At 35.4% G+C, this 235,000-nt stretch overlaps 7 protein-coding genes and 7 long non-coding RNA genes across 30 annotated transcripts; 8 read left to right on the top strand and 6 right to left on the bottom strand.

Annotated features, from left to right (window-relative positions):
* Window positions 1-24,993: 24,993 nt before the first annotated feature.
* LOC125651837 (hepatoma-derived growth factor-related protein 2-like) lies at window positions 24,994-33,630 on the top strand. 4 transcript variants are annotated; one of them, XM_048880635.2, is made up of 6 exons: window positions 24,994-25,475; window positions 27,599-27,847; window positions 28,485-28,703; window positions 28,869-28,942; window positions 29,418-29,496; window positions 31,160-33,630. In XM_048880635.2, exons 2-6 carry the CDS (start codon window positions 27,625-27,627, stop codon window positions 31,372-31,374), a joined length of 810 nt encoding a protein of 269 aa, XP_048736592.1. In that variant the 5' UTR covers window positions 24,994-25,475; window positions 27,599-27,624; the 3' UTR covers window positions 31,375-33,630. The 4 variants fall into 4 exon arrangements, with proteins under 4 accessions (XP_048736592.1, XP_048736595.1, XP_056022670.1 ...); XM_048880638.2 differs by lacking the exon at window positions 24,994-25,475 and adding an exon at window positions 25,670-25,917; XM_056166695.1 differs by lacking the exon at window positions 24,994-25,475 and adding an exon at window positions 25,670-26,087.
* A 6,530-nt stretch (window positions 33,631-40,160) lies between these two features.
* Window positions 40,161-68,622, bottom strand: LOC125648980 (spindle and kinetochore-associated protein 1-like). 3 transcript variants are annotated; one of them, XM_048876080.2, is made up of 6 exons: window positions 68,317-68,622; window positions 47,723-47,950; window positions 47,489-47,589; window positions 46,929-47,096; window positions 45,116-45,285; window positions 40,161-40,465 (listed from the first exon to the last, which is right to left on the bottom strand). In XM_048876080.2, exons 2-6 carry the CDS (start codon window positions 47,942-47,944, stop codon window positions 40,308-40,310), a joined length of 819 nt encoding a protein of 272 aa, XP_048732037.2. In that variant the 5' UTR covers window positions 47,945-47,950; window positions 68,317-68,622; the 3' UTR covers window positions 40,161-40,307. The 3 variants fall into 3 exon arrangements, with proteins under 3 accessions (XP_048732037.2, XP_048732035.2, XP_048732034.2); XM_048876078.2 differs by lacking the exon at window positions 68,317-68,622 and adding an exon at window positions 52,116-52,221; XM_048876077.2 differs by lacking the exon at window positions 68,317-68,622 and adding an exon at window positions 49,214-49,391.
* On the top strand, window positions 52,235-57,584 carry LOC125648979 (cilia- and flagella-associated protein 53-like). The gene is made up of 9 exons (XM_048876075.2): window positions 52,235-52,311; window positions 52,439-52,537; window positions 53,408-53,637; window positions 53,797-53,970; window positions 54,261-54,413; window positions 54,801-54,951; window positions 55,256-55,474; window positions 55,628-55,844; window positions 56,348-57,584. Exons 2-9 carry the CDS (start codon window positions 52,472-52,474, stop codon window positions 56,668-56,670), a joined length of 1,533 nt encoding a protein of 510 aa, XP_048732032.1. The 5' UTR covers window positions 52,235-52,311; window positions 52,439-52,471; the 3' UTR covers window positions 56,671-57,584.
* LOC125648977 (phospholipid-transporting ATPase ID-like) lies at window positions 68,317-147,101 on the top strand. Of its 9 annotated transcripts, none has more exons than XM_048876068.2 (25): window positions 68,317-68,458; window positions 77,415-77,467; window positions 77,684-77,726; window positions 86,224-86,282; window positions 96,654-96,767; window positions 100,412-100,510; window positions 108,859-108,993; window positions 111,411-111,481; window positions 112,299-112,381; window positions 122,525-122,772; window positions 123,226-123,455; window positions 125,795-125,957; window positions 128,716-128,805; window positions 130,201-130,224; window positions 132,435-132,594; window positions 133,517-133,599; window positions 134,205-134,306; window positions 134,692-134,811; window positions 136,073-136,170; window positions 137,691-137,869; window positions 138,798-139,063; window positions 141,264-141,447; window positions 142,746-143,053; window positions 143,223-143,468; window positions 143,835-147,101. In XM_048876068.2, the coding sequence occupies exons 3-25, from the start codon at window positions 77,696-77,698 to the stop codon at window positions 144,474-144,476; spliced, it is 3,735 nt and encodes a 1,244-aa protein (XP_048732025.2). In that variant the 5' UTR covers window positions 68,317-68,458; window positions 77,415-77,467; window positions 77,684-77,695; the 3' UTR covers window positions 144,477-147,101. The 9 variants fall into 9 exon arrangements, with proteins under 9 accessions (XP_048732025.2, XP_048732030.2, XP_048732029.2 ...); XM_048876072.2 differs by lacking the exon at window positions 68,317-68,458 and adding an exon at window positions 68,733-68,836; XM_048876071.2 differs by lacking the exon at window positions 68,317-68,458 and adding an exon at window positions 68,795-68,888.
* LOC130055140 (uncharacterized) lies at window positions 103,239-105,216 on the bottom strand. Its single transcript, XR_008803399.1, has 2 exons — window positions 104,489-105,216; window positions 103,239-104,271 (listed from the first exon to the last, which is right to left on the bottom strand). It is a non-coding gene; the product is annotated as an uncharacterized LOC130055140 (long non-coding RNA).
* On the top strand, window positions 105,403-107,163 carry LOC130055139 (uncharacterized). Its single transcript, XR_008803398.1, has 2 exons — window positions 105,403-105,943; window positions 106,351-107,163. It is a non-coding gene; the product is annotated as an uncharacterized LOC130055139 (long non-coding RNA).
* LOC125648978 (uncharacterized) lies at window positions 111,160-116,031 on the bottom strand. Its single transcript, XM_048876074.2, has 2 exons — window positions 115,857-116,031; window positions 111,160-114,501 (listed from the first exon to the last, which is right to left on the bottom strand). The coding sequence occupies exon 2, from the start codon at window positions 114,478-114,480 to the stop codon at window positions 112,810-112,812; it is 1,671 nt and encodes a 556-aa protein (XP_048732031.2). The 5' UTR covers window positions 114,481-114,501; window positions 115,857-116,031; the 3' UTR covers window positions 111,160-112,809.
* Window positions 147,102-149,783: 2,682 nt separating the features above from the next.
* On the bottom strand, window positions 149,784-156,872 carry LOC125652069 (pyroglutamyl-peptidase 1-like). Its single transcript, XM_048880992.2, has 4 exons — window positions 156,802-156,872; window positions 154,931-155,100; window positions 154,356-154,588; window positions 149,784-153,358 (listed from the first exon to the last, which is right to left on the bottom strand). The coding sequence occupies exons 1-4, from the start codon at window positions 156,845-156,847 to the stop codon at window positions 153,202-153,204; spliced, it is 606 nt and encodes a 201-aa protein (XP_048736949.1). The 5' UTR covers window positions 156,848-156,872; the 3' UTR covers window positions 149,784-153,201.
* A 1,340-nt stretch (window positions 156,873-158,212) lies between these two features.
* Window positions 158,213-162,745, top strand: LOC130055138 (uncharacterized). The gene is made up of 3 exons (XR_008803397.1): window positions 158,213-158,493; window positions 160,373-160,489; window positions 161,769-162,745. It is a non-coding gene; the product is annotated as an uncharacterized LOC130055138 (long non-coding RNA).
* An 11,007-nt stretch (window positions 162,746-173,752) lies between these two features.
* Window positions 173,753-185,545, bottom strand: LOC130055137 (uncharacterized). The gene is made up of 2 exons (XR_008803396.1): window positions 185,477-185,545; window positions 173,753-174,562 (listed from the first exon to the last, which is right to left on the bottom strand). It is a non-coding gene; the product is annotated as an uncharacterized LOC130055137 (long non-coding RNA).
* On the top strand, window positions 176,986-194,459 carry LOC125650345 (repulsive guidance molecule B-like). 4 transcript variants are annotated; one of them, XM_048878559.2, is made up of 4 exons: window positions 176,986-177,480; window positions 185,956-186,104; window positions 186,423-186,928; window positions 192,169-194,459. In XM_048878559.2, the coding sequence occupies exons 1-4, from the start codon at window positions 177,407-177,409 to the stop codon at window positions 192,853-192,855; spliced, it is 1,416 nt and encodes a 471-aa protein (XP_048734516.1). In that variant the 5' UTR covers window positions 176,986-177,406; the 3' UTR covers window positions 192,856-194,459. The 4 variants fall into 4 exon arrangements, with proteins under 4 accessions (XP_048734516.1, XP_048734517.1, XP_048734518.1 ...); XM_048878560.2 differs by lacking the exon at window positions 176,986-177,480 and adding an exon at window positions 178,385-182,723; XM_048878561.2 differs by lacking the exon at window positions 176,986-177,480 and adding an exon at window positions 185,533-185,810.
* A 15,990-nt stretch (window positions 194,460-210,449) lies between these two features.
* Window positions 210,450-219,581, bottom strand: LOC130055136 (uncharacterized). Its single transcript, XR_008803395.1, has 2 exons — window positions 213,843-219,581; window positions 210,450-212,108 (listed from the first exon to the last, which is right to left on the bottom strand). It is a non-coding gene; the product is annotated as an uncharacterized LOC130055136 (long non-coding RNA).
* Window positions 219,582-222,863: 3,282 nt separating this feature from the next.
* LOC125652365 (uncharacterized) lies at window positions 222,864-234,057 on the top strand. Its single transcript, XR_007361554.2, has 2 exons — window positions 222,864-222,941; window positions 233,824-234,057. It is a non-coding gene; the product is annotated as an uncharacterized LOC125652365 (long non-coding RNA).
* Window positions 229,227-230,482, top strand: LOC130055135 (uncharacterized). Its single transcript, XR_008803394.1, has 2 exons — window positions 229,227-229,626; window positions 229,760-230,482. It is a non-coding gene; the product is annotated as an uncharacterized LOC130055135 (long non-coding RNA).
* Window positions 234,058-235,000: the final 943 nt, after the last annotated feature.

Below are 235,000 nucleotides of genomic sequence, written 5' to 3'. Positions count from 1 at the left end.
GATGTACAAAAAATGGTAATTTTACAACCTAGAGTTAAAGCCTTTCATAAGTGTATATGCACTTTTGAGGGCATTACAGTTTCAAGAACGCATCTTGTTTTATACTGTTGCAGTGTTGCTGAACATTAGAGTTTAGGTTAGATATTCAGAACAGGAATTTTTTTCTAGATTTCATAGCCCTTGGGTGTAATGATACTTTTTCACTAGTACTCAGGTGACCTATAAGGCCTGTGGGCTTCTTGTGGTTTGTAGTAACCACCTTCTGGTTTGTAGTAACCATCCTCTGGTTTGTAGTAACCATCCTCTGGTTTGTAGTAATCACCCTCTGGTTTTGTAGTAACCGCCCTCTGGTTTGTAGTAACCGCCTTCTGGTTTGCAGAACCGCCTTCTGGTTTGCAGAACCGCCTTCTGGTTTGTAGTAACCGCCTTCTGGTTTGTAGTAACCGTTGCCGTTGTTCCAGTATTTACCAGTAGATCTTGGTTGACTTTTAGTATTAATACATTCTTAATATTGGAAGCTAACAATGGAACACCTTTGTCTCACAGGTGAAATTTATCAGTTTTGAGGAAGTTATTCACTGACATGGGTCTATGCAATGCGATATGTAAAGTGTAAACGTCATTCTTGTTTATAATCACGTTTCAAGAGACCATGAACAATTTCAGAATTCAGGCGAGCTAAACGACTGTACATAAGGAGGGTGGTTAGCGACACGACATTCGTCATGCCTGGATGACTGGTTTCCCCATCTGTGTTGCTTGGTTCATTGTTCTTGGTTCATTGGTTTATTGAAGAAGGGTGGTTACATTTTTTTTGATAACTTTCCGAGTCTGGTAAATTGTATATGCAAATTTCTTTTCGTTGCATCGGTTTTGGGTCATAATAAAAAACGATTGATGTTATAGAGTCTAATTTATTGTTGTTCATTTAAAATAGTCATCATACTTTGAAAAGAAAAGCGGCATCTAAGCTTGTGACATCAGTATTTTGTTGCCAGATTTATACCACTGGATTAAGGTATTTTTGTTGCCAGATTTATAGCAATGTATATTGAGGTATGAAACTCGAACATTATTGACTAGACTAGATTGTGTCCCCTGTTGGATTTGAACTTTATGGTCTAGACCCAATACTGTACATGGGTGACTTAATTCCGAGGTTAAACGTGAACAAGCTACAAATATTTCATTAGGCCTTCTAGTATATATCACCACAGCTCTAGCAATAAGATTTATCTAAGAAATAAATTTTATTTTTGAAAGCACATGGGGGTATGAACTGCGAAATTCTTCATAAATACTTCGCTTCGTGAAGCGTTGCTTGTTCACACCTTCATGTATTTTTTATATTTACATTTTACTTTCATTTCAGTCGGAATATTACCAACCGTTTTAACTATCATTTGAAAATAGTCGTACGTACTATATTTATCAAGATTCATACACACGTTGTTCACATTCATGATGATTGATTGTGTATTGTTTAACGTCCCTCTTGAGAATTTCTCATTCATGAGGAAATGTAGATAAATCTGCTTTACAGAAAATTGCAATTTTCTGACGTTGAAATATAATTCTGTTTATGCAGGTCTCGCATGGACACGACTTGAGCTGGAAATGTGCAAATTTTATTTTTCCATTTATATTGTTTATAATGCTTAACAATAGTATTTCTAATGGTCAACCAAAATTTGAATATCAGCTTTTGAGTTACACGTGAGATACAACACTAACAATTCTTTGTTTGTTTGTACAAGGCTCGTGCCGTGTTTTTGTTTACATATATATTGCTTAATAGAAGAAAAAAAAACATATTTAAAACAAAATGAGGTGTGCTAAACACTAGAAACTATTTAATTGTGTTCAGAATGCACTTGAACTTTTATCCGTACATATATAATTTAACCTATGTAAACAAAAACAATACATGAGCCTTGTTTACATTAGCTGCAGAACTGTAGCTCTCCGAAAAAAATTATGTTGACAGACAGTCTGAGAGCTACAGTTCTGCAGCTATATGTTTACATTACATTGAATTGTGAGCTCTGTATCTCCCATGTACCTCGACAACTGACATCCAGATTTTGCTGACCATTAAAGATACCTTAGTTAAGCATTCTAAACATTAAAAGTGGGAAAATAAAATTTGAAAATTTTCAGATCAAATCGTGTCCATACCCCTTAAGTTCAACAAAACACCTTTATTTTTACCCTTTTGTTGTTGAGTCTCTAGACAACCTAGTGTTACCTATTAACAACAAACACAAAACCATCACCCGGGACAGTTTATTAAGTGTTTTTTAAAAGTAGGATAAAATTCTGCGAAGGAAAAGACATTTCTCGACCCCTCGGGCCTCGAACAGTTCTTTCTCTCACTAAATGGTAAAATTTGGGATTACAGAAACGCGGACTTTGATAAGCTAAATCTAATGATTGTCAAAGAAAGTACATGTAATTGTTCATTTACAGAAACTGACGAAAATTTCCCAAACCAACAAACTTGATTGGAAATTACTGACAGACGTTTTCCAGATAAAAACAAACAATGAATTGTTTCATTTTAAACAGCTTTAAACACCGTCTGCAACTATGGCTAAACTGCAACTTCTGCAACATAGCGAATTCATAAAATAACTTTGATATTGAAAGCGAAAAATGGAGGAAAAGTTATAAGCCTCTTTGTTTGATGATGATAAGTTAACCTGTTGTTTCCTGGCAACTGTCATCAAGGCTATGACTCGGCATGATCATAAGCTAGGCTGGTTTCGAGGCTCGAAAAATGTTTATGTCAGGGTACCGGTGCGAGTCTTCCATAAAATCCTACAACAGAAATCTCTCAAGTGAACAGAAACTCTGTCAGTTCGTTTTTATTTTTTCTTACACACACTGTCAGTAAAACAGAAGCAACCTACCTGTACTTCATCTAGATCTGATCTGTCCTACTCCTACATTGCTACAACCACGAGTCCTAACGATGAACTTGCTGGTGTTTCCTTCCAAAACCTGACTATAAGCTAAACGTTAACTTGACCCATTTATCCACCATCAATTCTCCAAGATCCTTTGAATTTCTGTCGAAATTCGTGTTCAACAATTATTGCGTTTTCAACTTTCAAGTAGGCTAGGGCAAGGCCACAGTTTTTCCATCGCTGATCGCGACCAAATCACATCACGGATGTAGTTTACTCCGTTATTCTTGTCTTCTATTCAGTTGACTTTACGCTCAAATTACCTTAATTTTACACCTGTTTCGTCCTTTTTTAACCTTCTAAATTAAATATCTATATCTTATATTCTCTTAGATATTATTAATTCCTAATTATTTATACGATAAAACTCTAACGAACCATGTTTTATGTTGCACGATCATCTGCTACAAATCAAAATAGAAAATATAAATAAAAGAAATAAGATATAATTTTTGAGTGTTATTGGGATATGACATGAAGTTGGTACGTGATCAAATCTACTATAACGTCATATCCCAATAACACTCAAAAAGACATCTTATTTCTTAACACAGTCCTAAAAGGGGGAAGAACGCTGACGATCCAAGTCACTATCGGTGCTCAGTACTGGGTGTAAAGCAGATGGAAGTTCTCCGTTTCTTATCCATGTCAACATTTATCGTCTCTCATTTGTAAGTCCTCGGGATTTATTTCCCTCGCCAAATCACACACATGTAACTTTATCAAATGCGTTTTCCTATAAATGGTTGTAGTGATTCCTTGAAATCCTGGAAAGATGGCATTCCAATGCAGGAACTCAATTGATAGCAATTGCAGTCTTCCATGCTAGTTTACTACTATTAAGTTGTCATTGTAATCCGTACACGTATCTTATCAAAGGTTCAGATTTAGCTCGGATTATTTCTCGCGTTCTAGTCATTAGAGCTCGTAGTACGAGCCAGCGCTGGCTCGCTAATTTGTCTTACGTACGGCGTGACCGTTTTTAAGGGCGAAGCAAAAAGTATTGGCATTAGAATCTATATATCCATATAAACAGGACAAAATATATCCCGAAGTTAGCACCTAATGCGTGAGGACAGAGCTCTATGAAAGTATCTTAACTTTAGACATTTTATCCGCATATTCATTGAACGCGGGAAACATGGCTATGTAAACAGTGCATCGTGACGTCATATTCAGCGTCGTTGTTCAGTAAAATCACAAACATAGGAGACATGGAACAATCGCGTTAATCGATGATTAAGATTTACATGTATATGCTTTTCGGAACACGTAGCCTACAGTAGGGGGACAAAAGTGTTGAGAGAAAAAATGTCGTCGCGGATACATGTAATGGATCCGCGCGTATGGTATGTCAAACGTTTCAATATTTGATCTTTTCCATTTGTATCCTACTGTAGGCTACGTGCTCCATACGCGCGAACTAAAATCTGCTTATTTTTGTTCAGGGTTCGAGTTATGGAAAATATCAAGAGAAAGAAACGCTTGTCATGATGTAGAGAGAAGAGCTGGTAGGACGTACAAAATCAGTGGTCTGATATGTACTACAGGTGAAAACAACCGTGCTTATGTGTGGAAGAAAGCCCCAAAAATCAGACTTCTTAGATCCGCGCCATATACTTGCGTAAGAAGTATTGTAGCGATTGTGAGCGTATCTTAGGATCTGATTTTAATTAGATTAGAAGAAAGCCGGAGAGGGTTCAACTTGGAGACCTGAGTTAGTACCGCGACAAACTGGCTGAAAATTCAGCATTATGGTTTGAGTTTGATTGTAGTAAGATGCGACTAAATGGGGCGGTCCTTCGGATGAGACCGCAAAAATCAGGGCCCCATATCACAGACGCATATAGCAGACATGGCTTCGAATCGGCGAGAACTAAAAGAACGGATCATACGTTTGAACAAAGAAGGAAGAAAAAAGCTGAGATAACATTTATCTGGAGATGATCCATCTGTATATACTGGACTTATTTGAAGTTCCCATCACGAGCGGCAAAAGTATTTATGGGTTCCCATTATATTTACATATACATACAGTGGCGGATTTAAGCCCCCCCCCCCCTAAAATTTTAAAATTTAAGGTAAATCGACAGAAGAAGCAATTATCTCGTCCACTCTCGGAGAAATAAATGACAAAATCTTTTTATTTATTGAATTACTTTTATTGGGAGAACTTATGTTTTTTCCAAAAACTCTTAAAATTTACATTTTATAAATTTCACCTTATAAAATGACAGAAAATAGTAAAAATGACTGCAAATGAGACATATTTCTACCCCTATAAAATCTGTAAAATCCAGAAGCTTCGCCCCCACCAGGGCTTTGCCCTGGACCAATGGGGGCCTCAAGGCGGCCCCCGACCCTCTGCCTTAAAAAGTTGCGCCCCCCCCCCCAACCGCAATTCCTGGATCCGCCCCTGTACATGTACTTTTTAAAGAATCTTCTCGGTGTTTCTTTTACATACAAATGTTTTTAAGCATGTAATTAAGGGAAAGTTAATAACATGTAAAACTAATCCAGCTGTATTAAAAGCTGGCGAACTTCGGGCCATACCACTTTTTAAAAAAGTTGTCATCAAAAGCATCTTAAGTGCATAGCGAGGGAAGAAGTGGTAAATATTTCATTCAAAGCTACCTACTGAAATGACAAATTCCACGATAGAACAAGTTTGTAAAGTATGTGTGTGGTGCTTGATTTACAAGTTCAGGGGCCTTAAGCGACCATAAAAATTTTAGACATAAAAAACAAGGAGTATTTATGCATACAATGTGAATTTTCCCCCAAAGATGATTATCATTTAAGAAGACATTTAAGAATGCATACCAAGGATAAGTTACTGTGCACGGTGTATATTGACTTAAAAGCATATTTTATATGGGGAAAGTTTATCTATTTATTTATTAATTTTTTTTGTGTGCATGTAGTGGGTTTGGATCTCTTTTTCTGAATTGTTAGAGTGGTAGTGGACATTTTAAAGGACGTTAAATGCAACATCATAATACATAAAAAAAATAATGATTGATAAGCTGATAATTATGGAATATTTTCAAATACAAAATGGGTGATTTTTGCCAATTTGAAACAATTTTTATGCTCCCGTAAATTGGAGATTCGGAGGCATATAGGTTTCGTCTGTCTGTCCGCTAAAACTTAACCTTGGTCATATCTTTTGAACGCTTGATGCTAGGGCTTTCATATTCCACAGGTATATACAGTGGCGTAGCTTGGTTCGAAATATTTGTAAGCAGGGGGTCTAGGGGGCGGCAGCCCCCCCCCCCCCCCCCCCGAAGCTGAGGACATTTTTCGTAGTATACATGTAATAAAAAATTAACGAAAATATTTGTAAGCACGTGCATACAATGCTACAGTGTAGCTACGCCACTGATTGATATATATATATATATATATATACTGGAGTATATATATATATATATATATTGCGACAAGAATTTTCTTTTGTATATGACCACATGACCTTCACCTTGGAGTTTGACCAAATTTTGAAAAACTTCAACATTGGCCATGACTTTTGAATGCTTAGTGATAGAGCTTTCATATTTCACATGTGTATTCCTTTTGTCATGACCTTTCTTTAGGTAAACATGGAGGTTGACCTAATTTTGAAAAACTTAGCCTTGGCTATAACTTTTCAATGGTTTCACATTATTATTATTATATTCATTTATAAAGCGCAAAATTACCTATAGATTCTATGCGATGAACAATGTTTGTGCTAATAATCATTGATAATATACTAATAAAAGACCTGCAAGAGTTATAAAGAAAATGATAAAGCTTAGAAAGAATTAAAATAAAACATGGTAGTAAACTGACGAAGTGGTTGACTTTGAGTTGACAAGATACAATTGGCATACATGTATTTGTATGCTGGATCAAAATTCAGTTTGCAAGAGCTTGCACATGGATTCCTTAATATTACACTGAATTTTACATTCACGGGGAATATTCACGCTTGAACAAGAGTGTTTTTAGGTTCTTGCGGAATGCTCCATGTGCTTCAAGCTCTCGAGGTTCTAGTGGCAGTTTATTCCACAATTGTGCACTTTGTGTTTTTATGGCTCTTGTACCGTATTTGTGTGATGACTTCTTCACTACCAGTTTCCATTGGTCGGATGATGATCTCAAGGTCCTATGTGGCTGGTAAACAGGACATAGCTCTCTCATGTATGCTGGTGCCGAGAAAGAGTGTAGTGATTTATGTATGGTTGTCAGCACTTTAAACACAACACGTTGATTTACCGGCAGCCAGTGAAGTTGTTGAAGTACTGGCGAAATATGTTGTCTGTAGCATGTTCTTGTGAGACAACGTGCAGCGTTGTTCTGAGCCACTCGTAGTCGGTGCATGGGGCGATCGGTCATGCCAAGCAGGAGGGCATTATGATAGTCAAGGTGGGATATGACTGTTGCATTGATGACCTTCGCACACGCTTCCTGGGTGAGATGGTGTTTCACCTTGGATATTCTCCTGATGTTGAAGTACATCTTCCTTACCACGGAGTTGACTTGTATTTCCATTGATAAGGTGGCGTCCAGGGCAGCACCGAGGTTTTTAACAGTAGACTTAGGTGCCAATATTGCCTCACCAATCTTCAGACGGATATCCTTCACAAGGCACTAGCAACCACCATAATCTCAGTTTTTCCATCATTTAGTTTAAGTTTGTTCACAGTCATCCAGGTTCGGACACTTGCTATGCATTCCTCCATAATGTTGACTTGATAGGTCCGCATGGCTGTGTTTTTTTACACTCAAACGGCTGTAAAGTTGAGTGTCATCTGCGAACCCATGACGGTTTTTGGCGTATTGGTTAATAACTCTCTTGAGTGGGAGAAGATACACCAGGAAGAGAAAAGGGCCGAGAACAGACCCTTGGGGCACTTCGGTGGACAGTGGTACATCTGAGGACACACTGGTGTTGATTTTCACCGCTTGGATGCGGCCATTCAAGTAAGACTGTACCCAACGGTGTGCTGTGTCCGTCAATCCAGCCTCCACACGTAGTCTCTCCAGCAAGAGGGTATGATCGATGGTATCAAATGCCGCACTTAGGTCAAGAAGGACTAGGAGCATAGCGTCACCTTCATCCAGTACTGCTTCTACGTCTGCTTTTATTCGTAGGATGCCTGTCTCAATCCTGGTACCGGTTTTATAAGCTGACTGCAGATCATCATGTAGACCATTCCTGGTGAGATGGCTATTAAGCTGCTGTTCAACAACACACTCGATGACATTGCTGATGAATGGGATATTTGATACTGGTCTATAGTTACTAAAAGTTCTCATGTCAAGTCCAGGCTTTTTCAGACGTGGTGTAATAAGTGCACGTTTCAGCTCATTTGGAAAGACCCCGGTTGAAAGTTATGTATTCACCAGCTCAGTAATGGTCGGTAGCACCACAGAGAGAACAGTGATGTTTTTCAAGAGCGCCGTGGGGATGACATCCAGTGAGGCGGTCTTATTAGTACAGTTCCCAATGACCTTGTCCACTTCTTCCTGCGTCTGGATCTTGAAGGAACCAAGATGAAGCACTGGTCTGTCCAGGTCTGGAGAAGCTGTATTGTCATGGAGATCTGAGGCATCGAGACCCTGTCTGATCTTTTCAACTTTACTGTAGAAAAAGTGCACAAAATCGTCGGCAAGGGTCTGGTCGCTGGTGGTTAGGGAGTCCCTGCATTATAATTCACCAGACTGCTAATAACTCTAAAAGTTTCTTTACTGTCCGCTGTGATGAGCTTTTCCTGGTAATAGCTGGACTTAAGGAGTTGATCATATGCACCACAGCTCGGGTCTGCTCCGCAAGGATCTGTATATGCACCTCCAGGCCTGAACTCATGGCTTTATGCTCCAACTGTCTCCTCCGTTGTCTGGCTTCATGGATTGAGTCATTGTACCACGGTTTGAGGGAGTCGCCTTTGATGGTGATGGTTCGAAGGGGTGCCATGCTGTCCAGAACCTCTTTTGCTTTGGAATCGAAATCTGACAGCAGATCGTCGACAATGCTCTCCTCTTTGATGGAAGACAGCGATTCTCCTAGCTGCTGTGTCAATATTTCCACAGGGATGCACTTCAATTGCCTAGCTAGCCGAGTTTTGTTTGCCAGGTGTAATGGACAGGTATGGAGTTGGCATGCAACAGTATAATGGTCTGATATCCCTATATCAATCACAGAGATTGACTTTACTAGTGAGTGCATAGGGTCATTCTTTGTGGACACCAAGTCCAGAGTGTGTACAGCTGCATGTGTGGGGACATCTACGTGTTGTTTGAGGTCTACTCCAGCCACTATGGAGAGAAATGTAAACATCAAACAATTGAGTGGTGTAACTGAACATAACTTAGTGCATATATTAACCAAGAACAAACATGTGCACATTACAGACAAATACATCAGTTTGCATCTGATTGATGCAAGATCTGTAGCAGAAAAAGCTGTGTCCCTCTGTGAATATATCACTGATAAGTGTGTCGACATCTTGGCAATAACTGAAACCTGGTTGCGTGAAGGAGATGATTCACATATAAATGACCTCTGCCCCTCCGGGTACAAATACACTGGTGTGCCCAGACCTACATCCAAAGGGGCTAGAGGGGGAGGGGTTGGTTTCGTTATCAGGGCCAGCATGGATATCACATGTACCCCTCAACCTGAATTCAAGACATTTAAAACTTGCGCGGTCAGACTCAATGGCAACCATCCTGTCACTCTAGTGCTTGTGTATTATCCTCCCTCCTCACGACAGAATGGTCTCACAGTGATCCAATTTCTCCAGGAGTGGGAACAGTTCCTGTCACACGTGTGCACCACTACTCCATCCCAACTGTGCATCCTCGGAGATATGAACACCCATTATGACGAACCGGACATGTCCAACACCAAACAGATCTGTATACTCTCCGCTTTCACATTTAAAAAAAAATGCAAACTAGAGCGCATGTCCTCCATGTGAACTACATACTATGCATTCGGCCAACCTCGACTGATTCCGAAACCTACATCAAAGTATGTACGAGGTACGAATATTTCAAGGTTGGCTGAGTGACATACTATATTCAAAATTGTATTATATGTCACGAATTCCTTTTCGACATCGGACATGTGGTATTTATTTGAGAATAAATAAATTTGTGTGTTTGTAGTTTTTGTTATGTATACCTTGTGAGAAGACCTTTCTTTGAGTAACTAGGCCTACTTTGCTGCTGTACAGGGACGTCAGTTTTTCACAAACACATCTTGTTCTGCAATCTTTATTGTCCCTCTGTGGACATTCGATCCGACTTCTTCGCCATTCTCCTTGGATGATATGTACAATATTATTTTTGAAATTGAAAACTTTAAAATTTTGTGAAAGAGTTCGTAAAAGCCACATAAAAAATCGTCGAGTAGACACGAACTCGACTTGAGTTAAATCCGCCAGTCTATTGAAATAAAGTTTGAAAAATTATGTTTTTCATTCAAAATTGCATATATATATATTTTTTGTACACTTATATACTTTATACTTATTACTTTTCATCATATCTTTCTGATTAAACGATTTCGTGCTGGTTTGAGAAACTCTTTCAAGGTGTAATGAGCCACTTTTGTCAGATTTTTTTGAAAGTTATCTCCCTTTGCTCAAAGTTTGCTTGGTGACCTAAGTTTTCTTTATGCCACGTTCCCATAATCGTGGTGATCGTATCAAATCTTACCTAATCTTAGCGTCAGTCGTTTTCATAGGATTGATTTGGGGGGGGGGGGGTCGATTTGTGAGTACGTTCTTCACAAAATGCCTGGTCATTTTGATTAGTTTGTAAGTAACATGCACCTGGTGATTGTGGTCAGTTTGTGAATAACACCTGGTGATTGTGGTCAGTTTGTGAATAACACCTGGTGATTGTGGTCAGTTTGTGAATAACACCTGGTATTGTCATTAGTTTGTGAGTAACACCTGCTCATTGTGGTCAGTTTGTGAGTACGTTTTCACAGAATACCCGGTCTCTGATCTGTCTCAATATTTTCTCAGAGAGCTACAGTTCTGCAGCTAGGTATGATAAAGAACCCTCACTGTTATGTTATACGATCGTAAGCACGATGAAGAGGTTAAAATCTGTGACGCTTCACTTTAAGCTGGTGACGTCAGAGGTTAAAATATGTGACGCTTCACTTTTACGACCGTAAGCACCATGCAGAGGTTAAAATCTGTGAAGCTTCACTTTAAGCTGGTGACGTCAGAGGTTAAAATCTGTGACGCTTCACTTTAAGCTGATGACGTCAGAGGTACTTCACTTTAAGCTGGTGACGTCTCTACCTGATGAAAAATTCTCGAATGGAACGTAAAACAACAAACGTTATGATTTTTGTCTCCACTAGAGCAATTTTTATTTCAATGGGAACAAAGTTAGAAAATCAATACGAGCCCCCCCGTTTTATCTTATGCCATTATATACCTTATTACACCAGTGCTAGATAAAACAAAAGGTTCATGAGCCACATCGCTCACCTGAGTTACCTTGGCCCTGCCATTGTTCAGCTGTTGTGATTTTTAATTAGATTTTTTTTCCATCAATATTCACATGAAAAATGTTGACCTCATATTGAGGCCCCAACCTAATCCCAAATCATCACAACATAATTAAAAATGAATTCACAAAACACAGAAATGCCTCAATACTAATATGACTAACATTATCTTGCTGTTCTGGTTAAGACCAAGGTCAAAAGGTCATATATCATGGTATGATACGAAAGACCTTGTCATAAGAAGTCTTTACAAAATTTCAAAGATCTATCAAATAGTTGAGGTCAGATATTTATCAAAAGTAGGTCAAACTTCAAAGTCAAGATCACAAGGTCAAACACTATAAAAGTAGATCAAGGTCGTGCCATAAAGAATCTATATACAAAATATAAAAGCATTTCCTTAAATAGTTCAGGACATATTGATTAGGTCTGACCATCAGGGTTTTTTAAAAATGAAAGTAGGTCAAGGTCACAAGGTCGTCTTGTCATAAAGAATCTATTTCTTGTGCCTGTGTTATAAGAATGTATAGATATTCTATTGCACACGAAAATCACATATCGACGTGTCCTTGGCGCATCTTTCAAAATTTCACGAAGGCTTTACCGGTAGCTCATACAGCGTTCATTTTTCACATTTTTAAGTCTTTCTCCGGAATCACTAGGCTAGTTGTAAGTATCCCTGGTTTAAAAAAAAGGGGCCCCGCCCCTTTCCAAAGCGACATCACTACCGGAAACGCCGAAGTACACATCTTTGTGCTGATTCAAGTTTGTTTTTTAATGTCTGTATACTTCTACATTGATATGACAACTGTTCACTTTGATAAGTTTTAAAGTGCTACTTCTCGCAGATAAGAAATGTAGGGTGTGCAAATTAGCTTTTGGTCATCTACAATCCACCGGCATTTCTATCAATAAAGCATGTTGCTTACCCGGTGCCTATGACACAGGTGAGCTAAACAGGCAAACATTGTGTTTTGGTACAAGTCAGTAATCGAGAGACTTTATTACTGAACATTATGTCATGACCCTAAACCAAGGTCATTTCCTCGAGGTTGGTCGTGAACAGAAGAAAAACATTTTTGTTGCCTTTATAACTTATAATATTAGTAGTTTCTAGCAGGCACGTAGGTTGATTTCGACAAGGACAGTATGCTATGACCTTGAATGAATGTTAATTAGTTTATGTCAGGGCTAGAGATGTTAATATTATTAGCGTCGGTGCTTGTGGTCATGGCAAACTGTTGTTACATTTGGGATTTCGTTCCAGGATGGACGACCACCACATCTATTGATTGGTTGTACAGTTTGTTATTTATTTGCCTGGATTCCGACCATAAAGTACCACACATGTATGCTATTCTAGTGTTTCCGAAGAAGTCTTGAAGAAGAACATCCTAGCTTATGCCGATATGGTTTTCTCCCAGCCATTACAACATCGTTGTTATCTCAATATATTTCAAGGTATTCCGTGAACATTATTGTTTTATATATAATCTTAGGGGGATTATATGTTCTTTCTGTGTGATCAATTGTATGGACGCGAGGGTAAAATCCGGAAATTATTTTATGGTTGATCGAAGTTTGCATATGTTGCCGGGGAAATGGGTAAATCTTTTATTATCCTAATCCTCTTGGTTCGTGAAAACGAGAGTGGAGTGAATGTTGGTTTTTGGTTTTTTTTGTGTGTGTGTGTTCTTGTGATAAAGAGGATTGGTATGAGGCTCACACCTGAGTTTTGTAAAATTGTCAATTTCTTTTTGGAAGTGTATTATAGATTTCTACATTGAAGGAGACTTACGAAATTAAAAAGAAAAACTAGGGTCATAGTGCTTGTTATTGAGCTACAATGTGTTAAACTTGCCTTTTGCACTTAAATTTACGCACGATTTATTTACATAAACTCGTTTTGTCTGTTGGTGTCAACATAAGCAACACAAATCAATCAATTAATCAAATAAACACGCAGTCATATCTTCTAAAATAATGTTTAATGCTAGAATGATTACTTTTTTGTACTTAATACATGAAAAACTGAGAGTTCAAAAGAACATATCGGGTATTAGGAATTCAGTTTTTAAATTGCATATAAATCACAGTCTCACCATAAGATTTAAGATGAAACTTAAGGTATTCAATGTATAACGACCTATTTCGTATCTTGTAAATGGATGGAGGGATTTTTGTAATCATGGTATCATTTTGAAGGGGTCATCAAATAAAAAATAATCCACTATAGGAATTTTCAAAATTTTGTTTACTGCTTGGTTTATTTCACCTAGAATTTAGCATTGAAGTCTATGGGAAGAGCATGTTTTATTGAAATATTTTTCAAAGAAATTATATTTTCATACCAATCTCTTGGTAGAAAGTTACATAAACTTTCTCATTATGAAAATATGAAATAAAATTAATCGTTTACCACACAAAGGTTTAGAAAATTAGATTTTTCTTATTTTTGAAAGAGCAGATAACTCTTTTAAAAAGTTTCTAGTGTAAAAAGGTCGGCTTCTAATCCATTCATGTGAATTTCATCTACTTCAATTTCATCATTATCTAACAATAAACATTTATATTGATTTAAATCCTTCAAAATTGTTCATTACCCGTTCGTTAAACATTGAATACTTTGTACCTTTAAAAAGTGGGGGTTACTGGTCAAAATACTGAATTTTCAACAAAATTTCAAAATTAATACAGATGTTTTTAAGAAGGCGTTTTGTTTACAAAACCATAACAAATTTAATGAACTTATAACATTTGAATTAGTTTAAAGTCCCTATCATTTGTATTATAAATTACAAAATAGAAATGCATGTCTCGAGGTATAATTATTGACGATATGTTGGATAAAATAAAAACTGTAAAATCGTGCAAATTCAAATCTGTTTGATTAAAGAATCCTTCCGCCACAAAACTTAGTCCTTTCCAGACCCGTTCAAAATTGGAATCGACATAAAAATATTGAAAGAGATATGTTTCAGTAGTAAATATTTAACGTGATCGGACCAATGAAATAAATATTTAACCCTTATCTACACAGTTATAACATTTTGCGCAATTGTGCTCTAAAGCTGGGGAGCTAACGTATGCATGCTATTTCCAATCAAACGTTTAATCAGCAGATGTTGTATTTTCAACTGAATGATTCGTGGTATCCTTACATTAAAAAAAAATCTAAAAGAATATCTTAGAGAGGACCTGACATCTTCCCAGTAGTTCCCATATTGTCTACGACCATAAGCAATCACATATATCTAGGCGTATGGGACATTCTACATATCTAGGCGTATGGGGACGTTCTGTATATCTAGCCATGTGGGGACATTCTATATATCTAGGGGTATGGGGACATTCTATATATCTAGGCGTGTGGGGACATTCTGCATATCTAGGCGTATGGGGACATTCTATATATCTAGGCGTATAGGGACATTCTATATATCTAGGCGTGTGGGGACGTTCTGTATATCTAGGCGTGTGGGGACATTCTGTGTATCTAGGCGTATGGGGACATTCTATATATCTAGGCGTGTGGGGACATTCTATATATCTAGGTGTGTGGGGACATTCTATATATCTAGGTGTATGGGGACATTCTATATATCTAGGCGTGTGGGGACATTCTGCATATCTAGGCGTATGGAGACATTCTATAAATCTAGGCGTGTGGGGACATTCTGCATATCTAGGCGTGTGGGGGACATTCTATATATCTAGCCGTATGGGGACTTTCTACATATCTAGGCGTATGGGGACATTCTGTATATCTAGGCGTGTGGGGGCATTCTGTATATCTAGGCGTAGGGGGACATTCTATATATCTAGGCGTGTGGGGACATTCTACATATCTAGGCGTGTGGAGACATTCTGTTTGTCTAGCCATGTGGGGACATTCTGTATATCTAGGCGTAGGGGATGTTCTGCATACTTACCGTTCCATATTTCCATAAGAAATTCCGGTCCCCTGAAAACGATATGATTATATAAACACCCCTTAAAGTAATAGCCCTTAATTACAAACGCTGGATGGGCTCATTTTTGAGAAAGTAAAAATAGTAACTTGTTATAACGAGTTAGTGTGTCGTTATAACGAGTTACATGTAGTTATCTCGTTATAACAAGTGAATTGTCTTGTCATAACCAGTTAGTTATCATATCATAACCAGTTAGTTATCATATCATAACCAGTTAGTTATCTTATAACGAGTTAGTTATTTCGTTATAACGAGTTAGTTACCTCGTTATAACGAATTAGTATTCATGGAAACGTTAGAGGGCCTATTCTTTTAAAACGCTCAATATAAAAATCAGTAGAAATTATTTAAATCGCCGAAAATTAAGCCAATGAAAAAACCTTGCTTATAGAGGATTGTTCTACGAAGTCTGTATTATGTAAGACTAGAAATCGTAAAGATGACGAGAAAATGTTCATTTCTTGTTCCAAACAAGTAAATTGTTAAAATATATTTTCTTGAATTCTACAAAAAGAATGAGTATCTGTTGTCTAGAATTAAATGTAAATGTAATTCTTATTTATCGTTGTAATAGCTTGTGGAATTGTACAACAATGTTTCTAAAAATTTTTTTAGAGCTTATTCGGTATTTTACTAAAACAATCAGCCACCTAGATGCAGATTGCATCGATAATTGACGAGAAAATACATAAATGTACATGTATACTATCTAATGTCAAAATACATTTACAAAATAATACAATTACAAAATAATACAATTACAAAATAATACATTTACAAAATAATACATTTACAAAATAATACATTTACAAAATAATACAATTACAAAATAATACAATTACAAAATAATACAATTACAAAATAATACCAGGCAGCATACAGATATGTCTAGCACACTTCATTTTGAATTCATGCATGAATTGATTTTTCTATAAATGAAAATGCGGGCCGACCAAGCCTGCAGCTGCTTGGTTTCATTTCTGTAGTTAACGAAAAATTATAAAAAAAAAAAAGCACGAATAAAAACCCCTATTTATTCAAATATTAACGTATGTTTAAACTGACAAACGACTTCAGCCATATGATCGATTTCCTGCATATTAATATTCGTTGATGTTTTTTTTTTTTTTTTTACAACACACGTGTATAAAGCTGTATGTATTTTTACAAACAGTCAAAATGAAGATGATGTGGGTTTGTCGATATTTATGCAATTAATTAAGTTGACTCAACAGCAAAATTTTTGAGAACTAAAAGTCGGTTAAGAAAAAAAAAATAATCAAGTTCCTTTCCTGATTTGTTTAAGTACATATAATTGTATAGCTGTAACTGAATTCAAATTTATCTTGAATTACGGAAAGAAAGCAACCTTGAAACATGTTCATAAGTTATCTCGATATATAACGAGATGCTAACTCTGTATAACGAGATAATTAACTCGTTATATAACGCGATACTGTACTGACTCATTATATCGAGAACTCGTTATAACGCGATAATTAACTGGTTATAACGCGATATTTTAAAATTCGTTATAACGAGATAGTTTACTCACTGTAATATATAACAAGATAATTAACTCCTTAAAACACGCTACTAGTTATATAATTTTTTTTTTTTTTTACTTTTTTAAACAAATTACAAGGGATGCTAAACTAAGATCAAGGAGTAAAGCATACAGTTGCCCACGACACGAGAGAAAATATGATTGTCTGGCTACATAAAGACACCTCACATATTTATTCTTATGAGATTTTATTCTAATTAGTAATTTTGCTGTTTAACCCCAAATAAATTTCGAATGTCCTGGTGTTTTGTTAGTTTTTCTGTATACATGTGTATATCTGTTTTATAACCAGCGTCTGAACCCTATAAACATGCTAATATGTATAGATTTCCGATTCCGAGCTGCTAATTGCGTTAGGACAGCGACACCACTTTGTTGTACGATTAACGTCACTTTATTTCGGCTTCATCGCCGAGAACAGAGGAAGTATTATGCTTCATTATACTGATTAGCGTTGCCAAACTTTGTGATATCGGGGGGATAAATATGAGAGTTCCCTGTTGTTGTCGGACCCGCTCAGGAATTCATACATCACCTAAATTATTACTCTATGGCGTTCCATAACTTCCTGTCAATGTCGGGTCGGGTTAGGGACTAGTACATTATGCCCGTCGCAAACACGTTCTGTGACTTCAGTTCACATGTAGAAATTAAGTCTGCTCCACTTATATTGAAGTCGCTTACAGGCGCGTAGCCAGAAAGAAAATGAAGTGTACGCAAATTATGGCAAGGGGTCGGGTGGAGGAACGCCTTGCTGCCCCCAGTGGGTTCAGTGCAAAGCCCTGGGGAGTCCCCGCAAGCTCCCGAGTTTTACCAGTGAAATCACATATCTTTGTTTATAAAAAACAGGGTTTCTTGTCAATGTCCAAACCCAAAAGAATTCACGAAAACATTTCCTAAAGTGTTTTATTATGCCAACTCACCGTGTGTACTTGGACTGACTTTACATTCGTTTTACGAATGTTCTTTTTTTTTCTAGTTATTTTTGAGTCAAACTTTTCACGGGCAAAAAGCTCCAGCTCCCCCCTCTCTCTCTCTCGCCCCCCCCCCTCTCTCTCTCACAAATGATGTGTACGCAGTTGCATACCTGCGTATAGGCAGCTAGGCGCCTGGCTTATATTGAACTACCTATTATATTGAAGTGAAAATAAATCCTCAGAATGATTTTTATATATATGAACATCGGTTATATTAAACTTTGGATATAAGAGCAATTCGGGTCGGTCCTCAGAATTTCAATATATATACGGAGTAAACTGTATATACTTTCATAAAATCAAATTAATGAAAATGTTTCCGGCAATCTGTATGGCATATCAAACGTTACAATATTCAATCTATTCCATCTGTATTCTATACATTTTTAAAATTTGTATTGTATATTTTACCACTTGTGTTGTATAATCTTTTATTTGTATTCTATCCCGTGAGGATCAGGGTTAGAATAAATCCTTGTCGTAAGTGACGACTAAATAAGGCGGTCCTTCGGATGAAACCGCAAAAACCGAGGTCCCGTGTCACAGCAGGTGTGGCATGATAAAGATCCCTCCCTGCTCAAAGACCGTAAGCGCCGAGCGTAGACCTAAATTTTGCACCCCTTCACCGGCAATGGTGACGTCTCCATATGAGTGAAAAATTCTCTTGAGTGGGACGTTAAACAATATATAACTAATCAATCTATTTGTATTCCATCACTTTCCATTTATATTGCATATTTTCTAAAATATATGATTTTTCATTTGTATGCTACATTCGTTCTTTATATTGATGATTTTCATTTGTATTGTATAAAACACCATTTCAAGGGCATTTGTATTCTATAATGTTGGGTCAGTTTGTATTGTATGTGAATTCCAAAAATATACAATACAAATGTCAAAATATATATTTACAAATGAACTGATTGAGTGTTTTGTCTGTTTTACGTCCCCTTTGAGTAGCAACAACCACGCTCGCTAGGTGGCGCGTCATGTTCTATTTTTATTTCTACAGGAAAAGTGGGACGAGGTTCCACCCTATTTTTTACGGGCTAGTACGGATAAACCTAGAGCCTACGAATGATGCGAAGTTGATCGTTCGGATCTAAAGTAGCTATACTTCCAGAAAATCCCTTTGAGATTGAAGCGATTAAGCAGAGCGAGTATATGTAAACATTTACTTAACGGTGATATACGCAACAAAGAGTGACATATTAATACATTTTATGCATGAGTAAATTATACTGAGGTCAAACATGGACGATAATTGCCCGTGTTCATATAGTATTTGATTGATTTAGATATCCAGGGAAAGAGAACTCCCATTATTAACGTACTCACAACGTACCGGTGGTATACATTAATACAATGTTTATACATTTTTGAATGATGAGTGAATTTTTATTTTCATCAGAATCTTTTCCATCACACTCACAGACCAGGTCCCCATACCCCTACCAGTGTCAATCTGTGACTGATAGCAGTGCGGTATTTAATTTGATATAGTCTAGAGGAAATTCGAAATATGGTAGTGACATTTCTTCCTCACTGAATTAGCTGGATTTTTAGCGTTTAAAGAAAAGTGGGGTATGGACTGGGGGGTTAAAAATGCTATTTGCCAAATTTTCAACAATAGGCAAAAGGGGTCATAAGCTACAGATGATGCAATTTTCTTAATTAGTGACTTACTTACAAATAAATCAGGGACCTATATACTATAGTTAGTATATAGGTCCCTGGATAAATAAAGTAACTTACAAATATTTTATTTATTTATTTATCTATCATTTCATTTTTATTTTTTTTAATATCATGGTTTGTACTTGAAGAGTCATCGCAATAAAGTGACATTAATTATTAGTGTTACAAAAAAATCTGATCATGCAGTTTTTAAATTTCTGAATTTTGAAAAAATAAAAATAAATAAATAATAGATTCTGATACCACCCAGCCCCCCGACTGGCCAGAGAATTCTGCTTCTGTCAATTCTGATGGAACTAGATCAGCCCCCAGACTGGCCAGAGAGTCCACTGTTTCGGTAAATTCTGATAATGATGCAACTCAGCCAGCCCCCCCCCCCCCCCCCCCCCCCCCCGACAGCTCTACCAGAAGTTCTCGGAAAAGACCTGCTGATGTTTAATAAATCAGTTTTCCTATTAATTTTACTTTTGCTCCTGTTCATCAGTTCATTAGGCTATGGCCCAATCTGATTAAATTTAAGATCGTTGATCCGCTCCGTATTCCTCTTCCTTTCCCGTATCTGTGAAGTCCAGAGGTGAGATATATTCTTTCCAAAACAACTAAGAATGTTCATGGAACAATTTAGTATTAATTGTTTTCCTTTTATGTTGTATGCCTTATTTCAAGAAATAACTTTCAGGTCACTTTTTAATGTGAAATGTAACATTTTCAATTTTTGACAACCTGACGGTAGGGGTGTTTAAGACACTATACCTCATTTTCTGTAAGGAAGTGGAGTAAAAGGAATTCAGAATTGGATTCAGCATACTCAAAATTGGTAATTACACCTGCTTTTTATTGTTTTGGGTAATGGTGTTTCAAGAAATAAAGTTGGGTCACTTTTTGATGCGAAATGAAACATCTTCCGTTTTTGGCAACCTGACGGTAGGGGTGTTTAAGACACTATACCTCATTTTCTATAAGAAATTGGAGTACAAGGAATCCAGATTTGAAATCAGCATACTCAAAATTGGTAATTGCACCTAATTTTTATTGTTTTGGGTAATTTTTAAAAAATGGATGGTGGTTGCTACTTTGAGAATTTTTCACTCACATTGAGACGTCACCAGCAGTAGGTGAAGTACCACAAATTTAGACATCTGCTTTGCGCTCAAGACCGTAGCGGTGAGGGTTCTCTAGCGTGTCAACGCCTACGCGACACGGAACCTCAGTTTTTAAGGTCATATGCAAAAGATCCGTGAAATACCCGCGATTCCCACTTCTAAATGCCGAGCGTTTGGCGAAGGAGCAATTACTACCTATGTTAACCTCTTACGTTTGACATGGCGCAAGCGGAGCTCAAACTCACCACCTCCCAATTACGAAGCGAACTATCTAACACTGAGCTACCGCGAACAAATGGAAAATTATACAATAAAAATGGAATATTATACCTTACAAATAGAAAATATACACAATATAAGGCATAAATAAACAATCGTAGAATAAAAATGGAAAATTATACAATACAAATAGAAATTATATTCATTGCAAATGATACTGATATCATACAAATAAAAAAAATTGTGAAATAGACAATGCAAAGGGACAGTTACAGAATACAAATGGAAAAGGTCGAATATTGCAATGTTTCACATGTCAGATTTGTACATGATTCTACAGAAGAAAAAAATGTGTCGGTTTTCCCCCCCTCCTCACGAACCCTTTATGTGAGAATAACAAAACATCGTATGTACAGGCATTATGAGGTTCATAAAAGATTCTTTATTGGGAGACAAAGCCCTTCCGTAGAAAACAGCGATAATAAGTATTTTTTCTTCAGACTTCCGGACAGAAGAAATCAGGGATTTGATAGAAACTAATCACAACATCCGGGAGAATTGTTGTCAGAACAAACACGAGGAAGATCGCCGTCTTCAGAACAAACACGAGGAAGATCGCCGTCCTTGTTCCATGCTTTGATATCACTAAATGTGATTGGTATCCAAGTTTACATTACAGAGCGTGTTGTATGATGTATGGAGTCAGGATTGATTCTGGATACTTCTACTTTTTTGCAACCTTGTCCATTTTCCTTTGATATTAGAATGTGTTTCAGTGGATTTCAAAAAAGTAATAGTTTCGTTTTCACTTCTGTATCAAGTTCAAATTAAATAGATAAATAAATGAGAATGAAATTGTCGTCACGTTTCTCTTGAAGCTTTTGATGAAGTTAACGTATTTATTATTTGTCCCCAATACAAAATTTACACAAACTGTCATGTTGTTATGAATTCTCTATCTACGACCACTTAGTGCACGATCCCAGCATGGATAAAGTTTTATTCTCCTATACTCTTAACCAGTGTTTAACTATTAGAATACAAATACCCCCTCTAAGAAGGCATTTGACCGTGCTTCTGCCTATAATATATGACATTAGATGTGGCTCTGTCCGTATTTTATACGTCTGTATATGTATTATATGTGGTTTTGTCCATATTGAATGTATCTATATTGTTTTGTTTTCCACTATGTGGATCTCTGTACTCTATGTGGCTATGTATCACATGTAGGTCTAATTATACAGTATGTGTGTCTGTCTGTACAGTATGTGGATCTATCTGTACAGTATGTAGATCTGTCTGTACAGTATGTAGATCTATCTGTACAGTATGTAGATCTGTCTGTACAGTATGTAGATCTATCTGTACAGTATGTAGATCTATCTGTACAGTATGTAGATCTGTCTGTACAGTATGTAGATCTGTCTGTACAGTATGTTGATCTATCTGTACAGTATGTTGATCTATCTGTACAGTATGTAGATCTGTCTGTACAGTATGTAGATCTATCTGTACAGTATGTAGATCTGTCTGTACAGTATGTAGATCTATCTGTACAGTATGTAGATCTATCTGTACAGTATGTAGATCTATCTGTACAGTATGTAGATCTATCTGTACAGTATGTAGATCTGTCTGTACAGTATATAGATCTATCTGTACAGTATGTAGATCTATCTGTACAATATGTAGATCTATCTGTACAGTATGTAGATCTGTCTGTACAGTATGTGGATCTGTCTGTACAGTATGTGGATATATCTGTACAGTATGTAGATCTGTCTGTACAGTATGTAAATCTATCTGTACAGTATGTGGATCTATCTGTACAGTATGTAGATCTATCTGTACAGTATGTAGATCTATCTGTACAGTATATAGATCTATCTGTACAGTATGTAGATCTATCTGTACAGTATGTAGATCTGTCTGTACAGTATATAGATCTATCTGTACAGTATGTAGATCTATCTGTACAGTATGTAGATCTATCTGTACAATATGTGGATCTGTCTGTACAGTATGTGGATATATCTGTACAGTATGTAGATCTGTCTGTACAGTATGTAGATCTATCTGTACAGTATGTAGATTTATCTGTACAGTATGTAGATCTGTCTGTACAGTATGTAGATCTATTTGTACAGTATGTAAATCTATCTGTACAGTATGTAGATCTGTCTGTACAATATGTGGATCTGTCTGTACAGTATGTGTGGATGTATCTGTACACTATGTGGATCTGTTTGTAATTTGTATGTGGATCTGTCTCCACAGTATTTCAAAGTTTAGATATAGACTAAAAAACTCATCTCCTCCAGCTTATCACTCATTCCCGACTAAAACATTGCAATCCATCTTATCCAAGGCCACCTCTGGAGGTAGATTCGCGGGTCTCAGAATCAGAATAGTCCTTACGGTATACACATGTTTAGTGGACATCGTTTGGATCAATTACAGTCAGGCAACATCTCAGATTCAAAACAAAATGTCGGGTTCATTGTGACCAAACACGACCTAAGATTTTCTTGATTAATTATCAAGTATTTCAACAATTATATAACTTCCCTTGCCATGAATATTTTGATTTATGAAATATAAAACCCCCAGCATATTTTAGAGTGAAGTGCTTCATGCGAGATGTGCATTTTGTTAAACCATACAAATATTGGTCAAATCCAAACAGACAAATAGTTTTGCGAACTAGACGAACTCTGTTAATTCAATTTAAACAATATTTTATTATGTATAAACATAAATGGATGGATTTGACAACAGGCATCAATGAATTCTGTTGATGCTGCTGTAGATCTGTGGGCTGGGTGGTTATTCATATTCCCCTTGTTCTCCACCTCTGAGCTTGTATTTTATGTTCATACAATGTAAATAAACTTTCGCGCACCATATGTACGTGCGTGCATGGAATGAAAACTTGGTTTACACCCCTGAGTAAAGTTACCTGTCTTTTGAGGTAAATATAGTAGATGGTATGCAATATTACAGTGTTATGGTATTCAATGTATAAAGAAAGAATTACAAACAATTTTGAATTAATAATGATGAAAGTGAAGTGGATCTTAACATGAGAAACTGGCTTTTTTGCACTTTAGACTTTTTTTGAGGAGTTATCTGTCCTAGGTAGAAATAAAAAAAATCTAAAAGTATGTGCAGTAAATGATTATTTTTATTTCGTATTTTCATGAAGAGAAAGTGTATGTAATTTTGTACCAAAAGATTTGTATGAAAATAAAATTTCTTTCAAAAATATTTTGATAAAACATGCTCTTCTTTAATGTAAATTCTAGGTGAAATAAATCAAGCAGTACTCAGTACTCAAAATTATAAAATATTCATTTGGTGGATTATTTTTATTTGATGAACCCTTCAAAATGATACCATGATTACAAAAACCCCTCCATCCATTTATTAGATATGAAATATGGTCGTTATACATTGAATGCCTTAAATCAATATTACTTAAAATCATTATATCAGAATGTGATTCTAAAATAATTTTCAAAACACTGGCAGGTCCAAACTTCTGTGTGCCTCCATTTGCTTGGTATACCCGGGAAAGTCGTTAAACCCCGATCCGGATTACCAATATGTGCACTATAGAATGGCGAAGAAAGACCCGAGAAACATTAATTATCTCAGGCATTTATATCCAAATAGATTTATCTGAATATTCTTGAATAGACATTGATGTGCCAAACTGCAGTAAGAATGCATGGTATTAGGGTTTTCAAATAGTTTAGAAGCCGCTGTCAACCTTTTCTTTAAAAAAAAAAAAAGGGGGGGGGTAAATGAAATGTACCGAATTCTTTGTTACCGATAGCTTTAACTATATATCCGATATATTCCTAAATAATCGATCTACGCAAGAAAAACCATAGTATTTCTTTTACATGTATTTGTATATGCTTCGTCTATAAATCACGGTTTGGTTTTTATGCATCGCACAATTTAGTGCTTTGTTGATTATCAATGGTTCGGTGGTAGAACATTGAGGCCGTGGGCCGATTCAGAACACATTCCATTCTGTCGAATTCTATGCAATAATGACATATTTCTTCCTCAATACTAACACCTGGCTTATCGCGTTATCGATTTCTTACGTGGGCATGTGTCATAGTCCATACCCAGAGGCATACCCACGGGGCTACCTTATCCAGTGGACACCCAAAAACATAAGTGCCATAAACAGATTTTCAGATAAGAGAAAAATTGCCCCGGAAAATATTGCAGAAAGCCGGCTATGATTATTACAACGGGTCACGTGGCTACTCAACAGAGAGTTGGATTAAAGGGGTGTTAAATTGCCGATATATTTGCTGGTCATACGTAAAGCTGTGCAATCATTCATTAGATTTTGCAGTTTGGATTAAGGAGATCGATTGTGTGTAGAAGAGCATTAAATCCATTTGTCGACATCTCCAACGTAAGTACACCTATTCTACTTCCTTAATTACACAGGAAAAAGAAGTGTTAAATATTCGAATAATTCGGACGGTTCAAGGCTTGTTTATATCAACAATAAACAAGCTGTGCTATTTCTCCCACAGCTGTGATTTTCAAGCCAAAGAGATTGCATTCCTTTTCTATATATAAAAAAGTACATCGCCTGTTACACGTGTGAGCCGAGAAGCGTAAATATGAAGGGTTTTATTTGAAAGAGCTTCTAGTTTGTATTTTGTAATAACATGCTGGGTGTTTTTTAAATCATGTATAGCTAATCTTAGCTACTTGCGTTCGTTCTGTGCGGGCGGTAATACTTACCAGTATGAATGGAGCTATTACGCAAAGAAAGCTACGAATGTATATTCACATGACACATGCTACCAGAAAACCTTTTGGGCACTACTAACAAGATACTTGAACAAGTGAGTCGAAGTTCATGTTTCGTGTGAAATACTTAATCGCACTTGGTGAATGTTGTTGGGATTATTATAGTGCATGTAAAACATGTTGGAAGTGAACTGCAGCAGCCGAACAAGAAACGTCATGCAACAGTGATAATTTTTGATGCATTTCATTCAAACAGAGAATGCAAGTACGGTTTTTCTGTGTACCGTGAGCATATTTAGTCACAATTAACTGTCAGAGGTCAAAAATTAAAATACACCGCGATTAAACTCTGACAGTCCGATAGGGTCCATTAATTAAGAAAAGATATTTTATAATGCTTAAAAAAATATTTCTCGAAACATGGAAAAGTGAATGCTGTTCTAACACGGTTTCATTGTGACAATAGAGCCCACTTCTTATCGTCTTTGGATTTATCTGAATAACGATGAATTCACGAGGACTGTCTAAACACTACTTAATGATAGGGGCCATAATTAACTGTCTATTTATTTAAATTTATGGCCTACAATAAATCGTCTTCGTGAATACCCAGTCTTGGAGGAGACACGGGTCATAATCAACTGGTAATCTTTTGATGATGAATTCAAACTAGCCATAATATGGATTCAGCATAACTGTTCAATCAATATCGATAATTAGGAGTTTTGACGTCCAGACTTCATTTACGTAGATATAATTACCGTGGTGTCTTTTCGTTGAGTCTCGCTTCCCGACTAGATTCGTTATTAAAAAAAAGCCCCCCCCAAAACCTACTCCCCAAATCAATTAACAACTGTATTCGCACAAGGCACCCATGGGGCCTACAATTTGGATCGATATTGACGAGAGCTCAAACAGCACCATGTACAGGATTTCCTTAATAAGGAAGTAAATCTTTAATATATCTGAACAGTGGGGTGGGGGTGGTTAAATCTTATAACGGAACAAGACAGGGGTAAATTTTACATCTGAACAAGGCAGTATATTTGAACAAGCCAAAGGAAATATTTGAGGTCTGCCCAATACAAATCGTATGCATTAGAATCCAGACGCGGGAAGTGAGAGGTGAAATACGACCTGGTTAGAATTGTCAACACGATACATCATATTTAGGTAGCTGTTTCAAGCTCTAAATCACACGAGAAGTGCATCATTCATCTTCACAGCTCACGAAGAGTATAGCTTCTCTTGACAGCCGAATTACACATTTATCAAGAGTTGAAAGGGGGGGGGGTTGTTATAAAATGAAAATCTAACTCGCATGCGAACTCAGGTGGTGGTATCAGAATATGGTATTTGTCGAAGACTCAAACACAAAAAATACATTTCTCAAATAATGTTTAAAGCAAAATTCACGATTGATCAATGGGATATTTTCGTGCAAAGGAACTATCTTCCGATTCCTAACCTTCACTTCTGGAAGTAATGACTTGGCTGTTATGTATTTTTCATAAACACTACAATTAAATAACTACGTATCTCACGGCAGAGAAATATTAGAAATATCTGCTTCGTCCATCCACTCATTCCTGCAGAGGAAGAAAGAGAGCGTGGCTTTTGACGTTTATATTATTGTGTTTCACTGAAGGCGAAACTCCATGTAAATCAAGTTGGGCTAGGTCCGTTGACAAGTATATAGGATTTTGTAGGAGGAGGTTATGGCAAGAAATTGACAGAGGATATTTAATACTAATCAACCTTTCTTGTTATTTACAGTGTTATTTGAATCTTTCACATAAAGGATGGCGATGGTAACGCACAATGGACAAACTATCGGCATAGCGGAATACGTCTCTCTTATTATTGAAACGGCGAGGAAAATAATCGAAAAGGAACAACGAGAAAAGGCGATTTTGGATAAAAGTGGACTTTCACTAGCCAGCGCGGACGCTCCAGAAGACAGGTCCACTAGCATCGAATCAGAAATACCAAAAGAAATGGAAGAAACTACGCCAAACTCCTTAGGTAAGTTTTTCAAGTAGATCGATTTCAATATATGATCAAATTGTGTTAGTCATTGCCTGACACGTCCTATGTATTTATGCCCGTTATCATTGCAAACGTACAATTCAACTAATGTTCAAATCGTGTCGACCATTTTAGATAAAATATCACACCTCCCAGTTAAATAAATTACAAAAAACTCGCTAGAACGCGATAGTTGGGTTATTACAGATAAATGGATTTTTAAAGAGTGCATCAAAGCATTCGTTACTGTTAATTACACAGCGTCTTGAATACAGAGGGTCGGAAACAACGTACATTACAGCTCTATTTTAAGTTAATTGTCCAGGCAGAGCAACATCGGAATCCCTCTGGAAAAGATAGCCTTTTATGGTGAAACTGGGATTAAATCTCAGTGTGTCTAGTGTTGTATTCAGCCACCCAGGAGAAGAGAAAACACATTTATTGACGCTCATTCCGGATCGGAATCAAACATTTGATCAGCTAACGATTTTTTATGTCATCATGATAAGATTGTTCAAATCAAATGAAATGTACATCCATTCTAATGTTAAAACAGGAGTTGCGTCTATTTCTGAAATAAACTAAAATTCAATGGTAATTTTATATTCAATGTTAATTGATCATTGTGTTGTAGACACAAATTCAGTGATGTTACGTTTGCCGGATGGAACTCTTCAATCAATGGAAGATTACATCATCGGAATTATAAAAGATGCCAGTAGTCAGTTAGAAAATGAGCGCCAAAATGCAAGCACCTCAGCAGACGACACTCTAGATCAATCAGCAGCAGATGAAAACCTACAGACACCTTCCAAAACTGCAACTAACAATACATGTGAAAAAGACTCCACACGTAATTTAATAAGCAGCTTCAAATTTCTGTCTTATCTGCATAAGTAATGGATTTCCCCCCTACTATGCTGAAGAAGACACTATGTAATCTTATTTAATTTTGTGAAGGAGAAAGCATTTCATAATTCCATGATGAATTAAATTTGTGCAATCTTTATCTCTGTAGTAAAGGCAGCAACACCCAAAACATCTAGTCAAAGATCAGGCGCTGTATCAAAAGTCCTCAGTCGGATCTTTAAGGTACCTCAAAATACATGGAACGCAGTGTGGTTTTTAAGTGTAGCTATATGTCTCACAATATTATCTGTTTTAATGTTATTGAAGTAAAAGTTCTTAAGACCATCTTGTAAATGAATGTGTTTGTTCATATTGTACAAAAAGTACATTGTCCATGTAGTCCTTTTATATGTTACTATATTTAAAAAACATCCTTGTGTGTGTGTGCCTATATATATATATATATATCTATATACCAACACTCACACACACAGAGTCATGCACTGATCTGATGCACAATTAATTTATAAGAAGATACATTGATAGAATAAGATATTCATCTTGCCTTTTGGATATCCTTTCAGAATAAAAAAAAAAACAACTAAAAAAGGCAGATAAAAAAATACTTATATTATAATGTAGACTGTAATGCACATGATAGAAGACTTTGAATCCGTGGAACTAAAGTTAAACTACAACATTCTATGCTTCTTTACAGCGAAGTAAAACAAAAGAAAAGGAGAAAGCAAACGAGGGAATTATCAATGGATTTGACGATTCCCGGGCACCAGACAGAGGTATCTAATTAATCTCTCTTTGACAGGGATGAAAATCAATACACGAGAACGGATTTATTTTTCACTGTCATCCATTTGTACTCTCAACTTGCTCATTATACCAGCGTCTGTTTTTTCTATGTGACAAAAAAGGAATTATGGGAAATGCCAGACTATACAATTTGTATGGCATCTTAAGTATACTTAATCTTGATCTTGTATGCAGAGTTTGGATTGTTTTGAATTTTGCTAACATTTAAAGATTTTTTGAAGGGGCAGGGGAGCAACATTTCTTAACACAATACTGAAAAAATGTGTGCATCTCAGCTAGTAAAAATGCATTTCATTTAATTTACATTTCAATATATTTACTGCATCACATCAGATATTATACTCAAATTAATATTAAAACTTTTTACCTCTTTTCATATACATTTTGTACATGCATTCTATTCTTTAAACGTTCTCTTATTCTATACATAATTAATTTATCAGATGATATCATTATTCATTTTGATGATGCAGTACAACATCATATTGATTTTTGTTCACTAGCAACTTGTGAATTACAACAAAATGCACTTAATATAAATAAAGTCAAAATTGCAAATAACTATAAGCCATTATTCCATAAAAATATAATGAAAAATAGCACTACAGTACATATTCCTATCTTAATTTGTCTGATATCTGCCAACTTCAACCAAACTTGTAAGAAACACAAGGTGCTAGAAATTGATTTTTGTTGATTGTGCTGACGTTAATGTTCACACAATTACTCGAGAAATATCACTTTTTTGGGGTAAATTAAAGGATTTGTGATAGATTTGGTCTTCACATCACATTTTTCATATTGGCTTGTAGATTATCGCTGTCTTGCATTGATTAAAATTTTTGCACGTGGTCTCCGATAATGGGAGATCTCGTGTTAAAATCAATCCCACAGTGCATGTACTTTGTACATTAAGAAGGGAAAGATCCCTAGTGATCATGGTATGCTCATAAATACATCAATATGCAATTAAATATAGGAAAAATTGGTACATTTTTTGCAAATACCATCCCATACATTAGTGTGTATCAAACATTCATCATAATTACCCATTCCAAACTAGAAAAGAATTTTTGAAAAGAGGTAGGCGATTCAGCCTCAGGATTTTATTATGTAAAAGGACGGTTTTCTTATTGCTGTACAGCATCACCAAAGTCCACAGGTTTTCTCTCCATTACATTCAATGTTGAATGTAGTGCAACGGTTAAAAACTCTGTGGGTTCCGACAATGGATCAGTAGGTAGTTGTAAAAAGAAGGGGGAGGGGGGGGGTTGAGTTAGCTATCCCCCCACCCCCACCCCAACCATAATTCTATGTAGGCATGCCCAGTCTCCATAAACACCTTCTGTAAAATGAACCTACATGTACTACAATGGATTCCTTATTAAATATGAGGAATTTATTAATGCGTAATTAATTTAGTGAAAAGCACCACTTCTGAAATAAAATTACTCACTTTTTTTATTTTGCTGAAATACATGTAAGCATGCACTCCTGCATGATCAACAGACCACTCATGAATTCATGCTTGTCATGATTTTGACGTCTACAAGTCATTTCACGAGATTAAGTACTCAAGTAAAACAGGAAATCTACAGTTTGCCTTATAACTCAGAATGACTTATTTTTCAGCCACAGAAGAAAAGAAGTCCCCCTCCAAATCTGAACCGTGTTCATACAACAGTGTTCACAGTGACGAAATCACTGCCCATACTCAGACAGAAAACCATGAATCTCCAAACAAAGACAATAAACAAATTCCCAAAGGAAAAGGCAAACTCAAAAAGAAGAACTCGCTCAGGAACATGCTGTCCTGCTTCTCTTCCAAGGCGACTCAGGCAGACTGATCTGATTCCTGCCAACTCTTGATTGTCTGGATAAAATCTCAAATTGAAATCGGTCTAAAAATCTCACGTATGACTTGATAACAAATCAGATGGGTATCAAAATCAACTACTTTGGATTCTGAAACCTGCAATATTTAACTATCGTGGAGAATATTTGAAATTCTTACGATTGATTTTCAAATACTCGTACAAGAAATGGGATACTTTTCTGTGAATATACATGTTTTTGTGCCATTTGGAATGGATTAGTTACCATAGTTACCTGTAAACGTGGCATGAATCCTCAGAATGTTTCCTACGGAATGGACTTCAGAAAATGAAAATTGGTGAGGCCAAATAAAAAAATATGTGTGGTTCCAGTTACCCAATCATCCCTAGTTTTTACCCTTGACCCTAAACTTTTTTTGACTATTTCCAAAATCAATTGCCGTGTTTTGCCAAATATAATGCACACTTTTTTCAAGATTTTCTTCTATGAGAAGGGATGCATAATATATACCACTATACATATAGGTTTTTGACCCGTTTTCATTCATAGCCAATATATAGATACCACTAAAATGCTAAGCTGTAAACACTTACTACAGGCCATCTAACATTAGACAGGGTGACTTAGAACTAAAGAGTGCTTACATAAACAACAGTGCAAATTTCAGGTTGTTTGAATATACTGAGCAATCACCCTCCCATCGTTGGTTACCCACGGGTGCTTCTATTCGATTATCTCCATCATCATATGAGGGAGTGTGAGTGGACTCAAAACCGTGGTTTGCAACGATGTCACCCTCCTTATTTTTGAAAAAGTTGGATAGATTTGAAAACTTGGAAGGGCTTGAAAACAGTACTCTGGTTGAAATATCATTTCCTACTTTCATGTTTAAAAACATGAATTTGGCAATTGCACTGATTTTTTCTCTCTAATTTTTTTATTTGAAATATATATATAAGAATTGTCAAAACTAGGGTGATCCCTACCAATTTTGATAGGTATATATATCACACCATATATAAATGGTACATACAAAGAGGTGAAAGTAAAAGAAAATTGTGTTTCCATCTAAAATCTATCATTAAAAAAATAAATTAAAAAATAAAATAAAACCCTTACCTACCTACCCTATTTTTCATGGGAGTGTAACCGGAATCACACACATTATTTTATTTGGCATGACCAAAAAATATGAAAAATTGTACATTGCATAGTGAAAGTTCGTTCTTACTATTGAACAGAATGTTACCATTGCACTTGGCCAATTTCAGCTGGATTACAGTTCCGAGGATTTCAGAAATCCACAAGGCCATTTCCTCATTCAGATGTATTGTGATATGACTATACATGCATCGTAACGAATTATTGTTAGTGGTCATATAACAATTTATATTATTGTGAATTTGCGAAATGACAAATGTTAGATCATAGTCGAATATGACGAAATGTAAATTGTGTCAAGTTTAGACAATATTTAATTATAAAAGCTGACAATTTATAAATAGCAATACATGTACTGAATTGAATACAACTGTCATTTTTTTCTTCCAATTTTGATTTTCGTGTAAATAGATTTATTTAAGGGTCGTGTAGGAATTCCTCATTGCCAAACTGTGAAGGCCTGTGTAATTGGGAGCATGTATGTTTAAAAGTATGGAAGCCGAACTCTGTAAAAACTGTATGTTTTATTTTTTATATCGATGTGAAAAATGAACACTTAATGTGCATAACATTGTTGAATATCTGACATTTTCACAAGTTGATATAATAATAATTGACTGTTGTCAATTTCTCTACTGTTTTGTTTTCATGTTTTATCTACAGAAAGACTTTCTGCCTGGGTGCTTTTATTCGATGTGCATGGATAGTTTATGTGGTTCCTAAGCAAAGTTTGCATCCAGCTCATGCATGATCATTATTAAACCATGGAGTGAATGTATTGCATTTAATTGATAAAAAAACCCACCCATCTACAATGTATGTCTTATTCAAGTTTGCAGATAAGAAATATCTTTATTGCGAATTTGTAGGAGAAAGGGGTTAAAGATATTTAAAAATCTGTTTGAAATTGCATTTCTCAATCTCATTCAGTAAAAGTTTGTTCAGATCAATTGTGTTATTTACATATACCATACTGTCTTTGTTTGCCCACTGCTTTTCAGGTCATTTACAATACTGCAAATTTACAAATACGAAAATGTCAGTTGCAATAAATATATTATTTGTACTTTTGAATTTAAACATTGGAATTAAAGGTCTGAAAGTTCTGAGGTATTCTTTGATGTCCCTTTCATTTGAGGTGCTGCAAACAATGGATTTTTAAAAATCTGATTGAGGAAGTGACCACCATGTGTAATACAGTGATTAATTGCTTATGGCAAAGTGCTGTAACTGTGTTTTACACAAGTGAACCAATTTGTCATTTAATGGATATTGCAATGAAAGTTTTCGCTGTATAACACACAAACTTTTGAATTAAGAATTTCACAGAAAGTGAATTTCTGAAATAACTATTTATATCTGAAAATCAGTATATGCACCCAGGGGTGCATGAGCCGAGTTGCATGGGATACATTGTAAAGTCAGGAATGATGTGGCATATTTATAATTGTAAAGAACTAATTTCAGTTTTAAACTTTTCGAGTTACTGTCCAGAAACCATATTTGTCTGAAGTTTTCAATCTATATTCGGTCACTGTGACTTTGACCTTTGTTCTCCAAAATCAATAGGGGCCTTGCTTTGATGGTATCCAACAATATATCCAAGTATCATTTGATTCGGATTTAAACTTTCTGAGTTATCATCCAGAAACCAAATATTTCTGAAATTTCATTCTATATTTGGTCACTGTGACCTTGACCTTTGATCTATTTTCTCCAAAATCAATAGGGGTCTTCCTTACCTGGTGCATAACAATATCTGTAAGTATCATTTGATTCGGATTTAAACGTTCTGAGTTATCATCCGGAAACCAAATATTTCTGAAATTTTCATTCTAAATTCGGTCACTGTGACCTTGACCTTTGACCTATTTTCTCTAAAATCAATAGGGGTCTTCCTTACCTGGTACCCAACAATATATCAAAGTTTCATTTGAATCGGAGTTATCATCCAGAAACCAAATTTTTCTGAAATTTTCATTCTATTTTCGGTCACTGTGACCTTGACCTTTGTTCTCCAAAATCAATAGGAGTCTTCCTTACCTGGTACCCAACAATATATCAAAGTTTCATTTGATTCGGATTTAAACTATCGGAGTTATCATCCAGAAACCAAATTTTTCTGAAATTTTCATTCTATTTTCGGTCACTGTGGCCTTGACCTTTGTTCTCCAAAATCAATAGGGGTCTTCCTTACCTGGTACCCAACAATATATCAAAGTTTCATTTGATTCGGATTTAAACTTTCGGAGTTATCATCCGGAAACCAAATTTTTCTGAAATTTTCATTCTATTTTCGGTCACTGTGGCCTTGACCTTTGTTCTCCAAAATCAATAGGGGTCTTCCTTACCTGGTACCCAACAATATATCAAAGTTTCATTTGATTCGGATTTAAACTTTCGGAGTTATCATCCGGAAACCAAATTTTTCTGAAATTTTCATTCTATTTTCGGTCACTGTGACCTTGACCTTTTTTCTCCAAAATTAATAGGGTTCTTCCTTACCTGGTACCCAACAATATATCAAAGTTTCATTTGATTAGATTGTAAACTTTTCGAGTTATCATCCGGAAACCAATTGTTGACGCCCGCATCACCAAACCAATAGTCGAGTTCAACTTCGTTGCAACTCGGTTAAAAATGTAATTAGAAAAGTGCAAAAATTGATTGTTTTTTAATGACATATCCAATAATTTGTTTAAAAAATTAGTGTGGTTTAGGGCTGAAATGATATGCCCCCTTCACGATACAATAAATATTGCAATACTTATATCACAATTCAATACTTTCAATACGATACAATTTACAGAAGAAACCAATAATAGCAATGAAGGACGATTTAATTACCAAGATTCACAATCAATTTCAAAAGCAAAATGTTTCCAAACTGCCAAACAATAAGATGCCTGTTGGCTCTGTAGTTCAAGCTGATAATGTAGTTATTGACTGCGTCCAAGGACAACAGCCATTTTATTTGACCTGATAATGGATCTGTTGCCCAAAGCCATAGGCGGAGGGCAACAGATCCGTTCGAGGGCCAAACAAAACAGCTGTTGTCCGAGGACAGTCTATAACTGTTTTGTTATACGCCTTCATTTTTAGGTTTTTATTAGACGCAAATGGTTTGTTGACTTGAACTTTTAACAATTCAGAGTGATTGCGAAAATTTATCAATGTATCCACCCAATATCCTAATTGACAATCAATAGTTACATTTTTTTTATGTTTCTGTTCTTCATCACATCTAATTAATTCTGTATTTTATCATCGGTCGAATCAGTGAGCCTCGCCATTACATAAACAAAGCAGCAGATCAAGAATCATGTGGCTTGCGTAGCCAATAGAAATGGAGCAGACAATTGCCCGGTCAACAGTTCATAAACTGTTCACCGGCCAATAGACCACGAGTGTGAGAGTTGATTCAACAGTTAAAATGTGGTTCTAAATTGTACTAGTTTTATATATGAAAAAAATGAAGGTGTATAACAAAGTGCATTATTTTCATCAGACTCAAGGTAAGCAACGGTCTGAACGTTATTTGACACTATTTTGTCCCCCATGCAGGCAAAAATAATAAGTACAGGCTGAGCCTGATGTATTTTACTGAACCTGTTTGTAATAAACGTATCGAACCGAAATTCGAGGCAATGAATCGATCATTGAATCGTACGTTTATATTGAACAATATCAATATTTCAGTGAATCGTTTCAGCCCTAGTATGATTGCCATGATCACATCAGTAATAGCACAACAGCAACTTGTGCTTAAAATAAAGTATGAGGCAAATCTTATAACATGGACTTGTTGCGTATTGCATGATTCGTAGGTAAATCTGAACTTAAAATAAGATTTGGTTGAAGCGATGTTTTAATCTAGAGATAGATACATTGTACAATATTGATATGTACAAGAAGATGCTGAAAATGTATATTCCTAATATAGCTACTAGCTATTCAAATAAATAATCACGCAGGAGTTATCTCTCCTGAGTATTTCCAATATTCATATTGTAATAACATGATACCTGTATGACCCAACTATGACAGTATATAAAAAGGTAAATTCCAATGCCTACTGGATCATTACTAAGCTTAGTTTTTCTCTACAACTTTGTTATTTGTCATAAATGTCACTATGAAAAAATCTCAGGACTTTCATACTGGCAAAAGTGAAAATCTAATCTTCAGCTTGAAAATTGTATATATTGGGGAAACCTAACAAAAGGGCAATTATGCAACACAGACCATGAATTAAAACTGTTGTGTGTAAATGGTAGATGGTGCAAGTGCACATCTCTAAAACACAGAGAATTGTATATAAAAAAAAGATGTTTAATACCTTATTTTAAGGTCACTTGGGTTGTTGTCTGTCGTGCATTAACAATAGAACATTTTTAACTTCTTCTTGATAGCTACCATTCCATTTCTTTTCTTTTCAAATTTGATATGAGGCACCATTGGGACAAGGGGGACATAAATTGTAAATTTCAGGACTCCTGCACCCCTGGGGCCTTAGGGGTGTGGCAGAAATTGACCAATTTTCAAAAATCTTCTTCTTTACAATCATACATGTGTAAGAAAAACTGTAGCTCAGGGGGGGGGGGGGGGGGGGGGGGGGGTAAACTGGGTATATATAGTGAATATGTGTAAAACATTTAGATAATACCTTTTTTGATGCTGTTGATACTAATTTGAAACTAAATAGATATTTAGAAGAGTAAGGCAGTCCTTTACAAAAATTGTAAATTTCATGATCCATGATCCTGGGGTTATCCCCTAGGATCATGAAATTTACAATTTTTTGGTTTTTGGTTCCAGGGTGGAGTTAAAATTATTATGGAGATTATACTGTATTTTCTTTATCATTTGAAATATTTCTTGAAGTTTGCTGCTGATATGATATAAAAACTAAATGCATATCTAGGAAAAGCAGAAAAAGATTTAACAAAATTGTGAATTTGCAACCCCCGGGTATTGACTCTAAGATGGGTCCAAATTAGTCATATTGTGTTAATGTTACATATTATATTTTATGTAAAGCTTTTCATCACTATAGACACTTTTGAGGGCATTTAAAAAAAAGGATGTGTTCTTAAAATTTATACATGTACTTTTGTTGAATATTAGTATTCAAAATAGGAATTTTTTCTCTAGATGTCATAGACGTTGGGACTAATGATACTCATAACTAATACTCAGGTGACTAACAAGTAAGATCTACACTTACATACATGTAGTTGTGGTCAAAACAAAAACATGTTTTTATTTAGAGTAACTAAGCACCCAGTTTTTATGACAGATGCCCAGCAGTAAAGAAAAAGAGAGTTAAAGACTGAAAGGCAAGGGGGCATGAAATTCACAATTTTTGTTCCCCAACCCCAAAATATGTTCCACAGTAACATTAGTGAAAATTGACTCAGCAATTTCTGTGGACGTAGTGTTTGTGTAACGATGGCATCCCAAACAGAAGCTGACACGAAGTCTACACCCCCTCCTCTCTCTCTTTAGGGTTTCTGTGGACGTAGTGTTTGTGTAACGATGGTATCCCAAACAGAAGCTGACACATAGCTGGTCTACCCCCCCCCCCCTTTCTCTCTCTCCCTTACTCTCAATCATTGACTAAATGAGTAATTATTGTCATACGTATGCAACACTATTGCCATGCCATATTATTTCATCTATATTATTGCTACAGTTTTACATATTTCTCTCTCTCTCTTTATAAATATACAACCGTGATAAATTATAAATAGTTCAATAACTCTCCCCCCCCCCTCTCTCTCTCCTTTATCTTTATAAATATAAAACCATGATAAACTAGTTCTAATTGTAACGGGGACCGTTACATATGTTCCCCAAACCTCCCCCAATTAAAAAGTGATGTCCTTTTAAATCTATAGCAAAAAATCATTTTATTTTAGTCTTTAATTACATGTAGTACATTCAATATGGTCATTTCAGTACCAAGAAATGAAAGAAAGCGTTGCACGTGCATGCACGCGCACGCGTGTACGATTCCGAATTTTTGTTGATGTCGTTCAACAAGCATTTGTATCATATACCCACAGTATGAATTTCATAACGTTTCCACCAAATATAAGAAAGTTATAGCGATTTTAAAATCGTCCAATCAGAATTCAGCACACGTGCATACACGTGCTGAGCAGTAATTCTAACCACAGTAATTTGTAAGGAGTACCAAGACACATCTAAACCATTAATATCAATAGAATTTGATGAAAAACAAAAACCTTATCGTCCTTTAAAAATTGAACATTTAAAAAACGTTGAACGCGCATGCGCGTGTACGTTGGCATTTTTTTATTACACCAATATATAGATACACATATTGTCTACTTATGCTGTGAATATCATCTCATTCGCTTCATAAATAAGATAGTTACAAACGTTTTAGTATTATCCAATCAAAATGAAGCGCACGTGCATGCGCGTGCAAATTGGTAATTTTGACCATGTAAATCAGTTAAGGGTCTCAATATCTACCTATGATATGAATTTCAAGCCATTTCAATGAACAACAAAAAAGTTAGACTGATTCCAAAGTTAGCGTACAAATTTTGTAATGCGCGTGCACGCGCATGCGTGCGCGTACTGGCAAAATAACTATTATTTTTCATATGTACAAATGATATACTATCATCCTATTTAGGTTTTATATCGCTTCCTTCAATATTCTGATTTTCCATTTTTTGTACCAAAATTGCAATGCACGTGCGCGCGCGTGCATGCACGTGCAAACAAAATGACTATCACTATGCACATCTACAAACGCTATACTATCATCCTGGAAAGTTTCATATCGATCCCTTTTGTAGTTTCTGAGAACACTACCGGACAAAAAAGTACCGGAGAAAAAGAATAATAATAATAATAATAATAATAATAATAAGAAACAGAGTAAAAACAATATGTTCCCAAACTTTGTTTGGGGAACATAATTATAAATAGAAATATCTCAATAACTCTCTCTCTCTCTTTCCCTCCCCCCTTTCTCTCTCTAAATATAAAGCCGTGATAAATTATAAACAGAAATATCTCAATAACTTATTTATGCTTTTTTACTATTGTTTGATTTCTGATTGTATAAATTATAATCCATGTGGTATCTCAAACAGAAGCATTTTTTAACTACTGTAACAGTTTTACGCATGGGCAATATAACCATTATACATGTTGATGTGCTGCACCAATAAAGAATTAATTGTTCATGTTTTTATAAATATAAAGCCACAATAAATCATTAATAGAAAATATTCCAATAACTTATGTTTTTTTTAAAATTATTATTATTGTTTGATTTCTGATTGTTTAATCTATAATACATGTATATAGAGTCTAGATGGAGAGAGAAAATACGATGATAAATTGCATTGTATAGGGGACGTTAGAAATTAAAATATTCTAGGTGTGAGTCAATGCTATCAAAACTCTGGTATACTGGAGCTTTCCTCCAGATCTAAAGACTGCTGGTCATCATTAGCCATGATTGTTATCCAAACATCTTTCTCAGGTAGCTGTAGACCATGGTCTCAGCAAATGTCAATCAACCTAAGCTCTATTGTTAAAAGTTTGATTGACCAGCAGCTTATCATTGATCACAACACAGGTAAAATTTGGGGGCGTTAACTTAAAGTTGGGTCTTTAATGACACACAGCAGATGACTCAGGTGACCCTTGAGTGACCTAAAAACAACAACATAGCATACAATCATATTGCACAGTCACACTCTTACACCAATCTTCTTTACAAGTCGTACAGTCATTAGTAGACCTCTATGCATGCATATCGAGTGAGTCCCCCTCCCCGGATTTCCTTGGTCCTCCCACAATGGCGAAGTATCGTTAACACTGACCGCCCAACACTGTCCAGTTTGAAATTAGTATATTCCTTGATATCTGTGTCCACTATGAAGTGTTCTCCTGTAAACAGAGATAGTTTGTTATCTATTTTCTGTGTGCAGTCTAATTTTCATTAAATTACGCATACTAAACATTTCTTATTTTAGCCGTTAATTTCTGAATATTTTTCAAACGTGTGAAAATGAAGTGTATTAATCCTATACACTACTATGGAATCCAAAATTAAAGCGAGTCTGTTCCGACAAATCGTCAGAAACTTTCTGGATACACATGCACACACAACATTAAACAAAATACTTTGATGGCAAGCAAATGAACTCTAAGCAGAATGTATCCTTTTAGCACATATAATTTACTTTTGAACACAAAAATCAAATTGCTCTACCCACCTGCTATCTCTGGAGCAAGTATGAGACTCAAATCTACTAGTACAACACATGGTCCCTAATATTGTGATATTTGATTACAATTCATGACATTGAGTCCTTGACCTATGCCATATTCAGCCAGAAATTAAGAATTTTTAAAAACTGAAGATCTTAAAAATGTGTTCAATGAAAATTCCTTTGTATCAGCAGACTTGTAAAATTAAAATGTCCAGCATGCAAGACCAGATTTGAAAAATGAATCAATGTTTGGGATTTTCCTGTACTGTTCCTTGTAACAAACATCACTCATGAATCACATAATGAACACTAAGTGGACATGGCCATTTGACTCTCGGGAGTGAAAACTGAGGTAAGTAGCTGTTTATTACAAGTATAACTTTTTATGTTGCCTATCGTTACCATTCTAAGAAAGCCCCTGATACACAAATTTATGCAAATGGATTCAAAGTTACATAAATCACCAATTTAACTAAAATCAGATCCTATGATCCGCTCATCTACTATCGCTACACTTATGTGTAGCGATAGTAGATGAGCAGATCATAGGATCTCATTTTAATTAAATTGCATAAATCACTGACCAAAAGTCTGAGTTGTGCTTGAATAATACTAGAAGGAAGCCATTATTTTGGTAAGAATGTTCGTAACAAGAGGCCCATGAGCAGTTGTTAATGAATTTTCCCATGTAAAACAATTCATCTCAATTATAGTCTTATCCTGCCTATACATGTACATGTGAACAAGTCTACACTACATAAAGACTCTTGCATATCGATTTGATATAAGATGCCCCTGTGGCTCTTGAGAAAAAGATTTACAAAGAATTGTCCTGTATATTCCAATGAACCAAGCCCAGAATCATGGTGTGAACACACTTAAAATGCACTACATTAGGAGGCTCAGAATTCCCAAGACTTTACTGATATATAGTCGTATGTAACATTCTGAACCTGTATTGTGACAGTACCCTGGACAGGGGTCATGGTCTTTACCAACAGACACGAATCTACACTACGTAAGGATGCTTGTATATCTAAATTAACATATTGTACTCTTGTATGTTTTGAGAAAAGAATTTTCCTACATATTCCCATGTTAAACTTTAAACCCCGTCTGTGGCCCTGAACCCTGAACATAGCTGTTATGATGTAAACAAATCTGAATCTAATACTATGTGAGGATGCTTGCATTATCAATTTGTATTGTATCCTTGTCTTCAGCAAATATTTTTAAGAATTTTTTTATGTATTCCTATGTAAAATTTTAAACCCCCATTATGGCGCAACTCCAGCACTAAGCATGATGGTTTGAATAAAACTGAATCTTCATTATACATGCACAAGGACTGTTCTATATAACTTTGGCTTTTCTAGTCTAATGGTTCATGAGGAGATTTATTAAGCACCCTACACTTTTTTTTTTTTTTAAAAATCTCTCATTGAAAGGGGATGTGGTCCTTCATTTACGCATATCTGAATCCCCTTCTCCCAAGAAAGCTTTGACCAAGTTCAATTGAAATTGGTTTTGTGATTCTTCAGAAGTTGAAAATGTGAAAAGTTTACACAGACAAACTTTGATCAAGAAAGCTCATTTTATCATTCATCTCAGGTAAGTTAAAAACTACATGTACATGTACAAGTAACTTTGTTGCAACTATCATCATATAACCTATAAATAGATGTGTATCTATTTCAAAATACTTCTTGAAACAAGATGGTGGGATGTAAATGAAGTCTTGTTCGACCGCGTGGTTTGTGACTCAGCAGAAATATAGAATGATACATTGTGTGGAGTGGACAATGTTCCCCAGACACATAAACAGCAAAGTTATAACGTCACCTACAACTTATCAGTATTGTACATACAGTAATACATGTAACAAGAAATGTACATTTTCACACTAAACATAATTCTTAACGCATGGTACTTATTTCCGCTAAGTCTGTAGTCACATAAAATCGGCATAATTTCATACCAGTGTACTTAAAGTATGTCAGCTACTTTCATGTAAGCCATACACAATTCAGCGGGATTTGTACCCGCGGAAAAGACCAAAGATGATAATCTGCGAGATCATAACTGCTTCTATGGTATTCAAAACATCCATGTGTGTTCTAACCATACTTAGATCTTTGTACAAGTACTGGAATTTCATTTTCCTTGTTTAATATTATAAGCCATGTTTGTTCTGTACAATTTTTATGTCAAGAGATGTCTCTGCTCTAAGTATTGCTAGTGAACTGTAGCTCTCTGACCTATAAAGGACTAGACTGTCTTCCATTAATGTGAAATTTAGTCATGTCCGTTATAAGATAGTCAGAAACAAAAAATAAAAATAAAAAGCTGTTAAAACACCGAGTGCAGCTTTGGACAAACAAAATTTTTCTATGACATATTTGTACCATCTTCACAAGTCAAGGGTTATTGATTCGTTACCTTGCACTAACCCTTGACATCAATCACCATTCAAAACATGGGTTCGAGACGGAGCATATGATTGGTGTTGCAGCCTGTAGCGTGAAGCCAATATGGTTTCAATAGTTGGCCGAAAACAACACTAAACATGCATAGCAACGGCAACATGGTGTATAATTTGTGGCCAGTTAACAGTAAACAGATCCTGTCGATTGATTTTCAGAGAGTAATTTTCTTTGAAGAAACAATTTGACGAAGTTTTAGATGCTTTTCACTTGATATCTTATCATCAATAGACACCATTTTTTACTTTCTGTTTACAGGTATCATTTCTATACTCAGACGATACTCACCTTTGTTTCTGTAGCTATCATTTCTATACTCAGCCGTTACTCACTTTTGATTCTGTGATTATCATTTCTATACTCAGTCGATACTCACCTTTGTTTCTGTAACTATCATTTCTACCTTTGATTCTGTGACTATCATTTCTACCTTTGTTTCTGTGACTATCATTTCTATACTCAGTCGATACTCACCTTTGATTCTGTGACTATCATTTCTATACTCAGTCGATACTCACCTTTGTTTCTGTGACTATCATTTCTACCTTTGATTCTGTGACTATCATTTCTATACTCAGCCGATACTCACCTTTGATTCTGTAGCTATCATTTCTATACTCAGCCGTTACTCACTTTTGATTCTGTAGCTATCATTTCTATACTCAGCCGTTACTCACTTTTGATTCTGTACGCGGCTGAGTTAAGGCTTTCCTCATAAATACCAGTGCTGTAAAACATGTACTTTACCGCACTGGCACATTACATGACGTCACAATGACAAATACGTCATGATGAAGGTAATGACGTACATATCTACAGTCCTTTTGCGGTTGGAAATGTCAAAATATTTTTTTCCGTTATTTACCACCGCTGTCAAACAATAAACCGCAATCGTGTAAAAGTTTCTGTCAAATGGGTTATATTAATTCTCTTTGATATTGAAATATTTTCAATTTCCTCTTTATATAACATACATGCTAAAGTAATATCCATATTATATTGTGATCTTGATATCGCCCCTAATCTACATGTATATAGTGACTTTCACAATGAACTCATTTGCATAAACAGGGTTTCCGTACATACAAATTTCATCATTGGCACGACACCCCGAGGTTTTTGAGTGAAAGATGTTTGATTTATGTGACATGTGAACTTCAGTGCAAAAGGAATGTTAGGGGAGCAAGTTGTGGCTTCAATAGAAAACATGTTTTTCGGGCTAGATTCAACTTCGTATATGCAAAAATCGCCGCATCTTGCATGTTCAATGCAAAAATTAGACATGTTACAAGTCACGATAAACTTGCTCTCAGCACTTTTCAAATTAAGAAATTAATATGTTTTGAAGTAATATTAACTTCAACTTGCATTGATATCTGGATATCGTGCCAATGGAACCATTTATACATACACGGTACGATTTTATCTTGATATTTGATCACGTGATATACAGCTGATGTAGAGACTGTCGGTTTGGTGAAAAATGTATGGGAGGTCAATATGCACTTAATTATATATACATATTTTTTTTTTGTATGAAAAGGTTATGTGTACAGAATTTGTCAAAAATTGATCTGTTTATAATGCTTTTTTCCTCTAAAATATTTCTATGGCCCTACTTAACACAACTGCGTAGCTATCATTTCTATACTCAGCCGATACTCACCTTTGATTCTGTGATTATCATTTCTACCTTTGATTCTGTGATTATCATTTCTATACTCAGTCGATACTCACCTTTGTTTCTGTGACTATCATTTCTACCTTTGTTTCTGTGACTATCATTTCTACCTTTGATTTTGATTCTGTGACTATCATTTCTATAGTCAGCCTGCACTCACCTTTGGTGTCTTTTGATTCCTGTTCTTTGTATTTTTCATAACGCTTTCTGTTCTGATCATTCAGCGTGATTCGTTTCATCCCTAAAATTCTGTACTTCTCACTAAATGCCTTATTCAGTTCATCGATGGCAGTGTTCATCTGATTGTAATTCATTCTTCCCTTCATGTACCTGAAATAAGACTTTGTCTGTTATAGAGTCGCTGTAAGGGACTTGTTTTAATACACTGAAACAGCTGCTGCAAGGGACTCGTTATAATTTAATAAAACAGTCGCTATAAAGGACTCATCTTAATTTAATAAAACAGTCGCTGTAAGGAACCTGTCTTAATTAAACAAAACAGTCACTGTAAGGGACTCGTCTTAATTCACTACAACAGTCGCTATAAAGGACTCATCTTAATTTAATAAAACAGTCGCTGTAAGGGACTCGTCTTAATTCAATAAAACAGTCGCTGTGAGGGACTCGTCTTAATTTAATAAAACAGTCGCTGTAAGGGACTCGTCTTAATTCACTACAACAGTCGCTATAAAGGACTTGTCTTAATTCAATAAAACAGTCGCTGTAAGGGACTCGTCTTAATTTGATAAAACAGTCGCTGTAAGGGACTCGTCTTAATTCAATAAAACAGTCGCTGTGAGGGACTCGTCTTAATTTAATAAAACAGTCGCTGTAAGGGACTCGTCTTAATTCACTACAACAGTCGCTATAAAGGACTTGTCTTAATTCAATAAAACAGTCGCTGTAAGGGACCTGTCTTAATTCAATAAAACAGTCGCTGTAAGGGACTCGTCTTAATTTGATAAAACAGTCGCTGTAAGGGACTCGCCTTAATTCTATAAAACAGTCGCTGTAAGGGACTCGTTGTAATTTGATTAAACAGTCATCGATGGCTTTGTGTAAAGTTGCATTGTAAGAACGCTATACATGCAATGACAAATCATATCTTATTCATAACAACAAATTTATCTTAAAAAATATAATTCAGAATCTAGAAGACTGTCTAAACAAGAGGTCCATGGGACACAGTGCTCACATGAGTCACCTTGCTTATGCATCACATCTCTGAGGATGACTTACACAAAATTACTTCCTGTGGAATTCCGAATAATCATTCTTCTTTGGGGGTCAAAGTTTGTGGATAACCAAAATTTTACTGGTTTGTGGGGATGTAACTTTTTCGTGGGTAACTTCAACCCTTAAATCAATCCATGGTGACTGCTTCATTGACACTTTCAGGAAAAGTGCACATAAAAGTGAAGTAAATTAAAGGTAATTTCCGTTGTGTTGGACTGTAAATTGATTATATTTGTGACTCCACGATACGCAGTAAACAACTCAATTATTAACTTTATAAAATCAATAATGTGGCAAATAAATAAATGTCTAAGTTTTTTTTAGCTTTAAGAAAGAAATGTGTATCAATATTCATGGGGATATGCCTACTCTTGCTCTTGAGAGGGAGACTTTCAAATGTCCCTAAACTGTTTCACTTCCCTTGGGGAGGGGACACAACCCCTTGAATCCCCTCTACTCAAGAATACCATTTCATGCTTGGTTGACAGTGGTCCAGTGGTTCTGGAGAAAACGTGAAAGTTAACAACAGATAAATATGAATCAGTAAAATCTCATTTTACGTTAGGCTCAGATGAGCCAAGTCTCGAAAATTGAAATGCCTGATTAACCAATGGATGAAAAGTGGCAGCACTATATGTCAAAGCCATTCTATGACAGAGTCATGAAAATCAGACCAACATAAAACACATCTAGTAGTTTGAGTTCACTGTGTCAATAGTATGAAACGTGTGTCGTACTTTGGCACTCTTTTAAATTCCTCCACAGTGATGTACACCAGGGTAGGGATGTACACCTCCTTGGCGGGCCTCCTCCCTCCAGACGTACCCCGTTTCTTTGGGATGTTCTCCTTGTCATCAGAAGATGTTGTTTTTGCTGCTGTTGTTTCTGCTTCATTCTCAAAAGCCCTGTAGTAAACCCCACAAATGTTGTAAGCACCTGGTTATCTCTGTACATAGAACATACTGTAAACCAGCTCTTAATTTCGTTACCAGTGATAAACTGGTTTGTGGCGACATATTTTTTTTGACAAGATAATCTTTAAAAAATATGAGACACTATAGGACTGGTTTGTGGTGGAAAATTTTCACAACAAGGTTCTCGCAAACCTTGTCAAAATTTCTCGTATAAATAAAAGTTGGTTTCCAGTAGCTGATTTCTGCACTAAAAATTCATGTAACAGCCTTGTTTGATATAACACTCTCAACCACCTGCCAAGTTATTACTTCAGAAGTCAAATGTAGCCATGGGTTTATAAGCCACAATTAAGAGAATGTTTCTGTGATCTTAATATCCTTACTTTACAGGTGGTGGATCCGATTTCACTGACTTTGGGAGGTGTGGAGGAACATTGTCCAACAAATGCTGGAGACAGCTGATATCAAGTAATCTGGTCAAAGTCTGGTGGGGAAACCAAAAATGATAAAATCCATCTAATATCATACAGTATGTATACTAAGTCATGATGCAAAACTTTTACAAATTCCACTACTGATTTCTGGGTATTTCTTCTTCACAGATAAGACATTCAAACCTTCATTTCTTCCACTTTCTGTTGTCTGTGTTTTAAAGCAGACTTGATATCTGTCAGAGTTCTGAAGAGTTTGTCCGTCTCCTCACTGAGATGCTCGATGTGCTCCTGACAATCTTCCTCATCCTCACTTCTTCTGTTTTCTTTCAGGTCAATCATGAAACGAATTCCATCCAACCTTTCACAGAAACGATTCATCAGCATTGTCAAACTGTCCGACTCCATACTGTCCTACAATTAAAAGCATATTGTAATGATGTACAGTTATAAACATGTTGTAATGATGTACAGTTATAAGCATGTTGAATGTAATGATGTACAGTTATAAACATGTTGTAATGATGTACAGTTATAAACATGTTGTAATGATGTACAGTTATAAACATGTTGTAATGATGTACAGTTTTTAACATGTTGTAATGATGTACAGTTTTTAACATGTTGTAATGATGTACAGTTATAAACATGTTGTAATGATGTACAGTTATAAACATGTTGTAATGATGTACAGTTATAAGCATGTTGTAATGATGTACAGTTATAAACATGTTGTAATGATGTACAGTTATAAACATGTTGTAATGATGTACAGTTATAAACATGTTGTAATGATGTACAGTTATAAACATGATGTAATGATGTACAGTTATAAACATGTTGTAATGATATACAGTTATAAACATGTTGTAATGATGTACAGTTATAAGCATGTTGTAATGATGTACAGTTATAAACATGTTGTAATGATGTACAGTTATAAACATGTTGTAATGATGTACAGTTATAAGCATGTTGTAATGATGTACAGTTATAAACATGTTGTAATGATGTACAGTTATAAACACGTTGTAATGATGTACAATTATAAACATGTTGTAATGATGTACAGTTATAAACATATTGTAATGATGTACAGTTATAAACATGTTGTAATGATGTACAGTTATAAACATGTTGTAATGATGTACAGTTATAAACATGTTGTAATGATGTACAATTATAAACATGTTGTAATGATGTACAGTTATAAGCATATTGTAATGATGTACAATTATAAGCATGTTGTAATGATGTAAAATTATAAGCATGTAGTAATTTATATTTAAATAAAAGTTCACATACGAACATCTAATCAATAAAACACTCATATCAAAACAGGTGCCAAGTCAACCAAAACAAGTGCCAAGTTGACCAGATTCTGATGCTGAATTCACTAGTTGACGAGTGAACCTGGTACTGAATTCACTTTATCTTCAATTGCCAAATTTACCTGATGCCAATTGACTTGTACTTAGGTAAAGGAGGCAGCATTGTTATTATTCAAAGATTTTTAAATAATGGGTGTCAGATTATTGAGAAATGATAAGTATAATAGAGGGTAAAACTCTCTCATGGCCCGAAGGGCCGTAAAAGCAGAGCTCTTCCTATAGGTAACACACATATATATACATGTTAAAAAGGAAAACAGAAAAATGATGAAAAATTAAACCATACCTTTCGAACTTGAATTTTTTGTTCAAAATGGCGTAGATTCGAATGCAAGCGCGAGGACATTTATTTCTCTATTTTGAATCTCATGTACCTAAGTTCATGTCATTCCAGGATGTTACGTAAAATCTATAAAAGCATGTAAACCATATTTTCTTAATCATCTGAACATGACATCACAATGCACTGTTTACATCAATTGCATTATGTTTTCCACGTTCTATGAATAGGCAGATCAAACGTCTAAAGTCATGTAACAGGGTGTTAGGATGCTTTAATAGAACTCTGTCCTCACACTTCAGGTGCTAACTTTGTGATATTTTTTGTTCTGTTATGGATGTCATCATGTAGATACTAATGCCAATACTATTTGCTTCGCCCTCAAAAATGGTCATGCCATAAGACATATATTTAGTTTAAGTTTAAGGTACCACCAATCATGTTGTATATGAGATTTAACTCAAACTAGTGTACAAGTTCAGTGTTTCCGTTAACGCAAATTTCTGTGTAATTTACGCATAAAAAAATACTTTTTTACCCCCAAAAACATCATGCAAAGGGTCACCATGATGCAGACAAAAATAGACAAGGTTCACATTTTGCGATCGAGTTCAATGTTCTTTCCCAGAAGTATAATAAGCATAAAGGCAGAGAACCAGCTTTTAAGTTGTGTTTCAACATTGCGACGTTGTTCTCAATTTTAGATAATAAAACACCAACAGACAAATCCAGAAAACAATCCCATAGATGATCAGGATGCACTCAATCACAGGGGTCACAAGTCTCAATCACAGGGGTCACAAGTTTGTCTCAATCACAGGGGTCACAAGTTTCATCTGTAAAGGTCTACATGCACATGGTCTCAATCACAGGGGTCACAAGTTTCATCTGTAAAGGTCTACAATTTAAGCAACAACCACTGAGCTTCGTGAGCACTAACAAAGCTCCCGTGGTTGTTGTTTACATTGTAGACCCTAGATAAAACTGCGTACTCCTGTGACTTGATGTAACTCATAACGGTGGCACGAAATACGCAAAAAGGTCCTTATTATTTAATAACTATACCTTCTAACATTGATCAGATATACATGATGTAAACTATCAGTGTGACAAAGAGACATGATATGATGACAAGTAACCTATAGAAACTTCAAAGTGATAAATCATGATGGTATTTACTTCATATGCATTGAACCAATATCTATTCATTTCATGAAGAAAACACTCTATCGTAGTGTACCTATATAGTAAAGATCAAAATGAAATGTTTTAAATTAATTTTTGACTCCTGAATTCAGCCATAGAGGGTCATCATGACCCTTGCAACTCAAAAAGGTAAAAAATGCTGGAGTTATCTGCACCGAACTACAAAGTGGTTCGTTAAATGCAACCTCTCTGTAGCTTGGTGTCTCATTGCATCATGCTAGCTACAAGTTTTCTTTGGACGCATGATACAATGGGAGTGTACAGACTACAGTAGTCCGAAATATCTGACGTTTTCCTGGCTTTTTTATGATTTTGATATTTACTGTGCCAGGAAAACGTCAGAACCGGCACCATTACATAAACTGGAAATTCGCCGCCTCCAGTTGGAGGCGGCATTCTCAGGCCAATTTTAAATACTTGCGAGCCAAATTCAATGTTAAATTAATAATTAATCAATAAAACGATGCCTCTTGTACTATTACTAATATCGATTTTATGGGTTCTTTCCTCACATAAATAGCCTCATGAAAATATTTTAGCAAACTGTTGAGCTGTTTTGAGTCACGTGAATCGTTCGCTCAAATGACAGCGAAAATTTGGTTGACTACAATTGTGTGCTTCTGTTATCGAATTCTGGGGTGATATTTTCTTTTAATCGATATTAGTAAGTACAAGAAGCATCGTTTTATTGATTAGTTATTAGTTTAGCATTGAATTCGACTCCAAAGTATTTAAAATCAGCCCGAGAATGCTGCCTCCAGCTGGAGGTGGCGATTTTCCAGTTTACGTAATGGCGCCGGTTCTGACGTTTTCCTGGCACGGAAAATATCAAAATCATAAAAAAGCCAGGAAAACGTCAGATATTTCGGACTAGGACTACAGGAGTGTACACAAACATTTATAAGAAGGTACTACAAGAAGTGTAAGAATCTTTTACCAAACAATCTACAGATTTTTTTTAAAACAAAAATTTGATCTTAATATATATATATATATATTATTAGAGGGCAAAGCCCTCTCACGGCCCAAAGGGCCGTGAGAGCGGAGCTCTCCCTATAGGTAACACGTATATACATGTTTAAGAGGAAAATATAGGGAAATAATGAAAATTAAACCATACCTATGGAACTTGAAAAGTTTGGTACTAATGGCGTCGATTCGAATATTATCGCGTGGACATGTATTTCTCCATTTTGAATCTCGTCTACCCTAGTTCACGTCGTTCTGAGATGTTACATAAAATTCGTAAAAGCATGTAAATCTTATTTTCTTAATCATGTATAATCACTCCACGATTAACGCCATGTTTGTTGTTGTGGTTCAAACGCTATGTTTGTAAATTTCCTAAATAACGACGCTGAATATGACGTCACAATGTACTGTTTACATCAATTGCGTTATATTTCCCGCGTTCGATATGTAGGAGGATCAAATATCCAAAATTAGGATGCTTTGATACAGATCCGTCCTCGTACTAACTTCAGGTTGTTTTTGTTCTGTTTTGGATATAGATACCAATGCCAAAATTTGTTTGCTTCGCCCTCAAACACGGTCACGCCGTAAAACATATTATTCATTAAGTGATTAACTGTATCCAGCTACCAAACTGTTGACATTTGTGTACACAACTTGAATTTCCTCCACAACAATTCTTCTAAAAGGGTAAAAGAGTAAAAACACACTAATTTCAATATTTACAAACCTATCTCAATACATATATGATATCAAATGCTTGTCTTTTCCCAGAGTTAATGCTCTTAAAATTGAACGGGCTCTCAGGTTTTATCGTTTTTGAATTTTCCGCTCTTCTACCGGAAGTCTCTAGTAAATATGTTCTCGCGAGATTACCTTGACTTCCTGGTTACGCTGTGCAACAACCTCTACAGTCAATAAATTGGGTATGTAAATACAATTCTGTTTCGTTTATAAACTTGGCATTTCTCTATTTCAAGTAAATTATTCTTAATGTTTTACTTCCTTTGATGCAAAATCCCTTGTTAGATCGTGCTTATTGACATATTTTAGGACACAAAGAGCCATCATTTTCAATTCCTCAAAATGATGGTCCAGAGACCCCGCAGGACCCGCGAGGTGACGGGTCCAACACCTAGTTCAGTCGCTATCGTAAGTAAAAGTTTTACAACGAGACAGAATGCAATGTGAAGCAGATTTTTCACCCTTGTACATATTCACTTAGATTAGACTAAGATTTTATTGGAGGGTCGATCCCCTCAAGTAAATAAATGCTTTCATTTTCTTTAGAGTATCTACATCTCTTGATACAAAGAAAGTATAAAACTAGAAGTTCTTTAAATTTGATTAAATTTTGGTCCCCCATAGCAAATGATTGCAAAAGACTACAAGTCAATCTAAGACTACTATGAAATAGAAAATATGTATTTCTTGAGAAAGAGTGTAAACAAATTGGGGCATTTTTTCCAGGTTAGACAAAAAAGGGGAGAGGAACAATGTTAGAAATTAGACCTTACATTATTTTTGAAAATTTTATAAAGATATCATTTGTGGTTCGAATTATTGAATTGGCATGATTATAGTTATGTAGATGACACTTTGATTGATCAAAATGACACGAAAATGCCTCAGAATACCCATTGCAGCAGAAACACAATTTTTAAAATGATTATGCTTATTCCAGGTATCAGAACAACTTAATTAGGATTGAATTATTTTTTTTTTCATTTCAACATAAATTTTATTCTCGAACTAAGAGTGATAACTCTTAATCTTACTTTAACTTTCTAACTCTGGGACCTATTTTAAACATGTCTTAGTTTTGCTTTGCATACTATGTTTTTAAAAAAAAATTGAGAAATCAAAATAAATCATTTTTCCTCTTCATTAATAACAAATTTAGGGACATGCTATTTCAGTTATTTATACTACATTTGAAATGATAACATTTCATTTTATTTTCATTGTAAAATAAGTAGGTTGAATACAATCTATGCTAAAATCAAACTTTTTGTTTTACAGAAAGCAAGACCTCCAAATGTCAGACCACCAGAATATTTGATTCTAGAGAGAAGAAAAAAAGAAGATATGCTAGATAATTATAGAAAAAATACACAGTATATGGAATTCAATGATCTGAAAAATGAATGGGAGAGAACAACTGACAGAAAAATCAAATTGAACACAGTTAAACGGAAGGTGGATGGTCTCTTATTAGCTAGTCAGTTCACAATTGAAGATAGGAGAGAAAGGTATGGAACAATATTTTGTTGAATTTGTACAATAGACTACTTGTAATTTTAAGATCGTCTGTCATTGATTTCATAGCCTTGTGGTTTATATTGGTAATTGACCTGATTCAGATTCCTTGATCCATGCTTTTACGATAACATTATCAATTTTCTACTCAGATTAAGAGCATTGCTCAGAGCAGAAGAACAGGGTTTCTTGAGGGAAATGGAGGCCAAAGAGGAAACAGTTTTAGAGCGTCAAGCTAAAATGAGAGAACGTGCCAAATTCCTGAAAGACAAAAGAGAGGAAGAGAGACTAAATTTTGTTCAAGAGAAATATGACCAGCAATTCAGGTATATATTACTTTTATCCTTTGTAAATACAATATGTACCAGTACATTAGTAGGGGGCAAAAGTTTTTAAAGATATGGACCAAATCATATTTGTCAGTCAGGAGTTCAGTAGTTTGATGTTTCTCAACAAGTTTGTAAAATAGATTACCTGTGGTTAGATTGATTACCAATTCACTCACCATAAAGTTTTGTGCACTTGAACAATGTGTAGGAGAGAGATTCACAGTACATTAGAAATGGTAATTTTTCACCAGTTACATGCTAAAATGACAATTCCATTTTATTTCCAGAAACCAATGTGAAGAGTTACGGTCAACATTATCCAAGCGACAACAGGATGAGGTATGCGTAGAGAGATTAGAACAACTCAGAATCAAAGAAGAAATTGAGAGAGAGAAGAAAGAACACGAAGCCATGTATGCCAAACTCTGGGAGCAAGATATGTAAGTTTTATGCAATCATTTTTATGATTCTGTCACTTCTTTTTATGAATTTTGGTTATTCCCTCTTAAGGTATTTGATAGGAAATGGTAACAAGATGGTTCTTGTGCATCAGTGCATAACACAGATATAAAATTCATCAGATTTCATGTTGCGTTTATTGTACCATTGCTTCAATTTATTATGCTCCTGGTTTTCTTTTTTCTGATCCAATCAAAATTATCAAATCTTTGATCTGCTCACTTAATTTGAAGTGCATCAAAGGATCTGATTTTAATTAGATTGGTTTCCTTTTAATTCTCTAGGACTAATAAATAAGTTAGTATATCAGAGTTGTTTCTCTTTTCCTGCAGTCCTACTTTCATTTCCCCCTCTCTTTTTACTTATAGGTTGGCTAAGGCTGCTCGTGAGGAGAGAGATGCACAGGCAGCTCATGAGAGAAACCAGGAGGTGTTGTCAGTCCTAAGGAAACAAATGGGAGCGCTGGAGGAGCAGAAGGAGGCAGCCCGGCGCCTGAAGGAGGAAGAGGCTCATCTTCTGGTGAGTAGCACATCAAAATTTTAAAGTCCCTAATTTAGAAAGAACGTTATACTTAATCAAAGTATGATGTAGTACATTGAAAGTAAATCTTTGTGTTAATATTGTTTTTAAAAGGTATGATAATGTACTACTTGGTAATATTTCATCAAGATTGAGCTATGTAGTATTTCAGATAACATTACAGTTTTAGAACCCTGAAATTAAGTCAGTATTGAGAAACTGTAGACTGTATATATACAAATTTGCTTCAATTTTAACTTGACTAGCATGAATGCTAATAAAAATCTTTTTGATTTGAATACAGAGAGAACAAGCCATCTTAAGACAAATGGAGGAAGCCAAGGCACGGGAGGACAAGCTCCGACAACAGCAGGAAACCAGAGACATTCTGGATCTGTCTCTGAAGCTGAAGATGAAGAAGAAGGCAAAGGCAGAGCAAGAACAGTTGGCCTTTGACCTCAAAATTCTGGAACAATTATTGGAGGAGTCTAGGAATGAGGCTATGGAACAAATCCAGAGAAAGGCAAGGGAGTTATTTTATCTTGTATATTCTGATTGTCATGAAATTAGTTACCATTAGTGTATTTCAGTTGTTACTGGGTAGTATGAGAATAGTACCTGAATTTGCATTTCTCTTTTAGAAAGTTTCTTATGATTCATGTATAATTATTTTTAGAGAGAATTACGTGAAGAGGACAGGCGATACAGAGAATATCTGCACCAGTTAATGGAGGAGGAGAAAGTCAAAGAACGCGAGCTGGAGAAGCTGGTGAATGAAGAAGTAGAGAAGATGTGGCAGAAACGTCTGAACCAGTGGCAGCTGGAGAGGCAGGCCAGGAAGAAACTGCTACAGGATGTGATGGCTGGCCGAGCAGTCCAAATCCAGGAAAGATGTGAGTCATGGATTTGATTTGTATTTCTTTATCTGAAAATCCCATCCCATATATTTAGGGCATACATCATTACATACATTCATATCTAGGAAAGATCTACATTATCAGTAAAGAAAGTATAGACCCGGATTCTTCTTTGAAAAGTCCTGACTTAATTCTAATCATACTTAATGATACTCAGTGCCGATTATGATTGTGCAAATTTTTTCCATTTACATACAATTTGTGTTACCACAACTACAACTGAATGTAAAAAACTTGAAGTGTCTCTGTCCTGCACCATGAATCTAAATGTTTTTTCAAAGGTTTAAACCTTGGTCTACATTTCTGTGTTAATAATGAATAATGAGGCAGCTGCGTAATCATGAGGGCATTAGCATTAATTTATACAAATAGATAAAAACATATTCAATTATTCCATTTGAAGAAATATCTATCAAGTACTAAGCAGAGAATACAACCAATTTAAATGACTCGTTTATTTCTTATTTTTCAAATTGCAGTGATTGAAAATGATAGGAAACAGAGGCAAGCTGAAGCAGAGAGACTAGAACTCCTGAGCACCATTGAAGAAAACCGGCGGCTAGAGGAGCAGCAAGCTGCCAAACTGTGGCAGAAAAATGCTAACTACCAGAAAGACCTCCAGGGCCAGATTGAGTACAACCAGAAATTACGGGAATACGAACATCAACGAGAGGAGGAAGAGTTTCTGTTGGGAATGCAGGCTGAGCGGGAATATCAGATCCGCCTAAAGGACTGTCTGGATAATTCAGAGTATGACAAACTCCACCCCATGAGGAGGGCCATGAGAAATAGTGCTCATTAAATCAACACTCTTGTTGTTATCTTTGTTTTTTAAAAAGCGTGATTTTTAAATTACATGTGTATTTCTAAGTGAAACTATTTGACAGTAGAGGTATGTACACATGTATGTTATTAACTGAGGAAATACTGTGAAGGACTCATGTTTCATGAGACTTTATATCCGTTAGTTTGCCTTGCGATATTTATCTGCAAGTCACAATTTTCAAGAATATCTAGTGTTTCACACAATCTATTTATATTTCAAAATGTTTGAATGAAATTTTTCTATTGGCAAAGTGAGCTTACTTAAAGAACAATAAAGTTGTTAAGAGGCGATTTACAGAATATGTCCAAGAAAATACTGCACTTTTACAGTCCTTATGCTTGATTCAATGAACTGGACATTACAACAGAACTTTTTTTTGTAAAGTCTGAAACTTGTTCATTCAGACAATCTACTCTTTATGGCCAGAGACTGTACTTTTTTATGTTCTATAGACTTTTTATTTCAATGGAGGAATGATAACGAAGGATATGTGATTGGCTGAATGATGTATAATATCTTGCTGAGTGGGTTAATTTTGTTATGCTGTTTTGCATGTATGAGTCACAATAGTGAGTTCCGAAGTATGAGTGAATATGATATTGAATGTAAAATTTTGTCTTAAATGACCAAAAGCCTGCATTTCCTGTGATATGTTGTAAATAGTATTTAATCACGCTAGAAAAATATACGTTACACTAAGTTTCAAATATTTAAAGTATAAGTACAATTTGCAAATCAAGACATTTATTTATAAATTTCTTGTTTTATGAATTTAATCATGTCTCTGTGTGAACTCTATATGGTTTTTCTCTTCTTGATTTACAGGTGTCATTCTCCAACATTTAAAAGTTTACATTTACAAATGTACTTGAAATAAAAATGGAACAGAACATTGTCATAATATTTACAACTAGAAAGAAACATTAAATTGTTATCGAAAAAAAAGTGCTTTATGTTTCATTTACAGATCCTTTGTCAGTGTAACATTATTCTGAGGAAACCATCATGTGACAGTTTCTTGGAGAGCCATATTTATTATCCCCACCCCCTTCTCCAAATGTCCATACCAGTTTGGTACATTCCATCTTTCAATCTGTTTGTCTTTGTACAAACATACATTGTTATCACAATGCTTTCTGTGTTGTTGGATAGATTTTGATGACAATTGGTATGTATAAAGATGAGGAAGATCAGGTATTCATTTTAAAAGGAAGACATTTTTTTAGGTCATCATTGGTGGACTTAGTCATCCATCATGTTTTGGTCATAAACTTTTGTACATTTTCAGCTTCTCCTCTTGCGGCTGAACCAATTAAGACCAAATTTGGTATGTAACATATATGGGTCAAGGGGAACAAAAATTGTGAAATTCATGGTCTCTGCTACTGTGGGGCCTAAGGAATGTGGCCAAAACATCAAAATTAATTTAATCTTCAATATAGTTTCCTCCTGGACATCAAGCAGTCAAACTATTGACATGATTGTAATAAACAATTAACCCTTAATGGAAACTGAAATCCATGGGTTCAGAGTTCATGACACAGGGTGGGGCTAAGTGAATCATATATTAAAAATGCATTATATCTTACAAAATATACATCTTTACTTCTGGACATCAGGTAGTACAAATACTGTTGGCATGATTATAATGAGCAATGAACCCTTTACCAAAAACTGAAATTCATGACCCTTGGGTTAAATTCAGAGCTCAGGCCCTGGGATGAGGTTAAGTTGGTCATAAATTGAAAATGCATTATATCTTAGACAATCTTCTTCATATCTGAATGTCATGGTGGCAAACTGCACAATTATAATGGCCATTAAGCCCTCTACCAAATGATCCCTGGGTCCAGGTAGCAGGGTGGGGTTAGATTGGTCATATACATTATGTAATGATAATACATGATGTCTTAGAAAATCTTCTTTGCTATACTGGGCATCAAGCAGAACAATGTGAATTTTATGACCCTTGGGTTCACGTGCACCAGTGTGGGGCTTAGTTGATCATATGTTGAAAATGCATTATATCAGAAGGTTTTATTTACTCCTGGACAGGCAGACAAACTATAAGTTTGAGAAAATCTTCCTTCCTTCTGGACACCAAGCAGAAAATTGTTTGCATGATTATGTAAGGGATGCAAGACAAAGATGGTCTATTATGTCAGATACGGGACTGGCACAGAGTCTTGTATCTTACTTGAAACATTGTTCTATCTAAAACAGTATTTCTCATAATGTTGGCCTGCATGCTCTTAATAATACTGGACTATGTTCAGTACAGTATGAAAAATAAAGTGCTGTCAAGACAAAGAACTGACATCACAACAATGTTTTAAAGTGATGAGACTAAATGCAAATAATATGTTCAGTGTTTATGACAACTGGCTATAAAGCCTATCTGAGCTGGAGTTTACCCAACACTCAATCATGAGTTCAACTCCATAGTGGAAGAAGAAGTAATGAGCAACCGACTTCCTACCAAAATTGTGAAATTCATGTTCCATATGTTTAAGGGGTAACTTCTGTTCCTAGAATAGGACTGTGTTGATCATCTGTTGACAAATGCATAATTAACTTCTGTTAGAAATGTCCTCTTTATTCCTGTACACCAAGAAGGCAAACTGTGCATCACTACGGACATTGGGTTGTGGTACTGTATATATTGTAAATGTATAGGATTTTAAAATTCAAATAGAAAATCACATTTCACTGTAATGTGATAAAACTTAATCTCCTATTAAGGAATTGTACATTATCATCTTTCATCATCACAGCTTCTGTTGTCATCACAGTTTCTCTTGTTATCACATTTCCTCTTCTTTTATCATCCTACACCTCTTATCATCACAACTCTTCTTGTCATCACACTCCTAATGTCATCATATTTCCTCTTCTCATTACACTTCTCTTATCATCACAGTTCTTATCATCACACTCCTCTTGTTATCAACCTTCTCTTGTTCTTGAAAACTGCTCACTATGCACCCTCACCTGACTGTTGAATACAGGTAAACTCTCCTTGAGGGCACATTTTATCAAACCCAGCCAGAACAAAATCTAAATTTTTAGTATTAAAATTTGTATTTGTTAAATAAATACTTACCTTTATAAATTTAGATATTCACCTGCTTGCAGTCTTGTATCGGAAAAAAACCATGTAATAAAAAAGCACCCTTTGTGACCCGCCACCTCTGACATGCTCAGAAACCAACATCCGGTATCATCTATTCTTTGACATAAAACAAAAAATTAGAAGGGGGATGAAGGGGAGGTGGGTTGGGACCTCTGATTTATAAAGGTAAGTATTTATTTAACAAATACAAATTTTAATACTAAAAATTTAGAATTTATCACAATAAATACGTTACCTTTATAAATTTAGATAAGCAGAATTCAAAGTAGAGCTGAATCCCCCTGAGATTGGCAACTAGGAGGAAAAACCACTTTTTGAGCTGAAACTAGAGGTCCAAGCGAGAACAAACTGTCACTATGAAGGGGCATAGATCTAAGGTAATGGTTATAAAAGGTACTATCAGACCTCCAATAACCAGCTGACATGATTTCCGACATAGAGGAGGAATTGAAAATAGCCCAGGAGCAAGACAATGCTCTAATTTCATGTGCCTGAACTTGAACACGAGACAAGGCTTCTGGAGATGAAGATTGGTAAGCCATCTTAACAGTATGACAAAGCCAAGTAGAAATAGTCTTAGCCGAAATATCCTTTAGACCTTTCTTAATAGGAATGAAAAGTCTAGTAGAACCAGAAGGTCTGAGCGTTGACGAAACAGAAATATATTTCTGAAGTGTACGCACTGGACATAAATCCTGATTACCTAATGATTTAGGTAGAGCAGGAATAACAATAGGTCCAGAACCTTTGTCTGATAACTGATTCTTGGCTAAGAAAGATGGATCTGTCAACAGAGTAACTGAAGAATTATCTGCAGAAAATCTGAGACAAGAATCTGCAATGGAGAAAGCATGAATCTCACTCCTTCTACGACCAGAAGCTAAAGCTAATAAAAAACAGCACTTCAAGGTCAAAAACTTAAAGGAAGCTAAAAATAAAGGTTCGAAAGGAGGAAATTGTAAAGTCCTAAGAACCAAAGCTAAATTCCAGGATGGAACCAGCCTACGTTGTCTAGGTCGTTCCAAACAAAAATTCTTGACCATGAGGGACAAGAACTCATTCTTCCCAAAATCAGGACCTCCTGACAAAGCTATAGTTCTGGATAAAGCTGAACGATAGCCCTTAATAGTAGAGGGAGAGAAACCTTTGTCTTCAAACAGATAAACTAAAAACTCAGCTAACTGTTGGACAGTAACTGCGAGAGGATCAATTTCCTTTGAACGACACCAAGAACAGAAGATGTTCCACTTAGAGTCATAAATTGCTCCTGTAGATTTTCTGACTGAACTAGAGATACGTTTGGCTGCTCTGTCAGAAAAGCCATCCTGTCTGAGAGATTCCCTGACAGTAACCATGCGTGTAGATGGAGGTTGGAAAGATTCTGATGAACTTTCCTGCCTTTGAATTGAGACAAAAGATCTTTCCTGAGAGGAAGCAGAATTGGTCTCGCACAACACAGTTGAAGAAGATCTGGAAACCAAGATTGTTTTGGCCATGCTGGAGCAATAAGAATGGTCTTGCAAATTTCTACCCTGATTTTGTGTAAAATCTTGGGAAGGAGGCGAAAAGGAGGAAACATGTAAGAAAACATCCCCTTCCAATCGAAAGACATTGCATCCACTGCTAAAGCTTTGTTGTCTGGAATCGGAGACACAAACGTTGGCAGTTTGCAATTCAGATGCGTAGCAAAGAGGTCTATATGAGGACGATCCCACTTGAGACAGATCTCCTGAAAGACTGCTGGATGTAACTCCCATTCTGTATTCACTGGATGCAGTGACCTTGAGAGAGCATCCGCTACTAGATTCAGATTGCCAGGAACATGCCTGACTGACAAGCGAATTCCCAGGGAACGGCAAAACAACAGAATTTCTTTGCACAGAAGGTAAAGAGACTGAGAATGTGTGCCGCCCTGATTCTGCAGATAAGCCACTACTGTTGTATTGTCTGTGGCTATCATCAGAGATTGACCCTGAACAAATTGGGAAAATTGTTTCAATGCCAGAAGAACAGCCCGCATCTCCAGTAAATTGATGTGTTCTGTCAACTGGAGACCGGACCATATACCTGATGCCTCTCTGCCCTCCAGGGTAGCTCCCCAGCCTGTCAGAGAAGCATCTGTAAACAGGGTCATAGAAGGAACTGGGGGGTCTAGCGAGCAACCTATCATAACATTCTCTCTCACTGACCACCACAGAAGATGAGGATACAATCTGGGAAGAATGGGAATAACAGCTTCCCACTGTTGTGAGGCTGGTACCCAAAATTCCAGAAGATACCACTGAATGGGGCGAATATGAAGACGACCTAAAGGTACTATGTCCATCAGAGAAATCAGAAAACCTATCAGTTGTAGAAACTGGCGAGCTGAAGCCTGTTTGGCTGAAAGTAGTTGATCCAACAGATACTGAAGCTTGAGAAATTTCTCCTCTGGAGGAAGAACTATCCCAAGATCTGTTCGAAATTGTTCCCCTAGGAAAATGAAACTCTGACTGGGAACTATCTCTGATTTTTCCCAAGAAATAAGGAAACCCAGCTTCAACAGAAGATGAATAACTCGATGAGTATGTTGATGAAGAAGGTTGAAAGAAAAATTCTTGATCAGAGAATCGTCTAGATATGTATGGATGAAAATGGACTGGGAGTGTAGATACGCAACCACTGTTTGAAAAATTTTTGTGAACACTAGTGGAGCAGTAGATAGGCCAAAAGGCATTGCCCTGAAAGCATATACCTTGCCCTCCCAGACCAGACAAAGAAACTTCCGATAAGCTGGAGCTATAGGGACATGAAAATAAGCATCCGTCAGATCTAAAGAAGACGTCCACATCCCTGTATGGAGAGAGGTTCTGATCGACCTGTTGGTCTCCATTTTGAAATGTGGAATCACCAGATACTGATTCAGAAAAGAGAGGTCCAACACAGGTCTCATTTGTCCATTCTTTTTGGGTACAAGAAAGAGACGAGAGTAGAACCCCCAACCTAGAGGTGGACTTACTTCTTCCAATACATTCTTTTGGAGAAGTAGAGACACTTCCTCTTGTAACAACAGATTTTTCCACGGGTCTCTGGTCATAGAAAATTCCAGAGGAACCGCAGAGAGAGGAGGCTGTTCTCGAAATTGAAGCTCTAAACCCCTCCGTAGCACAGAAAGAACCCATTTGTCCGAAATGAGACGGGACCAATGAGGAAGAAAAAGAGAGAGGCGTCCTCCCACAGGAAGATGAGGAAAGGGAACACCTACTTCCTCGGAAATAGTGGATTGTGCTACAGGAGGGGGGGAGGCATCAAAACTGAGATTTCTTACCCTTGGCTACTTTGGGTTTTTTATTATTAGATCCCGAAGCCGATGGGAAAGAACGATGCTCATTACTTCTCTTAAGATTATTTGAACCTTGCAGAGAAGAGCCAGATTTAGTAGCACCTTGAGACTTACTTCTAGAAGAGTCTGATTTAGAAGAACAAGAAACACGCCTAGAACTACCATTGTTGAGTTGTACATCTACTTTAACAGTAGGAGGTTCTTTGTGTAATTCCTCTTGTAATTTGCGTAAAGAGATGCCAAATAACTGCTCTTTATGAAGAGGAGAAAAAAGTAGGTTGTCTTTAAGAAACTCAGAGACGTTAGATTTTTGAAGAATCTCTTGTCTCCTAGCTAAAGAAAAATTGGCAATAGTGCCAAGATTCAAGAGCTGAGAAGTGCAAAGACATCTATCTACTTGGAGAAGAAAAGAACGAACATCATCAAATTCTTCGCCCTTATCTTTAAGAGAGGCACCTGCAGCAGCAAGAAAATGCTCCGCATATTGTAAAGCTGCCGCAACACCCCGAAGATTGTTCTCCGACCTAGAATAAGAAGTCTGAGATAACTTGACCCCCTCAGAAGACTTAGCACCAAGAAGATTGGAAAAAGTCTTATCAAAAACAGGTTGAGATTTTCCCAAGGAAACATCATGAATATCAAAATACTTCATTCTAACCTTACCAGGGAAAGAAGATGTACTAAAAGCCAGATTTTGTCTAACTAAATTAGAGGCCTTATTGGAGGACATCTGATCGTCGACAAGATGAGAATTAATGGAAGCCAATGCAGATTTAAAATGACTAGACTCAGGAAAAGAAGCATACGACTTAGAAGAATCTCTCACAAGACCAGAGCAGGACTGAAAATCAGAAGGTATGTGAGAACTCCTGGGAGGAGAAACTAAAGAATCGTGACCTGACAATTCTCTACGAATTGCGTACACTTTGTCTTTCAGAGTGAGATTCTCTACCGGAAGTTGCTCCTGAGAAAACCCAACTTCATCGACTGAAGGAACCGGAGATAGGCAATTATCGCTCAGAAAAGATGCCTCTTGACTACTTGGAGCCAAAGATAATGAGTCAACCTCCTCGTCCGCTTTATTATCAAAAGCGGGCCGAGGGGTGACAAGAGCAGCCCCAGGAACAGTGGGGGACGTAGCTGATTTGCTTTTTTCAATCAAATCTAGTCTACGTTCCACTGTCACAAATTTTGAAGAAATAGAAGCCTCCAGTTTCTGAATAGATGAAACCAAACATTTAATTTCGTCCTTATTGGAGGACTCCATTAAGTTTGGTTTACTAACAAAACCTTGCCCTGTCCACACAGGTTGAGTCGAGTAGGGATAAGGTGGCACAGAATACATGGGATGAGGAAATCTAGCTGGCCACCTAGACCGATAAAACGTCTCCCTACGATTACCCGAAGGAAAACTCTCAGGGCGAGAACTAGCCACCGGACTACCAGGAGGTCGCGTAATAGTAGATGTAGCTCTAATTTGACCTATCGAAGTAACCGGGGTAGAAGGAATTCCTGGAGAATCCATGACATTCCCATAAGAAAGAAAAGGGTCAGATTCCATGGGACCAAAACTTCTAGAGTCAACAGAGTCCCAATACTCTCCCTCTACAGCAATAAAAGGTAATTTAACATTTTCACCTTCATTCGCCATAATGCTTAATAATGTAATAAAGTAATATCAACAAATACCATGCAATACTTAGCCAAAAATAGCAAGTAGAAAAAATTCTTTTCCTCCTCGAGAAAAACGTGACTGCACTCCACAACGGCGGAAAAGAAAAGATGTTACCGGATGTTGGTTTCTGAGCATGTCAGAGGTGGCGGGTCACAAAGGGTGCTTTTTTATTACATGGTTTTTTTCCGATACAAGACTGCAAGCAGGTGAATATCTAAATTTATAAAGGTAACGTATTTATTGTGATAAATCTGCAATGATCAAGAAAAATATCCATGGATGAAAAATAAAGAAGGGTTATAATATATCAAACAGAAACCTCAAAGAGTTTAATTACTTGTATGAAACATGTATAGTAAGTATGGTGTTAAACTTTTCCCTAGCCACTCGATTTGGTCCCTCGCTTTCCTCGGCACCAAATCTCTTGGAACTCGAGAAAAATTTACCAACATATATACTATTCATTGCAACTCTTCTCATCATCACAACTCCTCTTATATCATCACATCCTATTGTCATCACATCCTATTGTCATCACATTCCTATTGTCATCACATCCTATTGTCATCACATTCCTATTGTCATCACATCCTATTGTCATCACATCCTATTGTCATCACATTCCTATTGTCATCACATTCCTATTGTCATCACATTCCTCTTATATCATCACATCCTATTGTCATATCACATCCTATTGTCATCACATTCCTATTGTCATCACATCCTATTATTATCACATCCTATTGTCATCATATTCTATTGTCATCACATCCTATTGTCATCACATCCTATTGTCATCACATTCCTATTGTCATCACATCCTATTGTCATCACATTCCTATTATCATCACAACTTCTTTTGTCATCCTCTTCTCTTATTATTGCAACACCTTTAATCATTGCAACTCCTCTTATCATGACAGTTCCTCTTGTCATCACAATTCCTCTCATCGCAAGTCCTTTTGTCATCATATTTCCTCTTATCATCACACTCCTCTCATCATCACAAATTCTCCTATCATCCCAACTCCTCTCGCCATCACATTCCTCTTGTCATCAAAACTCCTCTTGTCATCACAAATCCTCCTATCACAATTTTTCTCATCATATTTCCTCTTGTCATCACAACTCTTCTTATCATCACACTCCTCTTATCATTACACTCCTCTTATCATCATACTCCTCTTATCATCACAACTCCTCTTGTCATCACACTCCTCTTGTCATCACAACTCCTCTTGTCATCACACTCCTCTTGTCATCATACTCCTCTTATCATCACAACTCCTCTTGTCATCACAACTCCTCTTGTCATCACAACTCCTCTTGTCATCACACTCCTCTTGTCATCACAACTCCTCTTGTCATCACAACTCCTCTTATCATCACAACTCCTCTTGTCATCACAACTCCTCTTATCATCACAACTCCTCTTGTCATCATACTCCTCTTGTCATCACAACTCCTCTTGTCATCACAACTCCTCTTATCATCACAACTCCTCTTGTCATCAAAACTCCTCTTGTCATCACACTCCTCTTATCATCACAACTCCTCTTATCATCACAACTCCTCTTGTCATCACAACTCCTCTTATCATCACAACTCCTCTTGTCATCACAACTCCTCTTGTCATCAAAACTCCTCTTGTCATCACACTCCTCTTATCATCACAACTCCTCTTATCATCACAACTCCTCTTATCATCACAACTCCTCTTGTCATCACAACTCCTCTTGTCATCACAACTCCTCTTATCATCACAACTCCTCTTATCATCACAACTCCTCTTATCATCACAACTCCTCTTGTCATCACAACTCCTCTTATCATCACAACTCCTTTTGTCATCACAACTCCTCTTATCATCACACTCCTCTTGTCAACACAACTCCTCTTGTCATCACAACTCTTCTCATCACAACTCCCCTCCTCTTGAATGTCCTTTCTCGGATTCCTGTTAGAATAGGTTCTCAGTACCTCTTACTTGTCATAAGAGGTATACTAAATGGGGAGGTCCTTTGGATCAGACCGCAAAAAACTGCAAAAACCGAGGTCCTGTATCACAATGTGGCATGATAAAGATTTCCTCCTGTTCAATGGCTGTAAGGGCTGAGCATAGGCCTAGTTTGTGGCTTTTAACTCTGTGAAAATTTCTAATTTCTACTACATGAAAACTTACCCTTGCATGCAACGTTGTCACTAATAGTAAATCCGACACAAGAAAATATGCATAAGCAAGTTACAAATCGCGATCCGCATGTCAATGTGACTGACATCATGTGATAAAATGTGACGAATGATTTTTTGTTTGTTTTGCTGAAGGCTAGGTGGATCAAGCAATGATCCCCCCCCCCTTTTCCCCAGTGAGAAATGTATTTCAAAATGAACAGGGCAATACTTACTTGGTAAATCATTAACTTGAATGTTAACAGTGATTTGCATACAATTAAGTAGCTAATTGACAACGAAAAAACAATATGTGAATCAAACCGAAGTATCTTATATTGCACGCGATTCCATAGAAGGCTCAAAACAGTGCCGTGATGTAAATTTAGAGAGAGAAAAAAATAGATACGGCAGCTGATTTTTAAGAAAATTATGAAATGGCAAGGTCAAATGTGTAAGGAAAAATCATTATTAGTTTTAATTTATTAGTAAAATCATATAGTTAAATAATATATCATGCATTAGATGTCAATGCATTTTTCTTTAATTTTTACAATTTTCTTTTTACTATAGAGAAAATGTTCAAATTTATAGTTTATTTTAGTAATTTTGAAAAATACTGTTTTCTCCAAAGTTTATAGCCTTTTGCATATATATGAATTATTCTTAAGGTAATTCCACCCTTCAATCTTATATTTGATTGTTGATTCTTCAAATAATATATCTTAGTAACAAATAAAAATGATGAAATAAGTATGTTGCGGTATTAATAAAGTTTTTATCAATTAGCACACATATACCTGTATCAATGTCAGAAAATTGCAATTTTCCTTAAACAGCATTATCAAAATTTCACAAAAACAGTTGAAATGATATAATAGTATTCATGACAATTTCATAAAACTGTTTCTTTAAAAAATACACAAAATATTTGTGAAAATTAAAGGAAATCTATTGCATAATGGACTTGATAAATAATTTCAGAAAAACAGAGTTATTGCCCTTGGATTCAATATTTTAAAACATATAATTGATTGTTCATATATAACTTAGACTTTCGAAATATTTTATGGTTAACAAGATTTTTTACAATAACTATTGAAAAAGACTCCAACAAAATTCATGTTCCTGTCATGCATAAATCTTGTTAAATCATTGACTTTGCAAAATCTTATGATTTCACAGGAGGGTGGAACTACGTTAAAATTAATTCATGCAATGCACAATATATATATATATATATATATATATATATATATATATATATATATAATCTCTCTCTCTCTCTCTCTCTCTCTCTCTCTCTCTCTCTATACTGACTGTTATATAATCTCTTTATTTTACGTCGGGTTCGGATGAATGTGTCCCTTTCGCTGGCCCCAATACCCGATCAAATATGGCGGCTATGTTGAAAACGTAACATTTGATCCGCATAGTGTTTACACCGTGACAAAACAAACAGGTGAGTGGTTACATAACAAAGATTATTAGTACAATAAATGTTATTAGAATATTAAACTTCAATGCTCGAATATAATAAGAAGTGAACCACAAAAATGAAATCGATAATTTATTAAAACAGACAACTCTAAAAATATTTTGACGTCACTTTGTTTTACTAGGTGTGTGACAGTGTGTTTATCAAATGCATAAGAGTAGAGAAATGTATTCCGAAGTTATATATCTTATTTAAAAACAGAAAGAAAGGAATGTTTGGAATAATTTATTCTAAAGCATTCCTTCCGTAATGTAGCTATGCCAACTACTGCATTAAGTAAACACGCATGCATTTCGAAATCTACACGTGTGGCGTGAGTGTATGTGGTGGGCAGCAAGATTGGTAAATACCTTTATCTTTTACGCTGTATTGTGTTGTGTATCAGCAGGAAAAGGTAATTTCTTGAAACAGGAATAATGTGATTTATTGCCTTCAATATTGATCTGAATATTCTGCTTACTGCTTTAATTAAAAACTGACTCTTGATATATTCTCTAGTTAAGCTGGTAGTAGAATTGTATAAGTGATTTAATGATTTTGAGTACATTCAAATTGTGTTTAAAAACACTGAACATGTTCCTGCTCATGATTAATTATTGATCGTTTGATATTAATCTTCAAAAGCTGATATAACATTGAAGTGTAAATTTCCTGTTTATTTGTTAGTAAGAAGGAACTTGAATTTCACAAAAAGAATTGAAATAGATAAACTACATACCCCAAAATTTTTTCTTGATGTTTCATAAGCTGATTGTAGGGAAGAGCTAATATACTCATCAGTATACACATGTAGATATCATGTAAATAGCATTTGTTTTTATAGAGTATAATATTCTTCCTTTAAAGCATGGTCAGTTAAAAGGTAGTTTAGCATATAAGGTATATGAATTGTACTTTATCACTATATGATCTTATTACTATGTTCTGCTAAAAACGTACGACAGTCCTAGGTAATAAAAGCACCTGTTCTAACATAAACATAATGGCTAATTTACAGTTATTGGCCATCATAACTATTGCAACATCTTGTTCTCCATGGTGTATTGTTTCATAAAAAAACAAACAGCCCTTATTTTGAAATCATTTCTGCACAACTATGAAATACAGAAATGTTAAAAGTAGTCACATGATACTTTGTTTTGATCAATTGTTGTTTGAAGATTAAAATTAAACTCTATCATGTCTGATGCACATATTGATAGCGTTGAAATACTCTACAGCTTGCTCAACTGGGAGATCCTGTGTTTGTTTATTAATCCTGGTGGTCACATTTAACATGGGTTGTGAGTCTAGTGATTGTTCCTTCTCCAACTGAAAGTCACTGATATTTCAGATATGACCTTAAAATGCAGTTCTCATGTTATGGTAGGAATGGTATGATAAAGAGCCCTCATTGCTATGGCCTTGAGTGTCATGCATTGGTAAAAAATTGTGGCACTTCACCAACAACTGGTGATGTAGATGATCTCTGTATGAGCAAAAAATTCTCAAACGGGATGCGAAACAACATACAAAGAAGCAAAACTCCCCTTATGTTGAAATTGGTCATTTTGAAAAAAAAATTAATATAAAAATGTCAGCATTCTTTCCCTTTTGATTTGGAATTGCTTAGTTTGAAATATCTCTTTATTTACAGTAAATCAAAATTCTGCTGAGCTGATACTAAAAATTAATGTTTTCATAAAGATAATGATATTGAATACTCCACATCAGAAGATGTTGTGATTGCCAGTGAATCTGTAATCATGCAGGTATCATGCTATGCTATGTTGTGCAGAAAATTTGTTGATTGAAAGAGATAATGTAGTTTATGGCACAACAAGTATTAGAACTCTTCTACTTCAGAAGATAGGAACAGTCCGTATATTTCTGGATACAGTGTTTATAATGTTTTGAACAGTCTCTTGAGATGTGTTGTAAGCAAAGTTTACTGCAGCTTTTTTGCTACTTCACTGTTCACAGAAAGTTGATACCAATGGCTGCTGAAGGATAGAATTGTTTAAAGCATATCAAAATTGTACATACTCTGTTCACACTGAATGTCATCTATTGGTCTACTTGCATATATACACTTAAGGTAGTACTCTACATCGTCATAATGGCTGACTTCCTTTAAAAACTTGGATGAAAAAATCGATATCATCAATATTTGACTTTTTCTTTTCCATTTAATTGCCTAGCAGAGTAGCTCAGTAGGCTAGAATACCGACTGCTGAACTGTAGGTTGCAGGTTCGAGTCCAGCAGGGATTTAAATTTTTTTTTTCCAGATTACCTTCTACTAAAACTGTGTTTTTTGACAAAATAAAGTAAATTTGAAAATTTTCAGCTTCAAAATATTGTACATATCCTCCACTTTTCATCTACATCAAATTTCTCTGGTGTAGCATACCTCCTTAACAATGTACAAGATGTATTATATGATTTTTAAACATTACTTGATAGTATTTGGAAACATGAATTCATTGTGTCATCTTGTAAGGAGAAAGGGTACATGTCATCCAAAATAATCAATGAAACATAGAATAATAAATTGTTTGCTTCAAAATGCTTAAAGTAACAGCTTGCAGCATTTGGCACATAAAAGAGAGAGAAAAAATCAAGTAAAGCATGAACTTAGGAATTCAGAAATCTGTGATGATTTAAGGATGTTGAGATGTGGCCATAGCAGTGAGGGTTCTGCATTGTGTCAATGCCTGCCGTGATATGGGATCTCAGTTTTTAAGGTCTCGTCCAAAAGACCCGCAACTCTCAGTTTTAAATGCAGAGTGTTTGGCAAAAAGAATTAGTCACTGTCTATTCTTATGTCTTAGGTTTGACATGGACAAAGCATAAACAGAGCTCATACTCACAACCTCCTAGTCACGAAGCAAATGCTTTAAGCACTGAGCCACTGCCACTGGTAAAATCAGAATGATGTTTTACTATTACCAAATCAGTTCAGGTGCATTCGCTATCATAAGAGGTCTCTTGTTCCTACGTCAGTGTGAAAATCTGTCACTACCTAAAATAGGTCATAATGACCTAATTTGAAATTCATGTCACTGTGCAAAGTAAAATCATATTTTGAATACAGGGTAGATTTGACCTGTTTTTTTCCCCCTTTTCACCCCTATTTTATATGAATGATTTTAAGACTGAGTGAATAGAAATTCGTTCATTACTTTAAGTAGAAAGACACTACTTTGGTCCCTGGAAGAAATCATTTTCCATTGTGCATGCCATTGGGCAAAAATAGCATGTCGAGGCAAAATTTTCCTGTATACAGTAATGCCTTAAAGTCCCAATTTTTAAGCCACCTCCCTTGAAATTTACCAGGACTATGATAAAAAACATACTGCTTGTCAATCAAATATGAGACCGATCAGGCCCTGACTGACAGATTCGGCAAATGAGACCTTCGTAGTCTACCCAGTACCCAGTAATACCACTCCCTGACAAGATTGATCAGTTTACAAGATGTCTTACATTGTACTAAATAGTGCGCAATACATAGAATATGTGGCTATGCATGGCCATACCGAAGTCCCAAAATGAGGTCATCATAATCTATTTGATTTATCAGCCAATTACACCTCTCCTTCCCGAGATGCAGCAATTGTCAAGATTTAATTTTAGATTAGCTTTCATGGCTTGAATCATTTTTTTATGCAAGGATTATTTAAGAATATCAAATATACAAGGGGAAATATAGTCATTATGATAGATCTGAATAAGGGTCCCAACAAGTTTAGTACATTCTTGATGTGTCCAGAATTTTCATTGGAAACATTTTGTTGTTGCAACATCTCTTAAACTGTCAGATAAATCATGAATGTTTGTTATGATAAAGATTGGCATATTGTCGGGAAACTTTAATCCAACAAAGTTTTTTGAAATTATGGCTTCTGAAACACGAAATTGAATTTTAACGTTGTTGCAATGCTTACTTCCTTTTAATCCGATGAGTCTCTTTGAAAATAAAATCACAATAAAGATTAGTGGGTCTGGATCGGATTCATTTTCACAAAATTATGTTAGTAAAAGTTGAATTCATAAATGATGCATCATCTCAGTAATTTGAGTCCTTTCATTTGAAGTCTGTATTGGATAAAATTGAATTCTACTTGGTAAGTGAAATGAATTGACTTTTTCGGAAATACAAAGTCTCGTCTTAAAACTTTTTTGACACTCAGGGTTGTATCAATTATTCACTTGAACTAGTTAGTACACTGCATGATTTTGTAAATCTGACAGTGTAGGTCATGTTACACAGCTAAATTTATGAAGATAGAAGGCTAAAAGATAGGTTTATGCTACTGCCCAATCCCATTCAGTGTTGAATGAAATATTGTTTAAATTAATTTATGAATTTTATTTATTAAAAAAATAGATTAAATAGATTACAGGTGAATCTTTATTCACATAATTACTGAGCGATGTTTGTTTTATATATTTGAATATATTCAAAGTCTAGGGGTTGGGTGTGTGTGTTTGTTGGGTTTGTCTAGGGGATGGGGTGTGTGTGTTTGTTGGGTTTGTCTAGGGGTTGGGGGAGTGTGTTTGATGGGTTTGTCTAGGGGATGGGGTTGGGGGTGTGTGTGTTTGTTGGGTTTGTCTAGGGGATGGGGTGTGTGTGTTTGTTGGGTTTGTCTAGGGGTTGGGGGAGTGTGTTTGATGGGTTTGTCTAGGGGATGGGGTTGGGGGTGTGTGTGTTTGTTGGGTTTGTCTAGGGGATGGGGTTGGGGGTGTGTTTGTTGGGTTTGTCTAGGGGATGGGGTTGGGTGTGTGTGTGTTTGTTGGGTTTGTCTAGGGGATGGGGATGGGGGTATGTGTGTTTGTTGGGTTTGTCTAGGGGTTGGGGGTATGTGTGTTTGTTGGGTTTGTCTAGGGGTTGGGGGTGTTCGTGTTTGTTGGGTTTGTCTAGGGGTTGGGGGTGTGTGTGTTTGTTGGGTTTGTCTAGGGGTTGGGGGAGTGTGTTTGATGGGTTTGTCTAGGGGTTGGGGGTGTGTGTGTTTGTTGGGTTTGTTTAGGGGATGGGGTTGGGGAGGTGTGTGTTTGTTGGGTTTGTCTAGGGGATGGGGTTGGGATGTGTGTTTGTTGGGTTTGTCTAGGGGATGGGGTTGGGGGTGTTTGTTGGGTTTGTCTAGGGGATGGGGTTGGGATGTGTTTGTTGGGTTTGTCTAGGGGATGGGGTTGGGGGGGTGTTTGATGGGTTTGTCTAGGGGATGGGGTTGGGGAGGTGTGTGTTTGTTGGGTTTGTCTAGGGGATGGGGTTGGGGGGGGGTGTTTGTTGGGTTTGTCTAGGGGATGGGGTTGGGGGTGTGTGTGTTTGTTGGGTTTGTCTAGGGGATGTGGTTGGGGGTGTGTGTGTTTGTTGGGTTTGTGTCGTAGGTGTGTTGATTCTATAGGTGTCATGTGATGTTCTTTAGAAAATGTAGAAAAATAGGAAAGGCATTTAAAGGAGAACTGCTTATATACAAATTCATTGAAGTAAATTCAATATGCTTTATTATATTACATTTTCTGTTGATTTGTTACTTATTAACTTTACAAGTATATCACTTATCAGATCATAAGGTGGGCTTTGTCAGAATTTCATGTTAGAAGGTCACTTTGGGTACTTGTAAAAACAGTGAGCGTCAATGTACATTTCCGGATGGGCATGTTGACTTGAGTACCATAGCGGATAGTATGTAACGCTTTGTTTAATATGAATAATGTACATGTGTATTGAAATGATGTCACCAAGAGGATGGGAAGATCCCGAGGGAGTGTATGTAGATTTCAGTACACTTATTAATGTCAGTAAGATAACAGATGGTTTTGTTACAAGCTGGTTGAAGACATCACGGAGAAGTTGAGAACTAATTGTAACATGTTTTTTTGTGTAACTCAGTTAATGTCTGTACTTAGAAACTCTTAAAACATACCCATCCACTTTAAATACGAATTACCGTCATTAACAGCTCTTAAAAATTCAGTCACTAATATGTAATTGTTAACCAGCACTGCATTTCAAGGCAGTTAATATAATTAAACGTACTGTACCTCTATACTGTGTCATGCATGATGGTATGAAAATAAGCGGAATTGGATTACAATGGACTTTTTTGTTCACATAATAGAGCAGTGTTTGTTTAACGTATTTGAGTGTATAGTATAGTGAGTTTGTGTTTTTACTATGTTGTGTCTATATCATTGCTATGTCCCTCTACATGTCCTATAAGAACAGGCAGTGTACATTTGTACCCTTGGACACTAAAGCCTGCTGCGCTTGATAATAAGTGAAGTACTGTTTTATACTCTAGCTCTATTGAGGAACAGTAAAAATATTGGAATCATGGCGAGATTAAAAGGAGCAGCTGTACTGAAGCTATATTTTGTTTAATAAAAATTCTTTGATTGTCACAATATTGTTCTTCTGGTTGTTTGACGCAAGGTAGCAGGAAAAGTTTTATGCAGGTGAAGTGTTCGTGAATCAGAATGTAAATAGATAATTGGAAGCTGATGATCTGTTTTGGAGGGGGAATGTTGTGTAAATAGTTGAGATGATAACAGAAAATTAGGTGTTGACAGACGTAGGGAATTAAGGAAGTGCTTGTTACCATGGTAACCACTAGGTGGGTGGAAGTGGAGTTGAATTGATGAGTTTCCATATGCATGTCCTTTGGCTCTCAGTTGCATTCTGTATATAAATCCTTTAAGCATTTTCAATCGTTTTGAAGCCTGCAGTATTCCTAAAGGTGAAAATTTAAGAATTTTTAAGATATACATTAATTAATCTTTAGATATATTGAACACATACATTTTTGCAGTAATTTGGTGTTGGAACTTTAAAAAAAGATTTTCCAAAAGTCGGATTTGAATGATTTAGATATCATCATGGTGTGTTTGTAAACCCAGGCAGTGCAATGGATACTAATATTGTACTCTTCTTATTTAGTAGAGGTAAACAGTGGGTTAACGACCCTGTCTGAAAAATAAACATGATGTCATTGTTGGAAAGTTTCTAGGGATGCAGATTCACATGGCATTCATTAATTCATGAATAACATGATATAGCTGTTTGTATTGTCAATAGTGTCTTTGGTTATGCTTCTGTTTGAAGTTCAAACAACTGCATGTTTATTATGATATTTGTACACACAAGTTGTTGCTGAGGAAAGTAAGTGGAACAGATTGTCTAGACTGGAGAATATGGCATTGGTCATCCACTGTTTTTGGGGAGCGAGGATGAAGGTAGGTGAGTGAAAAGGAAACAGCATGGATCCCCTTTCAGAAGGAGTAGGGGTTGTTTTCACTGATTCTAGTGGTTTCAGTAGATTATTTCGAAATGATTATGTTAATCACTGTGTCAAATATGAAAGATGTATTAAATTCTTGCCTCACCCAACTCTGCATTGCGAGAACCCATATGTCAATGACCAAATGTTTGGTTTGGTAGAGCTTTCATGCATCTGATGATAGACATTACTTGAGACGTGACATGTAGGAATAGGAATCAAATACATTCTGTCTACAAAGATATTTATGTTCTGTTTACAAAGATGTGTTCTGTTTACAAAGATATGTTCTGTCTATAAAGATATGTTCTGTCTACAAATATATTATGTTCGGTCTATAAAGATATTGTTCTGATTTATCCATGGGTTAAAATTTTTGTGGTTTAGCAAAAAGTTTTTCTTAATTGTTGATTGTAGTTCAATTTCTCGAGTTAGCAGGTAAGTCCATAATCATAAAGACAATGAAATTTTAACACCCCCCCCCCCCCATTAATGCTTTTACAATAATTGCTTGATAAAAATGTCTAATAAAAAAATCGACATGCGAGAAAATTCTTTATATCTAGGACACAGGGATAAATTTGATAGTATACAGTTCTTACACGCATACTTAGTTAACACTGTCACATATTTAAATATTGACACTGCTTAAATTTTAACGACAGTAAATGAAAGAATGTTAAAATTTTGTTAAAGGTTTAGGGTTGAGCCAAGTCTACTTTACGTGGCGACATTCAACCCTAAATTATAGTTGATGCAAACTTATTAATATGATGTATGGTGGACATGCGGTGTTGAGCTCATTATTGAGGTGACCGTTCTGTTCCACTAATCTACCAAGCTGTAAGTATATGTCATTCTGCTGAAAGGTTTCGATCTTTATTTGGGGGGTAGCTGTTGTTTATGAATATCAGTTTTGGTGTTATTTTACAATTTCTGCCACAGCTGTCAGATTATGTGTAGGTGGAAAACTTCATAAATGTTTAACTAGAGTGTGGTAAAAATCTCAGAATTCAGGACAATTAGAAAATGAATTCTAAGATGTCTTTCAATGAATTTATATACTTACATATATCTACATAGTATATGATGGTCTGACGGGGGTCGGGGGTCAAGTTTCCATGTGTTTTGGTTAATTATAGATAGTCTTGAACAATTTAATGTTCATTTGATAGGTGTCCAACAATCAGTGCAATGAATTGTCTCTATTTAAAAGCAACTGCATTGTCATATGCATTAAGAGACCCACGAGATAACAGGAAACATGCTATTTAAGCAAAATGGGTCAAGTTTTCGTGTGTTTTGGTTAATTATAGATAGTCTTGAACAATTTAATGTTCATTTGATAGGTATCCAACAATCAGTGCAATGAATTGTCTCTATTTAAAAGCAGCTGCATTGTCATATGCATTAAGTGACCAAGGAGATAACAGGAAACATGCTATTTAAGCAGAACGGGTGTTTCCATCTAAATATAACTGATGATTTAATCCTATAGCAGAGAATATGATGCATGCATGCATATTATTTTAATGATGTCATAGAAATTATTGGTTTTTTGACAAACATCTACAATATCTACTGTTGAGCATATTAAACGTTGTAAGTACACAGATAGTTTGATCCTGTTAATGATGACAGTTGTGTTTTGTTTCAGCCCCTGATGATGTGTTGGAAGGAAGTGTGAGACTGGCTTGATGTGGGAATCAGGTAAGGGAAATTTGACCAGTACATGTATTTATAAATTCCAAACATTTTTGCTCAGGTTTAGATTGAACAATGACACGCCCTTCTGCCAAACAAGAGACAGTCATTGGATACCATGGTATTGTTTTAGAGAAAGGTTTCATTGACTCTGTATAGAAATTGCAAGTTGTAGAAATATTGGGACAGAATTGATCAGTTGGAAGGTATGTTCTTTTGCAGTGTAGCCTCATCATGCAGTTTTGGAAAAAGGAAAAGCCGATAGGTAAGTTTCAAGCATGATCAACTGTATGATTTCATTTACTATACCCCCAAAAATGAATCACATTGTCTGTCCGTCCATCCATTTGTCCGTAGACATCATTTGTCCAGAAGTTATCTTAAACACCAATGAACAGATTTCATTAAAACTTATAAATAATGATGTTGTACACCTGCTATTTTGATCGAGATATTTTAATATTCAAGGAAGTTATGGATCCCCCTCCCCCAATTTTGGGGTGGGGTGGTGGTGTGTTGTTAGTTTACAGAGTATATTTCAAACTTTGTGTATATATTATGTATATAATGAAGTTGTACTCCTGTCATTTTTATCAAGATTCTTAAACATTCAAGGAAGTTATGGATATTTTCATTTTATTGTTATTTTTTCCAACTTCATTGACCTAGTCATTCTCTTTTACATTTTATAATGATCTGTTCTTTCACAGAGACTACTGCATTAGTTTAGGAGAGGGTAGAATGGAATCATCATTCTGTTTGTCTGTCCATCTGTCTATGGATGATTTTGTTAATAAAAGATGTGTTTTCTGGCTCAAGTACACTGAATAGTAGTTATTCATGTAATATTATTCAGAAATTATTAAGCATATCTTCAATATTCTGAGTAACACTCTGCTGCAGAATATATAGTCTTGCATTTACATTAATTGCTCTCAAGAATCTTTATGTCAAAAGGATGTGTTTATTCTTCAATGAGTACAAATTTACTATTTCTCACCATCCGATGTGTCCTGCGGGGGTTATTAGTCCCACAGGGACAGTTCTTGTTGCATATGGCAGAGACGATGGCATTTGAGGGATTTGATAACTGTGATGGGGACACAATTTATCATTGATTGCATGCTGCCTGCATTCAATATATTTCATTTTCCATCTGCATCCTTCTCAAGAACCACTAAGCCAGAAAAAACAAAAATTTTGCGAAAGATTCCATAAAGATAAAGATTCAATATTGTTCAGATTATGGCCCCTAGGGGGTAGGATAGGGCCACAATAGGAGATAAAGATTCAATATTGTTCAGATTATGGCCCCTGGGGGTAGGATAGGGCCACAATAGGAGATCAGCTTTACATGGGGATATGTCGAAAAAAATCTTTTAAAATCTTCTCAAAAACAACCGGGAATTGGTAAGGGAAATTTACATGCAAGCATCCTCAGGTAGTGCTCAAGTTTGTTCAAATCACAACCGTGGTGGGTAGGATGGGGCCACTGTAAAGGATAAAAATTTTATTTTGGGATATATGTAGAGAGAAAAAACTTTGAAAATCTTTTTTTAAAGAGCAACAGGACCATCAGCCATATTAATATGCAAGCATCTTCAGGTAATGCAGAATCAAGCTTGTTCAACTTGTGGCTCCCAGAGGTTGGATGAGGCCACAATAAGAGATCAAAGAATGTATGGGGGCAAATTTGAAAATCTGCTTCGAATGAAAAAAATATGGACCATGGGGTAAGGGTGGGGCTAAAATCGGAGATAGATTTTATGTGAATCATGAATATAGGGGAATATAGGGCATCACTATGTTCTGTGGTTAAGTAATGATCCCGGCTTAGGTGGGGTCATAATATGGGTTGAAATTCTTTCGCAAGAAGTCTTCTTTTGAAGAATGGCAGGACCAGGTTGACTCAGGTGAGTGTTGCAGTCCATGGGTCTCTTGTATGGTTTTGCTAATCGTGGGGAATAAAATTCATTTGATAACGAGTTGGTTTCTTGATTCTGTATTATGATTAATTAATCATTGTAACTTTGTTTTACTGTGTGTAACTAATTAGGTCGAAGAACACCTCCAACAGGCAAACATGCAAACTTTCATTTAGTTAATTGTTGCCAAAGCAAGATATGTAATTGTCTTATATTAACATGACACCTATCCCCCCTCCTCCCCCTGTCTCTGCTGAAGTAGGTCAAAGAGTTCTATGTTTGTGTGTCACTGCTGTCTTTATTATGCAGTCAATATTTACTTGCTTTGCAGATTTTCTGTGTTCGGTTAATATTAATCAGAAGAGGTGCACGTCTCCCTCAGATGTTTATTGTAATGAAGAGTTTCAGTGCTATTTTGTAATACGACTCCATAAATCACTTGATATTGTGTGTTGCCAGTTTTCTCATTAGACTAGATGCACCAGTTGAAGTACTACACATCTTTCTAAGTTTCCACTTCCTAGTTTCTCCGATGAACCGGTAAATTGAATTATGTGCATATATAGTTTATCTTGTCCCGTTTCCACAGATGTTATGCAAATCATGGTTGAAAGACTTTAGTTTTAGTGAATCATCAATTATTATATTAACCGAACATCAAGCAGAAAGCTTAATTCCTTCAGAGAATTAAGTAATAAAATTGTTCTTCGTTTCATTGATATGAGCAAGTGACAATCGTCACAGTGAAATTGGATCTCTGTGTGTATATATCATTATCCGCAACAGTAACAAAGTTACAGAGTCTGAACATAGTACATTTACTGAAAGGGACCAGTGTACACTCAAAGTGTTCCAAACAAAGGACTGAAGCCGCTCCAGTGAGTGCTTCATTCCATGGTTGTTTTCACCTGCTGTTTTTTCAGAGCATTGACTCTGATTCAATATTTTATGGATTGATCCGATATTTGATCAATCTGTTATTTTTTCTCCTCTGTGCTTCAGTTGTAGTTTTCATACACATGATCAACAGGGATGAATATTTCATGACGCATTGTTCTATTGATAACAAGATGTTAAGAAGATTTCATTATTCATGTTAATAGTCCTCCATTACTTTGTGCAGGCACAGAAAGAAATACATCATTGATCAGTTGATAATTGTCAGTCTCGGAGAGAAACGTCTTTTCAACAAAAAAAACAGGTCGAAAAGTTCCACTCTTTTCTGAAATATCTGAAAATGTATACACGCATGTTGAAATGCATGTTATGATGACTGTAACCTAGCTTTGTCATTGAACATATGGATCTGTAGTTGTCAGGAATGACAAAACTGTGTTGTGGGAAGGTAGCTGATATTGGGGGTATGTATAATTTGGTCTTAATTTTCTACTCAAAACCCGATATTATGCATGATTCAAGTTAATATGGTGAATTGCATGCATTATTCATTGTCCATCAATACACAATTTAATTATGGTAGAACTTTATGCCTGTTCTAGTTAGTGCAGAATTCATAAATAGGTGAATTTGTATGGTGTTTTTATTAGGGCACTTGAGTACACTCAGCTAGGTTGGTCAGCAACAAACATGCCTTATTAATTGAACAGTTTTACTTCTTCTTGATAACTACTGTTCCAGTTCTTTTTAAATTTGGTATGAAGCATCTTTGGGACAAGGGGACATAAGATATAAATTTCAGGGTTTCTGCACCCCTTAGGGTCAAGGTAAAAATTGCCAAACATTGACCAATATTTAAAAATCTTCTCTACAACTGTACAACACCTTTATCGCAATTCACCTTTGAATTAGAACGCTTTACCCGATATAGTATTGCGTTGTGTGACGACACAATTGAATGAGACGATTGAACAATTTGAATGACATGTTTGATGTAATACAACAAGAGTTTTCATTGGCCGATTACAGCCCGCCCACTTTCTCGAGCGGATTCAGTGTTGCTGGAGAACTGTACATAGCTCTCTGAAAAGATCCACCTCTTATAAAAAACCTTCGATTTACGGGTCACAAAAAGCAGCGGACGGTTGAGGCCTGAAATCGGTGTATTCTTGTGTTGCTGTCTCATAAACTCAATATAAAAAAATCTTAACACATTTTCCTACTATATACTTGCGTCCAAACATACCTTCAAATATTCATTAAAGCCACACACCACCCGAAAACTCGCAGCTTCAAATGATTTCATTTGTTGACGTAGCCATGTTAGTTAGCCGGTCAATTCGAACTCATGCTATTGGTATCTATTCATAAAATCGGTTGTAAATTATGTATTCGCTCTTCATTTATTATCAACACGAATAATTAATAGAAATTAAAACATTTTTGTACCAATTTTTGTAATTAGGTAAAATAAGCTCTAGATGAACGAAAATGCTACATAAGCCCATTAGATGGAGATCGGCCGGCGCGGCCGCTCATGACTAGTGAAAGCCGCACTGCCATGAGTTTAGCTTTTTGAGTAATTATCATTTAATAGGACTGGGGTGGTATATTATTTAAACAATTTAGTTAAAATATTTGTGGGGAATTAGTACACATCTAGACACTATTGTGCCAGTATGGAAATGAACCGGGATTCGAATTGACTGGCTACCTAACATGGCTACGTCTACGAACGAAATCATCAAAAGCTGTGATCGAGTTTTTGGGTCGTATGGGGCTTTAATAAATATTTGAAGGTATGTTTGGACACAAGTATAGTAGGAAAATATGTTAGGAATTTTTTTATATTAAATTTATGAGACAACAACACAAGAATACAACTTTTTCTCTTTCTTCCTTTGAAGTTTTTCTCCATCTAGCATCTGGCCGTCATGTTTTCAAATGCTGACTACTCCCGTATAAGGGAATTTGGGCGGACTTATACATATGGACCAATGAGAGTTTCTGTTGCATTTCGCAATTGTATTACAAACAGATTCAATTGTGTCGTCACACAACGCAATACTATATCAGCCAAAGCGTTCTAATTCAAAGGTGAATTGCGATAAGAAAAACTAAATGAATAGTGATGTAGATGTAAATGTATAGATTTCATGATCCCCGAGGTAGAGGTTCTGACTTCAGGGCAGGGCCAAACTTGGTGTATACCGCCAGTATATAGTGTATATGTGTAAAACGTTTTAAGTAGTTCTTTACCAAAATTGTAAATTTCATGATCTCAGGGGTTTTGGTTCCAGTGTGGGACCAAAATTATTATGATTATTGTCTTTATCATTTGAAAGACTTCTTTAATTTTGTTGAAACAGTAAAAAACTATATATTATTTAGGGAAAGCAGAAAAGGGTGTACCAAAATTGTGACCTTGGCAACGCTGGGAGTTTTACTCTTGGATAGGTCAAAATAAATCATATTGTGTTAAATTAATGTTACATATATCATATTATGTTAAGTCTTTCACCAGTTTCAGGGGCAATTAAGTTTAATGAATACAATTTGTTTTATTTGCTGAATATCAGAATTTTTATTTAGATATGCAGAACAGGAATTTTTTTCCCTAGATTCATAGCCTTTGGGGCTAGTGATACTTTTACCTAATACTCAGGTGACCGATAAGGCCTGTGGGCCTCTTGTACATAGTGTGTACATACTGAATTTAAAACCTATTTTTACATTGCTGGTAAAGAATTGAAGTTAATTCTATGCTGTTACATTAAGAGACTGTATAGCACAAGATTGATAGAACAAGTTCAATAGTTTTCAAATTCATTGTTTAGGAAAGTTGGAAAATTCTGTATGAGAAGTTTTCACTCGTGAGGGGGTTTTTAACATAAAGGTATAAATTAATACTAAATTCAAAGGCATATTTAGCTCATCTGGCCAGGATTTCTTTTTAAAAAATTAAGTCAAAACTTGAACTTAAGGTAATTCCCCATACCACGTCAAATAACGTTAGAAACGTTATTCACGAGTCACGAACGTTATCACACATTCAACGAACCCGATGGCATTTTGGTGAATTTTGTAGACCATATTAAGACTGATTGTTTGAATGCAAACAACAAAAATTTAGAATTAAAAAACAACATACGAATCGCAATAATAAAACAAGCCGGTTTTATACAAGACAACGTTCGGGAGAGAAAATACTTATAGTTATATACATGGCGAAGTCGTAAACTCTCCATACACATTGCGTTATGACACACAGTCGTTCAGTAATTCCCGTGAGATTTCTGCAAATATTACAGATTATGATGTTAAATCGTGTTGCCAACTTTCAATGTATCTATTGTAGGCCGTTTGTTTTGTGTGATTTCTGATCATTAATGATGGGTAGAAATATCGAATCTCCTATTCAACAAAATGCTAATTTTTGTGTGCTACATATACTGACAGTCACATATTTTTGTTATGTTTTCCCTTTAATTTATTTAAACCTGAAAGAATAATACCGATGTTGTCATGATTTTAATAAAATATATGCATAATCTAAAGCTATACTGACATTGTAAACTCCCCCCCCCTGCAAATCATAGTTTTTATATTTATTTACACGACAAAAATTGCTTCCAATGCCCTCCGAATTCATAATAAATGTGCATGTACATGTACAATGTATGTGCATATCTCTGTTGTGTCTAATGATTTCTGGGTGTTCAATTTAGAACATACGCTGACAGATTTGTCACATATTTAGGCCCTATCTAGACTAGGCCTAGGTGTCCTTTGTTTGTGTTCTTGTGCTACAGTATGGATCGTGGGTGTTGTAATGCAATTTTCTTTCATCTAAAACACTTTTCTGGCCGGACATGACCTTTACTGATGTTTTGATTAAAACGATTCGGAATGTACGCGGTAGTTACATGTCGTTAAGACTCACATCGCATGGCTGTATCGTATTGTTAAAAACTACCAGGAACTAAAAATTACCAAGGGGGCGGGGAATGCAGAATTCGGGTGTTTTAAAATATTGGAATTTCCCAAAATTTGTACCTTGAGCATAGGTTAGCATTCTCTGAATGAGCGTTAAAAATGTAAAAATCATTCTGATCTATATCACTTTGTTCCAACTAGATCTGGCGAGATCAAACTTCCACCAGAGTTCGTTTGCTCACAAACCAAATTCGTAGGTGACGTAATGAAGCCTCGACGGGGAGTTTGCTGGCGAGATAATTTTATTTTTTCATCTATTGTGACGTCATGTCAGTGTTCATGTGACGTAGGATATGGATTTAGTAAGCTCCATAGTAAAGTTAGGATTTTTCTAACTTCAAGCCCGATCCGTAAAGCTTGCAGCAATCAATGAAAGTGGTTTTTAGCTATTTGAAGCTTTAATGTTTTAAACTGTTTTTCAAAAACCACCTTGTAATATTTCTTGAAATGATAATTTAGTAATGTAAATGATGAATGGAACATGTTTGCAGAGATAGGAATTTTAGACACCATTTTCCAACATGCGTTTTTTCAAGGTTTTTAACCTAGAGGGGGTCGTTGGACTCTCAAATTATCCGATATCCTATCTACTTCTTATGTCAAATGATTGCTGGAGTGTAAATGTAAAACATATTGAAATGTTTAAAAAATCTGAAGGTTTTTGAAAGCACAATTTTCCGGATATGGTAGGCTATGATTAGTCAAAATTTGACTACTATACGTGCATTTCATCACCTTGAAACCAAGAACATGGTTCAGTAGATGAAAAATTATTGAAAACAGTCAAATGCAATACATTTTCTTCAAATCATATGAAAGAAACATATTTCTATCGTTTAAATAAAGACAGTGTCTTAAAATGTATGTATATTAACACTGCTTGTTTTAAAGTGATGTGTTCTAATTTTAGAAGTGGCTGTACTCTGGGAAAGGCCGCTAAACATATTTTTCTTCGGGAATTTGGTCAATACACATCCTCAACAAAATACATGCAAATTTTGATAGAAATCTGTAGGTTTTTTCAATACTAAGATGTGGTATGGGGAATTACCTTAAGTCTGAGATTTTACTCAAATTTTGATTGCTCAAATGAAAGAAAACTCTAACTTAAGTTTGAGATTTTTTCGAGAAATCCAAGCCTGGTCAGAATGTCCGAAGAGCTATTGTATATCATCAGCATCTGAACAGCAGGTTTAAATTTTTCAAATGTATGTACACATAAATATTAGTCCTACATGATTCAAACTTGAGTAGGTGATTCATAAAAGTAGAAGTATATGCATTATCCAACCGTTCATGGTTGCTGCAGATCTGACAAGTTAATGAGTTTGTAGTTTAATTTCAAGAACCTATTTTACTTACATGATTCAAATTTGCATGTGTGCATCTACTAATACACAGTCAATCACTAATGATTCGGATGCTGCTTTTGACCTACATTTTTCGGATGAGTGAACTTGTTCGAGTTTTTTCAGGCGAGCCTATTCACAGCAACAGTATTTTCTATGGACACAACCATTAATAATTCAGATGCTGCAACTGACCTTTATTTTATGGATGAGTGATCGGGTTAGGGACTTATGACAGGACCATTACTCAGCGATTGTATTTGGTGCTTCATTTCATTGCAACTTAATTCAGATGTCTTGGCTCTTCTATAAGATATGATGTGATTCTGATATTCAGAGTTATATGAACCTCATTGAAAAAAAGTTATCCTTTTACTCAAGTAGTCTATTGACACACAATATCATTCTGAAACATTTTATACTACTTTCTCTCTCTCTTGCTCCCCCCCCCTCTCCACACCCATTTAACCTTGCACAGTGAGTTCTGTTTTCTTCTGACAAATTTTGTTCAGTTTATCATTATACCTGACCATTTTAATGTTATTTTGTAAATTAAACTGTGACGATTGTCTAGATATTGTTTTATTATTTTCAGAAATAGAACGACACATCAAAGGCAGTGATCCAGCATACAACACACAGTTTCTGTATGCTGTAAGTAAATCATTTAATTTGTTCATAATTCGAAAAATTTCCACGAAATTTAACTCACATTGCAGTGTACAAAACTCAGAAAAAAATCGAGATGGACCATTAGGGCTTACAACTCTAAATTCTGTCAGCCCTGCTAAAATCCAGCAAGCCCGCAGAATCGATGTATGTAATAAATTTTTCATTCAATCAACCAAAGTTAAAAAATTTAATTCATTATGACATCATGATTATCAGTTTGGCTGGTCTTGAACAATTTCCTCACAGACATCAAGAGACAATGCCTCCACAATCTGCATTTGAATTTGAACATAGTAGGTCAAACGATTTGTGTGAACAAGTTAAAATTTCACATTCACCACTCTAAAACGCCTACATTTACAATTAAGAATGGATTTGAATGATCGCTAAAAGCTTGTCATGAGTTATCACTACTGTTTTCAATGATAAGTGGATATATAGATAATTTCATATTTCAGTGTAAACCATAAAAGTTAATGCATTTATTTCAAAACCAAAGATGCTAAAATATGAATCTCACTAAGATAAATACACATAGATTAGTTTTAGATGAGAATTGTAATGTACACATACCATCATATGTGTAAATGGAGATCGTTTTAGATAGGATTAGGGGACCAGATGGGACATTCGTAATTTCCTATGTCAATGAAAATAAAACTTTTAAAAGCAAAGGGACAAGATATGAAATCATTTTATTATACAAAATTCCCATGGACCTTAGATTTCAAGCAGTAAAATTTTCCCTTTTTACAACTTCAAGTAGCACGTCTCCAGCTGATTTAGTCTTGAGGACAGCCTCTAAAGTTGTCAGTTTGATTTACATTACATACCAAAAATTTTATGACATTCCGTAAGGTAACACCTCCATGTTGTTCACATTTATCCAACAAACTTTGAAGTTGGTTTTCATCCTTACATTGAGTAAACTTGGTACTGTGGATAGGGGTGTGAATTAGCCTAATTTTTCTGATACAGTACAATATTTATACTAGCGATATTTTACTCATCAAAATTTTCCACTGGAAAGACTTTATTTGTCAAACTTTATTCCATAAATATGTCTTCAGTATTATCAAAAGTACAGTATAAATCATGTTAAGATTTTTATTTTTCATAATTTCTATTTTAGTTTGTTAGTAGAAGAAATCTGTTCAGTCAATGAGAATATCTATTAAAGTGCTTTAAACTGAAGTAGATAATTACCTAGAGTATTGTTCTTTCTTTTCATGCTCCCTGAAAAATTTCAGGGGAGCATATAGTCGCCGTCATGTCTGTCCGTCCGAGCTCATAATTCCTAAAACTTTTATTAGAAATTATCACAAATGTTCCTTGAGACAAGAACTTTTGAACCAAGGTCTCTTCAAGGTCATTTTGGAAAGGTCCAGGTCACACAGAACATATAAAATTTTATATTTCAACAGTTTTTGATATACAAGTTCCCATCTCCTAAACCTTTTATCAGAAATTGATCATAATTGATCATAAATATTTCTTGAGACAGAGACTTTTGGACCAAGGTCATTTTTGAAAGGTCAAGGTCACTCAGAACATATATCTTATATAAGGAAAAAGTGCCTTATTTTAAAACAGGTATTGATCATATATCACACAAATAAGTAATAGGGAGATGGCTTTCAGACAAAGGCACTCAAGGTCATTTTGTAAAGGTCAACGCCACTCAACACATATCTTATAAATGAAAAAGAAACCTTCATTTCAACAATATTTCAACAGTTATTAATCATTGTGCGAGTCATTCGTCATATGAAGAGGTTCATTGGTTAGACGTATTTTGGGGAGCATCCATCAGTTTTACTGATATTCTTGTTAATGAACTTTACCATTTATGATGAACTGTGTTTTAGTGATTGGGCACTCATCTAAACACCCAGTCAAGAGGTAATTTATTTAATTAAAACATCTGGAATCTCTAAGGAGGTAATTGACAGATTTACGGACTTCAACTCATCAACATGGTTTGTTTTTAAACTTTGGCATATACAATGATTCTGAATACTTCAATGTTGTCAATTTCACTTTTGTCATGAGAGTCATTTTCATTTACCAGTTGTAAGGTTGGACACTGAACTTAGCTATGCTTTGCTTCAGCTTATGTTGCCTTCAATGTCAGTATTAGAACTATATTGAGATCATATTAGTGATATGGACTGTCAGTTTTGGATTTTACGACATGTAATAGGATCTGTAATAAATTAACTTTCATGCTGAGAGTCACTGCAGGAAGACTTACACTTTTTAGGCATACTATAAAACCTGGCCTGGCCCCATTGGCCTGGCCTGACCTCAAAATTGGCCTGGCCCCAATTTTGGCCTCTAATTATGTTCCATCCCAAATTTTGGCCTGGCCTCCAAAGTTGACCTGGCCTCAAATTTGGCCTCTAGAAAATTTTTTGGCCTGAACCAAAAAAAATTTTTTTATTCAAAATTTCGATTGAATTCATTGATTTATTATTGGTTTTAGTTTTTCAAAGTCATAGCACATAAATTATATGTTTCTGTTGTTTTGTAAATGTGCACTTTAAAATAATCATGAACTACCACCCATCCGATTGATTTTATCGAATATCTATTGATCAGTTTATTGATCAAATCTTTTCCCTTCATATCTGTATGTACTAAGTACACACCAAAAAACGTATATATAACTAATGAAAGATTGGCATAGTGATTTTTTTTTTCAGAATTATGATTAATTTCATTGATTTATTATTGGTTTTGTTTTTTCAAAATTGTTGAACATGAATGATATGTTTGTGTTATTTTGTGAATGTGCACATCAAAATAATCATGAACTACCACCAATCTGATTGATTTTATTGAATATCTATTGATCAGTTGATTGATTAAATGATTTTCCCCTTCCTAACATATGTACTAGTACACACCAAAAAAGTATACGGAAGTAATGAAATTATTGGCTTATTGATTTTTTTCACAATTATGATTGACTCTATTGTTTTATTATTGATTTTGATTTTTCAAAATTGTTGTACATAAATGATATGTTTGTGTTGTTTTGTAAATATGCACATTGAAAACTCTCATTTTACTAATGATCCACTTCACTTATTGATAATGAATTAAAAACAAAAACAAATTCACACTAGTTTAATGATGAATCATCACACTTCACACACTGCAATGTAGTGTACCGCCTTAATCACTCTCATTGATAAGAACAATGAGTTTGATATCTAGGTATAAAATACTACCATAAATCATATAGATTGAAACTACAACTTTTGATGAATTAAGGATGTCCACATCTGTTTAAACTATTTGAAATAAACATGTAACACTAGCACTGCAGTGGGATATCAGATTATTTACAACATTAATTTAACACAGAGTTCTACAGCACGGGTCTTGACAGGAAGTCAAGGTTGAGGTTAAGCTATGGTATACGGTTTGAAATGTCACACAGCTCTGCACAGATACATTTATTTTCATTAGTTATCAGAATGAAAAGATGATTTTGATGAAAGTCTAAAAACATTAAGAACAAAATTAAAGCTGCTCTTTGTGAATTTGTAGATGCATAAACTTTTTTTCTCCATTATAAGACAATATTATGAGCATTATATGTATCTGATATTTGCTTAGATATAGCTGCTGCAGTGATTAGATAGAGATACAAACGAATTTTTTGTTAACTAATGCAGGCTTTGATATAAAATAAGAAAAGGGCCGGTGGACAGATTGTAATTAGTTCTGTTTTACTGTTGCTTTATCACAAAACCAGAAAAAAAAAATCACAATTTTGAAAATTCAGACAGACAATTTTGTATACCTTATTTAGTTTAAGCACAATCATAAGATGAGTTACTAATTAAAATATTTCTGTTGTATCAAACACACCCTATTTGCAAATGTTGGACTGCTCCATTGTTTCTGTACAATGGAATTTCCAACTTCAGCAAAAGTTTTCATCACCATCCTTTAATATGGTGATAGATATTCCCTTTATCCTGACAGGGCAGGCCTTCAGAGCATGGGAACTTGTCACTTTTGTAGTGAATATTGAAACTTAATTATGAAATCAAGAAAGAAATGTTTATAATACATCATATCCGTTTTAATCTACATTGTTCATTCTACGTAAAGTATAGAAGACTAAAATACAAATCTAAAATCCTTAAATCATTGGCTTTTATCATTATGCTAGCAAACACTTCACTATGTTTATTTTGATTTTTTTTAAAATGTCATTTATCATGCATTGGAAATTAAACAAGTAACACTAAATGCGTGGTATCTGCACATTGAAAACATTAAGACCACATGCTCTGTTCTGAATGTGCGCTGCTCATTATAATGACAACACAATTGTAACACTTTCATAATATGTAAATTGATATCAAATTGAATTCTATTGAATACAAAATATATCAATAAATCAATCATTTCATCAGTATACTTTTTGGTGTACTAGTACATAAGTTAGGAAGGGAAAAGCAAATGATTTTGTCTATAAGCTAAACAATAGATAATCAATGAAATCAATCAGGTTGGTAGTATTTCATGTTTATTCTAATGTACATACCGTAAAGTATCGAGTATTGTGCGCAGTTTTTTCCAGAATTTCTTACCCAGAAAGTGGGGGGTGCGCACAATCCATGGGACTAAATATAAAATCCTTTTTTTACAGGTTTTAGTTCATGTCACCAGTGACGATTTTCGCTGTCATAGCTCTTGTCAGTTTGCTCTATGCAAAATACTGCCGGGTTTTAATCGCGTTATTTGTATGCTAATGCACGTATAGCAATTACAAGCACCTAGACTGAACATTTACATACTAAATTATTTTGAAAACAAGTGTTTGAAAACAAACTTCGTATTTTCTTGGTTGCCGCCGCCATATTTGTTTACCGGGTAAACTTGTGGTCGGCCCGGCTAATATAAACTAGTACCTATATGACAGTATGGCAGTGAATGGCCGCTAAGTAGGACTGAAAGAAAAGAAATAAATTCATTTTTCTTCGTAATTTGTTGTTTATTTAATATACGCTCCTGTTGAAGCTGTATTATTTTGGATTAATTTATGAAGAATGGCAACTTGGAAAAATCGGTAGGTACAGTGTATATGCGTATACTCAGAAGTATCGGTAGTTACGGACACAAATAATGCGTGAATACAAATTTTTGAATTCATCCTGCGGAATTTAACCTTAATTTCTGAAATTTGCACACTCATTCTATCAATTTTTTTAATGCGCACAATACATAGGACTAAGGTTTTTCCAGACATTTTTTTTTCAAAGTGGGGGGTGCGCATTGTACACAAGTGCGCACAATACTCGATACTTTACGGTATATCATTTTATTTCTACAACTTTGAAAAACTAACACAAATAATAAATCAATGAAATTAATCATAATTCTGAAACAAAATCAATATGCCAATTGTTTCATTAGTTGTGCAATCGGTTTTGTTGTGAAGGGAAAAGAAAATGATTTATTCAATACACTGATCAATAGATAATCAATAAAATCAATAAGATTGGTGTTAGTTCATGATTATTGTAAAGTGCACATTTACAAAACAACAGAAACGTATTATTTATGTGCTATGACTTTGAAAAACTAAAACCAATGATAAATCAATCAAATCAATCAAAATTTTGAATTAAAAAAATTTTTTTTGGTTGAGGCCAAACATTTTTTTAGAGGCCAAATTTGAGGCCAGGCCAACTTTGGAGGCCAGGCCAAAATTTGGGATGGAGCATAATTAGAGGCCAAATTGGGGCCAGGCCAATTTTGAGGCCAGGCCAGGCCAATGGGGCCAGGCCAGGTTTTATAGTATGCCCACTTTTTATGACATTATGTCACAAGATGGTGATTTAAATGTTTTGTGAAATTATTTGTATTGATCGATTTGTTTGTCTATCATCGTAGCTCAGTGGATAAAGTATCGGATTGCTGAATCAGCTGAGATCCCAATTTCAAATTTACTGCACGCAAATTTTTATTTCAATGAAATAAATTGTTGAGATTTGTGTTTTTTATCCAAAGTTGCATATTTTCGGCGTCTTTGACAACTGTACTTAATACATATCACCGTATCTTTCATAATTAAATGATTTCGTGTTAATTTGAGAAACTCTTTCAAGGTATGTGAAGACACCTTTTTAAAACACTAATGCAACATGATACAACAGATGTGTGGTAAATCACGAATATGAACTGACGTAGACCCCTCCTTAGCATAGAATAGTTTTGACAGTCACTCCACCCTCTTGAATTTCCAAGCTGGTTTTTGTGTGTGGATCTATGAAAGACAATCTGGGAGCTTTGCATTACTAATGAGGTGATCTGACTTTATATGATGACCTAACCCGCTGTCACCTGAAGGATGGATAGTACTACACCCCCCCCCCCCCCCCCTCCTTCTGATTGTTTTTGCAGTGATAATTTCTCCAAAATGGATGGATTCCATGTCTATCTCATCCCAATTTCAATTTTTGTAATTGTTTCACACTTTTTGTAAATTGGGATGAGATAGACAGGGAATCCATACATTTCAGAGAAATTATTGCTGCAAAAAAAATCAGAAGATGGTGGTGGTAGTATCCATACTTCACCTACTGTGACCTAACCAGGCCGATATATGAAGTATGATATAGTAATATTACTACCGTACAATGTAAAATCTAAACCTATTTTGAAAATCATACAAGAACTCTTCAAATCTAGGAGATGGATAAATATTTGTAAAAAAAATTGTCAGGGCTGCGTTCAAGATCGTAGCTGCTAGGCTAGATATCTAAGTATATTAAACGCACTGTATTTATTTAACGCTTGATATCCCTACATAGGGCTAGCCTAGCATACCGTTCAAGATTGTAGCGGTACCGAGCCCTCTGTAGCCGCTACAATCTTGAACGCAGCCCAGACATCATGTATGACCTGAAGACCCATGTGCCTCTTGTTTAACAACTTTTAGACATCAATTAGGTGTTCTATGAAAGAAAAGAAATATATATTTTAGCAGTCTTGTGTAACTGCATAGATGAATTTAGGGATTCGTGATTGTGGTAAAAGTATGTACATTTAGAAGACTAAGTCCATCTCAGTGCTGAAATAGGTCCCTCTGCAACAATTCCTAGTGCAAACGCTGCTCTCTAATATTAATACCCATCTTATGGATTTTAGGTTCACGAATACTTTATGTTTTCCTACTCATCGTACTCTAAAAATAGAAATTAATTTGGAGAAATCACCCCAACTCATTGTTCTTGTTCAAGTTAGGCTAAGGTTTTACTTTGTATATTGAATAGTTAAAGTAATATTTTCATTTGAATTGTGAAAACTTGTTGAAGTTGGTGTGATTTAATCAAACACATTTTGTGTTACTCCAACCGTTGATCAATTTCTTTTTGAATCACTGATTCCGAATTGATTTGATTGAGGCAGATGAGATTGGACTTCTCAGTAAATACACTCACAGGAGTAATTAAAGAAGACCTCATGAGACGGCTTAGCACAAAGACAAATCAGTTTAAATAGCCATACAGGAATAACAGCCCCTGATGCGGAGAGGGTTTTAATATATCATAAAGAAAGTGTTGCCACTGAGGATGAACATAGACTCATTAGGATTCTGACCATAAAGAAATGGATATCAAGCTAATCACCTGAATTTTTAGAGGAATGGATGGGATTTGGGTAAATTACAATCACTGCAGCCATATTGGATGGGGAACAAATTCTTGGGTTTTTTCTTCCAATGCTGATCGAAAACCAAAGCAACTTGATATTACATATACATAAAGTATATAAAAGTAACGGGTAATGCAATCTTTAAAAACTCCAGGGGGAGATGGCACTATTAATCGCTATATGCATAACAAAATACTAATCCTGGAGACTGGTCCCATTGGGTGTTAGTGTGAAGATGATATTCACCTCAATAGATGAGGAATATGACCAGACAAAAAAACTAATTGTCAACCCTTTCTGTTTGTATGAAGTTTTCACCCCATTTTGGTGAGTCAACATAGTGAAGCATGATTGCAGATTATGTATGCGACTATGAAAACATAGCTACATCTAGGTCTAGGGAGTCACCTGGGTGATGCTCTTGTATCTGATTCAAGGTGTCAAGCATTAGAATTTCTAGATTTTCAATAAATTTTCTAAGACTGAACAAGCCAATTTTCATCAAATGGAAAGTATTAAATGTAACAGTAGCCATTTTTTGGCTCTAGAATTTCAAAATTTCTATGATTTCTCTTGAAATTCAATAATTTCCATGTTGCTATAACTGGGAAACAAATTTTTCCAAATTAGGCCTATGCTATGGAGAACTCCTGCAGATCTAACTCGCAGTGCATTTGAGTTGGCAATTGGAGACAAAGTGAGGGGGAGACTCAATTGAAGTTTTAATATGAGGAAATTTAATAGAATGCACATCTGTGTTTCACAAGGAAGCAATCGGAACATCGCTTGGCTTATTCAAACAAATTGAGAAAAAACCGTGGATGAAAATCCCAGGATACAATGGTTTTCATGGTGGAAATGTAGATTGCATATTATTGACTACAAATGTGACACAAACAAAAATCATTTTGCTGTAATTTCCGTTCGTCTTATCAAGTCTCCAGACGAAGTTCAGAGACGTATTTTTACTTGGTTCTCATTCTTTCTGCTTCTTGTTCTTCTTTCTCCCACCTGAAAATGGCCGCAGCCGTTCTCCTTAACCCATTGTTGAAAGTATCAGATATTTAAGGATTTGATTGGCCAATGTATCTAGTTGTGCAGAAAAGTTTTTCTTTTCAGATTGAAGGGTTGGGGTACATTTTAGGGGGATCAAATGGGGGTGGGGTATAACATGGAACTCTATGGAGAAACATTTCAGATTTCAACAGATATAACTTGACAATTATGATAGAGTCCAGGTTATTTAGAAATGAGAAGAGAATGACAGGGCCTACAAACAAGTCTCAAGGTCAAGGAACCTGTGACCTTGACCTCTGACCATGAACTTAAAAATTAGTATAATTTTAGAACCAGGACTAATAGTGACATGGAATCTTCAGAAATGATAAGAGCATGATAGGACCTACAAATTATTATGAAGGGCAAGTTACTCTTGTGATCTTGACCTCTGACCTTGAATATACAACTAGTATTACTTCAGAACCAGATCTGATAGAGATATGGGTTCTTCAAAAGTGGTGAAAGGATGATGGGACCTACAAATTAGTATCAAGGTCAAGTGATTCCAGTGATCTTGACCTCTGACCTATAACATAAAACTGGTACATGTATAATTTTAGAACCCAGATTGATAGAGACAATTGGGAGCTTCAGAATAGATGCAAAATAAGAGAATACAAAGTATCGGGGTCAAATGACTCCTGTGACCTCGACCTTTCACTATGATCATAAAAACTTAAATTACTTTAGAACCAGGACCAATTAGAGGCATGAAATCTTCAAAAATGATAAAAAGATGTTGTGACCTACAAACAAATTATCTCCAGTGACATTTGACCTTGATAATTAAAAACTCCCATTACTTTAGAACCAAGACTGATAAAGACATGAAATCTTCAGATGTGATAAAAGGATGTCATGACCTATAAATCAATATTAAGGATAAGTGACTCTAGTGACCTTGACCTTTTATCTTGAACTGATATAACTTCAGACCATGTATGATAGAGATATGGGACCTACAGAAATGATGAGAAGATATTGGCGATCAAGGTCAAAGAAAAAATTGGGAATTTTTTGAAAATTTTCTGAATCAAGGTCTTTGTGAAAGAAATTATTTCATATGGCCACACTCACAGATTTGTCTGTAGGGGTAAAACAGTAGTACTCAGAAAAAGCCCACTTTTATACAGCCAGTACTTCATTTAGGAGACTTTATAATTGGCAGATTATAATCATATCTTTTTAATATTAAATGTCTTAGTGTGGTCTTTTTTATATAAGTACATACAGTTTAGGGGAATGAAATGTTTTATTTGAGAAATATAGCTTCTTCAATTTTACATATGGTATGATATGTTGACAAGAGATGGTGACTTTCGAAAACTGTTTCGCTTTTCCTAGTAGACAAAGACGTAGACTATATGCATCTTAGAAGCAACTATCAAAGATAATATGAAGACCTAAAGTGTCCATTAGCATTTTCTTTACCTTTTTATCAATGACAGTTTTGGTGTCATTAACTCAGTGTAGATTTTTGGTCTTTTCACACAGTGACTTACGAGTAATATTCATTGACCCTTCTTTTCAAGATTTTTACTAACATATTTTATGTATGTATTGCATTGGAATTGAATCTTAACAATTAAATGCTTCCATTCTTTTTTGCAGAACAATTACATCTGTACATCAAAGTATTCGATCATCTCCTTTTTGCCAAAGAATATTTTTGAGCAGTTTCGAAGGATTGCCAACTTCTACTTCTTATGTCTACTTATTCTGCAGGTATTGTGCCAATTGTTATTACAAATTTCTTTGAAAATGAATGATTATTTTCTAATTTTTAACTCATTTCCGATCAGAGTTAATTTGATCATTATAAGATTTTTTTACTTGCATGTCTCCCAGATATCAACATTTTCACATCAATTTCTCAATTGATTCATCCTGTTGTCATCAAATTGACACCATTGTTTTCATAGTGCACCATGAGAAGAGTTGTACATTGTAAAGAAGTCGGAATAGCGACATGGCCTGTGTTGCTTCTGATTGTTTTAGATGTTTTTCATTTCTTCTTCAGAATGGCTTTAGTGCTAGATCAACAGAGATTTCACTTTCATTACACAATTTTAAGAATTTACACATACAGTTGACGCCATGAGTCCGATTGATTGAGACATTTTCTTGTCCAGAATGGTTGGGTCCTTGATTACCAAACAGCCAGTGTAATAGTCTCAATGATAAAATGTCACTGTGCAGGTGATGATATGGGAGTATCATCTCCTACGTGAATTATCTAAATATTTCGTGAATTATCTAAATACTTCCTGATTCGAAGTAAAAGATTTCATGTAATTTAATGGGTTATGTTGACATGTATTGGGATAAGTTTAAAATCCTAGTTATACTAACTGAAACAAACAAACAAACAAAAGTCTAGGTAATTCTTACTTTGAGGGAAAGATTTAAACAGAAGAAATTAGTTCAGCTAAAATCTTTGTCGTGATCTTTAAGGTTATATTGTTTAATAAGGCATCCTTTAATATGTCTGTTATACAATGCAGGAGATTGATTTCACCGATTTTAAATGTTTCAAGTATTACATCATGCCAGCAAAATCTCATGAATCTCAATAAACACTAATGATGTGCATGAACAAATTGAGTTTTCTGGGGGAGCGATATTCTCATTTGATCAGATAAATGGCCAGATTTTAGAGTTATTAACGAGGAAGAGAGTCCCTGTGCAACATAATGATGTAGACTTGCTGCAGGATAGTATGACAGAATCATTTGTAAAATGACACAGCCATTGTAATTTGGTTCCTTTGGGAAACTTATAGGACTTCTTGAAGACAGTGATTAAAAGTGAAAAAGCTTGGGGTTACCGATAACTGGGAGACAGAAGAGAATGAAGGATGGGCATCCTTAAGGTGTTTGCTTATCCTGATAATACCTAGCTGTGATATTAAAGGTAGATTTAAAGATGTTGCTCCTGAGTGTGAAAGTCATAAAAACAAAATTCATTAGTATATTTTAATTATTTACATTGATGAGGAATTGCACAAAATCAAAAAAAAAAGTAGGGGTCTATGTGCTTATTAATTTTTAATGAGCCAGATGGCATTGAATTTGACCTTTTGCACATAGGAGAAAAGTAGAAAGTAATATGAAGGAGAAAATTGTTTTGCAATTTCCATCCTTCTAAAATGAAAAAAATCTGCCAAGAAATATATTAAATGTTATGTTGAGCAATAAACTTACAAAGTTTTTAGATTTGAAATCATACTGTAAGGAATATAGAATTTATCTGTGATGTTAAAACGAAATTGTGATAAACACAGTAAAATTTGCAAGACCTATGAAAGTTTATGTGTATACTTCAAAAGCACACATCTTAAGAATGTCTTGGTCATTTCAAGGTCAAGTAAAAATATCATAAAGCCGATTGGGTTATACTAGGAGTCCTGAAGCATTGCAGAAACTAGTTGAGTATGCTCAATCAGCTTTGTGATATCGTTTTTATACTACTACTTGTGTAGATTTTTAGCCGAGTTGCAATGAAGTTGAACTCGGCTATTGGTTTGGTGATGCGGGCGGGTGGGTGTCAACAATTGGTTTCCGGATGATAACTCAGAAAGTTTAAATCCAAATCAAATGATACTTAAAGATATTGTTATGTACCAGGTAAGGAAGACCCCTATCGATTTTGGAGAAAATAGGTGAAAGGTCAAGGTCACAGTGACCGAAAATAGATTTAAAATTCCAAAAAACTTTGGTTTCAGGAGATTAACTCGAAAATTTTAAATTTGAATCAATGAAACTTGGATATATTGTTGGATACCAGCAAAGCAAGGCCCCTATTGATTTTGGAGAAAAAAGGTCAAAGGTCAAGGTCAAAGTGACCGAAAATAGATTGAAAACTTCAGACAAATATGGTTTCTGGACAGTAACTCGAAAAGTTCAACTCCAAACTCCTTTTAAAAATGTATTCACAAGAATATATTACATTATATCCAACAAATAGTTCTTCACAATTATAGATATGCCACATCATTCCTGACTTTACAATGTATCCCATGCAACTTGGCTCATGCACCCCTGGGTGCATATATTGATTTTTCTATACTTATTTCTGGATTATATATAATTACAATTGGTTTGATTGGACAAAACTAAAACTGAACAAGAATTCATAACTTGATTAATCCAAAAATGTGATGTATTCATACGTGCCTGAAAAGAAATAACGTAATGTATGGAGACTCAGTGGGGAAACTTCAAATTTTTGAAATTGTTAATACAGCTATGATCAAATTAGAATTATAAGAGTCAAACATTTATTCAGTTTGAGAGTTAAATTTCCAGTGTTTGCACATTGATAAATTTTATGCAAAAAGAATGCTTAATTGATATACATAAAATTTCTTCCTTTTCAGACAAGTACATAATTTGTATTGTATAATCAAATATTGATAAGCAAAGTTTTCTTCCAGTGTGGTGCAACTGTTTTATTTTTGACATATTTTAAGTCACCAAAATTTCCTTACTTCAACACGTCTTTTAACTATGTCTTACAACTTTTCATGATAAGCTCACCACAGAGGTGAGGTAGAACAATCTAAATATGTTTGTTGTTCATGTGTGCGTCTGCTCCATTGTCTGTGTGTAAAGTTTTAACACTGCTAACCTCTCTCTCAAGAACAACAGAACCATTGATTTCAAACAATATTTCTGCCAGTTTGACACAGAGCATCCTAATTGAGGAAATTCAATTTTGTTCAAAAGAAAGATACTCTTTTCAAAAAGGGAGATAATTAAGAAACAGTAACAAAGGGAGATAATTAAGAAGTACACTGTAGTAACAAAGGAGTGGAATCATTTAAAAATTTGTTTGACTGCTGAATCATTAAATCAGAAAAAAGACAGCAAATAGTGTAAAAGTCTCTAAATGGAATGATCGATTCATATGCCTCTATATAAGATACTGGCCTCTATATAAGATACTCTATATAAGATACTGGCCTCTATATAAGATACTGGCCTCTGGGTCAAGGTATTGCTGAATCAGTAGGAGTTCAGAGTACTCCATACTTTACAGGAGGATCATATATTTAGGAAAAATTGTCGAAAAATTTCCTCTCAAGATCAGTATTGAATAAATCCTCAGTCTGTCAAATTAATAATCAGTTTAGTTCGAATCCCAAGCATGGTAATTTAGTCCCAGAATGTTGTTGTGTTGTTGTTAATGACGAGACACCAGGTGTGCCTCTGTCATCAAGACAGGCTTTAACGCCTCCCTTCAGAATGATTGAAGCCCCTCAGTTTTGGATGTTTTTTATTTTTTGTTTCCTCCATTGTTTTATTATTTTTTATTTATTTTTTCGGTGCATGCGGAGATCAGCACTAAAATGACAAATTTCTTTACAGGTGATCCCGGCTATAAGTTCTCTGCCGTGGTATACTACAGCAGTGCCCCTGGTCTCTGTGTTAGGGATATCTGCCATCAAAGACCTTATTGATGATGTTGTGAGTTTGGAGACCACACTGAGTGACTTTTCACCTTAGCATTGTGTAGCTTCTTGGCTTGGTGCACGTCGACTGTATTTACTCGTTCATATTTTATTGAAACAAATTGTACAAGTAGAATATCATTAGCGAGGTGATATTGTGATCATTGAAAGTAAAATAAAATGTTCAGGCAATATATGATATGATACACAATGAACAGACTCAACTGGCTCCAGCAAGTATTACCACCAACAGACATGGAAAGAGTTTCTCAGTCTCTATCTCATGAATTGCATTCTACATGTTTGGTGATATTAATTCACATTCACTGTGATAGTACAATTTGGGACAATAAAATACTTTTAATATATGTTTTCTGTTTGCATGAGCACTTAGTGTAGTTTTTTTTTTGTATTCAATTCCTGCTATTTTCACCCAATATTTATAAAAAAAAAAATCACCCATCCTCTCACATTTTCAAAATCCAGCTTGAAGCCTAGACATCTTGCAGTGAAACCTTGTAGATGCAGGTAACCCAGGTTTCCACACACAAAAATTCTCAGAATGGGGAAAATAATGATACTGCTTTCACTGGTACTAATTAAAGCTTATTAAACTTCCTCCCTTCAGCTAATACCAGCAATTTCACCCCTGACTCCACTCACCACAGCTATCCCCCTGGTGGTAGTATTAGGCCTGTCTGCTGCCAAAGATGCCGCCGATGACTTTGTGAGTGTTCAGTATTCTTCATAAGTTGTGTGGGTTTTCCTGTTATGTGATTCTATAAGAATTTTAAGACATGAAATGTTTCTTCACATTTTACATTTTAAAGTGAAGAGGTTCTAATTTTCTTCTACAGGAACTTTCATTATTTCATTTATTGATAAGTGAAATTGGTTTGGGTCATTACTCAAAAAGATATTTTTTTTTGAGTTTAGGGAAAAACCAATTAACTTTTACTTGAATAGTAATTTTTTTGACAGATTTAATTTTTCCCCTTTTACTTGAATAGTAATTTTTTTGACAGATTTAATTTCCCCCCATTGAAATCTTATGTGCATATACTAGAAATGATATTGGGAACATGGGCTGCAAATAAAATAAAATAAGTGAAATTTATTAAATTCCAAGTCTTGTTTTCAGTCAGAAATTACATAACTTTAGAATGTGACCTGTGGGGAATGGGAGGAAGGGAGGATATCATCTAAGTTTTCACCCATTTTTAAAACTTTTGTGGATCTGCTTTGAAAGCTATATGTAGCGTTTTGATATGTAGATGAAATTTCAGTACTAACATACAGGTTTTTTTCAGCTTGTTCAGCTCAATAGAATCTATATTCTGTGTATCATTCTGAGCTTGTACAGCTCAATAGAATCTATATTCTGTGTTGCTTTCTCAGCGTGTACAGCTCAATAGAATCTATATTCTGTGTAGCTTTCTCAGCTTGTACAGCTCAATCTATATATAACTTGCTCATCCTATCTAAATATGCCACTATTTTCAAATTTATGATTGAAAAGATTTGCATGATAGTAAAACATTCTATAATGAAATGCTTATGATATATTGCAAAAACAATTCATTATGATCCATAGTTGCCAACTTGGATCCCCTACCCCCTCCCTCTCAAATGTGTGATTGTCCGTGTATTTGTGTGTGATGTCACACACACACACTACACATGCACACACAAAATAAAAAAAATGAGATTTCCGTATGCGATCCTTTACAAATCCAAGAACTAATCACTAGGTTTCAAATTGTTGAAATTTGGCAGCTATTGTGATCACTCAAGCATCTTACAGTATTTGTACTTGCACAATCCACATACATTCAATAGAACACATGATTCGACAATGTTCTTGCATACAATGTGTATGTTTGCATGGACACATAATTATTTCACTGAATTATAAGCTTGATTTGTTAGGGAGAATGTTGTTCAAAATGTTAATTAATTCAGTTTGTGTGTGAAATTCATTAATTTCTAAAGAGAAATTTGTTGTCATAGAGATGGAAAATTTCCATAGAATGCGGATATATTTGAGAATAATATACATGAAAATTAACTTTTATCTGTAAATTTTTTTTTGATTTTTCAGGATCATGCATAACACTATAGAGCAGAACCTAGGATTTGAACAAAGAATATTTCTGAAATTTGTTACCAATTCATCTTAGTAATAAACAAAAATCATAACTGAAACAAGATTTAGAGAAAGCATACAACATAAATCTGCCAGAAAAAGATAAAAACCAAAATCGAAATTGATCAAATTAGATTGTTCATGGAAATTAAAGGTTACATTTTTAAGTATGTTGATGCACTAGGTAGTTTTATGTCTTTAAAAGAACATTATATTATGCAGATACAATTGAAAGTGATTTGTGTGGAGTTACCACACAACAATAAGCATGTGATGTAAAAATTCTGACGTTGGCTTACATAATTTTTGTCAGGGATTGGAAATCTTCAGCTCTCTAAAATTGGAAAATATATATCATGTTGCTTAGCAACATTATTGAAACAAAGTAGGAATGAGGGAAAAAGTACATTTATCCACAATTACGGCACACAGAACATACAGTCAAATCCCATACCGAAAAAAACTATAACTAAGTTATAACTTTGTAACTAAGAAAAGTTACAAAAAAGTTATAACTAAGTTATCGGAGTTTGGAACCACTTCTTCAAATAAAGTTATACTTTACTTATAACTCGGGTACAAAAAAGTTATACTCATGTATAAGTTATCATCTTTTATTTCAACATGAATACAACAAGTGCATAAAAGTTATCAAAAAGTTATACTTCAAAAAAGTTATACTTCACAAAAGTTATCAAAAAGTTATACTTAAGTTATGGAAAAGTTACAAAAAAGTTATACCCAACAAAAATTGTGGAAAAGTTACAAAAAAGTTATACCTGACAAAAGTTATGGAAAAGTTACAAAAAAGTTATACCCAACAAAAGTTATGGAGAAAGTTACATAAAAGTTATACCCGACAAAAGTTATGGAAAAGTTACAAAAAAGTTATACCCGACAAAAGTTATGGAAAAGTTACAAAAAAGTTATACCCGACAAAAGTTATGGAAAAGTTACAAAAAAGTTATACCCAACAAAAGTTATGGAGAAAGTTACATAAAAGTTATACCCGACAAAAGTTATGGAAAAGTTACAAAAAAGTTATACCCGACAAAAGTTATGGAAAAGTTACAAAAAAGATGGGGATAATAAGACATTACCGATTATAAACAGCGACTATTATTGGTATATTAATTTCATTTATAAAGGTGGCCAAGTGGTTAGAGCATCGCGCTCCAAATCACATGGCCTCTCACCTCTGTCGGCGCGGGTTCGAATCCCGCTCGCGCCGGTAAGTGAGAAAGTTTCCCAGTTTACTTTCGGAAGGTCGGTGGTCTCTTCCAAGGTACATTGTATCTGGGTTCTCTCTTCCACCAATAAAAACTGGGTGCCACCAGATAACTGAAAAATTGTTGAGCGTGGCGGAAAACATCAAACAATCAATCATTTATAAAGTTTGGCACAAAAATATAAATAAAATATTCATCACTAACTCTTTGTACATATTATCACATTAAAAATTGGACAATCCCTTATGAAGGGAATCCCATATATATATATATATATATATATATATCTCACATTACTGAATGTATAAAAGCTAGGTCTGTTTCATGTTCTGGAGGCTGACTTGGGAACTAATCTTGGTCCTCATCGAAAACTTGACAATGGCCTCTGAATCCCGGCATCGTCTTTAAATAAAAAAGAAAATACTCTAGTAACTAACTGTCATTGATTCTCCAATTTAAAAGATGGATGTCAGAAATTACAAGTTTTTTTGTTTTCACCTTTTAAATACATCTTCACAAATTGAAAGAAATGTGGGCGACTGATTATTCTTATTCGAAGTTAATCAATTTGTTATTAGTGTTATATAAAGAATTTATTAATTAGATTATAATCTCTTACCAGGAATAGTGTTTAAAATGGTCTTTTCATTTGCACCAGTTAGGTTCCCCTTCCTGAAAAGTTCCACTTGTTGGGTTTTTTTTTGGCTTATATAAAGCTTGTATATCTTTGGGATAAATGTAGATCCCACTACCAGGCATCAGCTCCATCATCTAGAATAAGAAAAAGAAGCCAAGATAAAAGAAAATCACAATCCATTTATTTCAAAGCTTTATTATTATTATTAAAAATTTTAAAAAAAAAGACTCAAAAACTTTTTTAACCTCCAGTTAACATTTTTTTTATTACTCATTCCGAAATTTTCTTATCTAATTTATAGCTTTTTTAACTTCATGTGAATAAAAAAGAATTTTCTCCCTACTTTCCTACTCGACCCTTTTTATCCCTAGTCGGGAGAGGCCTAGAGGGCAAGCAAATATTTTCTTAAAGAAATAAATATTTTTTTCAGTTTTAGGGAAGGGAAATTCTATACTATTATAAACACATTTTCTTATTTCTAAATCATGTAAATTTTCATAATCGTACTTTTATTATTTAAAAATGTTTGTCCACATAAGAATATGTATTTTGTCAACAAAATGGAGGGAATCAAGAAGGGCTAATATGTAGGACTGTATAGTCCAACTGCAGTTTTAATTATCCTCAAGTTAAAATAAACTTAATACATTCTGACAAAATTTGTGTAAATATTGTAAACAGAAACTTGCTTGAAAAGGCCTACCTAAGATCTTGGCGGGATGCACGCCAGAAAAGCCATGGCAGCTGGCTTTCACCAAATCCCCAACTTTATACTGGCAAAACTCCTTTCTTGGATCTTTGATGCGTGATATGGTTGTGATGCTGACCTTTTCTTCCTCTATCCACTCCATAAGGGCATACATGGTTCGTTGAACAAAGTAATAATAGAACCTTTCAACTTTCACCTTCTTGAACCGACGCTATCTTGTTTGAAAATGGAGAGCGGAGCCGATTTGACCAATCAGCGATTAGAGGAAATACCGGAATCAAGGAATTCAAAACCTTTATGACTTCAAATGATTAAAAATCGTAAAGTATATACGTGAGATTTTTTTTAGTTATTCATCAGTTTTGCTGAAATTGATCAGGAACAATCAAACGTATTTTTATTTTTACGTAAATACCCGATTCGCACACTTCCGGTTATTCCGGATGTAAACGAAGAAGGCGCCATTTTAAAAACAAAGATTGAAATAAAATTAAAAGCGAAACACTCGTCACTGCTCCGAAGCTATGTACCCTCACAAACGTGGTAGCTACCAGGTTTTCCATGCCGATAAGTCTAATCCAACACTCAAAGTATCCCTTTGGCGAATGCAACAAGGAAAAGACAACATTTCATCAGAAAATTTCGACAATCGAAGTGTGGCGTGTGAAACTGCTGGCCCTGTCGCCATTATGATTATCGATGCCTTTCATGAGAAATCATTTAACCAGGTTAGTTTTCGTTACGATTGTGTACCGTAACTGTTGATGTAGTTGAAAGGTAACAAGTTCCTAGATTTCGTTTTATGCATTATATTCTGATGCTTGTAAATGATCCAATATTCATAATCGTAAGTTACAAGCCCGGCATGTAGGCATTATTTTATTTATTACATTTTATTTGTGAATTTTTATTTCCCCTCAGAAATGACTTCAAATTGTAAAATGTTTAAATGCAATGTCAAACAGATTTATTTACTTATTTCTTTTTTACGTCATCAGTCACGTTGTGATTTATAGATATCATAGGTTATATGATCGATATATATAATAGCCTATCAAATGACATGTTGCACCGAACATTATATGGAAACATTTGTGCTATTTATGTACTTTTACAATATTTGTTTTGTTTTTAGTTGCTTCAAGATGTTGCTGAAGAACCTGCTTTCTTGCCATATCATATATGTTGACGGAGATTCAGAATGAGACAAAGAGTTTGATATATGATCCTACACCTGACAGAAAAAGTTGAGGATCTTGGACCACTTTGGTGCTCATCTTGTTTCTATTTTGAGGATTGTAATGGATAATTGAGATGCCTTTTCCATGGCATCCAACATATTGAAACCCAAATAGCATTTGCGGTTTGTGTTCATCAGCAGCTACTGACGTTGTCCCAAGCTCTGAAGTTTGACAGCAGTGAAAGGGAACAGACAGGGTTGCTGTTATTGGAGCCTATGTAAAAGACCTTTGAAATCTGAGGAACAAGCAGTCCTTTTGACCTTAGCTGGAGAGTAGGTCCGTGTGGTTTTCTTCAAAAGACTACTTGTGGACGAACAGGTTGAGACAACAAAATAATTCGATTCAAGGAAACGTTCATTGGGAGATTAGAAACTTTTGTTAAAGTAACAGGACATGACTACAAATGAAAAACTTTGTTTTGTTTTCACAGTTCCTAACAGGATTGAACAGGAATATAACATGAACATGTTCAATGTCCAGAACAGAGACATCATTTAACAGTCATACCTTGTTTTGTGTCACATTTACCAATGAGATTTGAATATAGAAATATTTTTTGATACTTTTTTGGAAAAGACGTTTTTATATATATGCCTTAATTTGATTTTGATAGACTATGCATACCTAAATTGATGAATAGTGTCTCTTTTAACATGGAACAGAAGTCCATATGGACTTATTTTTAATAAATACTGTGACATATCTCATACATGTGTTCAGTTCATTATTCGTTTCAATTAAACAATTTGACCTGCCATTCTCCATAAATAGCACCTAGTGGTAATTGATCAACAATCATCATACATGGTGTTTTGAATTCTCACGGGTTGTATCAGCGTATAAAGTTCATTAAAAATATAATATATAGAATGTTTTATTGATCGTACAATGCATTTATTATTCTATAAGTAAGGATCCTGGATTTTGTAATTTTTCCATGCAATTTCTGATCAATTCCTTAATCATCCCCCCAAAAGAAAAAGATTTAAAAATTCAACATTGAAATTTCCCTCTGACTAGCTTTTTTGTGGCAAAATAAGAAATGACACAGTTCACTGAAGTGTTTGAAAGTGAATAATCACTAAAAATTTACAGAAGTCAATCCAGTTAAAGACCCAATTTTAAGATAATGCCCCAAAATTGTAAACTGCCTGTCAATCAAACATTTAACAATAGATCTCAGGTGGAGGGACATCTGCAGACACTGGTCTCCAGCTACCCCAGAGAGGTGTTTTGATAACAATAACAGCCAGTATCTACAGGCATTCTTTAGATCTTGAGGAAGCCCAGTATACCAGAGTTTTGATAGCATTGACCTGTCCACAACTGCTATTTTCTTGTAATTCAATTGTTTTTAAAAAGACCTCTGAACACTGGAATTTCAATAGTATTTTTTCCCCCTTTATATACATGTATTATAAATTACACAATCAGAAATCAAACAATAATTTGCACAATAATTTCTAAAACTTATAACTTATTGAAATAATTTATGTCATGAATTTTTTATACCTCTATATTTATAACAGAAATTATTCATTGAGTCAATGACTGAGAGAGAGGGGGTGGGTGTAGAATGTGTGTCATCTACCCTTACATGTAGGAATACAACCTACACTATGACCACAGAAACTCTGCAGAGGTCCCTGAGACAGGTCCTGTGTATATCAAGACAGCATGGACAGGTAGATTTCTACCATGTTTTGTCTGTATTTCTTAGAGTGTCATGGGATATAGCAATTAACACCTTGGTAGACCCTGGCCACTCCAGGTAAATAACATCTGTTTAGATTGGGCTCCACCTACATTTTCACAGACCAAAGGGTCATGAGATAGGTCTTTAACATTCAGTTAATTACTATGAAAGTGTCAAAAAGTATTGGTAACCCCCACCCTCAAATGACAAAGTCCCAAAACTGGTACATAAATATTGGATATGCTTGAAAATGGCTAAGTCCAGAAAAGTTACATTTTAGTTATACATGAAAATGACAAAGTTCAAAAAGTTACACTTTAGTTATACATGAAAATGACACAGTCCAGAAAAGTTACATTTTAGGTATACATGAAAATGACAAAGTTCAAAAAGTTACACTTTAGTTATACATGAAAATGGTTAAGTCCAGAAAAGTTACTTTTTAGTTATAACTTTTTTGTACCTCAAGGCCTAGGTATAATTAAGTTATACTTTAGTTATAACTTAGTTATAACTCATTTCGGTATGGGATGTGTTACAAGTTTCTGAATGATAAGCCATGATATAACATTACAGTTCGCTTTTTCTGTTGCTTAGCAACCTTTTCAACATTGATTTTCTTTTAGGTGAGATGAAAAAACATACATCTGATTACAAAGAAGGTGACATAATTTTGAGTATTTTCAATTTTTTTCTAAAACTATAGCAAAGACACAGAAATGATGCATTGGTCAACAACAGAAAGTCATGGGTCCTCCGCGAAGGCAAATTGGTGGAAGAGCGATGGCATAAAGTTGTTGTTGGTGACATCATCAAAATGGAGAACAACCAGTTTGTGGCCGTAAGTTCAAGCACTGAGATGTTCATGATGGGGTGTTTATGAGATGTTCATGATGGGGTGTTTGTGAGATGTTCATGATGGGTGTTTGTGAGATGTTCATGATGGGGTGTTTGTGAGATGTTCATGATGGGGTGTTTGTGAGATGTTCATGATGGGGTGTTTGTGAGATGTTCATGATGGGTGTTTGTGAGATGTTCATGATGGGTGTTTGTGAGATGTTCATGATGGGGTGTTTGTGAGATGTTCATGATGGGGTGTTTGTGAGATGTTCATGATGGGGTGTTTGTGAGATGTTCATGATGGGGTGTTTGTGAGATGTTCATGATGGCGTGGTATTTCATATGAATTGTATATGTTATCCTGTTCAAATGAGTTGTTCACTTTCAATTTTGTATATACTAATATAACTTAAGTCATGTTGTCTACAAACTTAAGTTTTAACCAATCAAGGATCTTTTTGACCACATATTTTAAATATCTGTGATTTGCAAATAGATGATATACACATGTACATCCTTTAAAACAATCAAAATTAGGAAATAGATTAACCATACAGTATTGGAAATTTGAGTGAGATCACATGCTCAATTATACAGACCATTTACAATGGTTTATTCAATGAGATATTCAAGTGGCGCAGAACAATTCAAGTGGTACAGAACACTTGAACTTTAAATTTTTACCAAAATTAGGAAGTCTTCCTGATTTTTAGCAAAAGCTAGACCAGATTGGCCCACTGCACTGGTAACCATTCATGTAAATCATCTACACAAATACAGCCTTTAATAATAATCTATATACAACCATATTGATATTTTATATCAGAAACAAAGATCTCAAACACCAACTGTGTTCCATGTTTAGAAATCTTATGGATTTATCCCGGTAGTAGGTGTACCATTAGGATCTAAATGGATTCAGACAATCAATTTTCTGTTACCCAAGGATAGGAATTGTTCTTTGGTGTGAGATCTTCTTTTAAAAAAGAGTTGGCTTTCAAGTCTATGAAATATCTTTATTCATTTGACCAATAGATTTTTTGAATACATTAGATTACATTTGAATACATTTGAATGCATTAGACATAGGAATTGTTCTTTGGTGTGAGATCTTCTTTTAAAAAAAAAGTTGGCTTTCAAGTCTATGAAATATCTATTTATTCATATGACCAATAGATTTTTTGAATACATTAGATTTTTTTTAAAACAGTGTTTTTTCCCTAATGCATGTGATTCACCAGCTGTTTTTAAAATAACTATTTATACTTCTCTGTTCCTTCATTATTTGTATTGAGTATCATTCATTTTGATATGTTCATATTGACAAAGAGATCTTCTCTAGTTTGAATTAAATCTTACGCTAGCCATAATCATTGAAACCTAGCAAGACTGGTGCTTAGCCATTTTACAAAGTGAGTTGGATGTGGAGAGTCAGTTCTATATCAAACTAATCTCCCCCCACCCCCACCCCACACACACATACTTCCTGTGAAACCACTGCCCACTGCTCATTCACCTGATCAAAATATAGGGCTCATGGCAAGTGTGACCAGTTAACTGGGTATACTTATTATTCATAGGCACCTGATCTCACATCTGGTATGTGCAGGAGTCTGTTTGCCCTACTTTCAGTTTTTTATTCTTTATGGGATTTATGAGATGGATCACTGTTCTGTTATCTTCACTTTTTCATGCTGTGTAACACATAATGAAAGGTGGGCAAGAGTCACAGAGAGGGATGGGCTCTTCCCATTCTATTTAACACCAACCAGTCAAAACCACAGATTGTTTACACCGAAGGACATATAGCATTCAACATCAATAACATAGACTCCATTCAAATTTTAAAACTCTTAAAAAGCACTGTTAAAGATTATTATATCGTATATGCAAGATTTTATGAAAGAATGTATCTGATTGGTTTACTAAGTCATGTGACTAAAGAGGATTCCTGGAATCACATCTACAGCATTTCCCTTCTGATTCTTTATTGTTCACCACAATGATGCCAGAGAGAGAGAGAGAGAGTGCATAGGCATTGTGACATCACAACCAGACGTCGAGATACTCAAACTACATCTAGTAGTACATTGAAGTCCGTAATTCTGTTGCAAATGGAAACTCAGAATTCAGATCTGACTTGATAAATAATTAATAATTCTCTGAATGAATGTTCTGGACATTTGAATTTTTATTCACAAATGGTAAAACGGTATCCCTGGAGGTGTTCATAAAGCTTCATTTACCACTTGGTATCATGCAATAATTATATATTTCCACTTGGTATCATGCAATAATTGTATATTTCCACTTGGTATCATGCAAGGATTATATATTTCATTGTAGACCGGCTAATGAATGTGTTGTCTGTTGTTTTCTGTATTTAGGCTGATCTTGTCTATTGTTTTCTGTATTTAGGCTGATCTCTTGCTCCTGTCCACAAGTGAACCTCACAGTTTGTGCTACATAGAAACAGCAGAACTAGATGGGTAGGTATCATTGATGGAACTGTGCATTTTTTGTAACGTACCAGTAAATTAAATGACCTGAGTTCAACTCTCTAAATTTTGTAGTTATGCACCAATATTGATTCATTATCTTTTTGGGCATTGATATTGATTTTTTTAGCTCACCTGAACTGAAGGCTGAAGTGAGCTTTTCTGATGAAAACTTTCCGTTGTCTGTCGTTGTCATAAACTTTTCACATTTTCATCTTCGTGTTCAAAACCACTTAGCCAATTTCAACCAAGCTTGGTACAAATCAACATTGAAATTATCTTAGGGGGCCAAATTAGCCCCATTGCTTATTTGATCCTATGTACAAACTATATACGGTAAAACACAATTATATTAAAGTGTCTGGGACATCCTGTTTGCTCCTTGATAGTTTTCATTCATTGTATCCAATAGGTTTTCATTATTTTTATGTTTGTTGAGAATGAAAATTCATATCCAATGGGTTCTTTATTATTTTTTATGTTTGTTTGGAATGAAAATTTGTTATAAGTGGTTGTTCATTATAAATGGGTTCACTATAGCTATATTTTACTGTGCACTTTAAGGCACTAATGAACACCAAATTTCAAAGTGTGTTTTCAACTGTATCCCGTATTTAGGATATTTTGGTGTGCTATTTTAAAAAACATCTTGCACGATAGTCTTTTTAAAAAATTTTTTTTATATATATTATACATCTATGTATTTCTAATTTTAATTTTGACTCTGTCATTTGATTGCAGAAGTTTGAATTTTTTTCACTGGATATTGCAGTGGAAGTAAACTCATGTTCAATTGATTGTTTTACAGGGAAACCAATTTAAAAGTAAAACAGGCCCTTCCTGATACAGCAGAATTAGGAGATGACATAACACAGCTTTCCAAATTTGATGGTAAGGACAAGATGATTCGATGTAGTAAGTGCTTGTAAATTCCGAACACTCCATTTGCAACTTATTTGTGTTTCAGGATACCATTGGAGAATTGGTATGCATCTGATATGTAAAATAAAACTTTTGATAAGATGATTAGACAAGTTACAAAACTTTGCATATCAATCAAAGTGAAATCCTATCACAACTCGACCTGAATTAGTATCTGTTAGTGGAACTCATTAATCATTGATGAACATGATTATTTTGATCATTCAACTGTTCCACTCAGTCATGCTCTGATTGAGTCCATATGCAGCAGTGGAATCCATTTAAGAAATAAATGTCTGTTTTGAAATATACATGAGGATATAAACGGCGACGCCTAACGCCTGCATACTTCATAAAGTGCACTAGGCCATGATCTGAGTGTTTATCGGTGGAAGCCATTATTTATGGATGTACTTGATGATTTTGATCATTCCGCTGTAGTATTCGGCCACGATAAGATTGAATCTGTCATCCACACATAATCCGTGTGGATTCTGCAAATGGCAGTTCTTAATGTAATGGAGGAACTGTCCAGTCTGGTCCAAGATATGAATGCAATGATTATCACTGTCTGAGGTTAAAATCTGACTCCAACTGTCAGTCGTTATTCCGTAAGGTTTGAACGGTTTTGCCTTGCTGCTGTTGGGATGACCAGTGTATCTAAATCGGAATCTCCCAGCTTGGTTGACCACCACTATTACTCCAGCGTGACTGTCAGCCACACAGACATCGAGGTTCCTGTTTTCGCTTATGTATTTTATTTTTGAATTTCCTGAGTACAGGGGTTTACCCTCTTCGTCAAACTGAATTGTCTGTTTCTCAGTGGGCCCAGAGTAACGTACAACTTTCACCTGTGTCTCCTCGTCATTGCACAGAGTCACCAGAAGATCGCCAGAGAAACAGACACATATGTTGCCAGGCTTCCAGAACTTGAATTTAATCCAATTTTTCACTGGTCCCCTTTTCACGATTTTCAGAGATCTGGCAACGGAATCAGAATACAGGAGTTCTCCGGTGTGATTCCATGCAATGTCAGCCGGCCATGTTCCACAACTAGTTATGATAGTTTTCAGGCAGGATCCCTGAAGGTTAAACTTTTTGATTGTACCGTCTTTTCCACTGGTCCAAATATTCTCTGCATTTTTGTATTCAACATTACAAAGTTTCTGAAAACTGGTATAGAAACTGGAAACAAGCTCTGGTTCCTCAAGAAACTGAGTTGGTGACAATTTTGTTGGGTCATTTAAAGTTTCACTTTCCTTTTGTACTGTAATGGGAAGAGTCTTCAAAGAACCAAAAAGTTGGCTGACTTCCTCATCTGTGATTGATCTAGTTGAAAAGATGGGACTTTGTATATACAAAGCAGGAGGAAGCTGGTTGAAATTTGTGAATTTGATTTTGCAATCTAATGTCCTGATAACTTCCTTAGAACTTAGTGCTCCATTATTTTCATCTATTGCATCATTGATAGCAATTATTTTGTTTTTCACGTGAGACAGTTGTTTTCTCAAGGCATAGATTTGATTTTCCCGGATTGCATTAATTTCTGTTTTTAGTCTGCTTACAAGGAGATCAATTCTTCGGTGCCATTCTTTTCCATGCTCAAATACCATTGTGGTAATTCTTTTGAATTCACTCTCCAGATTTTTCAATTCGTTCTCGATGTCTTGAGCAATATTTTCATATTTCGGACAAACAACATCTTCTAGAGCTTTTGTGTCTTTTTCTATAGTGCTCTTTCGAGATTCAAAAACTTGACACATTTGCAAGAATAAGTGTCGGCTATGCTTTTCAGAAGAAATGCATTTTGAGCAGACTGGAATGTCACATTCTTTGCAGTAAAATTGACAACACTGGTTAGGATGGGTGCAGCATTTTGTGAATGTCAGGGAAGATTTATGTAAATCCAGGCCTAGTACCTGATGTTCTGTTCTGGGGTTTAAAGTCACATGATTTCCAATACATGCCATGCACAGGTTGACTTCACAAGAGTGGCAGTGCATGTGGACAACAGCGGTCTCGCAAATTTGACAGCGAGCTGCATCTTGTGCAGCATATGGAGGATTCATTGTAACTTTGAAATGTTGGACCTGCAGAGGAAAGAATTAGATTCATTGACAATCTATTCTGATACTGATTCTGAAAACTTATATTAACAGATACACGTACATAATTTGTGGTTAGATCAGGGAAATATGTAAAACTAAATATGATTTGAGTACTGCATCATGCATTTTCCTCTGTATGATGTCACAAAGACATGCATTTTTAACCATTATCCTAACTACCTGGTAGCAAAAATTGCCTTTTCTTTTTTCGATAGCTGTTTGGCATCAGGAAAGTATAGGCCTTATTGCGTCGACCTTAATCAATGTTTTATCTTTGATATCGTAGTGTAGTTTTGGTGAACACACGAATCGAGGATTTCGATTTGAGAAAACTGTCTTTGTTTTGGTTTCTGACTGTTTCAGCATGGTAGTTACTGAATGACAGAGGAATCAAAGATTGTTTAAATTTCAAGACCAGAAATGGCTGTTGTTTCATTTCATCCTTCGAGTTGGAAAGTCGAAATGTTTGCTATACCATGTTAGTTCAAAAGAACTCTATGAAGATTACCTTCATGTAACTTATTGCACGTGCTTATCTTGACAGAAACAGTTGAACTTTGACAAAATTAGATTACCCTTGTTTTCTTTTGTTTCCAGTTTCCTTTAAAGGTGCAAAGGCATAACTATAGCTCGTTTGGTGATTCTCCTATCCTTATGGACAATATATTTCCAATATCAAATGTACCAACAAAAAGTTATTCTGAATTTTGTGTATAATTAATATTGATGTGTATAATTAATATTGAAGTGTATAATTAATATTGATGACAAGATCAAGTGTTGTGCTGAAGCAACTAAAAGTGAAAATCAAGAAACAGTGAAAATCCTAGAGTTATTCACATATATTTCCAATGTATTTGCCTTTGATGTCTTTACAAATTGTGTTGATAGTCATTTCCTCATGAATGCGATGCAGTTCTGAGCAATCTGCGTAGGAATCTTGATAAATATAGTACCTTTTTTTAAATTGCAACAGAAATTTAAGAAGAATATAAATGTAAGATATAATTTTTTTGTTGTTGAAAATACATGAGTGTTTGATTTATGACGCTTCAGGCTGGTATACTTTTTATGAAGCACTAGTCATGGAGTATGCTAATGTAAAGCATCGCAGTTCATACCCTTAAGTATTTTCAAAATGAAATTTATTTCATAAATGAATGTATTTAATTTAAATTCTTAAATTCAGTTTTTATATATATATATATATATATATATATATATATATATATATATATATATACATACACACACACACTATTGTAAAGGAAAACTTATATTGGACATGAGAATTTTACTACAAATTAAAACATATGGACTTGAAATGCAAGACTTACCTTTCAACAAGAAACATTGTTAGTTAGTGTGGCAGTATTTAGATATGTGATTCCTCAGCTGATGCCTGTTAATGTGCCAGTATTAATTGAATATAATGCAATTTAAAATCCCATGGAGATTTCCTGTTACGTGTACTTGACTAAAGAGGATTTATTTCCTAACGAATGAAGTGGAGCATGGCCATCATAGTGTATGATTGGAAAATTTTCATCAGGTGAAGATATACACATGTATTTGTGTTTTGTTTTTCATCAGGTGAAGATATACACATGTATTTGTGTTTTGTTTTTCATCAGGTGAAGATATACACATGTATCTGTGTTTTGTTTTTCATCAGGTGAAGATATACACATGTATCTGTGTTTTGTTTTTCATCAGGTAAAGATATACACATGTATTTGTGTTTTGTTTTTCATCAGGTGAAGATATACACATGTATCTGTGTTTTGTTTTTCATCAGGTGAAGATATACACATGTATCTGTGTTTTGTTTTTCATCAGGTGAAGATATACACATGTACCTGTGTTTTGTTTTTCATCAGGTGAAGATATACACATGTATTTGTGTTTTGTTTTTCATCAGGTGAAGATATTGTAACGGCCAAGCGATTGATTTTATAGTAGCTGCCACCAGTTGTCTTCCTTGACAACAATCCAATATTTTGAAAATTGACTCTGATGTAAAGTTTACTAATTTATTGAGTTATGTATAAGTTAAGTGAAGTTTGTTATACAACAATGTAATACTCCAGAAATATTTCTGGGACTTCATGCACAGAATATAAAAGAACAATCGTAACAATATCACTTACAATAGAGTTATAGCGACTGAACCTGGTGCCAATTGTATGAATTAATGCTAAGTTATAGTCTGACCCAACCAATGAAAGGTGAAGATAACAAATCCATATATTAAATTATCATTAGTATAAAATAATAATTGGTTCCCCTCTTTAGATTGATTAGTTGAATTGTTACTTCTATGAATAATATTCTGAATCTTACACTTACTATTAAATTGTGACTTTACGCCAGTAATTCTGAACACAGGTACTGGGAATGATTCTTAATCTAAATAATTATCTAATCTAATCCTAATTAATTAATTAATCTCCAGATCAGCCTTATCAGGCAACACTGGGAACGTCCTATTCGTAAAGTAAAATTAGCTATCTCCCAGAATCTTGTCGGATTCTGACTTATATACCCTTTTTTAAGTCCGGGGCAACAGATGGGACAACCCCACCAGGGACGGGGCAACGCACGTACAGACGGGTCAACCCCAACTTTCCCCGGACAATCCAAATCCCCATCAAACCAACCCCGGCTAAGTATTCTACGGGACTATATCGTTTATCTATAACTAAAATAACTTAAAATCAAGTCTATAAATCCAATTATAATAAAGATCAAACACTTACATTATAAGCACTCTTCGTAGTAAAAAAAAACCAGCCATCTGCAACCTAAACAACTTTGACCCGAAGATCGGGGTCAAATAAAAATAGACGCGGCCCCAACTCTGACTTTTATAAACAAATATGGCACCTAATACGAACAACGTGATTGTTTATCCCATTAAAAATCGCTATATACCCAAATATATGTGGATGAACACCATGCTACTGAAGTAATCAGCGTAAGTAGGCAATAGTCATATTAATAACTTGTGGTTTTACATACAACCCTTTGATTAAAACTATAAATAACACCTGTAACATCGAGTGTATAAAATAACACATGGCACATATGCACATGTATGTAAACATACTCAGTCAACGACTGGAAATAACGAGAAAAGATCGTAAGCTATAAATACATATAATCAAGCTTGCAATATTAGCTAAAGAATCCCATTTTCCTACAATATACACATGTATCTGTGTTTTGTTTTTCATCAGGTGAAGATATACACATGTATCTGTGTTTTGTTTTTCATCAGGTGAAGATATACACATGTATTTGTGTTTTGTTTTTCATCAGGTGAAGATATACACATGTATCTGTGTTTTGTTTTTCATCAGGTGAAGATATACACATGTACCTGTGTTTTGTTTTAGGGTATGTTGCGATGTAATGGGTGGGGCCAGTACTTCACTTACCTCCACAACATATCGGATTCCTCCAGTGTATGAAAATCACATTTTCCTCCTGACCGATTTCTAGGAAAAGTCCATTTCAGACTACATTTTTGAGAAAAGTATGCTTGTATGCATTTCCATGAAATTCTAAGGAAGCACATGCCCAGCAGTAAAGTGTTCTTTAAAAATTTTGTCATTGAATGCAGGAAGTTTTAGTATAACTTTTCATTTTTACATCATAGAAATATTGCTAACAGATTTTAATTTTTTTTTGTCTGAAAGGATGCATGTCGGCAAATTTGTAGCCCAAATGTGGAAATATATTTTGAGTCAGAAACAATATTGGAATAAGAAATATTTACATTGTAGTGTTTGAACTACATATTGCATGTCGAGAAAGGTCAAGTTTGTTACAATGGAGACAGAAACAAACTAATGTACTCCGGTAGTGTTATAGTGTGATGACTGCATTCAGTATAGGAGTTAGTTCCAAATGGACCGGCACATACTTCTTGTTTAATAAAGAATGCAGTTATACAATTCCCTGTCTGTTGCTAATGAAGAAATAAATTTTGTCTTTTGAAAATACACGAGGGTATGAACTGCGACGCTTCACATTGGCAGACTTCATGAAACAGACTTCATGAAAAAAGTACATTGGCATGAAGCGTTGCTGTTCATACCTTCAAGCAGTGCTCGAGCTGGGCTTCGCCATTTTCGCCAATGGCAAATTTTTTTCAAAAATGGCGAAAAAAAAATTAGAGTGGCAAAAATCCCATTTTGTAGTAAATTGTATTTTAAAATCTGTCTTGTGTTTTCCTTTGTCAGTGACACATTATCGCCTGTTTGTTTATGCAGTCAAAATTTGTTTATTCAGTCAACGCGTGCAACCGGAAATCTCGCGCCGCTCCAGTGCACACAGAGCTGGTCACGATGGCCAGTTAAAATCCACCTATGACGTCATTCTTTTGTTCGAACACTCCATTATTTTTCAGGAATGGAGAGTTCGGAAAGTAGGTCAACCTTTATACAAGTAGATATAAATGCATGCAACAAAAGAATGAAAAACGTAAGACATGATTAAAATTAAATTAAAATTTAGTTTTTTATTAATGTTTACAGTGGATTTTAAGTGGGTCAATGTACTCGTATCACTCCATTCCTTAAAAGCAATGGAGCGATACTCGTACATTAACCCTTACATAATAGCCTCAGGTAATGTATGGCTGCAAAAAAGTCGGTGATTATGTAATAAAGTACATCGGACAGCTGTGTACCCTGCTGTGGTCAATTGTTTAACATTTGAAGTCTTATTCATTATCGTGTTATCATCTTCACGTTAATGTCAATTCTTAACCACAGAACCGACCGTTAATTAAATTGGCGGTATTATTGTGTATAATGTATATACATCAATTGTTTGTTTTTGCGGCCAAGCTTGTTGATTACAAGATTTTAATTTTGATGGGTTTGATTTTAGTTCGATATTTCATAAACAATGCGGTCGGTCACCATTGATATGGACATAGCAATTTTAATTAAAAAAATTTCTTTGAAGTTCGGTGCGCAACAGTATAAAAATGTTAATCTCACAAGACTATGCACTAAACTCGTAGCTTCTGAGCCAAGTCAGTCTAGAATTAAAAAAATATATCATTGTTTGGCTTTACAGTCAACCCCACCTGCTCAAACATCTTATTCTGTCCAAATTGCAAAATCTTCCATACCAAAACGGAAATTTAATAGGGAATGGTTGAGATACGACTCTAAATTGAGCTTGATGTTTTGTGACATCTGTATCTCGGGCAAAGTACACAATGTTTTCACTGAAGGGTGTAGCATCATAAAGTTTATATTTATATGATTTATTATCTGATTTTTGATTTCCATAATAGAATTTATCAAAAAACAAATCAGGTTCTTAATAATTCAGAAAGAAGTGTTTAGGTATGGTAGGTGGATATGATTAAGTACTATAACTGATTCAAAATGCTAAAATCAGTGTAATGAATAAAATAATATGATGGAAATAATTGTAAAGCATGAGATTATTTGCGCTGCGCCGCAACCCGAAAAAGTGGCATAAGAACTATGGCTTCTCAAAATACCAGATCAAATAAGTCTGCAAATACCAGCAGAACGAAATCGGTGAATACAAGTATAAATGAACAAGAAAAACAATCCAGCAATAGCGATGTCTTACAGAATATACAGGCGGATCTGAAATCCCTCAAAGAAAATGTTGGTAAGACAGTAAACATTGATGATATTAAAAACATTGTTGGGTCAATTGTCAGAGAAGTTATGTCTGACCATAAGAAAGAGATGGAAATACTTATCGAGGAAAAGCACAAAGTTCTTATGGACATTATAGATTCACAAAGGTCCGAGATCGAGGGTTTAAATGACCAAATACATGTGATGTCTGTGGAAAATGATGAACTAAAGAAGTTAGCTAGATCAGCGATGAGTAAGGCCAACTGGAATGAACAATATTCTAGGAAAAATAATGTGAAAATTCACGGAGTGAAAGAATTACCCGGGGAAAACGTCAAAGAATTGGTACAAAACATCATTCAAGAAAATGCAGGTGTGGAAATACCAGACGACTATATTATAGCAATTCACAGAATTCCTGGCAGAAAAGGTTATCAACGACCGATTCTTATGAAACTTACTAAGAATTCTTTAAAATCGAGAATCATGAAACATCGATCAACAGTGAAAAAAACCACCCAGAATGGAATTCGTCTCTGTGACGATGTGACTCAACTTAATGGGCAGCTGATTAATACGTTGTTGGAAAACGAAAATGTCAAATCAGCTTGGTATTTCAACGGCCGTGTGTATGGACAAATTGGAGAAAAGCGAGTGTTGTTCGACATCTTTGACGAAATCGAGGAAAAAATAGCAAACGTGAAACGATGAGCTTCCTTTCCGGGAATACTATTTCCGATCATATATACGAGGCTGTTCTGGAACTTATGCCCCTTCTATGATCTTCCGGTTTATATTGTACAAAACAAATAACCAAGTAGGACACTTGCCTGTATGTAAAAAAAAAAAAAGAAGAGTAACAAGAACTAGTTGTCATTACATATATATTTTTTAATGCTTTATTTCTTTCATATGCTTTCGTTTCTCTCTTTCTTAGCCTTCTTTACTATCGTCTCCCTCTTTTTCAGTCTGTATACATGCGTGCAGGGAATCGTTTATTTCATTTCGGTTCAGCTTCCAGCAGGTCTCGACACCTTGTTTTCAATAATTGATGGGAATTAAAATATTATCTGTAAATTGTCAAGGTCTAGGCGATATCGCAAAGCGAAGAGATATTTTTAACTATTTAAGAAGTCTAAACTATAATATATATTGTCTTCAAGACACCCATTTTTACAATGAAATAGAGAATGATGTGAGAAATATGTGGGGATACCAATGCTACTTTAGTTCCTTTACTTCGAATTCAAGAGGGGTAGCAATACTTTTTAATAACAATTTTGATTTTAAAGTATGTTTGGAAAAGGGTGATAAAGATGGAAATTATCACATACTGAAGGTATGTATAGAGGGTCATGTGGTTGTTTTATGTACAGTATATGGTCCAAATACTGATTCACCAAATTTTTATGAAAATATTCAACAGTCCATTGAAGAAATGAACTGTAGCAGTATCATATGGTGTGGAGATTTCAATTTAGTATTAAATCCACAACTAGATTGCTATAATTACAAATCTATTAATAACCCAAAGGCTAGAGAAAAAGTACTAGAAATTATGGAAGGATATAACTATATGGATCCTTTTAGACAACTCCATGAATCGCTTCGCAGGTACACATGGAGAAAGAAAAACCCATTTAAACAAAGTAGATTAGACTTTTTTATCATGTCCGAGTCATTGCTACCTTGTCTTAATACATGTACAGTTGAACCAAGTTACAGGTCTGATCATTCTATGATAACACTGAATTTAACTTTCAATGATTTTAAAAAGGGAAGAGGCTTATGGAAATTCAACAATTCTTTACTTGGTGATAAGGAATATCTAGATTGTATCAGAGAGGTTATTTGAATTTGAAAAAACAATATGCAGTTCCTGTTTATGATTTTAATAATCTTGATACAGTGTCAGATGAAGATGTATGTTTCACAATTAACGATCAGTTATTCCTAGAAACTTTACTTATGGAAATAAGAGGAAAAAGCATTTCTTACTCTGCATATATAAAAAATAAACAAGTGAAAGAAGAAAAAAAATTAATAGAAGAAATTAAGGTTTTAGAACAAAATAGTTCTGAACACAATATAGAGGAACTAAATGAAAAACAACAAAACCTGGAAAAACTCAGAAACCAGAGAAATTTATTTTTTATATTTATGTTCTACTTTCATTTCTGTTCTAATTTCTAGCCGTTAAAATTTATCAAGATTCAGATGCACATAGTTAACAACTGTAGTGCGTTCATGAGGAAATGGCTATCATTACATTTTGTAAAGATATCAAAGGCAGAAACATTGGAAATGTAAATATTTGGTGATACTGGGCATATTCAGTACATGCCTTTGACCAGTCAATTATTTTTCAGCTGTTATACAATGTGAAGCTCCGAACAACAATCTGAGTAAGTTTGAGGGAAATTTGACCTGGCGAGGACAGAAGTATTCTTTGGACAACGAGAAGATGTTGCTGCGAGGCTGTGTTCTCAGGAATACTCAATGGTGCTATGGACTAGTCATTTTTGCAGGAAAAGACACCAAGCTGATGATGAACAGTGGCAAGACAGTCTTCAAACGCACGCATATCGACCGCCTTATGAATCTTATTATCATTGGGGTAGGTGAAGTGTATACATGTGCCAATTTTGCTATATGCATACTAATTTTGCTATATGTAGAATTATTTGAATTGTGGTGGCAAATTTTCGTAGATGAGATTTTATAGTTTCGTTGTCATGGATGTGGTTTCCTTACATTGAAGCATCATATAGATTTTGTATTTCATTGTGGTTTGAAATTTGTGCCCACGAAAATTTAGCGCGCCCCCCACCCCCACCCACCCCCACAGAATTTAATGATTCCACAGTTTATGTTTTCAGACTCCTACATTTATAGAATCATGTTTAAATGTGCACTATAGCTTCAAGTAAAACTGAAATAATCTGGATAAAGCAGAATTTGTTTTATACAAATGTACAATCAGAACAAAATAATTTGATTATATAGTCAAGACAAGATAATTCTGCATGTTCGGCGTGTAATTGTCTGATCTGATCTTTCCCTTTGTTAGATATTCATTCTGCTGCTTGTCATGTGCCTGACAATGACCGTATCGGTTGGTATATGGGAAACTCTGGTGGGCACAAAGTTCACTGTGTACCTCCCCTGGGAGAGTTTTGTCCCCGGCTCAGCAGGGAAAAGCGGGAATGTGACCGAGGGTGCTACTACCATCGCCCTGTTGATCTTCTTCTCTTACATCATCATCTTCAACACAGTGGTTCCCATCTCTCTCTATGTCAGGTAAACAAACACATAAAATAAATGAGAATTCATACTGTAGATTCCTTATTTTACGCGAGGACTTAATATCATGAAATACCTCATGGACGTCAAAATCTGGGAGCGTAAATTCACGAGTGGTCTATTGATGAAGAGTTTTAATGTATTTCAGCAATATAAATAAAAAACGAAAAAAGTTTGTGTGTAGTGTGTCTTGCGAAATTACATGATAATAAATACGATAATAAATATTGTATATTTAGGAATCTACAGTAGTATTTCATATGACTCTGTATTGGGCATGTTAGAGTTAAGACATCTAACACCAAAATTTCAGACATGGTGAAATACAGTGATTTGACTGTAAAATCTTGGTATGAATAAGAAATTGAATTACAATGAAGAATCACACTCTTCAGACTCGAGTCAAGTCCCCATGGATATTCTTATTTTTTCCAACCTTGAAAGTCTGACTCCTCCAAATGAGGGATTTTCCAGTTATCTCTTTATCTTCAAACATTTATACAATTTTATATCAGCTGTCAGTTTCTCTACAAAGTGGTGGAAATATGGTTAAAACCTAAACCTGTGTAATCGATTTCACTGGAAACATGGTTATAAAGGACCTCCAGGGCCAGCCAAAAACAGTTCATTATAGCCAAACTTCATTATACAGTAAAACATGGTTATAGAGAACCTCCAGGGCCAGCCAAAAACAGTTCATTATAACCAGACTTCATTATACAGTAAAACATGGTTATAGTTAACCTCCAGGGCCAGCCAAATACAGTTCATTATAACCAAACTTCATTATACAGTAAAACATAGTTATAGAGAACCTCCAGGGCCAGCCAAAAACAGTTCAATATAACCAAACTTCATTATACAGCCAAAAACAGTTCATTATAGCCAAAAATCATTATACAGTAAAACATGGTTATAGAGAACCTCCAGGGCCAGCCAAAAACAGTTCAATATAACCAAACTTCATTATACAGCCAAAAACAGTTCAATATAACCAAACTTCATTATACAGTAAAACATGGTTATAGAGAACCTCCAGGGCCAGCCAAAAACAGTTCAATATAACCAGACTTCATTATACAGCCAAAAACAGTTCAATATAACCAAACTTCATTATACAGTAAAACATAGTTATAGAGAACCTCCAGGGCCAGCTAAAAACAGTTCAATATAACCAAACTTCATTGTACAGTTAAACATTGTTATAGTTAACCTCAGGGCCAGCCAAAAACAGTTCAATATAACCAAACTTCATTGTACAGTTAAACATGGTTATAGAGAACCTCAAGGACCAGCCAAAAACAGTTCATTATAACCAAACATCATTATACAGTAAAACATGGTTATAGTTAACCTCCAGGGCCAGCCAAAAACAGTTCAATATAACCAGACTTCATTATACAGTAAAACATGGTTATAGAGAACCTCCAGGGCTAGCCAAAAACAGTTCATTATAGCCAAAAATCATTATACAGTAAAACATGGTTATAGAGAACCTCCAGGACCAGCCAAAAACAGATCAATATAACCAGACTTCATTATACAGCCAAAAACAGTTCAATATAACCAAACTTCATTATACAGTAAAACATAGTTATAGAGAATCTCCAGGGCTAGCCAAAACAGTTCAATATAACCAAACTTCATTGTACAGTTAAACATGGTTATAGAGAACCTCAAGGACCAGCCAAAAACAGTTCATTATAGCCAAACATCATTATACAGTAAAACATGGTTCTAGCAAACCTCCAGGGCCAGCGAAAAACAGTTCATTATAGCCAAACATCATTATACAGTTAAACATTGTTATAGTTAACCTCAGGGCCAGCCAAAAACAGTTCAATATAACCAGACTTCATTATACAGCCAAAAACAGTTCAATATAACCAAACTTCATTGTACAGTTAAACATGGTTATAGAGAACCTCCAGGACCAGCCAAAAACAGTTCACTATAACCAAACTTCATTATACAGTAAAACATAGTTATAGAGAATCTCCAAGGCCAGCCAAAAACAGTTCAATATAGCCAAACTTCATTGTACAGTAAAACAAGGTTATAGTGAACCTCCAGGGCCAGCCAAAAACAGTTCATTATAACTAACTGTTGTTCTAACCATTATAATGTGCATAGTTTTCCTCTCATACAGGAATAAATATCACTTCACAATAAGTGTGAATTCGTTATAAGCGTGTTTGTTATAAGTGTATTTTACTGTATATGTATTTTTGAAATCGATAAAAGACTTCAATTCAGTGTTTGATCAGTTGGAGACTGTCCTAATATTTGTGATCAAGGGCCATGGATTCATGAGGTCTGATTTCTATTATTTAAAGTGTAGAGATGATCAGATTGGCCAACAGTTTTCTGATTAATTGGGACAACAAGATGTACTATGAGAAGACCAACACACCAGCCAAAGCTCGCACAACAACGCTGAACGAGGAACTCGGACAAATCGAGTACATCTTCACAGACAAAACAGGAACATTAACTCAGGTTTGTGTGGATATTGTGGTGATACTGTGGATTGAGTTTGTTAAGTTCACAGTAATCTTGATAGCAGAGGGAGAAGGTTCTGTGATGATACAGGTATTCACAGTGTAGCTTAAGGACACATACAATTAAAATGGTTGTGGTGAAATGCCTGGGACTTCCATTTTGCTTTGTGATAGACTTATTCATTATATCTTTTGAGGGTTTTTATTATACCCCTGCAACAAGTTGTGGGGGGGTATACTGGAATCGGGTTGTCCGTCTGTCTGTCCGTCCGTCCGTCCGTCTGTAGACGCAATGGTTTCCGGGCTCTAAAGCATTATTCTTTCCACCTACCGTCACCATATCATATATATGGACTACCCATGGGATGAAGATGTTCCCTATCGATTTTGGGGTCAAAAGGTCAAAGGTCAAGCACACTGGACATCGAAGTAGCAATATGGTTTCCGGGCTCTAAAGCATTATCCTTTCCACCTACCATCACCATATCATATATATGGACTACCCATGGGATGAAGATGTTCCCTATCGATTTTGGGGTCCAAAGGTCAAGTGCACTGGACATTGAAGTAGCAATATGGTTTCCGGGCTCTAAAGCGTTATCCTTTCCACCTACAGTCACCATATCATACATATGAACTACCCATGGGATGAAGATGTTCCCTATCGATTTTTGGGATCCAAAGGTCAAGCGCACTGGACATTGAAGTAGCAATATGGTTCGGTTTGTCATGCCATTTGTTTTTTACACTCAGAAAAGAGGTAGTTTATACCTATTACCAACACCCTTTGGGAGATTGGGGGGGGGGGGGGTATTCTTAGTGAGCATTGCTCACAGTACCTCTTGTTTATGTTTGTGGAGAATGTAAATCAATTTATTCTAAGTGGTAATTAAATGATATGCTTTCTTTGGTTTGTTCAGTGGGAGAGGAAGATCCCAAACATGTATTTCTCTGCAATATTTGCAACCTTTAATTCCCATTTAACAAACTAAAATAATTTATGTTTGCTCTTGTACTTGGAGATTCAGGGGTATATTGTTTTTGGTCTGTCTGTCTGCAGAAACTTTACCTTTCTTTTCATACCAAAAATTTTGACCTCATGACTTTTATCTTGGTCATAAGGGTGCATCAGTGTTAATGAATACAAGAACTTTCAAGTATGTAAAATATAGGTATTATTGATCGTAAATTATTAATTTAACTTGTAAGCTGAAAATCACCTGATGTTGACTTGTCTCCATATTGGTAATGATTTCCATATTTGAATGATGGTGAAGTGGGAATAGTCCAAGAAGGACAACTCCTAAACACATAAAGTAAACCATCATAACAAGAATGAATATTTAATTTTCTTTATTGAATTGCAAGTTGTCTACATGTTACTACACCCTTCTTTAACACATTCATTTGTTTGTAGTTCAAAAAAAGTAGTTCATGGAATGTATATATATTCACACCCGGACAGACGGCGCTAAAAAACTGGATCTAACTAGATTGAAACAATGTGTATCTTCCTTGTTGCAAATGACAAGAAATGGATTTTAGTAGGAATTAAGCAGAAAAACACACAGTGAATGTAAATATTTCATTGTAAGCATGTTTGCTATAATTCTGTCCAATTGAGATAGAAACAAAGATTTTGATGCATGGACTGATTTTGATCAATATAAATAGTCTCTTCATATCTAATCATACAATTGTGTAAACAGGCTATAAATTCTGAATCTATTTAATCTTCTTAAGTAATTGCACACTTGAATACTTCCCATAGAACACTGGCTTCTCTGACCGGTCATTGACCATCCAGGATGCTGACATTGTTTTGTGTATATGTACAGAAGCTATGGGGGCTTCATGCACTGTGTCATTTAACTGAATAAAAAAGAATTTCATTTTTTGTGGTGTTTAAACTCAGAAAAACTTATTTCTTTTAGGAATGAATTTGATGTACATGTGTAAGTGTAATTTTCACCAGATTATGTTACAACCCATTAAAATTCATTGTTAATAAATTTCTTAAAATTTCATTTATCATTTGATAAATATTCTTTTAATTTTAGGATAACTTTTAATCAAAAACACCAAGCTCAGTGCTTTACATAGCAAGTTATGTTGATGAAAAATAAAGCTCAGACATTCAAATTGCATGTTACAAACAAAATTAAATTCATATTATGTTTAATTTTATTGATATTTTTTAATCATTGGGTTTTAATTTTTGATACCGTGGTTTCATCTTTTTACGTTGATGATTAATTTTTCGTGTTTTTATGATTGTGCCTATGCTACCAGGCTTCTTTTTGCTCATGAACAAAGAATATGCTGTAGCTTTTTATGAAATAATGTATTAACAAAATCAAATTTAATGCTCAGGAAAATTATTACAAAAGATATATTTCAATCATGCATAAAGTTAGAATTAAATATTTTGCAAAAACCTATGATGGCTAGATAGAGCTACAGTGAAAACTGCCTAATCCGACACTTGTGCAATCTGATTCACTGGACATTCCAACTCTTATTTTTATTCTCAATTTTACATTTTCATTGTTTGTTTTTTTACACATTTTTTTTCCCTGACACACTATGTATTCCAACAAAAAATTGTCTCCCAGTGCATGTCGGATTAGACAGGTTTCTCTTAACCTTAAACCACTGCATACACGTATTCCTGAGAAGTAAGAGTGTAGTTTAATGAGGAGGTTAAGTTATTTACTAAGTATATGTAGTAGTTACTGTTATTCTTCCTTCTTCAGAATATTATGACCTTTAACAAGTGCTCCATTGATGGCAAGTCCTATGGAGATGTGGTGGATGAATATGGAAACCCAATGGACATCACTGAGGTAAGGTCTAAAGCACGATGGAAAAAAAAATCTTTGTTCTCTTCTCATATAGATTGCTCTTTGTAGATTCACCGTCTGTTGCAAATTTGATTAAGTACGGCACGTACAAAGCAGATATGAAAGTATTTATTATTACAAAATGTAAAGTAGAATTTTTCATTATAACAGTATAGTCAAAATTGTATGCTCATTACTTTACAATTCCAACCCACCCACCCACCCACCCCAAAAAAAAAACCAAAATACAAACGTATTACACTACACAGTTTTCAGAACGTACTATATTTTGTTGTGGAGAGATTATTATAAAAAAATTTGCTTTCATTGTCAATTAGTTGGTTATTTTTTCATAGCAGACCAAAAATGGACTTTTAATATTCATATTGCACATTCTATACATTCAGTGTTACTTTATAACTTTTTCTGGAAATTTCTATTTTTTGCAATCTGTATCCAAAAGAAGTACATTTGATTTTATTTCTTAAAGAAATTTTCAGGTTTCAGAATTATTTAAAGGTTCATTTATGTTAGATATTGATAAAGATATCTGTTCAGTACTTCGGTATTCTATGAATAAAATGGGGAAAAAAACTCTATTAAATAGTCATACAAAAAATACGGTAGTAGAGGTATGTATGAAAATAGTTTCAAGTTACGACCCGTCATTTTACACGCTTTCCAAACCGAGCTGAACGCTGACCACATCATACCATGTGATATTTTTCAAGCAATTCTTGGATCTGTACATATCTAACTGCCCTTTAATGTTTTACACATGATCTAGTACGGACAATTTATTTAGTGTGATAGGTTCTTATTCCTATATCTACAGTCGACGAACTGGATGTCAAAACTTACCTATGTTGTTTAGTAACTGAAAAAATATATATTTTGATTAATGGTTTAGTTTACATGTACTCTTGGTAAAAGTTGATAAAAAGTTTCTTGTAAGTTTTACATTGAATTTCATCCCAAAATTGCATTAGCACTCTTCTGTTTAAAAACTTTCAACTTTGACCCCTAGACTTTTCATGATGATGTATACTCCTGTTGGTTATTATATTTTGACATCATCTCCGCAGCTATGTAGAAAATTCAACACAGCTCATACTTATATAAGTTCGCAAATGAGTAGGTTCAAATTATTGAAAAATTCACAAATAATTTTTTGTGGCAATATATGTATCATCACATATGATATATATTATTAATTTTGTTAATTACTGCACTAAGTTTTATTTCATTATATATATTTTGCCAAAATAAACAAACTTTTCTGTCAGTATCATTCATACAGATTGTGATAAATTTGTTGACTTGTATTATAATAAGAATTTATAAAAATTGAAAACTCTAAAAGCTAAATAATAGTGGAATATTAAAAACAATCTGTAGATAATTATCAAAGACTTTGAAAAGGTGAGTACAAAGTATTTGCTTTTAGTATGGAAGAACTGTGTTGGTGTCAAACTTGAAACTTGCATCATAACAAAAATGGAATTCTGAATGAGAGGTTCAACTATATTTTAGAGAGGGTAAAAATTATGAAATGAGAATTTCAGTAATTATCCAGAGCAATTTTAAATTGTAATTATCCCCCTTGTTGAAGACTTGTGATGCTAAAAAAACCCTTTATGGTATAGAGTGAAAACTCTAGCAGATGTAGATACATGGTACAGATTAGTAAAAACTTGCATTATGAATTTTACCCTCTTTACAATTCAACGGGAAACTTCCATGGATGTGCATGTATTTTTATTTTTTTTTTGTTGGTTTGGTTTATTTACTTATTTTATGGCTTTTAATAATAAAATTAAACAGTGAACAGTAATGAAATATGCTATTAATATCAGTTGTAAAAATCTTTGGTTTGTTAAGCTTTATGACAGATTTCTAAGTTGTGATTTGGGGTTAAATTTTATTTAATTGTTAATTGAGATAATCATTTACATAAATTAGTAGCTACGGTTTTAATAATTTAGATAAAGATATACTGTAAACCAAGTTTTATTCGCGACTACATTATTTCGGGCTTTATCAGTGATGAACTGGTTCACGGCGACTAATTTTCGCGACTGAGATTATCTTAAACAAACACAAGAGACATTAATGGACTGGTTCGCGGTGAGAAATATTCACAATGATTAGGTTCTCGCTATTCTAGCGAAAATTTCTCGCTCGCGAAAAAAGTTGGTTTACAGTAATGAAATGTCTGTCAATCAATGGTTCTTAATCCTGGAATAAATGTAGATAGTGTGTTTGTAACCTTGTGTTATGGGGTATAAAGATAGCAGAAGTATTGCGTAATTCGCATGATTGGTGAGCTGATTATGTCGAAATTACCCAACTGTTTCATGAGCATTTTATTATACCTCACAGACTAGAAGGTTGGTTCTATCTTCGGATAAAATGCATCACATGACTGCTGAATATATTTCTGTAGACAGCAAGAAATCCATATATGGCAATATGGCAAATTTGTATAAAAATGTTACAAAATATAGAAATTGTGATGGTATGGTCCTATATAAATAAAGCAGTTGTTAGGTTCGCCTTGCCATCGTATGGATTTGATCAACCCGATATATTTCCATAGACAGTCAGTGACAAATTTATTCACTAATGGTATCTCTCATGATACAAACAAGATGATGTTTCTAATAATTATATGTGGAATTTTTTCATAATAAGTAGAGGCTTTTATGTGAAATTGACAGATCACTTGCACATCACAATACTTGTATTGAGAAATTTAAGACAGCGGAGATTTATTATTGACAAAACATAGAAAAATATGAATATGATGTTTTTTAATAAAGAAATTACATATGAACAAAAAAGTCATGAATTACATGCACTGTAAATAACATTTTATTTGCAAGAACTTTATCAATGCAGATTTATGAGAGATCCTCTTAATGCAAAAATAAAGTTCTTGTGAATAGTAATACAATTATACAAGTTTGCTATGAAAAGGATCTCTTTGATAGTAACATATACAAAGTTAACGCATTATTCACACTAAGTTGACCAATACAATCTACCTAAGTTTTAAGATTCAAATTATTTTTGAGGGAAAAAAATTATTTTGGCATTGGAAAGCAAATAAACGATAAGTAAATCAGAATAAGCTGTCCCAGGCCTGCTTCAAGAATACTGAACCCAATTCTGATCCTCTTATTGTGATTTTCACTTTAAATCTAACAGCATAACCCATACTGATTACCGGTATCTAGTTAGTATTATATTTCAGACAGATTTTTACCATTTTGAAAATTGTTTGCGCTATCGATGCAGACTTGTAGGAGAAATAAAAACTTGAGATAGGAGATGTTAAAACATTAACAGCAGAGTACAAACTGAATGACTCCTGGAAGTTTATGTACCTGTTCAGAGAAACACCAGGCAATAATTACTGATCAGTTTTCACAGAGTTACTAGTAACAACAGGACTCTTGTAGGTTTTCATAGTAACATATCGATGATTTGCAAAAAATTATCGTGCGGAAATAAAATCTCTCAGATTACAAGGGATTTACAGTGCATTGAATAATGAAATTCTTTTGAAAGTAAGGAATCATTGAATGTGCTTGAGAAACATATCATTATTGTTCACTTTGTTATTTCAGCAAACAGTGAAAGTGGATTTAGCTGACAACCCTTTTGCTGAGGAGAGTTTCGAGTTTTTTGACCAGCGTCTGTTGGATGCAGTGCATTCCAACAAGCCTTTAGTTCACGAATTCTTCAAAATCCTTGCTCTCTGTCACACGGTGATGCCAGAAATCAAAGGTAGTGTATAGCTTAAAGACTGCATTGTATAACATTTCTTCCAATATTAATTTCGTATTAATTTCATAGGTTAGGAATAGGCACTGCCTGCTGGAAGTGTTCATTGATCAGTGGATAGTTAAATTCAATTAGTAAGAATTTCAATTTTGTTCTAAGAGGACTTCATATAGAGGTCGTAAGTAGGCCAGTGGAGAAGTGCCCTATGTACATGTATAGAGGTCGTAAGTAGACCGGTGAGAAGTGCCCTATGTATAGAGGTCGTACAGAGGTCGTAAGTAGACCGGTGGAGAAGTACCCTTTGTATAGAGGTCATAAGTAGGCCTGTACATACCCTGGAAAGTCTTGTGGAGTCATGGCTGTCTTTTGAGATTTTCACCACTCATTTGAAGAAATAAAAATTTGATGTACCACTCCAGTTGTCAAAAGAAAAGGTAGATCTATTGATACTGGTACTTATTATATTTAAAGTAAGGATGTCGATGAGTTTCCAGTTTGATCCAGTTTAATGTGGTACTAATTGGAACATATAAGTATCAAATACCAGTATCAATACTGTTACATACTAGTATGAACTGGGGAAATATAGGTACTTATGGGGCTTTATTCTTTAGTTCTTGCTGTAACAAAGTTTGGAAATTTCTGAAGTTGTAGCTCTTGAACAGTAAGATGTCAGCTATCTGAATTGTAGCCGACTTACAGTATATGGATACACTTTTTTCATTTTAAGCAAAAATGTCTTGTGTTGTGACAGATCTGTTTAAAAATGTGTAAACTGTAAATAAGACATGGTCCCAGTTACATTGAAATGACAGAACTTTAACATTAAACATACATGTACACTGACGTACATTGATATAGCGTTAACTGGAAGACAACTGTCACTTAAATTCAACTAACAATTATTGCTCATTCTTGTCACCAGATGGCGTCTTGGAATACCAGGCCCAATCCCCGGACGAAGGAGCTCTTGTGTCAGCCGCCCGAAACTTTGGCTTTGTATTCAAGGTTTGTGTCTCCAGCTATAACACTTATCCAATGCATTCTTACTATACAATTGTGAGCTGCTCTTTACTAAGTGACTGCTTTGTTATAGTAATCTGTGTAATTTCTACATATAGAATATACAAGTGTATATTGTATAACAGATTTTATTTGTTTGTAACAAAAACCTTTTTAAAAAAGAATTTTTAAAATGAATGTAACTCAAAAACAAATGTGTTAGTGACATCAATTACACTGGTAAATGTGCAGATTTCCGGATGTGTACTATTTGTCAGATGGTTTAAAGCTTAACATGCTGTATATAAGATTTAACCTTGTTTTTTATTCACATATTTTGCCTTTATCAGAAATAGGCGAATTTAAAACGAGGCAGATGTGACTTCATTCATTACTTTAAAGTAATAAAAAATTGATTTGAACCAATTGGAAACTGGGTCATTTTCCAATCACATGGGATGAAAATATTCCTGTATTACAGGAGAAGTTTTATAGGAAAATAATGGGCCACAAGTTTTACATGGGAGAATGCAACAGCATAGGTGTCAGAGCAATGTGGCCCATTGCCCTCTTGCTTTTAACATTACATGCCTTGTGTATTTGTTTTCCAGTCTCGCACACCTAACACCATCACTATTGATGTCAATGGAAAAGAGGAAGTGTTTGATTTATTGTGTATATTGGATTTCAATAATGTCCGAAAGAGAATGTCTGTAAGTAGAAAATGTTTTAAATGCATTCATGTACTACAGTCAAACCTCATTATGTTGATGGAACTGAGAATTTTTTTCAAGATATCTAATGGTTTGAGATATTGAGGTTAAAATACTTAAAGGAAATGTAGTTTGGACTTCCAACTTCCTTCAACATATCCATAGTATTTGAGATATCAATTTTCAAGATACCAAATTTCAACTATAATTACCAATATTAGCCACCATCTTATTTCCAGCAAATGTGCTTTTCTTACAGAAACATGTTACATTCTAAGAATTGCTGTATTGGTTTCTACAACTGTGTTGTACAAATATTAAATACATGTACATACTTTTATGATTTAGAAAAGTGCTTTAATACATGTATAACTCTGAATTTTAGGTCATAGTTCGAAAGAATGGTAAAATACAGCTGCTGTGCAAAGGAGCTGATAATGTGATATTTGAACGTCTTGATGAAAGCTGTGTGGATGCCCAGGAAATTGTCACTCATCATTTAAATGTAGGTCTCATGACTCTAATTGGAATGAAATAAGATTTTATAGAGTTACACTAGGCCCTATGTGTATAAGTATAAGGATATTTCATGTAATCCCTTCCAGGAAATAGTATAGATAGGTAGTGAGGATTGGTAAAAAAATTAGAAAACAAATGACAAAGTTTGGAAAGGTGCAAGTTGCCTCAACCATTGCCCTTGAGACCAGAAATTAGCCATTTTTACACAGGAATATACAGTGTCACCTTGGTATATCGCCACCTTTTGTCCCAGCCTATTTTGGCGTTATATCGAGGGTGGCATTATAAAGAGCTTGACCATTTTAGTTCATCAGTTTGAAAATAAAAATGTGGTTCATCAATTAATTTATTTTATTGTCATCCACATTTGGCAATTCATGAATTGTTTTTCTTTAATTCTTAAAACTTTGTTAAATAGTGGGTTGTTCTGTGGTTGTTCATTTGTAAAACACATAAGTATATGTACAGCCATGTTAAGTTCTATGATGACTGAATACTTGAGCAGTTTACAAACATATGTAATGGCTGCTACTTTTTTTCTGGAACACAAAATATGACTTCACACACATCAAAACACACAAAGGTCACATGGTACACAAGATTTACAGCAGCTGATAGTAGTTTCATTTCTCTGTTGTTTACGTATGTGAAATTCTATTGGACAATGTCAGAGACAAGTTTTAAAGGATCATATTGAAGTTATTATCGCAATTACCTATACTTACCTGTTTTCATGACACACATTAAATCAAGATTCGTTATGATTTATTGGACAGACCAATTACGTATAATTATGGCTTCTGATCCCTGGTTGTCGGCATTGTTATCAGGGAATGTATAAATTTGTACCTGATGGCAGATGGCGATAGGCTAGTTTGACGTTACATCTTTATTTTTTAGTGTGCATGGAAACCGTTCTACACATTAATCGAGAATGATTAGAGTTTGTTAATGGGGCAGATTCACAACAGTGGTGCCTAGAAATAGTTTTGAAAAAAATCTTTTAGGATCTTCTTCGGGGGAAACAAGGCAAAATTTATGTCTCAGGAGCAGTAAGATCGCAGTAATGGCAAAATAATGTGCACATTGTACAAATTGTGTCCCCATGGACCAATATACCCAGTAGGGTTACCAGGGGAAGCAGTACAGGGCGGGAACTTTTTGTGTGGATGAATTATGTACAATGTATTGAAAAAGAGATGTCTTAGATTTCAAACATACAATTTACTTTTGAGTACTGTTTTTAGGAATTTGCCAATGATGGTCTGCGAACACTCTGCTTGGCTTCGAAAGACATATCCGAAAGTTATTGGAATACATGGAAGGCCAAACACCATGAAGCAAGGTATTACCAGTCCACAGCTCTATCATTGTGTAATGTATGTCAATATGGGGCCGTTTTCATGCCTTTCTTACAATGGTTTTTCATTTTGGTGCCTTTTTCGAGGTCATTTTCATTTTGGTGCCTTTTTCGAGGTTATTTTCATTTTGGTGCCTTTCTTACAGTCGTTTTTATTTTGATGCCTTTCATAAAATCATTTTTCATTTTGGTATCTTTCTCTGTTATGTATATTTATTGCCAATTTCTCAGTTGTTTCAGTTTTGTGCAACTGTTTTCATTTTGGGACCTTTTGTGCAATTCGTTTATATCAAAGCCAGAGTAAATTCATTATAGTATCTTATGTAAACACAAAACGGATAGCACTGATTCATAACTACACCACTGGCTTACTACTCACTAAAACACCGCCTTGGATGCACTACTGATATCTGCCCCACAAAGCTTTTTTAAAATTGAAAATGATTGAGGCATCCACACACAAGTGATACAGTCTTGGATATAGTCCTCCAAAATACAGGGGCTTGAGGTCATTTTCTGAAGATTGTTTTATCAACATGTGAAGCAGTTTAAACAGCTATTTTCAACCCCAAATTTTACTTTTGAAATTAAAATGTTATTTTAATAAAGATTTATCTATATGGCAATTGTTTCTATTGATTGAAGTGGATTCAAGTTTGTACAAATCAAGGGCCACACCCTATACAAAGGAGAGATAACTAATAATGATTAGAAATTGGATGTTAGGTACATTTTAAAAATCTTCTCTTCAAAAACCATTTGGTGAATTTCAACAAATTTTGGCACAAAGTATCCTTTGGTAAAGAGTTCCAAGTTTATTTCAAGAAACCATATCCCTTTTCAAGGAGAAATAATTAAAAAGTAGTAAAAATGAGGTGAGCTTACCTAGAAATCTTCTCTCAAATTGCTTGATGTAGAATTACAAATTTGGAAGCATCATCATATAGTGTAGATTTGAATTTGTTCGAATGTTGGCATATGGGGGCTTAAAATGAGGCCACAAAGGGTGAGGGGGAGGGGGGGGGGCTGAAACCTAGGAATATATAGAGTATCCACTGTAAAATTACTTTTAATTCATATTGTTTTCTAGGCGGTAAGATAGGGGTTTTAATGTAAATATAATAAGATAGCTAGAGATCAATCTAATTTTATGTTTCAAGTGACATGGTAAATTATCAGCTTAGTACACTCAAGTGACATGGTAAATTATCAGCTAAGTACACTCAAGTGACATGGTAAATTATCAGCTAAGTACACTTTTTACTTGGCTACCAGGAATTTGTGTCACATTGACAAATATAGCTAGTAATTATATATACCCTTCGGTAACTTGGCAGACAGAAAATTGTAAGTTCACATATTGTTCGTTTAAAAACTCGAGAATATTTACACAGTATTTGGGTTGCAAGTATTGACCACAAGTGCAGTATTTAAAGTATTTTTGTGAAGAATCTCTTTTAGAAGAATAAGTATGTTATGTGTGTATAATTGGATGTCTTTGACAGTGTGTCCATGAATAATCGTGATGAGAATTTAGCCAATGTGTACGAGGAGATAGAACAGAATCTGATCTTGGTCGGTGCCACTGCTATTGAAGACAAGCTACAAGACGGGGTCCCAGATACTATAGCCAACTTGGCGGCAGCTGGCATCAAAATCTGGGTACTTACTGGAGATAAACAAGGTACTGAATTGTAAACTCACCTGGCTGAAGGCCAGTGTTAATACATGTAGATGTTACCATTACTTAGCATCTGTTGTCTGCGTTGATGTCGGTGTTAATACATGTAGATGTTACCATTACTTAGCATCTGTTGTCTGTGTTGATGTCGGTGTTAATACTTGTAGATGTTACCATTACTTAGCATCTGTTGTCTGTGTTGATGTCGGTGTTAATACTTGTAGATGTTACCATTACTTAGCATCTGTTGTCTGTGTTGATGTCGGTGTTAATACTTGTAGATGTTACCATTACTTAGCATCTGTTGTCTGTGTTGATGTCAGTGTTAATACTTGTAGATGTTACCATTACTTAGCATCTGTTGTCTGCGTTGATGTCAGTGTTAATACATGTAGATGTTACCATTACTTAGCATCTGTTGTCTGTGTTGATGTCGGTGTTAATACATGTAGATGTTATCATTACTTAGCATCTGTTGTCTGCGTTGATGTCAGTGTTAATACTTGTAGATGTTACCATTACTTAGCATCTGTTGTCTGTGTTGATGTCGGTGTTAATACATGTAGATGTTACCATTACTTAGCATTTGTTGTCTGTGTTGATGTCGGTGGCAACTGTAATCAGTTACATTTAATCTTCTTCCCCAGAATGGCTGCATACATGCACCGACACATGCTTCATACATATGTTCCTCTAGGAGCCCTACAGAAGTGTTACCATTTTTGGAGCAATTTGAATTTCAATATGGCTGCCAAGGCTTTTGATTGGCTAACGTTATTCAACCCTGGTGTGCACTTTTGGCTCTTTAGGAGACTTCTGTTGGATTTTAATTTTCTTGTAGTTTGACACACAGCTATATGACTTCCAGATAGTTTTACTGCTTACTCGTTTACTAGATTGAAGAAATTTATGTAAACTACAAATCTTTCAGAAACTGCTATTAACATTGGATACTCCTGTCGTCTGCTTACGGATGAAATGGAGGATGTTTTCATTGTTGATGGGGAAACACAAGAAGAAGTCAAAAAACAGATGACGGAGTATCTCCAAGCCATCAAAGATCACAAGATGGAGAGACAGAACGAGGAGAATGTTCAAATGTCCAACGGAGGAGTCTCCTTCAATGGGTCAGCTGCTGAACTGAATGTAGACATGCCAGGATTAGACTTTGCTCTAGTCATTAATGGACACAGTTTGGTATGTCTTTTCAATTTTTGTAAACTTCTATTTTTGTCAACTTTTTTACTCTTCATGACTTCTGCTCTGTTCAATTTTGACTTGACCTCAAATAAGGTGTAGCAATGCCTATCTTAAATGAGACCAAATGATGTCTGACTCAAATAGGGCCAAGCAATGTCTATTTGTGAAACTCAACTGGGGCCAAACAATGTCTATTTATTAAACTCAAATGGGGCCAAGCAATGTCTAAATCAAATGGGGCCAAACAAAGTGAACATTTACCAAACAATGCGCACCCCAAATGAGGCCAAGCAATATCTATCTATTGTGAGGCCAAGCATTGGACCTGTCACATTTTTTTTCGATCTCAAACATTTTACATTTGTAAACAAAGTCAGCTGCTATTATCTGTGTACACCACTTATTATGGCGTCGAGCTTTGCTCGAACGGCATCTAGTCAGCGTGTACGACTGAATCAGCTGAAAAGTTTACGCGACCGAAGGTGTCAGACTATCGATGCTTCCGCGGAAAAATCCCGCGCTTTTTGTAATGGCGTATGAATATCTGTACTGTTTAATGATTTACGACATTTTAAAGTTGTTAATGAGAAACAAATGAAAGTTATCACATTGATTTACTTTAACATATAAAAACTTTCACAAAAAATAAAAACAAATCAAATAAAAATTCCAATTTCAATGCGAACTACATTTGCAAAGTCACGTGATGTCTGAAAACGATAGCGTGTCTAGACGAAAGATAGCGTGGGTTTTGTTTGTAAACATTGCGTGCTGTTGGCGAAATTTAAACTGAGAAATAGTGTATCGCGGATTATTTATGGTCATTATATTTTAGGGTAGGTAATGTTTATTTGACTGTAGCATTCTCAGTAGGGTATTAACACATCTGTAGGTTTGCAAATCATTGGTCAACTCGGTATATATATAAACAATGGCACGTGTTAATGTTATTGTAAACAAACCAAGCGCGGAAGCATTCATTATTATAAGGCTTTCAAGTAAAGGTTTTTGTGGAGGTAAAAGTTACTGAATTAACAAATTTTTTTTTTAATCTGACTAGATTTTCATCTCTTGAGATGCTAGCAGTGATATATACTACAAATGGTCCATAGTTGTTTACATTGTTGCACATATTTCTTATTAAAATTTTGGTTTAAAACTTATTTCTTGTTTTCATTATGTTATCAACAAGTACATGCAATGCTGCCCTTTACAACTATTAAAAGGAGAGTTCTCACAACAGTTGACTTTTTCACTAAATATCTTAATGCACAAATTTTCAGTTCTTTGTGAATTACATCTGTGCCAAGGATTGTAGAGTACTCCCTTGGCTAGCAAAGATGTGTGAATAATTGAGAGCAATGGTTGATCACAAAAATCTTCATTATTTAATAACATTAGATATTGTAAATAATCCTTTGAAAAATATTCTGAAGAAATGAATGGAATTGTAAAAAAATATATCTGTAATTGAATTTTTGTGTGAAAAGAGCTACTGTACAGATGTATTAGAAGCATTATTCCTGTATGAAGGATAAATATTCTTGGTATTGCTTGAATTCAAAGCTGTATGTGTGTTTTTAATACATGTACAGCTAATCTTCGTTATCGGGAATATGTAAATAGAGTTGCCAGTCCAAACCACTTCTTTTTTTTGTGTGTGTTATCCTTGTTATCGCAAATCCTTGGATATCTCAAATTTAATTTCAGTCCTGTTGAATTTGCAATAACAATGTGTGACTGTAGTCAATGGCATCAAAATATTCACAGGTAGAAGACTCTCCATTGAGATTTATATAAAGCTATATCTACTCTGTGTACATACAATAAGGGATGAAGCATTGATAAACTGGACAGTACATAGTTTCATTATAATCTTTGCTTTCTTAGCACGACGCCATTGTGGCCCTTCAGGCCTTTGATAATTTGTTTGTGTTCAATAAATTTATACAGATCAGCCCCTATAGCACATGTTTTAATCTCAGTTTTTCCCGATTTGGAACTTTTCCAATCGTAGGACCAGAATTCTGGCATGTTTATGTTACTATTTTTATGGATAAAATTTCTGACTGATGATGCATTGTTCATTGTCAAATGTTGGGCATTTTTTCTGCAAATCCAACAAAACTGACTCTTTTTGTTCAGCAATATGTGTGTTGTTGCAGTGTAATGCTATGGTTGCCTTATCCTTTAACAGTACCATGCTCTGAGGCCGGACCAGGAGAACCTGCTGGTGGAGCTGGGCTGTAGCTGTAAGGCCATCATCTGTTGTCGAGTGACTCCATTACAGAAAGCCCTGGTGGTGGATCTCATCAAGAAAAGCAAGAACTCGGTCACGCTCTCTATCGGTGACGGGGCAAATGATGTTAGCATGATAAAGAGTAAGTATTGTAGAAGGCAACAAGTTAAGGGGTGTGTCTTTTTATTTCACTGACAAGTTTTATCACATGGGTAACTTTGTATATAACGATAACACAATACCTGTATTGTATTGAGTTACAAGCTCGCCTGGATAAATTCACATTACCACTGAAATGTCCATGATAAGCTCACATGACCGCTGAAATGTCCATGATAAGCTCACATGACTGCTGAAATGTCCATGATAAGCTCACATGACTGCTCAGATGTACATGATAGACTCACATGACCGCTCAAATGTGGATGATAGACTTGAATAACTGCTCAATTGTCTATGATAAGCTCACATAACTGCTCAAATGTCTATGAAAAGCTCACATGACTGCTCAAGTGTCCATGATAAACTCACAAAACTGCTCAATTGTCCATAAGCTCACATGACTTCTCAAATGTCCATGATAAGCTCACATGACTGCTCAAATGCCCATGATAATTTCACATGACCACACAAATGTCCATGATAGACTCACATGACTGCTCAAATGTCCATGATAAGTTCACATGACCACACAAATGTCCATGATAGACTCACATGACCGCTCAAATACCCATGATAGTCTCACAGGACAGTACAAATCTCCATTTTAGATTCCTCAAAACATTTGTTGCATGAGATACAGTACCATCTGATATTGAGACTATTGTTAACACTTAGTTATAGAAATAAATTTCATTTTTGAAAATACATGAGGACATGAACTGCAAGGAACCAGCATACTTCATGAGGCGCGTTAGAGCTTTACACCAGCATACTTCATGAGGTGCGTTAGAGCTTTACACCAGCATACTTCATGAGGTGCGTTAGAGCTTTACACCAGCATACTTCATGAGGCGCGTTAAAGCTTTAAACCAGCATACTTCATGAGGTGCGTTAGAGCTTTACACCAGCATACTTCATGAGGCACGTTAGAGCTTTACACCAGCATACTTCATGAGGTGCGTTAGAGCTTCATGAAAAGTATGTTGCCGTGAGGCGTTGCAGTTCATATCCTCGTATATTTTCAAAAATGAAATTTTTTTTATATTTACATTTTACTTTCATTTCTGTTAGAATATTCCTAGCCGTTAAAATAGTCATTATATAATTATCAAAATTCATACGCACCTCGTTCACATTCATGAGGGAATGGTTATCATTTCAATTAATAAAGATATCAAAGGTAAAACCATTGGAAATATAAATATTGGAAAATATGCTTAATTTTGATAGTGCTGATATGTGTGTGTTTACAGCATTTGAATTTGTGTTATCTTGTAGCGGCTCACATCGGAGTCGGAATCAGCGGACAGGAAGGCATGCAGGCCGTTCTGGCCAGTGATTATTCAGTTGCACAGTTCCGATACCTAGAGCGTCTACTTTTAGTGCACGGACGTTGGTCTTATTTTCGAATGTGCAAATTTCTGAAGTACTTTTTCTACAAGAACTTTGCCTTTACATTGTGTCATCTTTGGTTTGCATTTTTCTGTGGATTTTCGGCCCAGAGTTTATACGATCCATATTTTGTTTCCTTCTATAATGTGTTTTATACATCAATGCCGGTTCTGATTTTGGCATGCTTCGATCAGGTAAGAAAAATGATAAGCTATTCAACTCTTGCAACTTCTTAACTGATTTATTCAATCATTTTGTGGAGTATGTTTAATTCATACAGAAAAATGATTGCTGAAATTTTATGCCAAAGTGCACATGTTCATTTTCCAGGCATATTTACACTGTTCTATTTTACTGTTACAGGATGTCAATGATTATTACTCAATAAGGTATCCCAAGCTGTACACGCCGGGACTTCTCGACTCCATGTTCAACAAAAAGATGTTCGCTTTCAGTGCAGGAGAGGGGATCTTCACATCAATAGTGCTCTTTTTCATACCTTACTTTGCCTTTAAATATGGCGTCCACTACGACGGCACCGATCTCTCTGATCATCAGTCACTAGGCTGTGCTGTCGCAAGCACCTTAGTTGTGGCTGTTAATCTAAGGGTACTTATACTTTATACTATTCCAAAGAAGTACTGTAAAAGTGGTTATTTATGTGTGGGGGAAATTTACACTAGCTACGTGGTCATGTAATATGTGTTATATTCTGTTTCCGTGTATTTTTCCCCCATGCATCATGTTGGACGTGGAAAAACGCGTACTTAGCCCCCAGCCTAAAAAACCACTTTTACAGTGTTGATGAGTTTTTCCTAAATTCACACCACATACTGTTTTATTTATGCGGAGAATGTTTGCAGGCTAATAATAGCATGTTGTCCAATTTTGTTTTCTATATAGAATGAAATATTAACTAATTCTTTTCTGCACATTGAAAAATTTCTACATTCATATGACGTCTTTCTTTTCCAGTGTGCTTTGGATATGTCGTATTGGACAGCCTTCCATCATGTGGCAATCTGGGGCAGTATAATATACTATTTCTGCTTCATAATAGCCATGTATGCAAGTTCTTTTAACTACACCTACGAGGGTGTAGCCTATCAAGTGTTCTCATCAGCCCAGTTCTGGTTCACACTGCTCTTGACTTGTACGATACTGCTGGTTCCCGTCATTGCCTATAGGTATTATAATCTGGATGTTCATCCAACTCTTACGGATCGTATCCGACTCAAGCAGAGACTTACGAAATCCAAGTCGCGCTCCAAAGACCTTCACCTGCGACGTGCCTCAACGCTTCGGCGTAGTACAAGGTCGTTGCGTTCTGGTTACGCTTTTGCCCACCAAGAAGGCTTTGGTGAACTTATCACTAGTGGTCTGAACATGCGAAGCAGGGCGGAGAAAAGCGAGCAAAAGGCAGTGGAGTTGACTAAAGTGAAAAAGATAGAAAATCCGCCCCTGCCTAATTATGATGACCTCTATAAGGATAATCGCAATTCTAATGGCGCCTTGAATACAGTCAGCAATGAAAATAGTTCTGCGACAGTGATTGTGGAAAACCCCACACACTACCACGACCCAGATAAACATGTGATGTTCTGTGAAAAGCTTTAATGTGGGCATTCATAGCAAATTAATTTATTTTTGAGATGTTGTTTGATAGGGAAGTGATTAGAAGACGTTGATGTCTGATTGTTATGTATTTTTACCATGTACTGCTATCTGCTATGTTGACATTATCATCAGGTTCTTAAACTTTTATTATCTAGAGAGACTATTTTTCGTAAATCTTTCTTTGTATATGGAATCTTTTTGTATCAATTTATTATGAACAAAATCAAAGAGCTTAATTATGATTAAGAAATTAAGGACTTTTTGTAGCATGATTTTTTTGTAACATTTTAAGAGCTAAATATTTATCAATACAAAGTACAGATCAGGAATTTACTCCTTCACAATACTTACAGAACTGTAAATTTTATTAGTGTATTTCTTATTGTAAATTTCACAATGAGGTGCCAATTTTCAAATATTTTCATTATCTTAAGTTTAACTGAAGTTAAAACCTCTTTTGTGGGAGGGATATGTTTATTTTTAAGAAACATAAAAAAACATCTATATTGAGACATTGATATGTGTACTTTCATTGACGTTTGTTTTACTAAACTTTTGCTATTATATAAACATTGCATTTTATTTTTATTTTTTTTACACGTCAATGTTTTTTGAAATTTTAAAGGCGCATGATATCAAATTAAGTATTCAAACTTGAACTGCTTGTTTCATCCGTGACATTTTGTTCTCCTCTGTTAAATTTTATTTTTATATTGGAGCATAATATTTTGACATTGACTTTGTATTTCTTGCTAGAAACTTTTTAACATGTTGGTACATTTTCAAGAATAAACACAGCATTAATTCCTGTCCTCTATCAGTACTCCTACGAAGACGGTCCAGCTGCTCCATCATGCCAGTTATTTTCTTCGTTTAATTCAAGTATCAATGTATTCCAGTACCTGAAAAAAGGTGAATATTTACAAACTTAACTCGTACAATAAAATAGTATTCCTATACGTAATATAATGCAGAAATTGTTTGTAAGCAAATAAGGATTTTTATTTCTAATTTGTTTTTCATAAACAAACTCACATCGACTTACAATTATGTAGCAATGTATGTTTGAAAGTCTGTTGGTATTAGAAGTGATACTGGTATTCATACAAGAAATGAGGTTTGAGCCACTTGTACACTGTAAAATCGGCATCAGCTGGACAGCCCTGTCTGAATCCATTAACTTCATTTAGAAAGTAAAAAGTTGTTCATTTTAGTTCTGAACTGGATTTAGGACTACATTTGTTGACAAATGGACTTTTACATCTACATGTGTACAAAGACTCGAATTGCTATGGGCAAGATTTCAAAATTGGCAGTTACAAGGTCATGTGACAGAGGCCCAAATTTGTGAACTACCTATGGATACGGGTAAAAGTAATTCATTATACATCAATTTTATAGCCATTTCTGTTTTAAGCAAGCCATTTTATCTTTTATTTTTTTATTTTGCATATGGAACTTGTTCTTCATTAATGGACCATCATTTACTGGTTCTCCATTAATGGACCATCATTTACTGGTTCTCCATTAATGACCCATCATTTACTGGTTCTCCATTAATGGCCCATCATTTACTGGTTCTCCATGAATGGACCATCATTTACTGGTTCTTCATGAATGGACCATCATTTAGCTGAGCATTAGTTTTCTCTCATCTCTCTTGTACATTATATAGCCATCATTCTTTATTCTACGGGTGTATTGAAAAGTCTCATTTTGAAAAAAGTGACCACACTTCATTTATGAATTGTAATAGTCAATTTGCACAACTGATATAGACAGATAAAATGTGTAAGGTCCCATCAATAGGATGCCATGGTTATTAAACATGATAGTGATAATTACCCAATGTATAACGAAAGTCCTTTATCAAAAAACTGAAATGCCTCGCTCCTACATCATTGCAAACCCAATTATATTGGATGATGCGATGATGACTTGGAGTGATATAGGATTTAAAATTTTGGACAAGCCCCGGACTGTTAGAGTTTTACTTCTAGAGGAGACTTTAAATTTTACGCATCCAAACAATGGCTGTGTTCAGCAAAAATCTACTTTGTGCAATTGGGGGGGGGGGGGGGGGGGGGGGGGGTGTAACTGCGTAGAAGTCCAAATTAATAGTTATCTTGTTTTTGATTTTCTACCTTCTCTGTAAGCAATGGCATATTACCATAAGGGTTGTGATTTCTGCAGAAGAGAGAAAGAAGGGGGAGGGGGTGTTTAATGTGGCATTGCACAATTTTTTCTCTCAACATTTAAATGAAATCCATACTAAAGTGTACAAGAAATGTTTAACCATGTTTATGACCATATTTAAATGTGATAGACTTGCACCTTTGGTGATTAAACAGTCCTGCAGAAATCGCTACTGAAGTGGCATACCAACAAGATATCAATCCTGGCTGTGTCAATAACTAGTACATATCTTTATTTCTGTTATGCATGTATTTTGCTTTGTATTTTATGTATTTATGAATATCATATTATCTATTTACATTTCTATCGAGATATCAATTTATGTTAAATGTTTTGTGAGTAATTTTATCATAAATTATTCACGGATTTAGTTTTAGTCTGTTCAAGTTTTCAATGCATGAATACGGCAATAAATCTATTTTAATTAAATTTGTGAGTTTGGAGTCTTCTTATAAAAGAAACATTATCGATGAGAAGCACTGGAGACGACCTTAGAATACACAACTGTCATGTCCTGTACCATATTTCAGGTTAATAGTAGCTTGCTGAAGTAGGTCAGTGGTTTCTTTGTTTACAGTAATTTGAGGCACCGAATCATGCGTCTTTATTCAGGTAATGGTGAATGAGGTCTGAATTTTCGGAGAATATGAGGTCTCGTGGTTTTATGATGTATGAGGCAATTAGCGTTTTATCATTGAAAGAGGTGAAGGCGTATCAAACTGGGTCAGCGAGGTAGTGTGATTTTTAGCTCACTAGTGGTCCCAAATTATTTTATTCTTTACTCCACAGACAAGCTTGTCTGCTGCATGACCACCCTAAATTCCAGAATGAACCTTATTCACAGTAATATCCTGACAGATTCAACTAAGAAGACAGAGATTTTATATCGAGCCATATCTTGAGTTTTGTAATTCATTAAACATCCCTTACTATCCATTACGCAGATAACCTGGCCATTGCCCTCCTCTCACTCAGATTGTCTTAACTCTCATCATCCCTAATCTCAGCGAGATTTGTCGAGCCTGTCAGTCCAAATATCCAGCCTCAGCGAATCTCGCCGAGATTACCAAACCCCCTACTTTGAACTTACATTAGCAACTTGCTTAAAGGTACAAAATTATTATAAGAAGCAAGAACTATATACTCAGAAAATGCCCTTAATCCCACTGATCCTTTATAAGATTTTCCAAATTTGAGATTACATGTATAATCCAACCAAAACAACAGATGCTTCTGGACAGCATCTGTAGAGTTCTACTTCTTTAGGAAGTCTAACCCTCTGCAGCCTTTATGGGAAACCTTCACACGCTCCTCATTCCCTGACATCCTGAATTCTCCCCATTGCCCTAGCTGCATACTCGGGTTATAGTGTTTGTGCTGTAAAGACACCCCACTTCCCTGCCTTTGTTTATAAGCACAGCTCAAAGCAATGCCTCTAAACTTATATCAAGCCATATTTATATATATATGTATATAGAGAGAAAAAATATATCCAACGATGACTAAGTACACATGATCCACATTTAATTAATTACACTTGGCGCTTTCACCATGTAGTTTGTCTTAACTACGATGTCATAACAAGTACATTGTACTCTTTTTGTAAAACTTGTTACACTCTGAAGAGCCGAACTACACGGCGAAAGCGCCAAGTGTAATTAATTAAATGTGGATCACGTGTACTTGGTCATCGCTGGATATATTTTTTCTACTTATTACCTATACCATGGACATTTTGTGCAATTTTACTATATACATATTTTACATAGCAGCCAATTTTTATAGGTATTATTGGACAGAAATCCCAGATCTAGGACTTCATGGGACACGATCAATTTTTATAGGACACCTATGACCCAAGCGATTTGTAGTCATGGGGTGCATTTTACAAAAGAACTTTCGGCTTACGACCAACTTAATTTTACATACTGGAATTCTCCCGTTTATTCTAAGATAATGTAAAACAGTGAAAATATATATCGTTGAAAATTAAGTTTCAGGAACATTTTTTAAAATTCCTTCTTTTGAACTAATAATTGTGTACTATGATTTAAGACTTGTGACTTTGTCATAAGTTGTTTTGTAAAATGGGCCCCAGACTATTAATTTACAGTTAAACTATTGATTTACAGTCAAGACTATTGATTTACAGTGCAGATAATTGATTTACAGTTAAGACTATCTATTTGTAGTCCAGACTTGATTTACAGTCCAGACTATTTATTTACAGTGCAGACTCTTAATTTGTAGTCCAGACTTGATTTACAGTGCAGACTAATTGATTTACAGTGCAGACTAATTGATTTACAGTGCAGACTATTGATTTATAGTATACACCATTGATATACAGTACAGACTATTAATTTGTAGTCCAGACTATTGATTTACAGTACAGACTATTGATTTGTAGTCCAGACTAATTGATTTACAGTTCAGACTAATTGATTTACAGTCCAGACTATTGATTTACAGTCCTGACTAATTGATTTATAGTATAGACTATTGATTTGTAGTCCAGACTAATTGATTTACAGTTCAGACTAATTGATTTGTAGTCCAGACTATTAATTTATAGTGCAGATTTTTGATTTGTAGTGCAGACTATTAATTTATAGTGCAGACTATTGATTTGTAGTCCAGACTATTGATTTGTAGTCCAGACTATTGATTTAACAACGACAAAATTAATTGTTAACTATGTATCCAAACAATATGAAATTTTCAAATTGTTTAAAAAATAAGATAAGTGCATCAATCAAAGTTGGACGTCATTGAGATGTTTTACCTAACAAAAATGCACTGATGAAAAACATCGAAGTCAGTACAACAAACATCTTCGCTAGCCAAGGGTTTTTGGTCCACTTCAGAGTGGACAGAAAACCCTTGGCTAGCGAAGATGTTCAACAAAATGAGTTGGCTCGAACATTGTGCACAATAATTATAATGTTGTGTTATAGTTGTTCTATGAGGAAGTAGTAGTAGGAGATTTGATTCGCAGACTATGCATCAAATCCTTGAATACTACACTGTACATATATTTTGGCACAACCATAACACAACATCAACATAAGCATACTCTTCACACATACGACATATCAAAAAGTAGGTCAATTAGAAATGTTCAACATTTTATTAACATAATAAATCACATACCATATTACTCCAACATTTTATTAACATAACAAAATCACATACCATATTACAATATCAAAAATACAAGGAAACTTTGAAAATAAGCTTGAACTGAAATACAGTCTAAAAAGGGATCATTTGCTCACCTGAGTTATCATCATTATATATTTACATTCACTGAATCTTTTCTCTTATACTTCTTTTAAAATTGACATTGCTTTCATCATAGACAATGAATACATGTTTGTTGCAAACCAGTTCAATCCGTTTTTTTAGTATTACCCGTCTGTGTAATAATTACTAAATATGGAGCATTGCCAAGGTCAAAGGGTGTTTGGCTGTTCCGTTTAAAGTGACGAAATGGTCAAAGATGAGATATTTTAGTACTTATCGATAAATCTATATTTTAAAAAAATATAAACAATAACATTTCTTTCTTTATTGTTTTATCGGGTGATGAAGGCAGCAATCATTGCATAAAAATTAAAATAACCCACTTACGCGGGTTATGGATTTTTTCCTGCAATGCTAGCTAGTAGCTATACCTTCAACAACCCATAAAACAACAAAGAAAACATTTCATTGTTTAAATATATCTCACTGATACTCATTCGACCAACCCATTTCAACACTGGTATTTAACAATGCCTTGGAGAACTCAGAAGAGTAGTGTTACAATTCAGAAAGTCGACCTGGTTCTAAAATGACTGGGTTATTTTGTGTTGCTCCTTTTTACCTGTCACTCTATCAAGTTCCTTGCTTTGGGGCCATAAAACTGAAAGACAAGTTCACTTTTGATCCAGGTACAGTAAAACAAGCTTATAATGAACATGTTTATAATGAGTTCATGCTTATTACAAAATGATATTTATTCCCCTATGAGAAGAAAATAACAAATACTTTATCAGATATAACAAACTTTGGCTACAGCAAATTATTTTTTGATGGCCCTGAAGTTTCTCTATAATCATGTTTTACTGTATAATTTAGTTATAATGAACTGTTGTTTTTTTTGGGGGGGGGGGGGGGGGTGTTGGCTGGCCCTGGAGGTTCACTAGAACCGTTTTACTGTATAATGAAGTTTGGTTATAATGAACTGTTCTTGGCTGGCCCTGGAGGTTTGCTAGAACCATTTTACTGTACAATGAAGTTTGATTATAAAGAACTGTTTTTGGCTGGCCCTGGAAGTTCACTAGAACCGTGTTTTACTGTATAATGAAGTTTGGTTATAATCAGCTGTTTTGATACTGAAAATTTTGATGCCCTTTGGAACAGATGGAACCAAATAATTTCATAGCTCTCTCTCTCCTTCTTTTTTTCTTTCTCTAAAAGAAATAAACACTTCTGTAATTCTATATTACATGTATATATTATGAAGATATACCATGAACTATGTACAGAATGTTGAAAAATAATAAAATATATATATATATAAAAAATAATCAGCTGTTTTTGGCTGGCCTACTGTATTTTACTGTATAATTAAGTACTGTTTTGGCTTGCCCTTGAGGTTTGCTATAACAATGTTTTACTGTATAATGAAGTTTGGTTATAATGAGCTGTTTTTCACTGGCCCTGGGGGGTTCTCTATAACCGTGTTTTACTGTATAATGAAGTTTGGTTATAATGAGCTGTTTTTTACTGGCCCTGGGGGTTCTCTATAACCGTGTTTTACTGTATAATGAAGTTTGGCTATAATGAGCTGTTTTTGGCTGGTCTACTGTATTTTACTGTATAATTAAGTACTGTTTTGGCTTGTCCTTGAGGTTTGCTATAACAATGTTTAACTGTACAATGAAGTCTGGTTATAATGAGCTGTTTTTCACTGGCCCTGGGGGCTCTCTATAACAGTGTTTTACTGTATAATGAAGTTTGGTTATAATGTGCTCTTTTTCACTGGCCCTGGGGGTTTGCTAGAACCATGTTTTACTGTATAATGAAGTTTGGTTATAATGAACTGTTTTTCACTGGCCCTGGGGGTTCTCTATATTTGTGTTTTACTGTATAATGAAGTTTGGTTATAATGAGCTCTTTTTCACTAGCCCTGGGGGTTCTCTATAACCGTGTTTAACTGTATAATGAAGTTTGGTTATAATGAGCTGTTTTGCACTGCCCTGGGGGTTCTCTATATTTGTGTTTTACTGTATACATTTTGTCCTAAATCCTGCCAAGATCATTCATGTTATTTTGAGACATCAAGTTTCCTGGTTTTCTACAAATGAGCTCATCCTTGACTTCAATAGGCAGTTATTCGAACCTACACTTGAGTTATATCTTCTCCAGTAATATCACAGCTATATTGTGCTGTTGTAGTCTAGTTCTTGAGAAGTCCTTTTAGACCTCGCGTCATATCTAGGACTAAGTAAAACACACAAAAATCAACTACAAGGCTACATTTTGTCAAAACTGTGTAGAATTGAAAATACAGTAAAACATGGTTATAGTGAACCTCCAGGCCAGCTTTAAACAATTCATTATAACCATATTTCATTATATCCAATAAAATATTTGTAATTGTACTCTCATAGAGGAATAAATATTTATTCCCCTATGTTTTACTGTATTTTCAATTCTGCAGTTTTGACAAAAGGTAGCCTTGTAGTTGATTTTTCCTGGATATTTCAATTTGCCAGGGACCAAGATTAGAACATATTTGAAGAAGTTTGGCTCCACTTAATGTTTACCGTATATTTCTATCTCAATATGTTCTTTAAATGGAGTGAAACCCTTCATTTGCTAAACTGTAAAATTCCCTGCAAATCCACTGATTAAGATAGAAATATTGGAAAGAAATATATGACAGACTGATGATGGAAAAACTTTGATCAGTAAAAGCGTTTAAAGCTAGTTTGAGCTGGAAATTCAAACAGATAATATCAAAATTTTACAACAAGATGATACACATTTAGAATGCTGTATAAAATCATATGGAACAAATATCTACACACGATCTAGTGCCAAATAATACACATTCAATCTTGAATATCATCCATATCGGAGTACCGTAGAAGTGTAATTTTTAACGAGACACAAATTTAGCAATTTTTCCATAAAAAATGGGTACATACATTTAGCGAGAGCTGATTTTAATGACTTTATAATTCCAAGAAAAGTAAATACAACCTACAATACGGAAACAATGATTAGAGATATTCAATTTCAGCAATCTCAACACCTTCGCTAATAATACCAAAATTAATCTCTCGCTAAAAATGCTGCTTATACGGTACATTATAAAACTCTAATGGTATACTTAGTCTAGTATATCTGCTTAAAAGAAAAGCCATAAAAATGATTACTTTTTTTCAACAATAAATACAATATAGAATATATAGCATGAGGCTCTTTTACAAATGAATTGACTTGGATTCCTTTGGTTTTGATGAGTTGCTGATTATCATGGGAGTTGTTTTAGCATTGCAGAAATGGCTGTGGCCAGGCCCTCTCCTAACTCATCCTCTGTGTAGGGTTGATTCAGTGGTGGGACGTGAATGAATGCAGAACAAGACCGGTCGATTGACAGGGAAGTGTAGTAGGAGAAGTCGCATAAATACCTGTCAATAAAAATATCTATTAATTACATCATAATATATATGCTGTTTTTAGTGTAGCTGCCGTTTTGGAAGGGAAAATTACATTAAAACTGGGGGAAAACTCCATTAAAACTGCCCAGTAGTTCAGTTGGTTGAATTATTTCTTGTTTCGGATGTCCAGGCTTGATTCCAGCAGGCTGCAACGGACCTCAATCTGATTACAATCAGATCTTTGATTCACTTTGGAAATACGTCACTACACAAAGATCTGATTTTTGTGTAGCAACATCATATTATGGGAGTGGATCAAAGACATTAAAATAGGCATTGTCCCACTGACGATTGCTCAGCATTGATTCATTCAGATAGGACCTTCAAAACATAGGTCCTGTGTCACATTAGGAATTGACATGATCTGAAACCCTTACTACTAAACAGTCTAGAATACTTAGCATAGGTCAAAATTTGTGGTACTTCACCTACAGCTGTGTTGCTATTGAGTGGCATTTTTTCAAAGGGATGTGCAACTCTAAACAACCAACTACATCAGAAAATTATTACTGAGAGTGGACATGAATGAATAGGAGAGTCACAGAGGTTGGGGAGTGTGTAAAAATCTTGTGTAGAAATAAATGATGGTGAAAACTTTGGATTACATTGTGGAAAAGCTGCAGCTTTCTAACCATGTAGAAATGATTCCATTAAGCTGCCAGACAATAGCATGGAATCTATATAATGATGTGAAATTACAGATTTACTGAATTGTGTTAACATGGTAATTTATCCTTTAACTGTCTACTATGAAAAGAAAATGAAATAGGTATGATCTAGCAAACAAATGTACAGTGGGAAATTATATGATGCATATATTTTTTAGAAAATAGAAAGAAGGAGTGCTTCTTGGAGTAGGAGACACCTATTGAGGTGAATGTGGAAATAATCTAGGACAAATGGTTACTTTGGAAATGTTCATCTTCCCTTGTTAAAGTCTTACCTCCCAGCATCATGATAGTCTTACCTCCCAGCATCATGAGAGACCTCCGCTTCCAGTCTGTTGTCTGCCTTGTTGATTTCATCACTGACTTGGCTCATGTCAATCCCGGTACAGATGCACTCCTCCCCGTCTTCCTGACAACACTCCTGGGTGGGAGTTTTCCCTCCAATGTCTTTGCGGTGGTATCCTAAATTGTGAGCCCTCTGTTCTAAGGTTATTTTATCTGCTATTCCTGATACCCCAACATGCACCACCAGCTGAAAAAAAGATAATATACACAAATCTTATTCACATTCCTATACCCAGTTAATACTTTCTCAGGAATACAGTTCTCATTTATCATCTTTACAGAAATGTAAGAATTTGGTGACTTTGACTTTAACATCCTATTCATATAATACTTTCTGCAAAAACTATACCTGTATACTTTCAGAAAGTTTTATCCTGACTAATCTCAGATATGCTGACTCTTTTTATGTACATATAGTCAATCTAATTAAAATAAGATCCTTAGATCTGCATAATTAGCTTGCTATATTTCATGTGGCAAATCAATGGACATAATTTTAATTAGATTGTATGATATCAATGTAAAATACCTGAGGAATTTTTTGCTTCCACAAGTCTGGCACAATCTGACTAACTTTCATGTAATCTACTGGAATTTCCTCAATGTGGACATTCACATTGGGTAACAAGTTTCTTTGTTTCAGGTTCTGTACGGCCACCCAGCTGGCATTGACTGAGTGTTCTCCAAAAGGCCCAAACCCTGCAATAAGCAATGTACCAATATTTATTAATATCAATTATCTGAAGTGTATGATTAGTTTGGCTTGTTCTATAAATATTTGTCCAATTCCCAATAACATCAAGCTGGAGTGGACTGCATTATGATAAAAGATTTGGTTGAGAATCTTCAACTGTCTGTTGAAATACGGAAAGTATAGATGTAATTTGTAAAAGCTGACAAACTTATTTGGTGTGCCCTAACTGAATTGAAAGGAGTCAGCAAATTCACGGCATTGGTCTTTTTCTCGATTGCAACATTAATATTTAAATAACAATCAACAGAATGACAAGATGATTTTCTTGTCAATATTTCTAATAAGTTAAAATAAAAAATATCCAAGTTCTAAAATTTTTATCCCTGTTTGGTGTCCTTGAAACAGACAAATGAGAAAGAAAAAAGTCATGTTTTGAATTTTTAAAATTTATAATGTGTTTTTCTTCTATGATAGTAATAATTTACAGTTAAAACAAGCCACTTTGAAGATATGAGCCTTGCTGATAATAGGAAGGAAACGATGGGAAAAATCTTTGAAATTTCTATTAGATATGAAAATCAAAGAAACATCAGGCAAGATATTTGATGAAAAATTAAGAAATTTTTCAGATATAAGACTACTAAGTAGTTGAAATAATTCAATCTGATAAGGAATCTTGTATCTTACAGTTATTTACTCCACAGTATATTTTACCAGTTAGAAATCTAACCAGGTTGTCACTACCGCTTACAAAATCTTCACAAAGTTGAAAATAAGTGCTTATCAATTATGCATTGAAACTGGTAGATATTGCACACCTAGCTGTCGTCCCAAGACAGAACAGATTCTGTTATAAACATACAACCTTTGTTGAGAACAACATCCATTTTCTCTTAGATTGTCCCATATATAAACATTCTTGAGAGAAAAATTCTAAATAAATACTTTTCACAGTCTCAGTGTGTGTCTGGTTAATACTTTTACTTCAGACAACAAAAGGAATGCTTGATAAATATATAAAAGCTTCATTCATTGGTAGAAATTAGATGTTGCACTGTTTCTAAATGCAAATATTACATGTATTTCTAAATGATGTGAACATTGCATAAAAATACTTTGTCAAACTACATAACATTGTTTAAGGTACTATATTCCTGCTAATACTAGGACCTGGTATATATGCATGTAGTTCAATGTCATACATTTTCAATGTTTTATTTGGTATTTCCAATAAATTTGAACGTGAATTTGCATTCATGCATCGTGATAATCACACATGTATTGTATCCAGGTAATGTATATCATATGTCATACAAATCACAATTAGATTTCACTTGGTATACAGACTTTAAACTAAACACATAGCTGGAGTAGGGGGGGGGGGGGGGGAGCGATAGGACCCCCAAACGATCTTTTAGTGAAGATATTCACAGGCCTCTGAATTTCTATGATGTGTAACTTAAGGGTGATATGTATATCCCCTCTACATGTATATATAAATACACCAGGTAGTGTATCTATATCTGTATATATCAAGGGGATATACATATCACCTTTACTACACATCTTGCGGTTCAGAGGCCTGCGAGATATTTTACCAATCTTTTTACAGTGCAACACTCTTTAGAGGAGTGAACATCTCAAAAGAAAACTCTAAGCATCCTAGATCTACGTTTCATCTTATAGTAACAAACCAAACCGCTTACCTGTTAAAATCACAGTCTTCTTTTCACTTCCCATGATGATAAGCATAAACAGAAAGTGAAAATACGTGAAGTCTGAAGGGTTCCGAATACATGCGCTCGGCTGTCTCCGTAAACGCCAACGAGCGTTTACGAAAACAGTCAACTGTCCAGAGAGCGTGTAATGTGTCAGGGACGGATCCAGGAATTTTGTGGTTACAGGGAGCGCCACTTTACGAGGCAGTGGGTCCAGGGCGAAGCCCTGGTGGGGGTGCAGGGGGCGAAGCCCCCGAAAGCTACTGGATTTTATAGATTTTATGGGGCTTGAAATATTTCTCCTATTAAGGTAATTCCCCATACCACATCTTGATATTGAAAAACCTACAGATTTCTATCAAAGTTTGCATGAATTTTGTCAAGGATGTATATTGACCAAATTCCCGAAGAAAAATATGTTTAGCGGCTTTTCCCAGAGTACAGCCACTTCTAAAAATAGAATACATCACTTTAAAACAAGCAGTGTTAATATACATACATTTTAAGGCACTGTCTTTATTTAAACGATAGAAATATGTTTCTTTCATATGAATTGAAGAAAATGTATTGCATTTGACTTTTTTCAATAATTTTCATCTCCTGAACCATGCTCTTGGTTTCGAGGTGATGAAAATACACATATAGTAGTTAGTTAAATTTTGACTAATCATAGCCTACCATATCCGGGAAATTCTGTTTTCAAAAACCTTCAGATTTTTTAAACATTTCAATATGTTTTACCTTTACACTCTAGCAATCATTTGACATAAGAAGTAGATAGGTTATCGGATAATTTGAGACCCTAATGATCCCCTCTAGGTTAAAAACCTTGAAAAAACGCATATTGGAAAATGGTGTCTAAAATTCTTATCTCTGCAAACATATTTCATTCATCATTTACATTACTAAATTACCATTTCAAGAAATATTACAGGGTGGTTTTTGAAAAACTGTTTAAAACATTAAAGCTTCAAATAATTAAAAACCTCTTTCATTGATTGCCGTAAGCTATAGGGATCGGGCTTGAAGTTGGAGCTTAGCCTACGTCACATTAGTCAGGTTCCCGAGACCCCTCTGCATTTATTATACATAAATGCAGAGGGGTCTCGGGAACCTAACTAACGTCACCAATCGTAACTACTCGGCTATTTCCGTAACCGCAAATGAACCTCGTATGTGGATCGACGCCATCAGAGTTGGTTGCTACGTATACATAAACTTAACTTTGACGTCACAGACGTACGTTACATTATGAAACGTGAACTTTCAAATGCATCTAAGATATTATACACATCTAAGATATTGCACCCCTATCAATTATGTATTAGAGTGAATAAGACGTTAATGATACCAAAACTGAATCTGTGGTGAAAATATAAATAACATATTATTCGAATGTGCTACACGGGCAGATGAAAACAACCCATGGTCTCGCGCGGAAATGAGCGAAATGAAAGAGACGTATCCGGTAGTTAGTATTTATCCGGAATGCTAGTGCGCAATGGCGGCAATAAACAAACGAAGCGGATACGTTGAAGGAAAAACTTCTTTATTTATTTCTTACCGTTATGTAGACCAGTGAAAATAATGTACAACGATTAATCGCATAAATCCCATGAAGAATAGAAAACTGAAAGTAGGGCAAACATAGATCCCTGGACATATCAGAGGTGAGATCAGGTAAGTAGGACTATTCTATGCATGAATGAAATGCAAAACTCACTGTCTGAACCAAATTATCCTACTGGTTTCACAATTCCATTACATCGAAATGATCATTGTATTTTCGTCCAACCCCCAACAAATAATCGGAAAGTAGACATTGATTTGGGGGAGTGGACATCAAGGGGGGGAGGGGGTAGAGGGGAGCTAAAGTGTTAAGATGAAAATGGGGGGCCCGAGGGATGTAATCAAATTCATCAGTTATAACATGTATACCAGAACTAGTAAATGCACAATTGGCTGGAAAAAGAGCAATATTGACTTGTATAATTATATAATGTGTATGTTTAATTGTTCAGAATGCAAAGTTGCAGTATGTATTCACATAGACATATAACGGATAACATATCTGTTATATGTCTATGCCCGGGGCAGGGTTGGCAAAAAAGTGGTCGATATGAGGCCGGTGGTCAATACTGGTTGAAACTGGTTAATACTGGTCGATTGAAAATTGTTTGGTATACATAATATACTTATAAGTCATAATATTACATAAATAATGTACAAATGACTGTTGAATATTGGGGAGATGTAAAAGTTTCTGTTCAAATTCCTTAATTTAACAAGAACTACCTTAGTATAAGTATTGTTTCATCAATCTTCATTTTAACTGTTGAATAAACATTTGAGAGTGGGTTAGTGATGTTTTCATAACAATAACAGGTACACTGGTCATCTCTGGTCCCAGCCTATGCTTATTAACACCTGTCCACTCTGCTTCCTGGGCTCAGGTAATGTCCAGCTACCTTTTATTCTTAATCTGTCCAGGTACATGTATTAAGAGGTCTGTCTCCAATAATCAAGTTATGTTATAGAACTGTGACCCTCTGGTAGGTACTGAAGATATTTCGGTCAGTTTTAGCAAACCAAATATATTAAACTTATGAAATTACATTTGATTATCTAATGAAAAATATTAATCAACAATTGATCCATATAATGAAAAGACTTAATTTATCTTTATCTTTGCAAGAAATGTACAAAAATAGGAAAATGGACAGTTTAAATCACAATTGACCATTATTGACCACTTGGGGAGTATTGACCGGGACAGTTAAAACCACTGGTTAAAACCGGGGGCGGTTTTAACCGTCCAACCCTGCTATGCCTCTATGGTATTCAGAGATAGATCATACTAACTAATTACTTTTTCTTTAATTAAGTGAATTTATACATTACTTGTTTCTCCTAACTACATGTACTACTTTATGGCATAAATTGAAGATTCAGTCCCTGGTGTTGGAGATCTTTTATCTTGAAAACAATAGATGCTAGTGCCACACAACCAAAGAATGTAGTAAACATACTGCTACCTTTGCATGTATTAATTAGCAAATTAAGGTACTAGGAAATATAAATGTAAGGAACAAATGTCTAGGGTGTTTTTTATCTATTAAAAAGATTGTATCAACTCTAAATCTAATAAGTAAAATTTTGTAATATTCCAGCTTCAGGAAGTTTATCCTATCATAATGGAGATGATTATAGCTACTTTGAACCTACTTTCATGGATCTACCATATTATCTTTTTTTTACTATGACATTTGACTGTTACTTTTCAAAGAAGGTGTAATTTATAAGTATAACGTGCATCACATGCAATTTTAATGATGCAGGCAAATAATTTTGATGCAATATAATTAATAAAAGGCAAGCGTGAACTGTAGATCTACCCAGATTAGATTCAATAAGTACATATAAATGATATTAAAATCCTGCGTGCTCGTTCCATATAATGTCCCTTGAACATTACAAGTATTTACTTATTCCAAATACATGTAGTTCAAAATTAAGTCAGAAATTCTAAAAAAAAAAATTAAATTAAAGTTTATTTCAGGAAACAAAGCCTGTCTGAAACTCCAAAATGACATTTCCAGAAAGCTGAAGAATGGATAAAAATGTATCTACCATCTTACAACCCAGATTTCATTCCACTGAAAAGAAAAGGGACAGGGTAAGAAGTTATTATTAATAAAAGATATATATATGCTGAAACATCTTAAAAGATATATTGTTAGCTCACCTGAGCTGAAAGCTCAAGTAAGCTATTTTAATCACTTTGTATCTGCCATCTGTCTGTAAACTTTTCACATTTTCATCTTCTCCGGAACCACTGGGCCAAATTCAATCAAACTTGGCATAGATCATCCATGGGTTAAGGGGATTCAAGTTTGTTGAAATGAAAGACTATGCCCCCTTCAAAGGGGCGATAATCTTAATATAGCTAGTCCCTGTGTATATATATGCATGACTTGTGATGTTGGTATACATGTATGCGTCCTGTTTTATTTCAAATTTCTGTTTTTATGTCTATGCATGCAATTATATATCATTAGTGCTTTGTGTTTTTTTAATGCTATATAGTCGGTTAAAGAGCTCTTAGCTCATGTTTATTGTTACCTGTATATAGTTCCGACTTTAAATAAAAATTACTTACTTACTTACTTACAAAAATGTAAAAATAGGCCCGGGGGGGGGGGGGGGGGGGGGGGGGGTGGCATTTAAAAATCTCCGTAAGAACCACTGGGCTAGAAAAGTTCAAATTTACATGACAGCTCTCTGACATAGTGCAGATTCAATTTTGTTAAAATCATGGCCCCGAGGGTAGGGTGGGCCACAATAGGGGATAAAGGTTTTACATACAAGTATATAGGAAAAATCTTTTTTAAAAATATTTCTTGAACTATTTAAGCTAGGGCTTTTATATTTTGTATATACATTTTTTACGAAAAGTTCTTTCATGTGATGCAACAGTGTTCGATCTTGTGACTTTGACCTGAAAGTTTGACCTACTTTTGATAAAAATCTGACCTATTCAATATCTCAACTATTTAAGACAGAGCTTTCATATTTTGTATATAGATTTCTTATGTCAAGATCTTTTGTATCATGCATGTACCATGATTAATTACCTTGTGACCTTGGTCTTATCCAGAACAGCAAGATCTTGTCGATCATATTGGTGTTGAGGCGGTGTTGGGGCATTTCTGTGTAATGTGAATTCATTTTCAGTAATGTTGTGATCCTTTGGGGCTCATGTAGGCTGGGGCCACAATATGGGATCAACATTTTTCATAGGAATAAAGACTGAAATCTTTTTAAAATCACAACAGCTGTACAATGACAGGGCCAAGGTGACTCCGTTGAGCGATGTGGTTCTTTGGCCTCTTTTACTGTTTAAGACGCATGTATTTAAAATTTATCATAGGGTATATTTGCATTTATTTTTTCAGAAATTTTGCATGTCCATGTCTTGGAAGGTGAATAGGTGAAAAGTCAATAGATGCTTACCATATCAGATGCTTGCAGAGGATACTGGGGATAAAGTAGCAGAAAATTATGGAAAACAGGAAGTGGCAGCCAGGACTGACATCAATGCAATAAACAATGAGCTGAGGAGACGGTGATGGAACTATATAGGACACGTGCTATGGAGGGGAGGTGACAATGACAGTGAGATGGCGTTGGGTTGGACACCAGAAGGGAAGAGGGCATTTAAGAGACCGAAAACAACCTGGAGAGGAACAGTAGAAGCAGAAAGAAAGATTGCAGAATGGAGAAACTTGAATGAGATCAAGATGGTAGCAATAGAACAGAGTGGATTGGAGAGAGTCTCGGTCCTATGTGTTTTTGGCATGGAGAGAACTAAGTAATGTCTAGATTGTTGGAGATAGGATGACCAGGAATATGAATGGATGTGCTGGAAACTGTACTAAGACCCTTATGTATTTGGATAGATTTACATACCATCATGATTTTGCTATGAAAAACTTGAAAAAAATCCTCAACTCATATTGTAGCTGACATTGTACATTTGTACTTATTAATATTTCAAATGAACATATTTTTAGACATACAATATCTAAACTTTGGAGTCCATGTACATCTCCACATTGGATAATAGGTTATGATGTATGTGTGTGAAATCTTTTCCTATGGTATGCACATGTTAACACATTAGTTTAAATGATGATGTATATCTTATGACTATGGAAGAGATTGTGTTCAGAACAGAATATGTGTCTAGAAGAGTTGTTGCCCTTGAATGTAATTCATTATTTACATGGGGTTGAAAAATAATCCAGCACACAGTAGTACTAAATGCATTATGTTAAAATACATTTATGAAGGGTATAAGTGATACTGTCCATTACTGATTAATACACTTTGTGAAATCATATTGTTATGTTTAATAAATTTCAAGGCTGCACCTTTGTACATTTTACAATATAATATTCTGCACTTTGGTATCAAATTCTCTTAACCTAATTTAAGAGTTACATATTCATTAACAGCAAGTTAATTATGATATGCTATGTAGTTTGTCAAAGGGGCATTAGCTGTGAAAGTGATGGCAACCTTTTTATTCAAAATCTCTCAATAAGAATATATATTAATGCCTAATAATAATATTTATTTTGTACAAAAACATGAGAAACCTAATAAAACGACAATAGATTGTCACTTTTAGTGTATAGAAATACATAAGGACGAATTATTGTCTTGCAAGACAATAATCATTTAATTACCAAAATTCATGTGATATTCATACACATTAATGTGCCTGTTTTGGGGTTAAAAGGTGTTTGAAATAATTAAATACTGGTGTTATCACTGAAATATACATGTATGATATGGAGCAAATTTCATTTAATTAATTTTTTGGTATCAAAATGGCAGCTAATGCCCCTTTAAGAATAACTATTTTCAATGCACATCATAATAACCTTGTTAAGCTTGAAAGAATATTGGCTATAAGGAATCTTGATCATAAATATTAAAAATATTTTTAATTTCTTTCAAGGAGTTCCTTATAAACAAGCATAAAATCATGATTATAGTACATTGACTCTTGTGTGTTTCAATCTGTTAGACTTTCCCATTTTATTGCATTTCTTGGAAGTTGTGTTAAAAGAATTGGTGGTCTTGAAAAAGGTTGTTGTAGTGAACAGCAAAGGTCAACTGCTATTCAACAGTCTGTATACCTAGTCACCAAGGGCAAGGGTAGAGGTCATGTGGTTCTGCATTTCACAGGGCCAGTTAAGGGGCTAAAAGAATACAGTGTTAATGACAATTATTTCCATGGAATAATGAGAGACATCTCCCATCTCTTGTTATAGTGTTCTTCTTTAAAGATTTTGTGGGAGATGAGAAATACTTTATTTGATGCACAGACACCAAATTAAAAGTGGAGCTTGTTGATCCTAAGTGACATCCTTGCCATTATCTTCAATGCAGTCTTTCATGTGTCTTATAAAGGTTTGCAAACACTAGTGCTTGCATAATGCACAGACACGTGAAGTGGGTAGTGTACGTGTACAGATGTTGTGTACACACCACCACCCCTCCACTGTCTACAAAATATATACCTGTATAACCAGTAATATCACCAGAATATGTTATTTCCCCACCGATCATCTTCATAAGTCATTATGAAGTCAGTTCTACATTCTATGAGCTCTGGTGAGATATTAATACATACCGTACCACTGGATCTAAAAGAAATCCGTTTTACCACCGTCCCATTCCAATTTGATATCCTTTACTCTCATGCGCTTTAAATCAGAGACGGGATACTTTTAACTTTGATAAAGTTGAATTTTCCATTATATTCACAAGCATAGTAAATTATCATCCCTTGCGAATTATGATATACTGGCTGACCCCCCCCCCCCCCCCCCCCTTACATTGCATGGTAGGATGAATCCGCCCCCTTCTTTACATGTATGGTGTTGAAGTTTGGAAGAGAACATCTGTTATGGATTTTTTGGACCCCTTTTTATTTTCGTTTGATAGTCAAGAATTTTAGACGACCGCGAGTTATCCTCTGCTACCCCCCCCCCCTTCAGAAAAAAAAAAACCCACGCCATCTGTCTGTCTGATGCTCTTAAGATTCTTATGTGCAACAAAAATGGAAGTTCAGTAAAATTTCTGGCAACTTTCTTGCATATTGTATTGAAAAAAATAATAATTTTGATTTATAGTCAATATTAGCCCTAAAATAATATATGTCTCTGATATGAAGCCTACCAAAAATACCGTGTAATTTCATTCCAAATGTACCTAGCCAAATTTGTCATGTAATTGGATATGTAAGGTATTTTATATCTATTAGAAAATATTTTATTAAGATTAATTTTTCGAATTTGAATATGGCGTATTATACGCCAACAATTATTCCGGAAATATATTATCTATTGGTGACGTTTCACCCAAGTAAGTATAATCTCGCGAGAATACCGCTTGTTTTCATCTGCCCGTGTAAGCACATTCATATTATTCAGGGATTCGGTTCTGGCCTTTTAACACTCATCCACGGGCGCGCTTCCGGCGAAGAAATGCATCGATTTGATGCAATTCTTGCGCCGATCCACGTCCGAGTCTTCTTACCGGTCACGGAAAAGGACGAGCGCGTGATCCGATTGTAACGTCACATGAACACTGACATGACGTCACAATAGATGAAAAAATAAAATTATGTCGTCAGATCTAGTTGGAACAAAGGGATGTAGATCAGAATGATTTTTACATTTTTAACGCTCATTCAGAGAATGCTAACCTATGCTCAAGTTACAAAATTTTGGGAAATTCGAATATCTTAAAATACCTGAATTCTGCACTCGCCCCCCTTGGTAATTTTAAGTTCCTGGTAATTTTTAACAATACGACACAGCGATGCGATGTGAGTGTTAACGGGACATGTAGTACCGCGTACATTCCGAGACGTTTTAATCAAAATATCAGTGGAGGTCATGTCCGGCCAGAAAAGTGTTTTATAGATAAAAGAAAAATACGTTACAACGCCCATGATCCATACTGTACATGTATACAATAACACAAACGTACGCCACCTAGGACTAGAGATGGGGCCTGAATATGTGACAAATCTGTCAGCGTATGATCTAAATTCAACACCCTGAAATCATTAGACACAACAAAGATATGCACATACATGTATATGCACATTTATTAAGGATTCGGAGGGCCTCGAAAGCGATTTCTGTCGTGTAAATAAATGTAAAAAATTTGCAAGGGGGATTACAATGTCATATAGCTTTAGATTATAAATATGCATATATTCTATTTAGATCATGACGACATCGATTGTATTTTTTCAGGTTTAAATAAATCATAAGGAAAACAACAAAAATATGTGACTTCAGTAGGCCTACATGAAGCACACAAAAATTAGCATTTTGTTGTATATAGGAGATTCGATATTTCTACCGATCATTAATGATCAGAAATCACACAAAAGAAATGACCTACAATAGATAAATTGAAAGTTGGCAACACGATTTAACATCATAATCTGTAATATATATATTTTTAAATAGAACCGGCTAGTTTGTATTATTGCCATTCGTTTGTTGTTGTTCTTTTAATTCTAAATTGTTGTTGTTTACTTTCAAACAATCAGTCCTAACACGGTCTACAAAATTTACCAAAATGCCATCGGGTTCGTTGCATGAATGTGTCATAACGTTCGTGACTCATAAATAACGTTTCTAACGTTATTTGACGTGGTATGGGGAATTACCTTAGCCTAAGTCATTTGTACTATTTTCTATCATTTTAATAAGGTGAAATTAATAAATTGATCCAATTTTTAAGGTTTTTTTTTTTTTTTAAATTAAGTTCTCCCAATAAAGTAATTCAAGAAATCAAAGGATTTTGTCATTTATTTCTCCTTGAGTGGAAGAAATTATTGCTTCTTTTATCGTTTAGTAGATTTTCCGAAACAAGATACAGCGATATACCTTAAATTTGAAAATTTTTGCAGGTACATTTACGTCCCCATAAATATGACCCATAGAATCTGAAAGGTTTCGAAACAAGATAGTTTTAGTACCAAACATGTACAGATACGTAAAATTTTTCCTCAAGTTCCTTTTTTTGTTGTTGGTTGTTTTGAAAACTTTAATATTTTGTGCTAAGGAACAAAACCTCTCCGTTTGTAAGTGATTCTTTTGTACCCAAGGTTACATGTGTACAAATATCAGATCTCTACAAGCTACAGAACAAAAGTTACCCATTACCTTATAATAGACAGTTAAATCTCACAGGTGCTTGGGTTCAGGACCCCCCCCCCCCCCCCCCCTTCACAATAAGCTGAGAGAGAGAGAGAGAGAGAGAGAGAGAGAGAGAGAGAGAGAGAGAGAGAGAGAGAGAGAGAGAGAGAGTCACTTCCCTGGAAGACAAAGTCTCGTGGTGATCATTGTCCCTTCTCTAGAACAAAGGTGTACATATGAAGCAAGAAAATCCCAGTGTAGTTATTCAAAAAGTTGAATTTTGATTGCTTGTTGTTTTACTTTTTTACTCATATTGAGATGTCACCAGCTGTAAGTGAAGTGCTATGAAAGGTGAAGATAACGAACAGTGATCAATCTCATAACTTCTACAAGCAATACAAAGTACAGTTGGCCAAAGACGGACCCCTGGACACACCAGAGTGCCTAGGAGGAGTACGCATCCCCTGTTTACAGGTCACACCCGCCGTGAGCCCTATATCTTGATCAGGTAAACGGAGTTATCCATAGTCAAAGTCAGTGTGCCAAAAACGACTTAACAATCGGTATGAAACAAGTCCGATAGCATTTGACCCAATGATACGTTGTATTGGCAAACTAGATTGTTATAACGACCATAGAATTTGCAAAATACTGACTTTAAACGAGACTGTTGAAACCCCTGGCTGCACCCTGCTATAAATTCAGACCTATGGCTATACATGACACTGTGTAGATTCTTTATCGTACCAACGCCTGTCGTGACACGTCACCCCTGCATACGAAAGACCCGTGGCTCTCACTTCTAAATGACGAATATTTAGCGAAGGATCTGATTGTAAATTTTTTAACGTCCCCCTTGAGAATCTTTCACTCATATGAGATGTCACCATTGCCGGTGAAGGGCTGCAAAATTTAGGCCTATGCTCGGTGCTTACGGCCTTTGAGCAGGGAGGGATGTTTATCGTGCCACACCTGCTGTAACAGGGGATCTCGGTTTTTGCGGTCTCATTTGAAAGACCGCACCATTTAGTCGTTTCCTACGATAAGCAAGGGGTACTGAGGACCTATCACAACCCGGGTCCCCACAGGATTTAGCGAAGGAAGTTTTACGTCTTAGATTTGACGTGGTCATGATAGAGGCGCACTCATAACCACAAAGCGAACGCTGAGCCAACGCAACCAAAAGTTGATTTTTGCAGAAATGGTAGAACCAAATGGTTTTAATTTAAAAGAAGACATTGAATTTGGCTATCACGAACAGTCAAATTTGCATTCTGTACTACCGGTAGTTTTAAATCATGCATGAAGAAATTTCTGGGAACAAAGTTTAAAATTTTAGAGTTTTATAAATGGAATCTTGGCCCACTCTATTTGAAACGCAAACTTGTATTGGATTCTGAAGGCTGTTTCCACTGATCTTCTTGACTTACTGGGAGGCACTATAGTAAGTTGTCAGAACTTGTTTCCAATTCTTGTCAGCATTATATCAATAATCTGAAATACAATGTACTAGTATGTTTAAAACAAAGCTCGACTTCCTAGTGCAGTGGGAGTACGCCTTGCATACTTATAAACTTAATTCTTCATTTATTACATGAAAATGGGACTGAAAGGTAAATCAGGACACCATTTTTACTGTCTCCCACCGCAAAGCGGAAGGGGACATAGAAATACTGCGTGCGTCCGTCCCACTTGACTTTGTGGACGCAACTCCCCTGAAACCGCTCAACGGATTTTGTTCAAATGTTGTAGGATTGTTAGTCATTATATGTGGTTGATCATATTGCGCCGTCATTTTGATTCGACAAATTTTACAGGAGTTATGGGACTTTTGTGCTTGAACTTTTTTTGCGGTGGTGGGGGACATGGCTACGCGAAGCATTCTTGTTAATTTTTTTTCTACTGATGAAAATGTAAAGATAACGAACAGTGAATAATCTCATAATTTCTATAAGGAATACAAGAGTCGGGCCAACACGGACCCCTAGACATACCAGAGGTGGGATCAGGTGCATAGGAGGAGTAAGCAACTCTTGTCGATCGGTCGCACCCGCCGTGAACCCTATATCTCGATCAGGTAAACGGAGTAATCCTTATATAGTTCAAATCAGTGTGTAAAGAACGGCCGAAAAATTAGTATGAAACACGTCAGATGACATTTGACCCAATGACAGGTTGTATTGGCAAACAAGATCGTTATAATGACCATATATTTCGCGAATGCTAGCTTTAAATGAGACTGTTGAAACCCTATATCATCAACTTGCTTGTCAGTAGCCTGTCTCGATTTAAAATCTGATCATACGCAGAACAAGCTCTTGCGTATTGAATCAGTTGAGTGGCATAAACACCATATGTAGGTGATAATGGAATATTGCTACATAAATGGGAAGATGACGATGGAGAAGCTGAAGTAATCCCAGATATCATAACGTTGAGTTGTTAGTTTGCTGTAAACAGCAATGTTCAATAAAATATCTAAGTACAACACAGACGTGGAAAACTCTGTGGTGTCTTTTATTTCAAGTTCACTGGGATATATCGTATCGATCGACATATGAATGGAAATGAATATTGTTAATAGATTAAACGTCATCGATATATTTAAATATTGAGATAAAGGCCACAGCAATGGATTTTTTCTTCTCATGTAGAAGCCTTGGAATAAAATCTGCCTCGTAGGAATATAAAAACAAGTCAGATAATAAAGGAGCACAATTCGTGCCAATGGGAATTCCAAACACAATGAAGATATTGTCAATGAGAAACTCCATCATATTTTTGATATCAGCTTCAGATTGTGTGTACAATTGAAGTGGTGCCAAGTTCGATTAAAATACAGTTGTATTAATGAACCTTACAACCAAAGATAATGTTGATACAAGCTTTGTCAGCTGGAACCAAAACATATTCCTCGTGTAACCTATCTAAATTACCGCTGGTTTACTAAATACAGGTGGATAGATGGTACACACTTGTGTTAGACTTGTGTCTACTACGTGATTTTGATATTCCTCTTATACTAAATGTCCATTCTGATTTCTGACAAGGTATCAAGTTATTTTTCATATTTAGGCCAACGGCTGGCACAATCTTCGACATGATGAAGGTCTGTCGTCAATTGAAAGACCATGGTTCTCTGAATTTAGGACCTTTTAAAACAAGTTATTTCATGTCCCCGTTCTCAACAATATCAACATCACTAGTGATGGCATGTCCAGCTGAACTATAGCTGAAAGAAGACGAAGAACAATAACATGTAGGTGGATTAAGTACAAGATGGTTTATATCTAGGCACTGTAAAGATTGTTTGCAATTAAAAAAGTGTTAATGCAACAGTAGAAGTATATTTGTAGGAGACTTGAACTTCAAATATGTTGGAATACAAGACTGAACTCTTTTATGACAAAGAATGCTGCTTATGTTGGCATCTATTTCTTTTTAATTTTTCCCCCCAGTAAATTTAAGGTAATTCCACCCTTTTTAGAATTATAGGTTAAATCTTTTATTTGATTGTTGATTCTTCAAATAATATATCTTAGAAAGAGATAAAACTGATAAAATAAGTACTGTATGTTGCAATATTAATAGAATTTTTATCAATTAGCACAATATACCTGTTATCAACGTCAGAAAATTGCAATTTTCTTTAAACAGCATTATCAAAATTTCCCAAAAACTGGTTGTAACGATATAATAGTATTCATAACAATTTCATGAAACTGTTTCTTTAAAAAAATATATACAAAATGTGGGTGGAAAATAAAGGAAATATATCGCATAATGGACTTGACTTTGATTTAATGAAAACAGAGTTATTGCCCTTGGATTCAATATTTTGAAACATATAGTTGATTATTCATATATAAGTTAGACTTTTAAAATATGTTATGGTTAACAAGATTTTTTACAATAACTATTGAAAAAGACTCCAACAAAATTTATATTCCTGGCATGCATAAATCTTATTAAATCATTGACTTTGCAAAATCTTATGACGTCCCAGGAAGGTGGAAATACCTTAAGTTTAAGAAATTGACGGCATTCATTTATTGATACCAAACAATAGTTAGCGTTGAAAATTTATGAAGAAAAAATGCATGATATAGAAAAAAAAATCTTTACATCTTTCCAGATGAAACTCTGATTCTGATGTATATTATACACATCAGAACAAATTCGGATTTTGTTAACTGTTCTTAACCATGTATCCAGCAGTCTGTCTGAGGATTTTAAAAATAGGCCTTGCAAAGGACTATCTTTTGCTTTATTTAGAAGAAAAGCATAGACCATGGCACATATGCGGATCCAGGTATTTGTGAAAGGGGGATCTAGCACTTGTTCTTTTACGTACTTTCCTTAAACTCCATCCTCATTATACCCCCATTTACCCCGTTGCTGGGGTACATTACATCTTAGGGAGATCGTAAGAAAGTCTTCCTGTACATGAATATACCGAGTTAATTTACGACTTGTTTCCAAATTTCTAGTCGAGAAAGAAAGAGAGAAAGAAAGAGAGAGAGAGAGAGAGAGAAGAAGCTGATTTAAAGGTTACTCCCAATAGGTTGGAGGCCGCCCAGGCCCCCAGAAGCTTTGGGGTAAATGGCTGCATAATCCTGTATTCTGACCATTTCCTTGCACTTCTTTTTCACTTTCAAATTGTCTACTTCTTAAACAAAACTTTTATGTTAAATATACTATTTAAGAATTCTTAAGTGATACTTGTATCTGGCGGAAATATCGTAAATATATAAGTATCCACCTTTCATATCATTTTGACTCTTGCAGTAATTATCTTAAAGTGATAAACTGTCATATCGTCGGTATTTTTAAAAAAATTTTTTTTTTAATACTTTGCAATACTCAGAATATCCATGTAGTACAACTTTTACGTGTCTGGGTTATTTTTCTAAATCGAAGAATGTTACAGTGTGTGTTCAATATGGTTTTAAATTTCAAAATTCGGTTAAAATTGTGCTTTATGTATTGTATAAACATGCGCGAAATAAAACAATGCTATATGCTATATGATTTTCTGGTCCCCGTAATACAGTTTTATGCGTTAAATTTGGAAAGATTGTGAACATGATGTAGTTTTATAATACATGTACGTATTCATTGTGTCCTGGGCTACCACGGAATTACAAACGAACTGCATTCACTAATTAAAGTGCAGGGGAATCGTGCAGGTACTAATTATCGTAGATTAATGTCTCAATAATGCATGTTTGATCGTCTTTTTACCGACATTTTCGGCGGCCGAATTAACGTCTCAGTAGTATAATTGGGTTTAAATGTCGGCCTCTGTCGTTTTAAGGTGATATAATGTCTCATTTAGGACTATTATTTCTTTAGATAATTCATGAGGTTTAAACAGCTTCGTTCTTCTCCTGCCTGAGTTTATGTATCCTCTTCGAGTTGTCTTTCTTTGAAAGGCCGTTGAACATGCAATAGAAAATAATAAAAAATACTACGAGAGAACTATATGTACGGAGATAGTACATTTTTGCCTTTACGATAACATATATTAATGTATTGTGAGAACATACTCACTAACCAGGATTTGTCAGCGAAAGAGAGAGATGACTGGTAGTCATTTTATACATTTGACAGCCCCCCCCCCCCCCTTCTCGCTCCCTCCCCTCTACCCCGTTCCTAACCCATTTATCATCAATTGTTTAGTCAAATAAAGCTTCATTTTCTTATTTTTTGTTGTAGAAAAGGAAATTTTCTGGCATGGTTTGATTTGAGAACAGACTGACAGATATTGCGATAAGTTGCACTCTTTACAGACAAAACCATTCTAATTAAACCAAAGAAACTCAACAGGTGTAGCTTTTCAAATTTACCCACAGATTTTTAAAATGATGCTGATGATATATTACTTAGTATTTTAGAAGTACATATGTCAAACAGATCGAAATCATTAATTGTGCAGTCCGATACAAGTTTTGCGTGGTACTCTAATGGGCACAATTTGTAATAACAAGAATCAAATCATCAAAGTTTAGAATCCTCGACGATAAAATGAAACGCTGAAATATACCTTCATTACCCACGTTTGGACAAAGTCACGTGACGATATCAACGCTGGTGGCCTATTAATGCAATAAACATTTGTTTCATCGCTCAAATTTCAAAATGCGACGAGAAAAAATAACAGTAAATTGTAATTAAGTTGCACCTAGACGAGACCACGATACCCCCACAGCATGACAGGTTTGTGGGGGGAGATATAAAATGTCTTAATACGCACCTGTGTTTAGATGTTAGGCGTAGTTTACCTTCACCATCACCTGTCCTGACATGTGAAAAGTGTCAATGTCTCTGTGAAATAGGAAAGATTCTGAAAATGTTTTCATTTCATGTAAAAAAAATACTTTTTTTTTTTTGCTCAGCTCAAGTTGCAGACCAATAAATAAAATGATAGGCAAATACATATTGGTGTTTGTTGAAAGTGGTAAAATTTTATAGTCAACCTTGCAAAATGAAATCATTATTTAAGAAAAGTAGGAACATTTATTTGAACATAATTAATATCGTAGAACTCTGTTTGAACTAGGAAAAAATGTTCTCGATCGCATCCTGTTAACGTTCAAGGTTCCAAGAAAACAACTAAAAATCATTACATAATGTCAAATTTTTGTCTAATTTGTCATTTTTCATGATACCCTCCGCCTTTTTGATCGCACTTGTGTCAAATTTGGCCTTGAAGCAATGTAAGACTTTACAGTCATTTGGATGCAAAATAAAAACCTAGCTATTCCCCCCTATGTTTGACACGTGAAAGCTATTTTTATTTGGACATTAAATCTGTTAAAAATGCAGCTGCAGATCCCCTGATAGGCTCCGTATCTCATATCCGCAATAAAAAGTAGAAATCTTCGGAGAAATCGTTTCTACCACAGTTGTTCTCAAGATGTTTTTACTCAAAAATAAAATAAATGAAACCATGCATTTCTTTCAGAACCAGGGAACGGAAAGTACTTGCAAAAGTCCACGAAAGAGAGGTGAAATTCGTTACACTGTTTATACAAGACAAAACAATCGACCCATATTTGTCAGAAATTTTAGTCTTACAATAACTTTTGGACAAAGTAACTGCATCTCCTCCACGACTATGAGAGTTTGTTTACTTTTGACAGAAAAGCGACCAAAACAAAAACAAACAAAAAACTGGAGTACTCTGCACAGCCTTGTTTATGATGTAGTTTATTTTTCGCTGTTTTTTCACTGTGGGCCAAAACTGTGAAATTTAAACTGCAGTCAATATTACCAATCTAAAAGAAAATTGTGAAGAGAAGAAACCGTAAAAATTAATCCGGAGGAAAGTTAAAGCTGTATACAGTAATTAATATTTGCATTTCAATGTTTTTGCCTTTGATATCTTTACAAATTGTAATGATCAGCATTCCACCACGAAGTTGTATATAATGCGCGGATGAATACAAAGCTATACTTGATAAATATAGCACGTCTATTTTAAATCAGGGAATTTGAACAAAAATGAAGTAGAATGTAATATAAGAAATAAGTTTCATTTTTTGAAAATTGATGTGGGTTTGAACTGCCGGCATACTTTTCATGAAACTCCAACGCGCTTCATGAAGTAGGCCGGCGTGAAGCGTCGCAGTTCATACCCTCATGTATTTTCACAAATGAAATTTAATTCTTAACTGGTGGTCAAGTTGGTACTTATACAGTTGAATGTAGAGATATCACGAACATTAACCAATTTTGGTATATTATCACAATACCATTTTTCGTGTCTTTTGAAACAGATTTCTTTTTATATCTGCTGTATGAGATTGGTGCAGGTCGAGACCATATATTGCACGCCACTTTTAGCAGTGTATCTTTTCCATAGGTATATTGACGTTCTCCAGGGTCACATTTCTTTTCGTGTTAAATGCAAACGTTGAAGATGAACAGGCGACTTTTTCTTCCTCTCAGTATCTGCATAATTTTTGTTTGAATGTGGCAATAGCCACGTCTTGGCATCGTCTTCACACCATCTGGAATTGAAATTATATCGTCTGAATAAAGCATTGATATTTATGACGCACAATTAGGCAGAGCGGAGCGATAAAATCCCGTTTTCGCGCATTTTTATATCGTCTGCAGATTATATCAGGGTTATGCAATTTAGGCATCTTTTAGCGTTAGGAATTAATCACGAAAGATTATATAACCATCTTTTGTTCATTCTCCTTTTACGCTCTAATATAGGCTATTGGGGGTATTGGGGGCTTGATGATTGAGATTTATCTCCCATTTTGACGCGAATTTCATCGTGTGCAAAATGACAAGACAATGATTTGATTGGAAGAAATGCCTTTTCACGCGTGTTGGTCATTGCTAAACCCGAGAGCTGCTCCAAACATAAAAAGTGATTATGGAGATATTGCTACTTTTGTCTTTTCCAATTGTATATGACGTCTTTTGTTTCTTCCGTCTAATTGGATTTTTATTTCATACCTCTCATCTACAGAGATTTATTCGCTGCCTTTGACTACAATTAGCCAGATGTACTGTGTTTCTTCACACCAACAATTCTGTTAGAGAGAAGTGCTCGGTAGTAAAATCAACACACCCATCTGTCCGCTGAAAATCTCGGTTTAGCCGCTGCTCTCTCTCTCTCTCTCTCTCTCTCTCTCTCTCTCTCTCTCTCTCTCTCTCTCTCTCTCTCTCTCTCTCTCTGTTTTTACTCTTTAAAAACCTTTAAACATAATTTTGAAAATGGGCTTTCATGTTTTTTCGTAGACTTGTGTGCTTGTTTATTGTACGTACCTTCTAGAATTCTCATTGTAAGACGTCACCAGCTACACGTGAAGTATAACAAATTTAGACCTATGCTTAGCGCTGATCTCAAGAGTCATAACAGTGAGGGTTCTGTAACGTCGTGACATGGGACCTTTAAGGTAAATATCCCAAATGCCGAGCGTTTGGTGAAGGAGGAATCACTATCCTATGTTTTCGTATTAGGTTTGACGCGATCATGACACTGTGCTACCGCAACCAATATGAAGACTTGTTATTCCAGAACTAAACTTAAATTTCATGCTTTTCTCTTCCTTAACGAAAAGGCGCGTGTCTTAAGATTTCATTTCAAAATTTTCTACGAGATCCGATGTACATAAATCAAATGATGACTTTTCGCAATATCTTATTTTTGCGATATTGTCTTAAATGCTAAAATAATGTTCTAATAAAAAAGTTTGTTTTTATGCAATGTCCTTGATAATGAATAGCTAATAAATCAAATGTTCACGAAAAGTATGTCTTGATGATAAATGCGAATAGACAAAATCGCGGAAATAAAGTCTTACGGAACGTGATAATTTTACAAATTATAATGCGATCTATTTTATCATATTGCATTTTAAATCAACCCCTACTGCTCTTGCTTTGACAAGAAAACGAAATGAATGCATTTTGACTTTTCTAATAGGAAAGTCTTCAAAATACGGATTATGTAACCGAAATGAAACTGAATAAAACTTAATTAAATGCCGATAGATGATTTTATCTCTCGTAGTGACAAAATGAAAAAAAATTGTCAGAATTTTGTTGAAACTGGTGTCGTGACCAGGATATTCAATAAAGTAACGACAAAATGGCGGTTGTCGTGAAGTTGACGATGTGTTTTGTTTGTTTATTTCTTTGTTTTACGAACCTTTGAAAAAAATTCATTCATACTGAGACGTCACCAGTTTTAGGTGAAGTACCAAAAATTTAGACATATGCTTAGCGCTCAGGGCTGTAGCAGTGAGGGTTCTTTAAATGTCAACGCCTGTCGTGACATAAGACCTCTGTTTATAAGGACCCGTGATTCTCACTTCTAAGTACGGAGCGTTTGGCAAAGGAGCTATCATTATACCTATATTTGACGCGGCTGTGGCACGAGTGGGGCTCGAACACACGACCTCCCGATCACGAAGCGAACGCTCTACGATATGAATAGATATATTTCAATTAAAATTTATTACTAGGATTTATGTACACTGTATATGAAAGCACCACATAGAGACAATTTTAAACACCTTAATAATAACTTGTCAAGTGTTTTGTTTGTTTGTTACGGGCGTGGATTTATTCGCGATCGTTTAATCGTTGACCCCTCTGTATAACTATCACGTTATTTGTACGCCACTTATTGCTTTAAATGTATTTCAGAAAGTATTGTACATGTCATTGTAACAAAAGAAAAATCTCTCAGTATTGCCAGGTATAATCCACAGTACTGGAGTGGTCTTTTTGTGCCGAGGCTACACAAGAGGTATTGCATTACAGAAATGCTGCTTCTTTTTCTATCAAGGAAAAAAATCAAGTCATAAACAAAATCCAGCGCACATTAATTAAGATGTAGTTATTCATCGAGGCTTCAAGAACAGTATCATATAATCAAAATGATGACAGACTCTCTGCTTTTATTTCCAGTTCAACCAAAATAAACAGGGGATGGTGGCGTATTGCATTACGCTGCCTAGTTAGTAATTTCGCATTTTGGTCATCTTTATGTTGTAGCGATTGCGTGACAAAATGCCATTCTCGCTAATTCATTTCAAATGAAACTATCGGTAGATTACGATATTATAAGGTGGATGATATCTTTGTTGAGAAATTAATCACAGTCTGGCTGCCTGTGCAAAAATAGTACTTTTGTGGAAGAAATAGGAGCCAAAGAAACTCTGCGTCGACCATGGAAAAAAAGTGTGCACCTGTGTGAAATTAAATTCAGATTCAAATACCTCACCGGATGAAAGTTAAGATCACAAGAACAACTGGAATTTACTTTCCTCCGTTCTTTGGTTTTGAAATTTAACAAGAGGAACACGGTGTATTTTTTTTTTAAAACAATGAGAAACCAACCACCTATTGGCATCTGCGGTCGTCTGTCGAAGATGTCACGTGACCCCTACTTTGGTTGCAGGTAAGCAGTTACTGTATCATCTGCTCGAGTTATGACAGCACGCAATCCTAGAACAAAACTCTATTACAGTAAGTTGTGAGGTTTTTCTCTCTGTAACTAACCGTATTGGCTGTTAAAGATTTAAAAACGTACGTGCAGTCAGATTCGGAAACCATTTTTTGCAAAGAGGCATAACAAAATCATTGGCGATCGGTGGATGATCTGATTTCTTGTCTTTAAGGATAACGTAATTTGGTACCAGTAATATAACTATTTCCTTCAACTTAATGGCCTTTTTTCATTCAAATTTATTGTACAATTACCGTAAACTGGGCTAGAATCAGACATGCCAAAATTAATCAATTATCAATTATTTCAACGGCAGTCATCAATATGTACAATGTGTGTTGACTAGTTTTATTTTACAATACAAAGAAAAACATCATTTTATGTCACTCAAGGCCTCCACGTTTTAAATCTGATCGAAATACCATCTTCTGAGTAGATCGCCGTGACCTCTAGCAGGGTTACTGAGTACGTGTATTCCTGAAAACGGTCATGTAAATCGTCGCAATTTCTCATTATTGTCATGTAAAAAATTATGTGACAGCAGACCGCTGCATGAGTACAGGAATCGGAGGTTCCCTTTGATTCTAAAGGCTGAAAAATTGGATCATTAATCACAGTTGCTGTTTTGAATTTAAGCTTATATCACCGTGTTTACATGTACACACATAAAAATGACGTTTACATGTACACACATAAGGATGACGTTTACATGTACACACAAAAGAATGACAGAACGATATCCCCATGTTTACAAATCACGTGATATTATAGAGTTTGTATTAAGTTCTGGTCGTAGTAGATGACCATGCCCATCAAGCCACGTGGATCTTCAGTATGTGTCGCCCATACAATTTTTCTGTGGTTACTATTTGGGAGAATGCATGGACAATATTATCTTTGATACTGTGTCTTTGGCCATTGTGACATTTTTTTCTGACTAGTCATGAAATCACATTTAACTTTGCTTTGGCCCTTTGCACGGCACTTCACCTACAGCTGGTGACGTCTCGACACGAGTGAAACATTCTCGAATGGACATAAAACAAACTAAACTTGTAAACATCGTCATTCTCACATTCATGATCATACATTTACATTACATTTATGTGTGTGTGTTGATGGTCTTGATGAAGGAGATGGCTTGCAAATGCTTTTAGTCGGCTGTCTAATCATATTCTTCGAAAAAATGAGAGTTTTCTTTTTAAATTTGGGCCCCGTTTCCTCTAAGTTCCAAAATCCGCACACGCAGCCTTCACAAGTACCATCTTTCTGTCGTAGAACTTGTTTCTTCATATTTACAACATTTCTAAAGTTACAGCAAAAACTGACAACTTGGCATTTTTTATAGGTCTGATTTTGCACGATTTCAATATGGTGCGAGACGTTAGCATAGTTTATTATTTTTTACCATATCTGGCGTGTCAACAGAGAAATCTTATCTCACAGAGGCAGACCTACAAGAAAGGCTTGTCGCCATGTTATGAAAGAAATCTGGACAGCATGATACATTTTCCTTATTATTTTTTCATTAAATGTTCACACATGATCTGTGTTGCCTATACCGATTTCAGTCTTTTCCTCTGCTATTTTCATTGAAGATGAATTTACATCTACTTATTTTTAACTTAAGCGCACGGATCATTTCCGCTGAAAGGGTAGGGGGCGGTATCAATCTGCGTATTGAAACAACTTCCTGTCAGTCATTGAAAACAGAACACGAACAGTTTTCGCGTTTGTGGCATATATTTATATTTCTTTTTAAAATCTACGTTATGAATATCAGTGTTTGATGTGTCTTTTATTATTTCTTTGAAAAAGAACTAACCTGCTCTCCTTAAACCGATCGAACAAAGGAATCGGACTTGGTTTCAATTCTTGGTGAAATATCCGTTTATCATCAGACATGCACCTTTGACATGTTAACTACACATAAGCACATAATTAGCATTGCCATATTTTGTTAAATATGTCATACTAGTGTATGTTATTTGAGAAATAAATCTTATTTTTGAAAATAACACAAGAGTATCAACTGCAACGCTTCATGCCAGCAAGCTGCAGATCTGTTGCTGTTTGGGAAAATATTGGAACAGACCAGAGAGCTACAGATCCACCCATTATAAAGCATTGTAGTATGAAAAGTTCAATATCAAAAAATTCCTTACATATTTTCCCATTATACCTGTTTCCAAACTTTCCTTCAAATACTCATTAAAACCCCACACAACCCGAAAATCCACAGCTTCAAACGACTTCGTTTGTTAACGTAGCCATGTTAGGTACCCAGTCAAATCGAACCTCGTTGCTGTTTGTATCTATTCGTATTATCAAATACATGTACGAGGTATGTATCCGGTCTTCATTTATCATAGGCACGAATGAATTCCAAATTTCTGATTTTTCTAGACGTAAAATAAACTCTTGAATATAGAAAATGTTATAAAAGCCTAGTTTGATCCCTTACACTCCATTTTGATAGCAAAGTAGCAGGGGTGGGGACCAAACTATATGAAAGTCGTAAATTTAGTTCAATATTAAAGTTCAAGTTATTTAAATAATTATCTTTTTACGGAACTGGCATGGTTTCATCCAAAATATTTCACTTCAGATATTTTATGGAATATTAGTTCATACAGACATTGTGGTTTCAAAGTGTACGAGTGTGGAAATGAACGGGGTTCGATATGACTGGCTGCCGAACATTGCTACGTTAACAAGCGAAGTCATTTGAAGCTGTGGATTTCAGGTCGCATAGGGCTTTAATGAGTATTTGAAGGTAAGTTTGGACACAAGTATAATGGGGAAATTTGTAAGGGTTTTTATATGATTTTTTTTAGACGGCAATGCAAGAGTTCAACGATATAAGGCCTCAACTGTGCGCATTTTTTCTGCGTCGTAAATGGCATATTTTTAAAAATGGGTTGATCCGTAGCTCTCTGGTTTGTCCCAATATTCCCCCTTAGAGAACTACAGATATGCAGCTACACACTAGTATACTTCATGAAACGCATTGTAGAGTTGAAATAGATGCACTATATTCATCAAGATTCATACGCGCAATGTCCATACTGCAACGCATTCATGAAGAAATGACCACCATTACAATTCGTAATCATGTCAGAAAAAAATTGGAAATGTAAACATTGTATGTTGACGAGTTGCAGAAGTGTACATCACTAATTTAGGAATGAACATTAACAATTCATACCAAACATATATGAAAAAATGTAGCAAAATGTGCTTTAACACACACTCTTCTTCAGTTATAATCATTTATCCCCGATAATTTTATGTGTATTTTGATGATCATTTAAGACATAAATTTCATTTTTGAAATATACATGAGGGCATGAACTGCGACGCTTTACGCATGCGCGTTAGCGCTTCATTGAAAAACATGTCGGCGTGAAGCGTCGCTGTGATACTTTAATGTATTTTCACAAATAAAATTTATATCTTATATTTGCATTCTATTTTCATTTCTGTCGAGAACTCCCAGGCAATAGCAGTACTACATGTATATTCATCAAGATCCATACGCACATCGTTTAATTCACATTTAGGAGGAAATGGCTATCAATTGATATCGAAGGCAAAAACATTGGAAATGTAAATATTCATTAATAATGGGGTTTTTTTTTCAACATTGTTTTCCCGTCGGACCTCACCAGTCCTAAAGCTGCTTCCTAAGCAAAACTAAATGTTTCGAAGATCCGATAGTTCAAATGATTCGCTGCATGTATATCTATGCCTAGCATTTTTTATTACTTTTTTAAAAAAAAACCAACTTTTAGTCTAGTGAAGTCGGTCGTGAGTCCTCTGTATTCCAATCACCAGACATTACGTCAGATTGTCATTTTTATCGCATTACATTCATACTGATCCTAAGCCCTGCGTCTGGAGACAATGCTTGGAAACTTACCAAGACGCAAGTATAAGTATGCATTGAACGGTGCAAGTCTGTCACATGATGAAGGATAATGCACATGCAGCAATATCTATTTCATTTTATACATACAGGATCAAATACGCACGCGATTCCTCGATACCCCTTTCTTCCTTTCTTACTTTCCTTTTCTTTCTTTCTTCCTTTCTTTCGTGTAAACTACACATAATGCCATTTGTTGATTTGAAGAAGATCTAATACTATACACTTTTAAAATAATCCTATTTTTATTGCGATACTTTTCCTCCTAGAGGAGGGGGTGTATATAGCATACAGAAATTTTACCTAATACGCTCACCACTTTAGAACTGAATATGTGGCAAATATATAATCAGCAACATGGCCAGAATGTAAGATTGTACCTAACTTCGTTTCTATTTGATTATGATTCATTAGTTCGTCTTGAAATGTATAAGAGGCAGTTTTTGAGTTTTATTTAATCCCGAATTCAAATACTTTTACTTTCACAGCCTTGGCAAATAAAATGGTAACATTGTTGAGATCTTGTGAATCACAGTGTAAATATAAAGGTGTGAGGCTCTTGTCTTTGATACGGCACGAAATATTTCCATTTATATCACCACTTACAACGACAAGGGTATTGTTGGCGAATTTATATATTTGATCTGGAAATTATTTGCACATTGACAAAATCCCCCAGAATGAAGGTTTCACGACTTAGTTGACAAGATTTTCCTTTTTTCCATTTTACAAGCTGTATTAGAGGAAACAAGTTGAGGAGGGGTTGAGAAAACAAGGAGGTTATTTGCACGTGGTCGCCTTAAGATTTTTTCTTCTTCTTTCTATAGCACTTCAAGTATAAGCCGAATTGAACACAATGGTCGCATTATGAAATATGTGGTGAAGTTATATATTAAATTCCGCGCACCTGCCGAGAAAATTATAACTATATTATGACGGAACTAAATGGTGCGAAAATTCGACGGTGGTAAAAATCCATATAAACATTGTTTTACTTCGAGGATCGTAAAGTATATAGTTTTATAGCATATTATGTTGTGTCAATTGGATGTAAGTTTCCCCCCTGTGAGAGATATAGACACAAAAAGAATGAAATGAACAGCTGAACATATTCTAGGGAAAACTTTGAGGTGTATGACTTCTGGTGAATCATTCCAGAGAAAATAATTTGTGATAAATAAAATGTTTGACTGTTTTGTTACAATGAACATTTTGATGGTGAAGTTAAACATATGGTTGTCTTTCTAAAACTGCTCGAGCGATTCAGGTAGGTAGATTCTATGGTATTTTTATCTATATCTACAAAAAAAAAAATTTGAAACTTTGTATTTTTGTCTTAATTTATTTTCCTTAATAGCGTTGATTTGTAAGGAACAGTGCATGTATATTTCAGTGCGATCTGATAAAAGTCTATGTGTGATTTTAGTGTTTTCACTTTGCATTGAATGTTATCGCTAAAGGTGTGAAAAATTATTGTAAGCCCTTTGCATTTGTAAGACTTGTAATCCCCGCACGTCTTAAAACTGAATTGTACGCCGATGTTATTTTCCAACTTCAAGTAATACTTGATAGAGATTGGCGAAAGAGGATTTACGACGAGCTTTCTTCCTGACCATTAGCGCGGAAGACACTCAGAACTACCAGCTTAGAAATTTGAATGTTACTGAATAGAAACTAGCCTCTTCGACCGTTTACTGAAAGGGGATTACGATGTTGTATATTCTGATAGGTCTCTCAAGGAATCACGTGGTCGTAATCCGACATTTGAAAACATTCCTTTAATTTTAGTGTAAATGTCACCTTTACTCGGGGGTGATTTTCATACCCATCTCCCGTTTTTATTAATTTTGATCCATGTGACCTAAATTTTATTTATATATTGCAAATAAAAGACTTAATCGGCATCTCTTCATCGACTGCACCCCCCCCCCCCCCCCCCAATCTTTTACTGCGCAGATTTCTTAGAAAACTTGAATGCGATCGTAGAAAACTATTACGTAAACTTGACGTAAGACAAATAAAATTCAATATTCAAGGAAGGAAACAGAATAATGCTGCAGTTAGATACTCATCTCAGGCATCTGTGGCTGGGATGGTGAAGCACAGACTCCAATTAGTTTTTACTCGCAAGTTTGATCTCGATAAAAAAGCCGAAAGGCAAGATATCGTTTGGCCATTTTTTTTTTGTGGGAGAACAGTACGGCATGTCTGGTAAAAAGATCCGCAAGTTTCGGAAGAGCCTTGCTCGCTGGAATCTGAACCTCTTTGAAAGCATCATTAGCATGGTAAAGTGTTCAACAGATGTTTCAAAAGAACCGTACATTATAGGCGTGTTGAACGAAACATTTGCATCATGTAGAACTCCTTCACTACATTCCTCTACGCGTGATAACTCCAATAAAAAGTTATAAACTCATTTATGGCCCATCTTTGATGATATGAATCAGATAAATATCCATAACATGTGATGCTTTGAAAATATTATTCTGTTATAATATACACCATGCAGCTCACCTCCTCCATTCCGCAACGATGTTTTATGTTACAATTAAGAGAGAGAGTATCGCAATCAAAGATAATTCTTTCTCTCGAATCTTTTTCAAAGTGCGCCAGAATTTTGAACTTTCATTCTGAAATGTATTTTGTATATAATGAAACCAATTAAACTCTCTTGACAAAATCCAACCTCACCCAAATATAATGAGTTATGCCATACATAGGCTATGCCTGTTGCCCGGTCCTTTTGAGTTTCTCAATACTAACGAGTTATGCCACAATCGGCCCATCAGGTTCTTATTTGACATGTACATATTCATGTTGAGAATTTTCAGAAACACTTCCCCTCTTAGGGTATATGATATACACCGCATTAAAATTTGTTCTAAAAAAAAATATCAAAAAATCACGTTTAGGTAACGTAAAAAGCGTTTAGCCGTTTTAATCCCAAATGCAGAATGTATCTGCTTTCAAAATGCCATTTGATTTTCATCCAATCTAGAACTATAATATAGCGTCAGTTTGATATTATTTATTGGGAGCGGGGGTTGGGGGTTGGGGGGGGGGGGGGGCTCTAATTCTTTGAAATCCATATGCATTGAATAACTTGAAATCATGTCAGTGGTTGGCATATTTGACATTTAAACTTCCAAAGTACTTGAATACTATTCAATCACTACTCATCATGGGCAATTATTTTCTCAGCATGAGTTAATTAGATGAATGAGTTAATCAACACCAACACGGCATTCAGTATACGAATGAAGTCAAATTTTAGAGTTACCTCCCTTTTAACACATAATCTCTCCCCCCTCTCTCTTCCTCCCTCTCTCTCTCTAACTATTTTTTAATATGTATATAAAAAATCACAATAACAATCGAATCAGAATTAACAATGATATCAGCAAAGTAAAAGAACACCATGGAAAGAGACTTATGTAATAAATCTGTTTCCCCAAATATTAATAAGAAATAATTCTCTTTGTAAGTTGATAAAACAAATAAATGTAAAGCATTGATGATTTAATTACTTCTCTAGAAGATATATATGTTAAATCTATGGTAGGATAAATTTTGTATTTCATTTCCACCTATAAATAATGATAATATCCCCAACTGCAGCAAATTTTTGTCTCCAAGGTTTTTTCTTCCCCTTCTTCATGTCATATTGATGCTAATATTTATTTGAACTTAATCTTTTCATTTTCTCTGTTTATTACTGCATGTTGGATATATATATATATATATATATATATACACCCTCCATGACCCAGAATATTGGTTGAATGAATCTTATCTTATCCTAATAATACTTTTACATGTCTTCACAACACGTCCAGTTGAAACATTAAAAAAGGTAAATAAATTATAAATGGTTGCTGCCTGCAAGACATATATATATATATATATATATATATATATATATATATATATATATATATATATATTTCTAATACATTTTGTCCATGGCAATATAGATCTAATTAATATATTTCTAAAACAGTCATTAGGTAAATTAATTACCAGATTTTGTATTTCATCCACTTAACCTCTTGTTGTGCGTATTGTAGGCCTAGAGTAAAGTTTTAGAATAAGATTTGTACGAAATCATGTTTTTTGCTATAATTTAATACGCAGAAACGATAACTCTTTGTTTATGATCTGTGCATTAAAAGTTTATTCATAAGCAACACAGTTTGAACCAATGGAATCACACCTCTTTCGTTAAAAGCTTACTTTGATTGACAGACCCTATAAACGCCCCGCCTCCTGACCCATTTTCGGCGGAATAATTCGCTAGCATATCAATACTTGGGATCTTACAGTGAAGTCATGTTGAAGAATGTGCCTCAAATTAGTGAGAAATTAACACGTGTGTGAATTCAATAATGACGGAAATATGAATTTAATAATGGGATATACTTATACAGTCACTTGGTGTAGGTTTTTGATCATGTGAAACTAGAATACGTTGAACTGAAATGGAGTTTCTTCTTTCACAGAGAATATCGGAGTGAACGTTCGTCGACAGGCCGAGTTCCCTCCGTCACATACGAATGGAAGGAGGTTATGGCCTCGTTGTCTTGCCCACCTATGCCCCCTATTTTAAGCTTGGTGGTCATTTTCATTCTGGTGTACTTAATCGATTCAAGTAAGTAATTATAAGTGGTATTGATATATTCCCAAACGGGACCTATATTTTTTTTCATGGAGAGGAGTGTTTATTTTTGATAAGTTGTACGGAGGAGTATTCGAGCTGTAGAAAACCTCACTGTATTTGATTGTTTAGAATTATATATATATATATATGCAAATATATCAGAAAACAAAACAAATAATCATAAGGAATTTGATCTAGAGTGATTGTTTGGTATAACTCCTATGTACACTACTTTCTATGACAACAGCTTATTTTATGATTTTTACATTAGTTTCATAAAATGTGTAAACATTGGATTATTTATTGAAGGCAATGCCTGTGGAATGCAGTTGTGTAATGACCGTTGGAGGACTGCTGAAGACGCGGCATACAGAGGCTTGATCAAACCGCGTAATGGTGAAGATCCTATCTGTGTGGCTCATAGAACTCACTTGGTATGCCTGATTGCAGAAGGCGTGAACTGCAAAACCAATTTACAGTACCAACTAGCCAAACGTGCGGTCATCCACAAAATGAAGCAGTTGGGTTGTAATGATGTTGGAGATATTTTCAATATGACAAATGTTGATCCCCGTCGGCCTAGGTTGCCAGTGAGAGATAATTTGATATGCACTTTTCGAAGCAGAGACCCAAACAAACCAATTCAATACCAGCACTGTGGGTTATTTGGTGATCCTCATTTGAGGACATTTAAGGATGAGTTTCAGACTTGTAAGGTGGAAGGTGCATGGTCACTGGTTCAGAACAAACACATTGTGGTTATGGTCACGAACAACCCTGTGAAAGACCATGTAGCAGCTACTGCCACAAGCAAGGTACACACTTTTACCATTGCATTAGGCCTGTACAATTGCATTGAAGTTCATGACATTGGAAAAAGTTTACTGCTAGGTCATCTTGTTTCAAAAAAAAAAAAGAAAGAAAGAAAGAAAATAGACAATTCGATTTCCCACACATATATGATAAACCACAAGCTAAATGAAACATTGTCTAACTCTCAAGAGTTAAACGGACTTTGTAATCAATGGTACACTGTTAAAGTCTTAGAATATTTTAATGGTTTGATACATGTGTTGTAAACTCAGAATTTAGACATCGACATTCATTCAAGCTATCATAATGAATTTATATTGATTAGAATCTGATCATTTACCACCCAGGACTCAAATACATTTCCATGCAAAATCTGGCAGTTTGGAAAACATACAAATTTGAGAATAAATGAATTGAAAGTGATAACCAAGGCCTAACACTCGAGGCATCACGAATACACACAAGTCGTGCATTTCATCACTCACATCTCTCAATGTGTTCACAGACGGAGAGAAAAACAATTTAAATTGAAGATGCATCCATGGCTATTGGAACATATATACAAATCAAACTAGGCCCATAAACAGAGCTTTGGTGTTTTTTTCATGTAAACAATAATAGCGCATTCAAAGAGCGTGTATATATCTTCTGTTATATTGGTTAATTAGCCTTTTTTATCTGGCATTCAAATTCAAGACAAGCATGATTAATAGACTATTACAAAGGCACTCTGGCATATATCAGATTTGTTTTATGTGCTAATATGCATTTTCTTATCTAGATTTAATCTGAAACCATGAAACAGGTGTTTTATACTTAATTTATTTGTCCCAAGTTACATACACTGACTGTACATGTATGAAGTGTTGACTTAAAGGAATTTTAAAAAATAGCCTTTCCTTGACCACTGCTTGTATTTTACTACCTTATATATATATATATATATATATATATATATATATATATATATGCAAATATTGTACGAATTTACACAGGATGAACTACAGACCTGTTCAATATTAACCTCCAAATACATGCTCTTACTGCAGGCTCTGTTTCCTATCAGTATAAATATAGATCTATATATTTGCACTGTACAATTATACAGTGCAGTGTATTTTTAAATATGTTTCCTATCAGTATATATATATATATATATATATATATATATATATATATATATATATATATATTTATTTATTTATATTTACTGATAGGAAACATATTTAAAAATACACTGCACTGTATAAGTGTACATTGTATACATGGACATTTGTACATTTGATAAACTGTATATAATTGGTGTTTTCATGTAACTTTATGACACATCAAACATATATTATAGGTCTAGAGTGTGTTTATTACAAATCAGACTGGATCGTTTTAATTGTTTTTTGGTTGGTCAGGACTGATGGTTCAGTTCTTGGATCAGGTCAGTTGAGGCCAATTATTCGTTTAGTCAGAAACCCTAAGATCAGTTCCATGGTGCACATTGTGATAGATGTAAGATTTAGGAATCCATGCATTATTTATCCATATTTACTATGAAGCCTACTCTGCACGTTTTACAGATAACTCTTTCTGAAGTAAATGTCAATTAGTCTATGAAAGATGCATGCAAAATTCATTGGAACATCACACTGGTACATGAATCTACAGGATGATTTTTCAGCAAAATTACCGTACATAGTTTTTTCAAATATTTTTGTGAAGTGCAACACTGTACATACAGTAAGTGTGTATATAGGTGAAAGAAATTTGATTTTTAGTTTTTCAGATGCTAGCCTCCTGCCCTTCCCCATAGATGAGGTCAGAGGTGAAAAAAATGGAAAGATCGATGTTTAACTTTATTTTGAATTTAACTAAGGAGTATCCATTTTACTAAATTTCTGTATTATTTTACTCACGAAATGGTGTATATGCTTTGATAATAAAATTATATAAATGGCATGTTTTTCAAAGAAAGAATAATAATAAATTAAAGGGCTTAAGTATACAAGATGATTGATCAGAAAAAGAAAAAAATGTTTTGAATTTTTTATTTTTATTTCAAAATTAGATTTTGGTATTGAGTTGGATTATCCTTTGGAATGAAAAAAATAAAGTTTCCCCTCATTATCCAATAACCTTGGGTTGTCTCTGACAATTTCTGGAGTCCCGACCTGTGTCTTGGGGTGCTTTCTGTGACATGGCAATAGAAAGACCTGTCCACTCTTGGAGGGCATCTTCCCGCGTCTTCTTCCACCAGCCTTCTTTCTCCTGACTGTGTCTTGCAGGATGTTTTTTGTCTCCCCTTTACTCAGCAAATATTGCATCATTCATCTGTTTCATAGATCTAGGATTTATTTCTCCTCTGTAAAGTATTTCTTGCTCCAAAATGTGTGGGGGTGGTGGTTCTTACCATTCCTAATGTTGAATTTTGGACATATTCATTATAGTCACCTGAACGAACAAAGCTTTTGTTAGATTAAGGACAAGAGCTTGTAAATTTTGAACTATACAAGTACAGACTTCTCAGTAAAGTTTCAAAAGTCGAGGTCAAATTTCTCTTGGGTGAAGGTCATGCATCATGGTTAACCTTGTCACGCATTCAGGTTGTATAAACAGACGCATTCAGGTTGTATAAACAGATCCTGTACGTGTTTGCATTTAGTTAAACAAGGAATACAGATTTACCATCAGTTGGTTTTATGACTGCGAGCCTGTATTATGATATAGAGGAAAATGCCTATTGTTACTTTTAAAAATATGAACAGAAAAGATATACATTTAGAACTCCATTCTAAATAAATGAAAAATGTCTGTAAAATGTTATCCTGAACAAATTATTATGTATATGGGACAGGACAATGCGCGGCGAGGGAACCCTTCCGTGAAGTAATATGTGGGTGATAGAACCACTCATGATATTCACATAAATTAATGTTTCATGCAATTTTAATTTTTCTTCTAAAGGCATTCATTACCATCTCAAAATGACTTCTGAAGAAGAAAAAATCCACTAAGAATGGTAAAAAAAATAATACCACACCGATATTCAGTTATGGCTAATACCCATGATTTTCAGGCTTTTGTATTTCATTCTTAAGCAATGAACCTCGCAGTGTTTTAAAATACATGCAAACAGAGTTAATCGTGCTGATTTATCTCCAGAGCACCTGGCTTGTTCATTAACATTGTGTCAAATATGAACAAATTTATAGCCCATTTACTTAGCATATTAATAAAAGTATGTAAAGACTAGCTACAGAAAACCCGCACCATTCGGTGGAACTTGGCTCTGGGTTAAGAGGACATTGCATTTTTGCTATACATTGTTGTTGTGTAGTAAGTCCAGGCCAAGTCAAAATGAGAGCCTTTATGAAAATATTATTCTGGAGCTGTGGCCATGTGAGATTAAATGTAGATTTATGTATGGAGGTTTTAAAGTTTGGCGAGGGTTTATTTGCTTGATATTTAAAATCAACAGGACTAAGTGACGTGCGTAAACTGTCTTATGACACCTGTACATAAAAACACCTGAAATTAATACAAGTTTAATGTATGTATTCACAAATGACCACATGCATAACACAATAAATGTATTATCTAAACTTTCAAGCATAAAGCAAATGCATTTTCATAATTTGAAGATGCCCAAAGTACTTCGTATTTTTGCCATACATCTGTGAAAAAAAATTTTTGGTCCAGGAATTTTAAGATTATGCATATTATAACAATATACAAACAAAATACCTGTACATATTTGTAAACAGGTCAGTGACTCAACAATAACTTATAAATTATTTTGGGATTCGAAAATTAATATGGATATCAAAAGTTCGGATCATAATGATAGTGTTTGATGCTTATCTTGAATTCTTTGGTTGAGGGACCAGAAGGGAAAGCATGTTAAATGATGCTAATTAACGTTTAGGATACCAGGTTAACTATTGGAATCCATGTCAGTTACATGTACACCAGCATCATGTATTTTACAGCAAAATATTCAAAGTTGTCTGAAGATTTTAGGTAAATAATCTTTTTTGATGTTGTTTGAAGTTTTGATGTAGAAAATTGTGTATGTCTGTGTCTCTATATCAGGCAATGGACTTGCTGTGTTTTATCGTGTTCATTCAGAGATTTTGGAGTTGCGTACACATATACTACATAGACATTAGAAAGAGACCTGGGGTGGTCCACCTTGGTTTGATTAAGTGAGATTACAGACCAAACTTTTGTCTCCTGTTGAATGCACATTGGCAGATACCATGGAATGTTGCTGTGCAGCAATGCATTTACTCAAGGTTGAAACACTTCCATTAACTTTTTAAATCTTCAAGCAAAATTTTTACTTCTCTTATGTTAAAGCTAGATAAATGAGTGGCACTGGTTTCTTAATCCTGAACATGGTAAAATGCTAGCACGTCTAGTAGATGACTGTGGTGCACTCTTGGTAAGGCCGTGTGACAGGTTTGGACGAAGACTTGTTAGCAGGATCAGGAATGCAATGAAAATCCACAGAAAAACATATATTACAAAGACACAAGGAAATAGCTACAATCAGAATTTGTATGCATTTATAGACATTAACTCTGTACTTTTAGAGAAACTTCCGAACTCTCCAGAAGACATCAGATGACAAGCTGTTAAAGCACACACTAATTAACATTCCAGAATTCATTTGTAGATAACATTTGTATGTTCATTTGAAAGTTTTGTGTAATGCGTATATGCATTATGCCATGGTGCTGCAAATGGAAGATTTTAATCAGTTTTCAATTAACTGTTGGTTGACTATTTTACAGTTGACTGTTGGTTGACTATTTTACAGTTGATTGTTGGTTGACTATTTTACAGTTGATTGTTGGTTGACTATTTTACAGTTAACTGTTGGTTGACTATTTTACAGTTGATTGTTGGTTGACTATTTTACAGTTGATTGTTGGTTGACTATTTTACAGTTAACTGTTGGTTGACTATTTTACAGTTGATTGTTGGTTGACTATTTTACAGTTGATTGTTGGTTGACTATTTTACAGTTGACTTTTGATAATTGACCTTTTTCATTTAATGGTTTATTCATTCGACAAGTATTTTTCAGTTATCAGGTGTATTCTTTATTTTTCAGTTAACTGTTGTATTCTTTATTTTTCAGTTAACTGTTGTATTCTTTATTTTTCAGTTGACTGTTGTATTTATTTTTCAGTTAACCGTTGTATTCTTTATTTTTCAGTTAACTGTTGTATTCTTTATTTTTCAGTTAACTGTTGTGATAAAGAAGAATGATGACTGTGCTTCACATGATTTTGTGACCTACAAAGCTCAAACCAACGATCTACCGGGCACTTTTGAAAACGGCCACTCTCATGCTGGTCCTGATGAAAGTGTGGCCATTAGAGTGATGGACCCAGGGAAACATGTTGAAATTTACTTACGGTTCATTGATACAACTATACGGGTGCGACAAATTGGTCGCTATTTCACATTTGCCATGAAAATGCCACAAGAAATTGTGGGACAGTCATTAGATGATGATACTCAGCAATTGTGTGTGCAAGGATGCCCCGAACAGGAGCAAATTAATTATAAGAAATACCTGGCCGATAGACGGAAAATTATAGACCTGCATCAGGGTGATATTGCAATGACCAGCGAACGAGCTAGTGAGTTGTGTAGGCAGTCACAAGTCGTGGATTTTTACTTTGATTCGTGTGTGTTTGATCTCATGACCACGGGAGACAAAAATTTTACCGTAGCAGCACATCAGTTGTTAGAGGATTTAACAGACCTATCACCAGACATTGTTAAAACTCAGGAAAACAGAACATATTTGGAATACGATGAAATCCATCTGTCAAGTGGTTATAGAATTCATAGTAACTTTATTTCCTGGACTTGTGCTTTAGCAGTTTTCGTATGTTTACTATTAGAACACGCGACTTCATAACAAAGGTAACATATTCAGACATTGGCAAAAGACATTCATGCCGCTTTCAATATTCATATTTTTTCCTAGTTGAACAACGGAGAAAATTTCCAACAGCATTTTCACAATTCCAAAATTTTAGGGAAGCAGCTCTCTTAGTGTTATGTCGAAGCATCTGGATCTGCCATTACATGGTGCTTCGCAACAAAGTCAATTGTTTTCTTGATTGTTGACTTTTGGCAGGTAGAACCTGCCCTAGTCATTCTGTTACAAAATAAAGATGCTGCAATTATGGAAGATAATACATCTACTGTACTCGGAATCACAATCATCTTGGCACTTGTGAGAAAATAGGTCGTGTTTTTTTTTTTTACTTGGAATGATCTAAATCAATTTCTTTTTATATCTCTTGAAGTTGGCTCAGAACATATGGGCATCTAAATACTGTAGCAGTAGCAGTATGTTGTCAGCATCTAGATGCATACACATTGGTAATGTCGCAACACAGAAATTGATTTTTCATTTTTCTCAGTGATGCTGGATATATGGAAAGAGACATGAATTTTTTGAAGCCGAGTCTGAATATGACTGTATCAGATTTTATTTTGTTATGATTATCTGCAAAAACCCCTCTTTTTCGTAAGAATTTGAGACATTTGTTTGGAACATTACTAAAGTATATATGCTACCTTTGTTGAGTAATTGATGCCAAAAGTACAGTATTTTGTTATATACATGTATATGCTGAATTATTACAAAACCCACCTTATATTGTAGTGTCATTTGATGGGCTTTTGTTGAGATACAAGTGAAAATGAAGTTTGATTTTTTTGTACATATATTTTTTTTTTATGTACGTAGTGATTGGTGTACATGTGTGGTTATAGAGTGTATGAGATACACACTGAACAAATGATGTGTGATAAATGTGGAGAATGTCTGACATTGGAGTGACATGGGAGAGAGTGTCTGACATTGGAGTGACATGGGAGAGAGTGGTGGAACAATTTCTGTATGTGTGTGTGTGACATAATTACCAACTGCTGAATACACTAAACCATCACTTTATTATTGGATGTTTTCAGTAGTTTTAATGATGTGAAACTTCATAGCTTGACAATGCAGAGTATATTGAATTCCATATGTATTCAGTTGTGTTTTTGGCCCTCTTGTTCTTTGCGTCAGTCTTGTTTAAATATAAGCCTTCATATTGATTTCTTCCTCTGAAATATCTTGGCTTTTTTAAGAAGCCCAACCACAGAGATTTAGTGTTATTAAGTGTAAATTCTAGAGACCTAGGCTATCAAAAGATACCCAAAAAGCTTTTTAAAACTGTTTGTTTAAATAAAGATTGAACAACTTGTTTGCAACTTTTAGGCTGGTGTGATCAAACTTAACCCAAACTAAATATTGCATAATTTGGATATTCACCCTCTAGTCCACATAACATTGTGTGTATCCACTCCTGTAGTTCCTATCTTAACAATATATTACCAACCTAAGTGACCAATGAGGAGAGGGCCAGAATCAACTGAAAAAAATAGAGTCAACATGTGGAAGGACTCTCCAACTCTTCAGAAAACAATAAAAAAGCAATAAAATTGTTTTAAGAACATTTAAGAAAAGAATTTGTTATTTTTCTGAATTGTGTCTTTTTTTATTTGGTTTGGTTTCTTGGTTTAATCAGAGCATTGCTGAACCAATTTGTCATCCAGTGACCCTATCGTAGCCTTGGACACATCTCGTGTGTACACAGGTAGTGCAGGTGTAGGCAAGACAGGTTCATCCATTTTGGTTTCTTTGTCCTCGTATAGCTGTCTAAAGTTAAAACTTTCCCGAATTATAGAGATAACGCTAGTGTACATCCTGAACTACCACCGACGTGGTGTTCATGCTGGAATTTGATACACGACTTTTGTTTTTGGTCGTTTCTCTCTAGGGTTTAATAACGTTAAAATGATGTTTCTCAAGTCCTATACATGTTATATATGATGCTTATCAGGACATCTACATAACATATCGGACTAATTTTTAAGTGATAAGAATCTAGTGCATGTTTATGCATAGATAACCATGTGAAAATTTTTTAACGCTGTCACTTGGGTCGGCTATATTAGGACAGACCTACGACAGCGCCAATCGGGGGATCTAAATGAGACACAACACATCTTGACAATGGCAGGGGTCGTAGAAAATTTTAATTCACTTTAATTTCGCCCCATAAAACGGTGTCCGTCGATAAGGCTAGCTCAAGTAGAGATCCGCATGACCTTTTGTTCGTATTGAAAAATTCCCAACGTGATTTTCATTTACCCCCGAAAGCCATAAACTCGCCTTTCTGTAATGGGCCACTGGACCAAATAGGCAAATGGGGAACAAAACTGACGCGATTTGATTTCTTTTGTAACCTGAATGCATTGGGCAGTGTTCCGTCGCGAGGGGTGGAGACGCGTTTTCATAATTTTTAGACGTTGGGGGATTTTCTCCCAAGAAGTGAATTTGGACTTGACAATGCGTAGGGTATCTTTTGAAAGGGAAGCCGGTTGAATAGCAACAAGAAATTACAATAAATGGTTGAAATTAAACGACGATTCCTAGACTACTTGAAACTTTTAATTGGCTTTTTTAAACGTCGAATGAAGATTCCTTGGAAATCTTTTGTTTGAATGGCATGTTGACCGGGCGTAAGAGTGAAATGCTGTCGCTTAATGTTCGCAGGCATGCTCTTTGGGCTATTGGGGATGAGCAAAGTTGTTCGAATCTGCTAGTGTATTGTATCTGTCAATCCCATTATATCAATTAACTAGGGAGAAACAGGAATGGGGGGAAAATCGCCAGTGTTGCCAATATACCATGCGCTGGAACAGATGGTATGAACATTGTAAAACTATGATTGATTAGTTGAATTTTTTGCCAGTTATGTGGAACGGATGCAATTTCCATGCATAATGAATGCATTTGTTTATTGTTACATAATGGAGTACATTGTGTTGCATTGTTCTTCTGTTCTGTAGTTCAAGATGGGAAATCTGTATTGAGTCTATTTTTAATAACCCAGTAATAAACTCATTCTTCGAACTACAAGTACAAACCAAGTTAGTGATTAATCACAAAACAACCCAGTGTTTGAAACCCATTTATCACACACACAAAAATTGTTTATAAGTTTGAACAATATATTTTTTTTAATTAAAGGAAATTAGTTCCTCATTCAGTGTATAGGACATAGAGGAAGGCTGCTAGTAATAAGTTAAAACATATGTATACAAACAACACGAGTTCTGCGGGGTTCAGGGCATTTTACCTAAAGGTTGAGCGTTATGGTTGCCGCTTATCAAATACTTAATCTTGCTCGGGAGATTTGCACACCTGCACCGAAACACTGAATTATCCTGCTGGGGCCCTTCAGGGGGAGCGAAAGAAGAGAAGTAAAATCTGAAATTCGAGCTTTAAATTTATGTTTCAGATAATTGAATTATTCATGGCTAGGTATGAAAAGGCCACTATTATATAATATATGCATGTTCCCGTAGCCTTGGCGTTAAGTTCGCCTTGTTGCAACGTTTTTAAGGTCTTGTTGAAAACAAAAAGGTGTCTAAAGTTTGACCGAAATCGTAATAAAATCTCTACACGCCCTTCCCAAAACAATACCATCCATTATCCAGCCGCTGCCGAGTTTCCCCTCCGTCAACGTCTTCGTATATTTTGTGGCTATTACGAAGTTTCCACGAGATAGGGATATTACCCAGATTTTCCTTTGAGATAAGTGTTTTAGTTTACTAAGTAGCATTATGTGAAAATGCATTAATACTATAGTATTGCAGTTAACTACATTTTAAGTTGTCTAAAGACAATGGGCACGCCGTTCTAACTCATTTAAGATCAAAAGAAAACTCCAGCTCCTTAAAAGGCCCACACGGCATCGGTTTCATCACAAAATCTTAACCCTCTGAATTAAATGTCATCATTGTTTTTCCAAGTTTTATAGCCCAACCAAAAATAAAGACCAGGCTGAGAATTATATGGTATCGTTCTATCGTGATCTCAGTGCGGCTTTTTCATGACTAAACTATTTCATGAAAAGGGATACACTTTACAAAGGTCCGAAATTAACGACCCGCACAAAGACTTTTTTCTGACTGAATGGGACTGCGACACGTAAACAGGCTGTAATTACCTTTTGTCAGAACTTGGTGGTTTGATAAAGTTAAATAAAATATCAGTATACTTTGCTGGTGTTTAAAATCTGCGCGTTACAACTTACAGTGCAGATGTTTATAACCGCGGTACAGGGAGTTCGGAGATTTTTATTCATCATGGAAATTTTGACTTCTGACATTCTGGGAAGGGAAATACATAGAATAAAAGATCTTGATAACGCTATGTAAGGAAACCCGCCACTCAAATAGAGGGGGTATATAACGAAGGTCGCAACAACACACAAGCACGCACACAAACACAAACACGCACATACAAAATAAAAAAACAACTCATTTTCACTGGTGTTACATAGTACATGTACATTTTAATTAACAGTCGGGCGTTGTACAACAGATGGTAAATTACTCGTTGAAATTAAATGAGGCAGTTCCCATTTCCTCGTATTTTAATACTTTACGCTTAGAGTTAATTTCGGTTTTTTTGGTAGCGTGTGTTTTAATGGAATATGTCAGAAATTGCGATAGAAGGACTCTATTTCGGCTATCAGACACAATCACATGTAATAGACAATTGTTTCAAGTTTTATAAGCACAAGAGACTACACAAAACGCTGCATAAATTCTGATTTAAAAAAAAAAACAATTAAACCGTGTAGCTCATTTATCATCAAATTGATTTACTGGGTGAATTATATATTCTTAGCCAGGTGATTAATTGCCCTGCGATGAAAAGTGCAATCTGATTTGTTATGTAATAAAAAAAAATCTCAATGTGTGAAAATTACCAAACTTTGATGTGAATATCTGCGATATTTTGCACCTTCTTAGCGATACCTTCCATCGTGTAATATGTATTTGTTTAGGTGCCGCGCCGTATGGTTTCTCTCAGAACTCTGCTTTGAATCTGAAAACCAAGTAATATTCTCCTATCTGATGAAAAATGTTCTTAACATCAAAACATATGAAAATTTGTATATTTACAATATAATTAAATCTTTATCCTGTTACAGGCTCTACGAGAATCTGCTAAAAGATGATGCACATTTTTCATGAACTTCAGGTTATATTTTTTTTTCTAATCTTGAAATCGAGAGGGGCAAATCATGAAAAATTTCCTTTCTTTGCAAAGCATTTCTATCAAGGATCCGTATGTTATATATCATGGAAATTGCATTTTTAGCATATGGCGTGGATTGTATGTAATTTTTATGTTCTTCCAACATTCCGTACCACGGCTAAACGGACTAGGCCCCCGTCTCTCAGCGGAACATCAAAAACATGTGCAAGAACTCAGATCTACATTGAAAGTAATACGTTCTCCTCGTCTCTACAGCTGCTTTATCGTCTTGAGATAAGATGCTCTTGCCGTCTTATTTCCCTGCTATTCGTATTTTCACTCCAGCAATTTCACAATGAGGATGGGTTAAAAGATTTATGGACGGGTTCGATTTTACTGCAGTAAATCTTGCACGCCAAGCGCGCCTAAGAATGTATTATTTTGAAATTTTGGTTTCATATAACATTAAACAGTAATTAAAATCGTAAACATTATTTTCGATAAACTGTCTGAAGTCAAAGAGACTCGCTTCAATTAGTTTTATATTCATAAAGCACAAATATTTGCACTAAAATGATTTGTCATGGGATAAACATTGCTTCAGAATTCATAATTCATGTACATGTATCAAATATCAAGGTCTCATTTCGAACACAGATGTTTTGAATAACAATACCCTTAACTGACTATCATGTTAATACATATTAAAAAAAAACACTAAATGTGAATACAATTCTGTGCCTCTTGCAATAATCTCATTAAACTCTTCTGTGGCAGAGGTAAAAATCTTATCTAATGGCTTGATGACATTTGAGACGAGCATAGATCAGAACGTCAGACAAGAAAAGTGATAAAAGTTTGCAAAATAAAGAAGGAGAAGAAAAAACTAATACATTGCTAAAGAAAATCTAAAGGATCATGGGTCATGCTACTGACTTGATTGGTAAGCTGATGCTGAATAATTTTGTCATTTATATGATAATGGAGTGAAAGAAATGAAGTCACGAATACGTCGTGACAGAATGTTTTGAAAGCGTATTCTTGGCCCCCTTGTAAAAGTTCTATAGCAATAAAAGGCCATACCTTGTTGAAACTGTAACCCCCCTCCCTTAATTCTTCGTCTTCTTTGACAAATTTTATTACAGACATTAAAAATTGCATGTACAGAAAAATCCTACATGGTCAGTGAAAGAGAAATCCCTCGCTCGAACTATTGAGATGCAAATCTTCCGACTCCGTCAAAAACTGTCTCCACGTAGCAGAATCGACTCCAGAAAATTTTTATGGGGAAGGGTGGTGCGATCAAAGTTTGTACCTTTTTCGACCATACGGAGGGAGGGGGTTGAACTTCAACTCATTACCGTTGAAGTCCCTAAAATGGCCATCAGGGAGCCTTTTTTTTGGTTAAAGAAGGAAATGGTTGCAACACTCCCTCCCCCGGTAACTCCCCCTAGGTCCACCACTATGTCATTGTAGAGCCATTTAGATGTAAACCTTTTTTTTAAAATGCCGACTTACCTACCTAGCCACATTTCTAATGCATAGTTGGGATAGGCAAAAAGAAATGATTTTTTGAATATGTCTCCCATAGTGCTGTAAAACGGAAGATGAACAATCTATGAAACTATTTGTATATGGTTGAACAGAAATCACCAATTAATTTTTTCAGATGCAGTTTTATATCTGATGAAAATGAATATGACAACAAAAGTTTTCTTTCTAATTTTTGACTAAGTATATAGAAGAAAAACGATCAATCTATTCATACTGTCAAAGGTAAAGTACATCTTCCCCTAAAAAAGTCTTTTTGTGTTGCTATTTTTTATGTAACCTTTTTGACTTTAACAAGGAATGTGCATAGTATTCATCAGTGTCGATGGTTTATGAGTTTTAAGTGCACGTAAACATTTAAAACTATATCTAAAGAAATTAATTTATGAGCAAACGCCTTGAAGCTATAAAAAGCGCTATTTTGGACAGCAAGCAGTTTGACAATAAGGTTAGTAATGGAAATGAACTAAAAATTTAGAGGATATTGATTCTGGGGAATCTAGGTGGAATCCGAGATGGCCACAGCCCCTTGTTTATTCTGACCATTAGTGTCGGGCCCTAACTCGACCACTAGTAAATTTTGCAGAGTAACCAGGTATTCTGGAGAAATATTGCAGGTGTACGCACATTTAATTTATCAGACGGGGTTCATATCGGACGGGCTTCTCACTACAACCTCTTTCATTTGTTTATATTCTCTCAGATTCGGTGCGATATTGGGGTAAAAAAGGGGGAAATCTCAAGATGCGGGGGTATCTAGGGGGTCGTTTTGTCTTTAAGCATGCTGATCATCAACCCATGATTCTTTCGAAATTTCTGGCGTCTTTCATCAAAATAAAAAAGGTTGTACTGCGGTTAGGGGTAGGTATGGTTTATGTAGAATTTAAAATATTTAGATCATTTTCAAACATGCAATACCCCTCCATCAATACCGGGTTCTAATATCATCGGTGTCAAAGTTCACTTGATACACTTGCTATGTTCACGGACCCATCCTATTATATTACCGGCTTCTGATATTGTTATGACATTCTCCTGTGAAGTTACAAAAGAGAGATGTCATATTCATACAATTTTTGGAGAGCTGATCTTTGCTTTCGCAATTCGTTACGAATAATGAAATAAAATTGTGCACGTTTCAGTCCTTCCGTGCACGTACAAAGCTATGTTAATTACCATAATCTGTAAATCTGCATTTAACACGATGAAAGTACACCAATCGACAGCGTCTTTTATTCTCTCGAAAATAACACTATTGACATATTAGACATGCCAAAATTTCATGTTAGATAATAGAAATGAGTTTTTCCAAATAAAAGGTTTGCAAGGTATAATCATTATTTAAAGAGTATAATGAGTGCTGAATAGGGTCTGTAAAATGTCTCTGGAGGAGGAGACCCCAGTGCGTGAGTGATTTCCCCTTGACGTCAATACTCAAACTAAAAACTTAAACAACACAGGAAATTGGACCATAAGGTTTGGTATATACAAACTATATATCCCCAGTTTTGATTATTGAGGACCAGGTGTTCAGTTAGCTCCAAACAACGGCGATTTACGATACCATTGTCGTGCATTGAAGCAAGGACTAAAATTGTGAACATTCTTTTACCTGTGATAAGTTATATACAGTTGAAACGCAGCAAACCATAACAAATCATGTTATTTACCGAGCTGTATATGCATCTGGGTCATCGTGTTCCATTCTTCTCCCGATCAGCTATCTTTTAACAATGATCTTTGGATATTCTTCATTCAATTTTATCTCCACATAACAGGTGGCGATATTGAAACGCTAAACCACTTCGTCATTGCAGTGAATTGGATATGCTGTAAATGCTGACGAGATTGCAAGACGTGCAAAACCCCCCCCCCCCCAAAAAAAAACCCCAAACCCCCCCCCAAAAAAAACAAAAAACAACAACAACAAACCAACAACATAATAGTAAAAAAAATTATATATACCCCCCCCCCCCCACAACCCTGTATATCCTATCTGTGCAGCGAGAGTTAGGATATCTTGATAAAACTGATACTGAACTTGATCCTCAAACTTGATGTTAGCATAACAATTTTTTATGATGCAGTATGTATTGAGTTTCTCAATGTAAACATCTGTTTCGTTGTACATTACAACAGCTAGAGCTCCGATTTCTAAATACCAGATGACTAGGATTGTCCAATTTCAACGCCTTGAGAGTCGTTGTAAGCTTCAAATTTATGTTATTTTTGTAATCACTGGTCCTCATACATAAAAAGACTTCATCATGAATTAGAATTTTAGGCCCGTGGCTTTGATGGAAAGGAATGAGTAACCAAAGTTGACCGAAAGGCAACAAAGACGGAAAACGCTGTTAATAACACTAATGTTCCTGATGGAAACTTCTCATTTCTATTGTGTCCGTAAATTGAGTTCTTGCTACGCTCTCGTCCACCCAGGAGATGACCTTCGTCTTGTCAATAACATTTCATTGTACATTTTGGGATTAAACCGATCTCAGTCAGTCAAGATAAGAATTTCAATAAAGACGACATTTCTGAATGTGTATCTGTCTCACAGAGTGTTTAATTCTATGGCAATTTTCAATAGCACATTGGAACTAAATTACATACCAAAGCGGTTACGAATTCCATGATTCACTTTGCTTTTCTCTTGGTACAAGTTTTCGTATAATTGAGAATTCTCAGTTCCAAAATTATTGGGGGGGGGGGGGGGGGGGATTCTTGTAACGATGTATATACTATTAATTCCTAACTCTAACTTCAACCGGAGCAATCAACTTCCTTTGACTAACAATGGCGGATCTAGAGGGGGTATGAGGTTGCAACCTTACAATTTGGTTGTATATTTTAACAAAAATTGTCATGTTTTGCCATATTGGGGTCGTCAACCAACCAACTCCCCTTAATGGGGAGGGAGGGGGGGGGGGCGGGGGCGGAAAAAGTACAAATTTGGGTCGCACCCCCTGAAAATTTTCTAGATCCGCCACTGACAAAGTATTGTATGGTATATACATGTATAAGCCCACAACAACAATTTGCTTCCTAGAAGCACAATTTCTTCCTTCTCAGTCAAACACGTTTAAATTTGACTGTTGATCAATATTGCATCATATGTGAAGTTAATGAAATGGATTATAGAATTAGCATACAATTGCTGATTTAGATCGTGTTGCCCTAGGATATGTACATGACTACCCTTACCAATAAAACACGTGTATCCACGACATAAAACACGTGTAGTTATTGTCATAAATCATCAACTGGTACCGATATTTATTAGATTTTGGATCTTGAAAAGGAATTTATGATTTTTCTGTAAATTAAAGTGAGGAATGAAATGCATATTGCAGACCCTTGAACACTAAACTTTAACACGACATACACAGTGAACTTGGATCCAAAGAAGGTCTATTTACAATGTCGGTGAAAGAGCTGATGTTTTGCAAAAGTAAAGGGAATCTGCCAACACCTTGTTTTACAGAAAGAAAGTTGAAGTAGATATTTTCATCGTCACGCCGGCGACAGATCTCCCGTTCTGTAAACCAGCGAGAATCGACACTTAGAAACAAGATCGGCCTCAACAAGAGAAAAACTTTCGTTAATTATCGAACGTACGGACTGTTTTTTCATGAAAACCTCCGTGAATGTCAACACTTAAAGCGAAATTCTATATGTTTAAGTTTTCTAAGCAAACTTTTTGACACTGTATAAGTCTTGGCAAATAACGGATGTATTCAGCGGCCTGAGAGAGCCCAAGTCTAGGTCCAAGATTTACTTTAGAAAGCTAATATTGATCAGTAAAGGAAATGCATTCATGTATGCTTTGTGGGACGATTACGTCATAAGTTTTTACACAGTAGTGGTAAAATATGTTGGTGTAGAATTGTACAAGACCTCAAAGTCAAAGGCCTTAACAATTAGCCATATTAATCATAAGATTAACAAACAATTCATGTCATTGTTAAATATGCACATTACATAATATTTCATTGTAGAAATCGTCCAAATTATGATGAGCTCCGTTTTCCGGTATTTATACGAAAATTCATTTTCTAAGGTTCTCAGCGACAAGGCATGTTTTCACTTTTCGTACTAAGTTTTATAATATTTGTCGGTAATGAAATCTGTTTGGACTTCAAATCTGTCAAATACGTACATCAAACAAGGGTCTATTGAGTGTTTACACTTTAGTTAAGGGTATAACATTGGTAGGGAGAAGTACCTTGGTACCAACATTTCCTCAACACCTGCAAGTCACACAATGTACACACTCCATTTAATCCTAAAGGTAATTTTAAAATTGATAGTTGTAGTCCTGTTATTACGAGGGCCGCTCTTGGTAAATATATCTTATTCCGCGAGGCGATTTTCAACTAATGACAAACAAAAAAAAAAAAAAAAAAAAAAAAAAAAAAAAAAAAACAACAACCCAGGAAAAGGTTATTGACCCTGAGGTAATCGAGAGAAAGTACACGGAAAGGAGGGAGGAGGACATTGCATGGGTCTTGTTGGATAATAGGAAAAAAAAGTTTAAAGAGTAACGTTATTTGACATTTTATTTGTGAATAATTGATGGGTCCAGACGATTCAGTTTTAAATACAATAGGGATCATTTTTTAGATAATGGAAAAAGCAATTGTAAAACCCACACCCATTAGGGACAACGAAAGATACCAATCAAAATGTAATAGCGTGGACTAAATTGAAATAAAGGTCTCTGATCAGATTCCATTTAGATATGCATTTGTTTATACATGCTTTTCCCGGTCCTGAACAAGAAATTGGAAACAAGCAGTGTTAATCGAGTGAGTGGTTTGGCTATGCTTTCATACACTTTTAAGCAGTGAACTGCAAAATTAATCAGTTTTTAACCCCAGTAATTTGAAAATAATTACGAAACATTGGCAATTAAAAAAAACAAACCAAAATAACTTAACCGAAAAAAGGGGAAAAACTAATATAAAGAAAGGAAAAAAAGACAACCCTAGAATGTTAGTTTTGACTGCTAGACGGTCTCCGCAGGTCACGTGATAGACCCCCCCTTACACTTTCCAACAGTCTGTTTAACCATGGCGACTTACTGACCGCTGTAATCGCTTGTCCGTAAAACAATAAACATTGACTGTGAACGGAAGCGACGACAGGTATTAGTGACTGTCAATTACGTGTGGAGTGACACTGACACCTTTCGGACATTTTTTGATATCGATATGCTACAGACGACAAGTTTTTACCGCCTTTTGGGTGTATTTTGTACACATTAACTCGTACACATGGCAGGAAAATGTTGTTCACGCGTCATTTTCTCTTGGTGTTAATTTTTATGGCAAAATGATAAATTACGTATTTTGTCACATGGTCTTTTAGAATTCACCCTTGCTGCAAAAATATATTTTCCGCTAGTAAAATTTTGCTATTAAAATACAGACTACTAGTACTAATACTAGTAAAAAAAAAAAGCCCCACCAACATCAGAGACATATCTCTCCCAAATGTTTACACAGATTGTTAAAAACAACGTTGTTCGTATTGCATTACATTTTCTTCGTGTAATTTTACCACCCTCAAACGATTGTCGACAGTTGTCCACTAATTAGAAGTAAAAATTGGAAGTGCAATAAAGAATGTTATTTTCTTTTTAGTTGATTCTGCGATATCAAAAATAGAATTTCAAAAATACCCAATTTGTATGTTGATATACCATAGATATAATTTTGTTCAAAAGTACAATGGAAAAAAAAATTCAAAGGGACAAAATGGAGGAAAAACTCTTCGTACAAGCCCGGGACGAGCTCAAGATGTCGACCCACTTCATATACAGAACGTAACCACTTCTAAGGCCGTTGAACAACTTTTCCCATTCAGACTGCTGTATGAGTTCAATCGTTGTTCACCCCTCAAGTACTTCGTCACACGATTCGGTGGACGGCTATCTCAATTAAAAGTTTGTAATATTAAGGGAAAAATCTTCCTCTCAAGTGCGTCTACTAACACCCTTCTATTGTGAGAAGAAGCCTGCTATTCAAGAGAGCTCTATTGTGTTAACACCTGTAGGGTAGACTTTATAAGTTGCCATTTTAAGGATTTTTTCTTCTCTCTTTTGCTGTACGTAAAATCGGATATAGGCAAGACTTCTTTACAAAACATCCCATCTTAAAAAAAATTCGCCAGCTCAACAAATGACGAAGGGATTTTAATAAACCGTAATCAGCTATTAACGTTTTAATCAACGGATCTAAGAGATAAATTTTCACGACCATACCAGAAATTATTTAAATTTATGTACACAACTACATATCTATATCGGGGAAAACATCTTGCTTATTTTCCAATGTTTTGCGTTTAAACTATTAAAACTCTCCGATTAATTTTGAGTTACATGGTTTTAAAGTAGATATCTATGAGGGACCATACTTGCTTACAACTAGTTGTCTGAAGGCTGACATGTAATCATGTTAGCACCAAATAAAATCCACGCCAACTTCTTCTTATTTCTAAATGTTTACACCTGTAAATGTGAAAACTAGAAAACGATTAGTCTATTTGTGATAATACCCAAATGACTTCTGATAACATTGCATAAAATATTCTCACTCGTTTCTTTGTTCAGTGTCTTTGATGATTCCGATTTTTTTGTGTACCTTGATGGCCGACAAAAAGCCAACAAGATGTTATTTCTTAGGTAAGCATCTGCTACTAAGTTCTCATTCTTATTAGAGCTTTAGGTATGATATTGAGGCGGTAAGGGAAACCCGTGGCAGTTTTCAACTGTCACTTCGCTTCAGGAAAATAATCTTTACTAGCCCCATTTCCCTTGTATATATGTGTAAATTTCTTATCTCCGACACCAGGGTCGATCGATTTTAATCATAATCTGTATTACGTAACACCATCACTAAGAGGCAGACGCTTTGAGTCGAGAAACTCTCAAAACTTCTTAAAAATCCTCTAACAAGTCTTCAACAGGTGTCGCGAGATGAAAAGGCAGAAAATCGGATAAAACTGGGCTCTGGACACATGTATTGTGAAGAAAAACATTAATTAATTCTCTCCAGGTGTGAAACAGGTGCGAATTTTGGCACAACTCTAAAGTAAATCCTTATTTGATGATAGCAGGCGATTTGTTTGCGTTTTGGAAGCCGAGATATTACCGGGCCTCTCAATCCAAGTTTGTTTGACAGAAAATAGATTATTCGCAGTTTCAGTGGGTTTTATTGCCTTGAATCATGGTTTTTTGATAAGCGACACAAGCATTTGTACTGTGGAAACGGCATGTCTCTACCCTGCCTTAGTAATGAAAATCAATAGTGTACCCCAAACCCCACACATTGTTCTGTTCTTTTTCCTCACCTTGCGTCAGTTTCATACTTCACTTTAATCCAATTTCAGGATTTTCCGCATACGGAAAGGACCCCTCCAAAGGCAACCTTACCTTGCTGAACATGTCAGAGAGAGAGAGAGAGAGAGAGAGAGAGAGAGAGAGAGATTGGATGGATTCTTTATTGACTTAGTAACATATGAATTTTCGACAGAATTGGTAGGATTATATCTTATTGATCAAAACCAGTGTGGGCAATATAAAAGTAAACTTATTATGAATACTGAAAAAATATGACAAGCACTTGAGTGACATTTTAGCGTGAGATTAAAGTAAGGTTTTCTTTGAAAGTTATGGGACGAAGGATTTACCTCCAGCAGCAAATCCTAAGCTTAGGGGTATTTTAGAACACAAAAGACGTTAACTGACCAATATTGAAAATAATTGATACAGTTTCCCAGAAGGTGATCAGTAAAGGTGCACCATGATGTGTACAATAACAGCATCAGTAGGCTACCCCCCCCCCCCCCCCCCCCAAGAAGGTACTATTCATCAGCCCTAAAAACAGATCAATAAACTTTAGACTATGAGTATTATACGATTGAATAATTTGGACTCGGTGAATATTGTACTTCTCGGTAGTTGAATTATCGCAAGTGACCTTTCCACTAAATACAAAATCCTATATATGCTCAGAGGAAAAAATATTGTCACAAATGTAAAGAATTTTCAATTATCTAGTTTGTTTTAATTAGTGGGGTATATAAACAAAAGATATACGATGAAAAATTCTCGAGTGGGACGTTAAACAATATACAATCAATCCAGCCATTCCATGTTTTATTGTTTCTATATTTAGACCTATGTTTAGCACTTAACGGCTCTAGCAGTGAGGATTTTTTAAACGTGCCAACGCCTGTCACGGCAGTGGACCTCCGTTTTTTAAGGTCATATCCCAAAGACCCGTGATTCTCACTTCTAAATTCCGAGCGTTTGGCGAATATCAGTGGTGAGTTATAGTACTAAACCGCTTAATTAAATATCAGTGGTGAGTTATAGTACTAAACCGCTTAATTAAATATCAGTGGTGAGTTATAGTACTAAACCGCTTAATTAAATATCAGTGGTTGATTGTTTGATCTACGTCCCGTCGAGAATTTTTCACTCATATTGAGACGTCACCAGCTGTATGTGAAGCACCACAAATTTAGACCTATGCTTTGCGCTCAGGGCCGTAGCAGCGAGGATGTGGCTAAACAGTTCTTGGTGTACAGATGAACTACGCTGTGGCTAAACAGTTCTTGGTGTACAGATGAACTACGCTGTGGCTAAACAGTTCTTGGTGTACGGATGAACTACATACAGCAAACATGAGCACATGACTCATCTTCGCTAAGGGTGACGCCCCACGGTATTGTCAGAGAAGCAACTAGAAGCTTCACCCTTGGCTAACGAAGATGTCACAAAATAGACTCACGCGAAAATCAGAACGTGAAGTTGATAGCCCAATCTTCTAAAAAGCATGAAACAGCGCAGTATTTCTTGTCTGGTGCAAAAAGACTATTTCTCAACCAAGATTGAGGAAAACAAGTCATTTTTCAAAGCAACTAAACAGCATCACTAATATCTTATGGACAAATCTTAGATCATCTATTACCTCATTTTACTTCATAGTGAACAGATCATTTATGAATGTTATTTTCATCTTTCTTTAAACAAGCGATAGCTCGTTCATTAAGCAGGAATCACAATTGGAACCAAATTTATTACGGAACTATGAATCTGTCTCGAATCTTTCTTTCCAAAATAAAGGAGAAAGTGGTAGTTGGTGGTATAGGTCATCATGTACATTCATTTCACCTGAATGATGTAGCCCTATCTGCATCTTCTATGTCACTAAACAAAGACAAGACTTCTATGGGTACATCACGAGAGCGTTCGACAGAAATCCCTGTGTTGTGTTAGTGCTGATGGACCTTTCAGTTGCTTTAGACGTTATAGACCATCATATTCTCACGAGGCGACTTTTCTCGGTATCACTGGTGCAATACTTGCATTGATCGCAGAAAAAGGATGGTAATAGGATCTACAGAATGGAAGGAATTTTTGCTTCCTTGTGGAGTACCTCAAGGATCAGTTCTTGGCCCTTTACTATACGCAATATTTGCAAAGCCAATAGAGATTTGATACAGGGTTAACATTATGCATTATTGTTATGCTGACGATATACAGGCATACTAGTAATCCGATCTATCAGCACATGAAATGTTGTTGCATTGAGGCTTCAGAAGAGCTAAGTTGATATTAAATCGTGAATGAGGTCTAACTTGTTAAAGCTTAAGGAAGAAAAGATAGAATTTACAACGAAACATCATTCGACTGTTACATCATCATACCAACTTACTTTTGGAAATATCGTCATGACAAGTTCAGAATGTATCTTTGACATAAAACTTACTTCGAAGAGTCGTGTAAGATTACACCTTTTACCTGATCAATATACTGGGCTCACGGCGGGTGTTACTGGTTAACAGGGGATGCTTACTCCTCCTAGGCACCTAATCCTACCTTTGGTATGTTCAGGGATCCGTGTTTGCCCTACTCTTCATTTTATGAGATTAACCACTGTTCGTTATCTTCGTTCAATCTCCCGTGCTTATTACAGTTAACTGTTGAACATCGGACGTACTCGTTCAATGTTTGCAGAAATTACTTGCAGGATATTACTACGCAGTCTTGATGGAAAACTCAGTCAATTTAAACAAATCTAAGTAGGCCCCAGATGATTTAGAATTCGGTGATTTGGTTCGTTTTCCGTTCTAGGAAGTATGACCATGCATCACTATAGTGTCGGTGTCTTTATGCCGTATTGACTTCCGGTTGATTTCTCTGTCCAGTACAATATTCTTTTACAGGCACGCACGCACACACACATACGTGCATACATAATTACATTCATGAAAGGTGAAGATAACGAACAGTGATCAATCTCATAACTCCTATAAGCAATACAAAATAGATAGTTGGGCAAACACGGAGCCCTGGAGATACCAGAGGTGGGATCAGGTGCCTACATACAACTTAACACAAGCATCATAACGGTGTAGCAACTGAACCGACCTCTGCGTTCTAGTGATTCCTACACATTCACATTACACCACGTGCTCGCATAAAAAGCATTGGGGATTTGATTTCACTTTGCTGCAGTCACCCTGTTGAACGGTATGCCACTGGACATTGCTTTTACACAGCTAATTATGCCTAACGTTAACTTTTAATGTTAAATTCCATTAACGTAAACTGTTTAACGTTTAAAATATGTCAACGTTAGATTAACCTTATATTAACCTTATATATTTAATGTTAATTCAGCGTTAACATTTCATGTAGCATGTAAATCATGACAATATCACAAGATTATAAAATTAACATTGATTTAACGATAATGTGATAACGTTAAATTAACGTTAAACTGTATAATGAGAATGATTAAACAAAACATCAAAACTTTACATTTTTGGAAATCTTAAGTGTATATAAACTTTTATTCAATCATTATATTTTTTCTTCATTTTTCGTCTTTTGTTTTATTATAATACATGTGAAATAAGTTTTATATCACTTTATTAAGCGCATAGAGTAATTTCACGATTATATAAGGTGCTGTACAAATGTTTATATAATAATAATAATGATAACACAATCAATTACCTTGCTAAGTGCACTAGGATTTTTCATGTAATTTAACCCTTAACATATACAGTATACCCCGTTTAATTTAATGAATGGTTGGTGTGGTGTGAACCGATGTAATATGTTTACACCATCCTTACAACGTGCTCTGCTTCTCTACTTCACAAGATATATTATCATGTGTACTATGTGTCAAATCCTGGACTACTAGTTGGTACAGTGCATGCAAAATGTAACATTATTATATAAACAGAAGACACTAGCGTAATAAATGTTTAGCATTTCCAAGTACAGTTTCCAGTACATGAGGGACATGGAGTCACTGATTTATACATGCTTCTTTTTAAAGGTTAATGACCGAGGACTCGAGACTAGCTGTATTGGTCAAGACTATTTCTGGGTCTGGACTATTCTTTGACTATTTCTGGGACTGGACTATTCCTTGACTATTTCTGGGACTGGACTATTTTTTTGGTCTGGACTATTCCTTGATTATTCCTTGGTCTGGACTATTCCTTGACTATTTCTGGGTCTGGACTATTCCTTGACTATTTCTGGGTCTGGACTATTCCTTGACTATTTCTGGGTCTGGACTATTCCTTGACTATTTCTGGGACTGGATTATTCTTTGACTATTTCTGGGACTGGACTATTCCTTGGTCTGGACTATTCCTTGACTATTTCTGGGACTGGACTATTCCTTGACTATTTCTGGGACTGGACTATTCTTTGACTATTTCTGGGACTGGACTATTCCTTGGTCTGGACTATTCCTTGACTATTTCTGGGACTGGACTATTCTTTGACTATTTCTGGGACTGGACTATTCTTTGACTATTTCTGGGATTGGACTATTCCTTGACTATTTCTGGGACTGGACTATTCCTTGATTATTTCTGGGACTGGACTATTCCTTGACTATTTCTGGGACTGGACTATTCCTTGACTATTTCTGGGACTGGACTATTCCTTGACTATTTCTGGGACTGGACTATTCCTTGACTATTTCTTGGTCTTGACTATTCCTTGGTCTGGACTATTCCTTGACTATTTCTGGGTCTAGACTAATCTTTGACTATTTATGGGATTGGACTATTCCTTGACTATTTCTGGGACTGGACTATTCCTTGGTCTGGACTATTCCTTGGTCTGGACTATTCCTTGGTCTGGAATATTCCTTGACTATTTCTGGGACTGGACTATTCCTTGACTATTTCTGGGACTGGACTATTCTTTGACTATTTCTGGGTCTGGACTATTTCTGGGTCTGGACTAATCTTTGACTATTTCTGGGTCTGGACTATTCCTTGACTATTTCTGGGACTGGACTATTCTTTGACTATTTCTGGGACTGGACCATTCCTTGACTATTTCTGGGTCTGGACTATTCCTTGGTCTGGATTTTTTCTTGGTCTAAATTGTTCATTGGTCTGAGCTGATCATTAGTTTGGACTTGAATACTAGTAGTTTGGAGTACATACTCTTGGGAAACCTACAACAGAACCACAAGGAAAGTTCCTAGAGGCCTCTGACATGCACAAACTAATGACATCGTAAACATAGGCTACATATTGATTATTGAAATATTTTAAGAGCTCTGGCTATTACTGGTTCTCCGTAACTACTAATGAATTTGTCAAAGAAACTTATTTTATTGCCATAGAATACTGCGTTGTATACGTTATTATTAGACAGAAACAATTTTATTCTGATCATATGGAATAGACCAGCGTTCTCTACCTTTATTAGATCTTATAGGCAGTGCCACCCCCCCCCCCCCCCCCCCTCCTTCCTCGGTATTGTTCAGTTCGTCCGTCCGAAGATAGCTTGTCCAGGTTACACGTTACCCCATTTTCCTACTTGATCCATATATTCATCATAAAACCTATGATTTACTTTACTATTCCTTGGTTTGGACCGTTCCCTGATTTGAACTTAAAATAAGAGATCGTGTATTTTTAGTATAGTACTGGTCACTGCGGATTAGTGGTTAGAGCACTCGGGGTCGTGGGTTCGAACCCTGCTCGTGTCTTGGCCGCGCCCGATCTAAGACAGTAGGAAGTGAATGCTCTTACGTCAAACGTTCGGCATTTAGAAGTGAGGGCTGCAGGTCTTTCAAATGAGACCTTATGAACCGTGGGACTTCCTGTGTCGGGACAGATGTTGACGCGATAAAGAACCCTCGCTCCTACGGTCCTGAGTAGAATGACCCATAGGTCTAAATTAGTGGTATTTTTCCTATAGCTGGCAATGTCTTAAAATGAAAAGAAAATTCTCTAAGAAACACAATGAAACAAACAAAACGGTTATTTACAATTAACCTTTATACGCCCGCTATATTTACCATAGAACCCATTACATGATATTAATTTACCATAGAACCTATATAATTTACTACAAAACCCATACATTTACAATAAAATCCATCTAGTTACCATAAACCCATATAATTCACCGCGCAGTGACTTTGACCTCTAGTTCTAGGTCAAATCAAGCCTTTGTGCAATTCACCTTTGTCTCGGGAATATCATCTTTGTTAGCATCTTCCTCATAGATGTGGAGCCAGTAAAGCTTAAAAATCAACATCGAATCCTTTTAGAATTTTATTATTTATTTTTTGTTGTCAAGACCCGAGTCCTTTTCATATCTGGCCTTCAGTGGGTGTTGTTAAAAAAAAAAAAACCAAGTTCTTCTCCGCCCTCGGTACAGTCTCTCTTAATGCTCGTCAAAAAGTCGAAATATAGAATCGCATACATTTGATTTTTAAAAAAAAATGCAATTTGTATGTTTCACTGAAATCTGACTTGCAGACACTGCAGGAAGAGTAACAATTTGAAATGATTTTACAGTTTAAATGAAATATTTTTACGTATATTGATAGTTTTTGTTTGTTTGTTTACGAGTTACGTTTTGTAATTCAAACAATTTATCATCCTGTCCGAGACGTAGTGATATATTGTTTATATATTCTGATTTTGTCCACCACATTTCATTTTCCACAGACGGAACATTCATTTCGCGCTCGCAAATCCACATGTTTCCCGATAACATTTATCACTTTAATTCGTGGTCAAGAAAATCATTGACCACTGTAATTCAATTTTTTGGACTTTATCAAACTTTGAGTCGAGGGTACATTAACTCGTGACAAGGCTTTACTGCCCCCCCCCCCCCCTCCTCGTATTTAGTGCTCGCATAATGGATGAAAATCAAACCAAACATTGACCTTTCAAGGTCTTCAATATATGCAAATCCCGCCCTCATCCGAATTTCAACCAATTCACAATCGACAACCATCGATCATACGATCCCATGGAAATGACATGTTCTGAAATTTGTATAAAACAGTACATCTTCAAAGTTTGTATTATCAAAGTGATATATATTAAACCAGATAAGATAAAGTGATTGCGAGTTACTTTACTGCTGCTAAACATGACACCTCTTCTATGTCCTAATGACACTGGATAAACGAGATGAAATGAAATACTAGACTCAAAGAAAAGATAAAAAGCTTGATAGAACTCTGGAGATTACCGGGTTGGGACAAGACAGAAATAATATCATACAGCATAAACTATTGATCCGATACTTGCGTCTTAAAGATGTCTGACATCTCACCCTTCTTCAAAGTAGGTTTTCTACAACACATGGTAGCCCGGGAAACACGTCATATTATGCAATACAAAACCATGTGTCAAACCACTGAGTATCAATTCTACAGATAATTGACAAAAATATTCCTGAGAAGAATTTTTATGGTGTCCCCTTCACTTACGAGAAACAAAATGACGAGCTTGGTATTTTCATTCCGATATGCGTGGGACGGTTATAAATGCCGAAAAAAAACGCGCTTGTTTTGCGCACAAACACCTTTCAAAATGTACACTTTTAATTTGCAATTAAAATTATTCCGATGTAAAGAAAAAGAAATCGGTTGACGAGCGGCTTACGAAATGTTGTGACGTCTTCATAAGAATATGTCCGAATCACATCTACGTCCTACTCACAGGCACTTGACGTTTTAAATTTATTTAATAAAAGAATAGTCTTCCTGTAAACAAATCATTCTGAAAAGTTTGCGTACGGAAAGACAATTTTTTTTATCATATATATTTAGAACGTCAAATGCCTGTGGTTGTACATGCGATCTGGGAGTCCAAGTTCCATGCAAAACTTGACAAAAGTTTAAGAACGCCTTTGTTTAACTTCCTTTAAACACAACATTTACATAAAACCAAATCATCTCACTATAAAACCATATTCCAGGCTTGTTGCTGACATTCATTGTTAACTTTACCGAGACATTTTCATAAACAGATTCTAGAATATGGGAATTCGACTCGAGAGTCTTCATTCAAGACTAACGCGTATGGCGTCACATGGACCACAAAATTCGACATATATAGATGTCACGTGATACAACTTCCTCCCTGACAGCATCAAATCCTACAACTACATGACAAGATCACTGACGTCAGTGCCTGGTGATGTTGAATCCTCATTAGACGTTAACTATTTCATTCATCTTGTAGACATTAAATGTTGGTGTACTTACTACACCACCTCAGCTGAAGAATTCTTACCACAGTGTCACGTTTGTACATCCCATTCATACACGGCGCTTTTTAAAATCAACAGCACAAAATGTTGAACTTCTGTCCAGGGCTTGATTATATTGTAAGGGTACAAGCATTTTTTGGGTGTGATGCAGATTAATTGATACAAGCATCATGCACTTCTTTGCAGCAGTGTTACGGTAAGAATCTACATAAATCGTGCTCGTTTGTTTAATAAACCTTTCAAAATTTCTCTTTTCTGATTTTTGCACAATTTAGTCTGGGTTCTATTGATTTTCTGTATTAGATATATACAAGTTTAAGACGCTGAATAGGGAAATTTCAAAATTTCGGATTCTAGCACGAATGCTTGTAAACTCAGGCCGAATTCGATCATCAACTATAGTAACTAAAGTTGAACCAAAGTAAGTTTGACCATAGTAGTTTATAGTCAACTTCCGAAACTTCATTGCGCATGCCTAGCTTGCTTCCGGACCTTCAGTGCGCATGTCTGGTTACTAAAGTTCAACTACTCTGCAAGCATAAGTTGCTGTGTGGTAGACCAGACATGCGCAGTGAAACCCTTTCCGGTTTCGACCAAATGCAGTTCGATCATGCTTTGATTCAAGTCTAGTAACTATAGATGATGATCGAACTAGGCCTCTATCTAGACTCCGTTACCTTTTCGAGTCACCCGTGCGTACACGATTTGTTACATTTCTTTTTACCTATCAACGTTGTAGGTATGAATCCTTGCATAAAGAAATGTGAAAGTATTATTCCGTTTCTTCTTGATGAAACGACAGGAGCATGTCAGCCACCTTTCAGTGACCATTTCCTCACCTTACACTGGCCATATGGTTCCGATATATTTTCAACTGCGATCACACCGGTCGCGGTAGTTCAGTGGTAGAGCGTTCGCTTCGTAATAAGGAGGTCAAGAGTTCGAACCCCGCTCGTGCCATGGCCGCTTCAAACCTAATCGGTAAACATAGGTAGTGATTGCTCCTTCGCCACGAGTCTTTCGGATATGACCTTAAAAACGGAGGTCACGTGTCGCGGCAGGCGTTGGCACGTTAAAGAACCTTCACTGCTATTGTCCTGAGCGCTAAGCATAGGTCTTGTACTTCACCAATTGGTGACGTCTCAATATGAGTGAAAAATTCTCGACGGGATGTTTAAGGGGGGGACCCCAATCTATTACGATCGCCTTGTTTGGAGGAAATTTACTGAAGACCTATCCGAATTGATATTATGTAAACGACTGCCATGAGTTTGAAAAATGAGGACAAGCCAAGTGTCCGATTCGCTTACTCTCATGAGATGAGAGTAAGCGAATCGGACGTTTGGCTAGCGAAGATGGATTTCCTCCACTAAATTAAATTGTATCCAACATTAGTGTTTAGATGCTAGTATGACACCGTATATCACAAATTTTGTTATGAAAGCTTTTTATTTTTACAATTATTTTCATAATCGCAAATAATGTACTAAATATTAAGTTTAGCTTTTTTCCTTTCGAGAGTGGTAAAAGTTTACTACATTATGGAGGGTTCAGAATAAAATGCACAACACATTGTTAAATCGTTCTCTATTCTGTTTGGACCAAATGATTTAAACCAGTTTGGACGTCTGTACAAAATAGGAAACTTCAATTCTGCATTATCAAATTTCGTTTCTCATACATTATGAATATGAAGCCAAATGTACTTGTTACACGGGGCAATCTACTCCCATATTAACGTCAGCTTCGTAATCCTTTGAGTCATAATCTTGTTTTTTGTTTCATTTTTCATCATGATTATATATTTATGACAACTCTGCAACAATATGAGTCATTGCTAGTCAATAACCCGCATGGTAATATCTCATTTATATTCCGTGTTTCCTATCATGAAATATTTCATTCTTCTTTAATTTGTAGTTTGATATAGAACCCCAAAACTATTATCCCTTAAGGGTATATAACAATTTACACCATGTGACCGAACAATCTTATTAGCATTTCAGTAACTGAAAAGTCCTTCAACATCTTTGGTGGCTTTGGTAATTTCCGTAAGTATACCACCTACCCCTTGCGATTCCGTTCGTTCTGGTCCACCTATTTCCGTATACCGGGTAAAGTTGATTTGTTATAAATTTTGATTTGCAGTTTTAATCTTTAGGTTTGCATGTTTTGGATTCGCAGCATGTACTGTGGAACCAAGGAAATGTCTACAAAGGAATTTCGGTTATAATAAGTTTTTTCACACTTTCAACTGCAAAGGGGCTTGTCACTTCTGCTTATCAAAATTCAAATATTTTGTTCAAAAAAACTCTGAAGATCCTTTGAGTTTACGAAAATAATCACATCTCCATTGTTTATTTTTACTGTTTTCTCACATTCAATGGTTGTTTATTCAGATGTTTGAAAGTGGAGGCATTACGTATAAAATTTCAGCAAAAGAGGGAAAAACGAAAAGTGTTTTTCATCTCGCAAGAAAGTAATTAGACGGCGTATGTTGGGGTAGAAAAAGAACTAACAACCGAAACGTTTGAATTATGATTTTAGACAGTATTATGTGTTTGTTGCTAGGTTCAGGCTGTCGCTGTCGAGACTATTTAGTTCTGTATCACAAGTACGAGAGTACGTACCCCTTTTTCATCACCAATTACAACAGTGCTGACAGCTCGACTTATGGCTTATTATGTAACAGTGAGTCTGCGCCCCAGCTAGGCATCCGTTCCATATGTGCACATTGACATACATGTCTGACATTTCGGCGCGGAGGCGTCTGAAAACCAGGTCACAAAGTGCTATTGACTGCATAACATGCTTGTATATGATACATACTAGTTTTCAAACTTCATGGATACAAAATCTGTAAAATTCGAAAGCTGCCTTCATTCGAGCCTAAAAGATTGGAAGTACGGATAATTGAGCACCAGTATGTTCTGATTTTTAGAAAACACAATGACTGTGTTCTCATGGAAACAGAATGTTCATTAAAATTTCACAGACATTGGTCAATCCCTTAGTATTAAGTATTTTTGAACTGTAAGTTAACAATTGATAAAACATATTGCATTTCCCTTACTTGTACAACATTTAAAAGTAAAATTCTTAAGTGAATGCACCACATCTTGTTAAATACATAACATTATCATCAGAGTTGATCCGTCCTGATTTGCCGTACTCCGGTAGGGTGTGACATGTCAAATACTTCACCCCAATAGATTTATCTGCATAATTGTGCAACTATGATTAAACCCCATCTATGGATAATCTTAATTGCATATCAAACTGAGTTTGATAAATATTTGAACTGTGTTTTGAACTTTTATATGTTTGCTCGGAAGCCTTGTAGTTTGACACCCTTGAACAATGTGACAGCTTTCAACACGGGTAAATAAGACACGAATCGTATTATGTTTGAAGTGCACATGATAAATGTTCTATCCTGGTCTAAAAAGGTCCCCATCGTTGTCTGAAAGTTTTTATCTTTTGGCCTAAGCGACCCTCATTTACATAGTTTCCAGCTCTACCCCGCTGTGTGTGTCAGCGGCACAGTTCTACCCCGAAACACGATAAAGCACGGCCTAGCCAGAGATTGATAACTCTCCCAGCTGGTCACTCCAACAACCCTCGTCGAAATTCATCGGTTGTTACCAAAACCGCGATTCGTCGTTTCTGTGATATATGGAAAAAAAAACATGCACAAAATATAAGTAGTCTAATAAATTTAAATCGTAGTTTATAATCAATCTTATTAACTCGGACAATTATGAGGCGGAATGAGTGAAAGTGAAAATGGTTTGGACAACTTCTATCCTAAAAATGTCTACATATAATCGATCTCTGGGAAAATGAAAAAAAAAAGAAGAAGAAAAGAAAGATAAAACAAAAGGCCCATAAGGCATTAGTTGTACGCTGAGTATCCCACTTTGAGAAGCTTGACTCTGTATGAGAATAGTTGTATGTTGGTGGTGCAAAGAGTGTGCTTTCATACTAGGAATACTGGATATTGGATTTTTGATCAAAAGTGACCATCTCTATTTCAACTGTTTCTTAGTATTAAAGCTGTGGCCAGGACAAATATTCCTCTAGTAATGTTTTCAGTTTTGCATGCTTGGTGACCAAATGACCTGGATTCAGGATCATGCCATGTCACAATGTGTAGTACACGCAACATTTATACCAAGTATGAGCTTCGATTGTCTCTCCTTTTCAAAATTCTGACTTTGAGAATTAGGTTTTATTACGGTATGTCTATGCATTATCAAAAACATAATCCGGAACCAGTATTTATAGCTTTTGTTTACTAATGACCGTGACCTTGAGTTGAAGGTTATGACACATTGCATGCTCTTCTAATGTTGTCTCATTACAAAATCTAGGCCTGGACACAAAGTGGGATAGAGGGGCATATATGGAGAGATAATATGAAATACACACACCACATAAAGCTTGTCAGCTAGGCCTCCAGGAGTAAAGATGTGATGCATTTTCAGTCACGATTTACAGTTTTGGTAGACGCCTTCATGTTCAATATATCTAAGCAGCCAGTCTTCAATTAGATGTTCATGTGTAAAGAAAACTTCAAAGGATTTTCACCGTATAGCCTCTATAGCTCACCCCTGGGTCTGAATCTCTCGGTCAGGGGGTAATAATGTAAATAGGCACCCATTTTGTCTGATAAATGTTAAGGGGTACAAATGATTCTCAAAAGATATAAGATGTATTTACCTTCACCCTCATATCCAAACACATGACCCAGAGGTCAAGAGTTTAATAATTCTGGTAGAGGTCGCCGTTCTCATGCTGGCCCCTCAGTTGGTCTGCTAGATGTTTAGTTGTAAAAAAGAAAGTTTTCAATATCTGCTTATCTAGCCCCACCCTAGTGCCTGAATCCATGACTCTTGGCCATGGGTTTCACAATTTTGGTCAATGTTTCCATGTTCAGTTTGTTCAGAATTGGATAAGATTTTGTTGAGATGGCATTTAAAGTTAATAGCTTCACTCAAAGGCTCCAGAGACAATGAAAATAATATTTTTGGTTACTTTTTCACCGATAGATGCTCTAATCCAAAATTGGAGAATATTTCAAAAGATAAATTAAAACTATTCAAAAGGACGAACGATCACCGGCGGGAACAGTCGCAATAAGTCTGGACACAGAAGTGACAGACAGAAGGACAAACAGACGGACAGAAAGTTTATTCCTACAAACCACCCAAACGTTATACCATTGACATATCTGCAGGACAGAAATGACTACGAGCAGTCGTGAATGATACTGTGTAATTATACATAACGCGAATTCATATCTATTGATTAACTCTTATTTTCCCCCATTGAAGCAACTCGAGATGTCCTTGCAGATTTGCACATTTCCAAAAATATCATAAAATGATGTAATTACTATTTCAGTGTCTTGTGTCGACGGAAATGGTACTCATTTAAAATACATGAACGGTTGTAATATTTAATGATGTCAAACCACATTTTCTGATTTACGCAATCACATATTAAATCTGTGTGGTCACATGCTCAGTACACTAAACCACTGTAGGTCTTCCATATACTCGCCAAGTTTCGCATCTCATGCCATTGTAATGTATGAATGGAGTAATATCTTTAGTGTTTGTGAAACCAGACATTGAACAGCTTTTCAATCGTTATGGTCAGATTTGAAGACATACACTGTAGAGAGAAACAGACAAACAATTGTGCCCGCAATATTCGAAACATTTCACTTTTCACAAAACATGCATATACAGGTTGTGTTTGTAGACCTCATTTGCTTCCGAAAGTTACTATAAGCTATCGAGAGGGGTTGACCTTGAGGCATCAAAGTTTCGACAAAAACTCCAGTATGAAGTTGCCATTGACCTTTATCTAACCCGATAGTTTGGACCCTATCCTACTCTTTCTATTATTGCTTACAATAGCTATGACCATCGTCAAACTTGTGGACAGACACACCAAAAACAGTACTGTTAACCAACTTTTATTCGCCAAGACTTTATTTCGCGATTCACCAGTAAAAACTGGTTCGCGGTGATTAATTTTTGCGACCGACAGTATCTTAAATATACCAGAGACATTAAAGTACTAATTCGCGATAAGAAATATTCGCGATGATGAGGTTCTTGCGAAAATTTCTCGTACGCGAATAAAAGTTGGTTTACAGTACGCTCCAGATTTCCGATCTTGGGGTACATAGACAGAGGAAGTGCATTACTGCCAAGGAGCGGCTTCAATGAAACGAATGGTTTACATAAACATCACACTAAAGTTAGAATTAGTTTATAGGATCACAACACGTGCGGTGCGGTTTGGGACACGCCGACTTAAATTGCATATTCGTGCGAGGGTGTGACTAGTACACAGAGGTGTTTAAAACAAGTAATTAGGCTCTATAATAAATTTCCAGAGTCTGGGGTTATAAATACAGACAAAGAGACAAGGAATATCATATACTAGTACTTTATAATATTTCGATAAGTAGAAATTGATTTTTGAATTAGAGAAGAGCACGTGTCAAAGCTTGAACCCGATTCACATACAAGGTTAATTATTAATTCAATTTGTAGTAGACTAAGAAAACTGTTAGAAAGCGACAGGTTTCTAATAAAAATGACGCAGATAATTTTTCAGTTTACAATATATTAATTTGGAACTGACTTATCGGAACATTTTAAATTCTGTTTATGGTAATTTTTACGTCTTTACGAACATCTTTTCCCTGTGTATAATTACAACTGGCAGTTTTACATATTTAAAAAAAATATCAGTTTTACATAATTATAACAATCATACATATGCCCTAGTTCCTTTTATAGGTTGTTAAGATGCAAAAAAAAAAAACCCAACCCAACCCAACTCATGTAACTTATCTTGTTTCACCACTCCTGGTGCATATGATACACATTTTTTGTATGTATATGTGTTGAGGGATTGACGATTCAAAAAGTTTAATGGACAGAGAATTCGCTTTGAAGTTGTGTTAAGAGTTTTTAAAGACCTTCAAATGTAAATATCTGGTTTTGACTATATTGAGAACCCCCTTCTTTCGCGGATAAATCAGTTTATGTTAAGAATTTAGCGAAAAAGGCACGAAATGACCATTTGGAAAGAGATGGTATCAAGGCTGGTTCGATTTTTTTTTTACAAACCGTACCCAGGGAACCGATAATAGAAACAACGTATGGGACATGTTTCAGAATGTCGGCTTGCCGAGGAGGTACAGCCGACCAGCATTGGATTATTAGCTTGTTTGCAGGGAGAACAAAGAATGCGCTCTGTCAATGATATTTAATACCACGATAAGACGAAATTGAGGGATATGAAACAATAATCTGACATCAAATTCGGGAACTTGATAGAAATTGCACGGCTCAAAAGATAACAACACGAACGTATAATGATCGAAGTTTGGTTGAGAAAGTGTTAACCAAGGTGACCATCCATGTTAAAATTGTATCGGTTGAACATCTCGGAGACTGCTTCAGATACTTACATAGCAAAAATAAACATAATTCCCAAAATAAACAAATAGTAACGGCAATGTTAAACCCTGTTTATCGATAGAAGAGCTCTGACCTTTCTTAATTGGTCGTCTTTCGTTCTAAGATTAAAATTCTGAGTACATGAATCGAATACATGCGAAACTTACACAACATCTGTTAAATATGTGTGAAATGATCACGCCCATGTAATCATGTATTCACGACGTGCAGACCTATCACCAAATGTGCATACAGCTTACTGCATTTTTAAGACAGTAAGTTATTTTTTGTTGCATTATATTATCACTACCACCATGGTCATAATTAGCACTTATAAAATTCGGTAAATGACCTCGCTGGGTACTATAGCTCGTTCGCTGTCTTAACATTCAATACTTCTAGAGCGCAGTGTTTTATGTTGTTGTGACACAAGTAGATTATTTTGATAAAAATAAATACTGTCAGCTAATACTGTGCTAATAGAGGTATACGATTGCCCCCCCCCCCCCCCCAAAGAAACCCAATGCACAGAAGGCAGAAATGTGATCAAGAGGCCCGTGGACCTTAACGGTCATCTGAGTATCACGCAACAAAAACTGAACCGCATCTTTCAACTTCAGAGAACTGAACGGCTTTAACTTTTTCCTTTTCTCCCTTTCTCTCTTTCTTTTCTATCAAAAGTGATGCTTATATGTTTTATTATTTCGTCACTCAAGAATTATGCACTGTACAAATTAATATAACTTTTATCAATGAATTTAATTTTGCCAGATAGGCAAAAGAAATGGATATAATTTCCAAATCTTAGATAATCCTCGTTTAGTTTTTTAAAAGAAATATTTGTGTCAAAGATAAGCCTGTGGTGTCTTTCCATTACAAAAATGTTGCAAGGAGACTAAATAGGATGGAAGGACAGAAAATGTGCAGATAAACAGACATGGTGGTTCCTATATAGCTGCAGAACTGTAGCTCTCTGAAAAAATATTGTGAAGCCTACACCAAGTCATTATAACTCTGTAGCTAGCCTGTGTGTTAGATATATCTCTGTAGCCAGACTGTGTGTTAGATATAACTCTGTAACCAGCCTGTGTGTTAGATATAACTCTGTAGCCAGCCTGTGTGTTAGATATAACTCTGTAGCCAGACTGTGTGTTAGATATAACTCTGTAACCAGCCTGTGTGTTAGATATAACTCTGTAGACTGTGTGTTATATATAACTCTGTAACCAGACTGTGTGTTAGATATAACTCTGTAGCCAGCCTGTGTGTTAGATATAACTCTGTAGACTGTGTGTTATATATAACTCTGTAACCAGACTGTGTGTTAGATATAACTCTGTAGCCAGCCTGTGTGTTAGATATAACTCTGTAGCCAGCCTGTGTGTTAGATATAACTCTGTAGCCAGACTGTGTGTTAGATATAACTCTGTAACCAGCCTGTGTGTTAGATATAACTCTGTAGACTGTGTGTTAGATATAACTCTGTAACCAGCCTGTGTGTTAGATATAACTCTGTAGCCAGACTGTGTGTTAGATATAACTCTGTAACCAGCCTGTGTGTTAGATATAACTCTGTAACCAGCCTGTGTGTTAGATATAACTCTGTAACCAGCCTGTGTGTTAGATATAACTCTGTAGCCAGACTGTGTGTTAGATATAACTCTGTAACCAGACTGTGTGTTAGATATAACTCTGTAGCCAGCCTGTGTTAGATATAACTCTGTAGCCAGACTGTGTGTTATATATAACTCTGTAACCAGCCTGTGTGTTAGATATAACTCTGTAACCAGCCTGTGTGTTAGATATAACTCTGTAGCCAGACTGTGTGTTATATATAACTCTGTAGCCAGACTGTGTGTTAGATATAACTCTGTAACCAGCCTGTGTGTTAGATATAACTCTGTAACCAGCCTGTGTGTTAGATATATCTCTGTAACCAGACTGTGTGTTATATATAACTCTGTAGCCAGACTGTGTTAGATATAACTCTGTAGCCAGACTGTGTGTTAGATATAACTCTGTAACCAGCCTGTGTTAGATATATCTCTGTAACCAGACTGTGTGTTAGATATAACTCTGTAGCCAGACTGTGTTAGATATAACTCTGTAGCCAGACTGTGTGTTAGATATAACTATGTAGCCAGACTGTGTGTTAGATATATCTCTGTAACCAGACTGTGTGTTAGATATAACTCTGTAGCCAGACTGTGTGTTAGATATAACTCTGTAGCCAGACTGTGTGTTAGATATAACTCTGTAGCCAGACTGTGTGTTAGATATAACTCTGTAGCCAGCCTGCGTGTTAGATATAACTCTATAGCCAGCCTGTGTGTTAGATATAACTCTGTAGCCAGACTGTGTGTTAGATATAACTCTGTAACCAGACTGTGTGTTAGATATAACTCTGTAGCCAGACTGTGTGTTAGATATAACTCTGTAGCCAGACTGTGTGTTAGATATAACTCTGTAACCAGCCTGTGTGTTAGATATAACTCTGTAACCAGACTGTGTGTTAGATATAACTCTGTAGCCAGCCTGTGTTAGATATAACTCTGTAGCCAGCCTGTGTTAGATATAACTCTGTAACCAGCCTGTGTTAGATATAACTCTGTAACCAGACTGTGTGTTAGATATAACTCTGTAACCAGACTGTGTGTTAGATATAACTCTGTAGCCAGCCTGTGTTAGATATAACTCTGTAACCAGACTGTGTGTTAGATATAACTCTGTAACCAGCCTGTGTTAGATATAACTCTGTAACCAGCCTGTGTGTTAGATATAACTGTAGCCAGCCTGTGTGTTAGATATAACTCTGTAACCAGCCTGTGTGTTAGATATAACTCTGTAGCTAAACTGTGTGTTAGATATAACTCTGTAACCAGACTGTGTGTTAGATATATCTCTGTAGCCAGCCTGTGTTAGATATAACTCTGTAACCAGCCTGTGTGTTATATATAACTCTGTAGCCAGCCTGTGTTAGATATAACTCTGTAGCCAGCCTGTGTGTTAGATATATCTCTGTAACCAGACTGTGTGTTATATATAACTCTGTAGCCAGCCTGTGTGTTAGATATAACTCTGTAACCAGACTGTGTGTTATATATAACTCTGTAGCCAGCCTGTGTGTTAGATATATCTCTGTAACCAGACTGTGTGTTAGATATAACTCTGTAGCTAGCCTGTGTGTTAGATATAACTCTGTAACCAGACTGTGTGTTAGATATATCTCTGTAGCCAGCCTGTGTGTTAGATATATCTCTGTAACCAGACTGTGTGTTGGATATAACTCTGTAGCCAGACTGTGTGTTAGATATAACTCTGTAGCCAGCCTGTGTTAGATATAACTCTGTAGCCAGCCTGTGTGTTAGATATAACTCTGTAGCCAGCCTGTGTGTTAGATATAACTCTGTAGCCAGCCTGTGTTAGATATAACTCTGTAGCCAGCCTGTGTGTTAGATATAACTCTGTAGCCAGCCTGTGTGTTAGATATATCTCTATAGCCAGCCTGTGTGTTAGATATAACTCTGTAGCCAGCCTGTGTGTTATATATAACTCTGTATCCAGCCTGTGTGTTAGATATAACTCTGTAGCCAGCCTGTGTGTTATATATAATTCTGTAGCCAGCCTGTGTGTTAGATATATCTCTTTAACCAGACTGTGTGTTATATATAACTCTGTAGCTAAACTGTGTGTTAGATATAACTCTGTAACCAGACTGTGTGTTATATATAACTCTGTAGCCAGCCTGTGTGTTAGATATATCTCTGTAACCAGACTGTGTGTTAGATATATCTCTGTAACCAGACTGTGTGTTATATATAACTCTGTAGCCAGCCTGTGTGTTAGATATAACTCTGTAGCCAGCCTGTGTGTTATATATAACTCTGTAGCCAGCCTGTGTGTTAGATATATCTCTGTAACCAGACTGTGTGTTATATATAACTCTGTAGCCAGCCTGTGTGTTAGATATAACTCTGTAGCCAGCCTGTGTGTTAGATATAACTCTGTAGCTAGCCTGTGTGTTAGATATAACTCTGTAGCTAAACTGTGTGTTAGATATAACTCTGTAACCAGACTGTGTGTTAGATATAACTCTGTAGCCAGCCTGTGTGTTATATATAACTCTGTAACCAGACTGTGTGTTAGATATATCTCTGTAGCCAGCCTGTGTTAGATATAACTCTGTAACCAGCCTGTGTGTTATATATAACTCTGTAGCCAGCCTGTGTTAGATATAACTCTGTAGCCAGCCTGTGTGTTAGATATATCTCTGTAACCAGACTGTGTGTTATATATAACTCTGTAGCCAGCCTGTGTGTTAGATATATCTCTGTAGCCAGCCTGTGTTAGATATAACTCTGTAGCTAGCCTGTGTGTTAGATATAACTCTGTAACCAGACTGTGTGTTAGATATAACTCTGTAGCCAGCCTGTGTGTTAGATATATCTCTGTAGCCAGCCTGTGTGTTAGATATAACTCTGTAGCCAGCCTGTGTGTTAGATATAACTCTGTAACCAGACTGTGTGTTAGATATATCTCTGTAGCCAGACTGTGTGTTAGATATAACTCTGTAGTCAGCCTGTGTTAGATATAACTCTGTAGCTAGCCTGTGTGTTAGATATAACTCTGTAGCCAGCCTGTGTGTTAGATATATCTCTGTAGCCAGCCTGTGTGTTAGATATATCTCTGTAACCAGACTGTGTGTTGGATATAACTCTGTAGCCAGACTGTGTGTTAGATATAACTCTGTAGCCAGCCTGTGTTAGATATAACTCTGTAGCCAGCCTGTGTGTTAGATATAACTCTGTAGCCAGCCTGTGTGTTAGATATAACTCTGTAGCCAGCCTGTGTTAGATATAACTCTGTAGCCAGACTGTGTGTTAGATATAACTCTGTAACCAGACTGTGTGTTATATATAACTCTGTAGACTGTGTGTTAGATATAACTCTGTAACCAGCCTGTGTATTAGATATAACTCTATAGCTAGCCTGTGTGTTAGATATAACTCTGTAGCCAGCCTGTGTGTTAGATATATCTCTGTAGCCAGCCTGTGTGTTAGATATATCTCAGTAACCAGACTGTGTGTTGGATATAACTCTGTAGCCAGACTGTGTGTTAGATATAACTCTGTAGCCAGCCTGTGTTAGATATAACTCTGTAGCCAGCCTGTGTGTTAGATATAACTCTGTAGCCAGCCTGTGTGTTAGATATAACTCTGTAGCCAGCCTGTGTTAGATATAACTCTGTAGCCAGACTGTGTGTTAGATATAACTCTGTAACCAGACTGTGTGTTAGATATAACTCTGTAGCCAGACTGTGTGTTAGATATAACTCTGTAGCCAGACTGTGTGTTAGATATAACTCTGTAGCCAGCCTGTGTGTTAGATATAACTCTGTAGCCAGCCTGTGTGTGAGATATAACTCTGTAGCCAGCCTGTGTGTTAGATATAACTCTGTAGCCAGCCTGTGTTAGATATAACTCTGTAGCCAGACTGTGTGTTAGATATAACTCTGTAGCCAGACTGTGTGTTAGATATAACTCTGTAACCAGACTGTGTGTTATATATAACTCTGTAGACTGTGTGTTAGATATAACTCTGTAACCAGCCTGTGTATTAGATATAACTCTATAGCTAGCCTGTGTGTTAGATATAACTCTGTAGCCAGCCTGTGTGTTAGATATATCTCTGTAGCCAGCCTGTGTGTTAGATATATCTCTGTAACCAGACTGTGTGCTGGATATAACTCTGTAGCCAGACTGTGTGTTATATATAACTCTGTAGCCAGCCTGTGTTAGACATAACTCTGTAGCCAGCCTGTGTGTTAGATATAACTCTGTAGCCAGCCTGTGTGTTAGATATAACTCTGTAGCCAGCCTGTGTTAGATATAACTCTGTAGCCAGACTGTGTGTTAGATATAACTCTGTAACCAGACTGTGTGTTAGATATAACTCTGTAGCCAGACTGTGTGTTAGATATAACTCTGTAGCCAGCCTGTGTGTTAGATATAACTCTGTAGCCAGCCTGTGTGTTAGATATAACTCTGTAGCCAGCCTGTGTGTTAGATATAACTCTGTAGCCAGCCTGTGTTAGATATAACTCTGTAGCCAGACTGTGTGTTAGATATAACTCTGTAGCCAGACTGTGTGTTAGATATAACTCTGTAACCAGCCTGTGTGTTATATATAACTCTGTAGACTGTGTGTTAGATATAACTCTGTAGCCAGACTGTGTGTTAGATATAACTCTGTAGCCAGACTGTGTGTTAGATATAACTCTGTAACCAGACTGTGTGTTAGATATAACTCTGTAGCCAGACTGTGTGTTAGATATAACTCTGTAGCCAGCCTGTGTGTTAAATATAACTCTATAGCTAGCCTGTGTGTTAGTCCACCCAATTGACTAGGTGAAGTAAAAATTCTTTTTAAAGTCGGTAGAACACTCGTGTCGTCATGGAAGCCCGGGTTCGATTCCAGGCTGCGACAAATCCTGTGTCGTTAAACAGGTAGCAATCGGCATCATCAGTAAAAGTCGCGGGTCTTTCCTTAAAATCGTGATAGGCTTTTACCTGATACAGACCCCTCACCACTAAATGGCATAGAGCGCCTGCGCAGTTCAATTTTAGACACTTCACGTGACGTCTCGAAGGGATCGAAAACAACCTGCCAGTCTTATTTAATTTGGTCAGAATGACACAAGTTTTGTTGTACTCTTTCCATACATTGTATAAAGTCGATCAAAATTCTTCTGTAATACCCGACCAACACCTGAATTTACGACAGACCTCAAGGGTCAAGTACCATGGCAGGAAACATTAGGGGGAGACCGTGCTGAAACCTGGAGTGCTAGCTCTGACTGTTGATTTCACTTCAGAGGAGAAAAGAGATACAACTTTCACGCCTTTGTCCCTCATGGAAAACAAACACAAATTTATTGATATATTGCCAATAAAAGCGCAGGTAAGTGTTTTATTATATTTGTCTAAATTCGCTTGTTGGGCGAAAAAGGAAAGGCACACAAGATTTAAAATTATACTCTGATTTACGAGTATTTGCTTTGCTACATTGATAAAGTATCTGTTCTACTGTACAGTGTTATACAAGGAGGTAGAACCCGACAATCACCATCAACAGCACACACATGGCTACCCAACAACCGCCATCAACAGCACACAAAGGGCTACCAGGAATCAGAACCCGACAACCAGATGACTTCACAATTTATACGGGTTGAATTAGGTCCTTATGATATATCGCTCATAGTAAACATGTATGTCACATTGTGGATACTGATTATTTGTAAATACACATGTATACCTTTCTTGACCTAAAGATTCTGGAATAGGACCAAGACGCAGTAACCGCTATCATGCCATAAAAAACCTGTGACATGTATGAATATGTTGCAAACATTGTACAATTATTGACATTGATCTATCTTAAAGGTAGCAAAAGTATCTTTTTGACCGAGAACATGTCTATAATTGTTTTGTTATATGATAGAATTAATTAAAACATCGAAACCGACTACTAGACCTTACAAAACGATACATGACGGCCATCTTTGTTTACACCTAGAGTGCAAGACTTAGTCGAAAGTAATTAGAGAAGTTAGTCTTATGTATCATATGTTTAAATAATTCAAAGCATCAGAATCGGCTATTAGTGTTTACCAAACAATACCTGATCGGCCATCGTTGTTTACATCTATAGTGCAAGACCAGGTCGAGAGTGATTAGAGACGCCGTTTTTGTTTGTCATATGAATGAATAATTCACAACATCAAAACCTGCTATTAAAGCTTACCAAACAATAACTAATCGCCTATCTTTGGTTTTTATTGGACAACCAAAAAAAAAAAAAAAAAAAAAAAAAAACTAATTGTATTGATTTGGGAATTTCCAATTAATTTCTTATCCGATGTTTAAAAATCAATTGTTATATTCTCCCCGAAGGCATGTGGAAGTGAACATCAAGTTCTATTTTTTTTCTAATTTGTTGGATATCAACCAATCAGAAAACTCCAGAATTTTCCCATCATATAATGAATGAAAAACATGAACAAAAATATTAAATCTTAAAAAGCTCTAACTTTCTAAGAATTAACTAAATTATCTAAAAATATCCGCAGTTTTACATTTTCATAAATTTGAGGAAAACATCAATCAGTGTTGTCAAAGAATATCCTCGGACAAACTACATCTACGTCACAGGGATTCAGTATATCCTATTCCAATTTTAATTGCGGGGATATAATTATATTAAATATATATTGTAGGTCTAGTAAAATGCCCCACCATTCACGACCCCACACCCCACCCCAGGTAATTCGTGTTTCTAGTTTTGGTGACTGACAGTCAGCTGTTCCCCTGAAGAAACTAAAATCAACATAAATGTCGATCAAATTTTGAACAAAGATGTCATTTGGATAATTGATATTCTCCCTTTTTTGACTGCCAAGTCATAATCTCGCATCAATTCAAATCTATCAATATGAGTTCCCCACCGCCCCTTCATCCTCGTCATCTCCAGACTAGCGTTTTAAACAATACCCACATTGTAGCTGGTCACGATATATGCAGCATATCAAAAACATTTCCTTATTCGCCATGAAGAGAATATGCCGGCTCATATTTTTCTGAAATCGATGAGAAGAAAAGCCATTCTTCTTTTGGGTTATGAAAATGCTGTTTTTGCCCCACGTATTCCTCCTCCATTAACAGATCGTGGAAACTTGGTAATTTCATTTCGTTCTATCCCCTATAGTGTTTCGTCACGGAAAGCCACAAATTAAAGAACCCATTCAAGACCCTGCACAAACTTTTTTTAGGTATCGTAAAATTAGCTAATATGGAAGGAGGCAGCATGTAATAAAAGCACGGGATTGCTTACACGCTATCAAGCGGCCATACGCAAGATTAACCGACCGAAAAATCAGCATACGGATTGTGTTAGGATACCGAATTCATAATTAAAAACCATTTTAATCAAATAATTGTTCTAGTACTATTAAGACATGTAGATGTTATCTTGCACTTGTTCATTGTTTAAAGTTCTCATCATTGGGTAATGAAGTTAGGATGTTGGTACACTATGCGCAAACATTGATCAAGTCATTTTACAACATTTTATTCCTCATGAAGATCAAAAGTTTTTTACCCATTTCTTCGCTGTTTTTCTATCAACATCGATTCCATTTTATGTCATTATATTCACTTCCGGTACTTCAGATTTTATCTTCAAATCAACAGGAGGTTCCTGTTTCCAAGTACTGATCAACATGGTTTACAAAAATGGCTCTCCGTAGATCAGATAAGATCTTGAGAAGAAGTTTACGATGATGAACTTTATGTGCCAAATAAGACAAAGCATGGAGTATTTCCATCCAAAATAGAGTGGTAGAAAGATAAAAAAAAAAAAAAAAAAAAAGGTTCCCTTCCGACATCAGGTTTAAGCAGAACTGAACCAGTTACATCTTGCTGTCTTAAGATTACCTCGGCTTAGAACGAATCATAAAATCAAAGTATGTAACATGTAACGGCAATCACAGTTCAGTTCCAATACGAACGTTCAGTCTGCGTCATCTTGTCATTGCTTGATCTTACACCCTATAAACAGTTTGACTCTAAAATTATGAGTGGTGTTGGTCCAATTAAAGTCAGTAAGAACATAAATATTCTATAGTTGTTTTCGGCCCGTTACGTCTAATTAACCAGAATGTTAGCTTTGTCCTCAAATCTTCCACCATATGTAATACTTGTACACTGTCATCTATCAACGAAGTCCACGGTGTTTTTTTTTTTGTTTATTTGTTTTTTTTTCGGTTTTTAATCCCGTGGGTATCCGAGTAAGAATAGGATCGCAGTACTCTTTGTTTGTCGTAAGTGGCGAATAATTGGGTCGGACCTTCGGATGAAACTGCAAAAACCGAGGCCCAGTGTCACAGCAAGTGTGACACAATAAAGAACCCTCCCTGCTCAAAGGTCATAAGCGCCGAGCATATGCCTAAATTTTGCAGCCCTTCACCGGCAATGGTGACGTCTCCACATGAATGAAAAATTCTCGAGAGGAACGTTAAACAATGAACAATCAATCAATCTTTCGGGGGGTTTTGCGTGGTTTTTTTTCCAGACTTGTATTTTGCATGGGTTTTTTTCAGACTTGTATTTTGCATGTTTTTATCAGACTTGTACTTTGCATGTTTTTATTCAATATTTAGTAATAGTCATTGGAGAGTTACAACATTTTCAGCCGTAAACTTTTAAAATACTGACTATCAACAGTTACCCTGCACAGGTTGTTTTTACGATAACAAGGTGCTTGATTACATGCATTTGGTGCCGCTATGTTCAAGCAACAAGTGCACTGTTTAAACAAACTACTTTCAAAATCTGCTCCTGGGTCGTGAAATCGATATGAAATCGTACACTTTTACACCAGTCTCAAAAAGAACACGTGAAAGATATCCATGGTATCACCAGTTAGTTCACGCATAAATTGTTGCAAAATTCTGACAACGTCCATCTTTAATGATTTAATTCGCTCCTACTGACGCAAACAAAAGTTGTGTTATTCGGGTGATGTAAGATCTGAAGTGTATTGGAAAATTTGGAAGAAACGTCTCGCGCGTTTGTTTTTAATGATATTAAAAATACCTGGATTAAGGTGAATGGGTTATTCTTGTAATTTAGTCAAGTTTCTCCGTTTCAGCAGCTCAATACAGCAGGAGAAACTGATACACTGTGGCCTGTTGTTTCGGATTATCTGATTGGAGCAAAATTTGTCGTCCGGGTTATTTAATCTGACCTTTTTGAAGCCCCGACAGACAAAGGGACGCCGAGCAGGGTTGAAAAGTAATCCAATGAGAAACACAGCAGCGAGTGTCGGGGATAGATTTTTTTTTTTTTAAATTTCCTGCGCCAAAATATGTACGTAGTGCAGGATGCATAAATTTTGGCGTTGGAATGTTCGTTTACCCCGTTCCGGGTCTATCGACCGAGACAAGAGTTTTGACAAGATACGGTGCCGTTGTTTATTTAATATGAAAAATGATCCCATCGATCAAACAAGAACATTTTTGTCGGGTATCTATCGCAAGGTGTAAAGTTTGATACTGATTATTTTCAAAATGACTTCCACTGTTTATTTTCATTTCAGAAACACCCTGAAATGGGATGAAAGTGCAAATACAAGCAAACATGACAATGTTTCACCTCCAGGTTATCCAGATATACCAGTTTGACGGAAGCCGCTATCTGCGTATTATATCTAGCGCTAGTTGTCGCCTTTCAGAGGCAATATTTGCTCAACCTGGACCCTGTAATCTGCAATATGGGTACACCTGTCCGGATTTGATTTTACATCTCTCCATTCAATAATATTAATATATTCAATCATGTTCATTGTTGAAATATACATTGCTTGAATGTAGGAATCGGGTGGTGTTTCGTCACACCCAGGCAAGTTCTGTTGATTGACTTTCTGATGAAACATTTTAGGTGAATACCGGTATCGTCACTTCCCGAAAGTCACATTTCACCAAAAAGCTCAATATAACACGATCTTTTTTGTGTGAAACAATGCCCCGAACGTTACCACGTTCAGTTGTGACCTTAATGGAAGACCTTGACATTCACGTAGTATAAATATATTTTGTTTAGTTCAGAGGTTAAAGTTGCTGGCGGACAAAGATAAAAACAACGGACTGACCCAAAACGATACATGATAATACAAAATCTTAATATAATTCACCACAGACAGTGCTTGTATCCGTATTAAATAACAAACGAACATGTTCGAGACAAAATCACTTGGTTTAGAATTATACAGCACCCTGCTCATGTTAAATACAAATATATCTCGCTATGATGCTTAACGTGACAATCAGTCAGTCTACCAAGAAAATCAGGCAACTTGAGGAAATGTTTTCTAGCTTTGTGAGCATATAAATACTCTCTTTACGAGTCCCAAAAGAGATGGAACCGCGCAGACTGGTTTTTGGAATTTTCACCAATGCATATTTCTTAGGAGGATCAATAACCCAAACCTAATTAAATTTTAATGGCGAAAATAGATAATCTAAATTCATTATCTCGTGTTTGTCATCATGGAATGTTGTAGGTATGATATAGTGAATGCACAGTGTATATGTAATTAAATATACTTATGTGCACTTCAATCCTTAGGGGATATGAAAGACCCTTCTTTGAATTGATTCTCCATTTCATTTCAAGATGCTTTTTGGCCATATTTGGTTTATATTTTGCATATTGAATTGTTCTAGTAGTGTAGTTTTATTATCATTGAAAGATTGACTAAATATTAAGTACAGTTC

Source organism: Ostrea edulis, chromosome 5 (assembly GCF_947568905.1).
Source record: "Ostrea edulis chromosome 5, xbOstEdul1.1, whole genome shotgun sequence".
Lineage (NCBI taxonomy): Eukaryota > Metazoa > Mollusca > Bivalvia > Ostreida > Ostreidae > Ostrea > Ostrea edulis.
This window is presented reverse-complemented; position numbering and strand designations above follow the sequence as displayed.

What these genes read in the sequence shown, in the direction of transcription:
- LOC125650345 (XM_048878559.2), top strand. Translation starts at nt 177,407, where the DNA reads ATGAGAAACCAACCACCTATTGGCATCTGCGGTCGTCTGTCGAAGATG. An exon ending in GACCCCTACTTTGGTTGCAG is followed by an intron (nt 177,481 to 185,955) that starts GTAAGCAGTTAC and finishes CTTCTTTCACAG; the next exon opens with AGAATATCGGAGTGAACGTT. An exon ending in CAGCTACTGCCACAAGCAAG is followed by an intron (nt 186,929 to 192,168) that starts GTACACACTTTT and finishes TTTATTTTTCAG; the next exon opens with TTAACTGTTGTGATAAAGAA.
- LOC125648977 (XM_048876068.2), top strand. Translation starts at nt 77,696, where the DNA reads ATGCAGTTTTGGAAAAAGGAAAAGCCGATAG. An exon ending in TTGTCACTCATCATTTAAAT is followed by an intron (nt 134,812 to 136,072) that starts GTAGGTCTCATG and finishes TACTGTTTTTAG; the next exon opens with GAATTTGCCAATGATGGTCT. An exon ending in TGATGTTAGCATGATAAAGA is followed by an intron (nt 141,448 to 142,745) that starts GTAAGTATTGTA and finishes GTTATCTTGTAG; the next exon opens with CGGCTCACATCGGAGTCGGA.
- LOC125648980 (XM_048876077.2), bottom strand. Translation starts at nt 49,273, where the DNA reads ATGTCCTCGCGCTTGCATTCGAATCTACGCCATTTTGAACAAAAAATT. An exon ending in AGAAAGTGGAAGAAATGAAG is followed by an intron (nt 47,590 to 47,722) that starts GTTTGAATGTCT and finishes TTTCCCCACCAG; the next exon opens with ACTTTGACCAGATTACTTGA. An exon ending in TCGGATCCACCACCTGTAAA is followed by an intron (nt 47,097 to 47,488) that starts GTAAGGATATTA and finishes GGTTTACTACAG; the next exon opens with GGCTTTTGAGAATGAAGCAG.
- LOC125648978 (XM_048876074.2), bottom strand. Translation starts at nt 114,480, where the DNA reads ATGAATCCTCCATATGCTGCACAAGATGCAGCTCGCTGTCAAATTTGC.
- LOC125652069 (XM_048880992.2), bottom strand. Translation starts at nt 156,847, where the DNA reads ATGCTTATCATCATGGGAAGTGAAAAGAAGACTGTGATTTTAACAG. An exon ending in GAAGACTGTGATTTTAACAG is followed by an intron (nt 155,101 to 156,801) that starts GTAAGCGGTTTG and finishes TGCTTATTGCAG; the next exon opens with GGTTTGGGCCTTTTGGAGAA. An exon ending in GGAAGCAAAAAATTCCTCAG is followed by an intron (nt 154,589 to 154,930) that starts GTATTTTACATT and finishes TCTTTTTTTCAG; the next exon opens with CTGGTGGTGCATGTTGGGGT.
- LOC125648979 (XM_048876075.2), top strand. Translation starts at nt 52,472, where the DNA reads ATGATGGTCCAGAGACCCCGCAGGACCCGCGAGGTGACGGGTCCAACA. An exon ending in ATTGAAGATAGGAGAGAAAG is followed by an intron (nt 53,638 to 53,796) that starts GTATGGAACAAT and finishes TTTTCTACTCAG; the next exon opens with ATTAAGAGCATTGCTCAGAG. An exon ending in AGTCCAAATCCAGGAAAGAT is followed by an intron (nt 55,845 to 56,347) that starts GTGAGTCATGGA and finishes TTCAAATTGCAG; the next exon opens with TGATTGAAAATGATAGGAAA.
- LOC125651837 (XM_048880635.2), top strand. Translation starts at nt 27,625, where the DNA reads ATGGCGATGGTAACGCACAATGGACAAACTATCGGCATAGCGGAATAC. An exon ending in AACTACGCCAAACTCCTTAG is followed by an intron (nt 27,848 to 28,484) that starts GTAAGTTTTTCA and finishes ATTGTGTTGTAG; the next exon opens with ACACAAATTCAGTGATGTTA. An exon ending in ATGTGAAAAAGACTCCACAC is followed by an intron (nt 28,704 to 28,868) that starts GTAATTTAATAA and finishes TTATCTCTGTAG; the next exon opens with TAAAGGCAGCAACACCCAAA.